The 288,358-nt window shown below is 38.6% G+C and overlaps 2 protein-coding genes across 8 annotated transcripts; both read right to left on the reverse strand.

The window, feature by feature from the left end:
• Positions 1-205: 205 nt before the first annotated feature.
• On the reverse strand, positions 206-35,799 carry CSGALNACT2 (chondroitin sulfate N-acetylgalactosaminyltransferase 2). 6 transcript variants are annotated; one of them, XM_064513794.1, is made up of 10 exons: positions 35,649-35,799; positions 25,161-25,250; positions 17,289-18,539; positions 16,445-16,543; positions 9,158-9,374; positions 8,535-8,636; positions 6,581-6,759; positions 4,977-5,071; positions 3,392-3,473; positions 206-2,200 (listed from the first exon to the last, which is right to left on the reverse strand). In XM_064513794.1, exons 3-10 carry the CDS (start codon positions 17,968-17,970, stop codon positions 1,908-1,910), a joined length of 1,749 nt encoding a protein of 582 aa, XP_064369864.1. In that variant the 5' UTR covers positions 17,971-18,539; positions 25,161-25,250; positions 35,649-35,799; the 3' UTR covers positions 206-1,907. The 6 variants fall into 6 exon arrangements, with proteins under 6 accessions (XP_064369864.1, XP_064369867.1, XP_064369866.1 ...); XM_064513797.1 differs by lacking the exon at positions 25,161-25,250 and adding an exon at positions 19,458-19,554 and having other exon boundaries at positions 35,649-35,794; XM_064513796.1 differs by lacking the exon at positions 35,649-35,799 and adding an exon at positions 25,577-25,725.
• A 14,883-nt stretch (positions 35,800-50,682) lies between these two features.
• On the reverse strand, positions 50,683-137,046 carry RET (ret proto-oncogene). 2 transcript variants are annotated; one of them, XM_026116814.2, is made up of 20 exons: positions 136,918-137,046; positions 91,209-91,460; positions 89,262-89,555; positions 88,499-88,740; positions 85,163-85,364; positions 84,542-84,741; positions 79,267-79,525; positions 78,034-78,159; positions 77,032-77,142; positions 73,196-73,315; positions 71,384-71,640; positions 70,562-70,709; positions 66,614-66,721; positions 64,834-65,048; positions 64,604-64,726; positions 61,849-61,919; positions 57,500-57,637; positions 55,547-55,646; positions 53,498-53,645; positions 50,683-51,577 (listed from the first exon to the last, which is right to left on the reverse strand). In XM_026116814.2, the coding sequence occupies exons 1-20, from the start codon at positions 136,976-136,978 to the stop codon at positions 51,420-51,422; spliced, it is 3,333 nt and encodes a 1,110-aa protein (XP_025972599.1). In that variant the 5' UTR covers positions 136,979-137,046; the 3' UTR covers positions 50,683-51,419. The 2 variants fall into 2 exon arrangements, with proteins under 2 accessions (XP_025972599.1, XP_064369869.1); XM_064513799.1 differs by lacking the exon at positions 77,032-77,142.
• Between the last annotated feature and the right edge of the window lie 151,312 nt (positions 137,047-288,358).

The following is a 288,358-nucleotide window of genomic DNA, read 5'->3' on the forward strand; positions in this document are numbered from 1 at the left end:
GCCCAACCAAAATAACATCTGGTATAAACTTAAGTTGTCTAGGGAACTGACTAGACTTTCACAACTTGTCTGAATATTCACTTGAGATGCAATAAATAGCTAGTTGAGCTTTTGCTACAAATATTGTTGTTTGAATCTGGCACATCCTCCACCTTGTAAAATATTATCGTAAAAAATTTATTTCAATGAAACAACTTAAAACAAATTCTAAAATGCAGACATTCAATTTATTTACAGAGAATATCATTTGCAAGAAGTCTTGCAATGCATTCCCTCCACTTTAAGTACAATACAGTACACCGTTCTCCACAATAAGTTACATAAAGGCAGATTTTATGTACATGTAAAAAGGATCAGTGCCCAGAACTATTTGCACAGCATATCTGCTATTCAGAAACCAAACATTTAAATCTCTTAATTGCCTTCAGAATTCTTGAAACACACTGAATTGATAAACAGATCTTAATTAGCTGAGAGAAGGGTTTTCAACTAACTTCTAAACTCAGTGGAGACCATGCAAATGGTTCAACCACTGAATTAGCATTCTGAGCACTCATTTTAAAAAGGAAGACACAAAAAAGAGGCATTCCATAGGACAGCATATAAGACAACATGGAGAAAAACGCCCTGCCTGCATTTCAGCTGTTTATGTACCCTGAAATACCAAATGAAAAGTAGGGAAATAGTAGTGCCATTGTACAAGGCACTAATGAGACCACACATGAAACACTATGTATAACTCTGTTCATGCCTTTTCAAAAAAAAAAAAAAAAAAAATAACTCAATGAAGAATAAGGCTATTAGGATTATCAGTGGAATGGAGAGTATCCTGTGAAGAAAGATTATAACTGCACTTGCTTTTTCCATCTAGCGGAACAACTAACAGTCTATGACTGCCTTCTAAAAATATGCCAGGGAAATGCCAGACGAAGGGAAAGAAAGCAAAGGGACAATATCGGCATAGCAGCAAACATACGTATTGAAATGAAAAGATAGCTTCTCAACTTTAAGGCTGAGAGGTACAGGCAGGACCTTTCAAGGAGCAGTAGTGAGGCCAAATATCCTTAAGCAACCGAGTTTGTTTACCAGTACAGCTCAGTTTATAAAAGAGTCTAAGATGTGGTGTCTACTGCAGCAAAAGACTAGACCCAGAAACAAAACTGGAATGTTCTCAACCTGCTTGACCCACCACCAAGATAAGTGGTGTCTCTTTTACACTGTGAAACTATATTAAATGCTTTAAAAATCCACTTTAAAAGATTTTCATTTTCCCCCCTTTCACATAAGTTATTCCGTATTCAACAATGTGAATGTCTGTTAATACAGGAAATACAGCACCAAGCTACTGCTGTGAAGTCAGCAACCTGAAGAGTTAGCATACCAATCAGCATATCTTGCATACCTTTTACAGTGGGATTCTTTTTCACACTTTTCTCATTCCACACCTTTCTCTTGTTTCTACAGTGGAATGTAAATATAGCATCCCTCTAAAGGTACAGTGCAGTGAGCCATACAAGACTTAAAATACTCTGCAGACAACACAAAAGATTACTTAATCTAATCCATAAAATAATGCAGATATAAGAACCACAATGTACCATGTGGAAAAGTGTTGAGTTGTACATTCCACTGATGTGTTCTTCCAATCAATACTGAAGACATTTTCCTTGTACTGTATAAGCTTCCTGGATTCTTATTTCAGGTGCTTGAACTGATAAGATATGTAGGTAACAGCATATCAGTCAAAGAGTTACTTAGAAAACAAAAACAGGAACCAAAAAAACCCCTAAACTCTTTTTCACTGAAAAAGAGAGGCACTGCATTTTTAAGCTGAATTAAGGCTGTAAAATGATGCTGGTTCATTGTGAATTTGAAGTCGTCATCTTCACCCTGCCGCAGGGCTTCATTTAACCCACTGCTTCGCTGTTAGTCCTATAAGCCTGTTTACGGAGATGAGTCTCAATCTCCTCCCTGAAGACCAGCATGCCAAGGTGAGAGTGAGATGCTTCATTCATGGCTTTGGATTGGATACACATGCGATACTGCTCTGGAGTCAGTTCGTCTGCACAATGTTTCTCATGCCAGAGGTGGAAGAGACCGGGGACTGGTGTCCTCACCACAATAAGGTCACCGTGCAAGTACTTCCTGTAAAGGTGAACATCCTCACCGCCCCAGCCTTTCACTTCCAAGTCAAACCCCCCTATAAAACAACATCAGAAAGTGTTATTTTGGTATAAAAGCTAGATCTAAGGCAAAAAAAGCAACAGTCCTTGTGTGACATATTAACAATTCTTATATGACATACCAGAAATTCTGGAGCAATTAACTGTAACTACTCCATGCCAAGGCATGACAAATTGAGGCAGAGAAGCTTCAAGCATACTGCATCCTTAGTGGTGGAAACTGCCTAGGACATAGATCAGGCGCTGCTGGCATCAGGGAGTCTCTTACAACAGAGTCTCCAAATCGCATTATGCGTGACATACCATGTGACAGCTGCAGAAAGTGGTAAGCAAACCTTACTGGGGATGCTTTCTCTTATTTTTAGCAATCATAATGGATTTCAGCATCTGGATAACAAAGCAAGTCATGCACCATATGAAAAAGCCTTCTCTATGAATGCCAGCAATTACTCCCTAGATCACAACTCAAAACATTGGATTAAGAGAAGGAATCCAAATCCACCATTTTAAGTTCCCTCTTGACTTACCAGGACCATAGTGAAAAAAATCAATCCTGACTGATGCACAAACTCCAAACTCTAGAATTCTGTCATTTTCATTTAGCACATAACATACACATGGCAATATGACTGTTACTGCATTAAATAACTATATAGCACTTACGGCAAGCAATACAATACCATCTACTTCCAGCAGATTATTTTCAAGACAGCCTTCTAAACTGGAGAACATCAAGCTGTTGTGAGTTTTAATGGCATGCCACAAGAGGGTGCCAAAGCATATTTCTAAAGCCTTAAGCCACTATATCCAACTATTACTACTCAAGCTATTTAAAAAAACAAGAGAATTTTAACATTTCTTTTTTCTATGGGAGGTTTACTTGGGAGATGTGCTTCAGGAACTTTATTAATTTGCTTCCCATATTCAAAAAGTACAAAGAAATGATTTTCTTTCTTCTTTTTTTTTTGTTTTTTAAAGACGTTCCTGAATGAAATGCTGTTGATACTAACAAATGTTGTGGTCAGATGGCATGTCAAAATCTAAAAAACTAATCTCTTTCTTCAAACTTGACAATCAGCAAGTCTGACTGCTGGACTCAGCAGAATAGCATGAGACATATATGTATTACTTTCATGAAGTTAAATAAGAGTAGAGAATCAACATTTGAATACCTTGCTACAAAACAATTTTGTTTAATTTCATCTTACCAACAGTCAGAAAGTCTGTCCGATATTGACAAGTCATCCCAAAGCCAAAATCCCGCCAGAAACCAGAATCCTTCTTGTGTACCTGCAATTTTAAAATGCTAGTGTTTTGAAATGCACGATACAATGAAGGAAGTACATTGTACTTGGTTTTGCAGAAACCTAAATTCTTTTGATCATTTGCTCAATGCAGGATGCAGCATATAATGCTTCAAATATTTCTGTGTCATAATATATTGCACACATGTGGACCTAATTACCTGTTGCTCACTTCATCATTTTTTTTTTCTCCAGTTCCAAATACTTACTCTCTTTGCAGTTTCCACTTCTATCTTTCTGCTACTCTACTCCTCCATTTTCTATATATCTGCTTGGACCAAGCAGAAAATTTTTGGTAGTCCATTGCCAAATCATCCGTTCCCAGTACTCCAATTCCTACCCATTTTCTAATGCCACATTTGTCCCCTCGTGTTTTGATATTACAAGAAAAGTACAGTTTATAGTTGAAGTCAGCAACCATACAGCTGTTGGATTCAAAGTAAATATAGCTGTCAGGCTATGTCAGAGCAGTTCACTCTGCTCTCAGCTGTGACTACTTGAAGCCAAAAGTAAAAGCTTCCCTTCCAACTTCTGCAGTGTTCTAGCAAACAACTACTTTGGGGGATGGGGGGGTGTTCCTCTTTTAGTAAGACTGCGTTGCTCTTTCCTTTCTCTCCTCCAAACTTATCTACCTCAGAAGTCCCGGCTGTTAAAACCTCCATTTCATTTATGCAGCCTCTTAAAAGAGAGGATAAGGCTGGACATTAACTGCAGCCCTTCCACCTCCAGGCAACAAAGATCCAGAAATAAAGCCCTTCCTCCTTTCTGCTGAGCACAAAATTATCCTTGAACGTATTCTCTCAAATGTTTGTGGGTTTTACCTATTTATTTTCTCTACAAGCTCCCCTAAGAAACAGTGTTTCTCATTCAGAAAGCAAGACGTAATTAATTTCATAACAACCAATGATTATGGTGGATATTGGATGGCAGAGGTAAAAAACCAGCTTGCATGAATAGGACAGCTATATACAGCACGAATAGAGCAACTTGCCTGAACATCTTGCCTACCTCGACTTACTTACGTGGAATTCACCCTGCAGCTACCCTTTGGTAGTTAACAAAGAGAAGTCTATATTGAGGGAAACTTATCAAGAAGCATTCAGAGCGTTTTCTGTTCACACCTTCTCTGACTGCTGGAGCACAACGAAGAGACAATTGCTGCCATGGTACAGTTAATGCCCCCTCCTGATAAAATCTTGCCTTTCCAAGCCAGAATTAAGCATTAGGCCAGAACTACTAACTTCCTTTCACTAGTTGAACACTTTTCTAAAATCTACGTAGAACTCTGGTTTTTATCTAAGAATATATGATTTTTGTACTGTTTGATAAGCTTCTTTTCCAGGTGCTTTGCCTATAATGGAGAAAAGTGCTTAGATATTTAGACACATAGCCAAAGGTTTTAAGATATCCCAAACACACTAAGTCACACACAATTTTGTTTTAATACAGGGCACAACTAACTCTCTTCAGAATAAATCAGGCTGCTTACCAATTGCTGCTCCACAGGGGGTGGTATATCTTGGTTGGCATAGACAATAGCAGGATTATAGAGGCTAAATACCACAGGATAAAAAACCTTTTTTCCTAGAAGTCAAAAGATAATTATTTATTATGACCATCCCCTTTCTGAAGGCAAGAGGAAACTGTAGAAGTCTCCTCTTTATGTGAAATGTTATTAGCCATCTAATGAAAAACAGTAAGTATAAAGTCTATCCGCTAGGATTTTCCACTTAGGGAGACCATAATATCTTCTGGGGCAGAGCCCATAGGAGGAAATAATAATAATAACAATAATATATCACAATATCACATTGGATGACAGCAAAAAATCTCTAAAATAATCATAAGCAGTTAAGCTACAAAAATAACCAAGACCAATTAACACCCTGCATAGCCTGAGTTTTATTTATTTAAAGGCATGTGATTTCCAGCATGTATGAGCCCTGCAAGGTCATCAAGCATTGTAAGTATCTTGATTATGCTGTGACACCAGTTCAACACCTATTAGAGAAATCTGACAAATACTTTTCAAGGATCTCTTGCACTGCCAGTAGTGCACGGGCATTAGCAATAGCCCACAAGAATACATAGCATTCTGATTTGGGCACCAACTCTGACCATGTGTGAGGTGTCTTCAGATCTCACTTGAAGCAGAGGTGGGCCACTGTCAGCATAAGCTGTCAAGCAGTCTCTCAAACTCCCTTCCTTGTGAAAGTTCACAAAGTGCTCCTCTCCAAAATTTTCCCAATTACTTATACAACCCATTTCATGAAGTGCAGACAGACAAAAATAAAAGAAAGAACAAGAATTAGAATCCAAATATCTGATCTATAGCAGTCTCTCTTGTCCATTCATTACGTGAAGAAAAATATCTGCTCATTCCAAATTGACATTTGAAGAATAAGATTTCCGGCTGCAACAAATCTATAAGAGTAAGCATTAAAAAACAGAACAAAACTATGTTTGACAGGAGGAAGTGTTTAAGTAGAGTGCATGAGAGTAGAGTTCAAAACTCAAGGAAGCATTTTTCTTCTTGAGAAGCTTGTAAAACAAGTAAGCTTCATAAACTTGAAACAACCTGGTCAGAAAACTTCAGAGCTTGGGATGTAAACATGCAACCCTAGCTCTGCCTCAGTCTCTGTAACGAACATGTTGCGTAGCTTTACTGCAAACCACCTGTGTTTTGACCATACAAGTATAAATGCTAGAAGACATAAAACCAACTTAGAGATTTTCATATAACAAAAATCACCTTCCACTTCCGTAAGTTCACACAGAGCTTTGTTATACAAAGTCTCCTACAAATTAAACTGTCCAACTTTTTCTTATTTAGCTAAATGAATAGAAAATGTGAAAACTTATCTATTGTACAAAAAAATATAATGAATTCTTATCTTAAGACAAATTACACTAAGGCAGAAACTATTTCTCAGTCTTGATAGCATTTTCTTTTGAGCACAGTTATTTTTCCTTTTGCTAGATGCATGCTACTGAACAGGTTCTACCATTCAAACTAGTTTATGTGCTCAACTCAGGACAATTTAAAAGCCAAACAAGACAAGACTCAGTTACAGCAACTCAAAAGGAACATACCAGGCTCAGCATTCAAGCGGCAACTGTTGAGGAACTCAGCTGTGAAATAAACATCAACATCACAGAAGAACATCAGGACCTCGCCCTTCTCCCAGGCTCTGGCACCCATGTCAAGTCCCCGGCCACGGTTAAATTCCTCATTCAAAGAGACGAGTGTGTAATTGTGGAAGTTAGTTTCTCTGAAAAGAAAAACAGAGTCAAATTCAAAATAAATCCATGTGTGGGGTGGAAGAACGTTTATACTCTTCCAGCATTTTACAGTAATTTCATTTCTGACATTTTTAAAAATCCAGTTCTATATCAGGACGAGAAAGAATCTGTTCCATTTCAGTTTGCTGTTTAAAACACAGTTTAGACAATGCAAACAGATGGACCTGAGTCTTATTTCATAACTTAACTTTGCAATTAACTATTCAGACAGATTAAAAAAAGCCTTCTGGCAATGGATGTGAATTGAAATGTTCTCTGAAATTACGATGGCATCTGAAAATTGTCCCCACAAACTAACAATCCCTCACTAATAGGGCATATCCCCATCTGGTCCCCTGAAGTCTTCAAGGAGCTCAAACCAACAAAGCCGGAGTCCTGGCTCCACCAAAATCATGAGGCAAAAGCCCATTTGTACACTGATGCCACCATAACCTAGTCGATTTACTTTTTCCTCATTATTTCATACCAGCAGCATACTTGCTGCAGAAGGAGGAAAGCGTAGCAAGGGAAGCTGGAAATACATGTGGGGAATATCTTCAAGCAAAATAAACTACTTCTGAGACACACTGCAGGGCAATTTCTTGAAGATACAGAGTAAAGATATTCAAGAGTAGCACCATTAAAAAGATAAAGACCCAGATAAAGACACAGTGAGTCGGCTCTACTAAATGCAATTTTAGGCGAGAAGAACAGAAAGCCTCGTGGCAAGCATGGCAGGGGGCAGAAAGTGCCTTAGACACAGAAGGAGCCAGCATTCAGCAAGCTAAATGTCATGGTGGCTTTACAGGAGTAAGACAGAAGAATTCCTTGCTACTTAAAGGTTCTGTGCATGACAGACCAATTCACCATGACATTTTAATCCAGCAACACAATAGTCTCTGTCAAATACATTTAATTAGAAAAGCCTTGGTCCTGAGTTGTACGACAGGGACATGCAGGCTGCAGGCTTATTCCTGGCTAACAAATTTAATAGGCTCAGGAAAGAGTAAGAGCTCAGGCAGAGAGCTAACTTTCTTAGAGACTGACAGACACAACTACTCAATCTGAAAGTGAGACAGGTTTCTCACCTAATTGGGCAAAGCTGTCCCATTCCTCTGGAGACAGAAAAGCAACGTTTGGGAATTTTATATCTGAACTGCTGTAATGGTATTTGCTGTAAGTCATGACTGACGAATCACCCTTCGTTTGAAGTTGCTCTACAGAAAAAGGTAAGTATAGGGGGGTATTCTGGAGCCATTACATTATACATAGAGGACAAAGCTTAACTTCTTGACCAGATAGACTCAGCAGCCCACCAGCCCTGACTACAGCAGCCAGTCATTTCTCCTCATCATCATTAAAATAAATTCTCCAGTGAAAGAGCTGTCACAATGTGCATCCCAGTTCAGTAGCAATAAAATATTGTGCCATTAATTCTGAACAGCCTGTGACTGAATATTCATGGCAAAATTCATTCCTGTATTTTTTGGTGCTGTCAGATGGAAACCTCAAAGCCACCGCTGTTAGCCCTTCTTGGACTATAACTTGGATTTTTAGTTGTGCATGCCTTCAGATACAGAAAACTCAAAATATTGCCTAAAAGTTTACAGGAGACTTTTGTAACTTAAGCTATGAAATTCTCAATGAAAAATTATTCAATGCAAGTAAAGCTTACTTTTCTTATCAACCTGTAATGGCCTATAAAATTCTTCACTTTAACTGCCAATCAATATCGTTTGTATTGACTGATGTTGGATATACTTACCTAGCTACAGACTCTAGGATGCTTTTTACTTCTGACAGTCCATCTTGTCCGAAGTATACCACAGTGAGATGAATACGCTTATCCTGATGAATACACACATCCCTATAAGCACAAAGATGAGCTGGTATTATTACTTGCAACACAACAGAAACCTCAGGTACTTTAAAAAACATTGGCAGATAAAAGTATTTTGGTGAGACTTCAACTAGCTTTTTAAGAAAGCAGAGAAAAATGTTTTCCTGCTTCTCTCCCCCATCCTTCCCATTTGAATTAGAAGGTACCAATATTGTGTGCCTCATTCCAACACCTTATTTTAGGAACAGGAGCTCAAAAGCAGATATAAGTACAAAAATGAGCATGCTCAAGATCAATTTCCAGGTTCACAATGGCCGTGGCATTCAATCTAAAAGGGGTTTTGGTGTAGTTTGAGAGGCTCTTAAATCCATTTAGAAGGAACATTTTCTCCATGCAATAGGTTCAGTTACAAACACTTCAAGGCAGATGCACACAATGCTGGAATCATTAGTTCTATCACAGATCCAACAGAACAGAAATTAATTTGGAAAACGGAAAGAATACTGAAAGTCAGCAACATAGCTCACTGTATAGTCTAACACACCTACCTAAAGTTTTGCATAAATTGTGCAAATGCCTCAGTTCTTCCAGCAAGAGGAACAATAATGTTAATGATTGATCTAGAAATATCGACTGTTTCACTCTTCACTTTCATGAGTGGTCCAAAAGGTCGGAACAATGTGACATGCCTGTATTCCATGCCATCCATCTTCTTATAAAACAGTTCATACTGTGTCCCCTTATCTCTTTCTGTACGATAGTAACCTGAAGAATAAGTCACAAGTAATTTATGAAGTCAAAGATCCCAGCAATTTTATTTCAGAAACACTGTTTTTCTTGAGAACTATAAAGAAATAAAAGAATAAAGCTATTTGGGCTATTTAGCTCTCTGTTGTTTTCTAAAACAAGCAAAAAATTCCCACAAACCACTACAAATTACAATCACTCTTCTGCCTTCTTAGTACTCATCTGAAAAACAATCTCAAACCATTCTCAAACCAATAGCTCCCCCTTGCTTTTCGGAGCTCAGCAATAGGTTTTATGGTCCTATGTCAACTTCTCAGGCAGGTTCTCAAGCAGAGTAAGAATCAGGCATTCCCAGTGAAAGAGGAATTCAGCCTCATTATCTAATATTGCCTTTTCTTAATCCATTCAGTAAGGGGCCATCCTTCCCCTGAGCTACTCCACAATAATAGCAGAGATCATCTGGCCAGCAATGGACACGACACAAGCTGTGGGCAGAACAGATGAAACATAGTAATTTGCTTGGCAAAGCCCATGAAGTCTGAAATACGATACCTAAAGAAAATCCCTGTGTGATAAATGCTGGAATACTTTAAAACTATTGTTTTGGTTGCTGACCACAACCTACAGCGTTTTCTATCCCATAAATACAGAGAGTGGCATTTGACTACAGACATGGTATTCAAAGGACATGGACCAAGTTTTCTATGTAGCTATGACACTTTTTATTTGATAAAGCAATTAGTTTGCTATACATAATATTATCTACTTAGAGATATTTTACCTTAAGATGCTTACTGGGTAACAGAATCTACCCCTTTCAGGACAAATATTTAAAGTTAGCTGACTGCTTTCATTTAAGACCCATCAAGGAATTAAGCCAAACCAAATAGCCTCTCCAATGTTAAACCACAAAGGAAAAGACCAAGACTCATCTGTGGATTCAACTGGATTGCTAATCCCACATCTGTATTACCTCACGTAGCCTGAGGGTAAAAAGTGGTGACAGGAAAGATACTCCAACAGAATTGCCCTTTGTTCATCCCATCTCAGCTCTCCTCTCTCCCCACAGAAGAAAAAGGTATAGTTAAAGAACATAAGCTAGATAATGAACCAAACAACTTTCAGCTGAGCAGGCCACACAGACCACTGTAAAAGCTAAGGAATAGCTACATATCCCAAAATAGGACAAATGCCACTGTATTTCCAGTCACTTGACAGGTTGCAGCCTGACCTGCCTTTTCTCCTGCAAGCAAGCCTGCTGAGCAACTGTTCTACCCTCACTTCTGAAATACTCTTCCAGCCTCCCACCTGGAAAGAAGGTGACAAGAAAGGATATATGAATGTTCTGGTGACAGAGGTTTGGCTTCTGTGTGCAGTACTGATATTGTCCTTTTAGTTATTTCAGTCTTTTTGCAAATGAAATGAGGTCCTGAGAATGTATGCAGGGAGCAGTCCTCACATTAAGAACAGCTTGTTTTTGATTTGCTTCTTTCTAGCTCAGAAAAGAGAAAGAAGTGGTCATGCAGCTCTTCCGCTTTTCCTCTGAAGAAACCTATCTCCACACCTCAGGGCTTTTCCTGTGTTGGTTTTCTGACACTTTCCTCCCACTGCTTTCTCATTCCATACAAAAAGTAGAGGTATGTGTATACAGTCTTGCCCCAACTTTCTTCCTCTGCACCCCACTCCCCCTCTACCTTCATCCCTCCATCCAGTTGCTTAACATCCTTTCCCCCACTCACTCTACCTAGCTCCTATGACATCCTTCTGCCTCAGCTTCCTTCTCCCAGCCACTCCACAAACCACAGCCAGTTTCCCCTCCTTCTGCCCCTATCCTATATATCTGCCTCTCTTTAACAGCAGCTTCCCTATTCCACTTCACTATTTTGCTGCACCTCTAATGCACTTTCTTGCAGGTGAGCACGAGCACTAACAGAATTAACAGGAAACGTTGATTACTATCAGAGACGGCCAGTGGGAGATGGGGTGTAGCAGACCAAGCTGATGCCATGACTGAAAGTTGCTGGTGACCAAATAAAACCTTTCAAGTAGATACTCTCTAGCTGTTTAACAAAGTTTTGCAATGCGCTTTTAAGACATATATCCATCCACATTTTTTCCTTTGTGAACACACAGCCACATAAAATAAGCACATTTTAATAAGGATGACAAGCATGACATTTTCAAATTAGCATGTTAATTACAAGTACTGAAAAGGGTGTTTGAGTGTAACAGTGAAAGTTCACAAGATCTTGACTGTTACAAGTAGAAAAAAAATCATAAATCCCTGTCAGTCCTTTTCCACTCCCACCTCTTGTGTAGAGTAGTCCAATGTTGTATCTTGAAAACAGCTTCTTGGTTAGAGGAGTAGTTGATGCACCACAGTAAGTGTTTTCACACCATGTTCTCATGTGATATACAACAAATACTTTACACCACTATTCCTGGGTATATTAACATTCAATACTGTATATTCTTTTCTCTAGTGTCCAACAGCTATTTAAAGAGGAAAATACACCCTAAATGGTAAGGAAAGTTTTAAAAAGCATCTGTCACAATTGCCAGTAGCTTATCTCTAATCAAAGGATAACATTATGCCTCAGTCTACAACATGATGCTAGTACAGGACAGGGAAAAGAATTCTTCAAAGTAATTAAAAATACTGCTGTATTTGCTGTATGTATGTAACTCTATAGAGACTTTAATAAACAAGTCCAAGTTTGAGTAAAGCCTTGTGAACATTCACATGTTGGAAAGCAAGATTCCAGACTTGTGTCTCAGCATTCTACCATCACCCCACTTTTAAAAATTGTTTTAGTAGCATGTGCTCCTGAAGTTCCTTTCCTTGCTATGAGCTAACCTCCCTAGGTAATCTACAGATTTGAATGATTTTATGAAATTAAAGCTTTTGTGCACAGAAGTAGTCAGAATTGAGACCAGCCAGAAAAAGTTAACATCTGTTTTACTTCTGAATGTTAAAAACCTGTACATACTAAGGAACAACTCATTATGTAATAAAATTGCTATCTTACCTTTCAACTAGTATACACTGGCTACCATTCAAAATAGAGATCCATAAGCAAAGTAGTAAAAAGCAGCAGAAATTGTTTAACAGCTGTTATGTCCATGAAGCTTAACTCCGTTTGCAGAGAAGTTCTGTTTCTCACTAGGTAAGTTTAATCTTAGAAATACTGGGGATCAATTACATTTTATCAAAGCCAAAAGCTGTTCTTTCATTCCCTTGAATGCTTGTAGTCTTTCTTGGTAACACCAAATATAAGTGTTTTGTCTACAGAATCTAAGATCCAGGTACCACTTTTTATTAAAATTCCCTGATGAAGTACTCAGGATACTATTTTCTGATCGTATGGGGATACTTAAGGGGACGTTTGCATTACAAACAATCCATAGAGTTCTAAGGATGGCAAGGACTCTGGAAAAGCCTAACTTTGAGCATACAGCATTGGAATACACCATTTTTCCACCCCAAGGACATATTTTGGTGGGGAACCTTCCCTTGAGACTTAAACCGAGAGACAGTTTCTGGACTTTGTTCAGTCCCAGCTGGAAACACAGAAGCAAGAAAAGTGAGCTCAAACAACACTCAAATGCTGGCAGCCATTCAGTAACAATCTTTATTAGATACCAATGAGAGACTAGATTCTAGCTAAAAATGAGTAGTGCAATGACGTTCCTAGCTGCGACAAAATTATATTCTGAAAATACACTGATGCCTCTATTTTCTAAGGATTATTTTTAAATGGCTATTCAGTGGAAGAGCTTTCAATCTAAAATATCCCAAATAAATGAGCATGAGCTAAACAAAGTAAAATACAGATGCCCAGGAAGGCTCACGAAGAATCTGCATCACTATGCGAGACTCAAATGACACAGGCTTCTGAAGAAAGGGAATGGACAGAAGTAATACCCTTATGTTCTTTTCTTCATCCTCTGCTTCTCAATATTATCAAACACAGAACTCAAAGAAAGCTTCCATTTTTAATCAAGACCTCTCTTAGAATGCCCAGTTCAACAGTTAGGTTCATAGTTTGTAGTCCTAAACCCCTTCATTTGTGAAAATACGTAATATCACAAGTTTATCACCTTCAGGGGTGCTCTTTCGGCAAAGGAAATATCGTTAGGAATACAAAAGAAACTCACGATATCTCCACAACAGTCAGATGATCTAATGGAAATATTAAGAACGCAAAGTGCCTCTCAAACAGAAGTTGCTGAACAAGACTTTTAAGGTCAGATTTTGTTCTATTAATATTACCTTGAAAATTTTAGAAGCTTTCTTTTGAGTAGCAGAGAGAAGAAAGAAATAACAGTGTGGTAAATACAGCCCTACAGATCACAGAAACCTGATGGTTTTGTCTTCATCAGCAAGTATCTTTACAGTTGCAATGTGGGTTTGCAAACCAGTTCTATTTTGTGTCACTGTTCTAAGCTGCCAATAGCCATCATGTGGCTGTGGCAATTGTGCCCAATCACAGCTTCAAAACAGGTGTGGAATACTATCTTGCAGCCCTAAAAATACAACATCCATTTGGATAAGACTTAAAAAAGGTTGCTCCTTAACCTGGGCACAGCTTCCTTCCATCAGTGGTAAAAGTCAGAATACCCTCATGTAAAGAGACCACAGGCTGAGAAGGCTGTGGAAGAACTGCATGAGCAGCTGGATCAAGGACAGAGTGGAAAACAGGGCAGCAACAGGGATGTTACCATCCATCAGAATATATTTTGAATTTTTTCGGCCTATATGGTGTTAGGGTAGTAAAATAATGTACATTCTTTCTACCATGTATGGAGTAATTAAGCATGCCTTTTCTGAAAAGACTAAAATAAAGATAAAAATACAAGTTTAGACAAATTTAAATAGGCAAAAGGCAGATTAAGATTCAATTCACATCTTTAGTTGTGGTTGTCACAAGTGACTAACATAACTAAATCCTAAAACACAGTAAGAAATAAGTTTTTGATGCTCTTACAAATCAAGACTGATTCTTTTCACTGGGCTTCAAAGAATATATAAATACAGGGGAAGAATAATTTAGGACATGTTCAGTGGTGATGAAGAAATACCTTTAGATGGAATGGTCTATAAAAAAAGATGAAAATTTCAAAACTTATTTAAACAGCCACCAAATTCTCTAAGGATTTACTAATGTATCTGGAAGTATATACCACAGGAGATTACAGAGCTCAAGGTTTAGTCTGGTATTTAACAAGTCCAGGAAAGAGCTGAAATAATTCCCAGAACCAAACATTTACCTACATGAAAAATTGGACTGTTGAGGTGGGAAGTTAGAACACATTCCTAAAATAAACATGCCTGTTTCTAGTTTAGCTTATGGCAGTGGCACAGTTTTGTGGGCAGTGGCACAGTTTTGTGGGTAAGTTTCTGCAGGTAGATATGCAGTAGTTTTGAGAAAGCATTCCTGCAAGTCAAAACAAAAGTAAAATCAGTACATCTACTTTAAGCATAAATTATGATGGCTATGTATTAGCTCATGCAATATCATGTTTTGTCTCCTTCCCCTCCCCCAAAACCCAATCCTGTAACAGTTTCTCAACCTCCTGTTCCAAATTGCAAAGCTCTCATCATAGTCTTGAAAGTCCTTGTTACAGTCCTGTAAATCACTTGTTACAAAACAATCTATCAGCAACTGAAGAGGATACAGAACTTGAAGTAAAACAAATAACTTGTTATTTAAGTCAATTTTAACAGACTTTCTCTAAACAAACAATGCTAATTTGGCAACAACAAAGTAGTGCTCTTCGGAGGCTTACAGGAACAGCCATGACATCAGTAAAGGCACTGGGTGTGCTGTAAAACTTGAACCCATCTGTTTACGATAGCTTGAGGGAACAGTATTTTCTAAACGGAAAGGCAGCAACTTTCCAACTGGGCTTCCATCACCAGGCTGACAGATTAGGTAACACACCAGCCTCTCTCGCAGCGCTTAAGCATTAGGGAATAGGAGGTTTCATTGTGAGTTGGTTCCATTTCTTAATTCTAAATTTTGGAATAATAAAAAAACCCAGCTAATACACAGAAGCAGCTTCCCTCCCCCCCCCCCCCCCCCCCCACTGGCCCAATATCTAGAATAGCCAGTACTATTTTTACATACACACAAAAAACACAGAATACCCACACAACCCACAACTGCTGGCTGAAACAAGACAAGGATATCAATCCTGTATCTATCTCACTGTGGCTCACTATGGCTAGTTACTAACACATATGACATACAGTACAGCACAAATTTTTGTTTAAGTATTGCATATTTTTTCTACAGTTCCTCTAGCCTATGCCTGAGGATACCACCTTTACAGTAAAAGAACATTGGTTCAATTGCCAAAAAATATGCTCTTTGGCTCCTAGTTATCAGTATACTGCTGTGAATGGAGACAGAGGTATGAAGTACAGTTCTAAGGCCCTAAATCAGCTTGTCTTCTTAGAAGTGAGCAGTCATTAAAGACAGTATATTAAGAAAAAAGAACAACTACTTCAGTAGTAGTTAAAAATCCACTAGAGCACAAGCAGTATCTAAAACTCCTAAAGAAAAGCAGTCGCACACTTAAGTTAATATAAAAAGAAAACCATTAATAAGACACTGCAGGAATAACTATGTTCAGGCAAAATAATAGTTTTTAGGTGAAAAACTTTACTAGAGCCTAATACCACACTGGTTGTATTATACTGGCAGAGTTAAGTGGATTCTACATCCTGCTCCACCTTCCTGAAGGATGAAAAGTACTGGCATTAAACTTCCAACAAAGTAGTTCAGCAAAACAGGCTGCTGTTAAGAGAGACTTCGAGCTACAGACCAACTGTATCATCCCAGACTGAAAGAACTGATTATTCCAAGGCCAATGGCACCTTTCTCCAGCATGTCTTTGCGTAATAGTAGAGACAGCAGTACTGCTGAGATGCAGATTCTCTTTTACAGTAATGCTCTTGCATTTATAACATGCTCCAACTTTTGTTTTTTATGGCAGCATGAGCTGTATAATATTGTTAATACAAAAAACAGGTAGTAGGGCAGTTTTTGATAATACTTATCTCTTTCAGCATTACACCATACCTTGAAAGCCAAGTTCTACAGGAATTACAGCTACTACATCCTGCAGGCGTGCCACTAGAAGTGCTGAAAGCATACCTTCTATGTTTCCATAGAAGTGTTCTGTAATTAAATTTACAAGCATTGAGAAAGAACTGTAGAGGGAACAAGAGAATGTAAACAAATGCTAATATTAACAGTCATATGCTTCAGAGTAATGCATGTTTTGTCCGTTAGCTGCACATTTTTCATATTGGGCCTAGTTCAAGGTTTCATAGCTTAACTGACTTCAGGAGTCGTATACCAGTCTCCCCACCAAAAGGTCTATCCAGGATATCAAGTTCTTCAGCTGGCATGATCGAGGCATGTTAATCTACCAATACTCTCCCTTCGGATGAGCATGCCAACTCCATGAGAATCGAAAGTCTGAATGCTAAAGGTGGCATAGAGATCTGTGAAGAAAAATACTCTGTAGCTTCACAACTGAATAGCTTAATTACGCAGGAACAAGAGAATCCATTTCTCCCTCTCTCCACCACTACTTTCATTGGAAGTCTTTCAGTTATTTATACCATAAGGACAAACACAAACCTTCAGCTAAAATAAACGACGAAATGCCTCAATATTTTAGGCTGTACACTTACTGTGGTGAACCTTTCTTCTGAAATACATTTCTTGCTCCCAACTCAAAACAAAACATCATGAAGCAATAACACTCTGATTACGAGAATTAAAGATTCTTACTGTGCAATTTCTGTTCAAGACCCTATTCGAGTAAGTAAAAATGCCAGAAATACAAACATCATTAAATGCCTGTTGGGACATTCTGTTAACTGTCTGGAAAGCATCTAATAAGCATTCACCATACCTTCTATGAAATCATTTTCATTATACAGCTGCCTCTCTCCTACTCCATCATCTTCATCTTGTCCATCTTCTTCATCTGGATTATTGATAACTTCCAGGCCAGCCTCAATAACTTCCACCAATTCATCTCGTTTATCCTTTCTAACAGGTTTTTCTTCCGGATGCCGAGTGAGCCCCATCTCTAACTGGAATACTTTCATGGACGTAAAGCTTTCAAAAGGAATGACGCCATATTCACTAGGCAGTTTAGCCCCCATGCTCACCTCAGCCTTGTCAATCTGGGAATGAAGAAACTCTAGGAGATCATTAGATGCTTGTTCTTTGGTGCCCTGATAGTTCATACCATTGATCTTGGGGCTCTTTTTCTCCTGCAGGGTTTTCAACTTATCACTCATTTCCTGAAGCTCTTGCTTTAGCTGGGCAATCTGACGTTTCAGACTTGTCGCTCGGTTTTGATAATGCTCCTCTTGTTCCTGCAGAAGGGCTTGATAGTATTCCTTACCCATGTTCTCACCTATGATCCCAGGCAGAGATCCATTACCCTCTGTTTGTGGAGCACACTCCAGCAAGTACATGAGCAAGATTAAACTGAATAGTAAGGCCAGACCCACTAACAGCCAACGAGTTCTGGCTTGAATTATTAAGCCTCTTCTGGGCATCCTTATAATATTTCCGCTTCCCATCCAAAAAGAGGACTTCTCTGCTCATACCTTTCCGGGAACATCCCCCCCAAGTCCAAATCTTAGAAAGTGAACAAAAGCATGATTGCAATAGTTACTATAAGCTCTGATATAGCAGCATATAAGCAGTTTTCAACCTTTGCCTTAATCATGTATCATTACAGAGACATAAATCTGAAGTTCCTATGTCATCCATGACCATCAACTGTAAGCGTGGCTGATGCCGAACAATTTGTTCAGGATGTCCCACCCCAAAGAAGAAAACCCATAAAAGGGGAAGAGGGGAGACACGAGGAAGGAATCATATTTCCATTTCTTAAGAGGAATAGTTACAGGATTTTTATTTAGCCCGCTTGAAGTTCAGTAAGGAAAGTCTGCAAAAGCTGTTTCACAAGCTTCAAATGCACAGCATTTAGTTCTCCCCACTATGTAAAAGTGAGGAGGCTACAGTTTAGTAATAGTAATTTTCATTGACTAGTCTGACATTTTCCTCTGGCACTTGAGTATTTTATTCCACTTCCTCCTCCTTTCTTTGGAATCTGTGGTTTGAGTCAGCAGAATGAAGACAGAACCTAAAATTAGAAGAGAGGTACATATTAGAACTACAAAGCAGCTGGTAATTTGGAAAACACATGAAGAAAGTTATAACATATGGATACAAAGGATTACTGGGGGAAGGGGTAGGAAAAGATAGATAAAACACTTTCTTTCCATTGCATTACCCAACAGTGACTCTATCTGACATACTGTCTGGAAAATACCAATACAAACAACCTACCAAAATTTTTCACATAGATAGTTAAAGCAGTAAGTGTTCTTCCTGTCTCATAAAGCATGTTTTTTTTGTTTTGTTTTTAAACTGCCCATTCCCTCCCCACAGAAAGACCAAGAAACAAAAACCCACATATGCCCTCCCTATCCCTCTAGATTTAAAAAAAAATCCAAGGACCATTTTGAAGCAGCAGAGGAAGCTTGCATTTCCATTTGCTTTTACTTTAAGTAAATATCTTTCAGGGAATAACTATTCACTCACAAATAAAGCCTTGCAGATTTAAACAAAGGTCACACAAAAAAGCCTTTTGGGATAGGTCAAAATTCATCAGAATTTCAAATTCAAATCCAGATTTTTGATTGAGAAAAAGCACACTCAGACTATCAATTCACTAACATTTCTCCCTCTTGTTTTGCATAGGCCAGAGTGAAGTTGATAGTGTGAAGGTCAGCCACCCTCTTATACTACTGACCAAACAGACTAGGAGAAGATCAGCAAAAAGATGACAGTTACATAAGGGGGGGGGGGGGGAGCAAAAAATGACATTCCTCATCTGAAATACTGTTTATGGGTCTATTTCAATTACAGCATAAAGACTAAAACCAGGGAGTAGGGGACACAGATAAACTGAATGCATGTGAACCTCCTTCAAAGGCTAACAAAATACTTCTGTCTAAGGTTTTGCTGTAGAAAATAAGTAAAGCTTTTTATAATTTACCCAAGGATCTATTAGCTCTGTGTCCACTTTGACTGGGTTGTGTAATTACTGTTTTGGGGCAGTTCTGGGACTTGAACAGCAGTTTAACTTCAATATCCTTATGGAATGAGAAAAACAGGAATAAAAATTACTCTCTCTAGTACTCTCTAAGTATGGGTTGACTAACAGAGTGTTATCTAACATTGCCACCAACCAGAAACCCAGTCTTCCTCAATCCTTGCAAATAAAGTCAGTGTCACAATGCACTCTCTGTGTTTAGGGCATAAACACCGATTACATCCTTGCAACTTTTCTCCCTTCCCATTCCGCCTCCAGCACCAGCATGTAGCTTCAGTGAGTACCAGGTACCAGCCATAAGCAATATCATGATATTCAGTATCCTCATTTGCAAATAAGCTCCAATAACAGAGCTTGAAAGATTAAATAATTTATTCATAACCCCCAATACCAATTAATAGAATTGCTGATCTTAAACCTGCATACATATCATATTACTGTTCGTTTTGTGTGAGCTGCACACCCAGGAGCAGTCCAGCTGAAGCCTTAGGACTGCTTCAAACAGGTATTTGTATTTCTACTGCTAAAACCCCTGCTTATAAGCCAGTTTAAGAATAAATTAGATTCTTTATGTAGAAATTCTAAATACAACAACTTAAAGGCAATAGATAACTGAAACTGAAGCTTTCTGAATTAACATGAAACTACTGAACACTTTGGTGCAAAATAGGTAACTATTATCTAAACTGAATTCTAAAAGACAACCTTTTAAGTTGAAATAAGACAGTAAGTTAGTCACTCTTCACTGAAGAAGTACAACATAAGTTAAATGTCTATAAAGTGATGAACACCAGATGTATCCTCAGACTATTGACCAGAGTCCAGATGTGGTGAATCAAGGCAGACAGAAGAAAAAACAGTCTACAGGACAAGACTAGTTCATAGAAATGACATAATATCATCCCAAGTTTTTACTGAAGTTGCCTGTATGATGTTTTTGCTCATTTTGTCTTGAATGCTTGTTACTTTAGGAAGTGAGAAGTAAAGCCACAATTAACAACATAAAGAACCTTATGTTTCTTTAGGTAATGCTAGACTGCACTAAAGCCATTCCACACAAAAGCTGAGACATCATAGCTCAGTCAGGCATACTGAGAACAAAGATCAAACTATCCGACTAGCAAAAAAAAAAAAAAAAGTTGTCCTGTCCCAAGTAACATTTACTGCAAAACCTTATTACTGCTGTTAACTGTCAAGAACAATAGCATTTCCACATCTCCACATACACAAACACAGCTAGCATGCAAACACAGAAATTAGCTTTTCAAGTTAGGAAGAGATGCTTTTGGTACTGGGGACAAGGCAGGAACTGGGGTGAGTCATATAACCTCCTATCACTGTGGGCTTTAAACCATCACTAACTATTAAGGGAGAAACAGAGGCCCCTGAAGCTGGAGCATTAGCCTAGGAGGCCTTTATTGAATTCACTGACCTACTAATACATATTGCCTTGTGACCAATGTTGATGAGTCACTAAATTTCTCTAGGTCTTACTCATTTCTTAGAGGCAAATGACAACACATTTTCTTATGTGGTCTCAAGAAGGCAAAATGTGTTAGGAGACTGAGAAGCCCTCAGAGAGGTATAGCAGGGGGACCACGAAAGGACAACTCTGTCCTTTACTTCTTTTACTGTGGCCAAATGTACATCATTATGGTAGGCACGAATAAAAACCAGCATGCCCACACAGACTAGCCGTTTGCTAGTCTCAAGACTAGCAAACCCAAGAACAAAAGATTATGAATAACTGCAGATTTCTGAACCTTACTAACTGGCACCTTGCCTACTTACCTTAGAGATCTGTATTACGGAGCACTACCTTAAAGAGTACTTTGGAGAAGAGAAAGAGTAAGCCTATTTCTGAAGCAACAGAAACTACATGTTAGGTGGGCTGTAGAAAACTCATTTGGTTCTTTTCCTTCTAGGCTCTAATTATTCCCTCATTAGTTGAAACCCTTTTCTAGGGACCTGGTGACAACCTTATCAATAAGGCAGTCTTTTGCAGAGACAGGTCTGGCCTGATACACCTTTAACAGTTTTAGCATGACACAGTAAAGAACAGGCAGTTTTCCCACTACTGATTCCTTGTGGCCTTTAAAGGCAAGGAATGTTCATGCAACCAGATATGTTAAACATTAAGGTTGTAAATCGCACATGGAGAGCTAAAGGTGCAAGTTAGTTTGCTAAAGCAGCAGAGACTGAGCCAATTTGGAAATCTTGTCTTTTTTATTCTTTCAGTATTACTTCTGCTGAGAAAAGAGTAATCATAAAGGAGGCAGACTCCCCCCCCACCTGCCTTTAAAAGGACTTGAATTTTTCTTGTTCACAACCTTCACGAATGCTATCCTATGAAACAGTTCCAAAGATGCAACAGTTAACAGCCAGTAACAGGACTGAGCACCCCCGCCCCCGCATTGTCTTCTCATACTTGCTGTACTACCAGTAAAAGATTTACCTACCAACACCTTAGCAATATGGGAATATGGGAAGATGTCATCCCCATGAACAGTACCCTAAACACAGTGGTGAAGTTTTTCATCACTGCTGCTACAACCCTTCTTAAGCAGCTAAACAGTTTACTCAGGAAAAAACACTTCTGTTTCATCTTGCTTCCCCTAAGAAGGGAGAGGGAAGCCAGGAAGAATCTTAATTCTCATTCCATCAGAAGAGGTAGTTTCACTAGCCTCTCTTCTCAGAGAAGCATTAGTTTCAGACATTCACAATTCAGTTTTGGTATGAATTAAATTCCTTAAGTTAGATCTGGCACAACACCATCATGGGAATGTCAATAACTTCTTCCAGGTTGCAGAAGATGATTACAAGAGAAAGCAGGCCATGAAACATAATGCAAAAGCACACAGCATCCCAAATACCACATTACGAAAATGAATTCGATGTAATATAGTGCATTCTAAAGTCTGTACAATAAGGTTAACCAGAAAAATAAAAAGTAATCATGCAGCACCTGGATCAGCATTCCACCATTTAAAGATTAAATCTCAAATTTTAAAATTGCACATGCTGATATTTCACTTTATTCTATTTCTTTGAAATAAGTCTATTTGCAGGAATCCCTATGATCTCCAAAGAGTGAGACATCTGATGGTCATACAACACTCAAAGATCTGCAAGTTTTCCAGAAGCAACTGGTTGTTATTCTTTCTGCATTTCCAGGGCCTTATGTATATTCAACTATGGAAATGTTTCTGTTCCTTACAAAAGAGCTCATTGATTCTCCAAGCACAAGGGAATAGACCAGCATGCTAATTGAAAATGTTTTTTAATTTGTTTTTATTATATTAGCATTCTGTTTTGGTTCCTTGGTGCAAAGGATGAGTGCTCCTTTCTAAAGGGGGGAAACATTCACATTCACAGCAGTGACCTACTTCTGTGTGTTCTTGCTTCATGCCAGACTCTGGACATTCCTCATTTTAACATGTTCTATTTCAGACATGTCCTTTTCATTCAGCATGCCCTAGATGGTCATACTTTAGCTGCTTATAAAATAACTATGAAAATCAGCTGGAATTTCGTTGTTTGTAATATCACCCAGATGCCACAGATACTCACTGTCTCAAATCCCTCCACACACACGTACTTCTCTCCTTGAGAAGTTATATACTGAAAACATAAGGGCCAGTATCACCCCTTGAATATTTCAGCTTACTCTGCTCTCAGCAACACACTGTTCTTCCAGACTGCTTGGGAAGACCAGAGAAGCACTAGGCAAGCCCAGCTGTTTTCTCACTTGTTGAAAGCAACAAAGAAAGCTTGTTGTCTTTGCTGCCCAGGATTATCTTCGTGTAACTCCAGAATGAAAAACCTCAAACCACACCTTAAGTATGCACAGAGGCATATTCTTTGCTTACACAGCTTGGCCCACTGAGGTAAAGCCTCAGAAGAGACATACAAAGAAAGCTGTTTAATGCTGTATTGCAGTTCCAGTCAAATGAGTACCGAAGCCAAACTTTTGTGCTGTTGGGAAGTTTAAGAGAAAGGGAAAAGTAATGAAGAGAAAAAATATCCAAAAGAGGAATTGGAGACCACAGTTCTCTCACTTCTCCACAGCAAACTAAGTTGTTAGTCAGATCTTCATGGGACTATAAGTGTAAGCAGCATATTATGACTGCAGTTCCACGATCTGATTCACTTTCAGCAACAGCTCCATTCCAGGGCCCCCTCACACCCACACAGACACTACTGGACAGGACGGAAGTTGAAAACCACCGTGAAATTATGAAAAGAAGATTTGTACCAATAGAAAATGAACACAATCACTAAATATTTTAGACCTTTGCAAATTAATAATAAAACAGAAGAATTCAAAAGTTGTGTTAATATACAGTTCAGTCAGTACTCGTATAAGTCACAATCAGTTATATCAGAGACAGAAGCAAATATTTTAGAGTTTAGAAGCAGTTCTCAAACAGAACAGGACAGCTTCTGCAGAAAATTGTTTTTTCCAGAGCACTGCAGATGCAAACCAGAAGTCCAAGAGCTAGAAGAAATTCTCTTCCTTGGGAGACTGGGAGAAGCCATAAGCAGAATCAGCTCTATGTCAGATCTAACTCAAACCCAAAACTTGTGCTCTTTCATCCTTATGAACTTATCACCTCTACCTGACTGATAAATATGCAAGAATTACATGTATGCCTTCAGCTCCCATCCATTAGTCATGCTGCAGACTAAACAGTAACAGATACGTAGTCTTCCATGTTACTGCAGCCAGCCTCAGCCGCCAGCTAACAGCCTGGGATAATGCCGAGCCAGCAGTTCAGCACTGCTCATATTCACTCACCTTTCCTTCCTTGGTCTCCCTCCACTTTCTTTGTTATAAACCTCTACCGATAAACAGAGCTCCCTACGGGGGGGCGGGGGTGTGTGTGTGAAGGTGTTGCACACCAGCCCCTGAAGAGGATGTTACTTCATTTTTAGTAAAGGATCTGGAAAAACCCACACAGATGACAAACTACTGTATACATTATGAAAAGCCTGTAATTAAGTATCAAGTGCCAGAGCCTATCCGCAATAGGTGACTTCAGACATTTGTTTAGTTCCTATGCAGGGAAGGGGAGGGGGGAAGGCGCGGGGGGAAAAAATCAGATGTTTGGCACAAGAATTGTATTAAAAAGCATAGTTCAGACATGGGAATCGGTACAGAAAAGCATTACTTCAATTATGTGTAACAACAATCACAGAATTTACTGCTCAAAAAAGAGACAGGCCTAAGAAAAATATTTTCACATGCAGTCCCTTTGCAAACTGCTTATTTTACAAAAGCAGCATCATGGCCTTGCCAGCAGAAACACTGATCTTTAAGAATTAAGACTAATCCTCAAGTCTCCACTTTCACATTAGAGACTCCAGTACACTGTGCAAATACATGAGGTTTTGTATTTCCCTTGCTACGTAACAGCTCCCTCTCAGTGCCAGACCTCACAGCTTTATCGATAAGGAATTCTGCATTTTTCCGCTTCCAGACAAGGCTCTGAGCCTATACGTCAGCCACACTCTTTAGCAGACCCAACCGAAGCAGCACACTTCATACTATCTAGACGCCTTCTTTAAAAAGAAAACAAACAAAAATCAAAGTATGATTTTATTTTAACAGTAAGGTTGTATCATCGTAGGGTTGAGTCTACCTACATGTATCCTGTGGAAGACATCTGAGCAGGTCTTGTTCTTTACACACGTCAAAATCCTCTCCTGAATTTCTGCCTCATTTTCAGCAGTTTCCTGCGTGCATATTTTTACAGTTAGCTCAAGTGAAAATAAAGCCACACGCCTGTGTGAGGGAGCTGCCCTGCCCTCCCACCACATCCCCCAGCCCCACCCAGCACGCTGACACTAGCCTTCTCACAACCAGTAGATAAATTAGCAAGACAGTCTGACAGTACAGAGTGATATTGTTTTTAGAGTCAACTTTCAATGCTATGGCTAAAGTAGCTGAGAAAGCAAGCAGAAGGTAATATCCAACAACACAGAAACAGTGATACTTTTTACATCATCCTCAAATGAAGAAAACGTCAAACACACTGAAGTAGTTTAAATCTAATACTTACAATCTACTGCAAACTGACATGAAAAAAAAAACCCAACAGCCTTTTGCTTAAGTGGTATTATCTTCCGTGGCTTACAGAAGCAAGCAAATTATCACATGTCCCGGCATTTGCTGTTCCTACACAAAACAGCAACCCCTGCACACTAAAACAGGCAAATAAGAGAGCAATGCTGTTCACATGACTTACTTTCTACCTAATCCAAAGCAAGCAACGAACGTAACAGGAGACCTACTTTGATTTCCACTGAAGCCAGTGTAAGCCTGTTTGTTTGGGAACTGCTGAACTGAACTTGAAACACAGAGAACTACACCTTAACTAAGCTGTTAATTGTTATCCCTATTATAAACAAAAGTCAGCTCAGCTGTTTTGCTGTTTTTATGAAAACTGCCATCTGCTTGGCAAGAAGGAAACTGGGTAAAAAAGTCTTCGGTAAGACTAGTTGAAGGGTTTTGTTGGTTTCATTTTTAATTATTATTGAATAGGTAGCCTGAAAGATTGACTAGCTTCAGTTTCTATGACATAAATCAGTTTTCTATTTTACATACATTTTCCTACAGTTACATTAACTTGTGGGTTTTTGTATTGCTGTAGCCTCTATTCTCATTTTAAATCTGGCATAAAAACAAACTCCAAACTTGAAAAAGCAAGTCATTTTCCCACTATTGTAAGGGACTTAATGGAACAGCAGTATCATATGGCTACAACTATTTTGCCTACCAACTGCCTACCTTACAGGCTGTTAAAGTTTAACCTACAAATAGTAACAAAAGTTCAAGTTACTGCCTTGAAAGAAACACTTTCTCTTGGCATTCTTAACATCCCCTAAACAGTAAGTTATCTTTAACATAAGCATTAAATACGACAGGCCACAAACTTGACCTACTTTTACCGCGTGCTTTGCGATAACATTATTAACAACACACTCTCCATGAAGCGCTGCATAAATTACGTGGGCAACTATGATGGCAGCAGACTGCTTTATCCCAGGTGCAGCGGCACATCTCCTCGGCAATCTTACTCAGCTGAGAGCGCTCAGACCTGCTCACCGAAGGCTGCCTGTCAGAAACGAACCACTGCAGGAAGTGGGACTGGTACACTTCAAGAGCACCTACATACTCCGGGGTGGGCTAGTGCTGAGGGGTGTCTTTCTTCATTCAAAAGAAGAACTACCAAGTAAGGAAGAAAAACCTTTATATGCATTTCAGCACAACAGAGCAACAGCTGTTGCAAGAAGGATAAATAAAATCTAGAATGTTAATTTCTTAATTCTACAGGATTTTTTTTTGAGGAGAGACTTTTGTGCAGGAAAACATGGTCTGTTTTCAAAGAAGAAAAAACAATTGCACTTAACATGCATCATCTTACAGTGAACGGAGGAAAGGTAAAATACTCTTTAGATATGCAAAGTGATACATCTAAAAAGGCCACAGCTAAATATTCCCCGCCCCCCCGGGAGGGGAGGGATGCTCCAGCCAATGCAATATAACTGTCAAAGGCAACTAGTGATCTTAACTCAAGTGTACAAAATTTACATAGCATTTTTCATCTACACTTTTACTCATGCCATTTCCTACCAATACAAGGAAAAAACAAAAACCCACCAAAAACCCCACACCCCCACAAAATGAAGTCTATCAGCAGTGAGAACAGTAGCAGGCAAAAACAGAGCCGAAGATGGTGCATTTTTGGGAATTGTTCCACCTACATCTACCATGTCTATGACTGCAGATTCAAGTGTTTTCCTGTTTTCTTGCATCTCTTCCAATTACAATTTAGTTCTCTATGTATGGAGATCTAGACTCTGTAGTTATTGTATTCTGACCACAGCAAAAATATATATTCCAATATATGTAAGACTTTGTGCTATATTTAAAGGGTAGTTATCATCCAAGTTCCTACACAAAGTCAGAGGAACACTGCCCGCAGTGGGAGGTAGGCAAAGGGTGCATACATTCAGTTTCCTTACACTTGTTAAACAAAGCTAAAACTTGGTAGAACAACAAATTCCCACTGAAGCTCACAAAGTAGCAGTTAAAATAAAAGCAGGGAGAGGTTAGAAGATTCATCAAATACTGATGGATCTTTCTTAAAAGAGGCTTTGAAGCATCTATTAATATCAGTCTTTAACTCAATTGCCTTGATACACTCATGCTTTTATTTCCATAAAAAAGCAGTTTCATTAGACAACTGTGCACAAAGTATAACCACAGCAATGTTCTCCTTAAGGTTTACTGCCAAATTTTGTGTGTGGTACACTGGACCATGTAATATTTGCATAGAAGTCTTTTTATTGCAAGCTTGAAGAGCAATAAAACAGCTGAAGTCATCCACTGGAAGGTATTTCTGTGCATTCTGTCCAGCTGGTAGTTTGGCTTGAGCTACAAAATATCTAAAACTAGTTAAAAATACAATTTGATATAAAAAACCCAAGAAAAATATTGCCTTAAAAAACCCAGTCACTTTAGAGATGGCTTTCTGTTTGTTTTTAATGAATGTAATCACTAGCTTAATTTCACATGTGCTATATAACAATGGGATCACTTTGCTATTCCTCAGCCCATAAATCTAGGATAGAAGGGGGAACACAACCTACAAATTTTTAGAGTAACTAACAATTTCAGTAGTAGTTTAAGCTCTGCTTTCAGCACAACTAGTCAGCCATGAGTATATGCCACCAGAAACGACAGCTAGCTGCCAAGTGATTGAGAAACATCGGGTGCGTCCCCGAAGTACAGGGAGATGCACTTATTTCATCTATATCTTTTCAGTTTTACATTATAACTGAGCAGAAAGTTACTCTTAAAGGACTAGCAATACTAGATTTCATTTGAAGCAGAGAAGCTAACAGTTTGTAAAGACTATCTTGATATTCCTTTTTCCAAAGCAAGACAACATTTAAAAAATGCTACTATAATAAATAGAAACACTAAACACAACACTTCACATTATCCTCCTCCATCTCTTTTTGTTTAACTCTAAGTCCCTGAAATTCGTCTTTGGAACAGTGGGACCATCTTTTCCTCCTTTTCTCTTCAAGGATAGATGATGATCATTTGGAGAGGAGAGAAGCCTGGAGTTTCTGTAACTTCCCCTGCTGTGTTAAGTTTTGCTGGTTTCTTGTGCCATTCTCTCGTGGTGCTGATATTCCACATTTTTGCTAACCTAGCTTCATGACAGGGAAAGATAAGTGGTTACTGCAGACACTCACTGCAAATGGTTTATTCAAGCAACTTATTTGACACAGGGCACTGGAAAAAGCTCCTGTTACACCATTTTAAGTGTTTTAAATTTTGTTACCTCCTCCTCTTGTCCCTTCAGACCATCAGCTTAAATCTCTGTCCCTTCTCCACCTACCAAAGTAAAGTTCCAGAAACAGCCCAGGAACTTACAAAAAGAAGCAGCAACTTTGAAAGGTTAAATGGAAGCGGGGGGGGGGGGGGGGGGGGACACGACACACAGTGAACTATGTCTGAAATCTGAAGAAAAATTACTCTGAGAAACAGGGCTTAATAGCAGAATCCAATGCAGTATTATGGATGCTAAAACTCCACCCTTGCTCCAAACACAAAACATGGGGGAAGACTACTGCACAGCACAGGTTTATTACCAAAGCACTGCTTCCAGACTGCGCTGGGGGAGGAGGTAGGCACACCATCTATGTTGGGCTCTGGCTAGCCTGTACCAACTACGACTGGTGTTTTCTCTTGTAGTTTGTAAAATCAAAGTCTTTTCTTCAGAAGACTTCTATCTACACCGAAAGCTCCGAGACCACAGGAAAGGTGGACTAAGCTATTATCACTCAGAAGTCTTAATTTCCAGTCTAACAGAGCACCAGCAGCAGAAAGTGCTGAAAGCCATATGCTGCCCACAAGACTGAGTAGCATCAACAGTGCTGACAAGTATCTCATCATTTTTGACACTGCTTGGGGAAACCTTTAAGAGACACCAGACGTGCTACCAGATGTCATCTGAAAGCTATCATCCAAAACACTCTTTCAGAAGAGCTTTAATTTTATAGAAACTGATGACTTGGCCCTCCACATAATTCCACAGACCCTAAACTATGCTCAAGATTAGCACTTTGCATTTTCAGCATGTACTTCAAAACATGAGCTAGTCTGCCTCATTTTCTCAGCTGTGCTTTAACGCAGCAGCGTTTTAAACAGGCTTCAGTTGCTTTGTGCGCATTGCTGCTGAATGCTCCCTTGCAACAAGGAAATGCAACCCAGAAGAACTGTTCAGCTATTACTCCTACTATTTCTCCAGAGAAGATAAATGGATGCAAACTCCAGACATGCACACTTCAGTAGAAGAAAACTCACCAGGAAGATACCCTCACAGACCATACAGTTTACTATCTTAGTACAATTAGCTATCACATATTACATTTAATATTGGACATGCCTAAAAATCAAGCTCCAAACATCTGCAGACAACAGAACTATTTGCAGCACATCTTCACAACAGCACCTCAGCCAGTTTTAAGCTTGCATGACTTCTGCAACTAGATACCTGCAAGCTAGAAGCTGTCCTTCGCTGTCTTTCTCTTGCAATCAGCATCCAGGAAATTATTAGGGCCATTTTTCCTAGCAAGATTAGCTGGGGCTTGTCACCCTAATGTGTTACTATCAAACTAGCACAACTTCATATACAAACTTTTGGAGAGCTCAGGTGTTTTACAGTTTTGATCTTCTATGAAAATGCTGACCTACTGTCTTAGCAAAAAGCATGAGTAATACTGTAGACATATTAAGCTCCTTTTTTGGTTGATGATCATTTGTCTCCAAAGTCAAAAATAAGAGGCAGATGTGTACACAGAGATAAACTAAGGCTGTTCAGCAGCTTTACCTAGAAATATTTAATATATGCGAGTATTGTATTTCTAAGTTTACCTCTTAGCCCCAGCTCTTTTGTGTTGTATTATTTTACCTTTGAACACAACAGAATTGATCTTGAGTTATACTCATCTGAAAGAAAGGACTCCATGACAGCCACTAGATATGTGACAGAATCCATCTCCAGAGTATTTGTCAGCCATGGAAGAATTTCACTACTGTTCTACAACTGGAATATCAATTTCATTAAAAAAAACAGCAAGAATAGCAAAGTTAAGTTTCCATTATTCAGGAGAACAGGTTCCAAGTTTCCATGCATCTGCCTCTCCAGCCCTTTTCCAGCTTTACTCCAGCAATCTCTATGCTACCAAAGAATACTATACTACTACAGTTGTGCGCACACATTTTCTTCAGTCGCCTCTTTTGTACTCGCACTCAGACTTTCAAATATAAATCATGCTCACCCCTCTATCTCTTGCAATAATTAATTAATTGCTAGTTTAGGTTATTTCTTGCCATAATTTAAGAAGTTACTGGGAACATTCGTTTCAGGCACTAGAAGGGCATTCATGCCGGCCCTTGGCTACGGATCTAGTTTCAAGACAGTTTCCCTAAGTGAAATTCCTACCAGAAACCACTGTACCATAGAGGAAATTGTTCCTCTTCCACAAGCCAGAGTAATGTTTAATAAGAAGGAGGAAGAAGGGGAAAGAAAAAACACACAGGCATACCCTTTCTATCACTCACCCACGAGCTGCCAGCAGTATCCCCAGAAATAGCTACTGAGGAGCCATTCTCAATAGACACTGCAGGTCCTAGAAACAGGTAGGTACCAGCAGAGAGGGCAGAACAGGTCGAGACAAAAACTCTGTCGGACTTACAGTGAGGATTAAAAGAAACGATCAGAACAAAGGTGGCATTTGTATCACGGGTAGAAGTTAGTCCGGAAATCAGTTTATCACTGTAGTTATTTTTGATTACAGTGGGAGATGTTTGAAAATGGCAGGAAATGGTTAGATAAAAATATGTGCAAGATTTCCTCACATGATAGCCCCCTTGCCTATCTAAAGGCTCATTTGGACACTTTGGGCTTAGTTTTGAAACACTGATGCTTCATATATGCTCTTTCCAGCTCTCATACTTGCATTCCAGCATGTTTACAATGCCTTGCCAATTATATCAATAAACTAAAAAAAGTTTTAGAACACTTGGTTTGCATTTGCAAGTGGAATAAGCCTTTAAAAACAACTAAGGTAGAGCAAGTACATTCTTCCCTCCATACTCTACTTTGAAATAACTGTCAAGTAAGCATCTCTTACCAATCTTACAATACACAAAACTGAAGCACTGGACAACACAGAGCCAACGCAACAAGAGTACAAGCATCTCATCCCTATTTTAATACGCCTTATTTTTACTTAAGCAAAATCTGCAAGGATTAGGAAAAAAAGTTCATTTTTCCTTCCCTTTGAACCTTTGGTCTTCAATACCTTCCAGCATGTAATATGTCAACAGTGGCAGTGACTACATATGCCTTTCACTGATTATCTAGTTATTCCTACCATTTCTTGAACCATTTCTCAACTACTAGTGTCCATCAGCGCTACCTATTTAGATTATGCACACAATTGCAAGATGCTCAAGAAATATTAAGCTGTCTATCCTGTCTGTCTACATTTTTAGATATATGCAGTCATACTGTAAAGATTTTTAAATAGGCTTAAGTGAAAGCAGTAGCTAGATGCAGCTAAAAAAAGGCCATACTCCATATCCTGTTCCACAACTTTTGCATCAAAAGACACTGGTGACAAGGAAGCTAACAACTTGCTGTACTGTTCCTACCTTTGGGAATATTTTCTTTCAAAAGTAGTACAGAAAAAAGAAGTTAAGAGTATTAACATAAGCTTATGCTTTCAGACTTCTCTAATAATAATAATATAATGGAGTGCTGGGCTTATTTATTATCATTCAAAATGAAACTGTTCTGGCAGATGGTAAGAAGTGTCCTTTTGCAAGTTCTTCTGCAGTTATAAGATGTAGCTCTAACTCAGAAGTAACATTATATTCTCATTCCCCTACACAAGGATTACATTTCTCCGGGAACATCTTGTGATTTACGACCTCATTTTCCCATTTGCAGCACCAAGCTTGCGAGATCAAAATTACTTGCATAGATAAAGCACAAACCCCTTTCTTTATGAAAACCATTATGTTCCTGAAACCTTTTCTTTCTGTAGTTGCCCTTTGGGAACTTTTTTCCATTCTTCTTTCTTTTAAAACAAAGTATGTCTTGTGCTTGAAATGCTTTTCTATGTTTACTATTTTATTTCTCCAGCAGCAAGATTGTTACGGTATCTTCCCATATTTTTATTACAGGAGGGCTAGTCCTTTAAGAGGGTGGAAAACAGAGGAGCAAAGTGAAAGCACTGAGCACATTATCAGTTCTGATGCCACCCAAATATCCTTCCACCTCCATGACCCTGCCTCAGCCTTATTTAGAAAGGAAAATACTGCAAGTCATGAAGCTTGCTTCATAATGACAGAAACTGTTTCAGAGTTGAGAAAAACATTGTGCAACGCGTTTTCTCCGCTGAAAAACCCGGCCTCATGTTTCCCATACCCACTCCCCCAAGTTCAGTTTTATTTATTTACTTCTTTTTAATTCAGGTCATTCTGGTGATCCAATTTACAGAGTGACCCACAGAACAGTTCTCACAATTAAGAAAGTAGCAGACTGTGGTGCAGGGGTAGGAACTGTTATGCCAGATATGTCTAGGTTTTCTTGGCAACAGACCACAGCTGGTTATCACTTAACTATGCCCTCAGATGATGTTTCGCTCACTTCGGAAGACCCATATCCTGAGGCTGGAACTTGAAAGCAAAGAATTTGCATTCAAGAACAACTTGGTGCAACTTCTACCATGATGCAGCAGCCTTAATGACAGGTTTGACGTTTTCTATTTGTTCATTTGTTTGGGAATTTTCTACCCTAAGGAAAAGATTGAAGCAAAGTCATGGGATCAAGAAGAGAAGGAAGGAACTATTCAAACTCATCAGGTCTTAACTGCACTGAAGTTTGCATACATTTCATTCAGGAACAGATAAGCCAGACAATTTCTATTTGTGCCATACAGTCCTGTACTTTAAACTCGCTATGTTCTCAATTCCCCAGCTTATCAGCGCCTTAGGATGGTGGTATTGTGGCAATACTTGTGGGTCTCCTGATACTAGTGATCAAGACTCACTGGCAAGAGTCTCCCATGAAAGCCTCAGGGTATAATTGAGGCCCAACAGCTAACAGGCTGTCAGCAAAATGCATCTACCTCCACTGACAACTACTGGGAATATTTCCAAGTTACTGTCTTTGAGAGTGTTTGAGGACTCACTATCTAACTAACAAATAAAGGGAAGCCAGAAGTTTCCTTCAAACACACTGAAGCAGAACAGGAACTTTCAGCTACGGCAAGTTAGAAAGGAAGAAACTATCTTACTCGTGGGCCTTGGCATCTACCACGTCTAAGACAAAAGAGAAAAAAAAACTTTTACTGTTTGATCTCAGTTTGAGGGATATTTACTCTACGTTAAGAAAACCTTCCTCTTTTTTGCACCTCTTCTGAGTTCCCCATCATAGCTGAACGCTTTGTTTTTATCAGCCATCTACAACCTTAGAAGAAAGAGATCAGTGTCTCAATTTCCGCCTGATAGAGGGACTTGCAAGAAAAAAAAAATAAAAAAGACAGATAAAGACAAACATTAATCAGATCTAGATAATATTTCATTGAAAATAAGTAGTATTAAGTTTAATTTTTTTTATACTCAGCTTTAAGAACTTTAACTTGCAATTGCAAATCGGAATCCCCATTTCTGCATTAGCATTCCTCTGATAAATGAGTTCCAGCATTAATAGAGTGTATGAGACAGCAACGATAGTTTTACTTTACGTTATTTGACAATGTCAGAAGCTTCCAACTTTCACAATTTACAACAGCATAAAATATAATAAGCAAAAACCAAGCTGACAAAAAGCAAGCCATACAAGTTATAACTAAGCAAAGCTAAATAATATTCCACTGAACACAAGCAGATACTCTCCCTCTTATCACCCTTTCTTCTACTTTGGGGGGGGGGGGGGCAAGAGAAAAGGAAGAAATGGGGGGTACTTGCAGTTTCTGAACATCATGTCAAACCCCAAACCGCCTCTATACTAACGCAGAGCAATGTCATTACGACCACTCCAGTTCTGCACTATCATCAATTACGCCCAGTCATAATGAGACAGGAGAAGTCAGTAGCAATGCTTTCTGCAGAGATATTTAACCTCATTCTTTTCAATACTATCTCTAAATGCCTGTATTTCCAAAAACGTGTTCTTCAGCCTATTAAATGCTAGTCAACGGAAACATAACTGTGAGGAGAGAGAGAAACTTAATCGTTGAGATAATGCTAAGATAAAACCAAATTACATTTTTAAGGCCCCCGACATCAGAAAGATTTGAAAAAGCCTAGATTACAGATCCAACCTGCTTATCTTCCGAGGGACAACTACCATTTGTAGAGCAGACAGGACATAACAAACCCAGACTTTAAACACGGCTAGTGGTGCACTACTACTTTTTACTAAGGTACTGATTTTTAACATTGGGCTTACGCCCCCTCGAAGTGCACAAAGCACGAATTTCAAGCGCACATAGCGAAACCGGACACGGTACAACTCCGGCAATAAGGCAGAAAGGGAGCTCTGAACTGATTAGCGTTGAGCAAAGCACAGTTTGGAAGCCAAAGTTTTGGGAAATACACTTCGCTATGGAGAGAGCAGCGGCTTCCCATCGCCTCCTCGCACGAGGGGCCCGAGCATTTCGGCCCTGCGTGGGACACGAGGGCTGCGGGCGGCTGCCCCGGCGCCCCCGAGCAGCGGCGATGCCCACATTTGGGAGCGGCTTCACCGCACCGAAATTTCACTTTCGGGAAGGCAGAGGCCGAGGACGTTACTCGGCGCCTTTCCTCTCGGGCGCCCCGTTTCCCTCAGCGCTGCTCGAGGGGCCCCTGGCCGGCGGGGCCGGGGACAGGGCGCTCCAACCGCGCCGCGCCGGGAAACCTCGCAGCAGCCGCGGTTCCCGCAGGGGCCCGGCCGGGGCAGAGAGCGGAGCCGGGCGGGGAGAGCAGCGCAGCGGGACCGCGCAGCGGGGAGGCGCGGGCGGCACAGCAGAGCGCAGAGAGGCGGCGGGGACCGTACTCACCCGGCGGGGCGGGAGCGCCGCCGCCCCGGTGCCGCGGAGCAGCAGCCCCACTTCCTGTGCGCTAGGAAATGAGCGGGCGGGGCGGCGCGGCCGCGGCCCTTAAAGGGGCAGGCGCCGGCCTCCTCCGCCCTCCGGAGACGGCGAGGAGGCCGCCCGCGGGGCGGGGCCGGGTAACGGCCGCGCAACGGCCACCGCCTCTCTGCGGGAGCGGCGCCCCCACCCCCTGCCCGGGCCGCCGCCGCCGCCGCGCGAAGGGGAGGTCGGTGGTTGGGAGCTGCCGAGACGCCTCCGCCTGCGGGGAACGGAGCGGGGAGGGGAGGGAGCCTGGGCTGTGGCCGCAGGACGGCCCGGCGGGGCTGTGTCGTGCGCGGAGCCGTCCGGGTGGGGGCCGCGAGGGCCGGGCCGGGCCGTTAGCGCGCGGCCGTTAGCGCGCGGCCGTTAGCGCGCGGCCGTTAGCGCGCGGCCGTTAGCGCGCGGCCGTTAGCGCGCGGCCGTTAGCGCGCGGCCGTTAGCGCGCGGCCGTGGGGGCTGGCAGAGCTCCCGGAGCGGCCGGCGCTCACGGCCAGCGCCCTCCCGCCCCGCGGGCTCTGCCGGGGCTGGGCCCGCCGCGGCCCCGGGGCGCTTCCCTGCCCGGCAGCTCCGGGGTGCGGGGCGACCCCCCCCCCCCCCCGCTATCTTCCGCACATCTTAAAGTAATAAAAAGGTGTATTGGGCTTTGGGGCGCCTTAGAAATGTGAGAAAGATACGACGTTATGTAAGTTTGGGAGCTCAATACTGAAGACAATGTGCTCCAACGAGAGATCCCACTTTTTGTCTTAATTTAGCAGTACTCCTTATTAGAAATGTAGTATACCAATATGTAACTAGTAATATGTAACATTCAGATCTAGCAAGGAGCGTTCGTCTAGGAAGTTTTTATTCATATATATGTGTCACAATGCTACAAATCATATATTGTACATACATACATCTTCCATGTACGGGCAGCAAGTTGTGCTTTAATCAGCTGCCTCATCCAAGGACAGAGGACATCCGATCAGAAGTCCATGTGCATCCACCACCACCTTATAACGTACTTTTCTCAGCTGGTTTTCACACAAAGCATGCCATGTGTCCTAGTAATTGTGCCACTGCACATAAAATACCTGGAAATAGCTGCACTGCTGAGGACCATATTTGTTTTGTGCTGTTTTGTACCTGCTGCCCTCTGTCTTGTAAAGCTATTCATTTTGGACAGGTATTTTTTATTCTTTGGCACAGCACACTTGTTCTCCTCTCTACGTTCATCTGCAGCACTGCATAAATACTAACAGCAGAAGCTGTTGTCCTGGCTGTGAAAATCAACTGCTAGTAAAAGTACAACTTCAGCAACAGCACAGCTCTGTTAACTTTTCAAATATTAACAAAACTATAGAATTGTGGTGTCATCCTTATGATCACGACATAGGATCTGTAACAAGCAGATCTACTGATAATTACTTTCCACTTATCCTAATAATTATTTACAGGTCTGCATTTCCAGAAGAACATTTTCATTACATGATTTTTTAATTTTTTTTCCTGCAGGTCTTAACCTTAGAGGATGCCAGGTTTAGGATCTCATACACTTTTCAGCTGTCCTACCCGAAGAGTGATCTGTAGCAACTTGGTAAGGCCAAGAACAATTCAGGAAATGGATCAGATAGTAATGTGGTTTCGTAACTATGTATCAAATGGTTCTAACCCTCTAAATCAAAAACTGACTCATACAGTCAAAAGCTGCTAAAGACATCCTATAAAGATCTGTACTCCCCCGTTTAACATCACTCACTACTAGTAATGCTAGTTTGCCTGCTTTACAGTAACTGTTTACCTGCATGAAACAAAGGTAGGTGTTAGGTGCTTTCAGCAGCAGAGCCTTGCTTTGCTGTCAACATCAGAGGCTGCCTTTTCTGACACATTATTGGTGCACTAAGTCATCTACCATATTTAATATGGAACAACCTTTTGTCTTTAAGGCACACTTAAACTAGTTCATTCATAAATAGCTGCATGCTGTGTATGCTGCACAGCCTGGAAGAGGATTTACTGTTCAAGGGACTGGTGTCTGTTCAGCTGAGATTTCAGGCCCTCAAACAGCATGAACAAAGATGGGCTTTCCAGAGAATGCCTTGGATAAAGTGTGATTTTAAATAAACAGGGGTGTTCTATATGGACTAAGAACTGTCTTACCACTCTTTGCTGTTAGGGTCCACTTCAGCGCTCTGTTCCATTAACATCTGGTTTGCTACAGGTAGCAAACCAGCATGTAGGGAGAATGCACTGCTGCTGAAAGATTGGCTTGGCTGGTGTGATCAGCCATTGCTGTGGCCGGCCGTTGATGTGAGCTTTTTACTATCATTAGAAGCTTTTCATGAAGCTAGGTTCTTGAAGTTAGATATCCATCAAAATAAAGGGAGGCTTATGGAGAAGAGAGACATCAGCAAAGTTTAGATTTCCACGTTTGCTCTCCTGAAACTAGGTAAATGTAGGTTCATTCTTCTTTTTTTAAACAGTATGTAAATATGCTACTATTTTAAATCTGACCTCATGGTAGGTTTCACTATTGCATACTACAGATGACTGAGCATCTCCCAGCTCTTGTTTGCGTTCTGTGTAGTGATAAGTGGATAGGAGTTTACCAGACACTTGACTATGTTACTCTACTGATACTGGAGACTGCAGAGTTCTCTAGACATAATAGTCTTTACAAGTACAGGGAGATAACAGAATGGAAATAATCACTGCCACCAAGCTACTTTCACTAACTAATGCTCTAACGTAGGTCTGAAACAAACTCTGGCAACCCTGAATCACCCACTGATTTGTCTATGTAGAGCAACCAGACTCTAATACTGTCCTTCAAGTTTCTCAGCTACCAGTTTTCTGTGCAAGGGCTAGTTTGCCACTATGTGGAGAGATCTCTACGGTGACTTACAGGAGATTGTCCACAGAATAGATTTTCTTAAGTGTCAGCTTCCTCTATTTTATAGAGTGTTCTTCTACTTCCAGAAAGATTATTTTCTTTTTCTTCAGATCAGGAGAAGGAAAAAAGAATAGGTTTCTTACACTCCACTAACAAGAAGCTCGGTATCCATACCCACCTCTATGGGAGGTCTACCATGACAGGAAAAACTATGCCATTGCAGTTACATTAGGTATAAGTTCCAGACTCTTCTATCAAAATGAGCTATTCGGAGATTAAACATTCCTTCATAACTCAGACCTATGTTTATGCTGACAGATGGTGTAGTTTCTCTTTGGTCTAAGTCTTACAGGCCGACGGCAGAATTTCTGGTTTGTTTGTGAATAAATAACGCAATAAAAACATTTAGGAAATGCCTGTGTTTTAAGACGCAATTCATTTTAGCCGGTGATTCTTCTTAGAGAGATATTTGCAGATGTCCTAACATCTGAAAGCAATAAATATGGATATAACGGTGACACAGCTTTGTATTTAATTAGAAGTATTACAATAGGATGATTATTTTATAGACATAGAGGCAGACTTTAAAAATGTTTTGCTAAAACTTTAGGCAGTGGTGTCCTTAAATTGCTACAGTTAGGGGGAAAGGAAGTGGCTGGCAATAGCTGATTCTAAAAAGAAGAAGAGTTTTCCAGAACAGCATTAGCTCCAGCCTCTAGTGGTTTTGGGGTATTTTTTTTTAAGCATATGCGTGGGCTGGAGGGGAAGAAACAATAGAAAAAAGAGAGAGGAGCTGATCTGAGAATGTGATGCCAAAGTGAAGGAGTAATGTAAATGAGACCAAAGAGAAAAAAAGCAATCATTCAACACTAGGTATTTTTGTTCTCTTATCCTCTTGAGTCAAAATGAAATGTGTGTGTGAAATAAGAAAAATGGTCTGTTATTTTGCCTAGGATTTTAGAGCTTTAATTGCCAAACAATAGTCATTAGTGTGCCTTGACACAGGGCTTTTTGTCAAATACCACAGCTCAGTGTTACTGATGGCACAATTCCAACATCGATCCCATGTGAAGCTGCTTTCTTTATCCTTGTTTTAATTCTTGCAAATTATTTATAACAGAGATACTGAACAATGCAACCAAAAGTATAAAGAATTTTTAATATTCTGAAATAAACCATCCTATAGCATTTTGATCATCTTGAATTCTATTTTGTTCCCTTAAAATCCGCACTTTGACCTTTTATTCCAAATTATATTCCATAACCCTTTTGTCAGTGGTCCTGTCCAAATACATCTTGTTGGTATGGACTTGTTGGTATGAGGGGTTACAGGAGAGGTAGTGCATTACGATAGAATTAATTTAAGTCTGGGCTCTGGAAAGCTAAACTCTACCTCAGGCTCTGCTAATGACTCTGAAGCATGAGCCTCAACCAAGTCACTGAAAGGCTAACTTTGTTCTTTACGTATATGTTCCTCTCAAAGTAAAAGGGACACTATTGCTATTTTCTCCTCATCATGGGGCATCTATTGTGAAGTGCTTTTAAAAAGTGCTTTGAAGCTCTGGATATTTTACTCTGGATATTTTACTTCACTGCTTTAGAGGCTGCAATTATCTCTTGAATTGTGAATAGGTATAGGAAAGACAGTGCATATGTAAAATTACTTTGTACTAACCCACCACTGCAACTACACTCTGCATTAATCTTTCTATATTTAAAGTTACTCTTCCCTCTGCATTAGTTCCACGTTTTGATTTTGGCAGACTTCAAACTTTTGGCATATACATCTTTGAATGAGGAAGAACTGCATTGGTTTGTGTAGTGTTTTGGTATCAAATAAATGCTAATTCTTCAGCATCATAACACACCAAATTTTGGACCAGATGCATATTATTTATATAATGTTTGGCAAATGATTCTATAGATTGTTTTTTGCTGGTGTTTTGGGATCAGAGTTGCTAAATTACTCCGTTTTAGACATTCCCACTAGAAAATAGAATCTGTACAGGCTTGCCAGAGTATCAACTCACTCTAAATTCTTGTATAGTCCTGCTGTACATTAAAGCAGACTCATCGATTTTTATACTCACTGTTGAAAGCAGAAGTTCTGTTAATCCTTATTAGGAAAGATAATTGATACAATCACAGTTCTCTCTGTAAGTCAGTATAAACAAGAGTGAATAACTTTTTCTTCTGTCTGAAAAGGCTTCCTTCTGGTGACAAGAATGCATATTACAGTCCACTTGATTCTTCTTTGAGTAGTGACAATTTAGTTTAACTTTATCAATAGTATGACTGTTTGGCAACGTGAGAAGCTTACAGAGCAACACATTAGAATTGTTGGGATCCAATTTCTTACAAGAACTTCTCTTTTTAAATCAACATATAGTTACTGTTAGCAACCAATGCTTGCTGAGTTCCTTAATGGTAGAAAATGGATTCCAGAAACAGTACTATATGAGAAGTAAAGGTGTTTATGCTGCAGACGAACAGGAATGTACAGCAGTAATTCCAAAGAGTTGTATTAAGTACCCAGATGTTACTCCTTGTTCCAGCTGAAAGCAATATGCAATATTCTGCAGTATTCTGCAACAGTAGCTGATCATTTTCCTGGCCACATGGCCTTATTTGTTCTGGCAGGCACAATGGGTCATATGGTGAAGGGCTCCACCACTCATTTTCAACTGCACTAGAATGTTCACACCAGAATAACCAGTAAAGAACCTGTATAGGATGTAGTCCAGATATGTAGTGCTGAATTTCTATATTGGTTTATTTAAAGATTCCAAGATGCCTTTATTATATACCTTCTTTCTAATGACACCAAGAAGTGCTTTAGGCATTTTTCTAAAAGGAGAAGACAATTTTGTCACAAATGCACTGACTACAAAGCATCTCTGAAGGAAGATCCAAGCACCTGTATTCTGTACCTAGAATGGAAAACAAATTAAGAGGACTTTGACTGAAAGACAACACTCACTACTAGGAAAAACTTACCAAAAATGATACATTCTTTTTTTCCTTGTCCAGAATTACAGAACAGAAACCTGTTAAAGTTATAGAGTAATATATTTTATAGCAACTCTATCCATGAAATATATATTTTTTACCTTTCAAACGTTAGAATTCACTGTTGAAGATGCAGTTGAGAAAGAAGTTCGATCATTCCATACATGAGGCAATATCAGTCACATTTAGAATAAAACAGGATACATGAAAAGAAGATTTAAGTCATACAATCTGTGGTGAACCATACTTGACTCAGAAGATAACAATATAAATTATCAAGATCTTTTGGTTGGTTATCTAGTTGGGTTCCTTTTCGTGCTTAAAACTTACATACCAAAGCTTAAGTTATTACGGTAAATATTAAATATCTAAATTAAATACAGTACCTTTACCAAGGGAATTGGTTGTGCTTTAATCTGAGATGCTTCATTTTTAATGCAAAATACTCAGCATATCAGTATTTAGTATGTTTTACTGCATAATCTGTATTGTACCTACTACACCTTTCCAGCAGACAGGAAAAAACCCATCTTCCACACAAAGCAAAGACAAAACTACAAAGAGGTGCAGTATAGAGACTATCATCCATGTTGAGAGATTAGCAAACAGCTGGTACCCAACAGTTGTTTTTTTTGTTTTTTTTTTTGTACAATAGACAGGACCAAAGACAAAAAAAACTTCTTATGTGTTCACTAAAATGGATTAGAAATGCCAGACATTGTTCTGTACAGTGCTGGCCCATTTTTGATAATGTGTACCTAATCCACTCCAGCTTTTGGCTAGTGTTAGCTACAAGCTTGTCTGCAACTGCCTACAAACCGCTCCATTTCTTTGAGGCCAAACTCCAGTCAGTTCATTTATAAACTAAGTTGTAATGTTCCTGTTGTTACTTGTACCACTCATCGTTGCATATACAAAGTTAAAATGTTTCTAAGCGGAATGTTTTCAATCTTTTAAAGCTATTACTTCCATAATATAGAATGGAAATAATAAATTCACATTATGACTTCATCAGTAGTAGTACTTTACTACCAAAGGTCGAAAAATTAATCCTAGTGTTAAAACAGCGTAAGATAGGACTACAGGAATATAGGATATACTCTTCCATCATCAGGAGAGAACTTGCTTGGTTTCCATACAATATCAAAATACAACTAGAAACTACAAACATCATATCTCAATTTAGCAGTTGAAATCACTGTATTTAGATTTTCATAGAAATCAGCATTTTATCATATGTGCATAAAAACAGCAGCTGATTTTGAGAAATGTGTTTAAACATGCTATTGAGACTTTTCTACTATCATCATAATATCCAGCGGTAAAGATGGAATGATCTATAAAGCCAAGATCACGTTTCCACACTACCTTCCTGTCTCATGAGCTCCTCTTTAATTTTTGACTTACAGTTGTTTTGTCTCTATTTTTTAAACAAAAATCTTGCCCCCGGCCTACCCATGTAAATAAAATAAAGATCCACACCAAATTGATTCAAAGCAAGATTTTACATTAGAAATACAATTTAGAGCCAATCATAGGACAGCTGAGTAGCAAAATGCTTTGAAATTTTCTTGAATTTGTTCCTGCTTCTCAAGAGCAAGGAAAATTTGTTCCTGCTTCTCCTTTCCTGCTTCTATTTTTAGAACAAGAATGACAAAGACTTGATCTGCCAGCCTACTCTCCTTTTAAATAAAAGAATATATGAGTTCAGCAGTGAAGGAATTGAATGCTTATAAATGACATTTTTGTTCCATTATTTTAAAAAAATTCATGTTTTTCACTTTAATTTAAACTGCAAGAATGTTCCACTTACCATTGCTAGACTAGCACTGATTTGTAGTATTGAATAAACACATTGTATCTGTGAAAGGATAAACACAGCCATAAAAAGTTTTTTTATATATTGATTGTGTTTCTGCAACTCATACATCTTAGAAACTGAGCAATTAATTGCAGGTTATGTTACAGCCACTCAAGCATACTCAAAATGTAAGGATCTTCATAATAGGGACAGACTGATGTTTTATAAAATTTGGCCAAGTGTCTTAGGCAAAAAAGTAGCTTCAATTGTGGACGCTAACAGGCTGCCAATAGTTGTGGGGGGGGGGGGGGGGCTGTTCAATATTGAAACTTCGAACTCCTAAGCATGAGCCTACTACAGGCTAGATGTAACTGGTATGGCCTGCTTGTACACTTTGTAACAACTGAACTAAAGTAAAGTAGCACATCCTGAATCCTACAATTAAAAAAGAGACATGAGACAACCAACAATTAGGATGCTGCTCGTGTGTTATGCTTGTGCACATATGCTATTCAGATTGGGAAAAACTGGGGGCTGGGGTTCAAGAGGGAGTGCTAAAAGGAAGGGGTCCCAAGAAGAAGTGATTTTGGAAGGAAGGAAGGGGCCCAGAAAGAATGTGAAGATCTCGGCTAGAGGAAAGATCCTGGAAGATCCTGGAGATCAGTGGGCTGCATGGAGACGAATGCCAGGGGCTGCCCAGGGACCTCAGCTGGTAACAGCCGAGACAGGTAAGCGTGAGCAGCGGCACAGCACGAACCCACACCACTTTCTGCCCCATCTTCCCGGGCCAGCAGTGATCTCCCTGCTGGGGAGGGAAATCGAGAGCAGTGAATGTAATGCTGGGTGTGGGGAGTGTGTGAAATAATCAAGTAGGAGGTAAAAGCTCTGATCTTGTTGGTTCTTAAATAAACTCCAGTATCCAGATGCACTATGGATTATCATTTACTCTGGCTCGCCTGTGACACTCCCATAAGGAAAGGCTGCCTAATTGCTGGGAGGTGTGTGTGGTATTTTTGTGCGCTTTCTACTGTAACATGGATTATATGGCTAATAATATAAGGTACAATATCTTCTCCCTCTGTTCCCCTGACAAATGTTCAAATCTTACCATGAAAGATCTTTGCCATATTTTTAAAGCCTTTTATAGCAACAAAGATAATCTGTGCTCTTCACATTAGTGTCTTTCCAAGTCTAACAGTGCTATGGGTAGTGTTCTGTGTTGCCTAATATACAAATCATTATCATTTAAAATAGTAACTCTTACAAATAGTCTCTTATTTAAAGCTTAGCTTTTCAAAATATTTATTTAAAATTTAGTAATTTTAGTAAACCGTAAGGAAGACTCAGTTAAGCAAATCAAAATGATTTAATAAACATTATTTCTTTTTGGTTAAAAAGTTGTCTCTAATGACAACTTGTTGCTATCTAATTTGATTATTTACAATATCTTTGTGCCTGTAAAATGAGTGATAAATATCTTTCAGTACAAATTAAAATATTTTCAGTACTGTTTTTACAAAAACCCACATCCTCTGTTTCTGCTCAGTATTTAACTAATTTTCACAGTTCATTTTAACAAATGATCCTGGAAGAGCAACACTGAATGAGATTTTCAACTGTCATTTTTAAAATAAAAATCCTTTTAATAGCATCAACTATGTGCTATCTCTGGACCAGGCCACTGTTCACAAACCTGCTCTGTACAGGGAAACCAGCTAAGTGTTTAAATGATTCTCTGACTCAAGCCTAAAATCTCTATCAATTATTTTATCCACCCTTTAGCAGAAAGAATCATTCTTGTCTTCCACTGCGTCAAATCAATCGCTGACACTCCTGACCAAAAAAGTTGTTGGAGAAATCCCACAGAACAGTGAACAGCTTGCCAGCTGATTCTTTCAGTGGCATACGCCTATAAAAATATAAATCTGGTATTTATCTGCCCCGTATGCTTCCATGGGCTTTTTCCACTTCTATTATGCTCTTTTCAGTGGACTTAAAGAATCATCCCTTTGCCAGCTTCTCAGGGAGCAATACGGCCATCTCTGCTAACTTGGGATTCCCCCCTTTCGACGTTTTCATTCCCAATAGTTGTAAGATTGCAACATCTATGTGAAGTTACTCCAGACCCCTTCGTAATTATTTTAGAACTTAAGTAAAATACTCTGGATACATGGATGTTACTCTTGTTTTTGGCAGTGTTCTGCTACACAAGCAGGATCAGAGAATCCTCTAGGTTTTTTTCATTTGAGTGGGGCTATGGCTTTCTTCTCTTTTAATGAAATCTGAAACATCGGGAAGTGGGATTGCATTATTTCCCCCTCAGAATAACTTTAAAAATTCCTCAAATCTAGGCAACCTAGATTTTTAGTAAAGAAATGCTGTATGATTGTAAAATAGTTTCTGTTGATTCAGTTTTATTTCTAAAATAAAGCAGTGTAAATTTAGACAGGAAATTACATTGGCAGGGAGTTATGAAACTGGCACACGTAGAAAACAGTAAATCAGCATACACATCAAACTCTTTCAACTAAGAGGATGTAAGGAGGGAAAGCCCCGTTCCCAAAGCCGAATAGCTGAAACATCATATAGGGGCTTTAATAAGTGCTTATGTGACTTGTGGAATGCTGAAAATTCAGACTGGACAGTGCAGTGTTAGAGAGGGATCCAGATCTAGACTGAGTATCCACAGGAATTCAAACCTGAGGCCCTATCAAGACAAGAGCCACAAATTCAAGTTTAGCAGTCCAAACTTTCTTGAGTTGTCCAAACTTTCTTGAGTTGTTTTGAATGAGATATTTACCAATGTAAGACAAAAACTTATGGAAATACACATGTGCTCTACCCAAATTACCTCTACTGCATCTGAACACAGATTGGATCTGGTTCACATTTCTGAAGCTCTTAAAGATGCTGAATTTTTATTTTGGCATTTCTAAACCTTCCTTTTGTTGCTGGGAATTTGTTGAAATTAAAAATCCAAATGTTTTCAGCTGGTGATAATTGCACTTTCAGAAGAAGTCACAAACTGAGATGGTTAACAGTGAGAACCCAGTGTCAGAAGTACCAAGTGGTTTTAATAGCTGTAGCTTTTAATGGGATGAGATGTTTAGCTACAACCTCATGGAAGTAAGGATAATATTTTGTTTTCACAACAACATCACAGCTCTGGGTGTATGCAAACACAAACCACCCTGTATTTATTAGGTACTTATCCTGCCATGACAACAACGGATGTATCTAAATAGATGATGAGACTAGACTTGCACTTCCCTGCAGGCCCTACACCAGTCACTCCAGTGCTGCCTGGCTCTACTGTGTCCGTGTGCCTGGCAGACAGGACATTGGTCTCCCGCCTAATCTGCTAGGAGCTTGTCAGTTCACAGGGCTAAAGAGTGGGGAGGCAGAGGAACCCATCCTGCAGAATATGAATAAAAGAAAACACCTACTGTTAGACATACACCTACCAGAAACACCTACTGTAACCCTCACTATATTTATTCAAAATATGCACGTCACTTACTATCAGTGTAATGGCTTTAACTTCTACAAGTTTCTGTGCTTAACTGATTAAGTGGAAACTTGTTTATTGGAGCAAAATAAAATGCACTTAAAACAGTCACCTTGTACATTAATACACACTTGCTTATTGCAGCAAGGATAGAATCAAGTTCTCAGTCTTATGCCCAGTGACAACAATCATTACATAGTCATTCATTTTAAAAGCTACTAATTTTACAGCTAGCTTGGAATGAACACACTCTTCTTGCATTCTCTTTTTTAATGCAGAAACTTTGAAAGTTATTTCCTGACATGTAATGTGCAACTGCAATGCTCTTAAATTGTTCATACCATTTGGGATTGGCCTGTAATGCATATGAAACAGCTTCCAGATGAGATGAGTTTGGATTATTATGAAATGTACCTTATTAGCCCTAAGTAAGGAACTAATTATTATAGATGAGCTTAAGGTGAAGTGTAATCATCTTCACTCAGCTAGGGAAAATGATTATAGTTAATTTCAGAAAGTTATCAGTAAAATGAGCTTCCATATCGGACCAAAATCCAATTTTAGCAAGAAATTTGTTAAGAAATCATGCAATCCTTTATAAAACAAGGCAAAATCAAAAAACACACCATGAAAAAAGTCATCATCTTCCAAAAGTGCATTAAAAATATGTATGCATCTGTCACAACTGGAAGACACAGGTTGCTATCCTATAGAATTAGGAATGAGAAACATCAATATGAAATGCTGCTCACAGCTAATCTTTCCTGAAGAACTTAACAAATATTGAAAAATATTTCATTCACTCTCTCTCTTCTGGGTGTACATTAGAGATATATTTAGGTTAACCTGTCTACTAGCGTGTACCGACTTCTAGATACAGCTTCTAGATAGACAGAATGTAGGGTAAGGATGGGTAGATCTGTGCTATTGCTTCTTTATCCATATTATCAAAAATAGCAGACTAACAGATTATTGCAATATTTGAGCCTAGACCTGCAAATATTTTACTGAGTGGTCCCACTAACTTCAGACGGTCTATGAAGTTAGATGCCACGGACTGAACTGCTGGGGCAATTAGGGTTTTTTTAATTAACATTTTAAATACTTTTATACACCATCAGAGAATGATAGGTTTTTTGTTTGTTTGTTTGTTTTTTTTAAGAAAGACAGCTTAAGATGAAAAGGTCATGTTGTTCATCTCATTATGAACAAACTGCCCCTTGTTTACAGGGATTGCTGCCTAGTGATCCCTAGGACCTGGTGCCACTAAAATTCATGTCTGCTGTTCTCTTATAAAGTAATCATTGTGGCCCCAGTAGGAGATATAGGTCTTTTAGGTGGGATGATGTTTGAAATATAGTGTTTGAAAAATAAGCAATTTTTTTGTTTGAATTTTGTAAAAATTACAGTAACATCCTTTTTAGATATATTTTGAGCATTGCATTATTCAAACAAAATTGAATATGAAACCATCAAGCAACAGAAATTTGCTTTTACTGTATGTTTTTGAGAACTACTTGAAACAGGTCCAACTGAGAACACTATAAAGTTTTATACTCTACACAGTTTGCACTACAAATTGTAGATAAAAACATGATTGCAATATTATGTGCCTCACATCTAAGAGACAGGATTTTTTTTTTTTAATTTCTATTATATGAAACACTAATAGCTGCAGTTTAAAATCTGCCACCTCACAGTAGATTTGCTGAGTGTCATAACTCTGGAAAAGTTTGCTTATAAAAATGAATACTGAAATAATTTATTTGTGCTGCTATAATGACTAAAAGGATACATGATGAGATTCTCCGTTTCCCCCATCTGTCACAACTCAAAGCACACAAGAGGTAAACCACTGCTGATATTCAGAAAAGGCAGGGAAAATTTTTTAGAAATATTCCCTCAAACCTATATACATTTAGGTGAGTCATTTGTTGCCTTTGAATTCACTTTCTTGGGGAAATCAAGTGCCTAAGATTTTTCTAGGGAAAAAAAAAGTTCATTTTTGCTTTTTTCTGCATGGGAAGGACATTTACTCTCACCTGACTGGGGAGCTGAAACAAGCTTGTCACTATTCTCACTAACAGCAACACAGAACAAATGGGAAACACTTCAAGGGAAATACTTAAAAAGTGTACACAGAAGACAAACCTCCATGTTATTTCATATGATGAATGCTTACTACAAAGTCGTAGTCTATTTCTTACCAACATTTCCTGAGCAGGCAGGGAGTCTAAATTAGTTGTATTAGCAAATCTTTGTCAAAAATTATTCCATGAGCTGCACTTCAGAGTGCAAGTTATTGTTTATGACACAACTGCAATTAGGAGCTGTGTATGTATTTTATATGCAGAATCTATGTCAGATGTCCATATGTATAAAATATGGATTAGTGAAATTTTTCCACAGGAATTAACGATTGAAACAACCTTCGCTCGTGTTGAAAGTCTGAAATACCATGACACTTACACTTCTTACACTGATTATTTCAGTACTAATTACAATGTCACTCACCTATTGTTGAACAATGTTGTCACAGGACTTTTCAGATTAGAAAATGTGTACTTCGCATCTCCCAGTTGAATACTGTTGCTGGAGATAGCTGATAAAAAGAAATTCTTAATTTAAGAAAGAATAAAAAATAAAAATAAAAATCTTGGTGCCTTGGCTGCTCACGGCAAATAAAGAATTCTCATTTACAGATAGAAAATACAGGAAGAGAACTGGACAAAACAGTTACCACAGGTGCCATTTGTTCTTTCCCTTTTTCATAGTTATCTCAATAGAAAAAAAGCCCATTTAATGGGCTTAATTTTGAGTGCCATTTATTTTAAAGGTATGCATTCTTACAGTGTTCTGAGTTGTGTCATGCCAGTGAAGATCACCATTATATCACAACTGAACCCTTTTTGTATACATAGCTATATGTGTCTTCTGTATATAAGTTTTACACAACGTGGTAATTGTTCATACAACGAAGAAGCCACACTTCTTAGTGCTTGCTGAAAACCAGGACAGACTAAAGTATGATATACAGTAGTGAAATTGTGTAAATTCCAACACAGCACTTTATATCCCAGTTTTTGTCACATGAAAATCTGTGTTAAGGTTTTGGCAGTCTGACTCACTTTTTTCTGAAATCACAGACTTTAATGGAAACATAAAGTTGACACACAAAACAACATGAAAACAGCTAAACTGGATTGTAAGTGACAGGAGCAAGCTTTGGTAGAACTGGATTATTTAGAATAACCATCACAATGCTAACAATGAGTCACTCAGGATTTATGTCCCAATATTTTTTTAGCAAAGAAAGAGTTATCTTTAACCATATTAGATTACAAATAAAGACAAAAATAGTGCTGATCATTTACTCTTCCACATAGAACGCATGACCCATAGGCAGATCATTTTCCTAAATATCAAGTCAGTGTTGTAGCACAACATTTTTATATTTCACTTTATCCTTAACAAATTCAGAGACATTTTATTCGTATGGGTTAACTAACAATGGTTTTGCTGTGCAAGTGTTGCTCACTCATGACTTCCAAGATAATAAGTTTATTCAGAGCTATGTCATGGCAGTGTCCTGTGTATGGCAGCGCATCCAATTTTGAGCTGAGAGGAGGACTCCAACCCACTGAACATGACTGCAAACAAAATCTCTTTACTTTAATTCCGTCTAAAAATCCTATACAGTCTGTATGGAACTCATAAGAGGAATTACGATTGTACAAGATTGCACATTTTAACGTTAGTAAGATGTATGTGATGGAAAATAAATTGTGTCAGATGAGCACGGTTGATTGCCATCAGTCTATACAGCATATCTTTTATCAAATTTATCTCCATTGTGCTAAAGGTAAGAGTAGTTTAAGACTAATAAAACAAACTCTCTTCTCATTAAGACAAGACATTAAGACATTTTACAAGACTTCAAATGTTGAATCTCAAGTTCTCTATTGAGTTACTTAATGTTTGCTTCCAAACCAAGATACAGGCTTCAATAGTGCCAACATCATTGTAACCCTCCTCATTCGATACCAAGCTCAGTAATTCGGGAGCCTTTTTCCCCCCTCCCTTCCATAAATTGTTTGTGCTTCCTGCTTAGATCAAGTGGTCATATACTAACAGCCACTATAAAAGTAGCAGTTCGAGTACCTTCTCCCATCCAAGAAAGCTGTAATACAGGATAGTTAATCTAAAAAACATTGAGAATGAAGTGCAAGGCCATTTGCAGTAAGCAGTTACCACATGGAACCATATGCAAAATGGCAGTCTAAAAAGAAGTACCGGAACTACAACTCTTATCTGGCTTGATATGTTTTCTGAAAGGGGAAATCACCAATTATAGTCTTCAGCATGAATAACATACTTTAGAAACTATCAGTAAAAGAGTTTGCCAATTTAAAAGGTAGTTGTTGATTGTACAAAGAACGAAACAATGGACTTTCCATTCTTTGCATATTTGTTCCCCTCATGAGTCCATTATCTTTCACAAAGAAAATTTTAACTATCAAACTTGTCCATAAATTTTGCCGCTGAGTGTGAAACCATCCAGTTAGCATATACACTATCATTTGCATATCTTGAAAACACAGAGTTAGTGCCATCGAATCTTGTGAGTGGAACGGGGCTCTCCTCAGGCCAGTTCGGGTATGACATGCCTAAAAATGAAAACAGATAATTTTTTCTGCACTGAAGAACCATAACTTCATGTGCAGACAGTAAGGCCCTTGGCAAAACTCCCTTCAGTATTTTAAGCCAGTCCACTGGATTTTGTCCCAAATCAATTGATATAAATGATGTTTCAAAATCCCTGAAGCACAAATTCAGTTGTAGGCAAAAACCCTGAAAAAATAAAGTGCTCTCTTAAAGAAAAAAAAAGTGTGTATGTGTATGTATATATGCATGCGCGTGCGTGCACACCTGCATAATAAAGGCTAATAATTTTTCTTCTGATGAGCCGCCAGCTTTCCATAATTTTCTCTTTTAATGATCACATAGCAATATACTGCTTTACAAGAGGAAGTTCTTGCTATACAGGAAGTGCTCCAAGCATTAAACCTATTTGGGACAGGATCCAAAGTCCATTCCAATGACTGAGAATATTTCCATTTACTTAAATAGATGCCTTTCCTTGGCTTTAATGAGTTTTTGGGGACACTCTCATACCCTCATCAGGGATCCCCTGCTTAATTTTAGGAAATCTCAGGAGCACAACTGAGTCAAATCTAACAAAGTCCTGAGCACTCTTGTCCTGATTCAACATGTAAGTGTATTTCAAGCATGTAATTATTTCCACTGAGTCTCAGCTTCTCAGTTCAAGTACAAGTGATCACCAAATTGGAAAGAGAGTGCTTAGAACCATGTTGATCCAGCTGTACAAGCAGAGAACCATACCAGGGTCAAGTTTTTCAAAAAACAGAAATCCGATTTTGTTGCTTATTTAAACATTCAGCTTCTGCCATCAGCCTTCGTGGCAACTTTTCAGCTACTTCATTCTTTTAACAATCTGGCCGCTAAGTGCCCCAGAATGAACCTGATTTGAGGGAACCTATTAAAGATAATTATAGCTAATAGCTAGGGTGTAGATCAAAAATAGACCCAAAGCTATAGTTTAGTGACAACTTTTAAGCTAAAAGATCCAGCTTTTCAAAAGTTATACTGCTTGGAGAATAAAAAAAATCTATAATGTTAGTAAATGTCTAAAACCAAGTAGAATATTTAATCAGGAGACAAAATGTAGGAGTTTTGGCAAGAACCATTTTTACTGTCCATCTCACCATCACAATATGAAAGCATATGTTCTTTTTAAAAACACTTGCTACATCATTCAATCAGGATTTAGTACTGACATTTTCATAATAAATCAAAGGACGTGAAAATAGTTGAGTGCATTTTCAAAACGCCCATTGTTAATTCAATTTTCAAAAGACTTTATATGTTGATTTAGTCTGTATATCATACTTATATACAGTATTTGTACCTTCTGTATATAATACTCTGATTTCATTCTATGACACATTAAATAGACATTTCAGCTTATGAATCCAAATTGCATTAACAAGCATCTGAACTTTAGGAATCCATCTTCATAAACTAAAAATGTTGCAAATGGGTCCTATCATTGAACTGTGGCACAAATGCTATAAAAAACCAAAGTATTTTGCTTAAATTAGAGGTGCAGAATCTAACTTATGTTAAATGTTCCCAGCCCCCACCCCCCAACAGGATAGTTGAATTAGATACTCATTAGCATTTTATATTTCCCCTGAGAATATTTCCCTGATCTTTTTTTCTTTTACTATATGATACCTAGTAATTTTACTTATTTTCACATCCTTTTAAAAATGTTTATTTTAAACACAGCTGCAAAATGACTAAAGGATGATCCTGATGCAAACTTTGACATTTACCAAAAGAAAAAACAAACAAAAAAACCCAAAAGAAGCTTCCAAGCAAATTTTGATTGGCTTCATTCAGACAAGGAACACTCTAATGGGGTTACAGAGTCTGAGAACAGTGCAGAAGAAAAATCATTTTTTTGTGTTGCTAGAATCTAGTAAATGCATGTGAAATTCTACCATAGAGTTTGTTTTCAATCCATGTGGAAGGGAGGGTTCGAGGGAGGGGAGCATTATTACAGTCCACGAGTGGTGTCTCCTCTTCTGAGAGCCCATCATCGTAAAGTAAGGAATCAGAAGGCGTTGAAGCCGCAAGATCTAAGTAATCCTAAGAAATGAATACATAAAAGGCTGGGTTAAAGTGAATGGCAGTGTTACTGGTTGGATATAAATGCTAAACATGCATCTGGTTTCTTTAAACTGAGTAACTAGATACTCCACTGCATTCGTCTTTTGATAGTACCTGCAGCACCCAATTACCCTCTCCTTTTCTGCAAGTGTAGCATCTTTGGAAGGATCTTACTTACCTAAACATTAGAAATACTACATATATATTAATACTTCCCTTACTTAACTCTGCACAACAATAAGATAACCAAGTTAAAGGGCTGTGCTAACTGATTTGTTCGACCTTCAGTTCCTGTTATGCCTGATATATATGTAAGCCTGAAGGAGAAGGTATTCAGATCTTCTCATCATTGTACACAATCTATTACATAATTGTGTATAAAATTAGAGCTGTGTAAACGTTTCAAATAAAGCTTTTGCTGTTGTTCTAAAACCAACTATTTGTGTCAGCCCTAAAATTTTACAAGTTTTCATCTATGCTGCTGAATGGCTTTGATAAAGAGGGAAACATATTTTAAACTATTCTGAATTTTACTTTTCCTTTCAAAATGCTTTTCATTGGGAAGTTTACTTAAATTTAACTTTAAAAAGGTAAAGTTACCCAAATTTGTTTGTGAATTGAAAAATATTTTTTAGTCCAGAAAGCCAAGAAAAAATGACTAATCTATAAAGCTCTGTTTAGGATTGGCTTTGGTTTTAATTACAATGATTATTTCAGAAACATTGCCAACCTCTGTATTACGAGTCTGTCACTGGATATGCAGGTCATTTCCATACTGAATCACAGCAGCTATAAGGTAGTACTTGATAAGTTAGAGTGATATAATTTAATGTACAGTCTAGACCTCTGACTTTTGCCATTATTAATTTAGAATTTATCTTCACATTCACATTTTGAACACAATTATTCCCATTTGTTTAGTTATCTGTTTTGCACCCAAAGTAAATGCCATCACATTCTCAAATCTTATAATGGCCAACATATTTACCTTGTATTTACCATTTGTAACAAAAAGAAAACAGGAAAGAGTAGATTTTTTTCTAATATTATTACATGTGCACGTGCAAGTAATGCACATGTATGTATGCATTTTATGCATATATGTAACTTGGGCTTATTTTTAGACCTCAGCACACATTCATTTTTGTGTGCTCTTCTCATGGGCCGAGAAAGGGAATTCTCAAGCTGAAGCTCTATTCAGTCAGAGATATAATGACACAGCTAGATGTTAATTTTGGAAACAAAGACACAATTTACATACATGTGTGTGTGATATGCATATAGGATTAGGGTTTATGCACTGGTATGTGTGAGGGATAACCAAAGCCAAGACTGTATTGCTGAACAAGCTGGAAGAACAAGCCATAGCTGAGACTCTGTAAAAGTACTGTGAGTGATGTGGTGCTTGGAAATTCCAAGATGAATCTCCACAGAATTCTAATAGCTTTAAAGTAGCTCAGCTTGGTGGAATCCCGCAGCTCTCATTTCTCTGTTGCCATCATCATATCGTTAAACCACATTCAAAGAAATACTGCATTATTTTAGTTCTAGGCTTCTCACTCATGAGTTATTTATTTAGCATTACAATTTAGGAATAACTTTTCACAGTAGTTTGTTTCTTTTTGGTTAAGGAAGCTAGACAGATTAAGGATAATTCATCTCATGCGCTTAGGGTTAAAGTCACCAAAGCCACTATACGAGATAGAGCTGCTTTCAAAAAGCTGGATGCATTTGGAAGACACTAGATATTTACATGGTTTAAAACCTGATGAAAATTAAATTACTTAAAAAACAAAAACAAAAAAACAGATCCTTATTTCTGTATATTCACACTCAGGTGATCAGAAAACTTTCAAAAACTCAAGCTTGCACACACTTACCCTACTCTTTACCATCATTTTCTCTAGTTCTTTGCTGATCTCAGCAAATGTTGGTCTTTTATCTGGCTCTTGCTTCCAACAGCGCAACATCAGGTTGTACCTGTGACACCCCGCCATGTGGTGGGAAAATTAATAATTAAAAAAAAAATCAATATTTGCAAGTAGGTCATGTGTCTACTCAGGTAATTTATAGTACAGAAGTTCAATTGTAGCATGAAGGCCACTCACAAGTACATAAATCTTTTCTTCATTTCTGTTTTTCTGTTCAACATTCCCCTGAACCAAGAACTGACATTCACAAGAACAGACATTTATTTTCATAGGATTCTTTATGAGTTTAAATGATGATGCACTTGGCTCTCCTTGAAAGACCAGGGTCTTTGGTTTCTTTCATCACTTTTATTTTCTCAAAGGACTGTCTTGTGTGTAGGCAGCCTGCCAGATTTCTAATTGACTGTGTTTGCATATGACTTTGAAGAAGTTTGTATATCACCAGTGTTGTGCATCTCATAATTTGATTATTATTCTGCCTTTAATTTAATAATTTTTCCACAGTCACCTCGCCTTCTCTAGCGCACAGTGTAGAAACAAAAGGGACAAGAATTAAAGTCTTATAGCCAAGCGAATATCTGACATTTTCTAAATTTCAGTCGTGTGACTCGCCAGCCTAATGCCCTGTTCATGTTATTTTTCTGACTCAAGTATGTTCAAGACCAAGTGATCTAGTCACAAAAATGTTCCTAACTGGGGAAAAATTGGCCACAAGAGCTACAGCAAGCTCTTGAAGAACATCACATTTTCTGCCATTATCCCTGATCTTCCCCCTACTTGACTGGATAATGTGGAGCATGCAATTTAAGAAAAAATGGTCCTTAAAGTGGGCTTTCAAAGACTGTCAGACAAATATCTGAGCAAAACAGAAAAAACAGTCAGAAAATCATGATGTGGTGTGAATAAAAAAACCTCGGACATCATCAGCTTGCCTAACTTAAAAAGCATCAATGTTATAATGTATGTTGGAGGAATGAGGTCTTGTTCTCTGTTGAGATGAAGCAAACAAAGAAAATTTTAAATATTAAATATTTGCTGGAGGATATTTAGCAGTGGAACTTGTAAACTTATACTCTGTTCTAAAATGAGAAACCTGTAATGTTTTTTCTCTGTATATGGTATACAATAAAAATGATAATTATATTATTAATGCTGTATTTTCTCAGCCCAGATGTGACCAAAGCATACTTCATATTGAAAATAAGTCAAGAGAGACTTCACAGTGAATCCAGTTCGGTAACTTTAATAAATTAGCCATAAACAGATGTGCAGGCTGAACATAAAATCAAGCCTCATCTTCAAATGCCACAGAAGAACCATGGAGATGAGCTATTTCCCATCAAGGATGTTTTAATAAATAAGCTAATAAAATGTGAACCATCTTGAAATAGCAAAGAAACTGCAATGGCTTATCAAGTCAGAGGATTCATGTCTTGTGGGGTATAGATTTCTGGGTCGAGGTATCTTTTATCATCCTGTGTAATGCCAGGACAATCAGACAATTAACGATAACTCCAGAGGATGGAACATCTACCTCATTTGCAGAAAAGTACTCGAACATTTTCTTGCATGTTTCAGCTACCATTATGTCTTATGAAATCCTCCTCACCCTACCCCCCAAAATTTTGAATATTCAAGCTATGTTTTCATTTTTTGCTGAGTGTTATTAGATATCTTGTAAGTATTTTGGCTGTAACTGCAAGCATTCAGCAGATAATTCTTCTCCTGCAGTTTAATGTTGGCTACTTTCATTACACTCTCTTGAGTACTACATCCTTTGATTACATTTCTGAGCTATAACAGCAAGTAGTATGGAAGAATATCCATGTGGTATTTATCTACATCTTTTTTTTCCCATTCAAGAGATGTTTTATGAATCTGATCAAAAGAAGAATTACTTACATTTCTTCACTGCAGTTTTCTGGTCTCTCCATTCTATAGCCTGTTTTTAGGAGGTTAAAAAGTCTTTCAGGAGCAATACCTGGGTAGGGATTGCCTCCTAAAGTTACAATCTCCCATAGCAGAACTCCAAACGACCATCTGAAAAAGAGGAAAATGAACTTGCATTTAGAGTGGTAAGATTCAAGAGTGCAGTGTGGCCTTCATCCAACAAATCTCGTTCTAGCATTTTAAGAGTCCAATCAAATTCAAGACACTCCAGAGGAAGCGGGACTCTGCAGATGCATACAGGGTCGCCCTTGTTCCCAAAAGAAAAAAACAGCCTGGGGGGAAAAGGTAATACAAAAGCTCTCACCCATTTGGTAAAAAGATTAGGAACCAAGACAGGCAAGATGAAGGGTGCCCCTCTTTGACCCATTTACAAAGGCTAACTGCATCCTGGGAAGGCCCATCTTTCCCAGACAACGGAAAGGGAGGGTCCTTCACGTGGTGACGCAGCCCAAAGGCTGGTTCCTGTCCTGTACAGCATTCCAGGAGGTGCCGCTCTTCTTCCACCAACTACAGCGGGAGGCCGACCTCCTAAATTAGCCCTTAGAGTCCACTTCAAAATGAATTGTCTAAATTTACAGAGGGTGGCCCAAACAGTTTCCTAGGACCTGGTTTACTGTCTTAACTAAGGGGTTGTGTTTCTTTATATGCACCAGGTGTTTATTTCAGTCACAAGCAACACCTTTGATTTCAGCCAATCTATTTGGCACATTCAGTGATTCAGGACTTAATTTACTACTCAGAGTTGATGAAAGAAGAGGAAGTAATTTATTTTGGAAATATCAAATGCCTAAAATAGTTTAACGTCTAACATAGGACAGAAATCAGAAGAAACTGTTTTTTGAAATAAATAGAAGAAATTATGACTTTTTAACCTGTGCTACTGAAGAGCTCAAAAGAAAAAAAGACATTGGCCAATGGGTCAGAAATGTTTAGATAGATGAAATTCATCAATTTTTGGAGGGCATGACAGGAGAAAGGAGGCAAGAATATTTTCTTTTCCTTAGTGGAACCCTTATTCCAGACACAGAAAAGCTACAAATTACTCTAAATCTGCTTGACTGATAGAACTTGCCAAAATGTGGATGTTCAGAATGAAGGGAACCAGCCAACGCTGTGTTTTACTCAACAGAGATGCTCAATGGGATGCATCTGGAAAGAAAATTATATATAATTTATGAGAAATGTCAGCTTTTTTACTCTCATGGTTGGGTAATTTCTGTGAAAACTCCACTTTTAAGAAGGCTTTTGGAAGTGTGTTACACACTTAATGCCAAACTGAAAAGAAGTCTCTAATTCCCTTTGAAAATTCCATCTCAAAATTTTAGCAAAAAAACCACTCAGCTCTTTCTGACTACATCCCACTGGTATTTCTCACACTTTAAAGAATAAAAATGGTAACCCCAAAAGTAGAGCAACAAAATCTCCAAAATGACTGTGCGGAGAAGTCAAACTGCCAGTCTCACACAGTCTTAAATGGTATGTAGAAGCTTTTCTCCTTGATGCCATTCATTGAATTCATTTTTAATTAATTTGCACATTCTTGAAGCTAATGAATATTTATAACATTTTGATATACTTTATTAATATACCTCCTCATGCCCTTTATTAAGGCAATTACGCTCTGCCATCAGCTTATAATTCTGCCCGTGATTAAGTCAAATAAACTTTGTTGTGCTGCAGGTTTTATTTTTAAAATCCACCTCTTTTGTTTAAGAGGAATTTTTCAGAATGTGGAAGGAGGCATCAGATGAGTAATTTCTTAATTAATTCAACTTGTTTAGTAAATGGGCATATTAGAATAGAATGCTGCAGAATGCTAAAATGTTTTCAAATCAATATACAAGTACTATGGGAGGAGAAAGGGGAGATGAAAAAATTCCTATTGTGCTATGTTTACTGATGAATACATATGTGATCCGAAAAAGCCAGAAAAGAAAAAAAAACCGCGAACAGGAAGACGGTAGGCTAGCTTTCCACTGATGTCATCAGCCTCTGAAGCAAAAAGGAATTTTGTAAATGCTGGCAAGCGGTACTGCTATTAAGCACTGCTAACCACTAACTATACAGAAAGGCTTTAAAAGGAAGAAACTGGAAAAGAGAAACACAGAAAAACAGCATTCTGGAATGGTTATTGAGTATATTATTATATGTTCACCTAAAAGCTAATTGCATCACTACAAACAACAAAGTATATTCCTAAAGTATTTTCAGTGAGTGCAACTATCTAAAATAACAATCAGTGCTGCAAAAAGATAATTAGTTTTTCAGTTTGCTACACTGTTGGAAAGGCAGTTGCAAACTTAGTGCTAGAGAGGATTTCCTTTACAGCTCTCTATGTATGTCTCCATGCTGTTCTGCAGGGACTTTGCTAAACAAGGAGCTGCTTGGTAATGATCTTAGATTACTGACATGTGTAATGACATGAAGGTGACCTCACCAGCAAGTCACAGGCACTGTAGGACTATGGCAGATAATTAGACTTCTCATGCAATTGCACAGTGCAGTGCTGTTAAGAATACCTGATTCATCTCCAAGCCAGCTGGTACATCAGCATGGCCATACACTTAGATACTGATCAGGATCTGGGCAGCAGTAAAGCTACACAGCACCAGTACTCTGCCCAGCGCTCCGAGCTAGCTTGTTTGACACCAGCTGGGCAATCTCTGCACTGTGTTGTATCATATACGAGAGAGACGTGCTCCTGAGCTCAGCAGGAGCCCAGCTGGAAAACAAACTGGCATGGCAGTGGATCCAGAAGATCAATCAGCAACAAAGAAGAGGCAATTACATGGCAACACAATCTGTTCTGGCCCCAAACAATAGCGACACATATGTTTTGTAGAAAATGAAGAAACTGAAAATTATGCTATGCCTTTTTTTTTTTTTTTTTTAAGAAGGTTAAAAATTCTCTGGGAAAAGTCACTGTAGAGAAACAGGTCAGCACAACAGATGTTTTGAGGAAGGATGCAAAAGAGATCCAGCAAAACCTGTAGACAAGACCTAAGTAAAAGTGGTATTTTCCTGGGAGTAACACCGATTTTCTTTTCTTACTCCACATGAAACAAAGTAAATGGGAATGCCCCACAAAAATAAATTCTCAAATATTTTGAAGTCAAGCAAAATATTTTATTTCACTAAAACATTCTGAACTGCAGAGAGAAGAGTACAAAGTGAATACAAAATAACTTGAAGGGTAAAAAACAAAAGGCTCCTATTTGCACTTAGTGCAACAGGATGTTATCAGAGTGTTGTCCTCCAAATCAAAATGTCATTGAGATTTGTACATGTTATACCGTTTGAGTTTAATGAAAACATTACTTTAGTCAGATTCTCTTTCAAGTGATACTTGGAAGCTATCAGAATGCTACCTTGGGGAAAATCAGGCACAAGTATTGCTGCTTTTGCAATCCCTTAGAGGTTTTTCTCCTAAATAAATAATACTTTGTTTTACAGTGTCTGCCTGGTCACTAGTCACCACCATCACTCATCTCACAGAGAAAGGAGCAGCAGAATCCGATCCTGAGTTGAGCCCAACGCAGATTCAGCATTCAGTAAATGCCGCGTTGGGCAGCTCTGTGCCTTAAGCCCTTTCCCATTGTGTGGGAACTGTGTGAGGGAGCTCTGTGGCCTCACTGAAATACAGGGGGCCACACGAGAAGCCAGCAGGTGCTCCGTGCAGCTCTTAAATGCATCCAAATGCTCCTCTGCCTGCTCTGTGTATCAGGTAGCAAAACCAGCTTAGCTGTGGTGGCTTTGCCACATCTTCAAGAACTCAGTTTCCCTAACCATGCAGATGAACTGGCATCTTGGCACTGGAACCAGACTGTTCCCCTGAAGTCTGAGCTAACTGTCATTAAAATTAATTGGAAATATGCCACCGATTTCAATGGGAGTGAAGCCAGACCTTAAATTCTTCCCCCGCCCCACTTCTGTGTCTGCCAGCAAGTACTGCAGGCAAACGAAGAACAAGAACAGGGCAGTTTGGGTACAACCATTATCATTAGCAAAGGCTAATGATTTGCGTCTAGATCTTCAAAGGCAATTAAGCTCACACTTACAGATCCAAGTCTTGTTGGTTTCAAACAGAATTATGTACCTAAACACCTCTGACAATCTTTCTCTTAGATTTAATTCAGTAGCAAAAATTCTATGTATCCCATCACTGCCAATGAATGATCCCATCCAGACTGTGTTGTTTCCATGTAAGCGTAACAACTTTTGTTAGGTACATTATTGTGCTTCCTGCCTCATCTCCTCAAACAAATACATAAACCATAAGGAATACAAGAATTGACACTTACACATCACTTTGCGTTGTATAGATATGATCAAATAGGGATTCTATGGCCATCCACTTGACAGGTATCCGACCCTAGGAGATAACAAGCAGCAACAGAATTACTGGTCAGAAAACTTAAGTTTCCCTGTGGAAAACCAACACATTTATCTTCAAAATTGTGACAGATTCTCTATTCAAGTATGCCTCTCATATTTTCCAGTGGACTGAAAGACTTGACATTGCATAAAATAAACAATGAACAGAACAATTGTAACAACTTTCTAATCACTGAACTTCCTTCATTCATTTCATTCCACACACTTAAGTTATCTAATTAGCAACAATAAGGGCTTTTTTCAGATGGTCACCAGTTAAAGGCAGGTGAACTCGATTCTCCTCTTCCCAAAGAGCTTCATCCAAAGAGCTGTATTCTTCAAACATGAATGCCTTTCTTCTAACACGATATACTTCTATTGCTTGGGGAAACATGCAAGATGATGGAGAACTATGATTGAAGAGGAAAAGCCATCTCATTCATATGAATGATGATGCATAAATCAAAACACCTTTGGTTTCTGAAGGCAACTGTACCTGGCCAAGTATATTCAGTCACTAGGTACTAAACTGACTCTACAAGTTGCTGCTTTCCACTGTCAGGAATTAGCTGATAAAACCTCAGAAATCTGTCCTGGATATTCATGATAATCTTGGTTGTGCAAAATATCCAAGACATTTCATAACATTCACAATATTACTGGCATTCATATTTCATAGATTCTCCCTGTTCTCATGAAATTCATATATATGCAAAAACTGTTTCAGTAGGATTTGAAACATTCTTTTTCCTTCCTCTCAATTCTTTCTCTTATCCCTGTTTCCCTATGCAAGCAGACAGATGAGGGTCTCAGAAGAAAAGAGAATAGCCATTCAATACATCCTCTTTCCTTCCTCCCTCCAAATAAAATGAAAGGGCTTTCCATCTTCCTCCTTCACTTTTAATCTGTCTTCACGAAACACAAAACTTTAAAACAGCCAAAAATCACTAAGTTCTTCTGGTTTGCCAAATCGGCAGAGTTTTTCAACAAAGCTTTTTTATCTTCTACTTATATCGATGTCCTTGTTAATTTATCAAGGACATTATTATGTAAATACATCATTCTTAAAATACAGAGTAACTGGTATGACAGTTAACACTCAGTGTAAAACACACAGATCAGACAGCTAACTGAACATGGCAAAACTCTTTTTGCATATGATCACATCTTTCAGAGACTTTTTTTCTCAGCAACTTATTTTGAGTTACGAAACATTCAAACAAACAACACTACTGGCCTGAAAAACAGAGAAAGCTAAACTTCACATTCACAGCATTTCTGGAAATCTTTGCATAAATTTATAAAATTCTCACATGCAAAAAGTTCTGTGAGCAATTCTTCCATGTTAGGTCATAGAAGGAACTCAACCAGCACAACTTAATTTATAAATAGTCAACATAAAGCAGCGTTAATCACCCTCACATTCTGGCCCTGGATTGACATGTAAAAGTCCCACTGATGTCAATGACAGGTGTATGCATGCATGCAGAAAACAAGACTTGGCTTGCTGTATTTGTCAGTATTTTTTACAAGAATAAATAAGTGACAAGTTTTAACTCATCTTCTTAGTCTCAAAGTTATTGCCCCCAAGTGTTTTTTTTTTTCAGGGAAGCAGTGATATAATTTAACAATAACAAGAGGAACTCTCCTAATGCCACAGAAGAATCTTTTCCATCAAATTTCCTTTACATCATCCTACAGATGAAACATTACCATATGCTGAATTCTGCCATGAGCACTGTGAGCAGAAAGAACTGTATCTAGACAGCTGATCATAATTTACTGTGACAGGCAAAATATAATTGTTTTAGATAATCTCTGGCAGGTAGCACTAGCAGACTCTCTTCTTTCCCTTTGGGCGGCATTAGAGATGGGCCTGTAATCTACTATTTGGAGCAAGACTTGGTATTTTTCATACATTTGGAAGTGTTTGTCAGAGAGCTTTGCTTCAAAGCAGGGTCAGCTAGAAGGGGTTGCTCAGGGCTGTGTCCAGTCAGGTTTTGAGTATCTCCAAGAACGGAGACTCCACAACCTCTCTGGGCAACCTGTGCCAGTGTTTGACCACCCTCACAGTAAAAAAAAATGACCCCCCCCCCCCTTTTCTCATGTTTAGATGAAATTTCTCTTATTTCAGTTTGTGCTCTTTTCCTCTTGTTCTGTCACTGCGCGCCACTGAGAAGAGTCTGCCTTTGTCATCTTATTCCCCACCCCACCCCCAACAGGTATTTATACACATTGATGAGATCTTCCCTGACCCTCTCCAGGGTGAACAGTCCCAGCCCTCCAAGCCTCTCCTCATATGTCAGACGCTCCAAGCCCTTAATCATCTTAGCGGCCTTTCTGTAACTTTTATTAACTAGCTTTTAACATACTAGAAATCAATCAAGTTTGCTGATGAATGAGAAAATAAAAATATATATAGGTATATTTACAAATGAGGAGAATGAAAAGGGGGAGGAGATAATAGTGACCTAAATATGCCATTTTCATATGTATAATATTATCGTCCCACTAATTAAGCACATCATGTTGCTTCATCTTCATGTTTATTTTTAATAGGCAATTATTCATAGTTAAGAACAATTAGCTATTATCTTTTCTTCTGTGCTTAAGTGCTACATTATAAATTCATTCTCTCAATTAGGAAATAATTCCCAGTACTGTTTTCAATATGAACTGTACCTTGCTCCTCTTGACATACGAATCTTCTTCATATACATCACGGGATAAGCCAAAATCAGAAATCTTCATTTTGCGTCCCTCTGCCACCAGTACGTTTCTGGCTGCTAAATCACGATGGACAAGCTTGTGAAAGAAACCAACAATAGTGTTTATTTGCCTGTGGAGGAACTGATTGCTGATATGTACATCAGTCTCAAGGGCATGCTCCGATTAATGTTACACGGCTCTACCTTCATTTCTGCAAGGTACTGCATTCCTCGTGATATCTGCCATGCAAACGATATCAGATCTCCCATTGTTAAGGCTCTCTCATCAGGGTTATCCAAGTAACTTGAATTTCTGTTGCCATCACTACCCACATAGCTTGGTCCTACTTTTCGACTTTCCCTGAGAAAACTGCGCAAGGAACCATATTTAGCGTATTCCACAATTAGATACAGAGGACCTGAAATAAACAAACAGATAGATTAATAAAAAATATATACAGCCATTTCTTATTTTTTCCCAAAAAGTCTCTTCTAATCAGCACAGATTGTTTCTAACAGTCAGAGGCTACAGACACCTCTGTCCTTCAAGTATAAGGCACTGAATCAACCATAGAATAATTGTAGCCGACATCCTTCACGCAAAGCAAGCAAGTTTCAGCCTAAATCAAAGCAGAACTCAGGTTGTAACCTATTCCCTCACCTGGATAATTTGAGATTATAAAAAAAATACAACCTAACTAAAAAATCAGATCTGTAAAACAACTTAGAGAAACCAAACAAACGAAACCCCCCAAACTCCCAAATCAAAATTCTTTTGTGGAACGTGTGACACTGAGCTCACAAATCATCTGCTAATTCCAGTGTTTTATTTAAGGTGCCTTTTCCAAGCACTTTAAAACATTCTGACATTTCAATCCATTACTAAGTTTCTCCTCCCCATTATCTGCATGAATAATATCCACTCAGCGCTGAATACTGAACACATTTGTCTGCTATATCAAAGCCCTCCCACCCCATACATTAATGAATTAACTTGATATTTATTAAAAGCCTGTGACTCAGAAACAATTCACTTCCCTAGTGATGGAAAAATACATGGTACTGAAAAGAAAAAAACCAAAATCCCCTGCTGGTTCACTACCTTACTAAGACTCAGAGATGACTCAATCCTGAATTATATTCTCTGTCTACAGCTAATAGTGCCATCTACAACAGAACCAGGTGGGCAAAGAAGTCAGGGCCCAAGGTTGTAACATACATACTGTGGTTTTAGGCTGCAAAAATCACAAGCTATTTAAGTGAGAAGGACCAAGTAATTATAGATGCAGTAGAAAAAAAATGAACTTGTATGGCAACATTCTAACATGAACAGAAATTCTTCAGATAAATTCCTATGCACAACAATGAAAATTTGCCCTATTGGCTCTTTATAATACATCTTTCTGAAAATTACTTCTTCAGTAAAATATACCTTTTAATGACTGTGGCTCTTAACAAATATATCACAGCAAGAGGGACACTGATATTGTGACAGAGCGGGAAAACTGAGCATCAATCTGACTAGCAAGCTGTATTTTAACAAAGGGATCTGGAGGGTAGAGTTGTCTTTTTAGAGATCCTACTGCTTGACTTAGGACTCAATGCTTCGTTATAGTACAAATAATAGCAATAATGAAAACCCCAATAAGCTCTAAATATAATCCATAACTTAAAACATTTACAGAGCATCAGCATCATAATAGAAAAATATACACTAATTGGAAGAGAATTGGTAATACAACGGTTAACTTTAAAATAGCTTCAGAATCAAAATGCATATTGAAGATATCCATGGCAATAATGCTTAGTTACACTGAATTAACATTTGCCCTTCTCTTCGAACATTGCTTGTCCTTACATGACTTCATTTTTCAGCTTGCAAATTTATAAGGTGTTCTGCATTTTTAAGCACTGCTTAAAAAGACCTGCTATTTATTTCCTTCTAATAAGAACTTCATCTTAATAATGAGCTTCTAGTATTTACCATCTTGACTGCAGGCTCCATAAAGTTTGATGACATGAGGATGGTTCACCTGCTTTAAAAGGTTGAACTCTGAAAGCAGATCTCGCAGCTCACTCTGCGAAGCATTTTCTGCAGAAAACGTCAAGACAAACAACTGTGGTTAGGAAAGCATTATCCCAGAATTTTCTGCATAGAGTCTTAAGTACGAGACCAAACTTTTCTCTTGGAATTAGCAAGAGGTTGGAGAACTCAGTTCTGCATATCTTGACCTTATAATGTTTTTCCCACATAAAAGAAATTTCCCCATCACCAATGTCCTGCAGTCACTCATATCAGAGCCAAGAGAATGGGACAGCTGCAGTTCTGGCTTGGTGACCTGCTACAATCATCACTCTGCTCTGATACAAATGGTACAAAAACAGCAAGTCAGGGAAGAATCAGGACCAGAGTCTTCTATGCCTTGCAGATGCGATGAAGTTATGATGGACTACTTCTTGTGTTCTACAATAACTTTTTGGGGGTGAATCAGAGTGATCAAAGCTTCAGAAGTCTAAGAAAACCAAGATTTTTCTGTTGGTCAAACAAAAAAGGACTTGATCAGTTGTCTCCCCATGATACAGCACTCTTCCCCCCAAATACATTTTCTGACGAAGTAAAAATCTACTTATCAACTAGCTTACACTTGCGGCACACATCCACATGTAGAGTTCAGAGGCTAAACATACAGTTCAGATTGATTTCACTGGGAGATATGGATGCAGACTTTGCTGTGCCCGTGGGAATACTATGACAATATATAGTCCCCAGAGGCTTTCTTGGTCTGTCAAAGATTTTGTTTTTGCAGGGTTCTTCTGACTAACAAACTTCCTCTTTGAACACACTTGGCTCCAGAGAGGCATTCAGTCATAAAGACACCAGATATCAGAGATAAACCTCTGGGGAACTCACCCTTAATCTGACACACAGAACCTGCCTGGGTAGTTCCTAGAGTGTTATTACCAGGCAGTTGACAAATACGTGGTAACCCTTAGTTAAGGCTAATATAAAACAAACTCAACTTCTGATCTTTGGTACCGTATTGTTTGTTAATTTATTTGAGAATAATTGCTATATTTTTCCATGAAGGTAACAGACTGAAAAGAATTTATTTACGTTTTAAATGAATATTTAAAATACATGTGCTAATAGTTTGCCCTGGTAATGACAGTCTTTGATACTGTTCTGTTATATGTTGGTATCTGCCTGCCATATCCTCTCTCATAGTCTGAACCTGCATTCAGACTTCAGAGTCTCGCATCCCAAGGAGTGCAATACCAGATGGTCTCTCACTGCTGATAGTGACTATGAGAATGTTTTTATCTAAACAAAGTCAAGAATATGAACTTAATGACTATGGGAAAGTTCTGGAAATGTGAAGCACTTGAAAGAAAAGAACAGAGCACCCCATGCTCCCCTGCCCATCTCCTTCTGGAAGAACTACCTTCTATATTCCCCAATGGAGACGATTAGCTCTGAAGCTTTATGACCCTTTGTTTTTAGCAAATTGACAATAATGTCTAATTACTTGTTGGTTGGCATTTTTCCTTTAATTTTATTCTGATGAGGTCATTCATATTACGCAGGAAGCCAGATAATTGGATTCATGTGAGAAAAGTAGTAATAAAAGGCTGAAAAAATTCTCGCTCTGTTCCTTTAAACTTCAGTTTACAGGTCCAAGTCTGCTTTACCTTTGCGGCAGCTAATTACTTACACTCCTTGTTCCCTCCTCAGACGGTTACACCAAGCTGACAAGGTAGAGACAGTCCTACCCTGTTCCGTTCCTGACTACAAATGGTGCCACTCTACACAGCTCAGGCAGCCAGATACCTTTATGCAGTAAGCAAGAGGCCTTCTCTATACTAGCAATGTACAGGTATACATGCCATTCCCATGTAAACATAAAGCAGTACGGAGTCCTTAATCTGAGGTTGAACTACCCCTAGCATCAGTTCGTGAGTATGAGTCTGATTCTTTCAATTAATTTTAACATGGAAAGAATGGGTAATGTTGGCCTGGTGCAAAATAACTGTCCTTTATAATTCCCAACAGTATTTTAAAGATCACTGCGAACTAATGCAATATTTCTTGTACTTGAGTTGCTATTTGTTAACGATAAAGTTAAAGCAATAACAGCATAAAAATATCTGCAGTAATGAGAAGTGTTCTCCGCAATCAACTTGGAAAATGGAATTTTTCAAGTGATTTGCAAAAAAATTTACGTTACAAAGGAGTTCATTAGAGCCTGCAGTATTACTGTAAATGTCAGATCAATTTATTAAAATAAGGTTCTTACAGGGTTATTCCTTCCTGCTATCAATTCTGACCCTGTTATTAGCTAGGGAAAGCTGAATGTTAAATCATCTGCAAGTAAAAGCAACATTTTTATGAGTATATCCTGGAATCTTAGCTCAGTCACCTGCTGTTGATGAAAATGTGCAAGCAAATCACTGACACTAAGTACACAAATAAATATGAAATAAAGCAATGACTATGACTAATCTATTCATAACAACATACAGGAAGTTACTTGAGCATCACAGGTAGTGCTTGACTAGTCTTCATCTCTGAAAAGACGCAGGACCAAGATCTCCTCTGTATATCCTATCTCCACTGCACCTCTTGGAATTGAGGCGTGCACTTCATAATGCACTTACTCCTTTGGTATACTGATGAAGTATGCAGCATCTTTGCTCCCAAGCAGGATAGATCTTTTTTTAAACTTCCATGTAATAGAAATGGTAATAGGATATATAAAATCTCTTTGTAATGACATGTTTTTATTTACAAGCAGCATATGGAAGGGAACATCCAGCTAGACCTAGTTGCCTAGCAGAAAGGATTTCTAGCACAAGGTTCTAGTATCCGAAGGTTCTTGTGTCTCATCTTTGGCTCATATATTCCTAGGTGCTTGATATCTAGGGACTACATGCAGGTATGAATTAGTATACAGGGCTACAGAGGACATAACTGCATTTTCATATCTGTTTCAACTTTCAGGATGTGGAGAATAAATAACCTTTAGAGGGAACAGGTTTAAACATTTCCGCTGACCTTCCTCACTACCACTGGATGTCCAGTGATATCAGTACTAGAAATCGGGTCCACACATTAGATATGTAAAATCTCTAGTCACATACAACTATAAAAAATGGCACAAATCATGGGTTTCAACAGCTTCCACCTGAAAAGTACGGTAATACTGGAGACTTTTTATATTGGAGAACAAGCACAAAATTCATTTTTTCATCCTTTTTCTTCAATATATTTTTCTTTTCAGTAGGGGACAGAAGCAGGCACATGTGAGGCTAAGAAAAAGTACTAAACAGAGACAGGACAAGACCACAAGGTCTCACACTGTCATCTCAACTTGTCTAGCTATACATTCTTTTCCCAGCTTTACAGCCTCTAAGGCTACTCAAGCCAGTTTGGCAGAGCTCCTAGTAATTGAATAACAGACCAGAAAGTACAAAGGTAGCTGGAATTCACAGTTGAAAAAGTAAGTGGATAACTTAACAGCTCTGTCTCTGTAGTTATATTCTGTCTCTGGACATGAATATAACAGGATTTACTTAAAAAGCTATGTCAGAGAAAACTGAGGTAGAGGAAAAAAAAGCAGAAAGCTTTAACAAGCCCTTGCAACGTTTCCATCAACGCCAAACAAAATTAAATGCATTTGCTATGTTAAGAGACAGTGTCCTTGCATAACATGAGTTAGAATTACTTGTGGAAAATGCTTGTTTGTACAGATGTGATGTTAACTCCTACAATCAGAAATCTGACAGAATATAACCAGAAGGCTGGAAGAAATGGAGGCTGTGGCACTGGCTGTTTTCAGCTGAGCTTTTACTTTCATGATAGCACCTTTGAAAATCCATTCAGAGGATATTCCAAATAGTTTCCAAATCATTTCAGACTCAGAAAGAAATGTACCTTTTAGCATTTTCACTGCCACAGTGGTATAGCCAGCTCTTCCCTTGAGTCTGAATGCTGTTGCCTTAACAACCTTTCCAAATTCTCCTTCCCCTAGAGTCTTGCCCAAAACAAGGTTCTTCCGAGGGAATTCCCACTTTGGGTCTTCCTGCAGGAGAGAAAAGGAGTCCTGTAAGATGAAGCAAGACAGGAGTGGCTAGCTACACCTGAACCATTAATGTTTAATAGGATGTCATCCTTCAAGAACAGGCACGCTCTGGCATAGAAATTTTTGGTTGCTCTTTTTATCAGTATCAATGTATTCCTATAAAATCTTCTGAATCTCTAAGCATTTTGCAAATGTTTTTCCATTACCTTGAAATCACCTCCTCAAAAACAGGACGGTAAATGTAGCCTGTGGGTAACAGATTATATTTACAGGTCTGGGAAGCAGGGTAAAAATGACACATGAAGTGATACAGGATAAATGCTTTCTTTCAGAATAACTATGAATACGTGACCTTGGACTTCACAGACAAGTAAATCAGCTTTACCTGTGAAAGAAGACCTTCCCTTAAGAGTTCATCAGAGACAACAACCCTCTTATGAAATGAGTGTTATTAAGCCTTACAGTTGCAGAATGGTGACAGATGTACAAACAAACCAAGAAATTAAAGCGAATGGAGCACAAGGTCCTCCCTGTACATGTGATTTCTGTTTCAGGATTTAAGTTGGATATTTCTACGAATAGATTTCCATAACATTTTCTGCGTGCAATAAACAACCTTCTTTAGAAACAAAAAAGGCATCCAAAAAGAGCATGCAAAAGAACATCAAACTTACTGGTATTTTAAAGGTATCTACAGACACCTGGTTCTCCATGGAATCTAAAGAAGGTCGACGGACATTAGTAGAAGAGTAACTGATGGGATAAGACTGGGCTGGGCGCCGGAAAGTCATTTCTGCTGAGGCAATAGGCGGCTTTGGAGAATTCTTGTGGTAACGATGAATGAAATAAGAAGAAAGCAGCACAGAGATGATGAAGGACAACAGCACTGCTCCTGCTATCACGGTCTTGCACACATCATCACATAATTGCTCTGTGGACCAAGAACAGTTTATTAGAACTTCGCTGGTTGTTGCCTACTTCCTATTTGGCAGTTCACATGACACACAGAGCTGTAACAGGAACGTAAGCCAAAATTACTGAAAAAGCTAGAGCAAAACCTAGTATCTAATTCTCAAAGAAATGTAGAACAGGTCTACGCTCACTGCACCTGCCAACTCCTTTTTCTTTCAGGCCCCAGGTAATTGTTTGCTTACCTGCAGTTCAAGTGTAAGGATAGTTAGCTAGTTTGAACCCATATTCCTTAATCTTATAAGTGCAGGCTACTTCTGAGACTCTTCTTTAAAACTCGGTCTACTGTATACTGATGTTTTGATACCACTTACATCTCTGAAGACCTATGACTGGATTGTGCATGTGGACAACAGTTTATGCTAGAGCCATTCAGCCCATCAACTAAAATCTCCTCCAGGTGTGAATTTTAATTTATTATGATAATTGTTAGACACTAAAAAATGTTTCTCTTCATCTGTTTAGATTCAAAAGAGAGAGACTTGGAATATTTCTGCTTTGTGTTTAACAAAATACTTGTTTCTGAAAATATTGCCTAATGTTACAATTACTTCTAAAATGATACACATTTTTTTCTCTCCATTTACCACTTCCCCTTTTGCGGAAACACTTCTAGTGTCTTGCTTTGGAAACTAAGTGCCCTTTAAGTCTAAGTGCCCCAAGACATCCTTCTTAGGGCATCACTTCCTGAAAGAACTGAGATCAAAATACTTCCCCTGCACTGTTGTTCATCAGATAATCTTGACTTTAGGTGCACAGTTACCTTAGCTACGTCAGCATGCACTAACTCAGATTTAAGTGGAAACAGCATAGTATCATATGCAAGTCTTTCTGGAAGGAAAGAAAAAAAAGTCAGAAGTCTTATGCTTCCTCTTTCTTCTTACATGGAATAGAGTAAATCAAAATATATTAGCAATATATTATTAATAATTCAGTTTTAGAGATGCAAAATACTTCACGTTAAGTTTGTTATAGCAACAGTAAAAACAATTTTAAAACACTTTAACCTCCATCAATGTGTTTCAAAGAACCGTATAGAAGCTTTTATGCTTTGAACAAAGGCCGGGGAATAAAGTAATGCACTCCTTCTCCTAACACAATAAGTGGCTATCTCTGACAATTTTAAGCTGAGATTTTCAAAAATGATTCGGAGGCTGGATTACTTGAAAGTAATAGAAGTTGTTCTTATTCTCCTCGCTATCTTTGAAAAATATCAGGTGAGTCCCACTGAAATGCAAATACAGCTGGAAAGCAAAGGACAGCCAGTCTGTTTGTTATGTTGTAATGGATAAAAGAGAATCTTTAGCCAAGGACAGAAGTAAACCCCCTGGAGATTTTTAATTTCCATGGTAGAAGTCAAGGTGTCAGTTCTTAATGAATTTTATATTAGCAGGCTGTGACCAAAGATATTGCTTATTAACCTGTCCATGAGTTTAGACTGGTGCATGTATATACAGGGCAAATAAAAAAAAGAGGGAAAGATTAATGTGACAACAGAAGATAATGTTGAGACTTACCCTTGATATCATCTTTCTCACAATAACAGTTCTGTCTTGGGAAGCAGTAACAAATCCCATGTCCTGACTTAATTCCGAGATTTCCAATGCCTTTCCCATGACCACCAATAATGTTTCCACCTAATCAAATACAGACACAAGCTCAGATTCTCAAATGTAGTTAAAGAAAAAGAAAGGCTCAGGGTGTTCTGTGTGCTTATCCTAGTATGCATCTGAAATTTGTCAGGGCAACACAGTACAGCAATAATGACGACTCCTGAGAATTAGGGGGATCCTTAATTCTGAAATTTCTGAGATCCTGAAATGAGGGGCTCTTGGGCTGCTCGAACATTAGCCCTGACTAGCAGTTATTTCCATTATGGGAGAGGTAGCGAAGATAAAAAAGGTAATAGTTTCCTTTGTATAGCTGGGATACTTTCTTAATTTCAGGTACTCCTTAAAAAGTTATATATAATCCCATTATTTAATGCTAAAATTCTACCTCAATTTATCATCTCATACCTTACCTGTCTGTTTCTTCTTAAGTCATTACTGCTCTCTGTTAGTGAGGTGATCCTACATTTTAAAATATTCCCCCAAATGTCTCCTATTATTTTTTTCTATTTATTTTAATTTCTCTCTGTCTTAAGCATTTGTTATGCATATGAGATGATGCACATTTCAGTGGCACAGAGCAGAAAACCAGCAATCTACAGACCTGAGTTCTGTTCCTGGTTCTGACACCAACTTCCTCTTATATTGAAAAGGTTAGCATACGGTTCTATACATCATCTGTTCCATTGTCAAATGCAGATAATGATACTTAATCACTTCTGTAAAATGCTGTGGGATAGTCTAATGAAAGCGCTAAGAGTAAGTACCAAGTGTAAGTGAAAAAAATGAATCTTTCATTATCTGAAAGCATGCATTATTTAGTATCAGGAAAAAAGTGTAGTAACTCATATAGAACTATTCTTGATTTCAAAACAGTTTCTCGTGTAGAGCGATTGCAAAGTTGAACCCAAACTGTATAATTACGAAAATAATTTTTTTCTGCATATGGTATAAAAATGACTGTTAGTTTTAATATTTTTCATCTGTAAAGTACCTTTAATCACAAACAGCATTTTACAGACAGAAATAGTGAACAAACCAATCACATTCTACAAATTTAGTTGTGCTTCAGAAAGATCCTCTAAACCATAAAGGGATTCAAATGGTGAACAAGATATTTTCAACAGTCTTTTAAATTCAGTTCCTTTTCCTCCATCCTACCTAATTCTGTAGCAGAGTGAATGACTGCTTCTTTTACATTTTTTTTGGATGTGCAACAAAAATTGAGGAAGAGGATTTTTTTTTTTTTTTTTTTTTTTTTAAACAACATGAGGGCAAACATCCTTTTTTTAGAGAAAGTGAAACAGGGACTTGAGTATCCAAGCAAAATAGATTGTGACCATTTTTCCAGAGAGGCCACAACTATTAAATCCTCTGCAGCTCAGCTGGTTACAGCCCAGCTTTCTCTCTTCCACAAAGGTAATGAAAAAAGCATCCATTAGCCTCAGAAAAAATATAAATATTTATCTCTATCTGTCTATATTTGAGGACCTGGAGGTAGGGGGAAGTGGAGGATGAGCAGGTTCTATCTAAATAGTTCTTGAGTAAGGGATTTGAAGACAAAGGTCTCTTGCATAGCAGAGAAAGTAGGATGTTCCAGAGACCAAGAAATGCACATTTCCCCAGTGAATTGCTATTAGGGAAATTCCAAGAGTTATCAGCATTGTTCTCAACTGTGTAGTATTTTACATGCTCATGTTTTAAATCATCAGCTGTTTCCATTGCCCTGTGATGGAAAAGAGCTTCCCCTGCTTCAAGATCATTTGGAAAAAGGAACAACAGTGGTCCTATCCCACACCACGTAGAAGCTCCAGAAATTCAAAAAGTAGAAACACTGGTTCTTGGACAAAACCAAAGAGAGTAAGACTGATTTCTGCTGAAGACAAAGGCATGCAAAGCAAGACAGAGTCCTAAAGACTGTATTTTCTTTCCGTTATAAGGAAGCCAGAGTTCAGGTGAACCTACAAAGACTGGTCCTTTACAAACGTTTAGTTAGATTCATACAGTGCAACCAGCCCTGAAGCAGTCACTACGAGAAAGCCTCTTGCTTAGAATGGAGCCAGGTTGCCTCTACTTGATAGGCACAGCCACAGCACCAGTTGTTTCAGCTGAGTGCCCTGAACGTAATATTTATAGCTTTAGTGGAAGAAAGCAATTTTGAGATTCAAGTACATAGCCATTATAGTGACAGATAAATTATAAAAATAAGTATTTTAGCAACTGTCTATACTTAAAGAACATCCTTAATTTTTAGGCATCTGGGGCTTTGCTATTTATTGCTTGCCATTTCCAAAGAAATGTCCTCTGCCAGTAAAAGTTGATATAATAGTAGTCCTGCACCTTTGAGATCCCCAAATGTGCTCATTTCTCCATCTGTAAATATACTAGCTACGGGCACCAGCCCAGGTTCTGAATTGCTTCATATCATGTATAAAATTTTCCAGCTCAGACATTAACAAGGCATATATAACATCTTGAAAGCTTGTCTTACTTGCCTGCTTCTATTATCTAATAAGACAGTGTTTCTTCCAGGCTTCTGTCAAGTAAAACATCTGATGCTACATGTTGCACATTACACATTTTAGCACTGCAGCCTCTGGCACAGAGATTTCCACTTGTGGAATGACAACTGATTGCAGTTATCGCCAAAGCGGAATTCTTTTCAGATGATAACAGAAATTTCCTGCATTCACTTCAAGCATTTCTACCACTTTAAAGATTGGTTTTTATGCACTCTAATGAAATAATATCTCTTTGTGATAAAAGTCATTTAGAATACACAATCGCATTCTTGCATGTAAGAAATACAACAGCTCCTCTTTGTTATTTCATATTGCAGAAAGGCATAAGTCCTAGATCATAAGAAAATACTAGCTCCTCAAAGACTCCATTTTAAAATGTAAAGTTGGAGTACACAATGCCAGAGCCAGGACAATTTTTCAGGAAACCTTAAGATATTGCATCTTCATTTCTGAATTAGATCTTGGATGCTGTATAAACAAATCCACTTAAGAAATAATCATCTTATGGAAATAATCATCTTATGGAAGACTGAAATTGCCTAAGTATAATACATTGTTTTGCTAGCCTTTATATCTTCAGGGTGACTTGTGAACTTGCAGGTGTGAGCAGGTACAAGCGAGTGGAATGAAGACAGATGTGTTCAAGAAAAAACACACACATACATTTCAATTCTTACTTGGTAAATGCTGTTCATATGAACCTCTGCTTCCATCTTCAAACAGATATTGCATTGGATCATTTTGATGATCACCTGTCAAGTAAGACCAGGTGCACTTCCCACCCAAAGAGATCTTTTTTTAAGTGCATTTATTTTAAAATGAAATTTGTTTCTTTTTACCTAATTTAAATAGGAGTTCAAACAGGCATGGTTTCTATTATATTATGCTGAATTTAGGAAATATGGCATTAACTTTCCTAAAACCTATAGTCGGTTTCAGCAACTACCTCTGCTGAACAATGGTACCTGAAAATTAAGAGGGAGCAGGAAGAGAATTACTGAGAAAATCTCATCTTTCTGTCACTGAGTATCAGCCAACAGGTGTTGGTTGACTGGGCTCGAAAAGAACAGGATTAGTCCCTGTAATCTTAACTCTCTCACATGATTCGAATGCAGGTATGTCAATGTTGAGCTGGAAAAATATATGGAATCATGAAACTAGAACTTGGTGAACAGCAATCAGCTGTGACACAGAAAAGCCAATCCTAAAACATTTCCGTACTTGTGCAGTCTTGGGGGCACACAGCTGGATCTCTGCTCTCAATCACATCACAGGTGCCATCAGGACAAGTCTTGATACTTGGCGTGCACGTGGAATAGTTTGTAGTGATTCCTATTAACACAGAAATAGACAGCTGCACAAATATCACAAGGCTCTGAAGAAAAGCTTCTTCAATTCTCAGTGCTTGCTGATACACCAAAGCACAGATCACTCTAAATAAACATCTATGGATTTTATCTATAAATACTTTACCATCTGCTAAAATAGCAGGCAAAACAATAGCTAAAAAACTGTGAAGAATGTATTTCTCACTGTTTTTTCTGCTTTGTGCCTTTGACAGCCCTTTAGGCATGTCACTATTCACAATGAATAGTACTTGAAAAATAGCTAGCAGACCATTTTGAGAATCAAGAGTGGCTTTCACAACCGAAAATATCTCCGATTTCACATGTTTGAATATGAAGGTTACAGGTAGTCGGAAAGAATTTGTGATACTCATGCAGATTGAAGGGATAAAGCATCAACACAGAAGCATTGCTCTGGAACAGGCAAGAGTACCATCACCTTTCAGATCTGTGTCACAGGCCACAGAAAACAGAGAGACTGCTTCTGTGCTAACTGTAGCTGCCTGGTCATGTCTGCCCACAGGCTTATTGGTATGCTCCAAACTCAATTCATGCTTGCAGAGATGATCTTGCATGCTGTAAGCCATTCGTTCCAGTTACAACGGTGCAAACCCAATAATAGGGAAATTAGTATCTTGTATTGTACGTATTGTATTCAACATAACCAGGGAAAAGATTAAGAATGACCATTCCCACTTAACCTTTCCTCTTCTTAGTGAAGGCTTCATTTGGGCATTATTATTATTTTTTTAACCACAGCTTCTGTGCAGTTTACAATACCATGTTGTCCAGCTAGAATAAACAGGTGCATGTCCACCAAAGTCAACAGCCCAATAACGGCTGAACAGAAGTTTGGTTTCACACAACAGGAACATACCTTTTCCACTCCCCTGTCTCCACTGGCATCTTCCTGTTAACACTCCCAGGCCACCACATTCTTCACATTCAGCATGGTGCTTACTCACAGCACAAGAGTCAGGGCAGTCCTCTTCTTTTTTTAAAACTGTTGGGAAGAGTGTATGCTGTCAGTATAGTACAGAAGAGGTGAATACACATGCAAGTCAGCTCGAGTCAGAAGGACAAAATCCTCTCTTGGGAGGAGATAGGAAGAAAACAGAAGTAAAGAGTGCACACTGGCCCAATCATCAATAAACTTAGGTAACAATTAAAGAAAAGTCCAGATGTTTTTCTTCTGTGAAATAAAAGATACACAGTATGATCATGATGGCATTATCATCTTTGCTTGATGGCAGGCTGTCAATAGCTAGAACCGTAGAAATGCACTAACAGCTTAATAATAGCAAAACAAGGACCCCCGGTACTTATGGCTTTGTACAAAAACTTGTAATTAAAGGAAAACCTTCAGTGCCTGGGCTAATACACTAGTAGCCCAAGAACAACAGCTAGGTATGTCTGATTTCAGCTCTAACAAAAAGGAAAGTCCACTGCAGACTTTGTTTCTTCTTCCTCAGCCTGTTCCCACTTGGCAACAGAGCTTCGATGTGATACAAGGGAGCTGAAGCAATTGCCAGGTAGAATTTTAAGGTTCTACACAAAGTGCAGTTTGATTGGAAAGAACTGATTACAAGCTTCTAGTGTAATCCTCCTCTGCCACGGTTCTCACAGAATTTCTTACACTCTGCCCTTACGAACTTTATAGTAAAATGAAGCCAGTGCAAGTGATATATGGATGTTGAGCAAAACTAAAAAAAAGTAACAATAGGGGGAAAAAAGCAATGAGAAAAGATGGCTGAATAAATATATTTAGGCAGAATTGTGGTTTCATATATATTCTTCCACAGGAATATGTGAAATACAAAATAAAGGACACACAACAATATTCTTCTAAATCAAATGTCATCATGAACATTAGGAATTGTACATGACACACCATCTTTACATACATTAATTATTCAAACAAGTATCTACTACAGATAGGTCTGACTCAAAACTCCAAATAAAAACACAAGCTTTTGGGTCTGTATCTTGTAGCTCAGGCTCATTTTCATTGCTAATGTCAACAAGTTTATAGATCACCCTTCTAATGCACCACCTGATACTGGTAACACTTGTAAGTAAGTAAGTTGTTCTAATTGACTCAGGTACTTACGAGTTCCTTCCAAAACAATAGTGAGAAGGGTTTTGGTAAGTTTCCTGCTCTGCCTGTCTGCAGCTTGAATAGTGTATTGTATTTCCTTGCATTCAGGTCTGCGTAGCACAGAGGAATCATTCACATAAAGGCTTCCATATTTGTCTTCTCGGCCTTGAAGTATGCTGACAGCATAGCAGCTTACATTGGGGGACAGTAACTTGTAGGTGATGTTCACACCACAGAATTTCATACAGTTTTCAATGCAGATTTTTCCTATCTAGGCTCAAACACCAACAAAGAAATCACAAACAACAGAAACAAAACTACACATCAAAAATACTCTGTGCTTCTCAAAAGCATCTTAAAGAAAATTGAGCAGTGTCAGGCTTGCAGAGATCACATGATAAGATATTTTACCACTAACATAGTACCTGAATGCTTCAAATGTAGTTTATACTCAGTAAAACTGAGAGGCAAAGTAGTAGCATTGTCTTCGGGTAACAGTGGAGACACCGAAAGCCATGACCCAGAGACTCAGTGATATCCAGATGCCTGCTGTTGATGGTAGGCAATATTCAGTGGGAATACAACCCCATGATTTGGGAAAATCTGGGTTCAGTCCCTGCTCTGTCCCAGGCTGATCCATAAGAAAAGCTTTGTTGACAAAGCAAACAGTTCAGTGTGAACAAAAGGGAGACTCTTTTCAGTAAGAGAGAAATGGAAATTGCTAATACCTACGTTCCATAATATTACAGTCAAAAGTTTCTGGTCAACAGAACTCTCAGAAAGCCTTAAAAGTAGTCATTGTCTCCCACTCACACAGCTTTTTAAACATTTTCATCTAAAACTGAAAGTAATATGTGGATTTGCCATACATGAACGTCTGCCTGCCACAATATCCATGCTCAAGCACTCTCCAGTCTGAAAACGTTTATCTAAGCAGCACAGGAATGCAAAGCCCTGACTCCTATCCAGCTCCTACACAAACTCCTCCAAAGCTCACTTTGTTTTTTCCATTTGCTAGAGTGGGATTCGGGTCAGGTCCAGAGGCACTGGCTTTTCTTATGGGGAAAATTGCAATGGGAAGGGTGGGGTGTTCTTTAAGGGGATTTGGTGGTGGATTCTTTTCAAATGCTGCAGTTAAGATGTCTTTTCAAGTAACACCACTGTTGGTAAAAGCATATCTGTACATCTTAGTTTTAGCATTTTTATTAAGGAATGTTAAAAAAAAAAGTTTTCTGTACTAAGGCCTCTTCCTATGAACTTGTACTATTTAAAGTCAGGGAGGCTTCTTGCAGTTCTGGAAGCATCCTCTGTCCCAGCATAGGCCCACTCTATCTAATTTATTGCCATTCACATCACTGGCTGGTCACTTGGCACCACGTGTTTTTTCAGCGTCAGGATAACACATAGAGACAACTAATGCAATCAGAAGCTAGGCCATTTCTGGTATTTAGCTTCAGGACTGTCTCTTCTCCACAGCACTCTGGAACTGTCAGGAAGAAAAAGTAGTAAATAAAAGATTGCACCTGCTCATAAACTCTTGCCTAGACACAAGAAAAGTAAGATCCCTTCCAGAACCAGGTCACCTTAGCCTTGGCATTGCATTGCAGTGTTTTGCAACTTCTCAGATGGTGCTTCTTTGATGCATTAAGAGAATATAATGACGTCCCATGTCACATTAACCACTGACATAGACTAGACTGAGACTATCCTCTGTCACTGTCTACTCTGCCATGCCTGCTTTTTCCAGGCAGCCTTTTGATCAACAACAATCTCCTGCAAAGGGGATGGAGAAGACCATGCGATCTGGGAGTTCCTGAGCAGCAGATTATCCTTACTGCAGAGCACAGGTCAATTTTGCTTTCTCCACATCACTTAGAGAGAAATTAAAAATGCCCCTCTCAAGTAGTTTGTACAAGAAAGACGGGCTTTCTCTTTTTGCCCAGTTCCATTAGGGAATGCTGAAGTTTGTAACTTTGTTCTGTACCGCAGGTTCTGGGAACAGCACAGATCTCAAATGTAGGAGAGCACAGCCTCAGAGGAATGAGGTAGAAACAGCCAGTTCCTCTTTCTCATCGAGGAGGGTAGAAAAGCACATAGCAATCAGGATTGACATTAACATAAAGAACCAGCAAAGATGCATTTTGCAAGACACCCAATATTTAACAAGAAATACGATTATCAGAAATAGGAACAGAAAAATGCATCTTGCCAGCTCCAGAGTTTAATAAAGTCTGGATAATGATAATGTTCCTCATCACTGAATTCCAGGGACATTTGGACATATAATCTCTTTAAAAATCTCAGCCTATATTATTCAGTATTTGTCTCAGGAAATGTCAATAGAGCTCTAAGTCCTTTGATAAGTTAAATGCCACTGGGCAAGCCTATACCATCAGGCTATGCTTCTTTATTCAATTCATTTAGCTGCTCAAACAGACAAATGGCATCAGCCCAGCAGTTAATCATTTCTTCACGCTCCTTTATTTTCCTCAGGGCAAGATACAGTTCAGCCTTCATATTGATTTCGCCCTGTACTTTTCCTCACTGCTCTGGCACATCATAGCTAATTATGCAGAAGACTTTAATAACAAGGAGTGCTGGGCCCTGAGCTGCTTGCATTGCCTTGTGCTCCACTCAGACTGCACTGAAATTCAAATCCAGTCTCAGAAATTAGTGGACGACACCTTAATTGATCAAGAAAACCATCTCCAGAGTAAGGATGAGTTTTGCATTTCCCTGGTTGAAAATCAGAACAAAATCTCTTTGTGAATTTGCATTTAGGCAGCACAGAAAGAGACCTCTTTCCACAGCCTTGGAGCTCTCTCCATGTAAGAAATGGTTTTTCTCTGCTGCTACTGCCACCCAGTGAAACTACATAGTTACTGTAAAGCAGCACTATTTCCAGAAACTAAAATCCATGTCAAACGTTTGACTGTCCTTACAAAAAGAAAATGGCAGGTTTAAAGCATTAACTTCTTTTGGTTTTGCAGTGTGGAATGAGAACATTGTACACATTTAGACTTCAGACGCATGTGTGGAGTCAATCCAGGGTATGCACCAGGTAAACACGGCTTAACCAAATTTAATTTGGACAATAGAGAATTCATTAATTCATATTATTCTTATACACACTCACACACATGTATAAAATCTGTGTTTAAATGTATACATATATATAAACACACAAATTCAATTAATTTACACATATTTTCATGTATACCTAACAGTCAAGTTTCTATGTTTTTTTAGAATTAGTTACAGGTCACTCTATGACATACCTAGATCTGAGGCCCATTTCTAAATATTAAGAATTAGATTATGAGTGTCTTGCACACCCAGGTTGTTATTTCTATTAGAGGAAACCCAGAGGTTCTACCTTGTCTCCAGACAAGAGTTTTCTACATCACTGAGAATAAAGCTTTCATGATTTGGTGCTACAGAAAAACCAAATCCAATGCTGAAAGTATTATGATCTGCACAAACAGCAGAGAAGACGTTCTGAAGCTTCTAATGGTCTGATGTCTGCAAATTTAAAAGTTGCAGCAACAAGGAATCACAACAGTTTGATAACGATACAGCTTTTTGCAGGTAGCCCACTATTTGAGCACACTTGATATCTTTCTCTTATTTAAGATATTCAGCGCAGACTCTGAGTAAAATGACCCTTGACTGAGTAGCGGCATTTAATTGGTTATGCAGGGCCTGTTCTGTACTCTCAAGAGCTACCAGTCTATAGTACATTTCGTCAGATTAAATACAAGACCATGGAATATAGTTTTCCTTTTTCTTTCTTTTTCTCAGTCAGCCAGAGGCTTAGAGAGGAGTAAAACAGATTTTTTCCTTAAAAGACATATAATGAATTGGTCTTCTCTGCAATTTGGAAGATCAAATTTTAGTATCAATCCTTCTCTGTGCTATAAATACAGCAGCAGCCTTGCAGCTCTATTTAGTTATGAGGTGTACATTCCAGCAGCTCCCCCAAAATGGCTCGTGACTGATTTTTTTAATATTCACTTTCATAACACTAATTATCTTGAACTAGTTGCCTATTAATGTGCATGTTCCATAGGAATTACATTGCAATTTTCACCTGATTAATGTCAACCTGTTGGAAAGTGTTTCTGGAAGGCATTATTAATAGCAATGATGGTGATTAAGCTAAAATGAGAGTTAAATTAGGAAACACATTAATTACTAACTAGCCATTATCTAGGGAAAAGCCATTAAAACATACTGGAAAGCGTAGAGCTGGGACTTCAATAGCTGTAACAAATTTCTTTTTTTGCCCTTGATTTTTCTTCCAGTTATTTATGCCTAAGCTGCTACAGGCTGCAGTCCCTCTGACTATACCACACTTCTCTTTTTCTCTCTATTAATACTTCCATGTGTGGCCTCCTTTCTGTTATTATACGATGGGAGAGGCTAGCGTCCAGTGTATCTGGAATCCATTGTGACTACATGCAGCAAAACAGTCATGTTGATATCACTTTTTTCATTTATTCTACTTAAAATAGCTCCATCCAAAGTTTTATCCATATGCATACTGGAGAACACACTCATGTCTCAACTCTATGACCGCTCCTGAAAGCTATGCACTCGGCAAAGAAAATGTGTAGAAATGGGCTCAGCTGTACCATAGAAGCAGGAAGAAATAACCATCTAATTGTTGAAAATATACAATTTTGTTTTTATGGAGTGAAACAGCAGTAACGATAATGTCAGTATGGACTCAAATCAGTGAGGGAGCAGCCAAGCTCAGAAACACTTCTAGAAGACTCCTGTTTCATTTCTAATATGTAATTTTGGAGTACAGCTCAAAACACAGCTAAAATTCTCTGCTTCCAAAGCACTCATTGAGTCCTCTGCCTACAGCCACAGATATGTCAGTATATGAATTACCGTGCTGGCCAGCAAAACAAATTATATTACACCGTGTGACTACTGTAATAGTGGGAGATCTGTTTAATTTGTAATTTCTTTGAGGCAGGGGTTGTCTCCTACTCTGTGTTTGTGCAATGATGCACATGGAAGCTCTGATGCATAAAAGTAACATCACTGCTTAGATTTTGTATAATGCTTTTCTTTAGCAGATCTTTAAGCAATTTAAAAAGGGAAACATAATAATTCAAAGTTTCACAGAGGAGCCTGAGTACAAAAGACAGATTGATTTGCTGGCCAATGTCAGAATCAAGGAACCGAACCTAGATTTCCTAGACCTCACCACAGTGATCTATCTACTAGCTCAGTCTCTAACAAAACGTGAAAGTATAATTAACACAGTTCTTACTTGTGCAAAACGGTCAGCATTTCTGTTCACCGTGAACTGGTAAGTCACATTTGGAAACTGAATGCTGACAGGGAGGATGGAGACATTGAAGTGAAGCATCACCGATCTTTCTGGACCATGAAATTCTGTGTCGTTCACCAAAACATCCAATTGGAAGGAACGATGCTCTGTGACTGAAATACTTTTATTCAGTACTAGTTCTGCAAAAGAAAAAATTAGTCATATTACACACCTACATTATCTATAAATGTATTTTTTGGTTCTGCAATCCCAACCAAATTATAAATATCAAAGACTTTCCTAATGGGAAACAAAAGGAGATAGTTAAATATGAAAATAAAGCTTCTCCAAAAGAGACGTTCTTCCCTTCTAATTACTGTTCTGAAGATCCTACAATCAGAACTTCTTCCTTATTGCACAGAACATCATCCCATACGGTCCCCATCTCAGGGATGCACACACTCAATTTTTTCAGTGTATGTTTAAAACTCAGTGTTTTGCTATTTTGAAATTGCTCGGTTTTCTTCTACTCATTATTTACACAATGCTTGGAAATGCAAAATTATTATTAGTCAACTATTAAAAGGAAAATTCTCCTTTATTTGAAGAAGGAGACCTTACTATATTCATGTAGAGTTCCCCTCACTTGGCTGCCATTTGGGCTGAAGTGGATTTCATGGAAGATGTGCTCCACCCGAAATGTTTCATTTATCCATGGATCATTTGTAATGATGGTTCCTGTGTATTTCTTTCTGCTGCTTTCAAGGGGATAAATAGGTGTGGTGTCTGCATCACATACAGTTAGCGTTGCAAGGACAGTTCCCTGGAAGGAAATCATAAATAACATTGCTTGAATGACCTTGAAGCTTTCTTCCCTGATACATGATTGGGGAATAAAAATATTAATCTATAAAGCCCTCCAACTTTCACTCAAGTCCACTTTCATTCACATTCTTTTTAAGGTTCAGCATATCACTATTTCACACCCATTTGGACCTGCAGAATATGTGTAGCAGCATTTTAGAAAGACAGTTAGCTGTCCCATTCACTTTGAGGGCTTAAGCAGAGACAGCTTATCCAGCCTTAACATCAGTTTGTAGATACAGCAATCTCCACCTAATCCAGTTCAAAGATTGGCAAATGGGTAAATTAGTGAGGAGAGACACCCAAGCCTCAAAGTGGACTGTCCCCCCCAGCTAGAGTACATTTCCAGACAAATGCCTCATGATGCACATAGTGACAAGCTTTTTTGTTTAAAAAAACAAAACAAAACAAAAGACAGAACATGCTGGCAATCTACCCCAAATGTGATGAAGATTTTGCTTAGGCCATTGCAACTAGAAGGGTATTCTCTAGGAAGGGAATGGGAATGCAGGGGTGCTAGTTGTTGCTTTGCATCAACTCCATCACTTTACAGCTCCTAATCTTATAAGCAGATGGCAACAAGACTGTATATCTACACCACACTGTATATCTAGAAACTGAGGGACCTATCAGGTATATAGGACAGGCAGGAACACATGCTAACAAACATCCACACCAGAGAATCCTTAACTACTTATACAGAGCTGACAAAGAGTTAGAAGGCTCAAAAGAAGATGGCAATCACCAATGCAGCAGCGAAAAAGACTGTCATATAATCATTTCAGTCTATGTGCAAATACAATGCTAAACTTTTGAGCTACAAAATGAGTGCACATGCACTGCTTTTTTCTAAACTCAATATTATTTTGCAACACTACTGACAAAGTAGGTTAGTAACATGTACTTAAAAGACAAGGAAGCACATTCAGACAGGTCAGACTCATTACCTGAGATAGCACTGAGTAAATGACAGAGGCGGCCTGGGTCATCTGTCTTCTGCTTATTCTACTAGATTGCTGTTCTCTAGCTGGACACTGAAATCATCAGGCCTTTAAGATTTTTATTAATTCCACTATTTCAAGTTTACCTAGTTACTAGAAAAGGCTGAAAGTTTCCAAATATAATGCTTTCTTTCACTGCAAAATGCTAGCGGAATTCTCTAAATTATGAATGCTTTGCGGGCACATAATTTCAAAGAGAAATTATCAAGTTTCACATATTTTGTTTAAGCTTTTCTATCTCAATCGCATGCAAAAACATCTCAAATCAAAATAAAGCAGATTAGGATATTTTCCTTCAAAAGACACTTTTATGAGACCTTCTCTTCCTCTCATTCAGAGCTAAAAGAAATTCCCAAGTCTCAACATTTTCAAAAGAAAAAAGGAATTACTTTCTGCTCTGGCAAATATAGTATGTTCACAGATGTCTTGTCAACGCTTGTCTGCAGGTGGCAGCAAACTCCCCAAATCATACCTTTCCCTTTCTAGATACAACATGAGCAAAATACACTTCAAAGGGAAAACTGACTGCGAAAAAGTAATGCTATAATGAAACAGAAGTGCTCTCACGAAAGATGTATAATTTAGGTCCATAAAGATGTGCCTTAACTATAACACTGACTTATTAAGGGTTGGTGCTGGGGTGTGAAGAGCTGGAGAGCCGAGCTGTAGACTTCTCTGCTGGGGCAAGGAGCGTGAGGGTGCAAGGGGCGCGCACAAAGGCAGCCAGGGGTTCAGACCTTGGAAGGACCACCTTGGCATAGTAAAGGAAAAAGGGGAGAACACCTTCAAAGCAAGGTCCTAAAGATCTCCCTTAACAGCTTGAATCTGAAAAGATTAAGTGAATTCTGAGTAATCCATCGTTTCAAATGGTATCTGAAAAGCAACAGTACTCCTACAGAAAACTCATATTTGGAGGCAACTTCTTTTCCAGGATTTTTTTTGCTAGTTTTGTTTCAGTGTGTTGCTTCCCTGAGCACTGGCCAGGGTGTCTGGAATAGCAGAGAGACGCCGCTTCTTTTGGCCTATAAATCAAAATAGCCGTCTCTGTACACAAGTTTAGGTAAGAAAGGAAACTGGTAGCACCCATATTTTTAGACTGCTTAAGATTCTACATTAACAAAAACGAACACTTAAAATCTTTCCTTTGTGTCAGGGCGCCACAGAGGCCGGCGGCTCCCTGGCTGGCGGCAAGGGGGGCTGCCGGTGCTGCAGGGCCAGGCTTCGCTACCAGGGCCTGTCCCACCACCCGTGAGGGAGCAGGGCAGCCCCAGCCCCTGCACAAGGCACCTCCGTGGGCATGGGCCAAGGCTGGGCAGGGCTGTCGCGGGGCTGGAGCCCGGCACCGCTGCAGCGTTGCAGGGCCAGGACTGATAGCGCTGGGCTGAGATGGGGCTGGGGCCTGGGGGGAGGAGGCGGCCCTGGGGAAGGCCAGTAAGGGCTCTTGGTGCTCTCAGGGCCCTGACACTTTGAGAAGCCCTTATATCACTTTGGGCTTTGATAATCTTCCTTTCTCTCCATTCTGTGTATATATTATCAGGTCCTTAATGACAATATTGCGTACTATTTTTCCAATCAAATTTATTCCTCATACAACACATGAGATGGAAGTTTGTACAGACAGAATTAAGGCTGCATAGACACCTGCTTCCCCTAACTCCCTGTTACTGGTGCAGCATCCTAATAAGCATTCTTAATGTATTTCTGATATCTCAGATTCTCATATATAGGACAGATACACACATATATCCGTTCTAGTAACACTCAACTTCTGGTCATCTAGTGGAAACAATCCTGAATAAATCCAGAGCAGAAGTCAGTATTGGGAAATACAAAGATCCCTGCTGGGATATCACCAGTGGTCTGTCCTGACCTGAGGAACTATCTATTTGAGACGTAAATAAGATATAACCCAGGAAAAAGAATCTTGTTATTCTACAGACTCAGCACTGTATAAACACAGCTCTGAAGACAGCTTATGGTGCGACCATATGCTTGATGCCAAAATCCATTATACAGAGCGTAGAGTTTCCCAGTACGCATGCCTCCCACTGCTGTGTTCCTACTTCAGAGACTAGATAAAGGAGAATATTACCTCTTTTCTGTTGAATTCCACAACAGCATCTGCAGTATTAGTGCCATTGGGAAGAAAGGGAGCAGAGTCATCTTCATCTAACACATTCACCAGGAAGGGCACCTCGACCTGCATTTCTCTGAAGCCCTCTCTCACAGTACATTTGGCAATCAGTTCATATCTCTCTCTCTCTTCTCGATCTAGGCGCTGTATCACACTCACCCCCGTAGTGTTCTCATTGTACCGAAATGGCAGACCTTCAGCTGAAAAACATAGTCATAGCATAAACATGGACAATCAGTTTCAATTAGATGACTCTGGGAATTTTCTTTAATATTCTTTCACAATTCAACAAATCCAACTGGACATAGCTATTATATATATCATATATAGATTAGAAAAGACTATCATGACTGCATGATAAAAGGCAGACTCAGAAGTGAATGGAAGAAAGTGGCAGACCTATAGAAAAGTAGGCAGAAAACAAACGGAATTGATGAAAAGATCCTACAATCTAGAAGCAGCACAATTTAAAGCTCAGGATACTTCCAATCTGCTCTTAGCAGGTGCAACTTGTAAAACCAATCTTTTCCTCGGGGAAGAAGGTAGTCCTCCTTCCCATCCTCTTTGTATATCTCAAAGGCAAAATCTTCAGGCTCTGCTCACACTTGCAATGGGATTTCCTTGTATATGATCAATCTAAAGCATCTACTACAAGAGAGATCCTAACAGTGTGGCTGTTTACAAATATTGCTGGTACCTGAGTGGTTCAGTCCCATTTTACCTGCTAGTAGTTTGTAGGAAACGCTGACATTCTGACACAGATGATGAACTGAGGGTAGCTGGAGCTGATGAAATGTGCCAGGTGGTTTATTCTCCTTGATGTGAAAGGAAAGATCCATTTCTGTGAAGCAAAGCTGCCTTGCTGTCAGGGAGCTGCATGCTGGTGCAGTAGCATTGATCAAGGAGAGGTATACTGTGGCACGAGTAGCAGAGTCGCATTCCTTCTCTTGGAAAGGGTGGGATGAAAGGAAGACATACAGCATCACCTTTGATAATGACATCCAGTTTCCTACAGCTACAGAAGAAAAACACAGCAAAGGAAATATTTGATAGAAGACAAGCAAAAATTTCTTTTACACATTCTGTCCGTTATTCCACAAACAGCCACATAGTTCTATCATGTAGCAAAACAACTTTGAGTTCATCACCTAATGACTGGAAAACCTTAAATCTTAATAACCTCAATAAGCCAAAAAGCTATAGGTGTTGCTGCCCAGTTTTATGTTGTGGAATCCCACTGAACAATGCCAATGCTCTGTTTGTAAGACACTGACATAAAACAGGTCACTATTAGTAAGCAACTTTTTGACAGGACTGTTTTTGGATGGACTAGAATAGAGTGAGGTGGCAGGGGAAAAAAAGTGAGTGAAATAGCAACCAGGATCCCAGCATCCAGGACAGACTCATAACAACTACTAGTTGTCTTTTAAGTCACAGCACTCTGACCATTTATACCAGTTGAGGATATGGGCCAAACTGTACAGGACAAACTGTTCCATCACTTTGAAATAAAGAGTTAGCCAAAGATAACATAGAAGCTAAAATCAGCCCATGATATCTAGTAAGATATCCTCAAGCCTAAATTGGCTTCATTATCTTGATTCAACTACAGACAGAATGATAGCATCTCTGAGACAGATCTAATTCACTTGAAAAGACTCTCTAGGTCACTTTGATCCATATTAAAAAAAGCAAAAAAAAACTCCCAAAGACTCTCTAGTTGTGCATAGCTGTTCTTCCTGCGTTCGATTACAAATAGCTATCACATTCATGATTCATGAACACCACACACCAACAAACACAGTGAAAGTGGGTGAGATATCAAGCATTTAAACACTTAAATAAAGCAGTAAGTGCTTGAATTTGAACATTTAAACCTCAGGAATGTAAGTCAAAGGACAGTGTTGATACATGGCCCTTACAAACTCCACAGTTACTACAGACTCTCTTAGAGCAGAATTTCTGCAACTGATCACAGTGGTATGCCATTAACTTCTCACCCGTTTCCTCCTCCACCACCTAATGATACCTAATTTCCTCATAGTTCAAAATCACCAAAACCAATTTACTGCTAGCGCATAAAAGAGGTGAAAAAACTGAGATAATTCACTTCCGTAGTTCAATAGTAAGGTTTCTTTAAAAGGCCAAATCTCAAGAGATGGAGAGAGGTACACTTAACTATTTCTTCCACAACCTCTTTGGTGTTACATGCAGATGTATTTCGTGAGTCCGTGTTACCAGAATTCAAAGGCCTCATGAGAGTTCGAACCAATTTAACTGTCTTAGTCTGGCCACTAAACCCCCAACATTACCACAGTGGAATTGGCTTTATTTGCATTAGTGGATGAACAAACGGCAAATCCTGATGTGAAGCTGTGACTTATCAGAGCTTTGGACAACAGAAAATTTATTTCAAGTAGTACAACTTTCCTGCTGTATTAGAGCCAACAGTGAGAGCTACAGGATCTGACCCAGGTTAGTGTTTACTTTGGCATATGGCCCCCTGCATTCATGGTGAGTTTTGTTGGGTCTGGATCCTCTTTTAAAACATGTAGATGGCTTTTCCAAATTTGATGCTTACATGTTGCTGGATAAATCTCATGATCTGAATGTACTCTGCTTTAACAAGAGATACTTCAACAAGAAAAGATAGTCTTCTCATACTTACACAGCATATTAAAGTCTTCTCTATCCAGGCTCTTGCTGAGGTAGAGAAGTCCTGTTTTTTCTCTGATTTGAAACCAATGATTTTCATGGGATCGTGCTCGAGAAATGACGAGATTCTGGCACAGATGGAAGTGGGCCACTTCCCTGTGTGAATCCCTCAAGGCATGGATGTGCAGGAGCGGCGTACCTGCTGCCTGATCAATGTAGACATTCTCTGAGTACTCTTTCCTGGGGAAGTAGAGACCAAAGGCAGCTGCAAAGGAAGCCACACAACAGGAGAGTTGCTCCCAGTTAAATGAGTTTTGCATTGACATTTTCTTAAGAGATGCATTTCCAAAGAACTGAAAGTTTCATTTTGTAAGTGCATTAAAGAAGACATCAAAAAAGGCTGATCCTCATCTGGCGTAAATCAGTATAGTTTTACTGCACTCAATGCAGAGACACAGCCAGCAAATATTTGGCCCATTTTATGTTCAAGTTACAAAATCTCCTATGTTTTGGAAGTAGAACTGCTTTGCTGTAAACATGGCCATAGCTGAAGCAGAATGCTTAATGAAGCTTTGCCTGCCAGATTTTATGCAAGTTCATGTCTGCAACTCTCAGCTGTTCTTCCATTATCTCACAGATGATACTCAGAGTGGAAAAAACCTATGACAAAATCACACACTTTCAAAGCCTAAACACACTTTCTATTCCAAGAAAACAGAGAAATGTATCAAAGGCTCTCAAACTTTCTATTGGATTACATAGAACCTCTCTTAAATAGAAGTTCTTTTGTGGCTGCCTCCTGTTCTAAATGGACCAATCTGATACTTTTGGTACAGAAAATAGGAGTTGTTTAAATAAAATCAATATTATCATCCTATAACTACTTTAAGTATTAGAGATGGGGGAACTCAGAACTGGCTTGCTTGAACACGGGAGGAAAACGCACATCTATTTTTAACACAATGGCTGTGACTGACCCATTGCTGTTCTGTGTTCTCTCCCATTGCAGACATTTACTTTGAGTAGGACTCAACTGCCCCTTGATGCCTGTCACTTCAGATGCTCTCATCTTGCTAGGTCACTTTGCACTTGCTTCTCTTTTCCTTTCCTATGCCTCTCGTCCAATTCTACTACTTGCAAGTCTGATCACAGTAGAACGGCTGATACGCAATGAAGGAACAGTCAGTAAAAGTAAGCATAAAAACAAAGTGCGACCAGTCTGACTGAGCTGTCATAAACAGTACCAAGCCTGACAGAGCCCTGGATTGTGTTATAATCAAACCGGACCACTCTTCAAAGTTAAACACACACACACACACACACACACACACACACACACACACACACACACACACAAAATAAAACCCAGCATTGCTGCAAAGAAGGCCCACAGATTAAAAATAAGTAAGGTTTGGGTGGGATTTTCAGAAACACAAGAGAGGCCAACATCTGTACCCACTGCAGCTGACTGAACAGGGTTTAGCATCTTCTTTTGGTGCGCAGGCAGGCCACTATCAGAACGCATCTCGGAGGAATCCCGCCTGTAACGCATGTACACAGTGAGACCCATTGATATGTGCCATGCGCACTGAAATACTAGAACAGACTGTCGCTCTTGTTTGTTGTCTGCACTGACAGCCAGCACTTGCTCCCACAGAACAGAACACCTGCATTTTGCAAAACTTTGCATCATTTTCTCTGATCTAATAAAGCATAAGGCATAAAAAAAGGTTCACGCAACTGTTGAACAAATGAAAATAATAACAATTCCCATATGTTATTAACAGAACACTATCTCAGTTAAAATAAAGCCAGACACAACTGGGAATGATGATAATATAGCAATAAAATTGGGGATATAATGCCAAAACATCTTCAAAATAGCACCAGGCTATAGCATTTATTTTACATTATTATTATTGGATCCACAAATTATTTTACAGAAGGGAGAAGACCACAAACAAACTAAACAAGAGACCTCTAATTTCATTTGGAAATACCACAGAAACCACTGTACCTTGTAATGATTCATGACATCATCAGTATCCCTGGATGCAACTATATCCGTACGATTTACGGCTGCCCATTATTTGTTCTACGTGTACTTTGCAATATATGAATAAAGTGCTAAAGTAATACAGTAGGTGAATTTTCTCCAAAGTAATTAATTCAAAGAAGCCAACAACCATCTTCTATTTAAGAGTTTTAGAAAAGTAATTAAACCAGTGGTTCCTGAAGGTTCCCCCCCCCACCCAATCTGAAGAAAACTTGCTTCTGATTCCTGTCCCATCACCATCTTGTTCGTAAGTTAGATTCTTGAACATTCTTAAATTTCAAATCTTTTTCCAGTCACATCTGTTAAAAGAATCCCATTCCAACTGCCGTTAGGTGCAGGAAAGGTTGTGGAAGCTGTACCACTAGAAGTCCTAACAAACAGGTTCATTAACAACAAGGGTAAGATGATATACAAACAGCAACTCCAGCCCTAGCACAAGGGGATGGATTTTCCTGAGGTACTTTGTATAAGATCCTGAATCTAGAGTCACAAAAAGTCAGTGAGGAAGGAGGGAGGGGACTGTTCAGCATCAAAAACACATCATGCAGTGAGAGAACTGGCACCACAGCAAAGACATGAAAGCTCCTCCAGTACAAAGAATATACAGAAAGTGGAGCATGTATAAACAGTACGTATCTATAAAGGATGAAACTGGAAAAGACAAAGAAAAGGGGAAAAGAGGGTATTTTAGAGTTGTAATTATTTGTTTCCTTGTCTTAAACAACTGTATTAATTTTATATGCACATAGATACAGTTAAGATCACTGTCTATATACTAAATGTAGACTCTGTATCAGGTAGAAAACCTTCATTGAGGAGTGCATACAGAGCCAGTCCTGCAAACACTGATGCACGTAATGGGCAACAGTGATACTGCAGTGTCTGCTTGGATTAGAACGAAGCTTTTGAAGCCAATCTCCAGAGAGGCCCCGCTCACGGAGCTTTGGCTCTTGTTGCAGAACGGTCTTGGAGCACATGAACTCAGTTCCTTTTGGATTAAACTAAACCAGAAGCTATGCTCCAACCATTAACCACCTTCAGTCTGTGGTACCAGATTAGAGCTGGTCCAAAGTAAAAAGCTATGAAATGCTGATAGTGTCGCTATCAGCTCCTCAGTGCTGGCTGTTTTGCTCTACAAATCTACTCCTCTTGGTCTGTACTACATGCTAACATATACACCATCATATTTAACCTTAAGCATATGAATAATTATTACAGGCATTGCTACTTAAATGTCTGGAACTCTGCGACTGCATTTCAGCACAGATCAGCATCCTGACTGCTCAGCATTAGGGGGAAAAAAAAAAGTACGTATGCTGCAGAATCTTCTTGGCAATTCTTTGGCACAGATTCACAGGATCAATCTTCTCCATTCTCAGAAACCCCCTCAGAATTTGCACAGACCATGCTAGGGAAAAAATCCTGTAGTATAAAAATCTGATTTGTCCATAGAGAACAGAAATGGAAAACAATGCTTTGTATTTTATAAAGAGAGGAGGATTCCTTCATAAAATGAATAAAATAATTAGAAAATTATAAATTTGATTTTTGCCTTCTTACTGTAACAAGATTCACCCAACGCTGCTGATCTTGAAATTACTGGGATTTTGTAAAGTGGTCATTCTTTAATTCTATTTCAAGCACCAAAAGAGAAGTATGCAACATACTGCCCAGGTCACAATTGCACTGTGCATATAAATCTATGGAGGATGATTTTGAAGGAGACCTTTGAAGTAAAAATGCAGCACCCACTTCTGTGAGTTACATTAATTCCTTTAAACCCTAGTAAGTTAAAACCAGATTCAAAAAACTTGCCATCTGGCAACTATGCTGCAGGAGGAAGAGTTTCTAATCATGGCCCCAGTTTCTTGTGTCCTGAAAAAAAGAAAAAAAAAATCAATTTTCAAGAACTTGTACAAGCTTCCTATGGAAGCCAGATGGAGCTTTTATTGAATCTGCCATTTAGATAAATAGGACTTGAGATGATTAATCTCAAAACTGATGGTTAAAATGCTTTTCCTTATGAATTAAAAGCAGAAAGATATTTCACAACCTTAAAATATACCATGAAGAGGTTTTGCCTTAAAACATACAACAGTAACATGTATGTGTATACACACACACACACACACACACATATAGTAGCATTTCAGCTTCTCTGAAGTAATTCTGTAGGATTATTTATTTATTTTTGCAGAATGCTCCAGGTCTCAATTCTATAAACAAACAGCATGGAAACATTGCAATGCATCTGATGGATTAGCAATATAACACAGTAATAGTACATCAGCAGAATATAGATGAGAAAAATGACCGTGTTTAAACAGATGTAACGCGACCGTCTAATAGCTCCTATAGGAAAGAAATACAGTTATGACGGCATTATTCCAAGCCAAGGAGAGAAAACAAATAAAAACGAGAGTGGAGAAATGAGATTATATACGCTTTGCACCCTGGACATAAACAGAGCTTGTGAAATAAAGCAATTTCTCATGTGACTTTTCTCCTTGACAAATGATTAGGTAAATAATGCCTTTTTTGATATAGAATGATTTTTTTGTACAAAATACATTGTGGAAAACTGTAGTGGAAAAACATGTTTTTAATGCTTTTTATTCTTGCCACTATAGACATGAGTTGAAAATTATGAAAACTGATTATAGCACCATTCCTCTTGTCAGCAACCATGAGGAAGAAAAATATAATTTAACTTTTTAGTCATGCCCTGAAGTGGCATGAAATGTGTTTATTTGTAAATGGAAGGACTTCACTGTGAAAGACAGTCTCCCAAACAAAGTAAGTAATCATCTTTCAAGGTAAAATTGCTGACTTTGGATAACATGTTTTGAAGTGAATTATCTCAGTCACAGGATTTGCTCTGGAAAAGGGCATGCTTAGATAATTGGAAAACTGTCTCAGCTCCTTGTGGATCACTTGCAGGGTGATCTTTCTCTCAAAGAAAGCAGGAGATGGTGACAAGAAAGCACAACCAGGGCACTGCCCGGCCGCTACTCGAAAGTATCCCACCACCCTGGCCCACGTGGCAAAGGACCTCCGATGGCAAACATCCTCTTTAGAAGAGGAACTGATGCACGTCGTGACAATGAGCTGAAAGGCAGGGAAATGTGGCAGCCAACTTGCTTCTGAAACTGGGATTTAGAAGATAAGAGCTAAAACCACAGAAAAGGTCAAAGCACTGTAGTATTCAGCTTTACGGCCCATCATTTAGCCAAATCACTAGCCTCAGATTAAGCAGGAAGGTGTCTTGCATGCTCACTGAAGAAAATTAAGAGCTGAAATGACTACAACTTGGCTTAAAGTTACAACATGTATTTGAGAAAGAGGTCCAGTCCTGATTTAAAGCCTTCAAGTGACCGAGAATCTAACGCATCCTCTTGAGAACTATTCCAAGTTTAATTACCTTAGCCATCAAAAAAATGAACTCTACCTCTAGCAGGAATGTTTGTGACTTTCAGCTTCTTTTCACCACTTCATGTCATACCTCTTTCCACTAGATGAAAAGCCTCACAAATCTCATGAGGTCTCCTAGATTAACGTGCATTTTCCATACAAGCACTTGTTCGCATGTTAAAGCCGTAAGGGGGAAAAAAAAAAATCAGCAAAATGGAAATGGAACAAGGATTTGTTTTCCTCTGACAAGTAATATACACCTACACAAATCTTTAACAAACTTTACTCAGACCTGCCTCAGCATTTTGGAGGACAGCATGAGAATTTATAAAGAACAGAACAGACCTCCCTCTCTTGAGATCAAAATCCAGAATGAAGAATTTACATACACGTCCAAGAGAAAGGGAATGTTTTTAATGCCATGATAGCCCTATCATTGTAACATAAAGGAGATAATGATATAACACATGAACATGGGAGCCTGCTATTAATAATCCTCCATTTGTGGCACAGCATCAGATTTCAACAAGCAATTATCTGGCAAGGTTAGTTTTGTGTTCCTGAAATAATTATCTTTACTCCTGATGAGTGGCCATTATGTTCCATTACTAGTATTAATATATCCAGTGTTTGATTCATTGGAAAACAAGAGCAGCAATGCACTTGAATATTGTAAATTAAAGGACTCGCCTGCTTAATGCCCTTCTACATCCTCCAGAACGAAGAAATAAACTTATTCTCATAAACGGAAAAGTCGGTCACTTAGAAAAAACACCGCCACCTGATGGAAAGGCGGCACGAAACCGCGTCGTTGGAAACAACGTTATGTGCATCGAACACCCTGCGAGGAAGATGATTCCAGAAGAGGGGCACGGACAGTACCTGCCATTTGACACAAAAATCAAAACGTGCCTTCAGTCTCCGATGGTTTAACAGAGAGAAAAATCCAGCTTACACAGGGAATTGCTCCAACCTCACCTTGAGCCCTGCAGCAAGGTTTTAAATGAAGGGCTGCTCACTGCGCTGGCCATCACTGGGGCTGAGTTAAAAGATAACCGCAGAAGTGCAGCGACGTCCAACGCACCTGGCTGCACATCACTAGAGATAACCAGACAGAGAACTAATATTCCTAAAGGCAAAACGTAACTCTTTTAATGAAGAGTCCAGTGTCTAAAATCCTGCAAAAAGAGCTGCTCTGGAGCTCAGCTAGTACCTACAGTATGAATGAGGACACAAGTTAAGCAGGTGGTGACGGGCCTTGCCCCTGCGTCCCCTCTACCTTCCCACGGGGCCCGGCGCCGAGGGTTGCCCGCCTTCCCCTGCCCGCCCAGGCTGTACAACCACCCCCCCGGGGGACGACTACTCGGGCAGGTGCAGTTGTGCCTGCAGCCCTTCAGCTGCTCTTACACACAGCGCCTAGGCGAAGTATTAAAAAGTGCTCCTGGTTTCACACGGGTGGACGTCCAGCCAAACCCTGCCGCCTTCGGGCTGCAGCGCTGCGGCCCTGTGTACAGACCCCAAAGGCCCCGAGAGCTACTGCGGCCTGACAACGGGCAGCGCCAGCAGCCGGGCAGCCATCGGTGCCGCTCACCAGCGCGGTATTACCGCTTTCGGGCATGTTATCGTTAAGATAATCATGACAAATTATAACAGATGTGAACCAGGGAACATAAGACACTGTTTTAAAGCGAAAAAGAAATGAACTTGTTTTTTGAGAAGCTGCCCTTCTGAACGCCCGGGAGAGGGGACTGGGGGAGGGCCACTGCACAGCTTTACACACAGCTTTCTGAAGGTCTGCGCAAATTTTATGGAGCAGGGCAAGTAACTGCTAAGTTTCACCTGTTGTGTACATTTAGAAGTAGCACAATTGTTAGAGAATGATTGCATAAATTGCAATAGCAGCAGTAACAGTGGAATACACACGTTTTATAGAATGTGATACTTCCAGAGGGAGCAGGTCCTTACAAAGTGATGGTAAGCAGACACAATGCTTCACTAGAAGATATTCCAGACCTGATAAACTGGCCTGCTTTAAGCTAATTGCCTCTCTTGTGATTTCCTCACCAGATTCCCATGCCCAGATTGAAAAAAAAATTTGAATTTTGGATCGAAACATGGAAATTAAGTAGATACAAATATAATACAAATGCTGTCAGCCACCTGTATTAACCTGCTAGTAAGGAAACTCGGACTGAATTCCACAAGATACTAGTAAAACAAACACAGCAAAGCAAAAAGGTAAGATAGAAAAAACATTTTGCTCCTGTATCAGGCATTTTGAATACAAGTTTTAAAAAGTCAAGGTCAAAGACAGACCTTAAAGTTGTCAAAAAATATATATTTCAATTGCATTCCAAATTTGTAAGAACTGTCAGGATTTTGATTTGTGTCTCAGTTCAAGATGGACAAAAGACATGCAACACAGCCTTCCAGGGAGCAGGGCAAGCGTTCTCCTAAGGCTCTACTGCTGGTTAACTGGTGTCCAGTTTGGACCAAGGGTCAAACCAGTGCCTACGCTTTCTTTCCAAAGCCCGCGTTATTAGGCGAGTTTTAGAAAGGCGCTTCCGAACTTCTGCAAGTGAGGGAAAGGCTGGAAGCTTCCTTTCTGTTGCCTTCCTATGGTTCATAATTTTTTACTTCAGCAAGACGGCAAATTTTTGATGTTTCATTGCTTTAAATACCAATATTGCTAAAATGTAAATGTTCTCAATAGAATTGTTTTTAAGGCTTTATTTTATATTGAGAATTAGACACCATGACAGGAAGTAAATGACAGAAGGGGAAGATTAGTCAAAATTACTGGGTTTTATCATATGTTGTAGTCTGTATGATACTCTGTTGTGACAAAGAAATCAGAATTTTATAGAAAAACTGACATTAACACACGGGAAAGGCTTCTCTAAGAGATGGGGGTTTCTGCAAATTCTTCAGATCCTGATTCTGCCACTCCTCATTATTTATGTGATTAAAAAAAACTTTATTTTTAAGTATGGCTTAATTGCTTGAGAATACCTGGGTATAACTTGACTCTGTATGAGTAGAGAGCTGCAAGGTAAGACAAACTGACTGAAGATCATACTGCATCACAAGTTACATTAATAAATGCTTAATGGAATTTACTCACATCTGGGTCAAATTCAAGGGGTTTACAAGGCAGCAGAAAAAGAGTGAAGATGACATAATGTTTCATTTTATACCACTCAAATTTAGCTCTCCATAGACATAATTTATTTTGCGTTACGTACTTCTCGACTTCCAATGACCTGTCTGTGTTTTGCTCTGACAACTAATCCTGAGTTCAGGAGCATGGGAGAAGAGATCTCAAAAAGAGAACTCCTGCTAAAAGCTGCAAGCCTCGAGGCTTCGTTTGGGTTTGCTCACAGCACGCCACAGGTAAAAATCTTCACTTAAAACCTGTGAAGGTAGAGTGAGCAAGTGTGTGCATGTGTGCACACGTACACAGATATGTATGTACCAAGATGAAAATAAGATCCTAAAACTAAAAAAAATGTTTTTGTTGGATTATGAATATGTGAGAATCTACACACACACAGAGCTATGTTTTCAGCCACTTTTTTCCTTCAAAAGTTCAGCTAGAAGAATTGTCAGGACTACCCAGAGGTGTCTCAGTCTGTTCATACACACAGAAGCAAGAGGAAACAGTTACACTGCAAGGCAGTATAAAGGGTTTTCCATGCATCTCAGCTCAGCAGTCATCTGCATGATCATAAAGCCTACAGTTGTAAACATAAAAGAAATCCAAAATGTCAAGCCATTATTTCTTGTATTACCTGATCCAGAAGTTGCACCTATATAGGTCTAATAGTCACACAAACAATAAAAAACAGGATAAATCATAGGTTCAAATTGTATCCCCACTGATAAACCATGGAGTCTTATCTAATGTTCATCTGGAAGGTCAATGTGAAATATTTAAAAATTTTGCGCAAGATAATGCAAATCATATTTTGTGAATTAAATAGCACCTTATTTAGGTTCAACTTCTGTGCAAAACTGTCTGAAACAACAGCAACACTAATAGGAAAGAAATTTATTTTAAAAAATAGCAGCTCAGTCTTTGGAGGTAGACAAAGCTTTCAGCAGTTTCAAAGCACCAGAAACCAGGAAGCATCTGTACTGAGATCCTGTACAAGAAACATCTTGTACAATTCAATGTACCTCTTTTGCTCAATATTGACAGGATTTTTTGTTAAAAGTATGTTGGAAGATTAACAGTTTATAGCACATATTCTCTCAACACAGTCCATCCCAGCAGGAAAGAGAAAATGAATAGGGCTGGGGGGCTGGACTAACACAGTGGAGATGTACAAATAAGGGAATCAAGAATTAATCAAAGGTTCTTCTTTTTACAATTTAAATGGTCCTCTTTTTTCTGTATTACATAGGTTCACAGAAAGTGGCTAAAATTACCAAAAAAGAAGGCAAAACTGCTAATAAATGTTGCAATAACAACTGCGTAACACTCCAGCTCTGCTGTAGACAGGCTCTGCAAGCATTAAGTCATCCTAGCCTACCATTTCTTTTTAGTTATTTTCTTTTATTCTCACTAGTTTCAATGAACTGAAAAACCACTACATTCTAGGTTCATTCATGGTGCCCTTATCTCTGGCAAGGGGAATTATTCTGCCTTATATGACAAGAGGTCCCAAGACAAGAAGGTGGACTTGGTCTGCTGGTTTTGTTTTTTTAGGTTTTTTTTGTTTGTTTTATTCTCACAATAAAGGACTCTCTTCTATTCACTCTCTATTGTGCATTGCACTCTATGTACCTCCTGGAGCATGTGTATGCGCTACCTACATGCGGAGATCATGATGTGTGAGAAGTCAGAGCAGACAAGCAATGTAGGTACCACTATTCTGTGCTAAAACTGGCACTTTAGCTGTAAATCTCAAAACCATAAAATATCCACTTAATAATGTGGTGAGATTCAAGGGCTCTAAACTCTTGTTATACTTCAGTTAGTTTTCTCATAAATTTACTCCAAAAAAGCTGAGCTCACATACAAAGTAAGCATTATAGCAGTGCTTTGCAGAACAAAATACTGAAAACTAAATAGATTTAAATTTCACAAAAAATAAGAATAAATCATAGGACCACCTCATTCACAAGAATTGGGCAGCATACTTGATGAAAGGATCCTTGAACATAACGACCAGTAAGCTTAAATTATCTTAGTTAAAACGACATCAGTACTGCAATGCATTTCCTGCATTAGATATGGATTTAGATCACGATGCTGCTTCCTTAATATAAAATACTGAATTTTCACAATCATGAGACATGAAAACAAATGAAAAAAATTAACTCCGCATTATCTATTGATTTATAACAAAGACTTGTATATGCACAAACTCCTGAATAGCATTACTACCTTATCTCAGGTTTCTCTATTTCCTTTCCTCCAGCTGCACTTGATTGGGCATCATCAAAATAAACGCGAGTTTTCCTGTCAATTATAAATAGATGGAATCAGGCACCACAGATAACTTTCTGACAGCTCAGTGCAATTCTGACGTTAATGGCTGCAAACACCTCAATCTTCTTCCTATTCCTAAGCTATTTTGACATGGCAAATACAGGCCAGTGAAACATGTAATGATGTTTCTCAGAGGTAGCTTTTCCCCCCTCCTTGTGGCTGGGCTTTAACAATTAGCAAAAAGGTAACCCTTCACTAAACGGTAACATTTTTAGTTTTGGATTTTGGTTTTGGACACAAATGGCCAACTCTTCCAAAGGGAATCAACAGCGGTGGGCTCTCTACACACGTCATAGTCAAAGGAGTCTGATTTTCAGAGAACAGGCACAGGTGGCACCTTCTCATCTGCTGAAGAGTGGACCACCTCACAGCATCTCAATTGATTTTACTTTGGATTTTTCACTGTTGCACAGGAAAACCTATTTTCTGTATTTAATGCAGATGTGTAAAAATTAGGATAGACCTTATGCAGTGGCATGGAAAACAGAGCAGCCTGAATTGTGTTTTATCTGTACCTAGTATCTCTAGCTTCTCTCATTTTCTCCCATTCATGCAGTTCATGAACGAAAGACAGCAGTATCATTACTCCCTTACAACAGGAGGCAATCAATGAAAACTTTGGCTGCTGGTGGTTGAAAATTCGCCAGACAAACAATAATGACATGAATGTGCACCTCTCACAGGAAAGTGCTCTGTTATTAAGAGTTGCTATTCTCCTTCCAAACACTCAAGGGAGCTATGAGCCTGCAATTCAATTTTTCAATGCAGGAAGTGAAGTATCACTGTAACTGTTAGCTTTTTTTTATTATTTAAAGTTCTGCTATTATGAACTATCGGAACATTCTGACTTATTATATACTAGGTAATCTATGAAATAAAATACAGGAGAGAATGTATTGTTGTTCTGTTATTTTTCATTTATAATTTACATTATTTCTTTTCTAAGAAATGCATATATATGCTTCAAATGACAAGATATGAGAAAACCTAAAGTTATGTTACAACACAGCTATATTTGAACCTCTAATTCCTTAACACACTGTGGCACAGAATATATTTTCTCAAGTGCCTTATGAAACAGACCTGCTTTTAAAGCAGTGTCATAGAAACCTATATTACACCTGCCATCATTAAAAAAACAAAAAACAAAATTGACACGAAACCCCCCTATCTCAGCTGTGAGCATCACTGCTTGATTAAACAGAACAACTTTTCCTTTGGGGACTTTTAATCATTACACCATAGTAGTTAGACATTAAGCTGTTGTCTTAAAGCATAAATAATGTCAGCAAAATGGCAGAAATTGTATTGACAAGGCTTGGGAAAGGGCTGACATAATATGCATTTGACACCGACAGTTTCTCTAGACTGCTCTTACCAACTGACTTGAAGATAGATTGCATTTCAGAGAAGTTATAAGGAGAAATTAGTAAAGATTAAAAGAAACAAAGAGTAATATTCAGAAACAGAAAGAACTGCATCTAACTTCATAGCCAAGGTAAGAATATTTGCATACTCTGATACGCAGCTCACTCTTACAGCACAGCAACACGTGGGAGAGCAAGAGCCTTTACGAAAGTTTTATTTTCATTTGAGTGAACTTCTGTGTTCTAGCCCAGCCCTTTTCTACTGGGCATGTTAAGACCCAAAACAACCCTCCTTTGATTATTAAAGACTGAATTTGCTTAAGATATTTCCTAGCTATTTCTAAGACTTCTTCATTATATAGTCCTGTAAGTTAGAACTTTGTCCTACACTTACATCCTCTACTGCCAAAACAATAGCAGACAATTCATTTATATCTTATATTTACATTTTGTAGTCCCAGACAGAAAACAGAAAATGAGTAACAAATGTTGTTTTGGTAGTCACCGTCCAAATGGTTTCACTGATCAGAAAGAAGAAGCATTTCTTTTGGGAAACGGCTGATCACTTATCCTTAATTATTAGTAATTTCTACCACATATAGGTCTGAACTGAGTTCTGGATTGCTCTGATACACACAGATAGTCCCCGAGGTTGACATTTATTCTGAACTGTAAGACGACCAAAGTAGTCATTTTAATCACACTATTTCAGTGTATAGACAAAGTCTAAGTGACATCCAAGAAAAACTGTAGTAGTTCAGTGACTTAGCCTCTGGGCAACCCTACACAAAAAGAAAATTGAAGCACAAAATTTATACTCTCAGATTTTTCTCAGATGGTGAAATTTATGTCTTTCTGCTCTGTTTACAAGCTGAAACATCTCAGGTGGCCTCTCCAGTCACAAAGAGATAATTAAGTCTTGTTTCAGCCCAGTATCTCCATTCATATTTTACCAAGGCATTTTGTTTTTCCAACTCCTCTGCAAAGGTGGTTGCTGCACCATTTCACCTACAGCTCACATTTTTAATGTAAGCATCAAAAAAATACCTCATGTCCTCCATTTCCCTTCTTTCCCTATCAAGGCAATAATATAGACTGAAAGACAATAATGCACAATCAAAGTAGAAGTTCAATGTTCAACTGAATACAGTAAATTCAAAAATATAGGTCTGCTCAGAAACTTTTACCTCTTCCTCAAAAACACACAGTGCCATGAACATACCAAACACGATTTTATGCCATGGCTAAGACTCAAGTGCATTGACTTTTCCATGAACGCTGTTCATGGAACAGTGTTTCCCTGGAGCAAGGATGAATAGCTGGCTGGCTCAATGCTTTTTTCCAAGAGTAAGCATGCAGTGTAGAAGCTTAACAGAGCTTAATCTTAAAATGTGAATAAATAAGAGTATGCCCTTTCACCAGTGATAGTATTAAATTTCATGCCAAAAAGAGATGACAACATACAAACATTGATAATTTTCTTTTTTTTTTTTTCTTCTGTGCTGCAGTTACCAATAAAATACTTCCATTAAGATGCACTTTTCCTTTCACACATCTTCTCTACTTACAGTTTCAGGACTCAAGACTAAAGCTAAATTTTCCTAGGATTTGGTTAATAAGTGTGACAAAGAAAAAATTCAGGAAAAAACAACCTGCTTGACTAAGCTGCTGGGATTCTCATGCCACACTGGATTAAGCAATACTGGATCACGGAATTTCTGATCAAACTTGCTATTTGCAGTTAAAATTAAAAAAGGAGAGAGGCAAGCAGAAGGAACTCTAATATGATGTCTGCAACACAGTGAAATGCTCCTAACAAAATGTTACCTGTATTTTTGTATTCAAACCTTAAGAAGAACTACAGAGATGATTCTTCTGCAAAAAAATCCGACTGAGGGCATCATTTGGTAACCAAAGCCCTATGGAAAACAATGAACTCGGTGTCAACTTTAACATGGATTTGTATTGACTCCAAACACTGCCACTATGCATATGATGCAAAACATGTACAACTACAGACCAAACCAGGTACCGGGGAGATTTTTTGAATAATATGCTCCTAGTTTGGGGCTGCAGAGGGAAGGTCCAATGCATAAATCAATCTTCACATCTCAGAATTCAAGAAAGTATCTACAGCTGAGTTCTCTGATGAGCACTAAAGATGCTCCCGAGAGCATTAGCCAACCACAGGGCTCAGGTTTTACATATTTGGTGTGCATTTCCTTTGCTGATGTAAAAATATTTTCCTGAGAGAATGACAGCAAAATGTATAGGAGAACTACACACTTTTCTAATAAGACTTCAGTTTGCAAAATGTGATGACAAAATTGCAAAAAGTCTTTTGTGGCTTTCCTGCTACTCCATTCTGGAAGGAACGCTGGCGAGTTTGGCTGACACGCTGTGGAAGTTCCCATACACTGTTTGACAAAGATCAAAGAGGTCAGAAGGAAAATAAACAAACAAACATCAGTTGCTTGCTTATTTCTCCACTTTTAAAACACATTATCAATCTAATAAACATTGATTTCAAGGAATGAGATACGATTCTAGCTTCAGGCTTGCACGATCAGTCCAAAGGTACTGTAGCTTCCAGGGAACATTCCCTAGCTTTTATATGTTTTAAGAAAGGTTCTGACCTCCTATCTTTTTCTATGCCCTGCAAAAGACTTTGCTCAGCTAGCTAATCCAATTAACCGGTGCATTTGGAACATAACACAGAATGCAAAAAAACGTGGCTCCTGGTGCAACGGAATTACCAGCTAAGCCTGGCCCCTTGACGACACTGCGGCCCAATGCGCTGAGGATAGCTAGGTCTCTGTCCAAGTATGTCAGCACATCAGCTCCATTTCATTCTGCAGATGCAGCAGTCCATTGAGAGACAAGACAATTGTGGGAAGCAATTTAGATGAAGGCTATTGTCCTCTCCCTGTTCCCAAGCAACATTTTAGGGATAATGTTGCATGTACAACATTTCTATGCTACTCGGAAAAAAACAACAACGAACCAAGAGCAGTGGAAATGCTCAGCCTGTGGCCCCGTTTCCTGTAATGCAACTGCAACATGCCTCCTTTACTGACTGCATGGCCTTTCACATATGTTGTACACTTACATATAAAACTTGGTGCTTAGAAGGACAGAAAACAACTAATAGACATCAGATGCTTAATGTTACATGGATTATAGTTAGCATTACATTATGGATGTAAATTTTGGTTACTACATATAAGAGTAGACATAGTAGTAACCCTGCTATCAGCCAAGACTTTTGATCAGTTTTCAAGCCCACCATCTCACGGGTCTTGTTGGAAGAAAACCACCTTCAAAACCACAGACTGATGGCTGTGTCTCAAGGGCACGCAGCAGGCACAAAAGCTTCCTTAGACATGGACCACATGTTTTTCATCAACACTCTTGGTTCTTAGACTGAAAATAGAGACTTTAAAAAGAACTTACTTAAAGTGTAGGCTAGCTAACCAGAAGATAAGGCAGTTGGCACTGCTGTGCCAAGACTGTCCAAATTTCACAGAGGAAAGGCTGGCAACAGTCCACTTCAGCTCTCCTCCTGAAAGAACACAGGTTAAATCCCCATTTGAGTTCATGCTTCTGTGTAAATAATGCTGAGCTGGTACTGGACAGCCGACTCGGATCATTCTTAGCTGCCATTGCAGGCACATCTTAAGAAATTACCCATTTAAAAAAAAGAAATACAATCACTTGCTGAGGTCAAGAAGGCTATAGACTTCACCAGGCCTGAGACTGTAGGCAACACTTTGCAAATACTTGCAGATGGGATATGAAGACAAATTTTAGCATATCTGCAATGACATAAAATGTGCATGTGTGAGCATGGGTGGCACCTGAGGAGGAGAGATGTATGCTTGATGACTGTCACATAAAAATGTTTAGTCAAAAAAAGAGAGAAAGTGCTAAGTTTTAAGAACTTGTGTTAAGAAAACCTCATTGCAGCTTCTCAGCTCCTCATTCCCATTCCCAGGGAAGCAATACATGTTGTTTTAAACTTCTTCATCCAGAATTTAGTTTCAAAATGGTATTTGGATTATTTGTACTATTCTGAGTTTAATGTGCTTAATGCATCTCTCTGTAGCTGAAGTCAGTAATATTTAGTTTCAAAAGTTGGATGATATTCTCTTTTAAACCTAAAGTAATGTATCACATTGATTATAATTCTTCAGCGATCCTTACCCATTTGAATGAATGTTACTTTATCAAAAAGCCCAGTGGAGTCAGTCAGTCTACATGTATCATTAAAAACACCATTTTTTATTGGATGCCATAATTATTTTGTGGACCTACCCAACTCAGAGCTCTTTGGCTGACCTAATTTTGCTAAAATACCACTTTTAACACAGATCACATTGCTCTGACTCTTAAAAGCTGCTCTAAAATAACCATCTTATGGGAATGCCTAGTTGCATAAATTCTATTTTTTATTGTTCTTTATGCATTTGATTGGCAAACCTCAGAAAGGATCTCTCATGTTGTTGCAGTGATGATCAACAATGTAATTTTAAAATTAGATTTATTCATTATGGCTTTAATTCACTTTTCTCTGAATAAAGGCAGAGTAAATCAACTTATACAGCTGTGGGAGCAAAATATAACTCTCTTCTGGAGCGAGAGACAGCAAGTGGAGCTATACAGAAGACCTCCATGGCCATGAGGCTAAGGTCCAGAACAGGAGACCTCCATGGTCACAAGGCTAAGGTCCAGAATAGAACGGCTTGCTCACCTGCAGACTATTTCTCTGTTTCTTCAGCATTGCCTCAGAAATGGCGAATAGGTGTATTTTTGAGACACCTTATCCATCTCTTAGGCATATGCAGTTACCAATATCTTTTCCAGTTTTATAGGAAAACTCAGAAGGCATAAACAGATGGCACTCATTCAGAAAATATTTTCTTGCGCTACAGATTTTTCAAAACCAACTATTATCATAATCTCTTTTACCATAAACCCAAAAGAACGCTAAAACAAACAGACATTTTGATCACATGGACATATTTACAGTCACAATATTAATTCCTAGATTTTTCCAACTTCCTTGCATGAAAGGTAAAGTTATATAGTAGGGAAAAATGACCTTCCTTAGAAATGTTTCATTTTATGAAATAAGAACCACCTGCCAAAGATGTATCATCACAGTAAAAGATTAAAAGTAACATCTCTCTCACACAACTATGGATTTAATATTTATACATGGAAACATATAAATAAAACCCACACTTTATAAATATACATGATAATACAACATTACATAGATCTCAACTTTAGGCAAAAAAGATTTCCTGAAGTGCTTCTTCAAAAAGTAGTTACATTTTCTCTGGAGCAGGTTGGATTAAATCTGTCTCTTCCTAAATATGTAAAACACCATGCTTTCTAAAACAATTCATTTACTCTGAAAAGTTAATAAATGAAACTGTTAGCTAATATTCAGCACATCAGAGCCCAATATAAGGAAACAAAGCAAGGGCAAGATTAACATTGCTCCTATTAAGTGTCCCATCTCAACACTTAAATTTCATTTCTGTTCCCACACACTAGACTATGTGGCAATACATGCTCATTCATGAACATGAATCCACATTTGGGAAAATCAAACAAAAGAAGTAACAAAAATACATGCAAACAGACTTTGAACCTTACTCTGTTAGCTACAGTCAGGAAATGTTTCGCATTCTGTTTTGTAAACAGAATTTTCATTTAGCATTTTATGTATGAATACACAACAACAGCCAGTGGACCTAATAAGATCCTAATTAGTTTTTCCAATGTTAACTTTATAAAAGCCTTATTTTTCATATTGTTTCACATCCCTTTTAGCCTCCTAGGCAGCCTTATTTCCTAAGCTTTCTTTTAATTGTCGTAAGATTGGCACCCACAGCTTTCCAGAGCTCCAGCAAAACAGAAAGCCTTCTCTTTCCATCTGAACCGGGCTTCTAGCTATCAACAGGTAAGAGTGAGTGAAGCTGGACTGTTTTCTAGAATAATGCTCCACAATGACATTTCCAACCTTAAAAACACAGTTCACATGGCTAAATATAAGCACATGAGTAGTTCCCCTGAAGTGAAGCGGTTACTCCTATGCTCCATTTCAAGCACGCACCTCAAGGCCCTGGGGCCTTAGCTCCAAAGCCCCCTCCTTTGGCGGCAGTCTTCACCCTCAATTAGTCTCTTCCACCCCAGCACATCACAGAACTGTGCTCTGCCTAAGGGAGGGGGCTGCGTTTAAATCAACCTCGCCCAAGAGAAAGGTTTTATGGAGAACCCAGCTCTGGGATTCTCAGCGCCATACAGAGGTGTTCCAGTACAAAGGAGGAGCCGGCACGAGGACGGGAACGGCGAGCCCGGCCGAATTTGAGAAGCGATGTAACTGTAAGGGATCCAGAGAGTAATTCATGCGCAGCAGCAGGTTAACCCCAGTGGCTGGAATGGCTGCTCCTCCTTTCTCTTCTCCCTTTCTCTCCGACAGAGCTTGCCAGCCACCGCTAGCGACGCTGAACTGTTCTTTCAAAAGCTGCCATTAAACAACCTGGTCCATTATGATAAACCGAAATATCCTGAGTTAAAAATTATCATGGTTCGAAGATTTCTTTGCAAGTTTTTCACTTGCCCCTCAGAGAGCAGCCAGTTCCCACGGAGGGGTAGGGCAGGCAGCCTGGGCAGGCAGGCAGTGCAGACACCACGCGGCACTGCCATCTGTGAGCTGAAGCTTTATGTTTTTTTCCTAGATCAAGCTCTTTCAATAGTACTTCACTGAGACAGCAACCGAGAGACTTCATTTCGTTGGCACAACTGCTAAGATTTAGGAGATAGCTGCACTGAGTTATTTGTTTGGGAGATATATGTGACTTGCCCATTCACGTGAAAAAAAAAAGTATGCTAAGGTCTTTTAATGAGGACTACAGGCAAGGTCTAGTAAGAGAACAGATTGCTGCAGCACCTCTTCCACAGTAATCCAGACAGATTGTCAAGCACAGACTGGGTCAATTGCCTTTTCTCTTTTTTTCTTTAATGATTCCTCTGAATACTGATGAAAGAAAGAGCGAAACGCCTGTGAATGGACTGATGGCTTTTGTATTTTGACATTACTTTACTCTGGGCTTGAGATGATAAACTTCCTCACACATTTGATTGATGTAACTAGCTTAACTGATTAATCACTTTGCCTCCTAGCAGTTCCTTCCTGCTTATATCCAAGGAAACAGTCAATTAGGACTATAATTAATTCTTCCTCTCATGATGGGGTAAATTTGGAAGGTTGTGACCACATGAATGCAGGCAGTGCAGCTGGTTAATCTGTAACCCGGAGCCTGATGCTCCTAATGAATAAACTATAGCTCTTTTACTTCAAACAACAGACAAAATACCCAAATCCTCTACGGTCTGTTTGGATACCTACAAAATGGCACCTGGAGGAAATGCAACATCTCACTGGGCAGTCGCACTGAAAAACAAGGAACGTTGTCTTATGCCAAAGAGATATTAATGGGCACCTCATCAGAAACCAAAAGAAAACCACAAGACAAAAGAAAATATTGAATTCTAGCAAACAGAGTTTAAACAAATCTAACAGCTAGGCGCTACAGCTAGAGAAATAGGATTAAAGTTTTTAAGCACAAAACATAGCATCATTGGAAAGCCTTATCTGGATATAATGTCGATTCTCCATCCTGGTTTTTAAAGAGTCTTAACTGGTCATTTTTTCTAAAATAGTCTCCATCCCAGCAACAGACCTTGGGAAGCAGAAATTCATTCAGGGAAGGCTGCACACAACACGCTGTTCAAAAGTCAGGCTAGATAGCTGCCACACTCCTTTCTGACCTTACAGCAAACATCTGAAGAGGAATTCGTAGAATATTTCGGTATGTTGACTGCACTCTTGTAATTTCCACTTATTTATTTACATTATAGGATCTCCTAGAAGAAAATTTCAATTTGGTAACATGGACTGCAAAATACAGAGACCTCCTCCTCCAAGGTATTGTGTGGTTGGAGATTCTTCAGCTATTTTTGTGAAGTTGTTCTGAACAACATATTCTAAGCATCTAAAAAATTATGCTGGCTGGTCAAATCACGTGAAGTTTGTAACGCTTCAAATAATCTGAATGTATTTTTATATTGAGGGTAATTTATTTGTTACATAAATCTGGTAAAGGCAAGAGATAGAGACAGATTAGCAAATCAGTGGGAATAAACTTCTGAAATTTCAAGCAAGCTAAAAAAGATGCCTTAATTAAAAAAACTTTTGGAATGAGTGAAGAGGTGATACTGAGTTCTATATATTCAAATTTGCCCTCAGAGTTACAGATCTGGATCAGACTTCAGACTGAGACTTTTGATTTCCTGCCCAGATCAGCTGCAGACCAATTTCATAAAATTACCACAATTCAAGAGAGAGACATGAAAAATCTTAACCCCTGGTTTGCTTCAGCCTTAAAAAAAAAGTTACAGCTTAATTTGTGTCTGTACTTCACTCCTTGGAACACTCCAGATGGAAGTATCATTATCAGCTTAATCCAAGTCAGCATTACCTTCAAACACTCAGCTACTTTTTTTTTTTCTTTTTTCTAATTTTAATGCCAGTGAAAAATTACTAACAAACGTGCTATGTCATAAACTGGTGCCATATTGCTCACCATTATTTACATGGGAACATCAATGGGCCTTTAAAATAATGATGACAGTCACCTGGTAATTTGACCACAGATTCCAGATGATTTCTAATGTTTAAGGCATTACCACAATAAAGTCTGATTTACAGTTACATTTTCTCCAGTTATTCTCCGATGAATGGAATAAAAACTGTGTCACAAAGGAGCAGCTAAGACAAAGATTATCTTTTATTACCCTGCATGTGTTTAAACACGTGCACCCAGAAAAGCATTGGATGTACTTTTAATTAAAATCCAAAATATTTATTTTCAATCAAACAACATCTTAAATAACCACTCTGGAAAAACAAAAAAAATCGAGTTAACTTCATGCCAATTTTTTTTTCAAATAACCAAACAGATGTCCCAATGAAATTTGCCATTATTCTTTCCAGGAGGAGAGCAGCCATGATTTTTCCAGTAACTTTAAAAGAATTCATTCCAATTCTGCTTTCCTGGACAATATGCTAGGAAAAAAAGGGAAATTCCTTTCCTGAACACTTCTTAGGAGGAAAATACTATTAAGTCAATCTTCATTGATACTACAACAAATAGAGCAGGCAAGTGCCATACTCTGAGTACTTTTCTATTTAATGCATTTGTCCTTTACTTTTCTTAAAACATTTAGACTATTTCAAAGAATATGCTTTTAGTAATGTATCATGCAGGAGATACAGCAGTATGGTTAGGTAGGCATAAGTACACATCATCAAATATTATGCCTAAATAGAAAAATATTTCTGCCTAACATCTCTGTGTCTAATCAGTATATACTACTGGAATATAATTGCTCCCCCAGTTTTCCGTCATCAAAGTTTTTCCTGTATCCGCCTGTACATCCTTAAAAACATTATGGGAAGCATACTGGTGAACTCTTCCCCTTTTTAGGTTTTGATTTCTGAACTAAATTTGTAATGAATGTAAATGCAGTATTTGGCAGTCTTCCAGGTAACTACTGTAGCTGTTCCCTGAATTGGGGGTGGGAGGGAATCAAATATTAAGATATTTTGCTGCTACTGGTTAAATACTATTCATAGGAAACAAAGGGTCAAAATAAACTTCATTGAACAGTTTATTAGGATTTCTGTCAAGATGACATGTGAGGAGCACCAAGGACATTCCAGTATCAACCTAAACACCTTGGAAAATCAAGGTATCCTACTAATACATGGCTGACGTTGATGTAGGCTTGGAGCATAACAATTGAGTCCCGATGTTATCTGCACTTAGAAATTAAGAAAGTCCACCTCCTGTCAGGAAACCATTCCAACAAGAAGCCCGCTGCATTGATCAGCGTTCCAAGTCGCTGATCTAACAGAGAAAGCCCCAGTCGCTGGGGAAGCAAAACATGGACCGGGAGCTCTAACAGCTGCTTGGAAAAACACCTCAGAGTGGCCTCCTACATCATGCAGCATTGTCGACTAGGCCATTTCAGCCTCCATTTGTTTGGGACATTGTCAGCTGGTTGAAAAAAAGACAAACATGAGCTAACCTGCTCCCCCGCTGCAAATACCCTGGAAGTATTCAGCATGTTACTTCTGTTCCCAAACAAATAACTTAAATTGAAGATGGCTTTAAGACTTGTGAAAAAAAACATTACCTCCTTTGGGTCTGACAAGTGTCTGATGGGGTAGTACCATTTTGGGTGTCAAAACAGCCACAAACAATCTCAGTCTCCGGGGTGTCTCAGTTCACATTCCCTCCTGCCCAAACCCCAAGAGCATAAAATGATCAAATAATTTTCATGACAACTGGCTGATTACTCCGATATTTTACTAAGAGATGAACGGTAAGAAAAAAGTAATCATATTTGTTAACACATTTGTATTTGTTTGGTACTGTAAACAAAGTTTTAAAATCCCCTGGCATATTTGTATCATCCCTTTTCAGAGACCTTGTGCTGTTTTCACATCTTCTCACTTTGGACAAGAAAAAGCACCCCCCAAACCAGGCTGACAGTTACTTGCACAATCAGAAAAGCAGAGGACAGTTTGAATTTACAGTTGTCCAAACAGCTATAAGCTATTCTGAGATGCAGAAAGTTTCTTCTGTGCATAAGTTTTTCATAGGACAATGAACACAAATTACAGGGGGTGGTTTCTGCATTGATTACTGTTCTTAAGCCCTTAAGAATATAAATGTGAAATAATATCTCCTGGTTACAGAATCCCACCCCATCACTGTAGGACTAAATGGTCTCACCATGTTCTAGTATACCCATCCGCATTTCCTCCCTGAGTAGTAAAGAATCTTACCTCCATTTTATACCTGGAAAACTGAGGCACAGAAAGGCTAAGGACCAAACCTAAATGTTTTCTGTTGGCAATATTACGTCCATCAGGCAAAAATCTTTAACACAGATGTGTCTCCACACATCTTGGACAGACTTAATCCACAAACAAATCTGCATCTTTAAGGGCATAATTTCCATTGCAAAGAGGAGCCAGAAGTAATACGGAGAGTTATGATCCAAATATAAAGTTCCTCTCTAAAACTGTGTTGCACTGACAGTCCTAATACACTGCATACCAGGGGACCTAGGGGACTTAAAGAAAACCGCACACCCTGCTTTGTCACAGGCACCTCATTTAACTGAGGCCTAATAAATAATAGATTAAAGCCCTGGCCACAATACCCTCTCTTTCCTTGCTGTGGTTCTTGTGAAATCATATAAAGAACATTTTCAAAAAAAGGTCTCATTATGAAAGCAGATACAAAGATTTAAAAACAACAACAAAATCACAGCGTGTTAGAGCAGGACTTTGCTCAGATGCTATCTGTTGGAGGTCACGGTGCTCTCTACAGCGAGCGCCACAGGTATCTCCTCACCGAGCATCTGGTGGAGACCTGAGCCCCGTGCTCCCGCACGGCACGGCCGCCTCCGCAAGTACCCGGCGGCTGCAGGGGGCTGCAACACTCCCTCCGGGGGCCCCTCTGGTCTAAGGGACCAGGAGGCGAGGCTGCAGCAGGGCAACTCGAGGACACAGACCGCAGGGCACACTGCAGAGATCCCTGCCACGCAGGGGACGCATCTTCTGATGCTGGCTTCAATTCGATGGATTAAGGCAATGCGATAGAGGTGTCACTGAAACGGCTTTGAAGCTGGCCCTTGGTGTCCCTGAGTTCCAAGATTTTAACTAACTTTTCGCTACTTTTCTACTAAAATCAGAAGGGTCTGATGGGAAATGATCATTGCAAACATCAGCAGCTGCTATACATAGATGCTACTGATACGGAGACAGCTGGATACACATTTCTGTGGTCATTTCCTTGATGAATAGAGAGTGCACTGTTGCTCATAAAAATGGCATTGTCAGCCTCTCTGAAAATGCTATAGGTTCAGTCCTGATCTGAATGACTAAGACTTGTCTTTAAGAGACAGAAAGACTCCAAAATCTGTCAATCTGTGCCCTATTGGCATTCCACCCCTAGGAAGACGATAGCTTTCACCAGCAGCTCTTCAAATCTGTAAGACACATATCTGATTCTGCAGAAGGTCACAACTGACATGTCACTTAACCACACAGAGAAGAAAGGTCTTAAAAAGAAGTATCTGTTCAGCCAGTGAGGTCCTTGCTCCATCAGAAGCCAGAAAAACATGTCGAGCCCTCTAGGAAAACGGAACAGAGCGCTCTGGGCAGGCAATCCAGGACAGTTGGCAAAACAAAACATGAGAGAAAGAGGAAATCTCCTCCTCAGAAGCTAAAAGGGAAGGGGGCAAAATGAGAGCAAGCTGAAGCCTGCTCCTAAAATGTCATTATTCAAAGGGAAGTTAATGACCTTCTCCTCATCTACAGGATGTGTTCTCCCCCCCTAAGCTATCATTTAAAGAATCAACTAGTACTAAATAAGCACGCTATTAGCTGTTTATATTTAATAATACAGGAACAGAAGCTACAGTCCTGGCCTCGCCAGGCCTCTTGATTAAGGGCAGCATTGTAACTAACAGTGCCTTTGGCACTTTGACAGTTCCAGGAGGTTAGTGCAAATTTCTGACAGGATTTCCACATCAGTGCTTTACTGAATCACTGACCATTCTGGACAGAAAATTCCTGTGGTTTCAGAAATATATCAGCAAAATTACGAAGTTTGCTCGTAAGGCACTGCTGCTGAACTTCAGATGTGGGAAAGAGCAGGGTGGCAGCTGCAAGTCCCGGGTAGTTGAATTTCTCCATTGTATCAGCAAAAATGAATATTCAGTAATTGATATACTGCTGCCACAGCCAAACACTGCCAAAGAATGACTGATGCACCCCAGTATCTCTTAGTACAAAGAAGGAAACCATCAATGACAGAGAACTGATGAAGAAAAACTGAGAGGCACTTTTAAGTTAAAGCAATCTAGGTCAGCAAATAGAAAAGCATCTCAGAGCAAGGACACTGATTTCTTTCTTTCTACAGAAGCCACGTTTACCCAGTGTACCATGCTCTGAATACTAACATCAGTTATGGCCGGCTTGGCCCTCAAAAAACCAAACCAAACCCCACCGTAAAAACAATGAAACCCCTTCCACAAAGCAACAAGCTACAAAAATTTTGGAAAAACAGACCATATGCAATAACCAACAAGTTTTAAGGACTGTAAAAACAAAAAAGTAGAGCTACAAGGAAACATATAAGCAGATGCCAAAGCAAGACTAAAACATAGGAAAATAGTTTTCAAACCATCCTTCTAGTGAGATGTATTAGACTGTGAAACAGTCCTCATTGCTTGGGACACTGAACCAAGTTGGACAAAACACTGGAAACGCATACTGCAGGGAAATACTAAAATCGGATTTCAAAGGTCCTTTCCACCTTTAACTTTATTACTCTTACTTTCTACAACTAACAAGTTTAAAGCGTTATACAGTTATATGGTTTCTAAATTTTCATTAAAAACAAGGATGAGATTTTTGTCATTGCAAAGCTGCTTCTAATAGGCAAGCCACAGTAGCTCACAGAAACAAGATAAAACCATCGGATGTCAGAGCTCTCCTGCTGAGTGCTTTAGTCCGAGCACTCAGTTTAGCAACATGAAGATGTTTATGCTGGCTGCAAGAGGACTTCAAATGGCTTGTCTACAGAAATTACTTTAGAGGAATATTATACATGACATCATCCAACTACATTAAGTCAGTTCAATTACTGCTAATCAACTTAGAATATATCTGTGTAGTTATTTTTAGAGGCTTTACTGAGGTTTATTAGCAGAGCATATTCTAGCCCTCCCTTTACTAAGATACCCTGATGTTCAACTATTTTGAAATCAGACAATTTGATTTTTGTCTCTTTCGTGTGACATTTGGATTTCTCAACAGTTTTATCCTTTCTTCTCTCCCAGGGTTAGTTTCTTCCAAGTTTAGAAGTCCATTGACCAACACTGAAGACACATGGGTTGCAGAGAATTTAATTAGGAGAGAGACTACAGATTGCCAGGTCTAACTATCCAGGAATTTGCCTCTCCCTTCTCATCCGAAGCTCGAGGAAAACACTCATAAAATCCTGACTGCTGCACTCAAAGCAATTATGTCTCTTGTTTTCAGTGTTCGCAACAACACACAGTATGAGAAGTACAATAAAGTTCCCAGTGCACTGGGATACACAGTTTTATATTTTGGACACCAGATGCTACTGGGATACTGGGCTGCTGGTTCGGTTTGCTGAGCAGAAAGTTTAAGTTTTCCTTTGTGACTCTACACTGCCAGACCAGCATCCTGCTCTGGAACAACCCATGGAGCACAGTCATCCGGCACTGCAATAGCTAAGGATGCTCAAGCCCTTTCCCTGCAGGCAGCGTGCCATACTGCGGTGTCAGTAACTCAGTTATACCGGGGCTCTATGCGTCCCTGACAGCACCACGGGGAAAACAGAACCTTGGCAGTACAGAAATTAGTGGTACTATTTGCTACTGTGCAAAAAGTATTTAGCTCCACACCACTCTGGTAAAGTCTTCCACCACACAACTACTATATGAAAAGACTTCTCTTGTGATTCTCGTGTGAGTAGGGAAGGGGAAACTTCTTCAGCCTCTAATTTTCTCTCTCATTCTCTTTAGAGGAAGTATATTTTAAAATCATCTTCTGTTTAGCTATTCCACATGGATCTCATCTTAGTTCTCATGCCACATTGAATCAGGAGTGAATCCATAAAAATAATTTTAAGCCAACACAAGTGGAGCGAAGATAAGTTAAAGAGAAGGTAAGTTTAAAAAAGTCACCCTCCCACTCTCTACTTCCACACACTCCTTAGACCAACTTCTATTACTTGACCAATATTTTTTAAGGGTCTGTTTTGCTTTCTATACACATGTAACTCCCATTACTGTCAGTGGGAATTATGTATGCACATCAGTAGCAAACCAGACCGCAGAATATTTAGCTCTCTAAGGTATCCATGTCCCTGTTACAGTCATGTTTCAGGAGAAAAGCCAACAAATGTATTTGGAATTCTGCCTTTAAACAAACATTATATTATAACAGACACAAGTACTGCCCAATTCTTTGGAATGGAAGTAATGCCCAAGAGAAAATACTACTTAGACCAAAGAAAGAGCAAACTGGCAGCATTTATCTTTTTCTACCATTCCTACCATAAATTTCACAGTCTCACATAATAAAAGTGATAAGAAACATAAATAGGAGAAAAAAAAAAAAAAAAGGATGAGATTTTCCACTAAGCTGTATATAGAAATGGTTAAAAATTTACAGCAATGCTTGAAAATAACAAGAAAGAATATTGCAATATTTAGTTGTTACAACTACAAGTCATCATTATGTATGGTACCTTTCCATTCACAGATCATAGAGAGCTTTTACAATATTGTCTCTCTATCTCCATACAACGGAGGAGGAAATGAAGGGTGAAATGGAAGCTATTTGGCCAAGAACTGAGATGACAAGGAAACCAATTCTCCCAGCTCCTCGTCTGACATTTGGTCCATTGCAGCCTGCCCGGCACTTCTTGACTAGTCAGTGTAATCCCATCTAAGCAATCAAAATCCTGTGAGATCATACAGGACAGGTTATTCATTCCACATAAAGAATCCCGATATTCAAAAGCTCCCAACATACTACTCCAAGAATAACCTGTTCTTACAAGTTCTTATTATTTTCCATATCATGAACAAACCTCCTCCTTTTTCCTCAGATACCTACAGTATTTTTCCTTTTAAGGCATTTACATTCCCCTGGCTCTGAAGCGTTCCAATACTTCTAAGGCTAACAGGGAACATACTTCAATGTGAAAAAAGCACATTGGCGGTATCAGATTCTTCACTGCCCTAAAATCAGAGGAAAGCACTTGATTTCCAGTAAGAGCACGTCTTTTCATTCCACCCCTAATCATCTGACACTGCAGTGTTTTCCCTAAATCACGCTTAATTTTTTTATTAAGAAGTTAAATCTAATCACAAATGCAGCAAATGAACTAGAGCAGTTTTGGGCATAGGCAGTCGTGCCACTAGCTTACATACCACATAACTATAAAAGCATTCATGGTTTCTAAAACTCTATTTCCTCACCAAAATTGTTACGCTCTACGTGCCAAATGAAATTCTGACAGGGTCTCCAAATCAACACAAAAGGTGAAACTGAAGTTAATGAGGGCCTTACTGCCGAAATCTATAAAGCTTGATCCTATCCAAAGTTATTTCACTTCTATCACAAGGGAAAAAATCATAATAGACCTTTTCCTTTGAACATCTCCGTTTGAAAAAAACAGACCTGCACTAACAGTGTATCAGAAGTCCCAAATGCTAGTCTAGACATTACATCTACAGCCTCCTCCTTTAATCTCCTCTGACTCACGTATATCTGCATACACCAGGTTGTGTTTTCTTGGTAATTCGAATATCTCAAAGACCTTGGCCTGAAAATTGCTCTATAAATATCCAGTGCATCAGTTTTACTTATCAAAGTGATTAATTGAAGAATCTGAGCTGTTACTACCTTGAATAGGAAATAAAATGTCACTCAGCATGCCATGAATCATGAAAGCTGCCAATATAAAAAAAAAGCCTGAACTATATCACAAGTCAAAAGCATACAAGTACATTCTTCAAAATATACCCATTACTTGTTTTATTAGAAAGCCATAAACTTTTCATACAAGGGGAAATTTGTGAAAAACATCCTTTCCTGATTTATCCTAAAACAGATGATGAATTTGTAGATGCAGACATTCAGGGACTTGGAGGAGGGGGGCTATAAGGACTGATCTAATGGCCCCCGAAGGCAGCAGAACTTATCATAAGCTTTGGAACAAAATTCAAGTCCTAAACGACATCTTTGGTGGATGCCTATCTTATTTCCCACCACTTTTTTTCCTTTTCTTTCTATCATTTAAAATACTAGCAACAAAGAACCACTTGATTCTCAAGTAACATTTTGACTTTTTAAGGCAAAATTAAAGCAAGTTCTTTCATTCAGTAAAACTCACTTGTAATGAAAATACATAGAACATTAATCTTATGAAGTGCTCTATCGATCAGTTTGTAAAGAAATACTAAAAAATAAAAACACAGCCTTGCTGGTATATAGCATATTGTTTGCCATACAGCATTCATGAAACAATGTAGCTATATTGTGACAATGATTTTCACTGTAAACCTGCTTAGTTCATTCGTGTTTTTTCACTCCTTTTTCAATAAATCTCTTTTGCTTGTGGTAGCATAGGACAGACATAGAAATGTATCACTTTAATAAAGCACCTCTTTTATTCTGCTTGTAAAATGATTGCAGAGGGATGGCTTTGAATATTTGCTTTATCTATCTTTGACAGAACTGGTTAAAGGAAGATGTATAGCATGTTAAAATGTATATTCACATTTTAACACACACAAGCTACACATTTCCCACTTTTTCACAGGAGGAACAATACAAACCAATCATTAACAGAGTTTTTGTTACATGGATCTATCAGTTTTCTAATAAATCAAACAGCCTGATGAAAAAAGATATCTTAAGTTGCATTGTTCTCAGGAAATTAAAAATGGTCCACAGTAGATGATACATATCAAGAGCTGTGAGTAATTATAATCATAGCCTGGCAGAAAAAAGTCTACTTTAGACTTTTTTTATAGTGTTCGTGACTGTCTTACTTAAATGCTGCCTAAGTAAATCAGTTCTGTGCTCAAAGATTGAGTGGACATAATAGAAGAATCTGGTCTTTGCACCTATCTTCCAACAGAGACCCTTATAACAGGGGGCTCTTTATAAATTTTGTCTTGGACACAGAATTTTCTAAGGCTTTCAGGAGCGTTTAGACAGTGCGTTGCTCCAGTTTCAGACCAGTCTTTTCACAATCTGATCCTGAATTTTCCTGTGCTTCACTCTAGGTCTTGTAAGATATATTGCTCCAGAAGAACTTAGGAAATCAAGGGATAACACTCTTGATCTAGACCGAGTCCAAACTTAGCAGGACTGTTTTGTTCATCCCACCACCAGAGCACAGTAAACAACATCATTTCTCCAAAGCAGATAGTGACGATGGTAACAATCAGGCTGTCAAGCAAAACAACTAGGCTTTGCTTCTGCTTATCAGAAGCAACTCCAAATGATGAACAAGGAAGGAGGATGTGGGATATGGCTCATTACTACATTAGATTTTCCTTGTTCTTTTACAGCAGCTGTCTTTAAAAATAAGCAAACACAGGTGTTTACTCAAGGATCAATTCACCTGCTGTTCCACCTGCCCCTGTCGCCTCGCTACCCAGCCCAGCCTTACAGCTGAGATGCCTTGTCTTTGCATGAGTGCCTTTTTAAATGATGTTTTTTCAGGTCTTTGTTTCTGTAAAAGCAGTAGGAAGGATAAAGACCTCTCCTTAATACAGCATTACTTACTAGCCTTATATCCTCCGTTACCTTCTTTCAGCAGAAAAAGCACAGTGACTAAATCCTTCCAGCTTCTGAGTGCCAGACAGAATATGCAGTTCAACCCCTGGTAATGAAAGGCATCATAATTCAAGGGCATCTGCATCCTCCTCCCCAGATAACAATTTACCAAAGCAGTGAAAGGGAAAGAGTGTTCAAAGTTTGTTGCAAAATTTCAAATCTGTGTTTGAACAGAACTGATGGATTTCCAGAAGCGGAGTGGAGCGATCTGCTTTGAATTAGCCATTATCTTTTACATCCCTCCATGTTTCCTGTCATCACAAAAGAAGATGAGTTACCATTTAACTCACTGTAGAATAATCTCGGACTACCAGCAGAAGGGTAGTTAATGCTATTGGCAAAGATGATTTAGGAGACAATTTCAAAGCTCAGTTAACTATAAAAACAGAAGTCATACTAAAACAGCCTCAGTCATTCGGCATACTGAGTTTGAGGAAAGCAGGGTTTAATCACTCAGCTTCTTGGGAGATGTGACAATATGAGAAATTGCAGCGTCTTTTCCCACCCCTTTCTCACTAGGCAAATGTATCCCGCTTTGCTGACAGGAATAGATGTTCATCAACAATCACTAAAATATGATACAAAAAGTATGACACCAGTGCCCAAAACTGCCCTGGACTAGATCTGACAGAGCTAAATGTACAAAGATGAAATCCTTACCCTACAGATTAATCTGATTAATCCTTACGTTACAGATTCCTAATTCAAACAAATCAAATAATCAGACAGCTGCAGACACACTAGAAAAACCTTTGTTATTTGAAAGAAAACTTGATTCTAAAATTTTTATACATACTTTCAGGTCTCTTATAATGAAGACGCTCTGTTGTTTCTTCTTTGAGTTACTTGAGAATCTGCTCCATGTGCCTAAATAATGGCAGCAAACAAGCGCCCTGAAGTCATTGGCCCATCAGAGTTTTTGCTTATTTTGGCCTTTTTTTCTGAAAGGTTTGTCCTTCCTGGTAGGTATCTTGCACTATTAAATATAAACACTAAGTTTCTTCATGTAAAACAAGAAAAGAGGTAAGGGTGTGCGTGTGTGTGTGTGTGTGTGTGTGCGCGCGCACGTGTGTGTTTCTCTATATATATTTCTTCTAATTTCTTTTATAAGATCACAGTATTTTAATGACCAACGGTATTCAAAAATGATTAGCAAAAATTTTCCTATGGAATAATACCACCTACAACAGGGGTTCCCAACATTTTATATCCCTCCATCAGTTCTCATCCTCTCTTTTAGGCCAATATGCACATTCATCAAACTTTTAATTGCAAGCACTGCTGAAATAGTTGTTTAATATGGCTTCATAGTTCTTTACTAGGGCTGAGGGATCATCAGTAGCATGAAACTCACAGCTGGTGAACCAGTGATCAAAACATAACATATTTTCCCTGGATATTCAGCTGCCGGGGCGCAATACTGACACCACCACCATCTCTCGATCATGTATTGAACTGAATCATAATTTAAGACCACCACATGATACCCCAAGAGTAAAACAAAACAAAAAACTTGCACACAGTTGTCTCTGTACTTGACAGGTTGGCTCTTAATTTTGCAGTGAGAAACCCAGATTTCTGCAAGTGTGAAGCACCTTAAAATACACCTGATTCTCCTCCTGCATTTTCAAAGCAACAGTGATACTATTTAGTGAAATATGATCAGCAGAACCCCTGTACTGAATTTAATTTTTAGCATGCTCATTTTATGCCAGTTTGCAGCTTTCCACTTCATATATGACAGAGCAAGAGAGAGAGAACTGAGAGCATTTTGTTATTTAAAAACAACCAAAGATATTTGAAAGAGAGAGTCTGTGCAAAATTTCCTTTATTTATTCCATTGGTAGGATTGCTAGTGACTCTTCTTCAAGAGTTCAAACACCCAGTTAAATATCCACCTAACTCCGGCAGAGATCACTATGCCCTCTTCATTGTCCGTTTGTTGCCCACAAAATGTGAATGGGTATATAGTTTATCTAGACAACTCTGCTAAAATTATCAGCAATGAGAGAATAGACAATAACCACATTTAAATGACTTTTTACGACTTAATGTTACTACCTCATTGAGATAAATGGGACAATCTCTCCCTTTCACAGCTTTTATTCCAAAGTAATTTGCAAACTCTGGAGGTTGTCACTAAATTACCATTGGGAAAAGTTACCACAGCAGAAGGAATGGAAATTACAGCCTCAATGAACATGCTCTCCCAAAGCAAATATAGTATCTTAAAAACAAAACAAAAAAACCTCCGCTATTATTAACAACAACAATGACAATTTCATTCTTGTCTCAATTATTTTACCATGTACAGGGTAACTGAAATCCGGGGGGGGGGGGGGGGGGGGAAGTCTTCGTTAACTGATGATGATAAAGACTATGACCCCATTAAATGCACTGGTGAACCATTATATGAAAATCTTGCCCACTCTGCTTTTGACAGTACTTTGTGCATTGACAGGAAATCGGGAGATTTCCCCTACACATAAGTCTGGTTTTCCTGCTTGAGGAGATCTGGCATTAGCAACAGAAAAGAAACACACCGTTTAACAGCAACTTTGCTGGAATTTCCCCAAACAGGCAAGATATACGCAGGAAGATGAAGTGTACTACCTGAACTAATTTGTAATTCTTGTCTTATTGACAACAACTTCTAATTCATTCTTTCGAAGCAGTGCTATACTTGGGGGTTTTGATCAAGCCAAATTATATATGGGCTTCTAACAAAGGTACAGACAGATTTTTGCAAAAATACCTTCAGCTTTGCTACTGTTTAGGCTACATGTTCCATGTTGCCTAGGTATTATCAACAACTACTATCTAGTGAAAACTAAAGGTGGTTGCAACTAAAATTGCTAAGAAGAAGCGTCTATCCTGAGAAAGGAGAGATGAGGTGAGCGTCTATCCTGAGAAAGGAGAGATGAGGTGTTCTGCAGTTTCTCCAAGTCAAATCTGTAAGAATAATCCTCCTTCCTATCTTTTTAATTAATGAAAAAGGAGTTACAGCTCAAGGTTTTCATTCTATTGCAAGTCCAGTGGTACTCACAAGCTATTCAAAAGCTAGATTAAAAAAAAAAATCTTCCCAGATAAAAAATCATCTGTCTAAAAATCACAGATGCTGCAATGGTGCCTGTAGTCTTCATTAGAATGGTTGGAAATGTAATCACCTAGCCTGGGGCACTTTTGTTTTCAATGGCAGTTCCAAACATTTGTAGGTTTCTGTCCTTCTAATGCCAGAAAAGGTGGCGAGGTAACAATTCAGCTTTAAATCAAAACCAGCTAGGATTGAATTCAGTCCTTGGAAAGGAGCAGTGATAATCTGTTTCTTCTTCACACTGATCTTCTGCCTCTATCCTGCATTCAAAATGGGATGGGACGTATTGTTATGCCATGCTGGCACATCAGTGGGGTAAATGAAAACCTTCTCAGAATGGGAAATTGGATAAAATTATAGGATTGCACCATTTTTCCTCATAGTATTATTTGTAAACGATCTTATCAATTCTTTCCACAAGATCACTACTGACAACCAACAGCAGTTAAGCAGCTGATGCCCCAAACCCCATCTAAAATTAAGATGATTTAAAATTGAACAGTTATTTTGAAAATGCTGTGGATTACAATGAACGTACTGTCGCAGCAAAACATTAACCGTGAAACAGAACCAACAAGGAAGCTTGTAGGAAGCATCTTCTTCAAGGAAACTTCAAGTATAAGCTGCAGATCCTCAGAAATTTGAAACTAGCAAAGCTAGAAACTAGCATTGATAAAGGGAAAATTACAGAAGAGTTCTCAGCAGAAGTCAAGGACAGATAAATGGTCCTGGCAAATTGCAGTGTAGGATTCAGGATGGAAAATATTGACAGGACATTTATAATCCAAACTCTGATTTTCCATGGCCTTTGTGCTATCATTAAACTCTCATTTAAGCATAAGAACTGCCTACTAAACCATAAATCCACTTTCTAACTCTTAAAAAAATGGATCTCCAAAGCCTGCGTCTACGAGGACTTCAAAAAATAGTATTATTTCAATGCATTCTCCTAGCAGTCTGAAGAAGGCAGTGTTCCCTCTGCTCTCCTGCACGACAAGGTTAGGCCATGTGTATATGGACTCCAGCCCTTTATCAGTTTTACATATCCCAGTAATAACAGATTTTCAAAATGCTAGATGGAAATGCTCAATACCAGTGTGAGGTCCTCAGCTCATTTATTGGGATTTGAGAATGATTAGCATGATATTATAACTTGATTTTTAAAAAGAAAGACCACCATATATCAAATATATCCCAGGGGATATTCTGGAAACCAGAAACTCCAGAGGCTTGGCTTGACATCAAAGGCATCTAGCTCCTGTCTATTCAGCTGTTGATGATTAACAATATATGTATTTCAATATCAACTCTCAAGTTGCATTGAACACAGACTCCAGTTATCATGATCTTTAAAAGAGCTCTGATTAATCAAACACCAGGAATTAACTTCACCAGACATACAGAGACTGTATTTGCCCTACTTCTTATACTCTAAACACAAAATTATCAAAAGATGAAGTCAAAACTTTCCTCAAGAGGTCATACACCTCACCCAAAGTAGGATCAATGATACCTAATCAACCACCAGAGACTGCTGTCCCACCTCTTCTTAACATACTCCCACGGATGGACATCCTATAGTGACTGCAGACAGCCGATTCCTGTAATTCTGTTACCAAAATGCTTCTCTGAATCTTCCTTGCTACAATTTAAGCTCCTTGTGTCTTGTTTTGCCATTACTCAATTCCTCTTTTGTCATATTTCTTCAGAAACTTGAAATTTTTTATCCAGCATTTCCTCAGTATTCTTGTCTTTGAGAATAAATGTCTCCAATTATTTCAGTCTTTCTTCAAAAATAATTTTTTTTTTTTTATCTTTTGCACTGCAAGAAGTATGAAGGCTAATTAGACTGCACCATTCAAAACTGGATAGTGCTGGTCATAATCAAGAGACAGGACATTGTTCTAGATAGACACCATGAAGTAATTCTTACATCATTGTCATTAGCAGCCAAGGATTAACAAGGAAATAAAAACCCCCAAATCTTTTGTCATAGGGATTTTTAGCAACACATTTTACAAAATAAGAGCCACAATCTCCTTGTTACTCTGATAGATACAACTATTATATTCAAGCTCAACTGAGCATGGAATTAGAAACCTAAATATTTAAATAACATGTCTGTCCCTTAATGTGTCATAGAAGTCATGTCATGGGCAATCATGAAAGTCTAAAGCACAAACTTGTACAGGCTCGTTTAATTTGCTTTCCAGTTTTCAGGTACTTAGGATATGCTATGCCATGATGCCAAGACTTCCTGTGCAATGACAAAGGATGGAATTTCTCAAAGTAAAACAAAATTGTCACCTAACTGCATGATGCCAAGAGACAAGGCTTTAATAAATCTCAAAAACTGTAGAAATCCGAACAAAAATAGAGTCTGTGGCAGCCAGATTTAAAAAAAAATACAAGAAAAAAACCCAGGGCTTTCTACTCTTTCTTACTTTAAGCATTTATTGCCCTGAAACTTAGAGTTCAAAATCGATGCAGTTTGCATTTTAAATGATATCAGACTAAAAATCTAAGAGCAGCAAAAGTTAAATAAAGACTGCATCCCCAATAACAGCAGCGACAGACGGGTTTGAATGTCCCAAATATGATAAGAAAATGATAATTTTATAAGTGTTTTTGTTTTCTTACAGAGGTTTTACAGGACCTCTGTCACAGCCTCTTAAGATCATCCTGCTTGTTGAATTGTCAGAAACTGAGTTTTAAATTACCTTTTTCTCTTTTTTTTCTTTTCTTTTTTTAATATGATGGAATCTGGAAAATGTGTGTTATAAACTGACTATCCTTAACAAAGCAATTTAGGACAACTCTTCTGATCTTCACAAAAGCAAAAGTTTAGCAAAGTAATAAAAACTGTTTATAATACTTTCTCATTTGGAGCATGTCAGCAATGCTAAGTCGAAATGTGCAATAAAGTTTATATTACAGCCATATTGTTCTCCCTCTCATTACTTTAAAACTTATATATTCAGAACCAAAATTTAAAAATTCCTATTACTTTTTTTCCATAATTGGGATTGAGATGAGTCATTGTACAGAAATATCTTCCTCAGTCCTTTACGTTTCAGCAACATCCACAGGCTCAACTAGAGAAAGCCTCTACCCTGAATTGCTCAAAAGTGGTAACAGGCAATCACGTTTCCTTCATATTTGTTTCTGAATTTCCTTCCAAAGACACTGCATCGAAGTGCAAACATGACATGTTACATAAGCCACAGTTCAAAAGCAGCACAAGTGATCCAAAATAGCGGAGCACCATAAACCATTGCCAAATGTTTTCAGGTCAAAGAAACAACAGCCTTACACAAAGGTTTGGTGGTGGATCTTACGCAGTCTACCCTAGGGAAGTCAGCGAGACCATTAAGAAGGCAGCTACGCAGTAAAGCAGACAGCAACGAGTATACAGATCTCTGACCATGCTGTCAGTGAAAGGTATCTCAAGTACCTACCTCAGCGATGCTTGAGCACAGGGCCGGGAGTGGCGTGTCTCCCCAACAGAAGACCAATGCAGGACACAGATACCCAAATTAGCTCTAAATATACTAACCCAGATACTGTAAACTAACACGGCAACATGGACTCGGTGCAAGCCAACCTAGCCTATGCTCCTGAGCAGTAAGCAGCACTGCTTCCAAAACAGCTGAATCTCTGTATTCTGGGGGCAGAGAAATGTCAGCAAAGGAAGTTTGAGATGTTACATGTAATTGCGATGTGTTACTCACAGGACAGGAAAACCTGCATTTGGGAGCCACAACAGTTGCAAGTATAAATACACAGCAGGAAAGGGGTATTTTGTACCTGCAGCAAAGGGTAAGGACAATCTGCCACACAAATGCACCACTACAGCTCTAACTTTGGGAATATCACTGCATTTCTTTGCAGGGCTTTGATTAAGCAGTCCCTATCTATTCAGAGCATATAATCCTACTGTAAAATGCTTTTCTGGAATAGGACAAGCCTAGGCATATGCTTAAATGCCTTGCTAAGAGTTGGCCTAATACTTCAGAAATATGCAAAGGCTCAATTAAAGTCCTTCACAAAATCATGTTCTTAATATCAAAGGTACCAAAGAAGTGCCATTTTATATACATACACACACACACATATATATGTGAGAAAAATCAGCATTGTATGTTTTATCCAAAAGTGCTGTCAGAAATTCCCAGTTATCACAGCCCAAATCCACACTGAAAAATCAAAACAGACAATACTCTCTACCCAAATCCACTTTCATTTCCCTAGTCCTAATTTTATTTTTTTTAAACATTTGTTCTGGAAAATTAACTACTACTTCTTTTCCTAGTAAAATCAATGAGAATTGCAAGCCTTTTCCTGATGAATGTTTTTTGCACCCTCTTTCTCCTCCCTGGTATTTAGATTTCCTGAACAGAGCCCTTATAGTCTTGCAGACCACAAAGCAATGGCAATGTAATTTAGAAATATTTTCATCCAATTTGCCAGTGTCTGTTTTTATTCTTTGTAAAAGAAAGCTTGATTACAGCCCTAGAACACATGCACATTTCAAACCTTTCTCTACTTTGAGACAACTGACTGTCATAATGTACATATTAATCATTCTATACTGGGTATTCCCAGCCGAACATACATAATTCATTTCAAACAAATTCTGCTCTTTGGATATGCACAGATGAATGATATGGGCTAAATTTCAGTAAGCTTTTCTTTGACTGTAGCTTTTCTTTGACTTTACGTTTCGTTTTATTTGTATTAAACGGAATTCTTTTGTTTTCCTTCTGCGCAGAACAGCAGGAACGTTAGCGGTCAGCATCTTCTTCCCAAACACAGAGCAGGAATACAGAGAGCTGACTGCAGCCTGAAAGGTAACTTTGGAGGAATGCAGCGGGAGGGGGAGGAAGGCTGTGCGAAAACATAGAGAATCAAAGCCATTCTCACCAACATTTTGTAAACCATTCATATAGTTCACACTCTCATTTCTCCTTGCATAGAAATGCTCTTTAATGCCTACTCCTAGATGACAGGTTATGGAAGGCCACCTAACCAATAAAGGCAAAAAAAGCCCCAGAGGTCAATCAACAGAAATATAACTCTCAAGGAAGTCAATGGGAGCTGGCAAAAGGGAACTGTGGTGAAGTCAAAGGCACCATTTTCAGACTGAAAATTTGAAAGTCTCCAGCTCTTAATACAGAAATGGATAAGGAGTCACCCGAAATTATGCATCTATTATTTAGAAAAATACAGAAACGTCTCTGGGTCTTTAAGCCACAGCGAGTTTTAAGTCTCATCTCCAAGACAGTTCTGGAGCAGCACTTGTAGGACTAAAGGATGCCTGTTTTAATTCAAGGGAGAAACTGGTCTTTAAAGAGGCTTCAGAAATATGTGAAATTCTGCTCTCCTCATGTCAATATGAGTTTTGCCTTCACACATAAATAGAATAGCTAATGGAAAAGTCCATATAAAAAACCCAGCAACTTGGTGTCTAAGAATTAGGAACAAAACTAGATTTAATTCTATTATCTGAGAGTGAAATTTGTCTTGCTTAGAAGAAAGCCATAATGGACACTAAAAAAACACCCATTACAGCAACACAAGCAACTTTGTTATATCAGTTAAATATAATGTTTAATTAGTTTTCTAAATGCATACACTGAAAAGCCATTAGACAACCATTAGCAGTAATACATCCATTTTCTTTTTATGATCACCTGATTTAGTTAGCCAGATTCCTAAAGTAATTCAGTCAAACAACATTTTTGGCACTATTATCTCAGTAAAATTTCTAATTCCCTTTTTTGATTGGGATCACTGCAATTTCCCCTTAAGCTTTCAAGTGCTGTTGATCATTCTCATTTCAGCAGATTTACATAGCACCTCTTTCAGGTAAAAAAGGCATCTGGTACGTTTATGGTCCCATTTCAAGATCCAGAAATCTGAAACTACTCAACTATTGTTTTGAAATGATCATTAGAAAAACCAGTTTTGTGTTCTCTTTATGTGGTGAAAAAAAGGCAAAATATCTGAAGAGTAAGATGGTTCTAAATACCTCCACGGTCCTTTTAAAAAACTGAGTTCTAAAAGAGCAATATCCACCTGGCTATTCGTGCCTCACTTGACTTACTATTTTATGTTTTATTAACCAAAAATTTCTTAATAACGTTATTAATGAGCAACCTTCTCTATGTGAAAACTTGTCAAAAAGCTCACAACACAGTGAATTCTCTACATTGTTGCAGAAGTGGCAAACAGATCTCACCCATGAGGGACAAAATCCCATTGTACTAAGCCTCCCAACAGATTTTATTCTACAGCTACCTAGAGCTTCTCTGACGCTCTGTTTTTTCTTGATGCATCTGTTGCACCCTAGAAATTCCGTAAAGTTTTTGGTATGTTTTCCCCCCACTTTGCCACGGGGTTATGTTATATGCAACCAACAATACGTATGACATGCAAGGGAGATTATTACTACTGCTGGTAGTATTCTACAGAAGAGAAAACTAAGACAGAAAGAGTCAGTGCACAAATCTGTGGCACAGCTGTTAACTAAACTTGAATCCTGGTCTACCCAATCTAATATGCAAACTTCAGAACCATCCTATCCTACTGTAATGACCTTCATCTACAGAAGTTCATCTGAAAAACAAATGACAATTACTAGAAAAGTTTCTTTTGAATAATTTGGTGGATATTAATGCTCTGCTGCTGCCAAACCAAAAGGAAGCAAAAGCAGCTAAGAAGAGTTCCCAGCACTGCACTGTGAACGTGCCTCAGGCTTAAAACAGTGTACTCTTAACATACACCCTGCTCACTTCAGGGAATCACGGTCTATGTTAAAATAGGTGTTGCAATATTACTAATATAAATGTATGCACCCAAAAAGCTATGTTAGACAATTTATTACATTTAAAAACAAGAGACAATTCCAGTCAGTCACCAGCTGGTATCACTCTCAGTTCTGGTGCCAGAAAACTGAAGGATACCGACGTACGAATAGAGCGAACCCGCCGTTCCCTGTGGAGGGACTCTGACTCTCAGCAACCTTTACGCAGAAAGGCTCGCTGGCAAACACTGAGCTCCTACGTTACGGATTTTTTCCAACCCATGACACATCCGTATTCGCTCGCTCACATCATGGTGGAAGCAGCAGCCCAGGAGGACTGGCAACTACAAATTCTTACTTACAGATTGTAATACAGACTTTTGTCCGTTAATATATGCCCCTTAAATATGCTGCACGCACAACACAGTGAAGCTGCCAAATGATGTGCTGCAGAGAGGGTTACTGACTATTTGGTTTCCCCAAAACCAGCTCCCTCAGTTCAAGTCCTAAAAAGACCAGCCCTAGCACCTGCCTCGTTACCAACCCGAGCGCAGGTGCCAAGACCGCAAGTGCCTCACCAAACCAACAAGTCATTTCCCTCCTGCAGGGGCCGAAGTGGGGGAGAGAGGGAGAAACAGAGTGAACAAAATACAAGCTTCCTCACCAGTCATGTCTATTGCTTCAGTAACAAGAAGAAAAACATTATTTAACAGACGATGCTATGACAAACAAATGGAAAACTGAATGCTGCCCTGCTACTGAACGTACATCTAGGTATTTAGGTGCTGAACCAAACACTATGATATGAACTCGCTGCTTATGTTAACATTACAAGAAGCTACAGGAAAAAAAGAAAAAAAACCCACCATCAGGCAATGGGAAGAAAAGGTAAGTGAATATAACACAAAACATGAATCCTATCAGCATGTTGTTGTTTAAAAATAAACAAACCACCCCCCTCAAAAAAAGTCGCCTAATTTTTTATGAAATGGAAAAGGCTGCAGGTTATGAACTTCAGTGCAGAAGCTGATTTGTGGAAGAACTCGAAGGTGAAGGAGCTGGGAATAGAAATAAAGTAAGGAGAGACACTAAGGCTGGAGGACCCAGCGGGCCCAAGCAGCTTCCCCTGACATAAGCAGGAGTGCTGGGATTAACCCTGCAACCAACTCCGCACCCGTGGAGCATCCATTTCCCACTCCATGTGGGCAGAAGCTGGTGCCTTTAGTGAGGGGAAGCACTAGGACCGCTAGCGTGCTCTCAGGTGTCTGGGAAAGAGGCAAAACAGTTGCTGTAGTTGCTGTATCTAGAGGCAGATAAAAATAACAGAGTAGGAAAGAATCAAAGTGTCCTATTAATCCTCTTTTTCCTAACAGGAACTGTACGGTTTGAAATTTTCTCATGATTTCCATACCCTCCCCAAATAAGACATATAAGACGTAATGAAGTGCCTCACTCTTTTTTGTCTCCACGGATTCCATTTTCTCTTGGCCTACAGTCAGGGTTACGATCTAGACAAATTAAAACAGAAATCACATTGTCTGACCAGATCACTGCCAAAATGACAGGCGCACAGACAAATTTATGTCTGTCTTTAGCCTGGTCCTTGACTCAACTCAATGGCCTGTGCTCCACCACTTGATCTGATTAGCGCTGTTTTGATCTAAAGATGTTAATGCCCAGGTAATCTTTTCAGAGAGAATCATATAGGTGTTTTTCCTAGGGAAAACACCATTTTCCTGTGATGAAATACAAATATACACAAAATACCTAAAATTTGAGGAGAAGAACGTCAGTATTTGCACAGTTAGTTTTTGAAGTCTGTCCTTGCTCTGAATGCACAACTTGAGCCAAAACTTGTTGTAAGTTGTAACCAGTCAAAAGAGAATATTAACAGTAACCCTGGCAGCAGGAAACTGCACTGTAAGAATCGATCCAGTTCAGTGCCTAAATGAATACCAAAGCAAATGCATTCATCACTTTTTTGTATCACAGTCAATGAAATAACAAAATGTTTGAAACAGTTTGCATTCAACAACACTTTTGTTAAAGTTATTTCCATATAAAAGCATATTTTCCTTCCACTTTTACAAGCTACACCTACACTGTAATTCTTATAAACTTGATTTTATTCATTGACAATACATTACCACTTAGGAAGTATTTCCTGTAATAACGAGAATTACTTTCCAGACAACGCTATGCTACTCAGTCTTTCCTACAGCCACTCTTTCCTATTCTTAACTGAGCAAGGTCCTTTTCTCCTATCAATATGAGCTTTCAGAAATGAATGAAAACCCTGGTGCAAAACACCCATGCTGTGCATTGTGTGAATAAACACCCTGAAGCCCTACAACTGAAAATATGTAAACTTTTGAAAAATACATGTCTACGCTCCATAATAAATATTTGCATTTCTTCTAACTGACGCTGAAAGACACAGAAGTCCTAACTTGAGAAGAAACATTCCTTTTATTTTCTTTATTTCTAGGCTGTCACATGCTAATACCAATGCCTGCAGGAGACCCGCGCATTGCTTACGAGGCAAAAGCAGCAAGGGTCCGGCCGTTCTGCTTCAGAACTAAGGGGCCAGTGTGCTCTTCAAAACCTGCCAGAACAGAACCAGATCTAACCCTTTCAAATAACAGCATGCTCGCCAGCGTGTATTTTACCAACCTTATCCAAGCTGGAGAAATCTTCAGTTTAATCATGAGGACGTGTTTTAACAACTACTGCACTGATGGGCTTTCAAAAAAACCCCATAGTCAGATAAACCAAAAGATGTCCTGACAGGAGCTGAGTGCAAGGATATCATTTTGTATTAACCTTGGGTGGGAATCCTGTACAACAAGGTTTTGCACGGCTGAGAGATTTCCTCACACCCCCCGCTGAGAGCACGACACAGCTACCGCTGCAGGACCTTTGGCTTTCCCTTCTCGGATGGAGCCCGCTGAAGTTTCACCGCGTTCCTCCCCCGCCCGACACTCACAGCATCACACGGGAGGCAGTTCACTTTCTACAGGGGAACTCTGTGCACGCGGGGATTTCGCTAGTTCCTCCAAGACATAACGATTCATCTTACCCCTGTTGTCAACCCAGATTATATTACGTAAATAAGAGCTAGCATCGCACATCTAAACAAAGTGAAACAGCACTTCTCTCCGGCAACAGACACCCATACGACACTGCTAACACGCTAGACTTCTTGAACTAACTATGAATACAATTACCTTAAAGTGTGATCTTACAGGTAGGCAAATTTTCTCTTCTTCCCCATAATTTCAGTAAAAATTAAGGGGGATCAAATATTAAGCCTCATCAGTCAAAACTGAGTGTAAACAAAATTAATATTTGCAATTACAAGTATAAACAAATGGTATAAAAGTCCTAACTGGCAGTCTACCCTACTCAAGTAAGTCCACTCCCATAATATCCCTTTCAAGCTATGGACAAATCTAGGAGTTAACAATTTATGGCCATATTTAATAACAAATCTACTGATTTCATGTAACTGATTTCCCAGCTGCTTAGGGTTGATACTCAAAGAAGAAAACAGATAAAGTGGGGAAGAGAAACAGACACAACCCTCTTCTTTCCCTTGCCCCTCCCCCCCCAACTTTCAAAGTACAATTCATATAAGGAAGGTATACAACTGAAAGTAAAATCATGTAACAGTTCCACTGAAAGGGAAAAATTAAGGGAAAAAAACGTAGAAAGCAGCTCAGGAGCTCTAACCACCAGTTACGCTGAGTACGTTCTAGATTCTGGGCCATCACCAAATGAACAGGAGCAAGTCTATCTGTCCAGCTTAAACTGAAATCACAGAAAATACTTTTCAAGCAAATGCACGTGACCCATTTTGGCTAAAGTAAACATAACTCTCAAATTGAAGAACTTAGGTAAATTAGATTTCTACTAATTCTGCCAAAAACATTAAAGAAAATATATTTGCCATAAAAACAATGGTAAGAGTAAAGCAGGTACAAAAGATCATCTATTAGTAATGCAAGTATGACTAATTCTTCCTGACAGTGAAATGGTGTGTGATATAAGCCTTTCTATTTATTTTAATGAGCGTTTAGACTTGCTGGATTCCTCCTAATTTTTCCGCAGACACACTACGTTTGGGTACCAGCAAGTTTTTATGATGATCTGAAGGCCCTAACAATAACATATTGAGAATAAAAAGGGTAAGAGCAACTTAAAGTACTTTCATGCAGCAAAGAAAAAATGAAATAAGAGCAGGGGCTTTAGAATCTTTCCGAGCTACTGAGAGCAGCGTAAGATGGTGCGACCTCCTACAAGTAACCTGAAGCAGTAATGAGAAGGAGCAAATTGTTGCACATTTTACAGAGAATCGCAAGTACCGAATTAATATTGCACTTCACTCTGTTATATCAACCTGCAGACTACCTGCTGGGCTGTTTTGGGGCTTGCCTTTTTCAGCAACGCGTTTTGGCGAACACGTAGGGTTGTGCTGCGTTCTCCAGCAAACAACAACTTTGATTTATTCATGTAAACATCAGAAACACGTTGGCAAACATAGCCATATGGAAAAGAAAGAGATATAATGGATTTTCTGTTTGCTTTAGAAACCTGACATCTGTGGACTGCATCGTCTAAGTTACGATGCAATAACTCTTCATCTTTTGGCCATTTTCATTCATCAGTCCAAGCCCCATTTAGTTTGATGATGCAAAAAGCTCTGGGAGGGGAACAGCAGAGAAGCAATACTCTTTCGGAAACTTGAAATAGGAACACGCCTAAGGATCCCTCTCTTTCACATCATAAATTTAAGAACAAGGAAACTCACATCTGTTCTAACTTAGCTTTAGTGCTTAAAAAGCAAAGAAAAAGTATTGGGGTTATTTATATCCCGTCTGCGTTTCGGAAGAGCTCTCCTGGTGCTGACCCGGCCGCCCGCGGCACCGATAACGCGGCGGCGCTTACCTCCGCACAGCAGCAGCAGCGGCAGCGGGAGCAGAGCCGCCGGCCGCCCCGCGACGGGCATCGTCCCCCGCGGCGCGCAGCCGGGCCAGCGCCGGGCGCACCCCGCCGCCTCCTCCCGCCGCTCGGGCCGAGCGCTGCGGCGCCTCAGGCGGGCCGGCCCATGGCCCGGGGCGGCCCCGGCGGGCGGGCGGGCAGCTGCCGCGGAGCGGAGCGGAGCGGAGCGGAGCGCGGGCCGGGCAGGGCCGCCTGCCGGCTGCCTGGGGCCGGGCGGGAGCGCGCTGCCCCGCGGGCTGCCCGCGGACTCCGCAGGAAGAAGCCAAAATCAAAGGGGGAGCGCCGCGCCGGTGCGGCCGCGCCTGGCGTCAAGCCCCGAGCGTGCTGCCCGGGGCGGCGGCACCGCCCGGGCCTGGGCCGGCCCCGGTCCCTCCCCCGGCCGGGCGGGGCGGGGCGGGGCGGGGCCGCGCGGCGCGGAGGGGTGCGCAGGGGCCGAGGGAGGGGGCGCGGCGGCGGCTGCGGCCGCGCCGCCCCGGGCATCCCGCGGGCCGGCGGTGGGCGGCCCGGAGCGGGGGACCGCGGGCGACGCGTCCCGGTGCGCACCTCCCGCGTCCTCCTGCCCCTGCCTCCGCACCGGAGTTAGCGGGCGCGCAGGGGGGCCGGGGAAGCGGAGAGGTGTGCCCGGCGGGCGGGGGGAGGAGGAGGAGGAGGAGGAGGAGGAGGAGGAGGAGGGCGGGGGAGGAAGACACGCGAGCAGCACAAACACTCCAGGTGCGAGACAAAGCAGGGACAGGCGCTGCGGCGCTACGATGCGCCCGAGTGCCGTGCCCCCCCGCCCCCAGCACATTAAACGTGTTGAATAATTAATCCTGAGGAGAGGAGACGGTTTTTGCTTGATGGCAGGAGGTGCTGTGAGAGACCATCCCTACCTGGCAAGGCACCAAAGTAACGGGAATGCAGGCATCGCGCTGCGGAGCGAAACGGCACTTTTAAACCGCAAGCAGGAGGGAGAACAAAACCACCCCTAACGCCGGCTCGGGCGCGCTGAGGGCAGCGGTGCGAAAGAGCCGCCGCCCGCGGACACCGCCCAGAGCGGCTGCCGAGCGGTGCCGCCCGCCGCGGCCAGACCTGCCGCCCGCCCGCTGCCCCAGCTCTTGGCCAAAGGAAAACTCGGCTCCTGTCGTTGCACCCCTCCTGCCCGTGGTGGGCGCGGAGTTACGTTTACAGGTCGTTTCAACCTGCCGGAAAAATACTCTCTTCGCCCTGAGCTGCTGTTGCCTAGCCACAGGGGCAGTGCTTGGGAGATCTGGGCATCAGGACTCCGATCAGCACCTAAAGCCCTGATCTTTCCCAACCTTCAGACTTTGAAATGCCCAAGCAAGAGCAAACAGAAAGCTTCCCAAACCTTCTCCCGTTTGAAGGAGACGTACACATTAGAATGATGCTCAGTGTAAAATGCAATGTCACCTAGCAAGAACTGCTATGGATTACTTTAAATACAAACCAAATAGGAAATTCTAGCTTCTCTCTTCTTAGCCCACTGTATAAGGATTCCACTTAAGACACCCAACACTACAAGAGGCAAAAATACACAAAATTACCCCATAGAACTGATAAAAGTACTAACCTATTCTTAACTTTTCTGTTAGACCTGCATCAAAAATTCCCATGTTCTTCATTAGTCGTGGTAAAACAATAAGCCAAGTGCAAGCACGTGAAGGGCTAATAATGAATTTGAGATGGACAGTAGCAACTCTCATAAATTAACTGTATTTTAAGCTACCTGACAGATAGCATAAATTAAACTTTTGAGTACTCACGTGCCTAAGTCTTTGTGGGGCTTTTATAGATGCCCGACAGAGGGAACTGAGAAGCATATCTGGGATGTCTCCATAAGCCAAGGGAAGGCTACAGCAAAGAAAACAACATATAAAACATTAACATTAAATCAGTGCTTTGTGGAGAAATGTCTTACATTAAGTTGAGCTTTATCTTAAATCATATTTAAAAGCTCACACTGCATACAAATCAATATTGATGCCATCTAAAATACAGCACTATCATCTGCCCTGATAAATGTCAGTTTCCATCCAGGACAAAGTGACTTCTTGGAAGAATTTCAAGGACTTCCAATCTCTTCTGGCATCTCAGCAACTGAAGCCAAAGCTGTATTCCTCTGCCAGCTTCAGGCTCTCTTCCAGGGCATTAAACCTGGTTCGAGATGCCACTGTGTTAGTCACACAAGGAGAAGAAATAAGGTCACCACAATCATTTTTTCATTTGATTTTCAGGCTTTTAGGTTAAGCAGGTTTATATGCTCTTAGAGGATCATACCTGACCACACAGCACATGTGGGAAGAAGTTACCAGCTTGGATAAGAAAGGGACTGAACATCAGTATGTGCAGTCTGCAGCCAGCACGCTCATCACACTAACGCCGGCGGAGCCTCCATGAAGCTGTTCTGCCTCATGGTCTCCAATGCACTGCAAGCCTTCACCGAGAACAGGGGAGGAAATGTAGTTTGGTCTGGAAACACAACCTACCATCAGGAAGACTGAAATAACCCAACTGCCACATCTCATGAAATGCAGCAATAGCCTATCGAAATGGAGGTGTTTTGATCTATTGCCCGGAATTCAGACTTCAGAGGAAAAGAATACAAAGCCCAGCAGTTCCTGCCCAGCCCTGTTTCCACACCCATAAAGAAGCCCAACACAGACTGTGAAGAATCTGCCCTTGAGTTTACTAGAGGAATACAAGCCTACTGCCAACTCTCTCCTTCCAGCAGCTAACCTCTGCTCAGATAGGCATAACGTACATGTTCCTGTCATTCACTTGGTTTGTCCAAAGGCCTTTTGAAAACTGATGTGAAAACCAGCGCTGTTAAACAGGGAATAAAAAGCTAGGTGTCCTTGATTTTGCAGACAAACTCAAGCTCTATAATGGCATCTCCCATCACTCTCCTAGCAAAATACTTTGGAACTAAATTGGCACTTTCCTGCAGGCTGGTGCAATTGTGAAACTATAGCTCATACTCATTTATTTCTTCTTTGCTTTGAGTCATTCATTTGGCACTGCAGACTGAGCTATTAAATTATTGTATATTTTCTTTGTAAAGGCACCCTGAGATGTCCTGATATGATAATGCTTCCTGAATCTCATGTTAATTGATAACTGTTTCTTGGTTGCATCAGAGATCTTAGGTCACGCTCAGTTAGCATCGAGGCAGGACATGAACACCGAGAGATATTTTTATAGAAGTTCTCCCTAGAACACTGTGATTGAAATCTCATTTGTGATCAGGTCAGGACTTAAAAAAAGAAAATTTCTCCATGCTATGCGGTTGTTTGTTGTAGAGTCTCAGATCTGAAGTGATACTGCTTATCACTTTAGAAAAAATGAGATAAAAATGACCAAAAATTCCTTAGTAACACTTAATTCCACTTTGTGATCAAATTGTCAAGTCTTTCACACAGTTACCTCTAGGACGGCACTGAACAGATACTCTTTCCAAGGTAGATGTTAATGGTAAGGGGACAGATCATATTTTGATCCTGACAATCACAAATGATTTATCTGCACAGCAGACAATTCAAGTTGTTGTTTACATGCTTGTACCTCATACAGGCTTTATTTTCCTATTCTTCTGTCTGATACCTTCTTCTCTGCTTGTTATGTACAGCTGACATTTAAACCATCCAGCAATCCACAGCACCTATTTCATTTTGGTCTAGCTTAAATCCCTGAAAGAGCATAAGAATAGCATGTTTTCCTGGAGTGCTCATCCAAAAGTGCTATTACCTGGTCAGAAAGCCTTGTTATCATAAGAAAGCAGCACACCTATTCTGAGAGATGTCTTCTACATCATAGCACCTGGAGAAGCAACCAAGATGTCTCTTTCACATTAGGAGAAAATAAAAACCAAATCTGCCTGTTGTGCAGAAACAATGCCAGCAACACAAGTTTAAGCAGGGGCTTAACATTGTCCTATAGATAGATTTCCTGGCAAACTAAGCGTCTTGTGAAAACTGTGAGAGGGGAGTGGAAAAAGTGGTGGAGATGCTGTGACAGGGAAAGCAGAATAGCTGATCATAGGACTGGGCTAGACCGAGAAGAGCCAAAATCCTGTGGAGACCTGACAGAGCAATCTCTCCTGTATGCTAGGCTGCCACTGGGACAACCCTCATCAGACTCTGCTGCTGCTTCTTGGCAATAACATCCTAAATTCCTCCAACAAGGGGTATTTTGCATCACTGTCAATATAATATACAGCTTTTGAAAATACACATATCTGCAACAACGACACCTGATTTCTGGCCATAGGATTGTTTCACTGAAATTATAAACTTATAAACATAACAAAACCATAAATAATCTGCCATCTGTTATTTTGTGCAAAACAGACCTCAGTGTCTGATGCCATCACAAGTCATTAATAAAATAATTTTGAATTCATTGATTTATCTGAACCTTTACCTCCTTTGACTTTATTGTTGCAGATTTATAAGTACAGGATGACAGCGTTATAACATTTCCATGCAAAGATGAAACAAGGTCTCCCAGTGCTTGGGAATAATGTGTTTTTTCTTGGTTTGCTTCCATGAAGAAGCTCCTGCTGTATTGCACCTGTCCGGTTACTTTAGCCCTGAAAACTGACAGAACACTCTTGCTCAGTTTTCATACCGTTGTTCAAAGGTTAGTCCTGGGAGTGCCATGAATACTACCTATTATATCACTTAAAAGGCACATGGAGTGTGAAATCACTGCAATTCACACTGACTTTCAATAGCATGAGTTTCAAAATCCAAATTCAAATACAGATCTGAATTTTGTATACTATTGTGGACCAGTAAGATCACAGAAGTATGATTAAAACTGGATGTAAACCTCTGGCACTGATGATGCACCCCAGCGCCACGCCAGACAGCCTACAACGTTGTAAGCTGTGACGTGCGTGCTGCCGAGCACCCAGCGGAGCTATGCCCGCGGCTTTCCACTGTCATGGGAATATCCCCAGGCTACTATTGGAGAGAGCAGCCATGCTGATGACTGGTGGTTATCTCATTTGCCTGGACAATTTTTTTTGCTTGGAACCATACTACAAAATAATCCCAACAGTTGTAACTCACAGGCACCTTGGCATCAAGGCTCAACATTTATTCTATTACTCAAGAGGCATTAATTTCCCTGCGGTATTAACAGGCATTAATGTGACAAATCTCTCCACATCAATATGAGCAGTAAAGTTCTTCCTAACTTTGAAGACCAGTTTTTTCCAGCTTTTAAACAAACATTTTGAATCCACCTGGAAACACTGCGAACATGCATACGCACGTTCACATCCCCCATCAGAATTTGAATGGTAGGGGGTAGATATTTTTCCAGAAGTTAGTTCTCCAACTAGTTACAGAAATATATTGAAATTGGCAGCTGATAAATTAAAACCAGCTAACAAAATATAAAACATCTTTTGTTGACTCGTCTCCATGTCTACTTCCAGTAGATAATATACTACTACTATGATTGTAATGTTAAAAAGATTATTTTCATCCTTGTTTCTTAGAATTTGGTATTGAATATAGTAGCTCACCTGAGGCATGCGAAACCTTGATTCCCTACTCATTCATAAAGGAATTATGGCTCAAGCCAAGGCACTGCTCAGCTGAAGTATCCCCATAGTGAGCTGAGGGAGGTGAATGTGTGAGAGAATGATTCTGTTCAGCATACTCTCAAGTCTGCCCACCATGTGTCACAGCTCACCAGAACCTTTTCTGAAGTGTGTATATGACCCTAAAAAATACTGCATTATCAACTCTAACAAAAATAGTAACAGCCACATAAAACTCTGATACTTTCTCAAATGCCCAGCAAATATTTGTGAATCTCAGCTTTCATTATATTTCTTCCTTAAATAATACATTTGGTTGCAGAGAAGTTGACAGTGAAGTGGAAAATATGATCGCAGCATACCCTAGGGGTTTCAGATATGTAAAGAAAATCTAAGTTTCAAATACAGTATTTTTTTAATACACAAAAATATAGGGAAACCAACTCAAAATATACAAATGCTTTGGGTTCAGTATGAAACGTAATTCAATTAAACTGACAAAACCATATCTTCCTTGAGCAGTATAAAATCTGAGCTGTTTTAAGTTCAACAGTGAAGCCCTGACATTTTTTCAGCTTTACCTTTGCCACATCGCTACTGGGAAAAGGCCTCACTCTCCTTGCACAGATGTCTCTGTATGCAGGAGCTAAGAGAAACTTCCCAGCCACGGCAAGGCTGCACTTCTTCCAGCCAATTTCTACAGTCCACAGTATGGTTTGGTACATACCATAGCGCCATTGGCAGCATCATCTGCAGCCACAGATGGGGTTCTGCCAGAGTCAGCAGTCTTCAGTCCTGATGGGACACAAGGGTGAGAACCGGGTGGTTAGAAAAGCATTACAGCTGCTGACCCCCCACCCTGCAGAGCTCCCATACAGATAGGTGCCCTAATGAAATCCATGGCAGGGCTTCTACAGTGCCCAGGTCCAAGGTGGGTAATGTTCCTGTTGGAGCAATGCTTCCATCATCATCTCATTTCAATCCTCCCTGTTGTCCTGCTTACCATCTGACCGAGCAGAGGAACTGATGTGGCCCCTCCCACAAACTTCTCTCTGACCTCTCCGGTGCTTAAGGTAGCTATGGTCTGCTGTGGTATAGGACACTTATCTGCTAAACCAGATTTACAAACCAGACATGAACTCTCAAATCTTTCTGTCCTCCACAAAAGAAGTCACTGGTAGCAAAAGTGTTAGACCTTGATACCCCCATGAATAATCTAGTCCCACAAGTAATCACAGCAAAGTGCCTACGTCTTGCTTGTAACACAACAGCTTTATGGTAATAGCAAGCAAGATCTTCAGCTGATGTAAACTTTCATAGGTTCAGAATGGAGCTACGACAACTTATATTACCTGGGGATTTGCTCCTATAGCATAAGGGGAAACAGTGGCCTGACTGTTTTTAGTGTCCTAAATTATAAAGTTGAATTCTGACAGGGAAGAGCTGACAAACTCATGATCATTATTCAGTTATGAACGTAAGCGTGAAAGCATACTAAAGTTAATGAAGAGAAGATCACATTCAGTGGAATAAAAATTAATTTGGTCACTATAGGAATTAGTATAAAAATATCAAAATCAGGACTTACAAGGGACTTCACCTTTAAGTTAACCTGTATTGGGTTAAATGATCTACGTAACCTGATTTACATTCAATACCATATGTTACAAAATTGTAATGATTAGAGACCAGGAAATATGATCCTCGGCTAGTTTAAGAGATCTACATTCACACTAAAATGTATCTTTAAATATATGGTAGCATGGTCATAAAAGAAAGCACTCATAGTCAGGTCACGCATCTTCATTCACACCATGGTTTATAGAGTCACATTGGCCCCCGCATTCTATCGATCCAACAGGATATGTTTTTCTATTACACATATACACACTCTCTGCATTTAAAGAACATTACATTAAAAATGAAATCAAGAGCTTGCCTGTGAGGAAATCTGAGAAGGGAGATTGGCCCATACATTTTTTATTTGGTCACTAACATGCCTTTTAAGTCTTACTCAGGAACAGTTAGAAGTCAGTGTCAGCAGTAGTGGTGGAACTTGTAGATTCCTGGGGTCCAGGAATCAACGATTTAACCAATAATGATTTAAATAACACCTGCAACTAATATGAGCCCCTGTTCTGTTCATCCTGTGCATTGAGTAAGGCTAGAGGTCCTGTAAATGCAAGAAAATGCAATAGCATATACTCTCACTCTGCACAAAGGGGATGAACGCACATGGAAAATGTAAACTTTGTTCCTGTCTATTTTGTGTGCTTAATATTATAATACTGTCTCTGAATATAAACTTTTCTGGTATGTCATTTCCTAAAATCTCTTTTAGAAAAAATTTCAGAAATGCATCATATGTAGCCATATTGAGTACTGCATAAGTTGCCACAGGAGTTTAAATGGCTGAAAATAACAATTTGAAAAGAAAATTGCACTGTTTGACCAGTTACTATAGGTAGATAGGATATATTACACTTATACAAGATGCCAAGCACATTAGTATAACCTGTTTTTTCTAAAAGAACAAACAAACAAAACATTGCCATGTGGCAATGATTGATGAGACATTAACTAAGCACAACACAAACTTGTGGTCTATTTTTAGGTGGGCCACATGATTCATACTTGCCCCTTACCTTTGGAATTTGCTCATAGTATGAGCTTTAAAAGGACTAGAAAGTTCTCAAAATCATTATGACCAATAAAAGGAGAAACGGATGCTAAGTCACGGCCAGCCCAGTAGAGATTTACCCTGAGACAAGAGGTCCCCGACCCTCTAACATCCTGCATGGCCCTAAGGCTCTGTAGAGCCGAGAACACATTACGGACAAATGGACCATTCTGAGATTTCAGCAGAAAGTCTTCAGAAAGTGCTGACTGTGCAAGTTACTTTAGTCAGAGGCTTAACACAAGCAGATGTGGGTTGGTTTTCACGAACATGGGAAAAGTCCAGCCCTCTTTTCCCCAGCTCCCACTGAAAATATCAGAGTCACTACAGCTTTTCAAAAAGTATACACTGAAAGTGCATTTCCTACCATTTCCTTCAGAAAAGACGTCCTTACTTATATAGAAGTGCAAAATGCAGCATAAATTGTATTCTGGGGAGAGGAGACAACGCACAACTGCAACAGAGACCCTATCTAGCACAAAGCTCCGGCTGCAGCTGCTGCAATACAAACAGCAACAACAGTACAATGTACCTTTAAACTATTATCTCTGCCTATTATATAATTTTATAATATTTTTATAATATGTGTAAATGACTGCCTTGGAATTACAAACTGAATTAAGTTACTAACAACAGCTTACTATTTATTATTTGTTTTCAGATAGAAGGAAATATTTCTGTTTTAGTGGTTATGCCTACCTTTGCACACATAATATATAATTCAGAAATAATGTAAAACTTAAGAAGTTCATTCCTACTATTCCTTTGTGCCTTGACTTCCATGAACTTAAAGAGTAGGAATCAGAGCCCAGGGGAGAAAGAAAAGAGGAACTTTAAATGCCTAAAGCAGATAACCAAAAGTAGGTTAACGCTATATTCTTAATTTATGCATATTACAAGATGAGATGACAGTCATGTATGTCTCCTATTATCAATGGCAATAGGGTTTCTTTTTTAAGTTAGCACAGTCGGTTCAGCCAGTTAGAGTTTGCGGCTGTTTGGGCTGTACAGCTTCCTGTATTTCAGCTCAGAGAACTTGTCTTGCTTGGAACTTCTCTGAAGCCGTATACATAGAGAAAACAGTTTCTTGTTTCTAACTGGCAACTACATGGTAACTCACAGTACTTCAGCACAGCTATTTCAGTTTTGCTAGCAGGTACAGTAACATTCAACTGAAACAAAAAGCTCAGTAAATACAAACCCAGCACTTTCTGAAAACCTTCTGCTAAAATCCCAGAATGGTCCATTGGTCTGTGTTCTCAGCCCTACAGAGCCTTAGGGCCATGCGGGATGTTAGAGGGCCGGGGACTTCTCGTCTCAGGGTGAATCTCTACTGGGTTGCCCATGCAAGTGGTGTTTGATGATGGGTAATAGCTGTGGAGCAGGCACACCACTTGCTCTTGGAAGAGACCGTTTGGGAATACTGGCTATTGCCCTCCAGAATCCAATAAACAGAGTTCATGCTAATGGGCAAACAGATATGATCTGAAATTATCTTTTTTTCCATTATACTTACTACACTGGAACATGACTCAGTTAAGATCTGGAAGAAACTGGTTTGACTGACCCAGGTAAACAAAAAGCAGGTAAATCAATGCTCTATCAACATGCAATCGACAGTTTTACAGATGCAATATTTCTAAGTTAAACCAGACCTTTTCAGCCCTCCTATAATACATCTCATGTAAACTAGGCACAGCTGGTCTCTGCACCAATAAATCAGCTGTTGAAGGAGTAACAAAATATATACAGCTAAGGTGGAGAGAGGATAAAAGATCATGACTGAAAGAGAAACTGTACAGTGAACCTAGGAAGTCTATTTAGAGACTCTTGACACACTTCATCAACATGTACCTAGGAAGTGCTCCCATGGGGAAGGTAGCTTTTGTCTTAATTTTTTTATGTTAGCTCCTCAGCTAATGCTTTGCATGGGGCATCACTGAATGAAAGGCATATCTTGTTAAAAAAAAGCTGCATCCTCCTTCAACCAGTGATGACGGAGACTGTACGAAACAAAACCTAGGACAGAGATTTGTAGAGATACTGACAGAAAGGATTTTGACTTCTGCAGCCAGGAGTGCTGGAAGAGGAATGCAGCCTGTTTCACTTCAGCCCCATGTCATACTGGCAGGGTGGCTCTCCTGAGGATGCATGAAATTGTGATAGGGCCAGCCAAACAGCCTAAGGGGTAAGGGTGATCTTTTTGATTTGATTCTCTGTGTAATATTAAGAACTCGTACATCATTCTGAGGGGAATTTTAGTTGGCCTCTGCTGACCACACCACGAGCTCTAATGGGGAGGTATTGTAGAGGGGTTGCACTTTCTTTTTTTTTTTCTTTTCTTTTTTTCAAGGGGTACCGTACACGTACATTGAAAAGACGTTTGGCAGCAAGCCAAATTAAACAAACAATTACATATTGATGGCACACAAAAAAATTGCCTGCTTAAAACAAAGTACATGCACCTTTCTGTGCCATTGGCCAGAAAACAGAAAAGCACTGGCTAACTGCACCTAAGCACCTATGACTGGCTTGATATGGTCTTATAAGAAGCTAGATGGGAGACTCCATCTGTTGAATCTACTTTTGTTATTTTGCATATCTGACACAGTAATACTTCACAAGGGTCCACAGGTAATAGGACATGAGATTAAGCAGTTTGCAGTGAAGTACAAGATTAGACATTAAACTGACAGTTCTCAATACCCACAATCTAAGAGGTTAGTGGAAAACAGTGCCAGAATAATGAAGCATTCACAGAAAAGCACTGCAGAATAATCTTCAACAAGTTAACTGCACTTAAGAAACACAGGTTGTCACCTGCTGACATTTTGTTCAACAGAAAAACTGAAAACAAGAATGCCTGCTGTCAGAACTATTTTCCAAGTCACTGGGGACTTGGAGAATTTTAAATAGAAATGACAAGATGCTCCAGCACAATCCAACTGGAACCACAGTATCAGAGCTTGAAGTTCATAATACTCAGTATTGATGAGTCTCTGCCAGGTTCTTCAACACTATTAAACAAAAAAAAAAACTATTAAAAAAAATCACAAACTCAAAATCATCTTAAAGGACCTACTGCCTTAGATGTCTGCCACCCTAGATTTCAAGGGTTTCACATCACCTGATGGTGTCCTGGAGATGCTGAATCTGTTGGTGTTATCTTATAGCATAAGTCTTGCTTTAGAATATGAACCAATCATTTGCTGGATGTTTTTAAACAGCCAAATTATTTTGCTCTCAGCTCTGCCTTGTTCGTTGTGAATCCAATATTCTGCTCTTCCTAAATAAATCCTGAACTGCCATTGTACCTGGGTCAGCAATATATCTGTTCCCTATAAACTTTCTGTTCCTGATTACAAGTGAGACAGAAACACTCTTGATGCTAGCTTTTCCTCCAGAAAATACTTGAAATAAAAGACTATAAAGAAGTTTTTACTGATTATTACCATTCAAAACATGCAGTGGCTTCATAAACATGACTCAGAGCTTAGGCAGTATCTTGACTTCGTACCACTAAGAAATCCTGCATGAATAAGAATTCACAATACTTCTCTCTTGTACTTCCAGCTTCCTGAACTTTTAGGTGCTCCTTCTGGTTTTCTACATCTTTTTGTGCTTCCCCAGACAATTCTTCCCTCCTGTATGCAAGTCTTTCGCCAACAACTGTTCAAGTGCTTTCTTGAAAAACGCATAACACAGATACCTACAAGCCACAAAGGCTAACATGGGGCACAATGTAGTGAAGTGACCTGAACTAAGGACATGTATCAGTTGCATAATGGGGTGGAGAATGCCATCCGACAGGATACCCTCAGGCAGGACAAGCTGAGTGTCCTGCCCAACAAGCCATCTGCCTGGCATCAATGTTGAGTTAAATATCAGGATCAGCTTAGGGCTTCTTAGCTGCACAGAGCCCGCCAGGACCACCCGCCATATGAACGCAGGGTCCCAGGACTGAGCTGCCTCCCGTACTCCAGGACTGGGCGACCACAGCCCAGCAGGAAGCTACTGAGCAGGGTCAGAGTGGCCTATGGCACACTGACCAAGCCCACAAGGGTGACCTTGTTGCTCTGAGCAGCTCAGCGAACTTGGGAGAGTTGTTTTGCTGCCATCCCTGAGCCATTACATATTGGCATGCAACTAACACGTGGCTTGCATCAGCCTGCCATCTACGCAGTCAGCATCTAAAGCTAGCCCCGGGTGTTACACCCTGCAGCATTTGGGACACGAATGATGTTCGAATTTAGAAGCAAAGGGCATAGAGTCAGGACATTTCTTTCTCACACAGAATGTTTCACCTGTTCAAATGTCTATCCCCTGCAGCATAGCACATAAAGATCCCCAACTGCACAGCTGGAAGTAGAACTTCAACAGCTGCAGTGTGCCCCAGTGAGTAAACTCAGTGAGTTCAGCACCAAGCAGTTGAGGTTCAGAGCTTGGCTGAGACAGCTGTGCTGTGCCTCCACGGTGCGTATAGACAGGCTTTAAAACACTGGACCTGGCAAAGACAGTTTTCCCTTTTCCACATTATCTACTTGACTGCTCTTGCAAAAGGCTGATCTTAAGCTTAGGAAATACTGGCAGCTGGAAATATTACACGCATAGTGTAATTATGGTAATATTCTTCATTTGCAGAAAGCAGATCATTCATTAGCTATCCAAAACAGCCGGATGACCCAAGAGCCTACAACTAATAATACCCCGTTAAACCATCAGGTATCAGCTAGAAAAGAGCCATAGCCCCTTAACAGCGAAGCAGTCTTTCTCAATTACATAGTTATGTGGCAAAAACATTACTACATCTTCCTATCTAGATGCCAGAAGAGCAAACATGCTGCAAGTATTAGGATAACATATTTTTCTTTGCTGCTACTATGACAAAAAGCTTATAATTTATATTTCTATAATATAAATTTGCTTATGAAAATAACTCAGTTCATTGCTTTTAGTATTCCATGAACATTGCCACGTGCACTGTCTACTCAGAATTAGATTAAAATTAGATTTCTCAACAGGAATAGGATTCAGTAAAAAGCACAGACCACGAAGATGGACTGTGATGCACAGTAACACAGTGAATTGCCCAGAGTTAGCAGTATAGCTGGGAACAGAGTCCAGAGTCCTCATCTACATACCTGTCTGGTGGACCACAGTATTTGGCAGGCAGGAAGAGACAAAGACTTTCACCTGACTGCTGGAAGTTGCTGGGAAGCCCCAGGTAAGCTTTGCTGCATACATTTCCTATGTCTTACAGTCTTCAAAAAGCATCTTCTACTTCACACAGTTGAAGACTGGAAACTAGGTTGCCTTGGCTTGAGTCAGTTTGATGTTTTTCCTTAAGCCTCCATGCCTTGGAAATCATAAAAATGTAATTCATTCAGATTATGCAGCAGTTACTTACATTGCTAGGCCTGTGGATGAATTGATGCTAGTCTTTGGAGGACCTCAATCACATTACTGTGTTGATGTCCTGGGTCACTAGTCTAATCAAATGCATGTCTCAAGAAGGAAACAAGTGAGTCTGGACATTTTCCTGATTGAGTGAAAGAGCCAACATGGTCAGTGACAGTCCCTGGAATGTAAAATAAAAAGGTATTCAATGCTAGAACAGTGTGAGCCACTGAAATGAAGAAAAATGAAATTGAACCTTAGTTCTTATGCCAAGCAGAATTGCTTGGCTTATCTGATTTACTTAGACACTTTTATTTAAGGCTCGCACTCTAAAATCTGGCATCCAAAATGCTACAAAACTGCTTATAGCACAGCCCAGTCCGTTCCTTCTGGAAGACTTACTTTAACAGCTTACGTTCTAAGTATACACATAGATTGCTAATATTAATGGCAGCTAAACTGCTCCATGCAAGATAGATTGTTTCTCTTCCAATAGTTTCAGGCAGTTTGCAAACTCTTTGCTGGACTGGAATATATGTAACGTATTTGCTACTCCATTGGTACTACCACAAGATACAATGGCATACCTGCGTGGAGAACCAGGACCTGAAGAGCCAAGTCAAGGTCAGCTCTTGTTTACTGTGACAGGTGTCTCCTGCTAGCTTCAGCAAAGCCTGGCTCAGATTTATGATGAGCAAATTCACGCACACACACACAAATAGTTTGCATATTCAAAGCAGAAAGAATGGATGTACATATATAACTATGTTTGAGTCAAGGTGCTATCTAGCTAAAACTGTAAATAAGACTGTTACATTTATTATTTAGTAAATAGCTGAGTATTTACAGGTCAGTTTAGCTATACAAGCAAATGATGATACAATTAGCTTAATTACAGAGCATAGGAAAAGTGTTACAATATTAATCTCTATCCTCTACATTAGAAAAAGGATGATTTGTGACAAATAGCAGTAGGTTTCAAATAGAAGTGTGGACCCCCACACAGTGTTTCAGAGTCTCCAAATAATTTCTTTTATCAGAATTATCATTAATAACTCTTCCTGACAGCCATCAGCATTCCTTCCCTTCCACACCCTTACACTCCCTCACTCCCTCAAAAATGATGAAAACCCTCTGCATTTTGGTAATAAAGTATTTAGTTCAAATGAAAAATTACCCCATAATAAAGGATGTTAGGCAGATCAAAAAAATCAATTGATCAGTGGGCATTTTTATTAGTCAATCATGTAACTAATTAAAACCATTGATTGATAGCAGACAACAAAGTTATTTCACTCCTAACCCAGCAAAATGTTCTGCCTTCTGCACACATAGATAGTCAGGGATGACCATCTTACAGATAAGTCTGTAGCGGCTGATCAGTCTATTTTTACTTGGTCAATGGTAGCACTTCCCCAGCTCAGCAGTTCTGACAGATCACAGCTTTGAGTCTGAGACGTTTGTGAACCATCTCTTTGTTAGTCCCAAGCAGCAAAGTGCACATCGATAAATCACACCCTTTGTCCCTTTCCTTTCCCTCCCCCACACAGTTGCTGCTTTTTCCTGTCAAAGCAACGCAGGCCAAACACTCCTGAATCATCTCTATTAACCTGTAAGAAATTCTAAAAAACAGATCCTGTGTAATAGAAAATGACCTCAAATAGTTAACATTTTTGAAGTGGTTTTTATCTGAAATCCGTCCAAGGTACATAAATCATCATTCATCTTCCTCTTCCTGGCAGTGCACTTAGACATAGCAAGTCTTAAAATGATGACATCACCATCCCATGATCCTTCATTATAAGTAATTAAAGCAGTAATATTCTTCTCCTCACACACTAGTCATCATGCAGACATACTCACATGAAATCTCAGGCATAGTGCACCTGAGGTGAATCAAGAGAGCACAGGACTCAATGTTTTTGGTGAACTGTTGGTAGTTTTGTGTGAATTTATTGCTGCTGAGAGAGTACTGCATGTTAACATGCAGGGAGACTAAATTCTGCTATTAATCCATGAGACAGGCACTGCAGAGGTAATATTAGGTTCCCTAACCACGTACAGTATCAAAGGCTTGACAAGGAAGGAAAGGAAGGAAGGAAGGATTTAGTTTAGTCTGTGCCTCTTCAGATTTTGGCCTTTCTGATAAACACACTGGCAAAGCTATCAACATTAACATCTGGATAATATGTGCAGTGACAGGGACAGTACCCAGCAGGAACTATGTTAGACTATCAAACACCTTTCTGCAAACACTAATGATGATGAAAACTTTGTTACACTGCTAAAGAAGCTTTGGCCTAAATCACTAACCTAGACAGGCTGCTCCACAGTAGGATACCTATCAAATAACGTAGTCATTACTGGATCGTAATCTAAATTCCATATTATTACTTTAATTAATTACAAAGTTTCTAAATATGCGCTACTGTTTTCTACATAGCACACAAAAATGCATTTGTCTGTCTTGGGCAATTGCAACACCACATACCACATTGTATTTTATTTCACATCCCACTTGGTGATCTCATCTACGTATTTCTCTTTGATAGTGATTTCAAAACATGGTTTGTGTTGGTGGACACCTTGAAAAGCCCCGTTCCAGCATTAGTTGCTTGCACAAACACAAACATCTATAGTCCAACTGCCTTACTTGTACTACAGATTGTTTTGTGTGTATCTCTCTCTGCTGTGCCATTCTGCATACTGCTGTGCCAGCATTATCAACACTAGTTATGCTACTGAGCTTAGTTAGGTGACTACCACGGTAAAACTAAAAATTATTGCATATAGACCTAACTGCATTCCCATTGAGCATGATAGCATCTAGGAAAGGAAGAGGACAGAGAAATCCTAAGTTGTCAAAAGTTACCCTTTACTGATAGTTTTACTCACAAGACAAGTACAAATAAGTATTTTTATTGCTTAAAGAACTTAATGGATTAAATGAAGCTCAGGATCAGAGAAATCTTGGAGGATTGGCTCTTTGGAACCTGAATATCCAAAATAATACATTGACATTTTTGGCTGTGGGGATCCAAACTACGTGCACACCTGCCCCATGCCTACTTTCGTCTTTCCAGACTATTTCCTCCTGCCCTCACACATCTTGAATCCACACCATGTCACTACACCACACCTATATCAATCACCACCCAGACATCAGAACTTAGAGTTCAGCTTACAAAAAGCAAGAAGCCCCACCAAAACTATATGTGAATTAGAACTTACCTTGCATCACTACTCATGAATCTTCATTTTAACTTTCTCCCCATTTGGACAATGCAAATAGAGGAAATATGAGAGTACAGGGAGGATACAGAAGCTGGGGTCATGTTTCTGCATGTATGACCAACTTTGAGAAGGTCCATAGTATGTTTTTAGGAAACCGGAGAAATCGTTCCATTTCATCCAGGGACCATGAAGAAAAGCAGAAGTCATTCTATATAGTGAAAAATGATGAGAGGCATACCGACTCTTTCTTTTCAGCCTTTTAGGACAGGTAAATGCATAAAGGTTCTTTCAATACTTGTTTTTCTACAAAGGTTACCCAGGCTATTCCCTGTTCCAGAGAAGGATCAGCCATGCCTGTCATTCCTGACTGATATTTGTCTTATTTTCTTAAGAAAATGCAAATTCCACAGCCCAGCTAGGCTTTCTGTTCCAGTACTTCATATCCTTAATATTGGAGAATGTTTTCCTCATACCACATCTAAATTTTCCTGACTGCAATTTAAGTGCATCCTGCTTTAACAACTGTATTCCCACCTGTCCACAGTGCACAAGAAATTTAGTTTTTCTTCCTCTTTGCACCTATCTTTCACTGATTAGAAGATCTGTTATTCCTCTGACGTCATTTTGCAGGTATGCAAATCAGAAAAAGTTAACTACTGTGTTTTAAGAACAAAAAGGTAATTTTTTTTATAAAGAGCAAGCAAGCAAATCAATTTGTCAGATAGTTCCCATAATAAAAAAAAATACTGCTAAAAGAGTATCAAAGGAATAATACTGAACTGGAAAAAGAACAGATTAGATCTAATTTGGGATTAAAGATAAAATATGAGATACTTTATATGAGCCGATATTATCAGTCACCCTTCAGTCTTGTCATGCGGTACTCAGAAAAGGGAGTATTTCCATGGATAGTTGGATTTCCCCACTGCTTGCAAAAAAAGATTGGCTGAAGAGCTATTACCGGCCAAGAAGAGAGACGTGATTGTTTTTCAGCCTTGAGAAATTATTTTCTTATCGTTATCATCTCTTCATTAATCCGAGTGGCTAATTAGTTGATTCTTTCATTTATTTAATCTATTTACCAATTAACATTTTTCATAAAAAAATTTTGGACCTCAAGCCTTCAAATGTGATCACGTCTGTAAGATTAATATGTGCAATGCATATTTAAGTATGTACTGATGCTTATGGATAACATGCAGTAAATATATATTTCCTAATTATAATTCTAATCCATTTCCTCTCTGTGGGAGAACATTAATAAAAAAAGGGTTTATATTCCCTTGTTTGAACGAACATTCAGTTACAATTCCGGTTTATTTGTTCAGACTGCTGACATTTTCGTGGTCTTTTATTAAAGACCTGATTAACCCGCAGAAAGAGTGTGATGTTTGTACAAAGCTTATGTTCTCTAAGCCCTCTTCACACCCACATACTGCCTTCTGTTAGGGGAGCTCTGGTAATGTCAGCATCTCATATCATATGACAACACCTTCAGAGGACTGACCCTTATGTAAATGCAGTATGACTTATAACACCAAGAACCAGAATATGACTAATCTCAGAGCGTGTGCCTGAGCCTTTGGTCAGCCACAGCACTGCTAGCAGGTTTTGGGCATGCAGGAGATGCTTTTGACTGTGCTGCTCTGCTTTATCCATCACTGCTGTCCTGTTGTCCACTGTGCCAGCATTCAGGCACTGTGCTGTCATCAACTTTCTCACAGTAAGTTTGCCATTTCTAGACAAAAATATTGTCTTACAATAACCTAAAATCCTCTTCCTGAAACTTTTGGGATGGGCTGTGAATAGCATCGTCCTTCCTGAGCTGTTCACTGTTTCCCCAGGTTAGGAGGCTTTGAAAGTGAAAGAACCGTCCACATGGCCAGTGGGAAAATGAATACAGCTGAGAAACTCACACACGTGCATTTTCAAGTAAGCTGCCGGAAAGATCCTGCATCAAATCAAAAACCTAGTAGTGTCTAAGATGGCTAAATTATTTACAAACTCCGTATCCTTTTTCCTGTTAGGTGATGACACTCAAACAGCATCATCATCTAACCAACAGATCATTAATTTCTGTTTTATCTAAGGGGGATGTTCAACAGTTAGAGATTCTAAATTCAGAGCAGATTTATTAACACTGTACAATACCATGAGGTCCACTTCAGATGCAGACTTGGTAACAGATTATAAAACATAAGATGTGACTCTACCAAAGTCATTGTCAACTAATTCAAGATATGGCAGGGTAAAGGGAAATAAAGTAACTGTGAGGGTACATGGACAGGGAGAGAGAGTCCAGAATTATGTAATTACTGAGCCAAAGATAACTGCAAACCTGAACTGAGGAAGCTTTCTCTGTCCATTTTTTCATCTATTTTTCACAGGCTAAATCACTACATATATCACATAATTTCTAAAAATAATCCCAGACAGGAGTTTCATTTCTCTCGGCTGCATGCTGTTCACTTTCCACTTGTGTGTGTACTTATGATGTTTATATTATTTCACAACTTTACTTTTTCTAGGAAAAAGCTGATTACATAGTCAGCTCCACGGAAAAATTTGCGGATGTACAAAATATATATGTAGTTTTATGTTCCTCTGTATATCCTCTCTCAATGCTTTCTTATACATGAACATGACTGACTATTCATTAATTTAGCCAGGTATGCAAGGAAGGCATAGACTCACATACCTTGTGCAAGTCTTTTCTGTGACAAGCATCTCTGCTGAATGTAACATATTACATTTGTGGAGATTGTGAAAAACCCTCTTACACAATGGGAATAAAAATGCTAAGTTCTGCTTATGCATCCACACATTCCCTTTAAGATACACCACAAATCTGTGCTTCAGTAGACCTCAGATCTCTCCTGTGACTCAGGTAAACCTGTGCTGCACCTCTGCTTTTGCCGGACAACCAGGGGTTCCACTGCGGAGCCTGCCAAGCTGCACAGCAGAGACACAGCATGACAGAAACATGAGATTTGGAGACTCAGAAGAGATTTTCATGCAAGCATGTTTTAAGTATTTGCTGTCTGCACACTATCATTTCTTCCTCAGACTCCTATTATCCCATTTTCTTTCCTGTGTGTCTGTTAGCACCTCAGCTCAGCCTGCTTCCTGAGGTGTTGGCAGTCCTACGATGCAGGAGGAGACAGCATTATTCCAGCCAGCAAGATATATACTGACAATATGAATCTTCACACTGTTCCAGGTGTGAAGATCATATGTAATGAAAGCACCAGTGCCGAAGGAGTAGGATTATCTTTAAGGGTCAGCAGGATAGCAACCTACATTATCATCCAAGTTTTTAGGGTTTGGTGGGTGCAGGAGAACTCAGGGGTCAAATTTATAAGATGCTATAGAGGTGTTCAACTTCCAAAGGATAGGTACCTGACATTTCACAAGATAGATCTTAGATCTTTAACGGTATACGTTACAACAAAAGCTAGTGGAAATTACATACCAGTTTTCTTAAGCATGACCCCTGCAAATGCTAGTTGTAAAACATACCAGATATTAAAGCGATGCTAAACTTGATCTTAGCCAAAAGGGCACTGGTCTGTATGTGGTTTTGAATAACATCTACATCAGATTTGCACTCATAGCCCATACAATGACCTTTTAAAAATTCATTGTTAACATTTGGTTTTATGTAAGTGGGAGCAAACTTCTGCCCAAATACTGCTTTTAAAGGAGCGCCTAGGTACTACAAAGCTGGAAGAAAACACCTCATGAGAACAAAGATGTTACTCAAAACAAAAAAAGTCTTTATATTATTTAAAAGGTATAAAAAAAATCTCTAGGATATTAATAGTATGTTTTTTCCTCAAAGAATTACCTTAAAGAAACAGAAGGATATAAGCTAGGGCTTCATAGTATGTTGCATACATGGGCATTTTGGGATAAAAACTTAAGAGTTCACCTAATCTGGTGGAATTAAAACTAAAAACCTTTTCAGTAATTATTAGAGAAAAAAGCTGGGTTCCTGGGCCTGACTGGTAGCTGCAAAGTGAGAAATAGCTGAGCAGCTTTATTCATTTCTAGAATAGGGCAGGATATTTTGTGGCACTGTGAAAGGGCATTTCTTGCCCAGTGGGTTTTAAATGATCCCAGATACAAAACCCTTTGGACCTTATTACGGCAAAGGAGGGAAGGGTTGGAATGGTTTAATACCTAATCTCTAATCTAGGTGCTCTCTGTTCTAAGGATGTAAAGAAATGGCTGTCTCAATCTAATAACATTTCCATTTCCAAGTTCTGTCTCTCAGAACAACAAAACTACACAGCTTTCTTCTGCTCAATCATCAAATGAGATTTTAAGAAATGCAAACGCAAACCTTGGAGAGTGAATACTAAAGCTGCCTTCTTGTCTGTACAGCCAGAGTTGCAGTAAAACATGTATGAGTTCTGCTAACGGTGCCTCCATGCTGGCTTCAAGGGACAGCAAGCCAAGTAACACAAGAAATATCTGTAGGCTTGTCATGTGCTAATATCCTTTTGATAATACAGACTGTTAATCCTAACCCAGGTAAAAAGAATAAAAGAAATTGGATTCTTATCTTAAAGACTCCACATTGGCCAGATGAACATTTCAAGGTCATCCAGTATTGCTATAAACAAAACAAACCTATATCAGCTCTATTATGTTGCTAAAAATCTCATCTGGCTGACAACATTTTCACCAAATGCAACCAATTTATTTTTGTTTTAAGCTTTAATTAAGTATTATAGATTGAAGTGAAATAATTAATAACTTTAAAATACACTGACCCAGAGAGCCAATACCTCAATCAGGTGAAGCCTAAGGAAAGAAAACGCATTCTATCCCCTCCATCTCTCCCAGTAAATCAAAGAAAGGAATTTTTATATTAATTGGCAATGAGTCTATGTCTAGTCTGATTGCTGACACAGTTAGCCATAATAATAAAAAACATTTCTGCAGGAAGTGAAAATGCAGTTTGAATGTTAATAATGCCTTCATTTTCTGTCCGGATTGATTAGTTTGAATAAAATTCAAACAGCAATAGTCCCTGTTTCAATTGCTTATCTTAGGAAAATCACAGAAATCAAGTAACTTATGAGCTGGTAATGCATAAGTAACTCTCTGTATAGAGAGTTTCATTTCAGAGACAGTTCTGGAAAAACATAATGGCAAATTAGGTGGGAAATTACTGCAGAACAAGCTTCAAATTCTGAGCATTTTTCCATTTTGCATTACTTACACTTATCACAAACAGAATTTGCTTGGCAAAAATAATATGGAAAAGGCTATTTCTTGCAATCTAGACAGTGAAATTAAAATTACTTTCTCTATGTTCTACAAAATTTAAAGTATTAGTATCACTTCTCTTAAAGAATAAAAAGACTACATGTTCCAACTCTTTCTCCAAAACCACCCCACCAAATCTCAAATAAATAAGCATGAATTAAAGCTTTCTAAAATCTGGCTCAGTTTGTCCATACATACAAAAGCCAATGCTGGTGAACCTGCATGTTAGATTTGTATTTTATTATACAACTTAGTACGCTACACCTTTTAAATATATCTAAGATACTTTCATTTCCATTTCCCAAGCAGCTGAGGACATATGGGTGCAGAAATTCAATTACTAAAAGCAGTATTTTAAAATCTGATACTGAAAACCTTAATTTCATTCTCTTTTACTTGGGTGAAATGCAAATCACCACCCCTTATAAAGTTCAGGGCATTAACTTCTGTTGTGTGCATTTGTTAAAGGCCTCACAGGTCGCTTGAGTTCTTATTAATATGGAATAAAAAGAGCTTAATGTCATCCATGACCCACTAATAATCTTTCTTACATTACCATAGTTTCCATGTAATGTACATTTTCATACACTGAAGCCTAACAGGCAAAATAAATCATTGGGTATTTGCTGTTTACTCTGCTCTATAGAAAATAGCTCTTCAAAATAGGACTGCATCTGACAGAGATGTGCCCATCAGGCTCAGAAAGAGGAGCTGAGCAAGTCATGTTTGGAAATTTCATTCCCTAGCTGAAAAGGAAGTAGCTGCCCCAAAATGACAGAGTTCATACCTGTAAAACAGTGAAAATTAACCACTTTGTTCTTCCCCAGGAATAACTAATGCTGCACATACAAACACCACAAATGAAAAATCTGAAAGAAAAAGCTTTGTACGTTGAAACATGGAAGCGTGACATGTACAGAAAGTCCCATATCTTTGCTTGCTGAGGCCAAGAGGTGCAAGAGACAGACTATCTAGAAAGATTTATATAGGAAAATAGGAATTAAAAGGGAAGTGATCCCTAAGGTGAAAGATATGAAAACTGATAGGTTATGTAAATTTTTCTTTGCTGACTTCAGTCCTGGAAATCAGGCTTTCAAATTTAAACCTGTTTTGGTTTAAATTTGAGCATCAACAGCGCACTGCTGTGTACTGGGACACTTGAATTACGACCTATTGCAGAAACAGCACATTTGGCATTACAGCTTCATAAATCACAAATTGGTAACCTTGAACAAACAAACAATTAAGAAGAGTTTTTCCAAATGGCTCTAGAGGAGATTTAGGATTAAGCAGAAATGATGAGTGATTTATCCCTGACTTCCCCTGGAAACATTCACCCTGTTACCAAAGTGGTGCTAGTTATTCACATTAATAAGTACTTAAAATACATTAAAGAACAGCCCTTCCACTTTTTTGGAATGGATATTGTGACATCTTAGACTAGGAACAGGGGGCTTATTCACACAGCAGTTATTCTTCAGTTAGCCAAACTGTTCTGGGAACAAGCGTAGTGTCCTCACTGCTGAACAACTCCTGCATAATGCTTTTACTTCAGTAACAGAATAATGATTTAGCTCCAGTATTGCCTCTGAGATAAATGAAAGCCTGGCCACTCTACCAGTTTTTCAAATCAACATCACATAACATCAGTCCCAGAAGAATAAAAAAGAAACAAATCACTGTAGTCACAGAGGACAGAGACAGGACAAACAAAAAACCTAGCCAGACTGATAGCAGAGAATGCTTATAAGCCACCACCACCATTTAGAGTGAACATTTAGATTTACTTTTCCCCTTTCAGGAGGGAAAAGTATAAAAACCAATCATAACGTGCACAGTAACAATACGCTGTTGCATTGGCATTAACAAGATGAACAAAATCCAAAGATCTGGATCTTCAAGCAGGTATAATCACAGCCTAGTTATGGATAAGCAAATAGAGCGGTACATATTTGCACTTGGTATGGACTGAACGATTCAGCTTTAAGAAGAGATTTGCTGTTAGCTTTAAATTATTCCACCATCAAAGAACAGTCAAGCTTTCTTATCAGTGTGAGCCAAGCGCGCGTGCCAGAATTCAGACAGCTAGCTGAAAACAGCTGATTTTCAACTGATTATAACCACAGACAGTGGAAGTTATACATATTCCACACTCACAGCAAACAGGGACACCATGGGAAAAAAATATTCACACAACCTTACTAGAAGCAGAAATACTAGAAATATTTCAAGAGTCTCAAAAAGTGCTTAATTCATTTTTCCAAAAGGAAGAGACAAAGTGTTGCAGGACAGCATCTCACCAATTCGTGTGCCTATTTCAACCACATCAACTCTTTCAAGACGTTGATAAGTCCATGTTTTTATGGACACTCACAAAACAATAAAGGCTTTAATAAATTAAGCATCACTGTACTAGAATCATTTCTGAAAAGACAGCTTGGAAAATCTAACTGGTTCTTTTCGAACACTCTCATACTACCTCAAAGGTGTTGAGTTATTCCCAACAGCAAACAACATTTTGGCTTGGGTAAAATACTCTAGACAAAGTACAACTTTCAGGCTGACATTCAGGGCTCCCCAGGGCAGAAATGCCCTATAGAAACACTTAAATCCGTAGTATTCTCTGAGGTGATGGGACATGAGATGACCTGCAAGGATGAACAAAAGTCCAAGTGAATCTGTAGATCCAAGATCTGATCTTGGGCTTCTTACAGCAATGTAGCTTTTTCTTTTCCTCCTGTATTTCTTTTCCGCCTTTTAGTTTTCACAGTGCAGCCAGGTTAACCAGCCTCATATAAACAACGCAACTTCACTTATACTTTACATTTCATTACTCTAAGGGCAATCTTGTAAACTATAATAAAAGGCTATATTTTTCAAAATGGATCAGCTCTACTCAAGCATTAGTGTTCAAAGTGTTTTTTTTTTTTTAAAAAAGGTTATATTTGAACCTATCTTCTTTCAAAATTCCAGCTGCAAGTATCACAGTGAAAATTGGTGGGCGATGAATTGAACTATTTTGAAGACTATGGCATTTCTGAAAATCTGCTTGTGGGCCACTTGAAAACTTGATTTTATGTAACAACAGCCAAAAACAGTGAAAGAATTGCAGCTCAGCCTAATCAAACCCCAATTTTATTAAAACAAGCCAAACATTGCTTAATAAGGTTATCTGTCCACTACAAGTTTCCACTAGAACTTTTCCACAAGTGAAAATAAATGTGTATTTTCAATTTTATGACAGTATGCTTATTTATTATCCGTTATTCCAGAACTCTAAATGGCCATGCTCCCCCATTTCCTAAAGCTTAGTAAAGATTGCTCCCTAAAAGATTGTTATTTCTCTGGGCCAAGATCAATGCATGGAAACCTGCAATCTTTATAAAGTTACAATTATCAAGAAATGAGATATTAGATTAAATCTATTCTAAACATTTAAATGAGAGTAGCTACAATTGCTCATGCCATAATGAAGTGCCATTTTCATTATGTTTTTAATTAAAATGACATTCAACTTTTTTTCCTGCTACTGCAGTAATCATAATTTTAAAATGTAGAAATAGATAAATAGCAAAAGCAGTTAGTTGTTACATTTTCATGAAAATGAAAACATTTACTTTTTCTGCTTACAATTAATCCAGCTAACAGTCTAGAAAGTACATTTTCTCTGTTAGGATCTGTGGTACTTTGGGAATCATAAACTAAGACGCATACCACCCAGACCATTGCTTCGCTTCCTATGCTTATATTGTTTGTTTCACACCTTTAACTTTTTTTCCTTAGTTTTTATAGCTGTCCATTTTGAAATTAAATGTTGTCATTATCAATATGTCCAGGACCTCCTTTGATATAAAATAATTTTTGGTATTATAAAGGGTGGCTGATTTCTCATCCAACTTTGACAGTAGAATTGAAGCGTGATAGAGCACTAGTGCTTACTTATACGTTATAGAGCAGCAGAAGAATTTGGGAACAAGAATAATTCTGGTTATAAAAAAACCAGAGAAAGACAAAAACAAAACCCCCAACCCTACACCTTATGGAAGGTCAAACTAAATTCCTCCTGTGCTGTCACCGCTATTTCTCAAGGTGGGGGGTGGGATGCACGGGGTGGAGATTCAAAGCCTGAGCTTGTAGGGGCAGAGAGGGGAAGACAAACCACCCACCTAACAAGGTATGGCAGCTCAGGTTACAGGGGACGGGGGCAGCAGGTACAAGAAGCTGGAGCTTCCTGATGGCAGTTTTTAACAGCTAGTTCTGAGCCCAGTGGTTATTTTAACAACTGGTTTGACTCATCCAAACCAGTCTCCAGCACTGTTTTCATCTACGGTCAACATATTAGAAACACAAAAAACTCGGCAAAACAGCTTTCAGGTCCTCTTCAAAAATAAGAGCTCAGAAGTCTGGCAGATTATTAGACCATCCAAATGTAGGTATGAGGACACAGTATATAAAAGATTGCCCAAGAACTTTCTAGGAGTCCTGTCTTCCAAGCTAAATTAGAATTTTCACAGAAACAGTTGTCTTTGACAACTGGAATTAACTGCTTTGGCCCTGATCAGTACTTGGAAAGCTTTTAGGCTAGATGACTGTCAGTATACCATTTTAGAAAGCAGAGTAAATAGCCAGATTTAAAATGAATGATTCTCTCGGGGCTTAAGGAGTTGGGACTTAAACCTGTTATACCTTGCCACATCCTCTCCTTAGAATAACCAACAACATATTCATGTGTTCTCTACTCATAAGAGTAGTGCAGTTATCCAGGACACATGCCAGTAGAATCCTTATATCATACACTTAAAGTGTGATGCACAAAATATTTCAAATCTTGTATGTAGGGATATAATTTACTTATATGTAAAATACCTCTTCATTTTATAGACTTATTTGAATCCTAAGCAATTAAAAAAAAATCTCTATTATTCTCTTGATAAACCCTATGGAAATGCAGACTTATTCAACACATTAGTTTTGTATCAGTAGAAGTTAATACTTCATACAGGCAGGCCACATCAATTCCTATGCCCTTTTCACTGAAACAGTTATTCCTAGGATTTTGCTTGCTAAGTACTTGAGTACAGCAAATAAGCAGTTTCTTGTCAACATGCATTAACACCTTTTACATCTTTGTACGAGGCATTTTTCCCCCTCTCCTCAACATTTGTACTGAAGTTCATTGTTTTACAAGTCGTATTGATGTTGCTGTACAAAGTTCAGACTTAGCAAAGCTGCTTATCTGCATACTGCAATTCTAAGTAGCTGCCTATTGATTTTTACTTCTCCTTTAAAACCATCATGACTTCTTCCAACATTATTCTTGGATACCCAGCATAAAGTATTGGAAGATGATAGACTGACACAGAGTTTCACAAAAAAACCTCATAGTCTTAAAACTAGTTAACTCTCTGGTAAGAGAAATGCATTTCCTTAAGCCTCATGAAGAACATGAAAGAAATTCAGCGTCTTCAGTGAAATCCCCTTTATTCATTAAAGAAACAAGTATTCAAAAGAACATCGTGGACTGATATATCATGTGTTAGTCAACATTACATGAAAATAGTTGAATATTTTTCCACATATAAGGAACTTCTACAAATACAGTAGCCTCACCATAATTTCTGGGCACAAGCATTTTAAAAGGCACCTATTAGAACCATTCAATTACAAAGACAAAGACAGTACAATTTTTAGCAAGACCTTTCTGGCAAGGCATTTAAGATATATTACACATAGGTACCTAGAGTCTGGTCATATATCTTGAGCATGGATGATATATCTGCAAAAATGCTTGTAGTTTCATGTCAATTTTTCAAATCCTATTCATCAGTTTAATAATTCTCCCATTTTTAAAATAGCTCAGCTATTTTGGCCAAAGCCTTTCTTTTTATTAAAAAGTTAATTTTTAAAAATAGCTGTATGACTCTTAGCAGACAGAAATCTTAAAAATTATTCTTCTTTTAATGATCATCTCAACACTGATCAAAAAGACGTGAACATTCAGACAGATGAACTCCAGCCTTTATGGTTTCAGGTAATTCTATAGGTGGGCATTTTTCCAAACACATAACATTAACCTGATGCCTTCTTACAGTTTTAGGAAGCTTGCTCCTGATTTGATACCTCACGGTGCATTCATTACCTTCTGGTAGACTTGACACCTTTTTACATTGTCGAATATGATAGAAAGAATAACAGTGCAATATTCAGCCACTTTCTGAAAGCTTTTGACTTTTTTGTTTTTGTATTGGTAGACTAGGTAAACAGCTAAAATTCTTATTTTGAACACCGTGGTACAGCTTGCTCTGTCCAAAAAGACTAGTGGTGAACACTACTAGCATTTTTTTCATGACCAGTAGGCAGAACTCCTTATTCTGGAGGTCCTTATTCTGGTGACTGCATGATTCAGATGTGCTTTGTCCTTTGGCTAGTTTCTCAGTTTCATGTACGCTTTTGAAACAGAACTGTACAAATTGTTTGTAATGAAATCCAAACCTGCTGACAGGTTTTACTATGAACTCTACATTTGGGCCCTTTAAAAACTTTCTCCATGATCCCAGCTTGAGTGAGTGTGAGCAGATTTATGATTTTGGGTGGAAACGATGCTGAACTCAGAGGTTTTGTATCATTTAATGTGAAACCAAGCAAATCTTACCAATTTTGGATGACTTATTTTGTATTTCTGCAAAGGTTCAAACGTGAAATTCTAAGGGTAGGGTAGGGAAGTAAAAAGAGACAAAAGACTACACGAATCTCTGGAAACCAAGTGGTACTTTGCCTCTCTTGAAAGACAACTGGAAGGATTTACACAACTGGAATACTCAAGAGTAGCCAATACTATGTAATTTGCAATCTTCACATCATTTAGTCTGTTTTGCTCATTATCGCTCGGTCATCAGCTTCAAATGACAAAACTAGTCACTGTATGTTACTACTGTCAATGTGATGCATAGACTCCTTTTGCTTAAGTGTAGCCTGCTTATAAGACTAGGCAAGTACATGTAAGGATACTGCTATTACAGATGGCTACAGAGCATTAAAGCTGTGCTTTCCTCAAGGAAGGTGATGGTCCCTTCACCACAGATGTATAACCAGCAACAGAAATAAAATGCATGACACAGGAGATGAGATTTGAAGGTAGCAGAGAAAATCCAGTGATCATAGAGTGCACAGGCAGACACTGAGGAGAAAGGACATCGGGCATATAAAACAGAAGAAGTAGGAAGATGGCCATAAAAAGGAGTACATGAGGGTGGAAAAATCTAAGAGTAGAGAAAAGGAATCTAGGTGGGGCGGATGATCACAAATGATGAATACAGAGAGATATGTAGTGGAAGAAAAGTAGCAAAACAGAAAGTTAAACAGTGATCCACAAGAGTCTTGTCTTCAGCATGTTGCTCTTTAGAGACAGCTAGCAAAAAATCATGTATTAGGCACACATTGAGTCATTTGCTTCAGCTGAGAAGATATTACTCTGACCAAGGTCTCACTCTGCCACCAATAGACACTGGCTGTCATGAGTGAGCAGTGGTTTCAAGCGTTTTATGATTTTCAATAATATTCACCACAGAGACTCTGGATATTTTTGTTAGCTATGTAATGCCTAGTCTTCTGCTGGAATAGCTATACCAGTACTTGATTTTGAGGTGGAAGCAAGTTCTGCCTCCTCAAGTGGCAAGTACTGAATTCTATGGAGAGAGCCTTGAAGGTTTGGGGGTGGGTTTTTTTGTTTGTTTGTTTGTTTTCCCTCTACAAGCTCCTCCAGTGGTTTAGTTAAAAAAAGCGAATTCCATAGATATGTTCACAGAGAACATTTTGATTTGTTCATACTCATTTTTCATAATATCAGTAAAAGTAAGTGAAAAAATCAATCCTCTCTTACCCACTTTTCTCTTCTGTCTGACTTAGTCCATGAGGTGTAGAAGGCAATAACGTTATTTCTTATCCTTACTTCATTAGACAAATAGGGTCCAATTTGATGAAGACATCTCAGTTGACTACTATTGCTACTAGTAAAACATATTAATAATAATCCAGTAATAACAATGTTTGTTACAGACTAAAGAATAACCTTGAGGCTATTTTTAAAAGGTTGGTTTGTTACACTTTTGACTGATTAGGTTGATTTCTGTGACTTGCTTGATGTCACAGGTTCATATATGTTTCTCTGGTTCAAAAGTAGATGTGAAAGTCAAACATTAAGAGTCTGACAAGCAGGGATAATTTTTTGTTAGCTTCTTGGTAATATTTAGGGAAACCATACAGAAATCAGACTTTTGATTCAGAGGCATTTAATTTTCATTTCCTAGACAAACCAAAGTTTGGTCTGGAACTGATATCGGTGGCACTAGTTTTCAACACTAACTTTAACCAGGGAGGGGGGACTAGGGAGGATTAAACTGAGCAAAACTGAACACACCTCTGAAGGCATCTGCCAAACATGATATGATCATAAATTCAACCTCCACCCCATTCTACACTAACAGATATAGTTCCTGGCTGAACATAATGTTTTCTGTTACATACCCCCATAAGTATCAAATCACACATGTTTCAATTAGACTGCCTTGAAGCTAACACAAGTCATTGGGTTCGAAAGCACTTAACAGAGTTTTTTTTTCAGTGAGAATGAATCCTTACTTAGCATACACCGAGGGGCGGCCGAAACAACTCCCTTAGAGAGAAGAACCAGGAAATGTGTCCGTGACAGGCAATATCTAGTGTAGAAATCACAGAAAACAAACAGTGAGGGAAGGAGGAAGGGATCAGCATCCACACCAAGCTTTAAGTGTTCTTATTGATCGGATCATCAGAAGGCGCACTGCTCAACAAGAACAACAGCTAATCTATATAGCAGTGACTGGAAACCAACTCTGATTTTAGATGTGGTTATTTTGTAACATCAGAATTACAAAATCACATTTTTCCCCACAATTTTTTTTGCTCAGATCAATAATCTACACTGACATACAAAGCAAAGCTAATTTGATTGTGGCACAGATATATACACTTAACAGTAGATATTTGGTAAAAGTTATTTAGAAATGTGGATTATTTACAAAAATAGATATTCTGTGCAATTAAATCTTAGGTCATGATTCAGCATTACTGACTAGTCTATTCATTTCTTCCTCTTATCTCTACCTTTTAATTATGAAGTTAAGGAATTTCCATGAAGCCTAGGAGAGACTATATCTCAATGAGATTCTCAACTTTTGATTGCCCATTTCACTTTTGAGATTAAGTAGTGGTTCATACACTTTCTTTAATCACCTTCCCAGACCGCAATGTAATGATTCAGCGCATTAAATTATTGGTATTTATTTCAATTTTATTTTTTGAATGCTGCCTAGGATTCTAGAGTCATGACTATAATTCCAGCACAGTGAAAAAAAACCTAGCTTCTGTATTAGCATTTTGCCCTTCAACCTGATTTTATTTAATATTGTGAAATAACAACCGCTAACAACAGTACAGAACATTTAAGCTTTTCAGATGACGCACATAAATATTTAACAGAGAGCTTTTATTTTACAGCTGTTACTGGTGAAAAGCTTTTATTTCTCTGTTCTCACTTCACAGAAATAAATTATGCTTTTAGTAAATATTCATTTATGGGAAAATAAAACAACAAAATATAGATGAGAAGATACAGCATTCTTCAAGATCAGTAACAAAAGCAGTAAGATGAACAAAAATGAAGCACGCAAGTATTTGCACAAGCTCTGGCTTCATAAAGCATAGCCCATTGTTTCAGAGCATACAAAAGATGCTCAGACCACTTCTGTGTACATATTGTAACAAACATTTAGCCCTTTTTTTTTTTTTTGACTCCTTACATTCTCTCTTTCACTGAAAGTAATTGTTCTTATTTCATCATAAGTGTAGATTACCAACTTATCATGGCTCATAACTGGAGCATGGTTAATACTTCAAAATAAATGCTATAAATGTTGGTTTTTAAATTGACTTAAACTGTGCTTATTACTGGAATTTACTTATGCCGAACACCCCTAATCTCCAGTTTTAAGCAAGCACTGGAGAACAATTTTTAATTCCAAGTACTTCTAGAGTCTCAGAGTTATACCCACCCAGCCAAGCAGCAGAATGAAACATCTGTCTTCCTCATACACACATGGATATATTCAAATATTTTTGATTTGGACTGCTTCCTTTCTCTAACTTGCCCACTTATCTATTTGATATTAAGCTTTTCAGCATATGAATCGTCACTTCCCATGTCTACATACAGCTGCTACCAGACCCTAGGCCCTAATTTTACTACAGCTATTAGATACTAGAATAGTATAAACCTAGTATTACCAGTAGTAGTTGCTATAAAATACCAGCCACACTGCAACCAGTACCCTTACAACATAATTACCATTACAAGTCTCTTGTTTTTGCAACCAACATGACACCAAAACACGAGTGTGGATTTATGTTGCTTACTAATTTTACTCTGTGAGCACCTGTAGACTTCAGCCATTGGTCCATACAAATACAAAAAACAGTGGTCGATGCTGTTTCATGATCGTATTCAAGAAGTCTTAAGATTACCAACACCCTGAGTAATGGTTTGACCACAGACGCACCCCGTAGCTCTACATGAAACAATCTGTGGAATCTAGAGTCGCTAGGGACTAACTGCTGTGATAGATACTTTTCTGGTAGAGAGAATATATGGATGCTTTAACACCAGCATTATAACATAGGATTAAAGTTGCCAGTTCTACACTATGGCAGCACTGTTAGCAGCTTTAGGTCTGATCAGCTATTTCAAACACTGTCTTGGCTGCAGCTTGAAAAGAACAAGGGAGGACACAGTCAGGCAGAGGATACTTAAAAATAAATCTTGGCTGGCGCGGTGGCTGAGGAAAGAGTTACACCACTTTATCACATACCCTTTGTACAATGTTAAATCTAAATTAATTAAATAAATCAGTTGATGAAATCACCCTATAAATGTGACAGCACATCATAATTCACTGCAGCTGCAAGAGCAGGGAGCAGATGGAAGACGCTGGATTTTTCTCTGAGCTACAAGTGCCATTTTGCTGGTCCCATTCTATTTCTTTTAAGATTACTACAAGTGCATGTGTACAAAGGGCCTGATTCTGCAGCTGCTCCTTGCACAGTACTTCACTGTCAGGAAGCTTTCCAGGAAAGCAAAGCAGCTGCAGAACTGTACCTTTCACGTTTCATTCATTCATAGAAAGAAAATCCTGGCCTGCATTACACTGGTGGAACCGAGGACAAAAGTTGGCTCTAAGTTTAATTGTAGTCCATTAAGAAGTGCAGTGGTCCTCCCTGTTGTCTTCTCATTATATACTGTACATTAAACAGAGTACTTTTAAAAAGGGTAATTGTATCCTCTGAAGCTCAAGCTTCAGTACCAAAAAGCATGCTGCATTTGGAGCATCACAGGCAGCTTGTAAACATAAAACCACCTGCCTTAGGCTAGCTAGAACTGAAACTTATTAATTCACCTTATTCACATGCAAAGTGAACAGGGAGAAAGTGAAGACACCAAATAGAAAGGGTTTTGAATAGCCAGTATGTTCCAGATGAAAAAGGAGGTGACTGAAAAATTGCTTTAGGAACAACAATTGCTTTAGGATAGATGGGTGTAACGCAGAGTCTGCGGACAAGCCCGGAGCAGGCCCCCGTGTCGGCCAGGGAGCCTGCAGAAGGGAAGCGACCACGCGTGGACCTGCGCGCTGCTCGCGGCAGCCTTGGCAGCTTGCTGAGAACTGCCAGAGCTGCTTTCACCCATACTTTATCCTTCAAGTAACAACACATTGAGAGAGGGAGAGCAGGAGGGCGATAGGCAGCTTCTGGATTGTATTTTCATCCTTAGGTTCCTAGGAAAAAGCAGCAAAAGGTAGGGCAAACTGCATTAATCCTCAGCAAAGGAAACCCAGATGCGTGCTGCTCCCTCTCCTGCAGGGGAAAAGCAATGCTGAAGAGACAAGGTTGATTTGCAGTGACTTGTCTCACCCAAAAGTGTATCAAAGGCAACACAAATCCCTCCACGTACTTTGATAGATTTGGGGTTACAGTTTGTTTACTTTTCTCTGAAAATTGTCATCAAGTTCTCACGAGCTGCAAAAGTAACTTCCAAAACATGAAGCTGACAGAGAAGGAAGACTAGGAAATCAGGAATCTGCCCATACTTTAGTACCATGCTATGACAAACAGGAACAATTTATGTTCTGCTCTGTAGAGTACAGTCTGAGGCTGCTAGAAGACTGGGACAGATCTCCCCTTCTCAGTTAAAGCTGGCCTTAGAAAGGGGGATTAGTAGTGATAACATATTAAACATTCTCATAAATTTCTAGCCAAATATTAACCACTACAAACAATAAAAGAGAGACAAAACCAACCTTATTTACTGAGTGTCACTTGATATTGTCATTACACACAGCGCGCAAGGTGCAGGGAGAGCTGGGCATTTCTTCTCCCGCTAAGACTTCTCGGCATACAACTATACCGCGCCTCCCGGGTTCCCCGTCTGCATTCTCATTGTCTATAGAGAAACACCTAGCTTCTAGAGAAGCAAAGAGACGTAATGCATCAATCTTAAGGCAAACATTAATCACGATCAGAGTTGGTATTAAAATTTAAGAGTTCCCAGAAGCCAGTCTAACAGAACAGGGTCGGTACAGAGCTGCAGAAGTTGCATGACCTTACTCTGCCTTCACATTATCTACCCTGCTTATAAACTTGTTTCTGAAAGCCTTTGGTACATCACTATACCTGCCACTCATTAGCTTATCATAGTTTCTTACTATTCCTTTATTTGTTAGGCATTTTTGAAAGCTTAGACTTAAAAAAAAAATAAAAATAATAAAAAAAAATCCTTAAGCATTCAAAGATCAAGAGTGTATTTTTACTGACACTAACATTATAGAGCGGAGGTCCAGCACATTTGCTTTTAGATCACTTTTCATACCTCAGACAATTACGAGATAGTTGCAGCCTATTTATATTGGAAGTTGAACAGTTCTTTTGTTTCTCTTTAATCCTGGTAGTCAACAGCCTATTTATCAAGATCAAGTTCAAACTGTAATCATGCATTCAATAGAAAGTGAAACTTCTTAACAAAACCATCTGTTATCTGGTCTAGATAAAAGACATTAATAGCTGGTTCTGTAACATCATTCCAAACATTTAATTATCAGTTTTCAGAAAAAGCAATAAAGATTCCTTTTTGGTCTTTCTTTTTTTTGGCCAAATGCTATTTTTTATTTGTATCAATATTCTGAAAATAAGAAGGGCTTGTGATTAAAATGGTTGATGCTGACTTGTTGAATCGCTACACTTTCATGTTCTAAGAAAGGTTACGATGGTTTTGAAATCAAACCTGGGGGTGGGATAGAATTGACAGGGAAAAGGATAGATGTCCTGTAATTTGAGAATGAACAAAAACAACTGTTTCTAACAGTTCTCCATTTCAGCCAGTAATCTGCAAGTAAGAAAGCAACACAAGAATGAACTAAAAGGTAACAAAATAAGGATTTATTTTTGAAGAAAGTTTTCCATTTTTAAATGTCTAAAGTGTATTCTTTTTCTGTGGGAAAGATTATTTTATGAAAATGCCCATATTCTTAGAGGAAACATAATATTCAAATAGCTTAAATGTGGTCTTCAATGTAATATGCTCTTAGGTTGCAGGTCACAATTTGGTTATAAATTAAATATTTAAATATAGAGCAGAATTCTGATCTTGGCCTCATACACTTAAACTTGAGATCACTCCCAGCATAGACTGCTTTACTCTAGATTAACAGTATGGAATAACTCAGCCAGTATCAATATTGTTATTCAAAGAACTGCAATATTCTGGCACATAGCTTTAAGGTTAAAGTTTGCAAGTAAACAAAAAGAATCTTTCTCACTTTGGCAAGTACTGTGTGGATATGCCAACAATGTCCACATACTCAAAATAATGCAAAGTTATCAACTGACCTAGCCTTTATGTATTGATTTGTGGGGTCAGCAGCAGAGCCCATTAAAAAAAAAAATTAATAAAGTCATCCTCAGGAAAAATATCAGAAAAAATGGGTTTGCCTCTATTAAAGCAGAGTCCAAGTGCTCAAAAAGCACCAGTGAAAGAGCAAGAATATTCAGATACGATTTTCTGTGTTATATTAATCAGTAATTTATTTAGTTATTGCTAGTAATTGTCATGCAATGTATGAGCAAGTTTTGCTCAGGAAAAGCAAGATTTTTCCCTGTAGGTTTGTCACAGGAAAAAAAGGAAAGAAGAAGAAAAATTAGTGGCCAGATGTGATTGTGGGACTCTGGGAGCAGTTGTTCATTTTAACTTTCTGTCCTCTAGTCTACACTATGATATAATAATACACTCTCTGATGACAGGAGATTTCGGAAGTGGATAAACTCAATTGAGAACCGAGGAGGATAAATTCCCTTTATCACATTTCAAGGACGATTAATAACACAGAGCCATCTTATCACACAGATCCAGGCCCTGCCCTCACCATCACCTACGTGCAGAGGACCTGACACCAAAAAAAACCAGAAGTGAACTGATAAAGTCTGTGTATGACTCTCATTCCAGAGCTATCCTTCTATTACGCTGTAGAAAAAGCTTTATAGTAGGCTTCCTTCATAATCCATAATATTGATTTTAGGTTTTTTAAACACCTAATCCAACAGTTTCAAATTAAGGAGCCAAAGGACAATGCATCTGATCTGGGAACTGTCTTAGTATGATGAATAAGTATAAACTTTTCTATCAGCCTATTTCAACATAAACTCTCAGCCTTACACAATACAGATTGACCTCTTTCTCACTTACCATTGCTAGAGATGCTATCTTATTAACATTACATGCATCTACCCATCATTATGACAGAAAAACAACATGATCATATTTACAGCAAGAGTCACAGCTGCGGGTGTCCCTTACAAAATGAAATTAGCTTTGATTTTGTGTCATGACAATGTTCATTAATGGCATGTACTCTGAAAGGGCGAGATCAGGCAATGTGTGACGACAGATCCATGATTCACTGCAACAACAACAACAACAACAAAAAGAGCATCTTAGTGAGGGGCCACATGCTTCTTTTCCCTGTCTGACTTCTCAAGTATATTAGGTGCTCTTTGTGTAATACCTCTGAATTTAACTTGCTCTGCCCTTCAGGGAGGAAACCCATGTGATGTAAGGATGGTACAGTAAGTACACATATGAAACCACCAGCGACGTCCCAACAAGCTCTGCTGACCACCTGAATGATGGAAGTGCTACTCAGCTGGATAACGTGATAAAACTTAACAAAAGCAAAAAAACCCTGCATATTCTCCTGTGCCTCCCCAGTTTTTGATCTCATGCTTGAGATACTTCTATCAGAAATAAGCTGGCTCTGAACAAGCCCTCAGCTGTATTTGCAACAAAAGTTTAAAACGCCTTATTTTGGAACAATTTCTGAGAAGCATACATCTGAAAATAAAGATACTTAAGTTACAGATCTTTGAGGCAAGGACCAGTTTTACTCCACACCTGCAATGTCTGATACATTCCTGGGAAACCTTAAATAATTAAAATTACTATGATTTCTTAGTTTCTCATGCAAAATTTGAACATTTTGAAATCCAGGCAAACCTACTTATCTATATTACACTGCAATAACCAAAATTACTTAGTTTATCAAGAGGGTAAATGGCTACGTGAACCAGTAATACTGGAAACACTATGACAATGAAAAACTAATCTTTATAGACACATTCAAGGCTACGGGCTAGAAACATGCATAACTGAGTCTCAGTTTAGTTACATATAAAACAAGCTGGAAGATAAGATTTAAATAAAATGATTATAAAGAACTTCTCTCTAGCTGAATTCCTAATCAAGATTATAACTGTAGTAACGGGTTTGGAGGTACAACCTTTCTGCCTCCGAGTGTAGACTACAGATGGTACACAATGTAAGGAAGGAAACGTTACAGCTTTCCTCTCCAAAGGCTCTTTCCCCTTTCCTGAACTCAATATTAAACAAAAAGTTGACTAGCTCAATGACTGAATATATTTAAAAGATAACTTTTGATTTTTTCTGCATAATTTTTAATAAAAGTATCAACGTTTGGCTTTTCAAAGACACCTTTGGAAGCAAGCTGGATTGGCCTAATTCTTGGGAAACTGATTTTAACATGGACTGGATAAGCACTAAATGGAAAAGGAGACAGTCAATCATAATTTTCTAGATTTTTCTAGTCAATTAATTAGCTGATGAGAATAAGGAATATTTACAGTTTTAAAAACCATGCCCTCAGCAATCAACAGTAAAGAAACTCATAGGAGATGGTAGGAAAAGCCATATGTGCTTATGACCCGATTCACTTTAATTATCTGAATTGATGCTATTTCTTACCAAAATAATGTACTATGCTACAGTTCATTATTTCCCACCATCAGCTGATTCTTTAGATCATCACATAATTCAGAATTCTCCTTTACTTCTCACTAAGAGTTAAGTGGAAGGTCTTTGATCATACTTTATTCTCAAATCTAAGTGAAAGTTAACTGGCCCTACAAGAATGAGCTGTTACATCCCTTTGTCGAGTTTCACCCTTTACAGAAAATCCTTCATTTTAAATATTCTATGTAATTACTATCACTGATATTAAATATCTGTTTAAGCTGTTTCATTTTCCTTGAGAGACAGACACCTCTAAATAGAAGAAATTGTGAAATCTATGTATATATCGGTACATACAAAAACAGAGAATTCTCAAATTACATACAGATTAAACAAGAAAACACATGGAAAAGATTAATTACTTCAATTTTATGCTGAAAAAGAAAAAAATACTGAACTTTGTATGCTAGAGATTTTGGTAGAAGACTGACAAGCAATCAAAAAAATATTATCCCAAATTGTAAAAGGACTGCAAACAAAATGCAGTCTGACCAGCCATCACTTCCTCCTCAACTGGCAGAAGAGAGACTGTAACATTACGGCTTCTGGATAGCTAATGTTCCCTTCACACTTCATAAGAGAAAAAGGTTCATGCTAAAGGTGACAGCTACTGCTCAGCAGTAGTAGTAGAAGGACTAAACAAGAAGGCAGCATTGCTGTCCCAGCCTAGCTCCCTCATTTATGCTCATATATTCTTTTGGCACATCACACAGAAAAAATCCATTCCAAGGGTGAGAAACTACTTCAAGCAGGCATGCTGCAGATTGCTATGAAGTTTTCAGAGCTGCTAGGAAGGAAGTCTGTGGTAGGAAATTTAGTACTGGTGCAGTAATAACCCTTCAAAAAAGAGGGAAGAATTGCAAGGAAAGGAATATGAGACCTTTAAGAGTCTCTGAGGCAACTTCACATGTGTGTTAATCAAAAATAATTCCACTGAGCCAACTGATATTTACAAACATAATATAAAAGTAAATGGGAAGAGCATTAGGCTCCTAAGGCTGTAGTTATCTCATTTCTCTTAGTGACAGTGCATCTTAAAAAGATCTTGATCCCCTTTCTTGTCCTGCCAACTGCTTTTTCCTACCATGCAGATACAAACATTTCTTAGTGTGGGCCTCTGAAAAGCATCTATGCAAATGACTGTACATGTATATGTGCTCACACATAAAGCTATAATGTAAAAAAGGAACTGGCCTACTAAAAAACAAAACAAAACAACAACAAAAAAGAAACAGTCCCTATCACTGGGGGAAAAAAGAACAAAAACAAAAGTACAAATCTTTCTATTGAACAATGGTTAAGGGTAGCTTTTTGGAAGCCAATTTAAAATATACGTCTAACTTCCTCTGACAGGCTACACTGAGTTTCATACATTTTGTGACCCCTTGGATCCATGGCTCAGAAATTTTCCTGTTTACTGCAGTCAATTGTGTCCTGCAGTCTTGTTATGCTATGGCCAAGCAAATGCCCAGTTTCCAGTTTGGTCACCTCCCTAATAAGGATTTTCATGACCGTTGATAGCTTCTAAAGAAAACATCAGATTAACTGCACTTGGTAGTGTCCATCTTGACCAAAATAAATTTGACAAAAGGAAAAAGTGACCAAAGCAACCCAGAAGTTAGTCCGAACCCAATGAAGTATCTGAGAGAACAAGGAAATGTTATTCTGGCAACTGAGCCTGGCCTCTCTGTGCTGGGAGTACCACAGGTAACACAGATGCCCCGATAAGCCCAAACCCTAACATGAAGTGCAGGAGCCGATGCCACCTTACACTTCACCTGAGCTGTAGACCACTTTCCACTCCAAGGATAATTTAAAAGGGAGAGGATCTCCATGGAAAGTTACAGCTTCTTTCTTGCTCCAAATAGCTCTGCCAAAGCCTTTGGTTTGGGGCACTGAAGCCATTTGAGGCCTTGGAGCAAAAAATGAAAACTCATCATTTCTGTGACATAATCCAGGTGGGTGGATCATTGTCACTAATAGATCTGTGCTTTATTCCACAGTGCCTGTAAATCACTAATGAATACAAGCAATGAAGATAAAGTTAGGTTAAAAACTCTGAAGAAAAAAATAATTATCTACTTGCATAAGAACCAGACCAAAACTTAATCATACACCTATAATGTAAACTGCACTCATGGGCCAAACAGGCTTAGGGTTTTTTGTTTTTTTTTTTTCTTTTAGTTCAGTTGCTGTCACGAGTTAGACTTTGACTTTAAAATAACCAAGACTGTTATGCCAACTGTGTATTCTTATAATTGACATTCAGCTGTTTTTTTTAAAATTGATATATCAATTATTTGGGTCTCATTTCAATGAACGACCTGAAAGATGTTGTCATTGCTTTTCCTTTGAATGAATCATTTCAGTTTCAGGAGATGAAGCTTTCCAGGAGTTCATCTCTTCTATGACACCACTGATGGGAGGAAAGGCAATTCTCCAGAGGAGGAAGTAGGAAAGTCATCCCCTACAGCCCAAAAGAACAAAATACCTAGCATGGAAATGCCTGGAAGTGTACAGTCACACTGGATTAAATATTGAGAAGGAGCCACACTTTGTAGTTTTAAATCCAGAGTCAGAGCCCACATTCTGAAGAACCTCCTCTCTGATACCACTGTAAAACTAATTATGCTAAACAGATCAATCAAACAGACCATCACTGACAAATCACTTCAAATGCAACATAAAATCGCAGCACAGAAATTCTCAATGGTGGCAGCAGAGGAAAATATGACAGCTTCTTTCAGAGACACAACCTGCAATACAGGTTCTTTAAAACTGCCTTTAGACTCTGCCCAGCATTTCTTAAAGGCCTGCCATGTGAGAATTGTGCCTTTTTTCTGCTGAGGTGACTACTATGTTTGCCAGCTCACAAAGACGTAGAGTGATTGATTTCAGTTTCTTGCTTAATGGCTGTGACGCAAGTGGCACCTGCGCAGCGTGAAGCAGTACTCCCCCGGCGCTGACTCTTGGCCAAGCCACTCGATGCTCTAAATAGATCTCAGCAACCTACTATTTTGTGGAACTGATTATTAGATGATTACTATGGAAATATAGGACACTAACAGAATATTGGCATAATATAATATAAGCCAGATTTTCCTAAACACAGCAATTGCTTGTAGAAATAGCATTTTCAGTCAAGCAACTGTATAGCAAGACAAAAACCAAACAAACGAAAACCCCAAACCCAAAGACAGCCTAATTTTGCCTCTGCGTCCTTTCAAATCTTTATCCTTTGAATCTTCTGGAAAACTGTATCAGTGTTGTTTGTCTGTTTGTTTGTTTTTAAGACCTCTTGAACATTGCTTGCTTGTTTTTTTCCCTACAGGCTTGTAGCTTTTATTTCTCCTCTACGGATCAGTAGCTGAATATCAAACATAATTGTTGACTAAGTTTATAAAAATGGTGTTCCTCACCTTCTAATCAATATTTTTGTTGAATTGCAATCCTATAAATCTTCTTGGCAATTTACTTTATTCCTCTTACCATATGAACTAACCCTTCCCCAACTAGTAGTTAGGAATGTAACCTATTCATACATTAAAATGATCTATTATCCAAATCCCCAGTGTGCTGTTTTCTGTAATAGGTGTTTAAGTACCATACTTATATGCACACACAAATGCACATGAATGCATAAATCACTGAAATCTCTTTGAGGTTTGTCCCACTGAAATTACTCATTTCTCAATCCCTCCCAAAATACTGACCTTTAATTAACCTGATACATAAATGAACATGTAAATCTCTATTTAAATTTCTTTCTTCCAGACTCAAGATGCTCTTAAAATCATCTCAGCATCCCAAAAGTGGAAGAAAAACTGCAGAAGCAAAGGAATGAGCAGATATCCATGTCTTGTAGTTTTTTTCTTTAATAGGCATTATCTTTTAGCCTCCATGCTGTTTCCAGCATTTTTCTGTTTGCAATCTAAATCAAAACTTCACAAACCTTTACCCACCTAGCTGGGTTATATTCAGCTGTGACATGAGTGGGAGGGCTACATCTAAAACAAGCATCACATGAGGCACTAAAACTTTGCTACCTGCCCTCCTTCCTTCTTCCCCACTGTGTAAATGAACCCCAGTATCACCAAGTTTTCATACCAACTCTGGATGTATGTACATATTTGATTAGTAGCTGGGGTAAGTAGCATGTCTGCGCACATGCAAAGTACATGATGACCAGTGACATACCTAGTCTTGAATGCTGTGACAAGTACATCAACAGGCTACCGGTTCTAGCATCTGCTTACCTGAACCGGCTGTTAAGACGGGTTACCCAAAGACTGACCCAGAAGAAAGATTGTTTGCTGTGTTAAGCCTATTTTTCAAAGATGCTTATACATTGCTGCCTTTATTGCCACATGTACCCAATTCCATAACCTCTTCACAGTCACATCAGTCAGGAAAATTATATTAACCCTTCTTCTGAACATGCTTTAAGATCCATATATAAAAAAAACATCAGGGGCTTATCTCTCACAGCTACAATACGAACAGCTACTAAGATAAAAATCAGTGAGTGAACGCTGCCTTTTATGTTGACTCCATTTGATTAAGTCACCTGTGCTACATGTGCTAAGGAAACCCCTGATAAAGGGCCAAGGATCAAAGGGAACGAGCTGTTGCAGAAAATGCTTCCAGCTATAGTAAAACACTTTTTCAACTTGCAACTGTCATGCTACTCTACTCGGTGCTGCTGTGCGGCTGCACCCTGGGTGACCTGACAGAGAAGGCTGCATGTTGTTACAAACATCAGAAATCTCATAGCCCTCTTCTGTCAAGGAAGTCATCTCATGTCATCAACAGCGTAAAAGAATGAAGAAATGGGCAAGTGGGAATCTAGGTTCCAAGTGTATGCAACAATACTGAAGTCAGCATTAAAAGACTAAGGCTGAAGTGCACTGGTGCCCATATGCTCTTTGATTATGCAGAATATGCTCATTCAGTCCTTACAAAGCTTCCTGATATTTTGGGAGGATTCTGATGGCTTTTGATCAGTTCTGGTGTGTATCCCATAACTCAACAACTGATCATTAAAATACATGAAACAGTTTAAGGAATACATTGGAAATACGCAAAACAGCGTTTACGTGATTCAAGGAACATCATGATCAACTTTTACAGAGGATATGTTCAGCTTAGCAGTCTTGATTTTCCTGTTTTTAGAGTTCTGAGTGCTAAGATTAGTTCACTGCCAAAATAACTGTGATTTTCTAAATCACAAAGCACTGTCACAGGAGAAATAGCCATATTTCATCTCTACAGACAAAGAAAATGCTCTAAAACATATGAAACTAAAATTCTTATCACAAACAAGCCTCTATCCCTAATGAATGTCTGTAACACTTATGATCCTGGAGGAAATTTGGGCACTAAACAGCCAAAATTATTATTACAAAGAATGTTTTATACCACATACAGAAGTATTTTTGAGAACTTTATAAAGCCTTTAAAAGAGTCAAAAGAAAAAAAGAGGAAAGAAAAACAAACAGGTACTTTCAAATACATTATAAAAACTATTCACATGCTTAACTGTGCATGCTATCGTTTTGTCCAACTTTAAAGTTTGCAAAGCTCATTCTATCTTAAGCCGAAACTCATCAAATAATTATGTCTCAGATTAAGATGTCTGTAAAGACTCCTGATTCTCTTTCCAGCTCCTCCATTAACTTTTGTGTTATCACAGGTCTATTACTGAGATGCAATTTGTAAAGCAGCCTAAAGGAATTCCACAGGGAAATTCCACTGAAATTCTCTGACAGAAGGGCATCTCATGTCTCAACCATAATATTCCAGGGCATCACTTTCACCAGCTGTGGAAAAATTTAGTTCTTTAACTCACAGGACTCTTGGGACAGAAATAATATTCAAAAAGTACTTCAACTGATTATCTTAGGAATAATATAAGATAGTTACACAAAATCATGTATTTTGTTTAATACATATATGAATAAAATTATTCTTAACTCCAATAGATTGATTTCATCATATATAGAAATCCACTATAAAGCTGTAAGATGATAACCTCACTAGTGCATTTCACTGATGTCCAAAGGAGTTAAGCCAGTTAGGATATGAAGCTCACCTGTGCTAATGAAAACACAATACCCCTCTCAAATGTTTGTGATCTTGGCCACAGGAAAGCGGTAGCAAAGATGTATATAACAAAGAAGAGACACGAGCCATGATGCAGGCCTGTTTGCTGAGCTGAAATGAGTGGCATTCTAATGCATTCTGTCTGCAAAAGGTGCATTAACAGTCAACTGCCTTCTATATCCACATAAGGTTTTGGGGATGAACAGGAGACAAAACCTTTGTAGCCTTACGTATACACAGACATATATATTCCATATAAGTGACAGTCAGTCACAAATAGACATACAAAAACACAAAGAATAGCAACATTGTGAATTATGTGCTAAAAAATAAAGAAATGCCAGAATTATTGCAACTTCAACTTCCGTTTGGTCCTATATTATGCATCATGATACAGCCTCTGATTAGATGACTTTTACAAGCTTTTTCTTCCACAAGACCTGCCGAATTTAGGCTGGGTGTGATACTAGTTGTATAGTAAAACAACTACTGTTTGTACAATTTCCTGGGAAGAAAGGGAATGAGGACACTTTGGGAAGAGTTAAACATGGCCTTGAAACATTTAAAGATTCTACTTGTTTCTGATGTAGGAACTACATCCTCCTTCATACTTCACGTACCAATACTGATTGCACATATGGATAGCATAGAAGTGAGCATAACATTTTCATGTGGTTATTTGCACTTAAATTCCCATTACAATAACAGTCACACTGGCTTTATGCTTTTAAATCTCCCTACGTTATTTTATGAGGGCACCATTCTGACTGTTATTGAAAACTTCAGCTGACTTTACAGTACACACTGGAGGAAATACTGGAGTCAAAACAGATAAAGTAGCCTTTCAAAGTGAAAGACACAGGAAGTGCACATTTAGAAAGACAGTGTGCACATGTGTAGTTAGGGGATCAGAGTCAAGGAAGATTGTTTATTGAGAGATTTTCCATCCCTAAGAGGAATGTTTAGATGATTGGATATGATGTATAAGTAAATAAGCTAAGAATTAGAATTATTTCTAAAAGAAAAATATGGCCCTGCAGTCACATTTAATTAAATTATAACAGAATTATTTGGAAACATATAGCACAGTTTGTGCCCTTGCTGACCTTACAGTTCAAAATGACCTCCATGCATGAGCAGTAGAATTATGCTTTTCCCCATAATCATTTTTTTCACTGACCTCCAAAGAAAGGCTTCTGATCTATACAGAAACACACACACACACACACACACACACACAATGCATGCAAACATACACCCACATACACATGTGGTTAAGCCTTCTCTTACTTTGGTAAATTAGGACAAACGTCCAGATCTTAACTAACTCCTGAGTTACAGGACATTTGAACTCAAACCACGTTGGTGTATCTAGAAAGTATGTCCTATGAAAACTGCTACCGCATGATTAATAAGTATCTAAATCCCTGCAGGGAAGCAAAACAATAATCCCTATAACAGTTACTGTATTTGTATTGATGGCAGGTAAGAAGAGGACCATCTGCAGAATCCTCTCATAGGCAGTCTCAATAAACACCTAATTTAAACAGGTTCCCATCCATTGTTCACTTAGAAGCTGTGAAATCCCTGCTTTGACCAGTGCAAGCTGCTGACCAAGTATGGACTAATTCTGCTTTTGTTTTTAGCAAGGTATGCATAAAGTGGCAATATTGGGGAATAGAAAATGGGAGATTTGTCTTCACTTCCATAAATGCTCAGTTTACGAGTCAAAAGGAGCCAGCAGAGACTATGCCACAGAGCATTAGACATCGGTCTCTCTGCATTGAGACCTGACACTTCACTGACTGTTTCCAAGCTATTTAAAGCACATATTTCACATGAAGAAAAGTGAAACAGTATTTCAACACAGTAGTGATCCATTGCCAACTCTGATGTATAACTACTTCCAGATTATTTGAAACATTGTTGCTCTTTATTTATTTGTAACGAAATCTCTTATTAATAAAGACAGAATGAAATCTCTATTAGTAAAGACAAAATGAAAAGAATGGATAGAGATATGCATACATATTTAGCCTAAACTGAGCTAGGTTGCTTCAATTTCAAACTGTATTTGATGTAGACTAATTAGAAATATTGATTAAAATGAAATCAGCTCACTGGAAGGATGATGATAATAGGCTAATAACAACAATTGATTTTGCTTTGATAAATGAACCAAATTGTGAGCTGAAGGTACTTAGATTTTCACCTATTTATGGCCCACATTCCCTTTGTTTGTTTGTTTGGTTATTCTAAGATTTGTCTAGAAAGATAAGTATCACTGAAAACACATAACTCACAGCAGGATTTGACAACAACAGCCTCCTCTTCTATGCTGGACCATTTTGAAATGCAGAGTTGTTGGGTCCCCCCCCCCCACACCCTAGGCCAGCCTTTACCAAATTACATGTAGTGTGTGAGCAGCAGTAATAGTAATTAAAAATAATGAGGCCTGCTAGGTCTGCTAATTCTATTATCTTTATAGCATCAGGCTTCAAGCAACTCACCACCAAAACAGCCCAGATGAGAAATCTCTTCAGAAAGCTCAGTGGTTGTTTACAGTGGAATAAGATAATCTTTCCAGCCTCGGAAAGGAAAAAAAAAAAGAACAAAAAGCAAAGCAGATATCAGTAGACATGGTTCAAAAAAAAAAAAAAAAAAGGTTAATTGGTTTATGATTAGCCTAAAACTGATCTATTTTATTTTTTTTTTCCTCCCCACAAGAAAGTCAGGGACAACTAAGAAAGGTTTGTATCATGAATTTTTTTATTCCTCTGCAAAAGCTGTTTTTTTTAATGGAGTAAAATGGAGAATAGCATTTTGCATACTCCAAATTTCTGTGTACCCTTTTAACTCCCAGCATAAAAGTCAAAGTTTTTCAGAAACCCTTTGCTACTTTCACCTTCAGCAGAACTGACAACACTAACTGTCAAGGTGCTAAAAGTGGAACTGAGGTGTGTATCTAAAGTCAGACTATGCCACAGTGTCCCTTCTCTCACCAAAACGATTAAACAGAATTTTATTTTAATACTGCCACTCTGACGCTGTCTCTGAGCCCCATGGGCTACAAATGATCCGTGTGAGATGTTTTCTGCAGTTCACTAACACTTAATTCCTTACATAGCAAGCAGAGTGAAATAGCAGAATTTGAGTTCCTAGATTTAACATTTGCAAAACAACTTTTAAAAGATGATTAAACATTGTGCAATATTCCTGCTTCTCTGCAGGCAATCAAAAACAATAACCTCCTGGAGAACTACAAACAGGCACCCTCTGACTCTAGAAAAGTCTAGTTCAGCAATTCATTGAATTTCAAAATAGAAATACCTAAAGTTACTGATTTTCTCCATACAGTTTCATGTTCATTGAAACATTATACAAAATATATTTAAATAGCAAAACTGAAACATAAAATATAATATAAAATAGAATTTTCAAAACAACACTGCTCAAAACAAAAATATTGCAGTTGATAAAAGCAGAAAATGAAACTGCCACGTGCCCACAGAAATACTATCGCATGGCAAACACCACCACTATTTAGTTAGAAATTTTCATCCAGCTCAAGGTCTTTCCACAAATTGCTTTAGGATATCTATTTTAAAAATGAGAATTTTGTGGGTTTACTCTCTTAAATTTATTTTTCTTCTAACATTTGTAAGATCATGACAGGGCATACCTATTAATCCTGCAGAAAATGCTGTTACTTTAACAGGTAAAAATATAGACATCTTTTTGATGGGTCATATTGGTATTCTTGGATAAGATATCCAGCTGAATTCAGTAAAAGGCTGTTTCCTTAAGGGCTTAGTTAAAATGGAACAACTGCATTCATATCCTGTGTAACACAATATAAAGAAAAGTAAAAGAAATAACAAGATAAAAAATGTAAAGTTTTGCATAAGAAATACAAAAGAGAAAACAACATGCCTAACTGTTTAACATGTGAAAACAGAACCTTAGCCTTGAGCCAGATTTTTCCCCTATATCTTTTCTTTATTTGCTACAGCAACAGAAATACCTGAAGAACAAGGCAGATATTTATTTCAAGAGATCATGGCCTTCGCTTGACTTGCTTTTTCCATGATTTCCTGTCTCTTCAGTGTATATACCTTATACTCATATTTCCAGTATTTCTGTAAAATCATCAGATTCTATAACACAGCTTTTTGGTACATAGAGTACATATGTACTCTCTTGGGAAAAACTGCCCTTTCTCCCCAAGTTGTCCTGCCATCTGGCTGTGGATTCCTTAGCATGAGCAAATCAGAAGGAACTAACAGCAAAAACAAAGGTCAGAGGCCAACTGCAGAAATCTGGCACACTGAGAAATATCTCATGTCATATCTAGGCTATTAAATAGATAAGAAAAGTATTAAAGTTCAGCACAAATAAAAGCAAGAAACAGTCCTGCCCATCTGATATGTGGCATCTAACCCTCTGGCACCTGCGCATCCCTTGCTAGAACCTGCTGGAGCTGCGGGACTCGGCAGGAGGTGGTTGCTACCACCTTCCAGGTCTAGCAAACAGCAGCACGAAGCTCTTCAGCGAGCCTGCCTCTCAACACGCCTTGCTTCAGAAGCACACAACACCGTTTTCCTGGGGTTCAAGCAGAAACCCACTACCCCTTCCTTCTTACGTCCCTTCTATCAGTATGAACATCGCCTAATGTGGTTGGGGCTGTTTTAAAGCATATTCACACAAAAATCTTCAGACGGTTCTCTACATATCTCTACATGAAAATTGACTTCTTTTCATCTTTCTGGAAAAAAAATCAGACTGCCTGTAGTTCTCACATCCAGAAGTGCAAAGATACCCAGCACTGTGTGTTTCAGATACCAACAGAGATACCTCTGAACGTGGACTTCCAGGAATAAAGACCAAAGCACAGGAGATGCAAGTCCAGAAGCAGAATCTTCACTGACTTTAACAAAAGCTGTGAAAAGACTCTGTAGGTTCAAACCTACCATGTATTTGATGTAGAAGTGTTTTAGTTTACCACCTCATTTTTAATTCTCAACACTCTCCCTCAGCTAGCTCATATATTATGCTCATAACGCCCCTGATCATTGTGGATTGGAGAATATCATTCTGTGGAAATGGAAAGCACAGGAGGGAAGTCACAGATAATTACACTGGTTAGCATTAGTCAGAGTCAAAGGTAGTGCTGGCAGAGAAATGGAAGGAAATATGAAATTGCTTTTCAGTCCAATCCTGGAGAGTTGCCGTATGGGATCACAGCAAACACACTCAGGGAAAAGTGTATTAAAAACTAAGCAATACGTTCCAAAGAGAGGCAACCCATCCCTGCTTCCTGTTAGGGACTTACAACTGAACACTGGAACTCCTAATGGAAAAATCCAGTAATTTCAGCTATAACCTCTGAAAAAACACATAAGCAATTTCAGCAGAACACAGAAGAGAGCAATAGACCCTTTCAAATTTGAGAATTGAGACAACAGAAGCAATCTATCGCATCTACGCGTAGGAAGAGCATGAGTGAAATACGACTCCAGTGAAAGCGATATGGGCCCTCATTGGGAATTTTCACAGCAATCATCTGTATTATTGTAACTTTTAATTAAATGAACATTAACACAATGGTGACAAAATGCTTTTGTGAGATGCAAGCAAAATGACATCTTACAGTACCCATCGACATGGTTCATTTCTAAGGAAAGTGAAAAAGCAATCATTAGGAAGTTAATTATAAAATTACCTTAATCCAGCATCATTTACAAGCTGCCATGTAAAGAGTAGGCTTACCTTCTGTTTCCAATTATTTGCTCCTCCCTTGGGCTGCCACTAACGACCATGCTACTGTAATGCACGCTGGATCAGGAAACGGATTCAGCTGAAAAGCAAGCCAGTGAAACGTTTGGTTCTCATGCTGGATCATTTCCCAGGTTCTAGCTCATGGCATGATTGTACAGACACTTACTTGAGCTCAGAGCAGGAACAGACGTGAGCAGCTGGCAGTGCTGGGAAGGGGGGGGGGGGGGACCGTCCCTTTCAGGGCACTGCAGAATTATGCCAGAAGGAGCTGGCTATGTAATCTCAGCCTAAGCACCTGATCATCTCAGAGGCTAAGCAAGCCAAACACCAGTGTTATATAGGTTCTGCTGCAGAGTCTCTTCCCTCCAACATGCACACATTAATTGTACACCCCAAAGCACTTCTGAAACCTTGTAAGACAGTGGCTTCTGTCTCTTAGCAGCAGACACTGATAATTGAACCAGTGGACACCACTGAAGAGAGAGGCAAAAATAGTCTTTTCAGACTTGCAAAAGAACTACAGAGTGAGGAAGTGGTCAGGCAAGAACAATTAATGCATTTCTCAATTGTGCCTTAATAAAAGTTTTCCTTTTCTCCTCACATCTATTTACTTTCCAGATGAAAATAAATTAATAGGGTCAAACATGTTTTGTTAATGGTACTATGGAAAAGGCATTCACAAAACTACAGCGAACAGGTAAAGCAGCTAGGTGAGTGAACTACCTAGGCAAAAGACTACAGACAGCCCCATTTATATAGATATCCCAGCTACTTAGAGATCCTTCATACAAAGAACAAAAAAGGGTTATTTTTCTAAAATGGCAACAGTTTCTCATAAGCTTCTGACATTCTGACTGTTGCCAACCCCATTCCTCCACTATCAGCTTCCCAAAGGCAGAGTTTGTCACTTTGGTATATTAAACTATAGAGAGTCTCAACTTTGCAAATAGACTGCTATTATAATTGCTCTCCGGCTCTTATTAGTGGAGAGTTTAGTTTGCTGGAGTTATATATGACAGAACTGATCATTTTTCTATGAGTAATTGTATAAATATTCCCCAAATCCTACAGTAATAGATGGCTAAGAAATATATAGGCGGTTACAGGAGTCCTACTGAAGACAATAATATAAACGAGCAGTCGGACTCTGAGTTTTGTCCCTAGTGCTGCCCAGTACAGAGTTTAGTGAAGATCCTTTCAGTTGGGTCATAAGGAGACATTCATACAGCTGAAAACATATCAAATTCCCATTAATTAGTGTTTCTTATTGGTCCTAAGACCAGGAACACACTTTCTCTGAACATGTGCCTAAAATGCTTTCTTTTAACCCTAATGAGATTGGAATTGGCTCCTTTACATAAAATGGGTACACCTGGATGCCTCAGTTTGGTATCTGTAAAGTAGGATTAAAGCTTCATTTGTTTGTCTGAATGACTATGTTACATTGAAATAGTTCTGCCACTGAGAAAAGCTGGAGCTGGCCTTCCTAAACTCAAGGCTAAGTCTACCATGAAATATCATTATGACTTCTATCTGCCTTTGTATCGCTGTATCTCAAATCTATGCTATTTGCTAAAACTAAAACAGTAGAGTAAAATATATTTGTTATACTACTTGCTAAAAATGACTTACTGTACCTCAGAGCAACCACTTTAATCTGTCTTGAATATAAACAGCGAAGTCACAAACACGAAAGCCTGTACTCATGTTCTCTACCATTGCTGTCCTTCCAGACTACAGAATCTGACAAGATGCAAAGCCTAGAAGAAAGTGGAGCAAATGCTGCCATCAACATACAGCGTGTTGCCAGGGCAGAACAGGGGAGATTAGAGTGGTTGGAGATGTCGGCCTCAGAAGCAAAAAGAAATCAAATTGTGCAGGGTTTGTGAGCATGTGCAGCTGAGGCACCATTCTGGCTACGGCTTGGCATGATCCAAGTCCCAGCTACTGCAGCCTTTTCCTCCTCCCTCCCACATGTTCTTCCTTTTTCCCTCTTGTTGCCATTGGCACCCATGTGGCCATGCCATGAATTGGGTTCAGGGAACCGATTCTGCTGAAAATTACCTGGGGAGGACAAGGAACAGGGACAATGAGGGTCAACAGGAGCAACCTACAATTAGATTGGCTTAAACTAATCTTGAAATGATACCCTTACTATTTGAAGAGGGCACTCCTCTTTGTATCTATCAAGATGTCCACAGTCAGCTACCCTGTTTAATTGTATGGACATAGCTAAAATCTATCTAGAGAGAGGAAGCAGAGTTCCTTGTCTAAAACTCTATAATGCAACCTGGAGCACTGTAGACACAATAGATTTATTTGCTAAGCCAGTCCACACATTAGAAGAGCAGCTGCCTAGTGCTTAACTGCAAAATTGCTGTGTAAATGAAAAGCAGGAATAAAAAGTAGCCAAATGGAAAAACACTTCCTGACCCAACTAAAGAAAATAACTTACAACAGTTTCCCACCACAGAGGAAGAAAAAGGGTGCATGCACAGCACTAAGATGCAGAAACTGAACTTCAGGATAGTCAGTAAAGAATTAGATACTTTAAAGGGTGTTCCAGAGACAGCTATCTGTGAAAGAAAAGGTAGGGTGTTTTTTGACTATATAGCTTGATATAAAACTTGGCATGTTAATTAAGAGCAGGCAACTGATACCATATGAACCATCTGCATCTCCATACTACCTTCCATCCAGTGCTCCCCAAGTTCTTCACAAACGGTGTAAAGCTGTTACGAATCAGAGTAAGCTCTCCCAAGTCCCTAATTTATAAACACTCCCCCAATGTCCCTAATTTATAAACTTAATTCATCCCTGAGATACAAGCATTAAGTTATATCATTTTATAGGCACAGAAATGGGCACAGAGAGATTAACAGATTTGTCCTGTTACATGGCAAACAGAAAAAAGACCCTAAGGTGTCATTCCTTACCCAGTGACATAAATGACAAAAATCATATTTGACTTTCCTTGTATTTTTCACTATAGTAGCCAAATTCTTAGCAAGTTTAAATTATCCTAATTTCAATTAACTTAACGGGTCTATGGTAATTTACTCACAAATTTACTCACACGAAAGATCTGCCTTAAGTACTCTGATGTACCCATTCAGCTATAACTAGGGGAATTCAATTCTAATTATTATTCACACATTTTTTTCCCCCCAAAAGCTAGTTTTATACTTTTGCCCATAACAGCTGTGGGACTATGTTAACTGAAAATGAGTGCCCTTCTTCTTAATCTTGTCATCACATGGCTAATTAAAAACATGTCTCCCTTTTCGAGGCCCAGGCCTTGGAAAAACACAAGTTTTGGCAGACTCAGCTTAGTTGCTAGTATGTGTTTATTCATTCTTGCAGTCTTGGATTGATAGCTCTGTGCATACAGGAGGAACAAGAGACATAATATTTTCTACAGATACACACAGAGAGCGCTGAGTGTGTAATTTGCACTGGGCTTCCTGCACTGCACTTTTAAAAGAAAAATGCTGTTAATATAAAAAATCTGCACCTGGCTACAGTCAGGCTTTTTTAATGTTTTTCAGCAACCCTATCAATGCATAGAAGTCTCATGTCTTTCAGACGAGTGCTAAATGTATACAGATTAAAATAAACAAATGCAGAGACCACATATGGTCTGTTGACCCACTGGTTCTCTTAAATGCTATAAGAGAAATGACTATTACTGAATATTATCCCTGAATTACCATGAGACAACCAAGCAGGAAGTTTTCTCAAAGTCACAATTCAAGTCCATGGCAGAGGCAGGGATGGCAGCCAGTTCCCTCAAACTTCTAGTCTACGTCCCAAGTGTTTGAGATGTACGTTTTTTAAAACAGATCTGGTCCTCCCAAGGAATGACAGATATATTGGAGCCAGTGATCTTGGCTTCAGAGGAGGACAAGTCTGTAACCCAGCTCTCCCCAGCCTCCAAGGCCAGTCACTGGACAGGTTAAGCTTTTTCACTGCTTAGTTTCATGAGCTGCACAAAGCTCAAGTCTTGGCTCTCCTCGTGAACACTTAAAAAATTTTTCCTCTGAATAAGGTGATTTCAGTGACTCAATAGGTGGTAACTTTCACTCTGTTACACTCAGTAAAGAACTTAATTCATAGAAATTAAAAAAGGCCTGCATTACATTTTAAATGATATGAAAAAATACAAGCACGCTGTAGTATTAAATGTGTCCTTACTCCTGAATATTTTTCCAGAATAAGCATGCTAGCCTACATATCTAGGCAAATTATCATTCTGGTATTTGTCTTTGGGAGTTATGTGCCTACCCACACTTTGCGATATAAATCTATTCAACAGATTATTCTGATCTCCTGTGTCACAAAAAATCAGGTCATAGTGCTACGCATAGCAAAACAGCTGGTATTAAAGATTATCCAACACTATATATAAAGGTACATAACACCAAGGCTAGCTAAAACAGAATACTAAGAAATAATGAAATGAAATTTAGAAGCCAGTAAGTGAAAAATAGTAAACAAATGTTAATTACAAGGTCATACCTATCATGGCATATACTGTTTCTTTCCTGTCTTCTATTTATAAGCCAGGGAAAATGTTGACAAAAAAGCCACAGCAAAAAAAAATAAATAAATAAATAAAAAAATACAGTCTGTCATGCACGAGAAAAAATAAATTATATTTTCTATATTTTTTTTGAGACATTCACCTTCTGCTTACTTGAGATGCCTGTCTGGAAATGTGAATGTTTGGTAACCACATCTACTGTGAAGTAGGAAACTGAGACACTGTCTTTTCCTATGGAGTGAAAAGGGCAGAAAATGAGTTCTATAGGCTCATTTGTAGACCACATAACCCAGAGCTGACTCAATTTCCTTCTACAGTTAACAAATTTAATCAACACCCTGTCACCACTTGGCATTCTGTGACTGCTGAGATTTAATGAGCTCGACTTAAACGTGCCAACGGACCAGTATGGATGTGGCAACTATTCAAAGCTTCTGCCAAACAAAAAAATTTACAGAAAACATACTGTTTAGCAGAAAATGAACTTGAGTTTATTTGAGAATACAGTACTCCCTGGAGAGAAAGTAATACGAAAGCATTAGATTTTGCCAGTATTACTGAATCATTGCCATGTACAGACATTAATTGAAATAGAATAAATGAATTTAAATATATGCTTTTTAAAAAATATTCCTTAATCATAATTTCTTTAATATTCTCTAAAGTGAACATGAACCAACCTACAGACAAGAATCGATCTTTCTCTCACCAAAATCAGAGGAGAGTTGGAGAGAACCCACATGCATCTTAGTGCAAGATCCTAACAGCTTAGTACAATCCTTTTCCCACAGACATCTTTTTACACATCAGCACTGTTCTAATTCAATTCTTTATGAATTCAGCATTTGAACTTTTCTGCAAGATTTCTGAGTATAACAAGTTTTTGTAACGCTGATTCACAATAATAATGAATTTTTGATTTAATTTAGAGATGAGGCAGGATCACAAAAATTGAGAAGATTCTATTCTTAACAAATTATATCTTTGAAAGATGCCACTATAGCATATTCTACTGTGAAATTTTTAGTGGGACACAACTGATTATGGCCCTTTCAACAGGAGCAAAACAAAACATTTTTCTAAGATTTATAATATTAGAGAAAATAGTCTGTAAAAATAAATTGGAGGAAGGAAAAACAGCAGGGAGAGAGTTATTGAAATGAGGACGAATGATGCAGGTAAAGCTGAATAAAATCCAAATTACAATGAAAAAAATTAAAATATATGACTACATTTTGCTACCTGTTAAGCTTTAAGAAAAGCTCAAAACCTATTTAGCTACAAACTCTAAGCAGAGGAACTGCCACCCAGCCACACGTTTCTGTGCAAGTACATGACGACGGACACAGAAGGAGCAAGTTGTTTTAAGGCATTTCATAATTTTCATGCTTTCTTGAAGAGATGATTACAGTAAGGACAACTGGTTGTTTTGGTTGATATAAGTGGATCAAACATTGCAGTGCTTGGCCAACCCTGCTGAGCTGCCAGCTGACTGAGTAGTAGTCATTCAGTATAAATCCAGGTTTGGCTCATGGTTTTCAAAATCAAACTTCTGTTTGGATAGTCTGAGATGTGGAGAGAGGGTCAGTATGCTAAGGTTGCTGTTGAAAGGCTTTTTATACTCTTTTACAGGAGATTTCATGTTCATTATTTCAAGCAGTGTATTATTCAGTGCTACAATGAGCACAATTAAAATTCATGGTTAAAGTTGAGGGGAAGTTGTCCATTTTTTTTTCCTTACACAACAGACAGACAGCAGTTGGTAATGAAAAAGGTTTCATAACAGGGATCACAGTTCTAGGAAAACCTACGTAAAACCTAGCCAGGCAAAACTACGGCGTCACAAACCTCTGCCCAGCACGCAGCAACCTGGCTCACGCAGCTTACTTGCTAATGCGCCGCGAGCATGCTACGCCAGCTTGTCGCTCGGTATTGGACTTTTGTGAAGGCCAAACTCAAAGTCGTCAATCACTGGGAGCCTCTTGGCACTCTGTGAAGTTGTAGCAGGAACCAAAACAGCCATTAGTCATTGTTTAATAGGCTTTTTTAACACAAGTGTGCTGAATGATACATTTCAGCCTACTTCCCCCTCTCCCCCCAGCTCTCCTTATCTCCCAGCGAAGGGAAGCAAAGCAAAGAGAAAACCAGTGAGATACAACACGTGGTAGCCAATATCCCATCACTGACACTCCTGGGGCTTCAAAATAGCGTCGCTGGCTGTCACCTGTTGAGTCCCTACAAAGCCTCACCAGAGGAGAGCTTGAGACACAGAATTAATGCCAATCTAAAGAGGGATTTTTCTCCCTTCCCAGTAACCCAAATTTTTTAGTTCTTTTCCTTGTTTCTTTGCCTTTTTCCCATCAAGATACTCTTTCCAAGAGAACTCCACATTATGTTTTTATTAGCAGCAAAGCAAGCACGTATTTGTAGCAATAAGGCGGCTGACAAAGCCCATTTCACAAAGTGTTTAGCCTAAGAATTTTTGCCCCCATCCAACAGCCACCTATAAACGTTTTAACATGAATTTGAAAACCAAGCAAAACTTTTCATTCTTCCACTATCACCAATAACAGCCATGCAGGTTAACTATGTACTGACAACTTCCTTGATCACCTCTATCTCAGAGAGACCTTGCAGACATACAAGAAAGAAAAATTCGCATGCAATCTTGTATTTACAGTTTGCATGAGTTCTTAATCAAAACAACTGCTAATTCAACCTGCACATGTAATTATTAGATCACACACATGCATCAAGCTGCCTCTATATGTCAAGCAGTTTGCACGATCAGTCATAGCAAACAGACATGAAAAGTCAAGCTTTTTGACAAACCTACGGAAGTCTCCTTCAGTAAAATTCAAAGACTGTTTATTTAGATGTAAAACAGCACATTTACATTCACCTCCAAGAGGAGCTCTTGCTTACAAGGGCTCTTGTGTATAATGAGTAACAGTTATCACTATCTTGAACATATTCTAAACCTATGGCTTTTTTCTCCTAAGAGTTTTTTTTTTATAGATTAATTCTGTTTGATAACAAATTATTTCTGCTGACTTGCTTTAAAGCATGCATTCCTAAATACTGCCAGAGTCAGGCCAATAAACAAGACAACAACTTGACACAGAGGGGCAAAACCTGAGGTTTCTGTATACCAAAAATGATCCTACTATGAAAACAAAAGGAACAGGCAGCTTTATTCTAAACAAAAGACACCATCATGCAGGCTGTCCTCTGCAGACACTAAATAACAGACTTTCCATTTATAACTCACAATAATTTATGTCTCATCCACACCGTAAAGGAAAAATCACCACGAAATGAAATCCACACCAGGCGGCGGCAAGAGGAGACCATTTTTCTCCTCCCTAGGTGTTTATGTTGCTCTAGGTTTCTGCACACCGTCCACATAACACTGAAAGAAATACGGAAATCCCTAGTGAGATCTTTCAGGTTTTTTCATTTCCCAGAGTGAATATTCTGTTCGAGAAGGGGATTGGAAGGATTTAGAGACCTGCTTTATTTTGTTATTTTCTAAATTGGGGAACCGATGGATAGTTGATGGCCAGAGGCAGATACAAACCAGCACTCAGCAAGCGAGGAGGGAGCAGGCACCATCGGCGAAGGCTGGGAAGCCAGGGAAGCCGCCGGGATAGGGCCCTTTGAACTTTAGAAACAGTTGTGCCTTTCCAGGGACATTGCTCCACAATGCCACAAACAGGCGAGGGCTTTCAGCTGCACTTCTTCAAATGTAATGTGCATTGTGAGGCAAATTGCTGGTATTTCTTCTTAGTGCTGGTACTAACTGAAAATGCATACTGAAAAACCTAAGGGACCTTGCAATTAATTATATATGGTACAGATGGGATAGAAAAATGGAGCCTTGCTCAGTGACATGCAGGCCAGCCAGAAAACAGAGTCTGTAGTAAAATCAGTAGGCAGTGCAGTTACTTTACAGGGAAGCTTAACAGATTAACTGTTCAGTCACTCAGAGCGGGCCTGCGCCGCTCGCATGAGACTAATGATTGTCCCAGGGCAAATGAGGCAGAGGGGTAAAACACTGCTCAAATTCAGGTGGAAAGCCCAACCATTCCCTTGACTAATACTTTGCGCATATGTTAACGTCAATAAGAGTTCAAAAGAAATCCTCTGTTAGGCTACAGAACTACTGCAAAAACAATATACAACCAACTGTTGCTCCTACCAAAGCACCAAAATCAGTAATAGTGATTAAACTAATTTAAAATCATGCTCAATAGAATCATGCTCATCTAACACAACCAAAGGCATTTTCTGAACTACTGTCACTGAACTAAGCAACATTAAGAGGTGCTGGTGAAAAAAAACCTTTCTCAAAAACTGATCAGAAAAAAAGACGTGTTTAATTTTATACTATTCAAACACTAAATCCATCAGTCAAATCATTAGCAACCACTAAGTTAAATCAAAGCAGCTGCTGTATGTTCAGATCGGAATGACAAAGCTGCATTAATAACTTTTTTTAATATTTACTGTGAAAAGTGACATATGTTCAAAGAAGAAAAGACTTAAGTAACTCGGCAAGATTAGAAAAAAAATGATGAAACAAAAATTTCTTTAAAAATTGAAATAGCCAATTCCAAATGAAGTATTAAAGGTCCAACTTGACAGAATACTTTAAAAAATACATTTACCATTAAATCTAAATGTTTTGATTATTACTGTCTGTAACTAGTAATGCCATGTTTCACGTTTTTATATTCCAAGGGAAGAAAAACTTGACCTATTCACAAGTTTTCAGAAAAGTTATTTTGATTTCTCAAAAGGGGAGAGGACAACAGGCTTAAAATGGATAGTTGGGAGCCACTTTGCCTGGGAAGAGTTGATTTTGAAAGGATACAAAGATTTTCATTAAAAACAGAAGTTTGAAAATGTCCCTGAAGAAACCTGACCAATGTTTGAAGTGCTGACAAAGCCCACTGCCTAACTGCACTACCCCACCAGCGCGACTACACCAGTGTAATGTTTGGCAAAAGTAACGAAAGAAATGCACATTTCTTACTAAGCTGTTAAAAAACCATGGGGCAGGTCCTTACATGGATCTAGTGATACAGGAGCATGTATTTTAGACTGTCATCAGACTATTTTTCCAAAGGGAACAGATATGTATGAATCAATCACTTCCAGTCCAAAATAAAGATATTACTCTTAGTGTCCTCTACTAAAATTAATACTAAACCTATTAATGAATATGGACAGTGCTTAGAAGCATCTGCGTTAGGGTGTAAAGCTAACTTTAAAAGCAGGTGCCTGGTTCCTTATATCAGTGACTTGCAGAGCGCAGTTGGTGGTTAGTCTCATCCCCTGATGAAAACTCAGGATGAGCAGGATTAGAGTCACTACAACATGGTTTATCATTTAACTATCATGCTCCTATCTCGGTTTACAAAATATAATTCTTTTTCCATGCAGAGAGAAAGAAGAGAAAGAAATTAACATCACTGAGGTTCCTTTTTAATATATGGGAGGGTGAAAACAGTCATGGCCTACCCAAATGAAGTTTAAAATAATTTCAAAAAATTAATCCAGATAGCTGAGGATATAATATTAAAAGAGAAAAGAGAGGTGCAGGAAGAAAGAGGCTACCACTAGGAAGCTCTGTATAATTTTGCTTTAAAGCCAGTTTGTCCAAATAATCTTATATTAGGCATTCCCTTGCCTGGTAATGTAGATGTCTGAAGCCCTGATTTCCCTCTCCTGGTAATGTAACATCTGAAGGAAGCATGGAGCCATAAATAAGTACGTGATATTTAACCAATAAGACATGACACACAATTTCTGGACCATTAATGAATGTCTCAGGTGCACTTTAAAGCATGGGGTCAAAGGTCTTGATTGTCTTATCTTCCCATAAAATGGGAATCGTAAAAAATACAGGGAGAGGGCATCAGGGAAGAGTCATATGCCTGTGCTTCCAGAGAAGGGGTCATGGTTAAAATATGTCTTATAGCCAAGTTGAAAGCTCTATTTTTGGTCAAAGTCTAATTAATTTCTTGGACATGGAATGTGGCTGTATCTTGGACCTAAACGTTCAGCTTTCATCAGTCACTGAATTCATTTGTAACTTCTTATGCAATCAGGCCCAGGGATTTCAGGGCTTTTTGCTCTCACTTATATTTACTGACAGTTCAGGGTACAACCTAAACTACCTGACAAAATATTTATGGAAACTAAAAGCTGATAACTTTTTACAAAGATATCCTGTGGACAGCTGCACAAGATAGCAAGAACAGGGAAGACACCAATCTTCAATGGCAGAATTTTCTCTAGTCCCATGAAGCATTTGGATGAAACGCAACCACCATTTGCATTTTTTGCTCAACGGGCAAGTCTACCACTGGCTTCTTCAAGTTGATCCTTTTTGCTCTAGTCTTGCCACAGGGGCCTCTTCTTTGCCTTTCCACACCAGGTACCTTCAGGGACACTTTTCCCTACATGTCCCATTTAGCTTTGCTGGAAAGGTAGGGTGTTTGCAATGTCACTGCAGCAGTTTGCAGCCTCAAGGTTACAACCACAGACTAAAAAGGACCTTAAAAGCTCTCCTTCCATTGCCAAATCATCAAATTGATTCCAACATATACCTCTATTTCTGTGGTGTAAATCAATTGTAAGCACACACACACAGAACTGCAGCCATCTTCTAGCTGGGTAATATAGTCGTTCTTGCATCTGAATGTCCATATTTTATGAGGCAAGTAAGCGACGCACTTTTTATTTACTACTATACTACGCCAGTTAATAATGGCAGGCACATGACTAAGACTATCGGTTTGCCTTTTATTAAAAAAAAAAATCTACATTTTGTACTAATATTTTAATAGAGGAACTAAAAAAGGTAGAAACTGCTATAGACAAGTCAGCCTACAGAGCATCCAAATTTTTGAGAGGCTCTGCTATTCAGATTGCTGACACATTCATTGTATACAGAAGGAAATTTTGTCTGATAGCAGTAAAGTTTAGTTTCCAATAAACATCTTGTTTCTCCTATAAGCATAGCTTTTATCACTACGTGAGAAAAATCTGAAAGTAAAAGATATTCTTATTTTTGTCTTTGTTTTGATGCAAAGCGTTGCATCACCCAAGCTTACCCACTCCAGAAGGGAAAAGAACCAGCTACCATGGAACTGTGTTCCTTGAATTTTGTGTTTCCTTGAAATACATTGAATCAACAATTTACTACTCACTAGTAACTTCGGAGCACATGAAAAAGTACATTCATAGAGTAGATTGTAAAAGTATTACATAAACTGTCCAATCACCATGTATTTTCTCTACCTATTAAGTATTTTATAAGAGGAAAAATAATGCATCTTTTTCTAAACATTTGCTAGTCACTAAAATGACAAAATGGTTAACAGTGGAAAGCTGATACCGTGCTGGATTAAAAAATTTCCAGCAAATTACACAGCAAAAGTCTGTGGGGATTTCTTGCACACACCATGATGTCACGCAGCAGCTGTACTGGAGGGGAGCTCTGCTGAAAGGCCACTGACAACACATGAGACACGCTGGGGAAAAGGCTGTTTCTGACTTGCTTTCTAATCCTCCTTCTCACAGCTGACAGACCTGACACCTCGTACAAGGCTGAAAATTAAGTATAGTTATAAAATAAATGAGCAAGAGTCTCAAACTCTAACAGGGTTTTAAGCTGAAGAATTCTACTGGTAACTAGTCTTTGAGCAAGGGAGTCATAAAATCTTTTTTTAAATGCAACTTCTCCAAGAATTAAGTGTCCCATTTTCAAAATTTTTAGACAGAGATTACAAGTCTTTTTGTTTCACATTCTCATGACACAAGTCATCTGTTAAACAGCTTAAGTCTTAAAATGCTAGAAAGCAGAGAGAACACACATTTTTGTTCTAAAAACCTGAAGTCAGTACATTTTCAGATTATTCTCATTAGGGTTGAATTTCCATATTCTAAGAAAGAAAGAGAAAAAAGAAAGAAAAAGAAAGAAAATCTTTGCAACCACTGTTCATGAGACTGCAAGTAACTGCATCTTTGTCAGAGCCTTATAAAAGAACAACAAAAACAACAGAAGTCTGGGTGGACAAGTGGTCTCATAAGGAGATGTTGCTGATTAGTATTCCGCCATAGAACAAAAGCTGCATAAGTTTTGGAATAAATGTTTTTTCATAAATTGCTTGAAAGTTGTCCTGGAGGTAACAGAAGGTAGAGAAAATAGGGTGCTGGTTAATGACCCATAGAACTATGAAAGCTGGAAATGAGAAAGACATATTAAGTTAACATCCGAACCTGTATTAGTTGAATATTGTTCCCCAGAGCAAGTTCTCCTGACGTTTTTCTCAGTCTTTCAGATGTCTCAACCTAGAAGACTCCTATCTCCTCTCTTGAGATTCAGTTCCACAGTTTAATAAAACTTCATGTCAGGAAACTTCCCTTGATATTCAGCCTAAATATCTCTTTTCTCAGTAACAGTACATTATTGCAGGTTACAACCTTTTGTCCTTTTGTAAGGAGAGAAATTATTGTTCATTTTTGTTGTTTAACCCTCTCAAATGCTTAATAACAATTATGTTCTTAATTCTCTGTCAATTGGCCAAGCTTTAAAAACACAGATCCCATAAACCAGTCCTGAGGGTTTTGGTCCTATTTTTTCCTCTGAAGTCCCTGAAATTGCATTACATTTTCTAATATTGATACACCCATAAAGAGGCAGAGAAGGGGAAGGGCTCATGGAATCTGTTTCCCCCAAATACTCTTATTTGTTTCTCAAGCAAAAGTTGACATTTTACTGAAAATACATACCTATTTTCACAGGTGCTCTTTCAGGATTCTAGTTTCTCTAGTTTCTGCTGTAAACCTAAAATATATATAACTTCTTTTTCTAGTTTATATCAATAATTCAGATTGCAATGGCATTTTCACTGGATGACCAACAAAAGCAGTTGCTGATAACATTTCAGTCTTTAACCACTCTAAGCTTTCCTACTGTTGTCAGTATGACTGGAATACATATAGCGGTAGTGTGCTGTGTGAGTATACACTACGTACACAGTCAAAACAGTTATTGGTGGAGTATTAGCTAGGTATGTGCATAAGCAAGCCTTGGCAGGACACAAGAAAATCCAGCACACAAACTTAGTGGACAGTCTTTCAGAACTGATCTGCCACTGAGAGAGCAGTCAATGGGACTAAGGTTTTACACGCTTTGTATTTTTGCATGTTATTTCCCAGTACTCATTCAAATACAAGTCAGATTCCATCACCGTATTTAACTGTCTAGTTTCCGAAATAGTCTTTGCACACATGAAGTAGGGTACAGCTTGAGATGCACCATTTTGAAGCAGGAAAATAAAAATTTTAGGATTTAATTTGTAAAGCAATTTTTATTTTGCAACCTGGATATCATCTTCGGAGCAGCAGCCTATACCATAATCTTTCATGGATGTTGATACTTTTAAGCAAGAAAATTTAACATCTGCCAAAACCATGCTCTCTTTTAAAGGAAAAAAACTATAATGCACAAAGGAATACTAACTGAATAGGGAGCCAAAAATATGTATGAAGCTTATCAGGTTATTCAGGCTTTTAATCTTTTTTCTTACTTGTTGCTAAAAATTGTAAATTATGGACACTGACAAATAAACTCTTGAATTTTTAAAAGCTTTTTACTTCACACTGAAGTTAAAAAAAATTAGACAGCTGCTCCTTTGTTACAGATACCCTGCTTTTGCATTGTTTTCTTCTCATATATCCAGTGAGAGTCAAGACAGATGAAGTATCAGAACCTCCCCCCCCCCCCAACTGCAGTAACTGTATACATGTATTGTTGCTCAGTAACAACCACACAGAAGACCAACAGACACAAATTTGGAATAAGTCTGAACCAGCTGGAAAGGGAAGGGATCTTTGCTTAACAGACCAGGTGCATTGTGGGCTATGGGCTTTGTCTTTTTTTTATGCTGCAAACAGGATACTTAACCATCATTATTTTTCAGTATGACCCTTTCCATGACTTCTTTCCAGATCTTCACCTTATTTCCCATTAGACTTTTAATATTAAATTGTAGTTACACAGTGTATACAAGACTGAAAAGTAGAGAAAGAAGATGCACCGCTGCAATTACCTAAACAATTTTTAAATAGAAGCCACAGTGAGAAATCCATTGTTTTAACTAAATCTGCCATGAAAACTGAGCTGATTGTACCTAAAACACCTTCAGGTTCAAAAGGTTCTGTAGTTTTAGACAGTTCCCACGATGAAGAAGAAGAGAGAAGATTGTTTGCATTCAGCCAACACAATGATGCACTTACAGTGGAAATCTGAAATGATGACAGCAGAAGACATTAGGAAGTCCTCAGCTGAGCCACCCTTGCAAGAGAAATTAGTATACAAGTTTACATTGAAGAGGATGAAACAGAAGCATATTTGAGGTCTTTCTGCTACGTCACTGCTTAGACATATGCTTTCCCTATTCTTCACTCTCTTCCTTCTTCCTTACTAATCCTGCTACTTCACTGGGATAAAAACATATTTTTCATTTACATTCAGCTAATATTAACTTTCTTGCTAGTTGAAAGCATTATCGCAGTACAGAGGAGAAAGAAAGCATATACAAGCACACGAATGGTTTCCAATTCTCTAACCTTCTGTACTTCTCTCTCCGTATATATACTACATATATACACATACACAGATGTATATACAACATGCATTTAGATAGCAACTTTGTACATTTAATAACCTCCATTTAAAGACCTCCTGTAATTAAAGGCCAAATTGTAAGGCAGTAGCTACAGCCAATTTGGATAATTTGGTTTAGATGAATTTAAAGTAAACTAGTTTAGCAGCAGGTAAAAATTCCTCAAAAACAGTCTTAATATGTAATCTCTTTTTGTGAGAAAAGATGGCATTATTATTATTTTTAATGAATGGGATTATTTGCTTACCAGAATATATGAACGCAACATGCAATGAAAACCTGAAAATCACCAACAGGATCCTGAGAGTCAGGTCTACTGTTTGACTTGAGCAGACCTGCGCAGATTCATTTCTTGCCTCACCCGCAGAGAGCTCGAGCCCTGGCTGAGAGGCAGCCGTCCTCGCTGCAGCCTCAGAGGCAAGGTGGGCTGGCAGCCGGCAAGCGTTCAGAAATGAGCAGGACAGACACTGGCCAAATCTCTTCCTCCGAGGACAAGTAAGCTCACCTCTGTTGCTGGCTATCAGGACAGCAGCGACCACAGCACTTTCAGTTGGCTTCATCTCACTTATTTCTATAAGAAATGCTCTCAACGAGACATACCTCAGCCAAAGGTCTGAAGAGAATTCAGACCATGCTGAACCCTAAATCTGACGGTAATTAAGATCTAGCTCCCTGCTCTTTTTTCTTTCTTTTTTTTTTTTTTTTTTTTTGGAACACAGTTTATTGACTCATATCCATCTCTATGGATCACTGAAAGAAACTCAGTAGTTTGCTGTGCAATACTAAAAGGCACAGACTGCGTTTTGCTTCCAGTCTTGTACCATTGAAAGTGTTGTTAATGTTAAAAGCTACTGACCATTATTTTTTGCTTTGAAGAAAAACAAAATTACAAAGGCCTTCTCCAAACCCATTATACTTTGTGGAATTTTTAATCATTTGACACTCCACTACTTTTGAATTAGGGTTTACATTCATAAAATCTGAATGTTGCTGAAGAAATAATGCCTGTGAAATGGCCTGCAATCCTTGAACAAAATAGACCTTACTTCCCTACCATCATTATTCACTAGGCATGGCAGAACGAAGGGCTGAAAGGAGCAAAGAGCAGAGCAGCAGCAGTATCTACTGATAACTGACGAGTGTAAGCAACACCACTAATCAAGGCCAAAATACAGGGCACTATAAAGGATAGGCATCCAGGTTATCTGGCTTAGCTGGGATCATTTAAACCAGCACCTGTATAGCCGAATGGAAAAATGTCCTTTAAATACTAGGAAAGTTATATTCAAAACAAATGTGCACAATGTTTTATCTGCTAAATTAAACTTCAAAATAAAACTCAAGTCAATGAAATGATTTAAGCTAACATCATTCTGTATTGATATTTTCTGATCTTTCTCATTACATAACTGATTTCATGTATAAAACAAATGCAACTTGGGCAAATTAACACTGAAATTTGAATTTTAGATTTTGCATTTCTTGACATTTTCTTTCTTTACTTCCAACATGCCAAAACAGCATTATTCTTGAAAAACGAGAGAGATGATAATAGGTAGGAAATAGAAGCAGCCCCCTAGTTCCCCCTGACTGTCAAAGGAAATGGTTGAGGAAAGTGCTGGCTAATGTCCCAGCCAATATAGATTTTCATGATCATCTTTTCTTGAACTTAAGGCATGCCCATCATTTCAACCATTTCTATGGAAGCAAATATTGCTAAATTTTAGCTTCTGATTATTTTATATCCGAAGATAATACTGAATTTACTCACGCTATAGTCAGTGTTCTTTGTCTTCCACATTGTACAAAGAAAGCTTTGGTGTCCAAGTAACTAAAACCCTCTGAAAAAGACTACTAAAATGTTGCAAAAGTAGTAGAGGAATTAAGTCTTCTCTTTCTCCAATGAACTGAGTCATTTGGGTTTAACAGCAGACTTTGAACTTGACCCAGAAAATTCAGCTCTAGCACAGAAGTAATTTAGTTTCTACAGCTCATCCAAGCATTGACTTCTGTACATGAAGTGTCAAAAATGTTTTCCATTAATGAGAGCTATGATAGCCAGTTTTAGAGTGCCTCCTGCCTACCAACTAATCCACTGAGGTTACCAGAAAAACAGCAGATAATATTTTGTCTTAACTACCATCAAAATATCCATATTTCACAGTAAACCTTCTGAATTATACAGTCCATTTTCCAGAAATAAAACCAGTGTCCCCACTGTCAGTTCTTTCTCAGAATTGGCAAACTCTTGCTGATACATTGCAAGCATTTTTACTAAACCCAGTACAGTGGGATGTTTTGTTATTCTGAAATACGCTTTAAAGGAGTTCTGACCAGACTAAAATAAAATATACTGCAGTCTCTGTTTCAACCATATGCTATTATTTATTTTGTAGAGCTGCAAAGATAATCTAAGTTGCAAGTATCTGAAGCCTTCACCCTACAACATTTCTTAGCCCAAAGCAGTAGGCAGGGAACAATTTGTCATTTTCATGGTTGCCCTAGAGCCACTTTTGGAAGCCATGCTACATTCTCAACATCTGGCTGAAATCAATAATTACTTGCAACTATTCTGTGCAATATTCCTGACAGTTAAAACACCACGAAGAAAACGCACAGGAAAAAAAGCCAAGAGAGAGATGCTAGTGAAAATAAATAGTTCAGCAAAGGCAGAACTGCCTGCTCCAAATGTACCAGGCAGCAACACACTGGCCTACTAGCAACAGGAAGTTTAAAGCATCAAGAGCTGTTTTACAATTAAATATTCACGATGATAAATGAAGTATCATACTAAACACTTAGCATTCAGATAGAAAATGACTAAGAAAACCACTTTTACCCATTTGTGGTTATCTGAAAGAAGGTCAAATTCATCTTTAGTGTAATACAAAACTCATTTTTGATGTAATTCATTATCCATTGACAAAGAGGTTGCAGCATGAATATATGTGAGCCTTTTCCTTTAGAATCCCTCAAACGCCTTTAATTTTCAGAATATGACAGAAGAGCCTTCCAAACTGTGCAAAATGACAGCGCTACCACTGCTGTTTTACTGATTAAGGACCTACTCCAAAAGGAAACAGTGTTACTAAAGTGCACATTTCTGAGTAAACAGCCTTAGAAATACAAACATTATTGCATATCTACTTTTTCAACAGGAGCCGTCAAATCAAAAATGATTTGATCTCTTCTCTTACAATACTAAGGCTATGCAACTCTGTTGATGCATGATCAGTAGTAATTGCAGCACTTAATATTACGCCCTGAAGTTACACATCTAAGAGGGCTTTGACAATGGCTTTCACAGCCTGTGTTCTGGTTTCTATCAAATGCTGAATTTGCTGATCTTACCAATGGCCCCCGATGCACTAGAAGGAAACCAGTGTGAATGGCCCGAGTACAGCAGAGCAAGCAGGAACTCCCAGAAAGGAAAGGGGTAAGCAATGTATGTCAGCAGCAGCACTGGTTCACTTCTGGTAGACGTGCCTTGGGTTTATCTATACTTTAAAGCTCTCTTAAGTAACCACATCAATTTAAGGAGTAAAAACAGTAATAAGCACAACAGATGTGAATGACAGCTATGCTGTAAGAGTTTTGTTCTGCTTATCTAATATCATTCAGAGAAGTGGTGCAACAAACTGGTAGAAAAAATCTCTCTGAATCCACAGTGGAGAGCCCCACCAGCTCAGCTATGCTCACGCAGACAGAGCAGCAGAGGATCTATAGTGCAGACAAGACCCATGCTGGTCCATGGTCACGTCAGACACATCCATGGTCACATCATTAAGTGACTGAATATGAACAGAGTCTTCACATGTGCTCAAAGCACCACAAACCAAACCTTAACATCTCATTCTATGCCAGACTCCTAGAAATGGCAGGAGATGGTCTAATGCTTAAAATCCACTTCACCTCCTCTTTTATTATAAGTACTGCAATGATAACTCACATTAGTTCTGCATGCATACTAATAAAATAGCCTTCCTATTGCTGAATTTAAAACTTATAACCTCAGAACAGACTGAAATATCTTCAAATTTAGTGTGTTTTTAGCATTTCAGAGCCACCCATATCAAATCCATCATGACGAGCATCCAGAGTCACATATTAATGTAAGAGGGTGTTTTCAATACAATTTTTATATTTGCCTTAGCTATCTCTTCATTGCTCTTCACACTGAATCGCTTCTGTTTATTATACGGAAAAACACAAATATACAAATACTGTTAAACTACATAAATTCTTCTGATTATGAAATAAAGAAATAAAAGGTTACTGTTATTTCTACTTGAAATATTTGTGAGATGATAACTGAAGGGCTGCAGAAGTACCAGCATTGCGTATTCAACATATATTAGTAAACAAGCAACATTTGGTGAAATTGTCTCCCTCTACATTATTATATTTAAAGATTTTAATGCAATCTACAGAAAGCTGTATTCCACATCATAAGAGCTTTGGACTGAATGCAACAAAAGTAAGTGTACTTCCTCTGCTCAGTTTTGCAGTATTGGAACTTTTTTTATCGTGAAATAAAAAACCCCACAACAATAGGTTAATGTTTTTATATCTAATTACTGTTGTTCTTATGCCAGTGTGCCTGGCACATCTGGAGGGGGGGCTAAGAAGTTTTACTGGACCAACAAGGCATTTGTCTCAAGATCCGAGACAAAACAAATCACATCCTTTAATCCTCATAGTCAGATAATCCCTTCTACAACCAGTTACCTTACATGCGAGACAGTGATACCATCCTCTGCAAGCAACTACCTACGCAACCTGCTGCTTCTCCTGCAATTGAGATATTTTCCATCATCCGTTCTCATCCTAGGTAGCTTCTGTGCAAATCAACCAAAATTATGTTCAACTACTAGGCTCCAGCTATTAACATATTTTGTCACAGGACCATATTGATACTACGTGGGGAAAAATTTAAAGGGAGTAGGCAGCTTTGTTTTCAATTCATGGTTACTATTTAGTGTAATACATTACTATGTTGCACAGTACTCAGTCTGATGATAAAAGAACCAAAAAAATCCTTTGTTTTGTTATGTTTGATCTTCCACTCAAACTGAATTTAATTTAAAAGTATAATAAGCCAACAGAAAATATTTTTCCCTAATTGAGATGTACCATCTGCTGCAGTAATCAGCAAAACACATCTCAACTCATTTGGATGTTTGATGCACTGTTTTTGTACAACTGACAACAGGAAATATGGTCATGATTAGAATACAAAGTAATTCCTGTCCTAGCAATATGTGTTTTACACATGCACTCAGTATAGCTGCTTATGGTTAAACTAGCTTGGCCTTCCTTTACCCTACCCCAAAAATGTTTTACAGGTATTGCATTCTCAACTAATCTAAAATAGTCACTGAAAAAGTGAATTTAAGAGGATGTTAGATAGAAAATTATCTGAAAGAAGCTATTTTTTTTACTCAGTTTTCACACACATTACTTCTGCCTCACAGAAAGCTCCATTCTAAATTACTTTTCTATAGTTTGAAATTCCTCCCATTTTATACCCCAAATGAATGCTCTTACTAAATAAAATATATTAATAATTTGGAAGTGGATTTGCTAGTTTGAAAAGGGCTCACATACTGAGCCAAATGTGGTTCAGAGGTGTGAATTCGAGGTCCCCATTAATTTATTTCAGGTTAACTCCTCAATATTGATTAAGCCTTGCAACTATTTTGGCCCATGTAGACCACAGGACCTCCTCCCAAAAGATACTTTGCACCTTGCAAAGTGCATTAATTGCAAAGGAAGAAGGTATCAGAACGACTCCATCTGAAATAGACAGGGCTTCTCTAACGGAGCATCATTTTTAAAGTTAAGACAAACCAAAAGAAGGTATAATACTAAGGAGAACATTTTAAAGCGGATATACACGAATAAATCTTCCCTTGTAGGAGGATTAACTTGTAGTGACAATGGCACTGTCTTAATCTCTTTGTGTAGGACTGGGAAGACAAGGCCCAAGGTTGCTTAAACCTCAGAGAAATGTAATTTTGTCTTCTCTGCTGCCTGTCTGAACTGCCTATGAAACAAGTCATCCCTTCCTCTTAAACAATTTGGGATTGCTGGCAATCAAGACAATCAATAGGCATTTTCTGTTTCGCAAGAGTTACAAAGCTTGATGTTCTCAAGGACTACTTTTTCGGTGAAATATAAACTTTAGCTCAATTGAATCATTGATTTATTTGAATTAGTTTGAGGATAATGTTATTTTAAGTGTACTTTTATATGAGATTAGGGCAGATTTACACTGAAAAGCTTTTGAAATATACAGGAGATTTGGGTTTGTACAGTTAGTTCCAATGCTCTTGTCATGAAACAGGGAGTAAGGGTTGGCACTGCTTCTTAAGGATGGAAAACAGATGGTTACTATAAAACTATGATGAACAGAACAGTTCTTCAAGCACCAGAACAGCTACATACTGACCAAATTTATTTTTGAATTCTTCTCAGCCAGAAGAGAATTGAGAGCAAGATTAAAAAAAAAAAAAAAAAAAAAAAAAGCTATGCAAAAACTTCCTTTTTCTTATCTTCTAGAATCTGTGCAAATGAAATAGGGCTTTAGAGCTCTGGTCCCTTAAGTTCTCACTTCCCTTCTTTTCTGCCAAAACTAAGCATTCTTCTGTCTGTAAATTATCCTAGTTATACTAAGGTTTGTTTTTATCAAACGATATATGTGAAAAAAATAAAGGTTTTAAGAGGCAATAAGATGGTGTAAGGAGACTTTGGGAGGTATGCAAAGGCTCAACTTGTCTTTTAGTATCTCAGTATCTTCAGTAATAATTCTTGGCATTCTGCTTTTCAGCCTCCAATCTCAAAACCCGATGGAGGCAATTCTATCTGTTTTAGATGCAAAGGACAATGTACAAAAAGCAAAGAAGGTGGGCAAGACCACAAAATTGGCAGCATAGCTCAGAGGAGAATCAAGTTCTTTCCTTCTCTCATTAAATATCCCATCAAATTATTCCCATTTATATTAATGACATAGTTGGTAAGCCTGTAACTGGTATGCGAAAAGTCAATCATTGTTCAGTTCATCACACGATACATTTTAGACTTCTTGCATCTCAAGGTACAACACTGCTACAAAATTCAGCAGTTGCCAAAATAATTCATTTCTGTTAATTCAGTTCAGGTTTGGGACTTTGTTCCTTTGTATCAATGCAAGGTATTTTACGATTTTACTTTTGCAGTGATGCTGCAGTAAAATTTCAAACTTCAGTAAATTTTCCATTCTTCATGACAATTTTGCTATAGTATCTGATATTTCTATGGATTTCTGGAGAATAATAATGTCCTTCAATGAACTCAAGGTCAAAGTCTTAACTTCAGAAGCACATAATGGCAAAAAATAGTACTTAAATAGCAAAATTGCACTATTTTTTTAAATGTCATTGAAAGAAAAATTAATCCCTCAGCATCACAAACTTTGAGTTGCAACTACAAACAAGAGCATAGAAATAAAAACTTAACAGGAATGAAATGTTTTTTGTTACTTACTTTTAAATTTTAATTGAAAGATAGCAAAAGAGAGGCATTAATTAGCTGTTTATATGTATGTTTAACAAAAAAGAAATTTTAAGTTATTTTTTTCAACTGCCTATATTTATTACTGTGTTCTATTATCAGAACAATATACATATTTTTTTTAAAGGCAGGTATAGTTACTAGAACTATAGTTTCTTAGAAACAACCACTGTACTTGGGCTTTTGCTTCCATGATCTGCCAAGCTGACTTATTCCACTAGTGAGACTTTAGAAAATGCATACCTGATAATTTGGACCTCTTCTGCATCTTTTCCATCAGGAAGACTATTAGTGCAGCTGCTGTATGTAAACCTTGTGCTCTCACCATATATACATTTAATTTTGCATAAAACAGTTATTCATTTTCTATGGGAAATATTTCTCCTACTATTGGGAGAAAATGACTATTCTCTGACAGAATTTTCTTTCAGAGAATATGGGAAGTTTAACCTCCTTTGTAGTTATACTGCTCAAAGTGTTCATACATTTATGACCATATTTTTCTCATACTTTCTTGTTCAGCTGCTCCTATTTAATATTCTTTCAAATTCTAATTATGGAAAGAAACTAAGTCTTAAACAAATACCTTGTTAGAGCTTATGTGCACTCATATATGTTTTCTTCCATATCCTATATGTAATTCAAAAAGAAAAAGCAGGTTTTCTGCGTTGGCCTTACAGAGTCAATAAGGCTGGGCAAAGGAGGAGGCAGAGAAGGAGAAAGGGAGAGATCAAATAATGATCTCCCATGCATCAGGACCAGCTCTAAGTTTGAAACTCTCTGTGGAAGTGTGGAAATGTAACAAACAATATTCCCAGCAACTGAGCTATATGAGTTTAAATGATGGATGTTAAGTTATACATAAAACATCACATCTTCCATATTTTTCTTCTTAACCTTTATGTGCAAGTGACTGACGAGCAGGCCACAAATCTGCTGCATTTGCAACACATTGAGCTCACAGCTGTCTTCCCCAAACAACCTATAAACTCCCAAATATGCAAAAGTCAGTGTTGGTGACACTGAGGCAAAATGCTAGGCTTGTTTTCAACATTTTATTGTCCTAACTTGGGGCCTATTAGTGAGAAGACAGAGCGTTTTGTTATTTGAAAACCTGTTCGCTGTGATTTATGGCCTTGTATTAGCCTCCTCATAGCAAGATATTAGGCAATCATACTCTGTCATGGACAATCTAAGACAGGGAAACATACAGCATTCATCTTCCCTTGCTATCTAGGACACTTTTCATCTATTGTTTTTTTCTCTGGCATATCATTTCCTTGTAATCAATTTAAATTGAAAACTCTGATGACTTTCTGCATGTTACAATCCCTTTTCACCTAATTTGTGAGAGGTTCCCACCCCCAGAAACTAAAACTCCCAAACCTCTTAGTTTTCAGCATTTTCACTACAAAAAGGCACATAGATGCCATCACTTCAAGAGTCACTGGTGATTAGCAAAGGGTTTTAATTACAAATTAGCCAGATCCAAAATACCAGGTTTAAACATTTCCACATTTAAGCTATATGAAATGTTTTATTTCCTATAAGAGAGAGACTTGAGGGTAATAGCTAAAGTGATAAGAACTTAAAAAAAGGGAAAAATTAAATAAAAAGAGGTTTTAGAAATCAAGTGTAAAGGTTTCTAAGAGCATATCTTCAGAAATATGAGACCACTCTTCTTGAGACCTCAAGATACTAAAGAGCAGGTATATTTCTAACAAGATTATTGACAACAGGTCTTAGGTTTTTTTCTAAAAAAAAAAAAAAAAAAAAAAAGAAGAAGAAGAAAAAAAAAAAAGGTCAGTTAATAAAGGACCACTCTACAAATAATAACAATCATCAGAGGTTGTTTTGATTCACTAAACAGAAACAGGTGCCAATACAAAGGGTACATATAAAGATGTTCTTGCACCACATTTTAAAACCTCTATGTTGAAAAGAATGAATGGCTAATTAAGGTGAAAAAAGCAGAAGCATGAACAAGATCAACATATTCATACAGCAAAAATGTAATATCATCCAAGGATCAAGTAGCAGAGATTGAAGGAGAAAGAGAGCCACAGACACACACTCTCTACCTGTGTGTTTGAATGCAATCTTCTTTACTGTCCTTACTGCAGTTTAAGGCTTCACTGGACAGACAAATTTATGTGGTAGTAATACCATCATCTGCAGAAAAATAATCACCTCTGGCAAAAAGAAAAAAAATGTTTTGAGAAACTTGTTGGGGGAAACCAAAATTTAAAAAACAAACAAACAAACAAAAAAAAACACACAGAAGAAACATCTCCCCACTGAAAATATCAGATTTATTTTTTTTAATCAGCAGCCAGCCCGCAAGATTGCTGTCATCTGTTTCTATCAAAGGAAATGTTAACGTTTCGCTTTATTCTAAGCTAACAACTTCATGCAAAATATGCACAGAAAGAAAACAGATACTGACATTTCAAACCACTATGCCACAAAGCACCTGCATGCCTTAGGCAGAGTTTGCTGCAGGTCATTTTAAATGATAAACCAAAAGGTCATATAGGATATAATAACTGATCTTTACAATTGCCTTTCTGGAAGATGTATAACCTAAGGACATGCACAAAACTGTTGAACTACAGGAGTGACGACACAGCAGTGAAAACTCAACGGATAAGTAATGTTGGAATACAGAAGCGTTAGGGCAGTTGTGGCTGTTTTTATAAAACCTGGGAAACAAGAGTATGGCTTTGCTGTAGGGGGGCTGGACATAGATAATGTCTTAATCCCCTTAAGTCTTATAAGCACAAGTGGTGTTTCATTGGGAACCCCACTATACTCTTGCACGCAAGGAGAACAGGAGGCAAAAATCGTGTGAGGATTTAAGTTTTTAAAAAACTCCACACTACAATAAAAGCAAAGTCTTTTCAGCAATGCCATTTTCTTCCCCTCTCATTCCCAAGCAAATAATACCCCCCACCCCCTCCAGTGACAGAGACAGTGCCCCAAAACAAGTGCTTTGCGATAAAAATATTCCCCTAGAATGGTAGGAAAACTGTGCTGGCCTGCTTGGCTTGAGGAAGAGTATCTGCTTGAACTGGGAACTCCCACTGCCATGGGATGCCCCACTACCAGGCAACCAGGTAACTCCAAACTACTCTTCCTCATCTGCACCAGAAATTCCTCTGAGAACACCTAGGAAACCTTCCCAACAGTATCTGAAGAAATGTGTCAGTTTTTACAAAATATTAATGTTTCAAGAAATCTGAACCTTACTAACTCTGCATGGGATTGAGATTTATGTTTTCACATCTAGAATATATAGTGAGCTGAATTCAGAGGAAAGCAAGGAAATAATTTTGAGTATTCAAATATCCTGGGAGTTCAAGCCCCACTTCTTCAAAAAAACAGCATTTAGGACCTTACGTCTCAGTGAAAAACCAGAAGATTCAAGTCTGAACATGCTACTGATCCTTTTGAAATTACGCTTGTCTTCTTTGTACTTGGTTTTGCCACGTAGACTAGGCCAACATGATTCAAATGGTAAACACATCTTCAGGCTGAGTTTTGAGCAACAACTCCATAAAAGTGTCCAAATCAGTTCAGAGATCAAAAAGGCTAAACCAAAATAGCATTAAAATTTAACTAGGTGAATAATAGGGTTTCCGCTGCCATAGTTATTTTGGGCTAGGACATGCATGTAATAAATACCTTGGTGAAATGGTTAAACTAGGAAAAATTAACAATCGCTTGACTATGTTTCCTTTGAAAACAAGGCTAAAACTCCTAAATTCTCTTCGTCATTTTGAGATTGGCATTTCTCATCAGCCAAGAAGTACAATGTAAATTGTGCAGTTATAGATGTTCTTAGGTCACAATACATTTTTTCTTTACATTCAGGCAGAGACAGATAAAAATACTACTTTTGAGATATGCTCTTCTAGTCACAGTAAATCATTCCCACTGAAGTCTGAGATTCAGAAATATCCTTCTGCTCGTTTGTGTGTTAACCCTTTAAAATTTTTTAAAATAACTTTACATCAAGAAGCCTTAAGATGGTTGCCATGCTTAAATCGCATAGTTAGAGCTGGGCAGTTTGAGAGGAAGGAGGATGAATAATAGCATGTACACCCAAAATACAGTCCTGGGTAGACAAACATGGTTATGAATTCAAGTAAAGAAAAAAAAAAAAAGAAAAGAAAAACGACAACAGTCCAGGTTTTCAGTTGAAAAAACATTTTTTCTTACTCTGTAAAATTGAAGGATAGATTACACCTGTTTTGATTCTTTTTTTTTTTTTTTTTTGTTTCAATCACCTTTAAAAAACAGTAGTTGGATGCCTCCATGGTTTAAAAACAGAATAAAATCTTTTGTCTGGCTCAAATGGAATACTTCATCAGCCAACAAATAACTGAACAAGAAAAATCTATATATTCCTTTTTTATGTTAGTAACATACCTGAAATACTCAGGTACCACCAGCAAGAGTGTCAAACAGAGCCACTTTGTCTTCAGAACAGCCATGGTCAGTAGAAAAATACATATCCGACTGGAGTCCAGTAGCTGCCAAACAGAAGAAACACGATAAACATTATCAGAGAAACACAGTTGGAGAAGTCCATCTGGGCACTTTAGGAAGTCTTCACATACGCATCAATATTTAAAGACTTTTCTTCTTTCATGCGAATCAGCAGGAAACACTGTTTTAACCGGAGTATAGACAGTCTGAGAAAGAGGCAATTATAATCTGTTATCCACATCCTATCACTTTCACTTCAGGGACTTCTTTTCTCCCCCACTCTCCACAAAACTGAAGACAGTACAAGTTGGTTGCCTTTAGGATTTAATGTTGTAGAGAGCAAAAAGCAGCCTGACAGTTTGTCAGTATTATGGCTGATTACAGATCACAGTTACGGGCAGGGACTGAGGATGAAGTGAAATGATTACATGTTGGGACAGTTTCAGACATACATATATACACACAGGCACATGCAGTCATCCAAGTATCCCAGATGAACCAAATCCCTCAGAAATTTGATCCCTGTCACTATCATCTGGGCTGGATGAGACCGCCAAAGAAACTCAGGAGACATCATGTTGATAATTTCCTTAGTGATGGGTGTACGGGCTCTATGACAAAACTCAGAGGATAAACAGCAAAAGCAGGAGGCCCAGTGTAGAGAGCCAGCCATGATGCAAATCATCGCAAAGTATATGGAGAAGATAGCTGTCTACCATGGAATTAACCTGGAATTTACAGCTGATGCCAAATGACAGCCAGTTTAAATCACGTCTGCATGTGGCTACAACAGGCAGACTCAGCTGCTGCTGCCCTGGCCTGGACCACTGTTGACAGGGTGCTGCACCTGAAGTACTACGTAAAAGTGCTCCTGCAAGGGCACAGATGCTTAAGCAAAGAGCATAAGATAGGAATTAGCTTATTCCTCACCAAGCAAACAGCCAAGAAAGCTCAACACATGCACACACGAAGTATTTCCCTGCGTACTGCCCCGTGCTCAGCAGAACTGGCTGAAATCCTCTAACAAACAGTTCTATCAAAAAACACCAACTGCTGACCTGTTTGAACCTCTCCAACTTGACAAACTTTCAGTGAGTCAGTGGCAAATGTCTGCAGGATTTTTAATTAACATTTACAGTCTTCCTCATCCTGATATTTTCATACTAATACAATAACCATGGTGCCTAAGAAAAAAATATATAGGTTATTGATCCGACTGCTTGAAGAAATAACTGATTATTATCAGCAGCCAGGAAGAAATACTATCCTTCGGTACAGTGCAGTATAATTAGTAATATTAATCAAGTTCACATATTTTCTTCTGCAGATTCTTGTCTTTGCTATGAATAGTAGTTCGGGATCCAACAGGGTAATGAATACTGTACTGAATATAGGTACAGCTACCCATAATATGGAAAAATACAGACATCAATTATCAAAAGTTGTTAAATTAGGTTATTTCATTTTCTGTAAAAATTTTTTCCCATTTATCTTTGAAAAATAGCAAGTTGTCAGCACTGGAAATGGCAATGATAAAAAAAAGCATAGTGGTAGCCAACAGCATTTCTGCAGATGAATGTACACTGCCAAGAGACAGAGTATGCTAGATGAGAGGACGCACAGCAGCATGCAGTATCATTACCCTTCGGTATCCTGGAGCACAAACATGAGTTGGAGAGACAGCACCCAGTTCAAAATACAAAGGAAGACAATTTACTGTGGCTAACGTAAACACAACTCTAAAGCTAAATACTCACCTGGTATTTCTCAAAAACCTTTACACTGAAGCAGGTTTTCATTAATGCCACAATGAAATATATAAACGCAGGAAGATGCATGACACCAGGGACCCTTGTGCCACGTTAGTGTGGGGAAAATAATCTAAGTGATGGTGTGTACCACCAAAGGGAAGAGAGCACAACTGTGCAATCTACACAGAAATGAAAAGCTGAGAGAGTTATACTCAAGTACTACTTAAAATATCTACGCAGTAGAAGATATAAGATGTCATCACACATCACCACAACATGAATCATTAACAAACACAGACCAACACACAGCAGCTAAACAAAGCCATTGCTAAATCCAGGTGTAGTTGCTAAATATGACATAAATGCAGGCAATGAGCAAATCAGATGTGTTGATAAAACCACGAAATTTCAAAATTGAAGATTTTTAAGATAGGGAAGAGTCTGAAAAAGAAAAATGTGGTAATTGCATGGGACAGGTTTATGATAACACAGCTATTGCAATAATGCCAGTTAGATTTTATTATCTAGAGCAACACTATGTGCTAGTCACTGATCCGTCTTCCTTTGAAGGCTTTATGGTCAATATGTTGAGAACTTACAGTATAGTGATCAGTCAGTCCTATTAGACGGCCACGCTAAAATACAGAAAATATGATTCTGCTAGTATATATTTTAGCTAAATAGCTGTAAAGATCAGTAAAGGGATATATGATACTTGATTTCTCAAGTCAAATCTAACACCCAGTCACGACCTGTCCCAGGTATCTGGAGAGTCTCTTTTCATTTCATACAATGTGCATCACATCACATGAAATGGTTTTAAATGAGTTTCTTTGCTGGCAGTCTCAGATTATATAGTAAATGCAAGGAATTCTCTAATCAACTCACGGACTAATACTTTAACAGTCCGTCCTCCTCTCCCAAAATTACTATAATTGTAAAATTTAAAACCATGAAATTAAAAAGATTGAGAAAATTTTGAATCTTCACCTAAAATAGTACACACGCACGCTTGCTGTAGATGTCTCTGAAAGAAAAAAATTACCTTCAAAATACAATTTTGTATTAATTCTTTGCTTCCTGTGTGCAAAGCTGAATAGCTCCCTGAATATTTCTAGTCCAACCTAAGGTTCAGAAAACATGCCCTCTAGCCAAGGCAATCATTTTCATGAGAGAGGCAAAGCAACAGAGGGTAAACAACAATGATTCATGCTGCTTTAACTCATGAAGGCCAGTCAGGCCTCAGTCTCATGTTAGACATATATAGATACACACAACAACAAAGTCAAAGGATCGTAAGTTTTTAACAAATTGCAAATCTAAACACTAAACCAAGATCACACAGAAATCAAAGGCAAAAAAGACTCTCTATCCCAAAATATTGTCTCATTGGAAAAACAAACAAATCACCAAAACCAGATGGCACTTCTAAGGCGGGTGGGGGGAAGGTGGTCACAGATTCTGGAAAAAGTTTACCAACAAAAGCAAAAATGGTAGAGCTAATTTCTGGCCCAGCTTTGTTCCCAAAAACCTCACAGAAAGCCCTTCTCCTTGACGCAGTTTCCTGGCAGCTCCCCTCAAATGCCAGGATATCCTTATATTGTCACTTCCCTATCTGCAAATACTCACCTTCTGATAAACCTTCATTGCATAAGAGCTAGCCTAATTTCCAAACAATCCTCCTAGATTTTAAAGTGCATGGGATGCTACACATGACAAAGAGAATCTAAGGATTAATCAACAGGGTTCATACTCTTAAGTGTTGGGCTTCATCCAGCCTGCACTGTCCACTTTGAATAAAAGTATTCCCACCAGTGCATTACTGCCATTTATTCTTAATGTACTCTCCAGCTTTTGTTGTGCAAGCAGAAAGGGGACAAAGACAGACGAGGATGATCTTTTCAGAGCATTCTGCTTACTAGATTTTCCCACACAAAGGAATCTACATGCATAAAGCACAGAGTAATAATGGTAAGGCTATCTGACTAGCCAAGAAATATTACAGTAAGTAACCCAGATTTCCTCTATTCTTTTCTGTGTAGCTTTCGCCTCAAGTGTTCATGCATCCATTACAAATTCCTCACCAAGCAAACAGTCAAGCATTAAATGAGGTTTCAGGGTGAAAAGACATGCTAATATTTTGACACAGAAGAAAATAAAACTCCATCATCAATTATACATAATTTTGTTTTTGCTATACCAGAAGCTGATCTTATACTTCAGACACTACTGATAACCTTGAAATATTTGCAGGGAGTTCCAGTTTCTCTCCAAGTGATCTGTGAGAAGCTGTCATCATTCCTTATCAGGACTTTTCAAGCAGGGGCCTACAGACCAGGGACAGCCGGCGACCTGCTGTCGGTACCAGTTGCCTTCCCTTTGCACATGACCCATGCACAGTTCTGTGCAGCAGAGGATCAAAGGTACACCAACGCTATGGAGCCATTTTAGGGTTGGGCTCTCATCATTGCAGGTCATTCAGATCACAACTTTCATATCTCCATCAGAAAAAGGAGGTCAAGGAAGGATCTTCAGAAAATGCCTCTAGTTTGATACAGATCTTTACTAGAACTCCACAGTTCTCTCAGTTACTAGCTGGCCTGATATCTTCAGATGAAATTTAGCAGTATCATTTCCACTTGACTGAGTTTTTAAGGGCTCCCTATTATTCTAGTGATCAATAAGATTTATTTAATGTACTCATGTGTCTGAAACTATTTGAGGATGCTGTATTACAGCAGACTAATTTCTTGTACAAACTGCAGGATGGATTCCTCTGGGGACTTCTCTGTACTGTAAATATGCAGAATGAGTAGTCAAATATATGGAGAGGATAGAGCTCAGACATTATAGCAGCTTCTTGTGGGTCTGCCAGTAACTTGCATTTTGAAAACAAGAATCTTCCCAAAAGAAGAAAGCAAATCCTTCTGAATAGTACCATGACCATTAAAAGCAATAGTATCAGCAAGCATGGCTCAGGGTATTGATTCTGTGAGGGGGGTGTGTGTGTGTGTGGCAATCATAATGTGTGCATACAAACACACACGTGTATGTTTATATACATATATTCTCCTAAACAAGAAAACTAGCATGTCAGGTAAATCAGAGTATAATACGACTAACATTGCATTATGAGATTTCTGTTATATTATGTTGGGATGTCATTGCATTAGCATTTGTTTTTGGGAACATGATACATAACAAGGCCCCTTTCTTGTTCCTCTTGGGAACATGCTCAGTAGGAAAGGACCAAAAGCGAGACATGCTTTTTCTAGCCTGTCAAGCTAATTTTTTAACCCAATTCAGGAACCTGAGAAGGATATATAGATATATATGAAAAGTCTTCTGTCATACCAGTGCCGCAGCATTTAACATAAAATTTGGCATGCTTACCTCATATATATACTTTCCTTTCACTAGCAGGGTATCACCTTCTTAATATGACCCATTTTCGGATGCTTCACTTTTCCTTTCTAAGTCTACATTGGAATACTTGGCTCTTCAGCACTTAACCGGTAGAAAAACACTACTGTAACTAAACATACTGCCACACAGCCAGGGGATCAGCACTTCATCACGCCAAAGTATTCTAAATGACTAAATTCACCCGGATTTTCCCCAGTGGCAGCTAATGCCTATGTATCAGCTACCGGCCAGCTGGCAGCATACTCAGAGGAGAAAGCCTTTTTCAGAACACACCAATAGTACAGAGGATCGTAGCAGCAGTGAACTGCTGCGGAAACAAAGTGCACACAAATCTATAGAGCATGTAGAAATGCTTACGCAAATGAGTGGCATACAGCAAACTGTACAATAGAGTAACCTAATAAGCTATGTAAACAGAGATTATACATACTAATTGGCTATTGTACCAGTGAATTCCATCCCTAGTGGTGCTGCATCCTTGGAAAATGGTGAAACATCCTTAATTTCTCAAAGCAAGCCTAATTCAGTCACTGTCTTAAATGACATTAAGTAGCATGTGAATATATAGAAGCAAGCATTGGAACTGTGCTACATGCTAACTACCATTTGGAAATTTGTGATCATGCCAGACAACACCCTGATTTGCATTCAGCATCTAGTTATATGGCTCTCCAAATTAAGCATCAAAGCCTACATGGGAGATTGGGGGTTTGATTACTCGTGGGTTGAATTAGCCTGTTAGGTTTATGAAACAGGCTACTATCTATCCTTGCTCTTTTTCTGATTCTACAGTCCAGAACTTAAAAACACTTAAAGTAACTGGGATTTATCATTAATACTTTCAGTGTCACGAAATTTAACTGAAGCATCTAACAAAATACACAATTCAGAGTATTTACAGTCATTCACTCTGCCTCTGGTAATTTCTTTTAAATAATGAAAATGAGTGCCAGTTACCTACAAGTAAATTTAGTCTTTGTCAAAAATATATATGCAATTCAACTAGATATAAATATGACTTTTGTAGGAGTCCATAAGCGGCTATTTTCTTTCAGTAAACTATTTTCCTTCAGTGAAAATAACATTATACAAGGCTGCATTGGTTAATGGCCACAGTATTTTACCACAAAATACTAATGATTAACCTAGTGATTAAACATATGCATATTATGTTCACTTTACTTTTACGCAATGCGGAAATATCAGAGAGAACTGATGCTTTTTCCAGATTCCAGCACTTCTTACCTGTGAGCACTAACACCCTGCAAGGATAAAAATGAACGGGCAGGTCTATGGAAGTTTTTAACACCTGTCTCCCACAGTCTAAACACATGGGACATGTGAAATCAGATGAAAAAGTCCAATCCTAAACTCCCATTTATAAGATTCCTACAAAAACCTAGATTTTGCTGTGCAGGCAGAAATTGTAGAACTGTGTCCTGTCTGTACATCCGTTACCTTATCACTAACTCAAGAGATCATCCTTTTTTCCTCTGGCCATATGCCCAACTGTTCATCCCCCATAAATAGACGCTTAAAACAAAGACTGCAAGCTGTCTTCTTACATATACATCCATAGCTGTCTTCAGGCTAATATCACCACAAAATCTATGCATAAAATTACTATCATCATCATTATGAAAAGGGAAGAAAGCTTTCAAATGAGACATATCCGCTGGTTGTCACTGCAAAGCAGTCAGAACTTTAACTATTTTACAAAGCCAGGTGTCCTACATCCACTGACAAATTCTGCCTCTGGGTCTTGTTCTTGCCCTTAGATGCTGCACAGGGTGTAGCAAATCCCTAAAATTAGAATGAGGTGCAGCTCGCTCAAGGCTTACACTGAATGTAATTGAGCTTTCAGCAAAGATGCATTCAGTGATCACCTACAGACCTTCAGCCCAAGTTCAAACTGCATTCTTCTGCAACTAAAGCGCCCAGAGGCGCTTTCAAAAAACCACAGTAGAAGAGGGGTTGTCAAGTATTAGTGGAGGGAGAGTCAAAAGTGATCTCAATGCTATTAGCACCTCAGAAAAACTCCCCTTCCATAAGGAAAGTTATGGTGGAGTTGTTAAAAATTCTATGACGAAGCACTTTTTCAAATTCTTTCACCTGTGAAGCATCTCCCAAAGTGGTTAACCAGTACCTGTAACATAGCGGGAGAAAACCCCACTATGGGAAGGCTGATTCAGAAATGGGGACACGTGCTCTTCTTGTCACTTCAGGGCTGCTAGGAAAGCCCATATATGTGGGCAGTTAATATGCAAAGATTAAATAGCCTTATGGTCCATGGCTTTCCATCCCTCACACAACACTTCACACTAAACACCTGCATATCTTGGATGAGGTCTGTACATGCTGTCAGCAAGGTTTCCTGAGGTTGTCCTGGCATTAATAGTCCTCCCATATCTCCTGCAAGTCAGTGCTTGTTTGCTTCTGGTATCCAAAGGTACCAGCAGATGGACTTCAAACAGTCCCATGGAAGCTACTCTTCTCCAGAGTACCCTTGTCTTCTGCTGGCCACCTCCTCATATAAAACCAGACCAAACAAGCACTCTGTATGCAGCAATGAAGCTTCCTTTCTGAGCTCTGTGGGTTTGTTGCTGCATCAGACTGGTCTTACTAGTTCATGCTGTTGAGAATTTACGGTGTGTACACACATATCCACACACACACTCTTGATGATAGGAAGTCAGATCTCACCATGCCCAAGCACTAAAACAGCCTCAAGCTTTTCCTTTGAGGATCACCCAAGAAAGCTGAATCTTTGAGACTTCTTGACAGGTTTCTTCAGACAGTCTGACAAATTCCTTAGATACTTTAGCCATTATCTTTCCCCATGCTAGGTACCAGGTGTAAATCATGGCAAATCCTGCCCATAAGTATGCTCTCATCTACAGCAACTCAGTACAGCCTATTCATCTTTCATAACTGCTACAAGGCAAATAGCAAGGGCGTTTGTGTCACAGAAGCTTTGTCATTTGCATCTTACTCTACTTATGTACTTTCGTTTTCTTTCATAAAAAAGAGGTGCTTTGTCTTTGCTGAACAACAGAAACTGAACAAAACAACAAACAAGAAAATGATTCAGTAGATAAATGAACCAGAGCCACCAGCAATACTATACATACTGGTTTCCCAAAACAGTCTGAAAGCCTAAAGGCTTTGTCATGGGGCAGCAGAAATGATACACCATAATTGTTGTTTCTGAAAGTCTCCAGATCTCATTATTGGCACTAAAAGTATCACCATATTTTACTAAACCAAATTAGCGAGCTATTCTTGCTGGAAGCAGCAAAGTGCTAATAGCTTGTTGTTATGATATTCGCTGCACTAAATGCCAGGGCTTTGACAGACAATAACTAGCTATGTTGCTGGTAAATGCTGCCCACTGTGGCATAATATTGATTATGAATTTGCCTAGAAGAATGCTGAGCAAAATGCCAGGATTTTAGTAAAATACATGTATTATGTATGCGATTCAACTTTTCCATTAATCTAAAATATCAATACTGGTAGCCCTCTGGTAAGCAGTAGTATTCTCGGCTAAAATGTTAGGAAAAACAGTTTTACATTACTGACAAAACAAAAGCCAAGCCCAGAGTTTATTGAGATGTAAAAGGCTACGTTTTCTCGGTAAGCATGCCTGACAGGCCCAAGCCCCACAACAGACTCCATAATAGTACGATTCCTGTGCTCAAGAAAAGCTCATAATATAACTGATGTAACCTAAATGAAGAGGCACAAAATTAAAGCCCAGTTACGTACAAGGAAAAAGTTGTCTGGACATGCATGTTTGATACATGTTTTCAGTGCAACAACAGAGAGATCTCCGATTTCTCAGTAAAACCAACTCAATTCACATCTCTGGATATCACAATGGTTAGATAGGGCCAGCTGTGTGAAAACATTAACTCCCTCCTGCAACAGCATTCATTTTTACCATTTCAACTCATTTCAACCCACATTCCATTGACTGATAAGCAACTTCATTCACAAGAACAATTGAGAAAATTCAGTCACTTTTTACAACACTCTCCTTTCCAAAACTTCAATTTAGCAATTCAAATAAAACACAAACCTACAATAATTCAAAGCAACTAAGATAAACACAAAAAAAAGAAAAGAACCCTAAATATCAGGTGGAGTACCACATCGGAGAAGACCGTGGTTTTGTGCTTGATTTCACCTCACTTCCTCACTTTTTCCAGCATAGATGGCCGTAGCGATGGACTTCTGTGGCCTCAGACATGGACAAGGCAGTGTCCACAGCTGCCACCTCCACAGGGAAGGAAGACTACCCCCATCACCAGTAACATTACTGTCCCCTGTATCGATTTACATATCAGTTGGACTTGAATCACTTTTTTTTTTTTTTTTTTTTTTAAACATGGGGGAGAGGGGTTAGAGGTGCTGAAGTCTTTGCAATGAAAACAAGCCTGTGATCAAAAGAAACCTGTAAGCACCAGGTAGCACATCCCATCTGTTACTTTTTCCTTCAGTTTAAAGATCTCAGGTTCATGCCGAAGTGAGTCCCATGGTATAGAAGCAATTTTGTTCTGCTGTATGGTTTGCATCCACAAAGAAACAGAAGCTTTAGCTAGTTTTATTAAACTTCCGTCCTTCAATAAAAGAGACCCAGATGTGTGAACAGAGCATCAGTAACTAAACAATTTGTTCAGAAACCTTTTCATTTCACTGTATTCTTAAACAAGCATAAATTGTAAAGGACTGTATTTATAATTAGCATCAAGTATAAAGCAATTTTACCTTTGTATAATTCCCCTTGTCTATTTTGTGCTTCAAAGCTCTTTAATTCTTGTCCTGGCCCATATCAAACCCCTTTTCAAGAGAAAAGCTAAAATCACAACGGTCACCTACACTGCTCTGAATGTCTTCTTCAGATTTTAACAGGCTAGGTTAACCTCAGCAAAATTTGCGTCAGGAAAAATATCTGTCCTTGCCAAAGCACTGCGATTTCCCATGCATCTCTACAGTATGCCACACTGAGGTGACTGAGGTCAGTGTGCCCAGATGATCTTTAAAAGCGTTTCAACAGATCTTGGGCTTTCTCTTCGGACAGCCCGCACACCATGGATCAAGCCAGAAGCCAGCCCTACAGCAATCATCTCCCTGCATGAAGCCCTGCAGAGCCGCACCTGGACAGGGGCCGGGCTGCTGCATGCAGTAGGACTCCAGAAGGAAGGAGGTCTTCCACTAACAACACACAAATCGACGAGCATTACAGGCACCTGCAAGCAACACAAATGTATCTAAAAGAGACTCCTGCCTGTGCTATTCTCTGTCCAATCAGACCCATTTCAGCCACTTTTTTCTCATTTCCAGACAGGCAGACTCTCCCTCAACAAATCAGACACTCAAAGGGGTCCCGGGTGGAGGCATGGCTGCTCTCCATCTCACCTGGAATGGGATGGAGAAGCCAGGAAATTCAGTCTTCATCGTGGCAACAGCCATGATTTTGAGCAACTACCATCTCTCCCCGATCACATGACATCAAAAGCCTCCTTTCACATATACACCATGTCTCCAGCCAGGGTATCACAAGCTTTTCCTGCTCCCCGAAAGCAAACCACTATCCACAACCTGACAACAGCACAAGGCAGATTAAAGAATTAGAAAAGTCAAGGAATAGGACTCGGCCTCTACATCTTTCCCATCTCTTGGTCCCCCCTCCCCCCCTTTCCTTTGGTTAAAGGGAAGCCATCAGCAACCTTACTTTGATTACATGTTTGTATAATACTGCTAATGCAGCTTTAATGCTAGCACATTTGTATTATTATTTGCCTTTGTTAGAAATACTGTAAGTGGTTTGACCACTTGTGCTTATTTTAAATGTTGAATTTTTACAGCAGTTGAAACCTAACCTATTTAATGGTTGACAGCTACTTTTGCTGTTTACTTGTTGCATAACTTAGCACTGCGTTCTTACCTTAACTTGCAGAAATATTTCTCATTTATTGCTACATTTATTGGCACAAGAGATGAAGGGACAAAGAGCATAAAAGGGATGCTTATGGAGAGGGGACCTAAAATGTTGCCTAGGGCTCAGGATTTGATGTGGCATAGCCAGCCAGGCTTCTAGACAGAGTGTGAAGAAGGTGATGGACAAAGCACATCAGAAAAAACACTAATGAAATTACAGAAAAAATTTTTCTTCATCCACTTTACCATTAAAAAGAAAAAAACAACAAAAAAACAACTTGGAATGCACAACACTGAAGCAGTGAGCACATGGTAATGCATTTTCTGCAAAGGAGTTAGTCTGGGCTTTCCACATGGAACTGACTTTCTGATTCTTGCAGCTGCATGAAGTGTCATCCCACCTCCCCCCTTCTTGCTCTCACAGATGTTATGCTGGATACAGCAAGCAAATACGACCCAGCTCACAAACTGCACCACTCAAGTCTGGTCCTGATGGACATCCAGTCCCTCCTCAGGCAGCCAAAAAGCACATTGCAATGACATGCAGTAGCTGCCAAGGAGATAACTGAGTATTTCCTGGCAAGCAGTCAGGTCACCTGTAAAAACCTTTGAGTCAGAGCAACATAGGCAGGTGGGAATGCCAGGCAGAAATGATGGCATAAGAATTCCCATGAGCCTTACAGGCTCCGTGCCAAACATAAATAGGCCTGTAGCAGAGCCTCCGCCAGCCTGGAAATGCTCAACTCACTGGCAGTATGAACCCTCACAGACCACTCCACATTAAAGGCAGTGGTGCGGCAGCGGTGCGGCAGCATGATCTGCAGCCTGAAGCACAACAGTGCAGAAACAACTCCTGTTTGTAAAAAGCTGTGTCTGGCCAGGGGACAGGGTAGGACAGATGAATGCTTTCCACAGCAGAAATAGAGCTGAGGAAGCCTCTGTACTCTCCATCACCTAGCGTGTGTTTAACTGCTCTGATGTAGAAGGGGCTCAGAAGTTTCCTTAGGCTGCTCCAACCTTATTTCAGAGCCAGGTTGCACTGCCAGTTCCAGCCAGATTGGCGATGGAGTGGTGGGGCTGGAGCTGCCAGCTCCTGAATAACCTTCCTCTCTGTGGTCATGTCATGAACATGCACGCTTGTTCTTTGGCCAAATAAATCAGGCCTGAGCTCAGTACACGTCATTATTATCATTTCACCATTCTGAATGCCAGCACCCAGACGCACATTTACAAATGGTCCACTGTCACCAGTCATTCTCAAGTACTCAGACCCCTTACAGAAGACATTACAGACCAGCAAAGCAGGTAGGAAGACTATCACCACTGGCAACACCTGTCAGGCTGGTATTACAGCCAGCTGCTACAGGCACTCAGGAGGATCAAGTGCAAACTGCACAGGACTCTCTCAGTGTCAGTACATGAAGCATAGCTGCCACTAGCTGTAATATTACCTGCAGGTGAGGACCCACGATGACTCAAGCACAGATGCAGTACTAGAAACAAAAAAGGCCAGATCTAGCAGCGCTGCCTTCCAATTCAGCTTACCCTGCAGAAATCTTAGAAGCAAAGACAACAGCAAAAAAGATATTTCCCTCAAAAACATCCCTTTGTAGATGGGTTAATATCTGACAATTTACATGGAAATCACAAAGGGAAAGAGACATATTGCAGTCTAGAATATCAGACAGTATACCTAAAAGGAATGGTACATAAACTCGCTAAGCCAGTTATGACAAGAAATGAGCTGATCACACAACCATACCTTGGAGAAAAGGTACAATGGATAAAATCCAATCCAGCAGATGATGCAGATACATGTAGATCCTGCACAAATGCTTAGGAAACTAGAGACTGAAGGCAGTGTTTCTCTCCTGACTACCTTCCCAATACCTTCCTGGGCTGCTGTATGTTATAAATGGCACTATAGACCCAAACAGAATTTCCTCCCAACCTCGTATCACAACCACCTGTAGAATTTGCCATCGCTCATTAATATTCTGGCTATTTAGTGAGCCTGAGTGCTTTTCCAAACAGCACATGCTTATCCATCCACCTGCCTTAATTTATATGACTGCCGTTAGCATCTGCAATCTCGTCAGCTAGGAATAAAGACACAAGCTTTCAATACAAATGCTACAGGGCATAAGCTGATCATGAGCTGGTGTCAAGAAAGAACATACCCTCCATTGTATGCTATTATATAATTACAGGTAAATGTATTATGGGAATTTATATCTTCATTTGAAGCGTCTGGTATAAATCAACATCATGGGCAGGATACAAGATTAGATGGGTCATTGGGTCTTTCCTGATACAGCAAATAATTTGCTCTGTATCAAGTGAAACACTTATTTTTCTTTCCCAGTTCCAGTAACTCCATTCAACAGCTTCAATTTCCCTTGAATTGCTTTCTTACAGCCTCCTCAGTGTGTCAATCACAAAGCAGAAGCTAATCATCCCAAAAATGTCTATTCCACTTCCTCAAACATCTACTAAATAGGATTCAGGCAAAGAGATTAAAAATCTAAACTCAGCAACTTGTTCTGACTCTCTCAATCTCATTCCAGTCACTGAAGGGGTAATTCCTTTTGCTTCAAATGTTTTAAAAAAAAGAAAAAAAAACAAAAAAAAAACCCACCCTCCCCCACAGTTTATTTAGACCTTCTTGCTTTAAGTAAGCAAGTTTTTAATCTATCACATACATTCCTGTAATGTAGGTTTGATGTTAATGGGTTGTAAAGTGGGTAATAATTTTCTAACTGACCTCTTCAATCAGATTAGATCATATTATTGACCATGCTGTTTGTTTTATAACCACAATCATATTGTGGAAGAACATCTCTTGCAAGTAGCACATTTGTAAGTGCCCATTAAGGCAAAGGATGACAGGTCTGCATGTTTGGCACTTTTAAAATATTTTTTACCTTGCTAGCTCTATTCCCATCAGCATCCTAACACTATCTGTCTGTATGTTTCTGGGTTCCTACAGTGCGGCTTCTTGTTGTTGTTGTTGTTCTTAAAAGATGTTGTGCTATGAATGCACTAAAGTCCTAAATAATCAAGCAAGCTAATTTTTGAAAACAAGCACCCAAATCCACCAAGCATTCCCACATTTTTGAATGATTCTTTTGGTCACTGACACATTACTTCTTAGAAGGATACTCTGGGCATTATTTCATGGTGACACTTACTGGGAATTTTTTAATCAAACATTTATAAGAAAATGTCCATTCACATACTCTTTTTAGCACCCACTACAATTTGTCTGCATCAACAAGTTTCAAGATTATGATGATCAAAAGCTTCCTTTAAACTTCACATATGACTCCTCTGCCTGTGCATTCAATGGGTGCATTTAGCTGAGATTTTTTGAGGTCCTTACACCTCCTAAACAGAAATTACAGCTTGTGGTGAGGCACTGAACTGAGACCAAGACTGATCTGGTGAGTCCCTCAGAGGCCAAGTCAGCTGAACAGCATCCCAAACCCCAAGTCTACCAGAAAGCTTATTCACCCTCCTTTATCACAGTTCACTCTTCCTTCTGTGGTAACTTATTTGAGGACAGACTGTGATCAGAGAAATGATCTTGGTACAAAATACAAAAGTGAAAAACAGCAGTGGAGAGCAGCAGACAAACCTAACTTAGAACAGGAACGGGTTTTGCTGCTAGAGGAAAGAGAGCAACAATTTTTGCCACCAAGCCCTCTGGTGTGGCTTCGGCAAAAAGCATTTTTTTCCTAATGCATCAACTGCTCCTCTTTAAAATAAGGATATTTTTCCTTACTGTCCTCACTTGTTTAATCCATTAATTTTAAGGCTTTTCAAGGAAAGATTTATGTTCATGTGCTGTTCACCATAGTAGGATACCAATATTAACAGTAGGTATTAGAAATGAAAACACGTTCCCATAAAGATTTCAGTTTCATGGCAGAAGGATCCCAGCTAAAACAGCTGCAGTATTTATGACTGGCAAGCAAAAGAAAAAAACATTCCATGTCTTCCATTTTCATTTCATTACACTTCACTGAGTCTCCAAAATGTGTTTCAGAGTTGCAATTCAAATGATAAGGCACTGAAAAGTAAAGGCAAATTCCAGGAGTAGTAGTAGTGGTGTCAACTTCACATCATTCTTTCTAGCAGTTATTCTAGTAATGAACCAAGCTGTTTTCCTCCAGTTCAATGAATATAAATATCCAGATATTGCCTCCCTCCCTAACACACTTTTTCCTGAGAATCATTTCTACAGTAGGTTCACTATGAAATGACGGACTGACGATAACTTGACGAAGATGAGTTCTTAGTCTTTTATTACAAAAGTATTTTTTCCATATAAAGATCTTCCCTACTGAAGCTGGAGTAACTTTTCAGAAGTGTCCATACAAATTAAGATTCTAAATGTGGCTAGATCTGTTACTAAATCCCTACTGAATTTTAATGTAGAGTAATTTGAGCAATCTTTGCCCAGCAGTAACTCATTCATTAGTTTGAGCTCTTACACACCTAAATTACCCCAGATAATTTGGATTTATAGCAAGGATTTCTTCACTATGTACCCAGAGATTATTCACTTCTCAGTTAGGAAAACATCAGTTAAGAGGTAAACTAACAAACTGGGATTCAGCCCAACAATTATGCTTATTGTTGTCAGTTTGTTTAAACTAGGTCAAATTTTTTTTTTTTTTTTTTTTTTTGGAAATACAAGCATGATACAATATACATACTAAAGTCAGAACCGCTAATGTGAACTTACAGCACCCCCTCAACAGCAGAAGTAACTGAGCAAGCTGTGAGTCATAGCCACAACAAACTGCAATTAATCTACTTTCTGGGAGCAAGATAGCTGTAGTAGGACCATGCAACACTCAAGTGATGCGTTGTTCTAGGATGACAATAGTGTTTCTGGAGCTAAGTTGGGTGGGGAATTCTATGGGGTAACCAGGACCCGCATTATAAGCTGTCGTCACTCACCGTTCCCTCATATACCCCTCGTGCATTAGCTTTGTTATACACTAAAAGACAACAAAAAGCAAAACAAACCTTTTCTCCCCACCAAAACTCAGTTAAATTTGCCTTGAGAACACCTCATGACCACTCTTTGTACTAGACCACCACAGAGCTGAAAAAAAATTGTTAATGTCTGCGCTGGAGAACCAATTTCAAAAAGCTTTATGGCTCAGTATAAAACAAATCACAACCATATGTTAATGATAAAAATTGAAAATAGTAAAGAAAATTCCATAACAACTAAATCTATATAGATGACAGGCTAAAGAAATATAAATCTGTAGATTCAAGTATCACCTCAATATTGAAACCATCCTGTATTACATTCTCTAAAGCTGCTTCACATATTTTAGAGAAAAACAGAGATCCTGCAAAAGGTATGTGCCTTCACAAGGCAAATGTATAAGCTAATTTTTAATAGAAATTTTCATATTACACAAAAATTGAATTTTGTTTACAAAAATATTGTTAAGCATTAAGATTCCCTGCCCGTACCCTTTTGCACAGGCCATTGAATGCTGTAGGGTTGGATAACGTTTAGAGCATATTTTCTCTCACTCTTTTCCAAACTGTTCCAACACTGGAATATCCAGATAGGATATTTCAAAACTGAGGCCGAGACAGTTTGTTTTCACCAGCCAAAACCCACTTGTGAAAACAGCAGGATTCACATACAGATATGTGTTTTTTTGAGATAAAAATATACATGTAACTAAAGTGTATGTTATGAAGTTGGTGGTTTATAATCAGAATAAATTTATTTGTGAGCCTGAAGTACAGCAAGAAGTAATTACTGACCTGCTCATTTAACAGACAGCTCTATACCAGGAATCAGTCATACACTGCTGAGCCTTTTGGTGATGGTAACACAGTCTTAAAAGCTTTTCTTTAGCTCTCACAGGTCAATACATTTTTTTTGAAAAGACAAGATCAGCAAAACTAGGTGGTTACAGACCATCCTCAAATGTAAAGAAGGCAGACTTTGTAGACAACACATCAAGACCATAAAATTAAAGAATGAACTCTAGCTAAATAAAGTAATGATCCTCCAGTGAAAAGACAAAATACAATTAGAATTCACATACTTAAAGATCAATATTTTTCTACTGATTTGCTGAGGAGGCTTTTATGAAATTTAAGCATAGTTCACTTTTAAATACTCTTACTGCCAAAGGGTATGATAGGCAGTATTAATTCCTTTCCTTTTATAGATCAATAGCTAGATTACCGATTTGCTTAAAGTGCTTTGGAAAAAAAGCTGGAAGATGGAAGCTATATTTTACCACTCTATAGGGCATGTTGAAAGACTCGATAACCCATACTATCACAGTTAACGAAGATCATGATACTCAGACAACCTGGAAAGGAACCAAAACCAAATACAAAACATTTTCCTCACAAATTAAAAAAGTCAAGATTCACCAACACAGACAAAACCCAGACCTGAGTACATTTCTGAGGTTAAGCCTATCTTCCCAGTGAAACTTGCAGCCAGCAGGCATGGAGATGCAAGCTGAGAAAAGGACTACAGATTCTGAAGTGTCAGAGTGAAGTCAGCATGATTTCTTTTAACTAGAGGCCAGGGAGAAACAAGGGGAGGAAGGAAGAAGTCACCCAGTCACCACACAGATAAAAAGTTGTGTGTTTACATTATACTGCCCAGTGCCATCTAAGGCTGTTCACCCTGTGGGATTCCAAAACCAAAATATACTACAGGATCAGCAGGAGTGAATTTTTCTTGGGGACAAAGATTTGGACTAACAAGAATACCACCATTTTAGGAAGTGTCTGTACTTGCGGATGGACGATCAGAAGAGATTCAGGCTCATACAAATAGGTGCAAGTACTGCAGCAAGGATTAATATTCACTGCAGAATCTTTGCTAGCATCAATCCTTCTGGGGTAAGTTGACTCCTTAGAAAATTTCTAAGGAAAATGATACTATCTGTACAATCTTTAAAAGATTTCATGAGAACTGAAGATAGACTCCTTTCAGATCACTTCACTCCCTTCTGAAAGAGGGTAGGAGAAATGGGTATAGTTAATGCACAAAAAAGATTTTTTTTTTTGACATCAGTTTGCCATTAAAGTAATAGAGCATCTGCAGCCAATGGATATCTAGATTGTCCTACAAAAATTCTGAAGACAAAAAACAGGAATTATCACAATCCAGTGCTACTATACTACCTTGTGGTATTTTCTAGTATCTCATTCCATAAGATAACTTCAGGAAATCACTTTTTTTTTTTTATTCTTTTACTGTCAGCTTAAAGAACTTCAGTCAGAACTCTTTGGCCATTCTTCTCTCTTCCTAAGAGGGCATATCCAAGGCAGTGTAGTTGATTAGCTTGATTAAAACATCAATTCTAACTTATTTTAGCTTAAAACACATAGAAAGCTTCACTTTCTAAAGTAAAGTAAGAAAAAAAATTATTCCTTTAACTAGGAGATGACTGAGCAAGTAAAAAACCTCAGTCCTTTCAGAAACGTCAGAAAATTCCAGCATGAACCATATAGAAGGCACCTCAATTTTTGGAGCTTACATTTTATTGAGGTTGTTGCTTCAAGAACACAGTTGAGGGTTATTACATCCAGATATTTAATTGGGTTCAGGAAAACCCAGAATAAAAAAATTTTTTTGGAGGCTGGGAGAATACTATGGGGGATTTTCATAGATATTTCCCTTGATCTTCTGTTCTTTCCAAGGCATTTGCTTTTGTCCCCAGTATAGACAGGATACTGGATTAGACAGATCTTTCTGCATGATATGCTTGTGGCATAGGAATGGAAATCAAAAAAAGAAATCCTGCAAAAAAAGAACAATAAAGGAATACTTCAAAATTAGTGTTTTATATCAAAGCTAAGGTTGCCAAAGATACAAAAGTGCCATAGTCAAAAAAAAATAAATAAAATAAAGATATTGTTCTGAAAAAAAAAAGCAGATGAGCATTTAAGTTTTCCCGTGAATAACAAATTTTGCAACCCAACTTCATTCTGAAAAAGAACAATGGAATGATAAAGGATTCATTAGTTGAAGGATGACAAGATGACAAAGAAAGCATTTACATCATTAACACATTTGCAATATCCAAATTCCATGTTAACTAATACATAATACATCAAAGTACTGATGTATTAATACATAATAATTAATATATTCAGCAAAATAACAGCCTAAGTCGATATCTAGACAATTCAGAAAGTGACATTGTTCATTCTTTCATTAGTGATCAACAAAAATCAAGTAATTATAACTCAGAGTAAAATTTGGTACTCTGCATTCCTGATAGGTCCCTGTATGACCTACTGCATCCTGTATGGGCAGACATACTTGTCCCTTCTGAAAGGCCCTGGCCCTGCAGACACTGCCCTGAAGTAAGAGTTTTTTGTCCTGTCTCAGTGGGTCTCAGTCACTTCTCCGAACACTGAATTGGATAGCAGAAGCATATATCACTCACAGATGGCCAGGTCTCCTATGATACACCTCTGCGAGCTCTGGCCTCTTTTCTCTTATTCCACCATTTCCAAATAAGTTTTGATGCAACAGGAAGAAGCTACAACTTTGTTTCACTTATTATTCAGGGAAATCAAGCCTTCCGGGAGCACACTGATGCCTCCAAACTGCCCTAATGGGTAGGCCGGATCAGAGTCTGACATTAGAGAGTCTCTCTTACGTGATGCAAAACCCACAAATGCTCTTCTCCTGCATTAGAACTGCAGGTTTTGGATCCCTGCAGCTTCCTTACATTGGAACAGCAAGAAAGCAAATAATGCCTAACCTTTGCTGGCAGAGATCTGCATAAACAAAAACTGAGTTCATAATAAGGAACAGCTTTCTGAAAGGAGAGGTAGCAGTAGTTACGGAAATTGATAATTTTGCAGGTTTTGTTTAGGAAGCACCATCCACAGCTTAGTTTTAATCTGCTTTAGAGAAAATAATATATTGCTTTTGGCATCAGATAAATACAAAAAGGATACTGAGGAGATTAATTAGTTTTAGTTTACTGAATGCCCTTCATTATTATTGTTGGAAAAATGCACTTAGGCAGCTAATAAGGAAAGTATTTTAACTCTAATGGACATAAACATTGTATTAGGTTTTGGCATTAGAAAATGGAAGCAAAGTTGTCTTAAGACTGGCTGACATATTAAATACTCTCTTCTATTCCTCCACATTGAAAATGTTAATTGAACAACAAAAGACATCAGTATACCAGGGAAGTTCTTCTCAAATATTAGCAACTTTCCCTGGTGACCCTAAAACACTGGCTAGGTGAACAGCTGCTCAGGAGTACAACCATTATGAATTTTATTCCACTTAATAGCAGATGCAGGAAATGGAAGGTTATATTACAAATCAATACACAGGCTAAGGGAACCTGACAACCTTTGGTTAGAATCAGAAGAATAGATGGCATTAATTAATTCACTGAGCTGTTGAAAAAAATAACACTTTTTGCAACTGTGACAGACTAGAAATGCTCTGCTCTGAAATGCAATATTGATTAATGTGAAAAGCAGACTCAGTTATAAGTATCATCCTCTAGAACTTGCAAATTCTATTTAAAAAGCCACTTACAAAGCCACTTAAAGAAATCTTGGCTATTTCTTTTGATCCTGAAACTTCTACGTGACAGAGTAGCACCTGGTTGTATTGAATATACTTCCTATTTTAGTAACAAACAAACTATAAGGACAATCACTTTTTAAAACTATATTTCATAGCACATGCAATTGTGCTCATATTCATGAACTCTGAAATTCTAACCCTGAATGTCAAAGGCATGCGAGAAACTACAGTTACAAGTTTCATTTATAATTGGAGTTTTTTAAACTTATCACTTAGGAGGAGATATTCAATACGTGTGGCGCACAAATATCACTAACAGACAACTTTAGTCTCTGAATGCATTCATATGACATAGGAATGTAAAAGGTTATTTCTATAACAGGAGTGAGCATACACTAATGCCAGTGTTGCACAAAGGATGCTGAAACAGGTTCACGTGCACAAAGGTTTATTAGCAGGGTCCATAGATGATGGCATACATCAGCTCTAACAGTGCAAGTTACTTTTATGAAAAACAAAAATAAGATGGAGAGAGATGGAGACTGGTGCATCTTTGATGAGGGGCAAGTGCTGCATGGCTGGTTGATGGGTAAGCTCTATTCAGGCAAGTTATCAGGCTCTGTACTGTAAAGAAAATGTTGCAGCCAAGGGGTGGGAAAATGGGGAAAAAAGGGGTGGTTCACACACCAGCAGCAGTCGCTTCCCATGGGAACTTACTATAACAGCAGTATCGGGGTTTGCAGGTGCAGGGCCGTGAGAGCAACAGCATAGAAACAACAGGGGAAAAATACTGCCCCAGAAGCTCTGTGAAACACTAACACAGCAGCCTGGGGTACAGAGCTGCAGAGATGGCAGGCTACAGAGATGCAAAGAAAGGCCCTTCCTTAGCAATGCAAAAGGCTGAGGCACCTACGGTATCATGCAACAGGAGGTTAGTATTAGAAAAGGAACCAAAACAAGTGAACTACATTACATACTGAAAGGAAAATGACTTCTTTGTGGTTCAGACTATCATTCAGTAGACAGAACAAGTAGCTTTAATATATTACTTAATTCCTATTATTTAAAAAAGTCTTTCCTGTTTTCAGCAAAAGCGTGTCAACTATGTGCCACAGTACCTACCAAAAAGCTACTTTAACTGCAACCCCCTAAAAAGGGGGGGCGGGGGGGGGGGAAGGAGAGAAGAGAGGCGATAAAGATGATGTAAAGACCAAAAGAAACCATAACTGCATAACTGTAGTTATTTGATAGAAAATGGGACCTGAGAAGTCTGCATCTGGAGTCAAGTTTACTTGATAGTCTGAAAGGAGATCAGAGCACACTAAGGACTTTTGTCCTCCTTTTGCCATGTTTTGGATTTTGAATGCTTAAGTTGCTGCTTTTCTTGGGAAAAAGAGGGCAAAGCTGAAATGGTTGGACTACACATCTAAAACAAATGTCATCTTGCAACACCACCACCTACCTCAATAGAAGAGCTCTAAATAGACCTCTATTCCTGGGTATTTATCTTAATAAACTAAGTTTAAGCTTCTATATCTTTGAACGCTTCTTGAACTTTTTCGAACCTACAGCGCCACTCATCTTTGCCTCTATACCTTTCCAGAGTAAAGAGGAATTTTCTACATAACTAGATTTTAGCTACCAGGAGGCATCTGTTAGCAGGGGTGACTCAGGAAGATTGTTCTTGTCTCTGCACAGCACTTGACACTTACATATCAAAAACATACCCCCCAAAAATGAGATAGGGAGGGGAGTGAAGGGGTCACTCATCAAGCTGGTACTGTGAATGAGACTTGACCGTCAAGTAACTACCAAACTTTCTTTTCAAGATAAATGAGGACCAATCCTGTCTTTTGTGCCCTCAGTGAACAGAGATAATACCACTTGTTCCAGTGGCAAGTGGCTTCTCTACCTGATCAAACCAGTTTGAAGTTGGGGCAGCAGCCAGGAAAATGGCAAGAAAAAATGGCACGAGTCATTCTGACTTAATCTTTGTAAAGGTTTTGGGGAACTCTCTGTATATGTTATGAAAGACAGATCTAAAGATGAACACCACCATTAATACCTTATCATTCAACTGGTACAATGCCAGTCTGAGAAAATCTGCAGAAATTTTTATATTCATATAAATATATTATATATATAGTACTAAAAGAAGGAACATGAAACTGCGAGCTGTTTAATGCATAATCTTTATACTCAGCTTACTGGCTCTTACATTTTGCTTTTCTTAGAGCAAGGGCTAAAGTTAGTTCACATAAATGGCAGAACATTTAGTCAAAAAGGGCTCTATGATTAGGCACAGACACATGGCACATCTACACGGGCTTGTGTTGCCTCTCTTCCAGAATGAGCAGCTAGCATGGCATGACCACCACTCCTGAATTGCAGAGCCAGTCAAAGGCTTCCCAGATCAGTAATCCCACGTTCCTTCTCCAAACACACTAGGGCATAACCTGGGAAGGGCAGGCTAAATTATCCTCAATGTTTTGTCCCCATACTTCACATTTGTTCCTCTCTTCATATTTTTGTCCTTCTGTTCATTCACAGTGGCACCCATTCACAGCTTGGAAAGAATAATTCTGCAATGTTTTCTCTTCCAGGATAACAGCAACTACTCACAGCTAATTGCAATTTGCTAACAAAGCCTGATGCAGCTCGTCTTGCATCTTCTTCTCACTGAGCATATCATTTTAGCCTGTCAGACAGCTCTTTTTCTATTCCTGCTTTCAGTTCACATGTTCTTTGTAGTATTTATCCCACAAATCTGACTACCCACAAACTATTTATTCTTCTCTTCGCTACATGACTCCTTGGCCCACAAATTTCCTTTCTCTCGCACTTTCCCTCCCTCTCATATTCCTGTAGTGTCATGGATTTTTATGTCTTAAAGATTACTGATAATAAATAGTTAGGCCTGCCACCTTAATGTGGACCTGTTCTCTGTGTATTATTTGGGCCTTATTCTTGAAGGGGGGATGTTTCCAGATTCTACTGCCTTTAGAAAGATTGTGCATATGTGAAGGAAATACCACTCTCAGAATAAAAGCAGAGCAGGTGCCTGGCAAAGGACGGGGTCAGGAACAGCGAAGAGGAAAATGCCCTATAAATCCTTCTGGTGAAACATAATCTGAATACAACAGCTGCTGAATAACCACCCAGCAGTTTGCACCATCGAGGGTTTCAGAGACCTCACATGTATTTAGAAAATAATCCAAACCTAGAAACAAAACATAAAGAAGTGGTGGACTGTGATTCCCGACTGACCATTATTATAAACTCCAGAAGTGCTTCTGTTATTTCGATCTTTTCTGCATGAACATTTTACTAGGAAATTGTCCCAGCACTCTCTCTCAGGGATGTGGAGCAGGATGACCATCCAATTAAAATTCATGGATAGTATTCCCAAAAGCCTGGCACATTAATCTCCTGCAGCTGTTAAGCAACAGATACTGCATCTGGAAGAAGCCATCCAGCGCTCCTTCCAAAACCATAAGTTTCCTGTAATTTTGGTCAGGTTTTCCAGACCTGCCTTTGATTTTATCAGGAGCCATCTGGTAATTGTCCTTTGGGACTGTTTTTTTCTAGTTAGATACGGGATTTTTAATATTATTATTGCTGCCTGTAACCCAAGATGACTCAGAGTCACCCTAGTCAAAGAATTCTTGTAGTAGTGGCTATGGGTTTCAAGCACCTTCATAGAATTTCACCAACTACTGAAATTAGCATCAGTCGTCTTTTCTTTGTGAGTACCATTTCTATTACTATAAGCCTGCTGCTTAGTTATTTGGGTCCTTTCTGAACAACTCCTAGTAAAAATGTTCTCTTCCAGCCATGTAGTGGGATAGCATATGGATTTGTTTTTCAAACTTAGATAGTTCCAGTGCAACAGCAGTAACTACAAATTTGGGGGTGGGGTGTGAGGAATATATTCATCCAAAATAATTATCAGTGGCACATGCATATCGCTGCCCTGTGCCCTGCAAGCTACAAGCTATCACTTCATATCCTCCCACCAGGCAGTCAGCTCTCCAGGAGGTCAGGACCAGACTTCCCCAGCAGAACACAACTCTTCTGATGCACTGTGAAACTCTGCAACTATTCCCATGAGCTGGCAAACCATGAATGATGACTGGATGCCACTTCATCCATAGTATTACAGCTACCAGCACAGTGCTCTTTTAAAACTGCAAAATAATGTAGCTTAAAAAAAGCAATTTTGATACAGTAATCTCTTGGAAAGTGACAATAGTGTACCATTCAAAGCCACCTTTCTCAGTTTATGATTATGTAATAATTTTGTTTCAGAAATAATATGCTATTGAAAACATTTTTCCCTTACACACATCTATGACTTGATGTTGGAAGACCACCACCGAGGCCAACATCAGACATGCGTTTAGAGATTTGTCTTGTTAATTATAACTGAAGGGGTCAGTTGAAACCTGTGCAAAAAGGCGAAAACAGTCTTGGTTATTTCTAACTATTTTTAACTACACATTTTCTAACTATCACACTGTCAGCTGAAAAACATAGACCTAAAGAAATCTGACTGGGCAGTGGTATAAATTAGGCATCTCAAAAGCCACATTCATTAATTTTGTCATGAAGCATCAAATTCTACTTGACAAATGCCCAAGTCTAACATACATCTTTAATGGTTGGAGGAATACTACCTGTTCAACATGAAAGTAAATGTAAGCAGTGTCTGCTCCTTCTGTTGCAGTCCTGCTCTCTCTCCTTGAATATGAGAGCATTTCAGTGAGAATGGTAAGCAACACCTTGCTGCTTAAGGCAGTGCACTTCTGGCAGTGAAATCCTATTTATTTGAAATCATGACGTTCCATAATGGCAGCTATTCAAAGAGTAATTCATACTGATTGGCAGTTCTCAATTTTAGAATAAATGGGGGGGGGGGGGGAGAAAAAAGAAAAAAGCTGCTGCGTTTACAATAGCTATTTTGCATTCAAAGTCTATGGGTTAGTTTTTATCATAGGTAGTTTGTGGTTTTCATGAGACCTTGAATCAGTCTGCTTACGCTCAGTTTCTGACCACATTATTAGGTATTTCCTATAATTAAAGTATATATATATATACTCACACACAAAAGAGACTGATCAGATCGCTTAAAGTGAATTCATGAAGTATAACGATAAAACACAATTCTCACAGCTTGCATTTGCACAGTGCTACATATGTCACAGTGATAAGCGTGTACTAAAGCTGAAAAGCTACATGATTAACCCATTTTTCTTCCTCTCTTGACTGTCCTGCCTGCAGTATTTCTCAACACAAATCACCACCATTTTATGCCCTTAGGCAACTTGAAAAAGCTGCAAACTTCAAACAGTAAGAATCAACTAGTCCCCAAACTGTTTCTTCCATCTATTCTCAAAAGCAATTTCTCTCTGAATGCTACTCAAGACCTCTGTGGGATAAAATTCAGTTATGCAACAGTGACAAGATTTTTTCAGCCTATAGGTTAGCTGGGTATCATAACTTAAGCCACAGAAAAGCAAGCTTTACACTTTCATAGAGACAAAATACCCAATTTCTCATACTTTTGCTTTTAAGCTGGGAAAACCCCAAAATAACAGGCTCAATAAATCACAGCATCTTTGGTATGCAAAACCTATAGTTTATCCCTGTATGGTGTCCTGCAAACCTTGCACAATTAGGGTAATGAACAACTGAAGGATACAACAGTCCCAGACAGTCATTTTCTAATATATTTCTTTAAATCAGGTGTCTTTCCCTTTCGATATACATAATAGATTGCACTGTAGCATTCTACTGGACAGCGTTTAACATTATTGATACCTATGATTATAACTCACTTGTGCCCAGTTGCACAACTGAGCAATGCTGGGCATATAAAACCTTTGGCACCACACTGTAATCCCCCTGTTATAAAAGAAATGGTCATCATTTTCATCCACTTGGAATATTAGTATAGGGAGAAATTTAAAAAACTATGAACAGTACAACCGTGATCATATAAATCATCTGAAAATTGCCTTAATCACTAGGAGAAAAAGGTGTGGTGAAAAAAACATCTGGGCAATAATGATTTTTGGTGTGAATTAGTAAGAAGTCTGTGTTGGAATAACTCAAGTCTGATGAGTCTCATACAAAGATGGGTTAAATATCACAGGCAAGGAGATTAAAAAGGAGAGGAGCCTTTCTTTCTGGCTGCTGATGCACAGAGCTGGTTTTAGCCAGAATGTTCTACAGCATATTTTCAGCCCTCTCTGCCTCTCTCTAAACCTTCCTGTACATTTCTCCCTTCCAAAGGGAAAAAATACAGTAGTGGTAACAGAGCATACCAACAGTACTAAGTAAACTTCCAAGTTGGTGTTCAGCCTATAGGTTTCCAAAGGCCTCTGAGCTGTTCTGATCACTAGTGTTTCTCAGCAGCTTTGCTCAGAAACTCAGAATCTTCCTTTTATTTTTCTTTTCCTCTTTTACTTCTCACCATTCAGTTATATCTATGCTGTTTTCCATGTGGTCTGTGTTTTTTTGTGCTGCGTTATGAAAATATGCTTTGTATTTTCAGCCTCTCCTCTGAAGGGGCATTTTGCTTTCTGTGTTGATCTATGCTTTGCTCAACTACCCCAGACCAGCTTCATTCTATCCAGAAGACAATATCCTACGAGTCACTGAAGCACAGTCCGGTCACCGGATTGCTCTTACTCACTTAACCGTGACCTGCTAAGCAAATCTAGCTCTAACCTAACCTAACATCATATACCTCTAACTTAATAACATCATACAGATAAATGCATTTTATCTACCTCTTTTTTTCAGTGGATACACTCACCTTTGTGATGAGTCACATTCCTCACTTCTTCCTCTCCCATAAATCTCTGTAGCTGTGGAGATTTTGGAAGTTTTAGCTGCAGACTCGCTTTTACTCATCTTGGTGCCTCTTTGCTTAAGAATACACTGCTAGCTTTACCTACAGTCCTGATATTGGTGTTTACAACAGATGAGAAGCCTGAGTCCACATTTATAAATTGGAGTGAGACTTTCATAAAGTAACCTCGCCTGCTGAGTTACCTGTTGGAAGAAGTGAAATCCCTACGCATGTTTGCCTGCTAACATGCCTTTTTACAGACACCACTGTGCTGACACCAGAGTACTTCCAGGTGGAGCCAGGGGGTATTTTCCACCCCAGGACTCTCAGAGCAAGTTATCTCTGCAACAAATGGATGAAATAGATCACAAAATGCAAGATATGACTAGCATGGCTGCAGATCATGGCATTATGACTTACGTACCAATGAACTTAATTTTTCTCAATGCAGAATTGCTATATTCATAAGAGAAAAAGGTACCAAGCAGACAGCTTAATCCACTCATTTTATCAAAGTGAGGAAAAGATAACTCTGTGGGCAAATCAGAGCTGCCAAAAACTGATATTCCACTTTGCCAAAATATGTATCTCCCAGAGCCACTATTTAATAAATGCACAACACACATTTTTATCCAGGAATAGCTGTCTACATTTTCTCCAACTCCACATAGTTTAACAGGATATGACAAGATTTCTACTGGTCAAACAGTAATACCCATGTATAGATTCTGAAGTGGATACCAGCTGAGCCTGGTTTTAAAGGCACTGCCACATCCACATGAACTATTTAAAATGTAAGATTAAAGGACATAATTGGAACTAAATGTGCCCAATATCTGAATGAATTTATCAAGCAGTCTCACTGCATATAATTTCACAGTGATCTCCACGCATTAAATAGGACCATTCAACAATAGATATCACAGTCTGATTTCTAAGTAATGAGAATTATATTCCTAACCATACAGAAATAATATGCGGCAGATCTATCAGTATCATTTCACTATATATGGTAAATGACAAACAAGAATAAAGGTAAAGCATAAGCACGCAAGAATATCGTCTTACTAGGTTTGTTGCAATTTTCAATAACTAAAGATTAAACCATGTACTAGAAATGTTCTTTCGTACAGTTTTATTGATTTAAACTGAAATTGTTCATTTAATCAGACTGGCAGCTCCACTAGCTGAATTTTAATTTTTTGCACTTTTCTTCCCCTATTCTAATTTTGCAGGTTTTCTTCTCTTTCAAAGTCAATTTAATCTTCATCTCCGACAAATGAATACTCTGTCCCTTTTTCAAATCCATTTAACATTTTCATTTAGAAGCCCATTTTGCCAGAATTCTATCTCATATTCTCCTTCTCTGATTCACTGAGGACATGTTGTTGCCTGCATGAGAAACATGAGAATAAATATTTGCACCAGTTATCTTTCTACCCTAATGCCTATGTATAGAAGAGTGATTTGCTAACCAATCTATGGAGAATAGCAAGTATTTTTCAAGCTGCTTAGAGCTTTTACTTACAAAAGTCAACTTGAAGGGATCTAAGAATAAAAAACAAAAAAGCAAGGGGTCCAACAGCTATCCTTCTCCAGAGGTTTTTGACAAGTCTGGGTTTCAGACTTGGGGAAGCCAGGTCATGCAGTTTTGCCTATTTCCGGCATGCTAGCACAACTGTCTGCAGTACAACCTCCTTCACAACATAATTTTCTGATACAGTGGCCTTTCACAAGTCAAGCAAGTTAGACTGTTGTGGTTAGATAATCATGTGTCGTGAAGTTCAATAATTTCAAGTGCTTGAGATTTCTGTGCCTGACTTAAATGTGTTTGTCACAGAATGGTTGAGGTTGGCAGGGACCTCTGGAGGTCGTTTAGTCCAACCCCCCCTGCTCAAGCAGGGTCACTTAGGGCACATTGCCCAGGATCCTGTGCAGACAGACAGCTTTTGAATATCTCCAAGGATGGAGACTCCACAGCCTTTCTGGGCAACCTGTTCCAGTGCTCTGTTACCCTCACAGTAAAGAGGTTTTTCCTCATGTTCAGACGGACCTTCCTGTGTTTCAGTTTGTGCCCATTGCCTCTCGTCCTATCGCTGGTCACCACTGTCATTTATACCATCACAGCTTTAGTTTCTTCTCTTTGAAAATGTTTTCCCAGGTGTATAAAATCTTGTCAATAAGTTTAAATACAACTTGTTAATACCAAAACAATTAGTGGTCTTACTGCATTAGAAGGCTTTCAATAAAACTATTGAATTAATCCTTTTTTGCAGACTCTTACCTTGCCTCACTGAAAACAAAGGCACAATATAAGACAGGAGAGTAAGTTAGGTTTTCAAGGCTCTTAATTTTCAAATTATTTCTGTTGTGTGAATTCTGTAAAGCTGAAGTAAATTTTCTTTCCAAAAACACTCTTAGAAGCAAAGCCATACAATATTTGTCATTTGTTTCATTCTATAAAATTCTACAAAATACTCTACAAAATCACAAATTACATAAACTTTCAAAATTAATTTGCCCAACTACGTGTACTAATTTAAAGAAATAATGGAAAAATAAGCTAGCTATGTAATTATGTTGTGTGAAATTTCAGATGTTTCTCTTTTCCTGAAGCTACGTAGTACTCCTTTCCAATCCTGGCCTTCAGGATACACTACATAGGTATAGGAAAGGCAAACCATAAGTTATAAGGTAAACTATAAGCTACAGCTCAAATGACTGAACCCTTAACTCCGTGGAGGTGATTACACAAGCTTAAGTGTATACTTCTGAGACTAGCAGGTTGCACTGCCATGCTGAATAAACATTCTATTCATTTACACCTTTAAGAGTCAAAATTCTGCAGCTGGACCAGGTCAGTAGGAAAGTGCACACCTTCTCTTTTTTCTCAGTGAGAATTATAAATTTCTTGGGACTTCCATTCTGAATATTTTCTAATAGACAAACAAACACATTCAATGTTCAATTTAATCTCTCTCTTATTGGGGGGAAAAGTACAAATTAGAAAGTGTAGAGTCTAAATATCATTTAAAATACTCCATCAAATTTCATGTGCAGAGCCATGACAAGCATCATGTCAAAGCCACCCAATTAAGCTCTCTTCAGAACTCTTAAATCTCTTTCAGAAAAATCCTCCATTTTATCACAGGGTCCAGGTTCATTATGAACCTTAAGGTTCAATAAGTGAAGGAGGAAAAAAGCGGTTTTCATGGTTTTTGTCTAAAAAATGCTATTCAGGACACTTATAACGTATGATCTAATTCTTAACTCTTTGCTGATTCAATATAGATTGGTGATAAGTTTCCATCAAATACATTATTCTAAATCCCAGTAGAATAGTCATTGCCATTTCCAGATTATATCACAAGTTATTATACATGCACTGCTGCATTAACAACTTGAGTAAGTATGACGTCATAGGGTTTTAGAGCCCAGTCTGGAAGGTTTTGAAACATGAAATAGTACCAGAAAATAAAATGTGAAGACTAAAATTAAAGTATGAAAGAGGCTTTGGGATACATTTTACTAATATCACATTTTAATCTTTTGGCACCATCATACCCCAGCTATTTAAAAAAGCTTTAGGCCCTCCACTCCATCTCTACGTACACCCAGTAACAATTATGTCCATTAGTTGCCTTAGCAACGGAGGCAGAGGTTAAGTCATTTTCTAGAAGAGGCCCAGTGCAAATTATGGCATTATACCAACTTATTGCCAATCGTTTTAATTAAAACATTTCACTTTCAACTCAGCTAACAGCAGAGATCAGTAAACAGGGCAGATCGGATTACTGATATTTAAGCTCCCCTGCCTTTGGAAAGGCCCGTTGTAGCTTAATTACTGTTGAGCAGGACTGACAAAGCAAGAGCAAAGTGCAATCATTCAGGTATGGTTCAAGGCATGAAGGATACAGTATCATAAATCCTAAATGTGCACAATACCAAGTGAAACTGATACAATTTCTAGGCACTTACCACTGTGCTATTGCAACGTTCATGGTACTGGCAACAAGAGTATCTTCTTCCACAATGCTCCTCTGCCTTTTTTCCACCCCTTTCCATGAAGCTGGTCAAGGGGCAAAAGACACACTCCCTCTTTTGCCTCTAGGGCAGTGAAAGGTAATTTTTGGTATTGTCCACAAATGTGCTAGAGAAGAATAGAGCTGCCACATACCCAGGAATTATGGGAATAACTGCCAGCCATGAAGGAGACAACAGGGGATCTTATGAAAGGAACGGATTTCGAAGAAGATACAACATATGTGGTGTATGTCAAGAAGTGAGGAAATGGGAGAGGAGGCTGTGGGAAAAAGTCTCAGAACAGGTAGAAAGGAGAAAAGAGAGAGAACCAGCATTCAGTCACCACCATGGGATAGTCGTGGTACCACAACATTTGACAGCATCATTATGGGAAGAACAACCACCTCCTTCCCACCCCCATTGCCATTCTGCTATTGTACATTGTATCTACCTGCAGGAGAGAGTCATCCACAGAAAAATTCCCCCCATTTATCTAATGCAAGCTCTCTTTAAACCTGGATGGCAAATACTGCATGTTATTTTGTCTGTGGCGTATCATTCTGCCATGCTATTAATATTACTGAAAATACTATTATTTTTAAACAATGCGTGAAGGGCAAAAAAATCTATGAAGTGTATCAAGTAGCTGCCAAGTCCATGATACTGCTCAGATTCTCCCATCAGTATCACCAGAAACACCAACAATACCTGTAGCCTTTAGGGCACTCCAATATACTTCAAATCTTTGGAACACACTTTGCAATAACGTACTATAATTACATATGTAAAGCAGAGCTAACATTTTTGTCCTCAGTCAAAAAGTGCTTCTCCAGGTCTTCTACAGACCTAACTTTACCTGCCTTAAGACAAGGCATGTAACTGTGCTCCACCTTAGGGTAATGAATTGCCCCAGAGGCAGGGATTTCTCTTCCTTAGCTATAAATGGAACTTCAGTCAACTAGCTCAAGCTTATACATCTATTTAACAGAAACCATTCTTACGGCAGAAATCCTATCCTCAGTTTCTGGCTAACACGACTCTTTTTCAAGGGTTGTACAAATCCCTCCATTTGATCCACAGAATTAAAACACACTTATTGCTAACCAGCTTACATTCAGAAAACATGTCTTTTTATATACATACACATGTATATATAAACATATTATACATATATATACATATAAAATATTACACATACATACATATGTATACATATATACACACAAATATAAATAAATATATAGAGATAAATAACCGTCATTAACTTCCAACTACTACAATCTGATCGGTCAAGACGCACAAGTCAGTAAGGCAGAGTGAAAATTAAAGTCTGGCCTTCCAGGACAAGCTGGGAGGATTCATTTCAGATCATGATTAAGCTTGGGTCTTCTCCATGGTAATAACTGGATTTACCTGCAAAAAAGCTAAGCAGGAATGCATGCTCTGCAGGACAAGTTTCACTAGATAGATTTAAAATTGGTCATTGATAGAGTGAAACACCACCACCTCCTCACACAGGAGGAAAAAAACCCACAGTTTTAAAGGCTTACTTCTAGGCTTGCAAATATTTTACAAGACAAAAAGCTTTAGTTTTTCTTCCACAGTGCTATCTACATTCCTCTCTGAGTGAAAACTTGTCTCCACAACACAACAGAAAAAGCAAAGGTGGAAATACTCACTTCTCTCTAGTATGCTATCCTTTCCAAGGTGAAAATTTCAGACTTTCTGGGCCTAGTGAAATACTATTATAACCGAGAAAAAGACACTTTTCTTGTTCTTGACAGCAAGTAAATTGCAAAAGGAATTACGCATACAGATCACTTTCTGCTAGCTCCTAAATAGACTAATTATTTCTCCCAACCAAAATTCTTAGGAAGGTCTATATTTTTATCATTAAAAAGCAGCTATAAATGTATTTCTAATCTACTGCAAACTAACACAGTTTGATGCTTTCTAAATGAGTAAAATTCTGCATGTATAATAACAGTCACTCACTCTTGCTCTGAGAGATTTCTGAAATGCAATAGCATATAAACCCTAGGCTGTTATTTTATTATACATCCCATTTTGATGAAAAAGTAGTTTCAAAAGAAGGTTAAATCAGAGCAAGAAGAAAATATCCATTAAGCAAAAGCCATTATTCTTCAGTTAATTGCAAAAGCTAATCAGAATAATTAACCTAAGTGGAATCATAAAAAGACACCTACTCTCCAAAATATACAAATGTATGTAAAAAAACAAGACTACTTTTACAGCTGATCTTCTAAGTTATCTTACCAACTACTGCAGCACTTCCGTGCAGTCAGAATACCAGTAATTTGTAAAGAGAAAGTTGGCAGAAACACCTCAAGCCTGCTCACAAAAGCTGAATTTCCAAGGTACTTCCAGCCACCGAACTTTTTAACACTTCCTATTTTGACTTCCTGTTAGTCACCTACTTTCTTGGTTGCATGGACAGTAAAATCAATTCATATGATTTTGAAATCCTCAAAAGTTTGCTGCCTTATTTTGAAAAATTGATGGTAGTTCGAGAGAGTGCTTTGTAACAGACTACTGGACAGTTGAACCAAACCCAGTTATAACAACGTGAAAACAAGACTTTCCTTTGATAGAATACAGGATTTGATAGGATAATCAAATGCTTCTTTTCTACTCAAAAGAATTTATAATGCATCTATGAGATAACAGAAAGAGAATACATAATTTCTAACACAAAAAAGGCAATTATGTTAGATTTTGGGTTACAGTTATTCAGGAAGCTCACTTCCAAGCTTTTCTGCCATGACATTTGTAGAGGACTTTTTTGGTTGTTTTCTTATCTTTTAAAAGTGAAAGCTGAGAAAAGCTCTAACCATAGATTGAGTGTTACCCAACCACAGTGTTGCAAGCCTCCATGTAGCCCTTCTAAGTGCTTTAAGTTTGGGATCCTGGAGTCACGTTGCAAGACTCTGGCAAGAATAACGATAGAATATTTTTTTGGAAAGCTATTTGAAGTCTTCCTGTCTGTCCAGAAAATTGAAAATGTAACTCCAATCTCTCAATTCAAAAGCAAAAAAAAGAAAAAAAAAAAGGTAAATAAATCGCTTTTGCTTTTTATTATTATTATTATTATTTCCAGATTGATAAACTGAAATTGGAGTTTAGGAGAGCTGATATAACAAAATCATGGTATCATTATCATTCTTTTACATGCTGAATTCATTAACACTACTATTAGCTTGAGGAGAAATTTCTACTTAGACCAAATATGGGTATGTCAAGTCTATCTGACTTTGTCACATACTCTCAACTCTAACAAAAGATATTTCAGTGCAATGTTGAGATCTTTGCTTTATTATGCTTTTTCATTCTCTTCTAATAATTTCTCAAGCTGAACAGGAAAAAAACATGTTTATGAAATTAAGCATCAGTTTCTCTCCAGCTTTGAAACAACAGACTTCAGTCAAAATTTCCTGATACCAAGACCAACACCAGACCCACAACAACACTGAAACACTAGATATGTTTCAAGCCGGTTCACATGTGATCGTACACATAGGACAATACAAGGAGTACTTCCCTGCATATATTTAATATCTTTGTTTGCATTTAAGACAACGACTGAAAAGTCTTCGCTGGCCTCAATCCTAACATCAGTGGGAGCAGTCAGGTCAGTAACTGTTTCCCAATGAAAGTCAAGAGCTCTGGCCTCAAGGGTTTACTCAATCTAAGTTAGCAAAACTATAAAGGAAATGCAGTAGCTCAGAAACAACCTTTAATTTCTGCCCTTTACCACAGTGATTAATGATAAAAGGCCCATGCACGTGTGTGATGAGCAAATGCATTTTCAGTAAATTCCCCTAAAAGAAATCCCTGGGCAAGCACGACTTGACTGCCTAAATTTATCCTCAGACTTTTCCCAAAATGTCCATATTCCCAAGAAAGGCATTAATCCTAAGTCTTGGTTCATAAATTCCATGAGCTCTAGTCCAAAGAAATCCAATCCCTGCATAATTTTAAACTCAAATCGTCCCACTGATTTAGCCATATTTTAATGATTTCAGAAGAACTTCAAGTCAAGGTCTTCATAACTGTGCCAAACTAAGCCCTTGCATACTGCAGAATGAATAATTTCCAAACACTCACTAGCTTGATAACCATTCATGTCCACTCCATTCAGATGCAACTAGGCAGACAAGTAGGATATTTCATCTGTCCAGTCAAATGGCTCCTGTCCTGTTCCAAATTCACAATAAAATTTTGACAACTCAGACACTACTTTGGTCAGCTTTTGAAGCCATTGATTTGATTGATTGCAAGGTTTGAAAAAATTACAGGAAAACAATCAAGTGGAGCCTGATAAGGAACATTTCAAATCAAATTACATCACAATAAAGATGCTCTTAGCCAACTACATGCTGTTCCAGACTGCATTTTGTATTTAAACTCACTCCCAGCAAATCTGTATTGCCAAAGAGCCTACTTTTAACTGACTCATAGCTTCTCTTAAGAAAAAAAGCAAACATCTGTGAAATCTATTGCATTTAGTACTCTAGAAAAACACAGGGATAAACAATATTAACAAAGGTGATAGCCTTTAAAACCAAGCAATAATTCCTTGTATATTGAAATTCACTAACATTTTGGTAGCTGAAGAATTATAAATCCATGGAGAAGTTTGTTTTAGTAACGAGCTGAGATTCACAAGAGTCAAGTAGATGGACACTTAATCCTTTGAACTAGTACAAAGCCTTTAATGGGTGGGGAAAAAAAGCAAAAAAATACAACTAGCCTCCCCCCCGCCACCCCTTCCCCCCCCCCCCGAATATCGCTATTCTAAAGGAAATGAGTAGCACTCTGTAAATTCAACTTGTTCAGTGTTCCTCATTCGCTAAGCATTCTTTCCTGTACAAGTGTTTTATATAATGATTATATCGTACACATGTTTATGCATGACACACACACACTGATATTGTTTTATTACACCAAGAATTTGATTGTATTACTATAGCTTCAAAGAGCCTCAGCTTTGGGCCAGGTTTCCATTGTACAAAGTACTAGAAGAACCTAATGGAGTGTTGCAACATAGTTTATGTCAACAAAATAGGAGTATACATCTTTAAAATATTACAGTAAAAGTCAAGGTGCACACTTCAGATATATTTTGTATTTAGATTACTACCCTCACATGATTTTAGATTAGACATATAGATTATTACCTTTTCAGCAAAGAGTAACTTTATAAACAGACTCTTATAGATTTTCTTAGTTCCAAAATTTTTGGTTCCCATAAATTATGCTGAATTCAACTTCACCCACCAATATGTCTATGATCCTGAGAAACTATTAGTGTCTCTGATTTTGCCTTCCTTTCAGCAATGCAAATGCTGTAAGGTTTTCATTTTGATTGGGAGGCTAGTAATTTCAGTTGTGTACACTTTTTTTTGTTGTTGTTGATTTGGTTGGTTTTGTTAACTTTTCCTCATGCAAAGCCCCAAAACAAGTAGCCCAAAAACCAATAAAACAGGTTAACAGCATAGGGTTTCCTTTAAAAATATCCTTGATAAAATATTTGATTTATACTAAGAAAACCAGTCTGCATAAATAGGTTAGTCATGGATGCTGCAATCAGGCCCAGAGCCAGCTCACTGTGAGGAGCTAAGGTGGACAGAGATGCTGTGCAGGGAGACAGTCAGCAGCCAAGAAATCCATGCTCCGAAAGAGCAGGGAAGATGATAGCAGATTCAAAGCAGGGACCAGAAGCAAAAACAAGTAAGGAACTAGGCTCTGTGCAGTCTAGAGGCTGCACAAGCACCTATTCAGTACCATGAAGCAGTTACAAGTCTTGGATCTGCTGCCTGCATCCGTGAGAGTTTGAGGAATTACCGTTAGATAGACAGCAATTCGTTATCAGTACTGTATTGCTTTGGATCACTTGAGATAAACATCAGGGATCACTTCCCCTCAAAGGTCACCAAATGTATGAAAACAATGCTCTTTGTAACTGTGTGAGTCAAAGTAAGAAAGGAAGGGAAAAAGCACAACAGCAAGAATAGAGAGGGGAAAAAAAAGGAAATAACCTCTGCGTGGAAGTACTTGAGCTGTAGAAGATGATGAGCATACACAAATCCTCGACTACAAGAGGGTCAAGAAGAGACAAAGGGAACTTTCCTTTCCAAAAAACTTTTATTTATTTATGTAGAAGACTAAAAATTCATCCAGTAATGCAGAGTCTAGATGGATCAAGAATTCTCTTGCATTTTGGAAACTTTCAGTGGAAAAAGGAGGGAATGCAGAGCAAAGAAGTCTCCTACCCTTGGGACATGTCCTACACACCACTCCTCCTCTCTCACTCTCATCCACCAAATATGTAAATGTGGTTGTAAATCAGAATCACCTCAAACACAACAGATGTTGCATATGTTGCTGTCCAAACATCACATGACTGAGCATTGGAAGACCTAAATTCATTCCCGTGCCCTCAAATAGTCAGGGATTTGATATGAATCCCTGTTGAGTAACTAAGAATGAACTTAGATTGTTCTGGCTTCATTACATTTGATTTCTCCCACAAGGAAAAAGACATCTTCTGCTAATACTCATGGACCATCAGCCAGAGAGAAATCATAGTAAACTATGTAACAAATGATGCAAGAAAGCATCTGAAGAGCACCAAAACTCTCCACAAGGCATAAATCCTTTCACATCCTCATCAGGTGCAAGAATGAGACATTCTTTCATGTACAGTTTCTTCCCTGAATATCTGCATACATCTATTGCTTACTTTCCCTTACTGCCCCTTTGGGAGCAGTGCCTGTTAATTGAAATGTCCCCTGCTTTGTAACAGTCAGCAGCTGGTTTGATTACTATATTTCAATAAATAATACAGCCGTATTAATTCAGACAGAGCAATTAACACACGGGCCAGACATTTTTACTGCGTCAGTTTTACTATATACTACCAATTAGGTGGTCCTATCTGAAATACAATCCCCTATTGAAGGCCAAATAAATTCAGCTACAGTTTGATCTGTTCAACAACTGTGTCCCATTAGAAGCATCTGACAGCATCTGTCAGACTATTCACACTGATCCTTCCTGCCCTGAAGCTGCGCCTGGATTCACACTCAATTTCAGTAGACCTTTTATTTTTAAGGAGCAAAAACTACTGCTGACATTTTGGATCAGATAGTGAAAAATGACATTGGCTAACTAGATCCATGTTCTACTTGGTTATTTAGATTTACTAAAGCATCATTCACATAGAAAGAAAAGCAAATTTACTGCCCAGAGAAATTAATATCCTATCAAAGCAATGCTAGAATATGACCAGATTTGGAGAGGGAGTCGGGGGTGCAGAAGGACAGGTATTTGTAAAGCACCACAATATTAGCATAACAGCATCTCTTCGTCTGGCAAAGATGTCGCATGATTTCTCAGAAATTTAATTTTCAAGGAGCAGAAAGAAAAGAGGTATTTGGAATGCTGCATTATAGCTAAAAGTGAAAGGCACACAGGACAGGTTTATCTATTCACTACTTAAAGGTTTACTGAATCACAGTTAAGTTTAAAAATGCATTTTGGAAATGATTCTTAAGTAGGAGAAATGATAGCTGTGTTTGCACTTTTAATCAGTTTACAATTTTTAATTCTTTTAATCAGTTTACAACATTAAGTATACTATCTTTTTGCATATATTTGTTTGCTTTTAAGGGATTACAAACAATTGTTTACATCTATATTTCTCTCATGATAAAAAGGCTTTAGTGGTCTTTGCTTGGACAGTTTTTTGAAAGGGTCTGGTGTTTTTCAAAGAGTCAGTGCTGTTAGCCTAAGTCAGACAGGTTAAAAAAGTGGAAATATTTATAAAATTTAATGGTACAGATAAACTGAAGCTGCACTAACAATGACACATATGACGACTTAGGGATCCTGCACTCTCCTCAGTTTGTATCTCTAGAAGGAAGAGAACAGTTACATTCATCTGCTGTTTCTGTCTCATTGTGTCCACTGGAATTCTGGTCTAACTTAGTGGCTTTAGGAACAGTAATTTTTTAACTATTGATTTAAAAAATAATATATATTGATATATATATCTCAGCACTGGATGGGATGTTCTAAAGACACTTTAATGGGAGTGTGAAGCACTGAGATATGAATGAAATGCTTGAGAATGAATGCTTGTTTCAGAAGAGGAAGTTATGTTTATTATTTTTCAGTTTGGAGGAAGCCATCATATAGTCTCTTGCCAAAAGGATTATCAAATAAATACTGAAGTTTGTTATTAAGCTGTTAAATAGAAACAGAAAGAAGTAATAGTAGTTGCATACCTCACAGACCTGAAGAGATTTACTGGTTATCCCCCTCACTGGAGTATGTCTATGAAGATTTTAAAGCATTATACAGTGTAAAGGCAATGCAGGAACCAAGACAGCACTTTACTGCATAATTCCTCTAGAAATAGGCTTCCTATAGTTCATTTGAAGGAATATCAATTTGCAAAAACAATGGACTGAAAATGCGAGATACTAATCATGGTAAGGTATTTGATCCTGACTGCTCTCTGCCTGCTGTGATTGTGCACTGCAAACTGTTCCATTCATTCAAAGCATCCAAATTCTAGCTCACAAGGGTTCAAGAAACTGATAAAACTTTAACAGAGTAAAAAAAAAAAAAAAAAAAAAAAAAAAAAAAAAAAGGCTCTCATGTTACTGGGTATACTGCCTTTTTGCCTAAAATTCTTCAGTTCCTTGAACCTTTCTACCACACTTCATCACGTAGCCAGATATCAGCTTCCTCCCTGCAGAGCCTCCGAGTTACACTCCCATAGATGGTAGCCATGAAACACAGCAGACCCAGTAAGTGCAGCAGCTGTACAAGTTTCCTCAAGGAGCCCATAGCCACTAAGTGGGGTAAGTAACACAGAAGCAACCCCTTCAGCAGTGTAAGATCTGCTTCCTGGAAGTTTCACAACACCCAGAGAAACGGATTTCAAGGAACAAAGAAACAAATACGGACCTACTACTATCTTACATCTGGCATCTGGTATCTCCTGTAAACTCCTAGATCAGGCATAAGTCAGTATGGATGTTTGTCGCGCTTCCTTGAAAAACGAGGGCAGCCTGTTTTCATGAGTCAATTGGTCTTTATCGTCTCTGCATCTTCCTGTCACCTAACTGACTTGCCCTGGGAAGAAGTAACCATTCTAGTCTAGATGGTGCCTGGCAGGGGGGATTTCCCAATCAACTTGGGAAATTCCTAATTACTTGTTTCCCAATAGTTAATTATTTCCTCAAGGACAGTTATCTGTGTCAGCATTTGTCTTTTCTCCTTGGGCACTCTGTCAACCCCTGGCTGTGGAGTCAGATCGAAAGAACCCCCTTGTAATACATGTTTCAGAGTAATCCAAGCCTGACGTAAATTAACAGATTTTCACAGTTCCTCACAAAGACTAATGCTGCTTTATGGACTTCTCATGACAAAGTAAACACATTTGTTCATAGAGAGCAAAATTAATTTTGATAAAATGATCAAGTGCAGAGAAAAAAACCTCTGTATTGCAATACTAAGAAAATACAAAAAGTTTAAAGTTACTTTAAATACAAGTACGGAGTGCTGACAAACTGAGCATTGGCACCTGCAAGCCCAGAGACCAGCAGCACAAGGAACATACCAGGAGCAGAAGCTCCCAAGCTGGGAGGATGACACCGTATTCCTAAGCCAAACAGGAGCAACACGGCTTGGGCACTTTCTAGGATTTTAAAAAGCTGTCTCTGAACTACATGGAATAACCTTCAGTACAGCCCAGGATATGAGCAGATAAGGGTGAAAGTATTCAAACCACCCAAAAGCATTCTCTTCAATCTGCAGCCAAAGAGTCCCCTGACCACAGTCCATCAGCACTGTCTACCCATCTGATCTGCGAGTGTGACTGGTCCCTACCCTGTTTCTGCTGAGGCTGGGTACAGTACTACTTTGGAGCATCTAGCCTGTTAACCCAAGTCACCTTGCAGTAGGACAATGCTCATGAGTGTATCAGCCAGCAGACTGGAGGAGATGACATGAAGCAGTAAGCAAGTCCACAGCTGAAAACTCACCCTAAGTGAATTTCTGTGTCACACTTCAGAAGTTCACATAAACCTTTTTCCCCTTCACCCCCTATTTTAAATACATGAGATAAATACTTTAAACATTTCCAGTGAAATAATAGAAAATACCACACGACAACATGTAATTGACTGAGTTTAAACAATAAGCACTCAGAGATAAACATTCAGCAGGCACCAAAAAATTTACAAACATAGGATGAGAGAAAGCCAACATTTGCACAGACACACCCAGGACTGAAAGAAAAAACAGTTGTTCTATCCCAGCCCTTACAGAGGAACTAAAAAGTGAGTTGTGCTAATTTTTTTTTTTTTTTTTTTTACCCTCACCAAACAAAGAAAATTTCGCTAGACCAAGGCTTTTTTTGTTTGCTTGTTTTTATGAATTATTGGATCAGGTCAAAAATATCCCTCCCTTAGCATGACCTTCTTGCTCCTTTGCTCTTGCATGCTAAGCATATAAAAAAATCCCCCAAGTCTTCCTGATAGCATTGGAAATGCTCTTGGAACAGGCTTTTTAATCCATTACCACGTTAGTTTAGGCACTTGTATAAAATCTAAGTAAATACTCCAAACTTCAATGTTAATTCTATTCTTCTAGTTTCCACTGTCACAACAGACAGCACACAAAAAGAGTACACCAATCCTGGCATATGGAGAGCTGGGAAAATGGCAGCTAAGGGCTATAAAATGTCCACTCACAAAAAACATACATTTGTCCTAAATACATGGATGGTACCAGACTTCAGTAACACCATAAGAAGCTGATGAGCACTGTAAAGTATCATAAGGTTTACTTTACTTTGCATAAAATTATTACCTTCAACTCCTCTATAAATAAAACAACAAAAATAAATAATACCTAAGAATGGAGGTTGCTAGATAGAAATCATATTGTAATTAGAGGGGAAATAAATCCCAGTAGACCAGCCATAACTGCAGAAGCAGTGGCCTCATTTCCATTGAAAGCTAAAACAGTTTCATAACTACATGGTTTAGTTGACAGATGCACAAAGCCTGGGGAAGTCATTTCAAAGTTTTGAATATATTAAAATAAGCTAGAAGAAAATATTTAAATAATTAGGAGTTACACTTGACAAACACATTCCAACTCAGTTGCACTTTTATTGTCAGAACTGGGTCTGTTCATTTTTAGAAAAAGTTGCAAAACATCATGGCATCCCTCTGAATATTTCTTTAAACTGTCTTAAGAACACCTACGACAGAGGCTCCATAGCCCAGAGCTTTACTATCATTGCCTTCAGAAAGCTTTTCCCCAATCTTAAACTGAGTTTTCCCTTGATACTTTATTTTCTGTCCTAGGTACCACAGATAGGGAGAAAAATTATTTGTAGTGGCCTTTTTAAACATCTGAAGACTTCTATCCTGTTCCTCATCATCCTAAAGACTCCAATTTCAGTCAATCTTTCTTGATAGCTCTCTTCTTCATCCTAGACTGCTCATTTATCTTAGACTGTTTATCCCTGCTGCTCTTTTCTAGATTTTTTTCGATTGGGCCAGATTTTTCTTGAAATGTTGGGTCTCAAAATTAACATGGTTCTCTGTGGATGCCTTAATAATTTGGAGTCTGGCAAGACTATATCGTGTCATGCAGATTATACATCTGTTTATAAATCCCTGTTCAGAGTTTGCCATCTTCACAACAGCATGGCATTGTTGATTCAGATTCGATTGCCAATCTCCTACAAATCTAAAATTCTTTCATGCATGAACTGCTACTTAGCCAGTTCATATCTGCTCTTAAATAATTACTCGCTTGGATGTTAGCAATTTTTCTGTCAGAGCAATTCCAAATATATCTTCTGCAAACATATTTACCAGAAGGATCTGAAACTTTAAAGTTCTATGTGCTACAACTTAATACAGGGCTACTGGCAGCTCAGACTCTCATATGATATTGAATGGTCTAACTCTTCTTTCAGTTCCAGTAATGCTGTCTCCCTTTTATAAATTGTCACATCATAAATACAGCCATTTGTTATGTGGAAAACAGACATACGGCAAGTGCTAAATATGTATGTTACTTTCTTAATCTGACTGAGCTATTATAAGCAAAGATATCAAGTGACAGAAGCAGGACCCTAGTTTTACAACTGCTAGAACTCACCAAGCATATGTGGCTGGTTTTGGTGGTTTGTTGGGTGGTTTATTCACTTGCAGCTCAACACTAGAAAATCTTCTGAACCTGTGAAGGTTTGGCAGTATCCACAAAATTATCACCACAATCTCTAACATAGGAAAAGAAAAACATGCTGTAGCTGATTTACGCACCGAGTCCAAACATTCTGGACCAAACTTTATTCTCTGCTTGTCTGGTTCTACAGCAGCATTACTCCATTGCATTTAATAAGATTTGAACCAGTTCAGTATATCAACAACAGAGGAAAACAAGTTTATTTTGTTGAGCTGAACCCAGCAACTCTATTCATTCCTGAGCAATTCAAACAAGTTACCAGTCCTCCTGGATAAAGTGAGATGACACTACAGTACCGACACAACACTGACAAGGTGGGGATGTGAGAACAGAAAAGGAAGAATCACAGAAAGAAAAACAAATAAAGCTAAATGCTAATGACCACTTTAACTTAGTGTGCTGATCCAGCAAAACATCAAGATACATGGGATTTAGTTTCACTGATGTTTTCTCCCCAGAAACAATTAGTATCCTCAAACCAAAGGTTTTACTACCCTTGTCAGTGCAGCAATGCCAAGGATTAAAACATACCGCAGTCATCCTTGTCACACTTTGTATTATTAGCACAAGAAAAATCACACCATAAAACACTGTTTAAAAAGTGCAATAAATAGCACCCAAGAGCCATTTTTGACATATAATCAGTCTTGACAAGCTTTGGGCTGACTTTGCTGGCCTACTGACCCTGCTCATGGGCAAAGCATGTCTCTTTGCCACAGCAAATCTTTTCTGGACACCCCTGCCACAGTGCAATTGCATTTGAAACAGCTGAAAAGGTCAAAGACTATCCCTCCACTTTCATGCTGAATTCAGGTCAATTCATAAATAGGCATCAAAATCATTGTGATTTGCTACAGGATCCCTGCATGTGTACTCTGCTCTCTTTCCATTCCTTTCCCTCAGTCACGATCCACCTCTCTTTGAAATAATCCTTGGCTTATTTAGAGGCCCAGTTCCTGCATTTTATAAAGCTGTGCATACCCTGCAGATAAAAACTTAACACAAAAATGAGAGAGTAGGCTTTTCCACCCACTTTTTAGTCACCTTTTACCCAGCCATGAAGTCCAGAACAACCATATGCAGACTGTGAGCTGCATCGCTCCAGGACCCTCCTTGGAGTAACTTTACTGACTGTCCCTCACAGCTGAGCTAATGGCTCTCTGGTTCAAGGTTCCTGAAAGTCAGAGCAGTCACCTCTATACTGCTGCTTCTGATTCCTTGCTAGTAAGAGGAAGGGTAAAAAAAAAACAAAAAACAAAACAAAAAAAACAAAAAAACAAAACACTCAGACTATAAGTACAATTCATCTTTTATTTCATGTATGTAGTATATTACCTACATGGAAGAACTGAAAACTAAAAGCTATCTTAAATGTTTGATTTAAAACTAACCGGAATAGCAAGATGAAGGGAAGGAAAATCATGAAAACAACATCCACTTTTTGCATATAATTTCCAAAATATCTAAGAAGAACTATTTTAGTAGAGAACTAATCTCATTTGCTAGTGAGACCTTATAGGTTGGTGAGCTTTCAGTCAATTTGCCATAATGGGACACATTTTGCCACTGAAGCAGCAGCAAAATTCCCTTTGGCCTAAAAGCAGGTATAAATCATTGGGAAGAATAAGGAGCCATTGATGAGTGCAGCACAAACTTCAAAAAGAAGCAATTTTTTTTTCTCCTCTTAATCATTGTTTTCTCATTTTTCACTTACATAAAATTACAGGATGCAAAATGTATCTTTTTGCAAAAATTGAGAAAAGGGTTGGTTTATACATAAATTTAAGAGATCTTTAGCTGTAAATACTGGACTTATTCCAAAGAGAAAAGTGTTTTAAAGCAACAGAACTAAATTAGGTAATCATCTCCAACTCAGCCTCATTAGAGCAGAAGAAATTTTGCTTTCTGTGGGTAACTCAACCAAATACAGTTTAACCTCCTGCTCTGAAAGATAACAGGACAACTTCCAAACTCACAGAATGAGTTAGGCTGTGAAGCAATGTATTTTAGCTTTTAGGCACAATGTAATCCAGGAGAAGATAAACAGGTACAGGAATATAAAACTGACGACAGAGACAATAAAATAAATATCTCTTCTGACTTCGCTGCTTTTTCTCTCCAGCCCCCTCTCCCAACCTATGCTAAAAGATTCAGTCACACTGATGCTTAGGCTTAACCCAGAGCTCTCATACATCCATGGAAAGGCACCTGCCTTACCTGTTTCCCAAGGCCATTTTTATTTCTTTCAGCAAAAACAATGTACAAAAAGAGAACAGGGAGGTAATTATCCAAACACAGTTCCATCACCACCACCACCCCCCCGAAATAGGATGAAGCAGAGTTCATTTGAGAAATATTACTAACTCCCTAAGTTTAACCCAACCAGTACAGTTCCCACTGAACAGCTCTCCAAGAAGCCAGCTCCCGCTGCAGTCATTTTGAGCCGACCATCTCACAAGCACAGGCTGATGATATCGTAACTAAATGCAAATAAACCACACAATTATCTGCTGTCATCAGTTTAAGCAAGGTGTAATACAGCAATGATAACAAAAGCAACTATATAGTTTCCATCACTCCTAGAGGAGATACCATGCAGCACTTACGCTTGATTACTGCATTATTATTCCATAGTAACACAGAAAGGGGTTTGGACTAAATACAGTCCATGTATCTAAATCCAGAGCAATCAATGTTATCCATGCATATAGCCAAACAATTCAAGGGGAAAATACCGCTTTCAAATCTGCAACGTAGATATGAGTTCTCTTCTCCCTGCAAAATACAACACAAAGAAAGGGAAAGAGGAAATGTGTATGGAGAAACAGGATGCAAGAGTGAAGATCCTCTTTACGCGGTTGAGATACAGAAAGAAAGAGTGCCAAATCTGTTGCGTGCATTCCAGTTTCTGGCTCTTCATATTCCCTAAAAACCACTTCATTGTTTCCAAAGCTTTTATAAGAACAATTGGATAACGCAGTTGTTTTTGACACACACAGAATGGGCCCATCTCTGGGGCTGTTCCCAGTTCTACTGCTATACAGAGTCAATACATAACAACACCATGAATAAAAGTTCCTTATATCTTGCAATTTCCTGCTGTCACAAAATGATGAGGCTCCTCTTAAAATGCTGGTTCTGCTCCAGTGAATGTATTCCCTTGTATTTGCAGCACACATGATAGATAACAATATAACTTGTTCCATACACTCATATGACACCCAACCTTTGGCCAACATGAAGAATTTGAACTGGCAACCTCCAGGGTGACACATCTGACCTGTTTCAGGCTGAGTGTAGAGCCAAGCAGCTGAAAGTTAGCACATTACATATCCTCTGTAGATTTAAACAAAGTGGACTTCACCACTCACTAGGGTCACACAAAAATGGGCTTTTACTACCAAAAAAAAATTATTTGATCTGGAGTCATGTTTTCATGCCTGAGAATGAATTAAAACATGGTTGTGAAAAATCTATAGGCTTACAGCAAATTCCAGTTCAGGTCCAAACGGTACAGCATATGCCCATATATACATGGTCCTTTCACATTATTTTTCTTTGCTCTTTCATACATTTTAAGTACTTGATTCTTCCTTGGAAATTTTGAAAGAAAGGACAGGATTTGGATTAAAATTTTTCAGTAAACTTCCCTCCCATAAGAAATTCTACCCTTCTTAAAAATTATCCTTTCTCTCTAACTGTAAAGGGAGAGTAATCAGAACCGCATATGACCAACTGCAGGCACTGAAGGGTTGCTTTATGTATTCCACTTTAAAAAAAAATTATTTGCAGTTGTCTGTACTGCTGTAGGTGATCTGAGGTTCAACATTTACATTTGCTGACAATAGGTTTCCAAAGAGTTAACGTATTGCAGCCAGAGCCCTCTCTGCCAGTGATTGCTTTTCTGTTTAGTTCTATAAATGAAATTTATTAAAACCATTACATGCACAGTGATGCCACAATATCCAGAGCAAAGTTACTAAATCTAAAAGAGCTTTTATTTAATCAGGAGATAGCTAACAGATGTAATGACTGGGGGATGAGGCGGAACCTGGTTTTACATTCACTCCCTGACAACATGGTTTTATCACTTTCAATAATGTGGATTCCATATTTCTCTGAATCTATTACTTTTTATATAAAGTGCTCATTTCTAAAAATGTTCCATTTATTATACCCAAATCCTTCTGCTCATGTGCCCAACTGGAATCATATTTTTCTCATTGTCCAAAAACCTACTCGTCTTTTTTTTTTTTCTTCAAACAAGCAGTTCTATCTTCCCATCCATCTTGTCTGCACGAAGAAGGGATAACCTGCAGCTGAATTACAGAAAGCCTATTCTCCCAGTGGGATCTGAGATAAGATAGACTGCATTAACCCTAAGATTCATTTCCCAGCTAGGAATTCTCCCTTACTCTTTTAAGAAGATCACAGGAAACAGGCTGGATAATGGTAAGAGATCTATTGAGTGCACTTTCATCACCAGCTTTCATGAAGAGAGAAATGGTAATAAGGTCACAGAAGCCTGAAATGCTGTAGGTGGCTAGAAGATATTTTTCTAAGTACACTGACATTTCAGTCTTGATATACAGTGCAATATAGGCCATGACTATCAAGATACCTGGGATACTTTGTCCACAGAAGATGGGTTTCAGATGAAAATTCTAATAGATATATCGCTTTCACTGACCCTCACCTCCCTTCAGCTTGCTCTCTAAAAGGACTCCTCATATCAGGAAAAAATGTTATTTTCTATATAGGATTTAATTCTATTAATTCATTAATTAATGCTATTTTCATGACACAGCTATTTTAAAATTTTTAAACTTCTTTTAAAAGCATTAACATTCTTGCCTACCATCCAATACAGAGCAGTCCTCTAAGCTAGGAAAACCAAACAAACAGCTACTATAAACAGAAATATTTTGCACCATACTTTCAGCATCCAAAGTTCTCAAATATTTTCTGTTTTAAACAATACAGACAAGTCTTAACTTGTACCAAAGGCTTTGGATACTTTTTGTATCAGTGCAAGTTTTGTTGAACTGAAGAGGAAGTTTGGTAGATAGCTGTTAATGCAGAATCTAGATTTTAAAAAATTGTCTAGCTTCTCTCTCTCCCCCCCCATCAAAAACATATATTCCACATGAGAATACAAGATGGAAACACTCATTTCTACTACAGCCTACAAGCCAAATGTATCATATATACCATTGATTTCCTTAGCCTAATGTAATATACTCTCCCCACATTTCACATTTTACAAGAACATAAAACTGCAAACACAAACTTCTCGCTTCTGTTTCTGTCATCCAGCAGCCCAGTAACATATTAGAACAGATGAGAAACATTGTTTTAAGAAAAAGTCTCCACTTTGAAAGTGAATAGAGGATGAAATAATTTCCCATAATTAGACATCATGTTCAGAAACTAAAGCCAGTTTTGTGACACACTTTTGGAAAATACCACTGTATTCACTTAACTGGCTCATCTGCTTCCCTGAAGCCTAGACTCTAAGATATGCAAGGAAGCAGGGCTACCAATAAAGAATATTATAAAAGGGATTTCATTTTTAGTAATTTAGAAGATAAATATCCATTGAAAGTTTAATAAGTCTAAGAAGAGTTCACATAGCTTTGATACAGCACCAAATTCAGGCAGGAATTAAGATCTACTTTGTAAATACTGCTTGCAACTAGCTTTTATAAGTGCTAACATTATGGGGTTTAGAGACTTGGTAAAGCTGCTCTGAGCCATCCCTTCTGCACAAACCCTCCAAATGAGATGGAGGGAATTAAAAGACTAAATTTTTACCTAGTTAACTCAACCAGCTGGACACTGCCCACCTTCCTGTCCAGGTCTTTCAAGAGTAACACTAAACAGATATGCAAGTTGTACATTCATTAGATAATTCACTTTGCTCATCTTTTTGAGTGTACAACGAAAGTTCAAGTGATCTCAATTTTAAAGCAAATGATTGTGATAATTAGGGTCCTTACATCTGCTATGCAGCTGTGTTTTCCACAAGAATTGATAACACAGCTGATTTACTGCCATCTAGGATAGCTTCAGAAAATTATTCTACAGTTAACAGATACAATTTTTCTTTGCTCCACTTCTGGCTGAGAACATAGAAAAGGTGCAACGTCAAGGGAAGTTCTCTGATTCACAATCACAAGTTGACCTCCACAAGCTGAATGTGAATTAGAGCAACTGCTGTCAGCTGCATGATCTGCAACAGTCTCTGTCCTGAGGAGATCAGCTCCATTGCAACACAGGCAGCATGACTCTCTCCTCTTCAGCAGTCAGGGGAGCATCAGCAGGCTGTATCAAAGTTGTGAAATATACTACTTGCCTGAAGGTTGCTCTCCCACTACTGAGAAATATTTACTGAGCATTATCTTTATGGACAGTTTATAACAGCACAGTGCAAATAAAGACAAACTATATAATGAATCTGGAAGGTTCCTTGCCTCAAAAGTCATGCAAGTCACAGCTTTTAGCTTAATACATGGAGGAAAACAAGAGGGAGCCCAAGAGAATATTCAAGCTTTGTTCCTTATCAAGATAATAATTTGCTGGGGATTTTCCTTACCACTACTTGCATATGCTTTTAAAGCTAGTACAAATCTAGGTGACATTCCTCTTATTTACTTCATTGCCCATTTCAATAAATGGAAAATATATTATCTCCCACACTTTATAAACAAATAATCTAGTTCACAACATCCCAGTAAGACTCATTCATCTTGAGAAAGTGAGGCTATAAAATTCCAATTTTGCATATGGCTAAATATTTTCAAAGGATTAGAATATAAATAATGTTGTGTGCATGCTGTTAATGAGAAGCTCTGCTTATATTTAAAAGTTTTTTTTTTTAATAAATATGCAACAGGAAAGGTCACCAATGAGGAAGATAAAGAGCACCAAATTTCCTCTCTTCTTTTAGGAACTTTAGTTTGAATGCAGCCCAAAACACTATATGACATAAATTTAGCAGGCAGACCCTGACAAAATATATCACGTTCTCACCATGCAGTCTGATGCACTGTACTTGGCCGCACGTGCATAGCAATGGACAATAAATAAATTAGCACTGAGGCTAAGTGACCCCAATCTCACTCAGCAAATTTAGTTCTCTCATATATGGGTCGAGGTTACTGGCAGAAAAGTTTGCACTTGAAATTTGTACCCAACCAATGTCTATTATGTGTATTCTGGATATCGCAAAGGCAAACTTCCTCTCTGATAAAAAGTCAAGATGTTACCAATTCCTAAATCTTCTGCATTTGTAACAACATACAATAACACATTCTTTAATAATTAGTTCACATTGCGCCCCCCAAAATCCAAACTAAAATACCTATTTTGTCTACTGCTTATCGTGTAAGACCCTACATCATAAGGTATGATTTCTGCTTTTCTGCATCTCATAAATGATAGTAAGTATGGCCTTAAATGAAGTGGGGATCTCTTATTTAAATTTGTATGTACTTTCAAAATAAAAGAGGTGACTAAGAACTATCTGTAAGTATCTATAAAATGAACTTATCTGACAGACTGGGAGTCTCTACCTGTAACTCTGAAACTGCTGGAAGAACCATATGTAGAATGAATTAAGTTTGGATTAAAAAACAAACAAAAAAAAGCCCTTAGCTAGTTATTGACAACTCTAACACCCACTCTTCTCAGGACTAATTGTACACAGCCCTCAGTGTGGTTTTTGAGGAGTACTGTCAAAGCAGGGGTGGGCAGCTTATCTTCTTTGCTACAACCAATCCTTTTGTTGTGAGGATTTTGACACAGATAAGGACTTTACTAGCTCTACTGGGAATCAAACAGATTGACTCTAATAGGTTTTAATGTATAATGATTAGCTCATTTATAAAAGATTCTACCCAATCCTCAATTATTCAGGTATGGGTTAAGATCAAGGGAGTACATCAAAACAAATCCTGTACCTGTAGAAGAATTCAGACGTTAATTAAATGAGAAATAGATTGATGGACTCTAACCTCATACAGAAGATGGAGGAAAAAACATTAGAATTCAGAAGAGTCAGGACATCACCACTCCATATAGTGTTATTTCAAGTAAGATCAGCTGCTTATACAGTGCCTGTTGCTTTTTCCTTTATCAGACTGCATTAAATAGAATCACAGATGGTGATCCGTGATTCATAACCTGTTATAGGTAGATGACATTTGACCCACAAGAAAATGTTAATGTACACAGTTAAGCTATAGATTGGTAAGTGAATCCTATGCAGAGAAATCAAAAAATTAATCATAGCATATATGTTAACAGGTTGAGATTCGTATGCTAGGTTGCTTGAACTTCAGCCCACTCCTTGAAACAGTTCAAGGAGTCAAAATTGACTTGCTTCATATTGATCTCTTTCCCTCATTGTTAGCTGAGGGTGAGCAAATATTCGAAATGCAAGATCTCATTGCCCTGGGTTCCTCAATAAAAAAAATCCCCAAACAAATACAAAACAAAACCAAAAAACACACTGAGATGCAGTGTCTCCTTCCGGATAGCCTGTATTTCCTTTCTTTCAGCTATTTATTTTAAATTGGAGAAGACCAAGGTGTTTTTGTTTTTTCTTACAAGGGAGACACCACCTGAAACCTGAACTGGTCTTTCATATTAAAGGAAAATAAATAAAAATATATTTTTATCAATTCTTATGGTCCATTGTCTAATATACTTAAAAATATTTTAACAAAAGATAGATTTAAAAAACATTGTTTACACAATATTAATGAATATAATCATGAGTCATATGGCTACGATTTAAGTGCCAGGTCATCTTGTTCTGGGTAAGCTGACTCACTTATGGATGCATGCATGCTAAAATCAATTGATTCTAGTGGAAGCAGCAGTGGGCCATATGTTTGCTGAAGGACAATAATTGACATGATAATTCTCAATCTCAAAGTGCATTGTCTTATTTTTTAACATATTAGTAGTAGCGTTTGGGCAGAAAATTATAAAAACACTGCACCATCAACTGCACCAAGCAGCTTTACAGCTGTTTTGGTCAACCACTGCCAGGACTTCTAAGTTGCAAGGTCCCATATATTTAATTTTTCAGAAAACATTTTTCTTCACAAAACATATACATTCCACAATGAAAATCTTGGGAGGAAAAAGAAGACAAGGTGTAAAGATTTTTCTCCATGAGGCTAAGAACCACCCTGAGGATCTGAAATATCCACTCCTCTTTGGTTCCGTATCCAGAATGAGAAAAGTTCTACACCTCTGCTTCACTGACACCCTGAACCTGGAATAAACTCTGCTCTTCCCTTCCTACCACACTTCCCATCTCACTGGGTTTCCTGATTATAATGGTTTCAGGCAGGATTAGAAGTTTTAAACATTGTTTTTATTCTGAGCGGGAAGAGTTACAAAGTAATGGATGTATCTTGGTGTCCAGGAACAGGCAGTCTTTTTGCAGACTTACCAAGTAACCAGAAAGGCAGGCAACCAAGTCAGACACAGAGAGAGGAAAGGTATTCCAGTGAATACCAGTGAACCTTTCCAGGAATGATGCTTATCAGCAATTGATTCAAATATTTTTAGTCTACAGACTCTTACAAATGAGAGGCAGACATATACATCCTTAGCTAAAATTTAAATATATGAAAGAGTGGAAAAAAAGGGAAGCAGAAAGATCTCCAGGAAGACAACAAGCATTCAAGGAAAAGAGCTTAAGACTAGAACAGAAATAACTGGAAGCAAACGAGACCAATCACTGTGAAGAAAAGATAGTTAAAGCCACCAATGACTATGTGACCGGCCAAGTGTAAAACCTCATCCCTAATATTAGACCTCATAAATGCCCTATTGACACAGACAGCAAACCTATTGCCAATGACATCCCTCCTATACCAATCACCAACAACAAAGATAAAAGATTTTCCTCACAGAAGTGTCTTCAGTGGACTCAGCACCAGCCTTGGATCACTATTTATCAGCAGCGTATAATCAAAACTTTAAAACAGTAACTTTTGGTCTGCCATAACATGCAAGTGTAAAAGAACAGTGCATAAAAACTACACTTAAAATATTTAATTTTACTGCAGCCCACACCATTGCCTTGAATTTGGCAAACACTATCTCCCTTTTCTGATGAATACATACTGCTCTCAGAAAACATAAGTGTCTTTTAACCTATTAATTTTAACCTGTCCTTAGGTTGTATAAGGGTCTTCATCAAATCCAGCTGGAATATTGGCTAGCATAAAGAAACAAAGGATCTACTCTTACACATTGATCAAAGAGGACTGGCTTGTCAGTTAGAAAACAATCCAAGCAAAATGTCAATGTAAATGCAAGTTTCTCCAACTGGCAACCTACACTGCTTCTCCCTGAGAACAAGGATATTAAGACATCTTTGTGCCAGGTTCTCAGTTACACAGAGGGCACCTTATAGCACTCTGGCAGCAAAAGAGGGGAGCTGGACAGAACAGAAAGGCATGGGAGAAAGAGAGAAATGACTCACGGGGCTTGCTAACTTCCGAGTGTTGTCCATACCAAAATGAAGCTTCACAGTGAATTTCAAAACAAAGGAGAAAGGAGGACAGTGTTTTTAATAAAAAAATCTATCTTGTGCAAAAACACAGATAGGGCTACTCATGGTATTTTGCTCAGGTATCTAAGTTAGATATATAGGTAACCTATGCCCTATATAATCAAAGCGCTTCTAGAGGTTAAGAACACATTGATTACATGAGAAGACCTGGCTCCTAGCTCAGGTAGCAAAGTATAATCTCCCATCCTACGCACATTCACACCCTAAAGCTAGCTGACTCCCTCGTCAAGCACACGCTTCTTGTGGGATTTTTGAGAACCAAGGAGATGAGAAGCTAAATAGAATTTCAGAAAAATATCTTTTTTTCTAATTATACATTACAGTGATGAGTGGTTTTTTATACAGTATTTTCCAGAGTCTAGTTTCTCACTTCAGTAAATGTTTACCCAGAGACTATTTTCAACCAGGATGCTACTTGAACTGTGATATATCTCAGACATAATACTTCAACAGTGACAAGATCAACCCTGTGCATCCTGAAGTGAAACAGAATGCTGTATACATCTCTGAAAATCCAATTAAGTCTCAGTGAGGCACTAGACTTTCCTAAATCATGTTTTTCTCCTTCATGTTTTACAATAGAAGATCATTGTTCCTATCCAAAACAGACTTGTATCTCCATTGACCCAGCAGGCCTGCAGAAGAAACCCAAATTGCCTCATAACCAGCTCATGACCTCAGTGCCTTTTAATTATGTGGGTTTCCTTGTAGCCTTTAGTTAACATAGACATGTGGGGTGGGAAAGGGGGAGTCTACAACCCCAGAAGAAGGAATACAGACAGACTGTGTATTTGAACATACAGATCTCACATCTTACTTCAGAAGTATGAGCGCCCTACAAAAATTCAACAGTGTTTGTCTTCAAACTACAGTTAAAAGCAAGGAACAGTCTAATTACACCACTTATGCTGTGACTACAGCATCCTGCAGACACACCTATACACACTTCAGCCTTAGGTAGGTCATGCACTAGCAGCAGGGGAAGTAACATGTACAAGGAAGATACCTGGGCAGCTAGCTCACGCAGAGCACTACAGTGCTCAGGCACAGCCAGAATGCTCTCTTCAAGGCAGAGGCCCACCAAAGTCTTCAGAAAAGCACTGAAAGTCTCCTTGACCAAAATACTTTCTAACAAAATGGTCTATAAGAGAAGGTGTTTGTATTTCTCTTCAGTCTTAGATTCAGACCGAAACGGCTTCAGAGGCATGCATGTACGGAGAGGTAAGACCAAAATAATACTGTATTCAAAGAAGAATACTCGCAAGCCTAAAGTTAAGGATACACAAACAGCTTTGGCTGAATTGGAGCTGTATATAGCAAGTTTCAGCTCTATTCTTTCATTATCTAGATATCTTATTGTGTATTTACTTCTGTCCTTTGAAAGTTTCTATGCACTTTTTTTCTGTATTTGCAAAATAACATAGAGACATAAATCATACTAACATTTTCACTCTCCAAAGCATTCTTCATTTAGGCAGTAAAGGTTCTCACAAACTTTTGACACTTCAATGATTATTCCATTCCAGTCTCACTGATGTGCCTTTCACTCCTCTGGGAATCCTAAAGCAGAAACTTAAGAATCTGGCTTTTGTTTTCAAATTGCCCTTATCAGCATTTTTCAACAGGCCTGAAAAATCAAATCAGTCTAACAAAGTTTACAAGTAACTGCCTTAAGAAAGATCAATATCACAGAGCAAACTTCTTGGTGTACCTCCTGTTTATCCTCTTACGATGACTAAAATTTTACACTGTTGCATTCTGTTAGTATGCAATGCTGTCCTGACCTATTTTAACAGATATTTTGTAAGAAAAAGTTATTAGGAAATATCTTAGCCATCCAAGAGCTCAAAATTGCTCTCTCTCCCCTCCCGTCCCTTCAGATCCTATGGACAGTCATCCATTATTCCCACAAAATTCACTAAAGCACTTTTATAGGTCAGTCCCTCAGTACATTCATGTGTGTCTCACTTCCTTGCCTTCTGCACCACATTCACTGTTGGGAATGACTTTTCAGTTCCCTTGTTGGGTTTCCTGTCTGGGGGATGTTCTGTTAACCATGGATGCACAGCCCCCTCTACCAGCAAGTGGTAGAAACTCTTTTTTAAAAAGATGCCTTTTAATTAGGAACCCCAAACTTACTATTCTTAAATGAATTTTGAAATAAACATAATTTCTCCCTCTTTCGTGGAGGTTGTTTATTCCCCAAAAGTGCTAAAACATTCTGATTACGTCTGTTCCCTAAGCTGTGGCAACTGCTTTACTGAAAACATATTCATAGGATTTCAGCCGTTCGTGCAACGCAACAAGGCTATCACAAAGAATCAGTGGTGAAACGATTCTTATAGCCTTCCCCAGTTCCAAATGCAGGCATAATATTTAAACAAGGCTGCAGACACATCAATAATGAAAATCTGGTGAACCACTTATTCTTGACTCTTACAGGAACGTTGAATGGAGGATATCCATTAGTTTCCTGACAACATGGATTATTTATAGACAGGACTGATAGCACCACCTATTATTAAGGTTGCTCAATACATCCTATTATATGACCCCTGGTTTCAGGCTTTTTATAACTTTGCCACCTGGGATGCACATTGCATACTGATGTCTGCCTTCAACAATTTTGGTTGAAAGTTTATCACTTCCAGGAGTGAGGTTGTTGAGAAATGTAATGTTTTGTCCATGTTTTGCAGGAATCTGGTAACCTTTCTGAAAATTTTTGTGATCCCTTATTCTACAGAAACTTGAACTTTAGCAGAAAGGGGCCTGTGTTTTATGTTTGCACATAAGAAAAATCTGCCCAACTTACAAGTTTTTGAAAGGAAAAGAAATCTCAGTTTTCATATGAATATTAAAATGAAAAGCACCAAAGACCTCAACTCAGTAAGGATGGGTGACCCGTTCCTATGCACACGAATCTCTCTCATCTAGTGGGCAGACATGTTCTACGCCAAGGTCATGGGAGTAGGGGGGAAAAAAGCAGCATTTTTTTTTCCTCTGGAATGGCTGTTCTGTGGTGTCTGAAAGCAACATGTTAACACAGTGCTGGGCTTGAGCACGTTATATGAGTTTGAGAGCAGCATTGCACTAATGCACCGGTTTCAGTCCCTAAGCATGCTCAGTCAGTCAGAGATTAGGATTCTCTGTACTAGTGTTGAATGTTAAAGAACAATGTAGAATTAAACGATGCTCTTTTAAAGTAATTTTACATGAGCACTTTATGCCTTAAGACTGATATCAAACAAGATCAGACTGTCATCGTTTGAGGCAGTTTAAGAACACTCAGTAAGAGACATTCCTGTCACAGACAGTTCACATTCTCAGTATATAAGAAAAATCCAACATTAGCTGGCTAAAATGACAATAGTTAGTGGCAGAGCCAGCCACAAATAGAACCCAGATGTCCTGGTTTCTGCTGGGATGTCTCCAAACCACATTGCATCCTGCATACAGCATTTAATTCACCAAAAAGCCTATATCAAACAAAACAATCTAGAGCTAAGAGTTAGATTTCATTTTTGTTGCACCATGAGTTTCCAACTAGATTTTCAACTTACTGCCACCCAGTGCTATCCACATGTTCTGGTTAGTTCTGTAAGAAGTAACACACAGAGAGGACTCGCCCAGCTCATTGCTTTGAGATACTTCAGTATAATCAAAAGTCCTGGTGCCCTCAGAGAGCTGCAACTCAGACTCAGTGAGCAAAGTTTGAAGACGTGAAACCCTAAAAGAACACCAGCCTGACACTTGAAGACCAAAATGCTACAACACAAGCAGTGATAGAAGCAAAGGAATTCCAGTCTTTTCAATCTGTTGTCAAGAGATGGACAGGGCTGCCAAAAATAATCAAAGGTAGAACTCTACCTTGTGATCCATTTGTTTGTAGTGTTGGCCACTTGGAAGGGTACCATATATGCAGCCATACAGTTTTTATAAATCTGTCTACTAAAGATTAGGCTAGTCTTCTCAGAAGAGTCTATTACCATCTGTTGTGGAATCCACGTACCCCAAACAGCAGGTAAGACAGACTTCTCTTGCTACATTTCAGTTATAGTTGTTAATTGAAACTCAGGTTCTGTTTGCATTTCACATTGCCAAAGAGATTAGCGCAAATAATTCCTTTTTGTGATTATATCAATTTATCTACTGACAGAGAAAAGCCTCTGTTATCTGCTTCTCATAACCCTGAGCACTCTTACTCTGTTACGTAGTGTTTCTTTCCAGCCTGTGTCTGTATTTCCCATAAGGATAAAACAGCAGAATAGTCCATCTTTAAGTACAAACTGACAGCCTCTGGGCTTCAGCTCGGTTCTTCATTCTTCCAGTCTGGGATTCTTGCAATTGTGGGTTTCAACTGAGATGAGGAATGTAAGAGCCAACAGCAGCCTGAAAAATATTCTGCTCCTACACTGAAGGCTGCTACATTAAAAATGCTCCTAGAGGAGATCATCTCCTAGAGGAGAGTCTGTCCAACTCAAAACCATACAGCATGCTACTGTGCTGTGTATGTATCACTCTCAATTATAATTCCTTTTAAAACATGGGCATGCTTAGAGTCTACTGCTGACATGCATGTCTCTCTGGGCTAAATATGTACATACATACATATTAGCCATATGTAGAAACACAGGAAGAGACCATTCTTGACAGAAACACCAGAGAACGCAAAATAATTAAGAGGTCTAACCCATTCAAGAATACAAAAGAAAACAAGTCTCTGATTCATTGTGCAGTGTTTTGATAATGTGGATCATAGTTCCAAGTAGAATCAGCTCCTGTTGCCTTCTGTATCTGAGGTAAACATGCTCTGAATATATTTATACATACACATACATATATCTACACATATATTTCTATCCCTACTAGAAAATGCTAAGAGTTGGAGTTGAATACCATAACACTGTGCTTTATCTCTAACATTTACTTCAGAGTGCAAAAGCAATCTCCAAGGAAAGCTTCAGTGCAGAAAAAAGGGTTAAACAGTTCAGCTTTCTTTCTAGACACTATCTTTTGCTCTGTTTCCAAGAGACAGGTAAAAATAGTAGCAAGTAGACCACAGCAAAAGAATCAGACAAAAAGTCAGTACAACCCTGAACATACAAAACTAGGTAGTTAGTCAATACATATCTACATAGGCATGAGCAGCACACAAGAAAGACAGGGATGCAAAGGCACATGCAGTGGTTTGTATATCACACCAGGGTGATAGTAATCTACAGAAAACCAACCAGCCCGCTGTTCCCATTCAGGAGAGTAATCAGGTCACTTCTGCAATGCAGTTGGCCTTCACTGGCCTGCTGCCTATGTTGGAGTCATCCGGCTGTCAGAGCACCATGCTGCTCCTGCTGCAGCCTTTCATTGCTGCCAACTCCTGAAATACTGGAAAATTACTTGGCAAAACAGCTTGTGGGTAAAAAAAAAAAAAAAGAAAAAAGAGAATCCCAGAATTTTCCCCCATCACAGATGACAAGGAATATTCCATTGCTATCTGTGTTCTCCAATAAAGAAAGAAAATAAATTAACTGACATTGCCTCATTTCTGTGTCATAGCTTTTAACAGCTCTTATAGTTGCATGAAAAAGTGAATTTGCTGAAGACAGCCACAGGTGAACTAAAAACAATAATGGAAGTTTGGAGTAAATTAATGTACTAACATACCACACTTCACTGCTTGTACTGTTTTCCTCTGTCCAGTTCCATTCTGAACGGAAACTGAATTTTCAGTATTTCCCAAGGATTTTGGAAACAGTGAGATGGAAATGTGCCCCAGTCAGTATAGCCTGAACCTTGCTTTTTTTAAAATGAAAACTAAGTTTCAATCTCAGACTAAAATGTTCCAAAGATTGAGATTTTTAAGTCAACTTGAGTTTTTGGTTGTTTTGTTTTTGTTTTTAAAGGGCTTTCAGCTGATATTGACGTTTAGGGGAAAAACAATAAAACAGTGCATTCATAGGAATGCACAACACTAGATTATACCCACCTGAAAATTCAATCAAACAATGCCCTTTCTAGAAGGCATTCACAAAACTATTTTTCAGCATTTCTGCTACATTCCTGCAGGATATTTAGGAACATTTCTGTATCTTTGGTGACTTTTTATATCTCAGTTTTTAAGAGTCATTTGTTTAGTAAACAAAGAGAGACTAATCCAAAAGCCCTGATGGAAACTTTTACCTTTTGAATGTGTCCACAGGAGGAAGCCATTCCTGTTTAGGCTTCTCTTCCTGTAGTTGATCTTTTACCAGGTCTCAGATCCTGAAATGTAAAAAGAGAAACATACTTCCTTTTACACACTGCCATTTTTAGGATCAATACTTCTCAGAACAATAAAGGCTGAAAAGTATTCTTTAGAAGGATTTTAATGTATACGACAGTAGCACCCTGAAAACACAGTAGTAAAGGTTAGAGTCCTTTTGTGACATGTGCTAGACAGATAAATGACAAAGTCAGTTTCTGCCAGGGACCTTAAAATCAAGATATCAGATGCAACAGAAAGTCAAGGGTGGAAGAGAAGCAACGTAGAAGGAAAAATAAAGCAACCAAAGTCAGACAAAGATATCCTTGGCCAATGATTTTTTTCAAGAGCTGTTTTAGGGGAACCTGTTACAGTGCTCCAAACCAATAATGCTACCTCCAATCTGTCAAGTAAATATGCAGCATAAATACATTCTCAATTATACTAGTGCTGCAAAACATAAATCTTCTGGAACACAAAAGGTAAAACTCAATTTTCCCAGAAGAAGAATACGGCATGGTAGAAAACTTAGGTTTTCTATCCTTAGGGTGAGGTAGGGAATCCCAAGCTCTTCTTTATACACACATTCTCTTGGATCTTTGTCTATCATAGCTGATGTACATACATGTTGCTATCATGCTTTCAGTTTCTTATCAAGCTGGATACATACAAAAAGTAAGAAAAGCAAAGTATCTGATCAGTCTTATCATAGATCACATTCAGGAGAGTACAGATAGTTTGGATACTAAGTGGGTTCCACAGAAGCAGAAGTGTACAAACTAAATAGTAATGACAAAAATCAGTGAAGAAGTCATAACCAAATTTTAAGTCCTCTGTGCTATAGGCAGCTCAGAGAAGTTTTTCCACAAACTCTCTATGAAACCTTTAAATCCATTTTCAGGAATATTCCTAGGTGCAGGGTGGGAATTCAGTCTGGATTTCCAGAGTGGCTTGGAAAGACAGAAAAATAGCTGTGGAAGTCTAGAGGGAGCGTGAAGAATCCAGTGGCAGAAGAGTTTCAGAGTTAGCATACCTTGATAAACATCTTCTGCCATATACAATATGCCTTTTTATCTTTTATATACATAGGAAGTTTACATATTAATATTTGCATGATGGTAAATCGGAGGAGTGCTTCATTAGATTTGAAGGAGCCCTTCTCCTCAGGCCAGGCCTCTGGTTTGACTCAGATTGAATTACAAAGCTAAACAGAACAGGAAGGATCTGTGCTCCTAATTCTGTTTGATAGATCTCTTTGTCATTTTCAGATGCCAGATTGAAGATAGCCGCCTCTTCCTTGGCAAAGAACAGTGCTTTTAAGCTCCAGGCTATCAGAGAGACCAAGCGCCTCCAGTACATGCACAGACTGACAGTTGCATTAAGATATTTCCTGCAGTTTCTTTAAAAACTTATGGCAACCTGCTCATTATTAGCTTTCTGCAGTTGGAAGCAGTTAAATTGGGTGAGATAGAGTAAGAGTCACAACTGAAGGTGCTGTAGGCTCTAGCACAGCATAGTAACCACACACCTCTCCAGATGTGCTGACTGGGGAAATCATCATACAGGAATAGGAGCAAGATTTAGCAGAGATTACACTGATTGATTGGAAAAAGTTGCCAGGAAATTAGTTTGTTTTCTCCCATTCTTTCTGAATCCAAGGGGATTTAAAGGCACCTCATCTCCATAATTGTTTCATGTTTAGTTATGATTATTCAAAGTGCCTCTCCTAACTTGCTGTACAATTCTCAAATTGCTGATTAGGAAAAAATTGACAAATCTGACAGAGGACCTCAGAATACGTGGAGCCCATTAACAGAACAAATTCATAGATTATTTTCTCCTATCCATATTTAGTATTTGTAGGAGGCTTTCACCTTCTGCAATTTAACAGGTGCAAGCTGAATAGATTTAAAACAGACAGAAACCAGTGTACAGGTGTCAATATACAGAACTGAACCAGTTCAAATAAATGCAATACCATCCTCATTATTTAAACACTGTACTCAACTATGCAGCAAAAATTCCATAAACTCTGTCCACTAAATCACTTTTTTCTCTTTAGTACACTAAGCAACATAACATCTGGAGTAAAAATAATAAAAGGCAGAAGGTTTCAGGATTTTTCAGGGAGTCAGTAACCAACTGCTGTTTTCCTTCAACAGTAAGTGATGCACAGGCCCCCAAGGCTCTCTGATGATTTGAAGCCCTAGAGATTTCTGATACACTATGACAATAATACGTTGCTCTTGCAGGGGACCTTTCCCAAAGAGTTTGAATACATAGAAAAGAGAAATATCAAATTTCATAGGCCCTCTAGAGGAAAGGTCAGTATTCTTGTGATATGACAGGAGTCATATAACATATAATTACTAAAATAACAATATCTAGTTCTCACCGAACATTTTTCAAGGATCTCAAAGCACTTTACAGATGAAATCTGGTAGTTTTGTAGACAGAGGGACAGAAGCAGTTTGTCCAGGCCAGAACTGAGAATCTAGATGAGAATCTAGATAACAGTTCCCTTGTTGAACTTTCTAGCCTCTATGCTAGAATAATCTTACCATAAGTAAATTCATTCTCTGTGTCTTAAGAAAAGTCCTAATTTTTCCCATGGGTTTATTTTTAATTCCTCAAGACAATTATTTTACGGAAAAGATGACCTAGGAAAATAACAGTCATACACTAAATAAACCGCTATATTCAAGAAAGTACATTTTATATATGCAGTTTATAGCACCAGAACACCTGCAGCTGCTGAGGAAATCATCTTCACTTGTTTATTTCAAATCAGACTGTTAACTGGCAATCAGGTTGGAAATTTGCAGCTGGGGGACAGAGGAAGAAGGGATGAAAATCATGCTGACCTGACATAAATCACTGTCACCTGGAATTACTTGGGGGAAGGAGGGAGTGGGCAGCTAGAACATGCAGCTGCTCCAGTTCATTTCTAGAGGTGAGATTCTATCCCTCAAAGTGAGGATGTGAGCTAGACAAAACAAGAAATAGATCATACTTACCTCCACCCTACCTCCAACTTTGCCCAGATCCTCACCATGTCAATAGTATTTCAGAAGGTTGCTCTAAGTTATGATTCATCTTTAAGACCTCGCCCTACCTTCAAAGCTGCTAATCTGACCACATTCACTATCCGAGCGGGTATCACAATGCAACTTGGAGACTTCAAGAGGAGGAGGAAGGAGAAAAACAAAAACACGCTGATCCCACTGAGGTATCACCTGCTTTCACAGCAGAAAAATATAACCAGTTCTAATGAGGAATCTAGGGAGACTTCATTAATAGTCAAGATCTCTCCAGTTGGGCCAGAGGTTGAATTATAACTCAGTTTTAAAATAAAATGTTTACTTATTTGTTTCAAAGGTAGCACTTAATGGACAACACAGAACATATACGAAATGGGATAAATAATAATGGACAAATAACGCAAACAGGGAATTTCTGAATTCACATCAGCACGCCACTGGAATCACTCCATGAGAAGCAAGGCTGCTCTGGTCAGCCTTGCAATCATGGCAGCAGCATGCTCACCTGGCCACAGGGTGTTCAGCTCACAGGGCAGCTGGGCTCCAAGATAAAATACTGAAGCACTGGAGAGCAAGAGCAAACAAGCAGTCCATAAAGAAAGAAAAAGATGGGCTCATGCTCAGAGTAACTCCATTTAAGGATTTCTTAATCCCTTTCTAGACTTCGACTAGTTAGGCAGGAGGTTGTTTGGGGGTATTTTTTGGTAAAGTGCAAAGAATGTGTTGCAAAGGAAAATATTATTGGGAATGTGACTTTTCCTTTCTCTAAATCATTGGGTCATTTCAAATGAAATTAGCTGTATAATCTGGAAAAATTGATCTCAATGAACCTTTCGAAATGCATACAATTTCCTCTTCTTCAGGTAATAATAAACAAAACCTCAATAAGGTCAGCCTCCACTACAAGATCCTGAGGCTGTTATAGAGCATCTGAGTAAGAGATGATACATCAAAAGTCCCAAGTTTCAGCTTTACAATTAGCTGAAGCCAGTTTAAGAACTATAGTGTGGCTGAATTTTTTTCTTAGGTTTGTTTTTGCAGTTCATCTGGATCTGTACTCTAAGTCCAGCTGACTTGGGGGGGGGGGGTGCACACATTGTTTCTAGCATAAAGGAGAAAACAGGTAGCCAGACATGAGAAAAAAAGATAACGGCAAAGAATTATTATTTTTCAGATTAGAAGTATCTATTTAAAAATTTCAGAGACTTATTTTGACTGAAAATTTGTATGGAAATATTTTTAGGCATTCATTTTCTTGAGAGACCTTGGCAATTTAAATGAACAGAAAGCAAAAGGCAGTAACGTTTCACAGATGATAGCTAACCTTAGCATCTTCTGTATATAACATCAGTCATTTGGAACATAATGTAGAAGATAACAATCACATTTATTTCCTTAGTTCACATATTTTCAGATCACACTATCCAAAGTAAATCATTCCTAAGTCTACTATTAGAACTATTGTTCTTTTCTACTCAACTAAAATACAGTTTTTAACAACAAAGCATACAGGGTGTTACAGAGCATCCATAGTGTTACAGTGGAATGCCAAGGAACTGAACAAGCATAACTTGCAAAGCACATGCATGGAAATCAGGCACACGTACTAACGCATACAGTGCACGGACAAGGACTAAATGAATTACGTTACTGTTGTCATTCAAAAAAAATTTAGATGTTTGTGCCATTCATGGAAATTCTAAGAGTAGTGAAATAGCCTGTAGCTGGTAAGGTCTGCAACTTCATTCCTTAACCTTTCTTGCCACAATAATGATTCCTCAATTATTTGCTATGAATTTATTTTTGATGAAAGCAAGCAAAACTCTGCTTTTAAGTTGTGATTTTCTCATTCCTTGTTGCTGCTAAATTTAAGGCTGACCACTTTTTCATTAGGCAAGCACATTTATTCATGGCTGAGAAGCAGACAGCAATCTATATAGTTACTTGTGGTTTATTATTCAGACATCTTTGCAGACAAACCAGACAAGCTGTACTCCCTGGAAAATAAAGGATACAAAGCTGCATAGGAAATCTATCTGGCTGTAATTAGTAGCCGTTTTCTTTAATGAATGGCTCTTGTTTAAACCTTGCTCCATCTATTGTGACAGGAGTAACTGGGAGGCTTGTTATGCAGGAAAGGGCAGATGTCACTTCCACACCAAATATTTAATTATTACAGTGGGATTTGCATCTGATATGCAGTGCACAGAACTTTATTTCTGGTCACATTTTCCATTATTGCTTTTCCAGACTGAAATAATATAAGATTTTAAATTTCATTTAGAAAACAAATCAGGAACTGCCCTAGATGTAAATTGAGAGGTTTAATCACTTAATATATCATGAAAGAGTGGGAATTCATCAGCTATGATATTTTCAATAACTTAGTAATCTGTTCTGCAAAGAGGTTCATTGAGTACTTCTGTGGAAAAGTATGCATCTCTATTACGAGTTTTCTCTAATGTGCTAGTGCACTGGGACTTGGCTTGTCTGCCTTTCTCATCTAATAAAAAAGAGATGATTCATTGATAATGGAAATGATTCCCAAAGTAAATTGCTGCCTCTACTTTGCTTTGGTATTTGTAAGCAATAACTGGAAACCCTTGTTTTTGCCATGAAATAAGATGACAGCTGTGTTTTACCTCAAATATGTCTGCACATCACACTGTTAGTGAGAGGCTTCATGATACACACGCAAGCATATGCTTTGCTAGAACATAATTACTGTCCTGTGAGATCTGCTGGTGATAGTACTGCACTAGCGAGTGAAAAGGCAACAAAATACTATGTACCCCGAGAAGAAAGTTAGTTGATACAGGAGGAAAGTCTAGTCAAAAAGGTTACCTTCACTTCAAATTCTTAGTCACTATTTTGGATCTCTAATCAGTCAATGGGACAAATTCTGGGTTTTGTCTGTTGTTTACAGCACTAGCATTAAAGAGTTCAAGAGAAGAATTAGAAAAACAACTCACTGTATTAAATGGACGATACTAGTTCAACTAAGCATAAATGAAACTGTGCTTGCCAGCAGGACAGAGAGAACGCCTGTGCTGTCAGATGCCACAGGAGCTTCTTCTGCCAAAACTCTCCAAAAACACATTACGTTAAAAGCACAGCATCATCAAAAGATCACACTGGCAAATCATCACTCCCCCCTTGAACCATTTCTGTCCAAGGACACCCTCTTCTGTCAAAGCAGTACCTTTGTATGTGTTAACCCCTTCACAAATGTCACACACTAAGCAGGAAACAGAGATAGCTAATAAGGGTGTGCCCTTTCTTTCTAGACTATGCTTTCAATTTAAGAGTTTCATTTAAAAACAAAAATTAGATTTAGAAACAGTGCAATCCCAAAATGTGTGTAGGTGTCCATTTATTTGCACTGAGGTGGGATCAGAATCAAAATAGACAGGGACAATCAAAATCTGAATCAACATCTGAAGTTCACAAGTGATCTTTACTATGTTTCTTAAATAAAAGAATGAATCAAAATTCTTGACCATTCTGCATCTGAATTTCATGCATCTTTTACAGTTTTCAAACAAAGCTAATGGATGCTGCTGTGACTCATATTAGCAATCACACCACATTAAAAAAACGCCCTTCAAGATTAAGTGCCTGAACTAGCAGGCAGACTGCATCCCCTGTAAACTCAATTCCTTCTTCTCTTGACAAATGAATGTTATCGCTTTCTTTATTTCAGTTTTATATCATTTTACCCACCTGATCAACTGAGGCCCATTTCAAACTGCTCATAACTGTGATCCATTTCTGTGATGGAACAGTGAGAACATACATTATGAATTAAACACAGACTGCATTGTACTTTTAAAATGACCTAAACACTCACATTCTGTTGTTCTCATTAACACCTTCTCTTCTTTCCAACTAGTATGTTTATGACATGTGATTTATCACAAACTAGAAGTGTGGTATACCCAAAGTTCCCCAAAATATGCTATATAATAAATCTCATCCTGAAATATAATGCATTTTTGCATTACCAGGCGCACACACACCAACTGCGAGACACAGAGGCTAAAACATAAGGCTGATAATTCTGATGAAAAGAAACTACCAAGATTTTTTCATCTCACCTTTAACATTGATTTGGTGGAAATAAGTTCCCATTTTAAATACTTATATAAAAGTATATATAATTATATATATATATAAATATATTTATTTCACCTGCAGCTAATTATTTTTACTCTAATTTTATAATGCTTACTTACTGCATGCAGTAAGGTATCAAAGATTTGCAGTATGACATTAGCTCCATGAGGAAAAATAATAGTAGTAATAATGCTATGAAGACCTTCCATTTGTAATGCAGAATCAGAGAGCAATCTGGAAAACACCTCTGTTGAGTTAAGCTCTGAGCATCTCCACAGATGGAGACTCTTTCATCTCTCTGGGCCCATTCCAGTATCTGACTACTTTATTGTGATTTTTTTTCCTTAATATCTCAAAGGAATTTCCCTTGTTGCAACTTGTGTCCATTGCCTCTCACTTGTCTCAGTCTTCCCTATACCCTCCTGTTCAGTAGCAGAAGAGCACAGTCACTGCAGCTCTCCTCATAAGCCCGAACAAGCCTGGTTCCCTCAGCCGCTCCTCACAGGGGACAGTCCCAGGCCATGAGCAGTGCCATCTAGTAGCTCTGTCTGGAAAAACTGCATGGCTTAATCCATCCTATAGCAAACAGGTTACAGATATTTGGACAGATCAGTCTTGCAGGGATAAGAATTTTCCCAGAAGTTTAAGCTTGTATCAGTTTCTTAATCTGAACCCTGCTTCTGTAATGACAGCTTCTAACACAAAACTATAAAACTGGACTCTCTCATACGTATCTCATCAACCCTAGTATAGACAAAGGGGCCAAGACATAATATGGTAAATATATGACAAAAATTAAACCAGCAAGCATTTCCAAAGCTTTGAGAAAACTTTTATTTTATTAAAAACTCAATTATTAAACTGATTTTCACAAAAGATTTATAATTCTCGTTTGAGTTACAGGCTCACTTCTTATTTTTTCTGAACCTCTTTCCCTTTTTCTGCTTCAAATTTCAGTATGACACAAGGCCAGATTTGAATCAGATGCTATCAAGCAAAAGAATCTACAGAGTCCTTCAGTGAAGGAGTTATGCCTGCTTCCTATAGGACTTAATTTAGCTCTACAAGCTCTCTCACTAGCAAAAAAGACTCTTCTGTCTGCCTATTGCAGCCAGACAGAACCACTTGGCTATGGAGCGGCTGGAGAACACTGGATTTCCCACAGCAGGAGCAACCTCCCTTGAATCTCTCAGCAGGTAGGCAGCATGCCATTAAAGCCACTTAGATTAACAAGCCCTGTATAAATAGATTACCGAACAGAAAATTTTTGCCAAAAATACTTTGTCTTCTACAATACACAGTTCTAATATTGTTTTAGTAATGAGGAAAGCAAATAAAAATTTAGCAGATCCTAAGTCTTTTTTTAATAAAGAACATGTTTACAAAACAAAAATTCCAATATGCATCTCAGCCTTTGTACCTGTGACATCAAAGCATTTTATAAAACTGGTATTTGAAAATACGGGTGGTATGAAGCACATGAAAGCCATCAGCAGAACATAACGAAGGATTTTGCATGACAGGAATTCGTATGAATTTTTCTAGTGGAGAAGAAGGAAGTTACAGCTTTGCATATGATCCACTTCAGTTTAAAACGAAGCGACCGTTACAACGCACACTGCCAAACCTGAACTAGATAACTGGGTTAAGTTAAAGTTGGATGACACCTGTTTAGATAAGTCAGCCCTACCGTACTATTTGTCAGCCTCTGCCTGACACCCCAGTGGCCAACAGCGGCCTCCCCACGCCGGCTCAGCCGCCTCCGCCTTACCCTGCTTTAAGCACGGCTGTGGCGAGGCACCGTCCCCGGAGCCCCCTGCGCCAGGGCCACCGCGGGCCGGGCGGCGGTACCGGCCCCAACCGCCCCTCCTCGCGCCCGCGCCGAGCAACGGCCGCCGCGCCCCGCCCGCGGCTGCTCAGGAGGAGCGTTCGGCGGTTGGAGCCGTTACGCGGAGCCGTTGGCGGAGGCGCGCGGGGCTGCCCGCGGCTGGCGCAGCCTGGCTACCGCGCCCGCTGGGGGCCCGTAGGCCGGCGCCCCCGCTGCCCGCGGAGCAGCGTGACTGACTGGAGGACTGGGAACACAGCCCGCGAGTGGGGATTCTGCGTGATGCAGAAATACATTTAAAATCGCGACCTGCTTAAATAAATCACCTCAAATTCCAGCACCTTAAATATCTATAGCAACATTGACTACAAGCCAGAAAATAATACTGCTTAAAAATTTTTGTTTGAGGATCTGAATTGCTTCCCAAAGAACCTGGATTTGTTGTTCACACCCACACAGCAGCTTTGGACCAGAATTTTTCAAACTTTTATCCACTTTGGCAAATTTTTCTATGCAAAAATAAAGGCTGGGGGGATGCTCAAGTGCTCCTGCAATATTTTCAAACTGATAAATTGATGAATTATTTCAAGGCCGAGTTTACTTCAGTTTAAGCACCTGAAAATTAAATATTTATTCAAAATGTAAATATTTTGTCCTGTTTTAACATGAAATAAACTTCCTATTAGTTTTCATTATACTTTGCATTTTAATTTTTTTCACATCAACTTAAACTAGTTTTCCTTCCCTGCCAACTAATTTAATAAATTCCCAAATAATTATTTTCTACACAGAAGGGGGAATTACTTAAAGTATACATGGCCTAGAATGATTCCTGTCCTCCTCCCCTTGCCCATTCAACCCAAATTTTGAACTTCCCAAATACTCAGACCATTACTCACAAATAGACTGTCAAAAATACAGAAAACACCTTAATTTTAGGTGCTGATACTTCAATAATCAGATTATATTTGTAACAAAACCAAACAACAGAAACAGAGGAAGCATAAAGCACTCCCACTTGCTCTACAGTGTGAAACTAAGGCCCAGGTCTACAAGCTGTCATTCCAAAGATGTTCTCGATCAAGGACAATTTTTTCTTTAATTTCAACAGGAACAAGCCTAGAGCTCAACAAAATTAGAAATTATGGACTTGATGTAGACAAAATTATCTGGCAGCTGTTATATGGAAAATTATAACAGATTATCACAGTGGTACCTAGTAGCCTTAAAATCCTTGAATTTATTAAAGCATTATGAAGAGATAAAAATTGCAGTCAAAGCCTTGGAAATTAAATTTAGACACTGCAAACCTTTATTTGCTTGAGTCCCTAACATATGTTTTCCACTTCTTTTCAAAATGGAAAAGATGTAGAGCTTTAGGATTCCACTTCTTGGATGGCCTAAAAAGGCCAAACCTCCACTGAAACAAAAGCAAGCATGCTCACCTACACAGGTGAAGCATATACCTTGTTCACACGGAACTGAAATGATCAATTTGCTTTCTGTTTCATTACTGAAAACTAAAAAGTTCAAGGTACTGTATTACATGAGTTATGCTAAAGCAACTAAATTTATTCATGTCTCACTTTGTTAATATGAAGTTGAAATGCGCTATAAAATAAAGTTGCAGAAAAAAATTGAGCATATTTCATAAACGACCTACTGATAAAAACATGGGACAGGAACTTCAGTTCTTTTTGCTGCTTTCACTACCACATATAGCCAATAGGAAATTCGCAAACACAACATTTGTAAATTCCAGCACTATGAGTAGAAAATCCTGCCAGGCGCTGAAAATTTTGCCATTCGGGTTACTGGCGTGGTATTCACCCATACGGGCAGACAGCTGGGGAAGGTAACATCTTAAACCACTGCTGCTCAGTTCAGTCAACCCAACGAAATCCCATGTTTGCATTACATATGACATAAGGACATAACTCCTCGTTTCCTTAGACTGTCTGTATGGATTATAAATTCTTCATGGCAGCTTTTGCTTAGAGCATGTTCGCATGAAAAATTCTGCTTGCATAGCAGAATAAGGCCTCCAAGACAGTTCAGGGTTTCTGTGCAGACATACTAATGAGATAAGATATGGTTACATTACTAAATTTTTCCCATTTCAGGTAAGAAGCATGGGTCGCTGTTAGACCAACTGTACGTGGGCTTTTACATCTAAGCAGTGACAAGGGGTGACTGCAGCTCTACATTTACAGAATATGGTGGTTCGTCAGCAAACTTCGGGTAACAAGATCAAGCACATGCAAAGTAAACACCATAGGCAGCCAGCAGCTCATGAAAAATTTGCTAGAAACACCAGCACTAAAAGTATTCAAAGGATTTAATCCAAACAGTGATCTGCACTAGGATTAGTCTAGCTCCTTATCTCATGTAGTTTCCCTGTTAACCTGTCCTGCTTTTGTTTATTTCTATCACTATTAATAGCAGAAGCTGTGTGGCACCATTCTCATTATTGTGCTATTGTCTGGTGCAGTAGAAATAAAACAAAAAGCAAAAAAATCCCTACTTTTTCTGACAACACCTATACGGGTGGAAGGGGGGGGGGGGGGACGGACACACACACAGAAGAGCCCCAAAGCAATTTAGTTACTGAATATGACTGCTATCAGTTACCAGATTAGAAGCAACATGGGGAGTTTTCTGGCTTACTTGCTGGGTTAGTTTGTCTGTTTTCACGAGGTTCTCCTCCAAGAACAAAACACCCGCAAGCCTCATGTCTTCCTATAGAACTGATTATATTAGATCGTTTTTATCTCATTCACTGAGGGGAGAGACAGGCTGGGTGTGATAAATGGCTATTGTTGTACCATACCTGACCACCCTGGCGCCCGCCCAGCCATGCAGCCTGATGACAATCAGGTAACCTAATTCACATGATATTTAACAAAGGCTAAGTCACAATCCTTCCCATCTGTTATCAGGGAAGGCCTTCTGTCTAGTTGCAGCAACACTGCAGTGTTAAATTTACCACTGAAAAAGTGCATGAAAATAAAATGCACAGCTACAGGTTTCATTGTTATTGTACTTTTATGATTAAAGTAGAAAAGGAAGCACTTGCTTCATTGCACTTGCTGCATTGGAAGAAATGGCAGCTCTCTTCTGTATGGCACCGTGTAGAGAATGTGTATGGTTAAAACAGTATTATCATCACCAACATATTCAAATGCCGACACCTACAGCTCACCACCCATATCTGTGTTTAGCTGCCTAAATTATGAGCCTGCTATAAAACTCCTCTAGAATTGACTCATGGGGAAAAATTAATAGATACCACAGGACTTAAGAACACTATTTGGTCTTCATCTGATATAGGTAGCTGCTGCCTGAAAACTCAGAAATGGAAGCACTTCAGTTGCGAATGAAGAAAATCCAGGAATTGTAATATGGAGCCGCACACAAGGAATTACTGAAACATTAAATGAAAACCTTCTCCTGCCACTGAAGACAAGAAAAAAATAGAAGAAAAATGATTAGTAAGGTACGTCATTATATGCTATGAATATCTAGGGAAATCTAACAAGTTTCTCAACTGCAACCTTAATCCTGCTCTGCTGTGAAAAAGTGCTAGACTAGATCTTCAAGCAGTCTACATTTTTTGTAATTTGTTTAAATCACAGTTCATGTGAATAAATGGAAATGTACCAAAGAACACCTTCTATGTTCAGGTTTTAATCATGTCTAGCTCATGTGTAGTACAGCAGTATATTAACCCTATTCAAAATGGGAACTGCATGCTTCTAGGCAACTTTTCTTACCTTCCCTAGAAAATAAGGTAAACTTTTTGCTGCCCTCCCTTGATAGGCGTCATCATTTATTCATTTACTAATTTTAGCAAAAGGCATTGTACTAATTAATAGCCTTAAATGATTTACTAATACTAATTATAATTATTTGTTTCTGAATTGGCAGAGCATTTTTCTTGATAGATTAGGCTGTA

The sequence above is a fragment of the Dromaius novaehollandiae genome, chromosome 6 (genome assembly GCF_036370855.1).
Source record: "Dromaius novaehollandiae isolate bDroNov1 chromosome 6, bDroNov1.hap1, whole genome shotgun sequence".
NCBI classification, from domain to species: Eukaryota; Metazoa; Chordata; class Aves; order Casuariiformes; family Dromaiidae; genus Dromaius; species Dromaius novaehollandiae.

Coding starts and splice junctions, on each gene's coding strand:
- CSGALNACT2 (XM_064513794.1), bottom strand. CDS start 17,970: ATGGGAAGCGGAAATATTATAAGGATGCCCAGAAGAGGCTTAATAATT. Junction 9,375..16,444: donor TGTAGAACTTGGCTTTCAAG/GTATGGTGTAAT, acceptor CTTATTCTTCAG/GTTACTATCGTACAGAAAGA. Junction 6,760..8,534: donor ATCCTAGAGTCTGTAGCTAG/GTAAGTATATCC, acceptor TTTTCTTTTCAG/AGAAACTAACTTCCACAATT.
- RET (XM_026116814.2), bottom strand. CDS start 136,978: ATGCCCGTCGCGGGGCGGCCGGCGGCTCTGCTCCCGCTGCCGCTGCTG. Junction 64,727..64,833: donor AGTACCTTGCAGAAATGAAG/GTAGAGCCGTGT, acceptor TTCTTTCACAAG/CTTGTCCATCGTGATTTAGC. Junction 51,578..53,497: donor GATTGAAAACAAACTCTATG/GTAGAATTTCAC, acceptor TTTCATTTTTAG/GCATGTCATACCCGAACTGG.